This window comes from Xiphias gladius, chromosome 17, assembly GCF_016859285.1.
Source record: "Xiphias gladius isolate SHS-SW01 ecotype Sanya breed wild chromosome 17, ASM1685928v1, whole genome shotgun sequence".
In the NCBI taxonomy this organism is placed as follows: domain Eukaryota; kingdom Metazoa; phylum Chordata; class Actinopteri; order Istiophoriformes; family Xiphiidae; genus Xiphias; species Xiphias gladius.
The window spans coordinates 23889527-24140306 of record NC_053416.1 but is presented as its reverse complement, the minus strand read 5'-3'; the positions used below and the strand labels follow the sequence as shown (position 1 = coordinate 24140306).

The 250780-nt window shown below is 40.1% G+C and overlaps 7 protein-coding genes and 3 long non-coding RNA genes across 22 annotated transcripts; 6 read left to right on the top strand and 4 right to left on the bottom strand.

The window, feature by feature from the left end:
* Positions 1-2134: 2134 nt before the first annotated feature.
* Positions 2135-8913, top strand: acat1 (acetyl-CoA acetyltransferase 1). Its single transcript, XM_040150149.1, has 12 exons — positions 2135-2265; positions 2893-2940; positions 3031-3148; positions 3315-3410; positions 4209-4309; positions 5430-5573; positions 5930-6080; positions 6176-6271; positions 6696-6809; positions 7082-7146; positions 7450-7607; positions 8518-8913. Exons 1-12 carry the CDS (start codon positions 2215-2217, stop codon positions 8636-8638), a joined length of 1263 nt encoding a protein of 420 aa, XP_040006083.1. The 5' UTR covers positions 2135-2214; the 3' UTR covers positions 8639-8913.
* A 106-nt stretch (positions 8914-9019) lies between these two features.
* Positions 9020-16650, top strand: tmprss2 (transmembrane serine protease 2). Of its 2 annotated transcripts, none has more exons than XM_040150143.1 (14): positions 9020-9824; positions 11010-11063; positions 11297-11489; positions 12543-12635; positions 12791-12907; positions 13021-13150; positions 13755-13871; positions 14040-14080; positions 14314-14482; positions 14626-14798; positions 14909-15004; positions 15185-15327; positions 15424-15576; positions 16057-16650. In XM_040150143.1, the coding sequence occupies exons 2-14, from the start codon at positions 11037-11039 to the stop codon at positions 16063-16065; spliced, it is 1461 nt and encodes a 486-aa protein (XP_040006077.1). In that variant the 5' UTR covers positions 9020-9824; positions 11010-11036; the 3' UTR covers positions 16066-16650. The 2 variants fall into 2 exon arrangements, with proteins under 2 accessions (XP_040006077.1, XP_040006078.1); XM_040150144.1 differs by lacking the exon at positions 9020-9824 and adding an exon at positions 10441-10683.
* Positions 16651-21249: 4599 nt separating this feature from the next.
* LOC120802125 lies at positions 21250-25519 on the top strand. The gene is made up of 3 exons (XR_005709193.1): positions 21250-21294; positions 22291-22415; positions 25353-25519. It is a non-coding gene; the product is annotated as an uncharacterized LOC120802125 (long non-coding RNA).
* A 44573-nt stretch (positions 25520-70092) lies between these two features.
* dscama (Down syndrome cell adhesion molecule a) lies at positions 70093-136558 on the top strand. Of its 4 annotated transcripts, none has more exons than XM_040150650.1 (31): positions 70093-70213; positions 103929-104075; positions 104847-105125; positions 105347-105622; positions 106152-106448; positions 107824-108099; positions 109309-109587; positions 109900-110019; positions 112116-112295; positions 120693-120889; positions 121565-121661; positions 121764-121892; positions 122143-122310; positions 122938-123008; positions 124163-124406; positions 124885-125031; positions 127514-127669; positions 128069-128202; positions 129030-129183; positions 129762-129879; positions 130053-130216; positions 130470-130568; positions 130670-130858; positions 131532-131822; positions 132366-132542; positions 132670-132700; positions 132840-132955; positions 133084-133233; positions 134278-134475; positions 134655-134957; positions 136251-136558. In XM_040150650.1, exons 1-31 carry the CDS (start codon positions 70108-70110, stop codon positions 136556-136558), a joined length of 5601 nt encoding a protein of 1866 aa, XP_040006584.1. In that variant the 5' UTR covers positions 70093-70107. The 4 variants fall into 4 exon arrangements, with proteins under 4 accessions (XP_040006584.1, XP_040006582.1, XP_040006583.1 ...); XM_040150648.1 differs by having other exon boundaries at positions 136179-136558; XM_040150649.1 differs by having other exon boundaries at positions 134655-134962; positions 136187-136558.
* A 5992-nt stretch (positions 136559-142550) lies between these two features.
* On the bottom strand, positions 142551-166038 carry pcp4a (Purkinje cell protein 4a). Its single transcript, XM_040151190.1, has 3 exons — positions 165961-166038; positions 148554-148605; positions 142551-142745 (listed from the first exon to the last, which is right to left on the bottom strand). The coding sequence occupies exons 1-3, from the start codon at positions 165967-165969 to the stop codon at positions 142615-142617; spliced, it is 192 nt and encodes a 63-aa protein (XP_040007124.1). The 5' UTR covers positions 165970-166038; the 3' UTR covers positions 142551-142614.
* Positions 166039-174168: 8130 nt separating this feature from the next.
* Positions 174169-174538, bottom strand: LOC120803093. Its single transcript, XR_005709289.1, has 2 exons — positions 174464-174538; positions 174169-174345 (listed from the first exon to the last, which is right to left on the bottom strand). It is a non-coding gene; the product is annotated as an uncharacterized LOC120803093 (long non-coding RNA).
* Positions 174539-179573: 5035 nt separating this feature from the next.
* On the bottom strand, positions 179574-190460 carry igsf5a (immunoglobulin superfamily, member 5a). Of its 4 annotated transcripts, none has more exons than XM_040149796.1 (9): positions 190371-190460; positions 189297-189378; positions 187286-187600; positions 184056-184346; positions 182484-182603; positions 182127-182151; positions 181908-182005; positions 181675-181739; positions 179574-180201 (listed from the first exon to the last, which is right to left on the bottom strand). In XM_040149796.1, exons 2-9 carry the CDS (start codon positions 189361-189363, stop codon positions 180094-180096), a joined length of 1089 nt encoding a protein of 362 aa, XP_040005730.1. In that variant the 5' UTR covers positions 189364-189378; positions 190371-190460; the 3' UTR covers positions 179574-180093. The 4 variants fall into 4 exon arrangements, with proteins under 4 accessions (XP_040005730.1, XP_040005731.1, XP_040005732.1 ...); XM_040149797.1 differs by having other exon boundaries at positions 181908-182002; XM_040149798.1 differs by lacking the exon at positions 182484-182603.
* A 10397-nt stretch (positions 190461-200857) lies between these two features.
* si:ch73-1a9.3 (non-histone chromosomal protein HMG-like) lies at positions 200858-204274 on the top strand. The gene is made up of 6 exons (XM_040149733.1): positions 200858-201044; positions 202606-202629; positions 202809-202838; positions 202930-202971; positions 203069-203176; positions 203262-204274. The coding sequence occupies exons 1-6, from the start codon at positions 201027-201029 to the stop codon at positions 203307-203309; spliced, it is 270 nt and encodes an 89-aa protein (XP_040005667.1). The 5' UTR covers positions 200858-201026; the 3' UTR covers positions 203310-204274.
* A 2368-nt stretch (positions 204275-206642) lies between these two features.
* On the bottom strand, positions 206643-215748 carry slc37a4b (solute carrier family 37 member 4b). Of its 6 annotated transcripts, none has more exons than XM_040151099.1 (10): positions 215663-215748; positions 213659-214183; positions 212738-212970; positions 211240-211486; positions 208785-208937; positions 208612-208697; positions 208405-208518; positions 208255-208320; positions 208029-208167; positions 206643-207706 (listed from the first exon to the last, which is right to left on the bottom strand). In XM_040151099.1, the coding sequence occupies exons 2-10, from the start codon at positions 213804-213806 to the stop codon at positions 207540-207542; spliced, it is 1353 nt and encodes a 450-aa protein (XP_040007033.1). In that variant the 5' UTR covers positions 213807-214183; positions 215663-215748; the 3' UTR covers positions 206643-207539. The 6 variants fall into 6 exon arrangements, with proteins under 6 accessions (XP_040007033.1, XP_040007029.1, XP_040007030.1 ...); XM_040151095.1 differs by lacking the exon at positions 215663-215748 and adding an exon at positions 215442-215632; XM_040151096.1 differs by lacking the exon at positions 215663-215748 and adding an exon at positions 215468-215632.
* A 164-nt stretch (positions 215749-215912) lies between these two features.
* Positions 215913-216723, top strand: LOC120802909. Its single transcript, XR_005709269.1, has 3 exons — positions 215913-215979; positions 216069-216148; positions 216286-216723. It is a non-coding gene; the product is annotated as an uncharacterized LOC120802909 (long non-coding RNA).
* Positions 216724-250780: the final 34057 nt, after the last annotated feature.

Sequence of the window (250780 nt, the reverse complement as noted above, 5' to 3'; positions counted from 1 at the left end):
ACCCGGGATTTAACTAAGCGTGTTGAGTAGGAGACCATTCATCTTTACAGCATGACCTCAGAGTTGTTGCGAAAGCAAAAAGTCTCACATAGTTATAGAACCACAGTTGTCATCATAAAGTAAGTGATGTAACTGCACAAGAGCTGATGAAAGAGAGAGCATACCTTGTTCTTTTTTTAGTACACACTGGGTTCACCAGCCAGTCACATTGTTTATTTCTGTTGCCAGTAGGCTACCTTCAAAACCCAATATGGAAAAGACATGACTTTTCACTCTAATGTCTATTGAGCCATTCAGAGGTCACACAGTAGCCAAATGTGGAATTTAGTAAACAGTATGCACAGAGGTGCAAATCTGTGTTTACAGATTTTAAAAAAATGTTTTTCACTGTAACAGGAAATATGGACACAGTAAGCAAATCATCTGAAACCAATCCCAACACAACTTATCCACTTGTAGACTTGAAGAACAAGCAGTTTCAGCCCTTCAGTTCTGGACCTGTGGTGAACATAAATAAAAGAACTACATTTTTATTTAAAAAATAATGCTCATGTTTAAAGTTATTTATATATATATATATATATATATAAAGCTATATTTTGAAGATTAATGGCTGGCTTGTATGGTAAAACTACAACAAGAGCAGTCTTGATTTTGGGAGTTAGTGAGCAGTTTCGATGGAGAGGCAGCGGGTAGCAATCAAGATGTATTGTGAGTGTAGTAAAGGGTGACAGTTCAGATGGTGAACAGTGGCCTCTAGGGATGGAGGTTAGTCAGACAAAATTTGCAAGGAAATAGTCATGGTCAGAAGCAAGTAGTGGAGGAGAGCATAGTCCAAGACCTACCACCAAAAAGATTCGAGCTAATCCTAGAAAGAGCAGTGATAATGGAAAGTTATTATTATGCATACATTTTCCAATTATATGCTCCGTAAACGTAGGGATAGATATCCAAGAAAGGCCTAGTTGAAAGATTGGTGCTTTGCCCCCTGGCTATTCCCGAGACCTGAAACAGAACGAAACATAGGGCATTTAAAGAGGGAATGGGAAGAGAGTGGGACAGGACATCTGGCAAGTCATTATATAAGAAGCACATATTATAGTTATTTAGATAGCTATGTATACAGACTGGTCCAAAGATGAAAAGGATGAAGTAGGCATAGGAATATATATACACTGAATGAATGTTACTACAGGAAAAACAAAACCTGATCTCATGTCAGTTTATACAGCAGAAATAATGGCAGTCATCATAGGCCTACAGCGGGTGGGGGAAGTAAGACCTGACAGAGTGGTAGGCGGCGTTGACTCGGTAGCAGTCCTTCGCAGTACACCAAGTATGAAATCTAATGGGGAAGATTTAATGCTAGAAATCCGGCAAAGTCTATTCCGATTCCATAGGCATGGGGTAGAAGTGTGATTCTGTTGGGTACCTGCTCACGTAGGAATACAAGGGAACGAAGGAGCAGAATAAACAGCCAAAAAAAGCAACCATGATGAGAGTTATCATAGATATACCTTTTGGTGAAGGAGAAGCTATGGCGATACTCCAAGTAATACTCAAGAAATAATGAAGAGACGGCAGGACAGAAGGGACAAGGAAAGAAAATAATGCAGCGCACCGAAAACCATTGACGCGCAAGGTGTATTTAGAGGAAACAGAAGGGAGGAGGCTGTTTCAACGAGACCAAGGTTTGACCATACAGGTCTAAATTGTTTTTGTTAGGGAAAGTTACATCAGATGAATATGGGACATATACTGATGCACGGTCGAAAGTGGAGAGGATAAGACTAACTCCAAAGATAGGTAAGATGGAAACTTGAGGGTATTATGGAAAACGACAGGAGTTTGAATACAGGACACACTGAAAGCCGCTGTGGAAGAGGCCTGTTTGAAGGAGATAAGATTACACCATCAAATTTAGTGAGGTTTTTAAAATTATTATTATTATTAAAACTATCATTTAAGAGCTGTTTATTTACCTAATGATCTAAAGTAGTCCAGTGGTAGTATTTCATACGTCATGCTCCGGTACATTGGCGCTAAAACCAAAAGAAGAAGAAAAAGAAACTACAATGACCATAATGACCAGCCAACCCTGACGTCGGAACATACCTCTCACTGTGATTGGCTGATGTATTTATCCCTCCGCTGCACAGCTGAAGGTGAAGTGGGTCCAAGTGTGTGAGTCACAGTCCTGTCTCTCAGTCCAAAATGTCACCCAGTGGACTTTTAACCATGCACGCTCAAATCTGTAAACGCCTGGTAAGTGTTGCTGTGTAAAAGAATCACTTTGTCTATTATATTGTTGCATTGCATGGGGATGCTAGTTGTAGCTGCAGTCTGACTGTGTGTAAACACAAGGCCCAGGTAAACTTAAGGCAGCTCAGCCAAGCCTTTTTGTGTTTGTGTCTGTCCTTGACCATAGTAATGTAACAACCTGAAACAGCCGCTAACTGCAGCAGGTAGCTCATAGTGCTTTAGCAAGGCTAAATCATGTCACTGGCTCCGTTTTTGTAGACGGTGTAACAGCAAAGACTGCTTCTCAACAAGATAAGACAGAAGCTAACAGTTATGACAACAACCATATAGCTAGCTAACTGAAAATATAGAAAGCTAGGAAAGGGTGTTGTCCACACCTGGCTAAAATAGCTGTTTTAGTCCCTGTTACGTCTATAGGCTAGCGTTCCCTGCTTCTGCGTGCTTCTTGCTAACATATTTCTTGTGCTTATAGCTTTCTAACTTGGTCCACAAATTGATTCATTTGACCCAAAAATTATACGAAAGAGCTTCAGGTTGAACAGTACGCCTGACTGGAAAGACTGCAGTAGATATAGGCATTCTCCCATGCAGTGAAGATGAACTACCCATGTCGTTATCCTGCCATTGTAGGCTCACAAGTACCTGTCGAGAACCTACACATCTCGCCCCTCCCTCAATGTAGGTACACTAACTGGAACTTTACACTCGCATTACAGTTACATGCTTGGGTTGCACACTTTAATGCAGACTTGCAATGGTTGGTTTCAGGAAGTCGTCATTGTCAGCGCGGTCCGCACACCAATGGGCTCCTTCAAAGGTAGCCTGGCAGCAGTACCAGCCACCAAACTGGGCTCCGTTGCCATCAAAGGAGCCATAGAAAAAGCAGGTATGTTCCGATGGTTAGCATGGCTAAGCTAATACATCAGATGTAAAATCTGAAAATATTATACAGAAGTCTGAAAATTCTCTCAGTTTCCCCTGAGTGGATTGCTGCATCAGTAGAGGATGACTGTGTATATTTAGTGAGTTGACTTACTGCTTCTTGTGTTTAGGAATCGCTCCTGAAGAGGTGAGGGAGGTCTATATGGGCAATGTGCTTCAGGCAGGAGAAGGACAGGCCCCCACAAGACAAGCCTTGCTTGGTGCAGGTGTGGCCACACTGTTATATATTTTAACCATTTTCATATTACTGGAATTGAACCCAAATATTGATGTGCAGAAACCAGCTACACATGTGCTGTCTTGGCAAAGGTGGGCACAAAATCAGGACTGCCATCTCTCTCCAATATGAGGTGGATTGAGCTAATGGATGCTGTTTTTGTATAAATTTCTAATCTTAAAGCCACAAATCATACATGCATGTCCAAGGCGACAAAATTTGAAAAACAAAAGCTTATCTTCAGGGTGACACAAGAATGGTTTATCTTCAGCAGCTTTGTGAGGTCTCTTCCAGGCTTTGATAAGTATTCCCAACTTCTGAAGTGGAACACTTTTATATCATTATTGATATTAAAGGTAACAGAAGCTTGGAAACTAATGTAAAAATATGCTGGAAGAAGGATTGCTATGATTAACAATTCTGTTTTACCACATGTAACAGATCACTGTGTAATAATACTGTACACAGTCGTGAGTGAAATTATTGGCACACCTGAATTTAATATACAGAATTTAGAATATCTTCAGAAATAAATGCAAATTAACCAACCAAAAATAAAAAAGTAAAACTTGGCATAATAGTGAAGCAATACAAACGAAAATGTACCTCAGACACAATTATTGGCACCCTTCACTAATATATAGTAGCAAATGTCAAATATACAGCTCTGCTGTGCCAGACTAATGCACACAAACACATAAAAGCATAACTGAGGGTTGGTCAAGTGATTTTTATTTAATTGATTTATTTTTGCAAATGCAAATATGTCTCTGATTGTACCTCCCAGGCTTGACCCTCGGCACCCCAGCAACAACTATCAACAAAGTCTGTGCTTCTGGGATGAAGTCCATCATGATGGCAGCCCAGAGTCTAATGTGTGGACACCAGGTAGCATTGGATTAAATATAGTATAGCTCTGCAGCTTGATAGAAGCTGCTTGCAGTGGATGCAATGTGCATAGTGTATGAAGTCATGACTATTGTTAGGTCTATATGAAAAAAAAATTCTAAATATAGATTGGAGATTCTTCTTGCATATTGCATCTCTTGCCATGAAATTGGTTTTTGATGATGTGTATTAAAAACAAAAATCTGATCCCAGATAAGATAATAGACTTTAATATGACCAAAAACAAGCTTTGTGTACCATAAACTCTTAAAATATGGTAGGTCACGCAAGACTTTGCCTTGCTCGGGTACACACACTACAGGAATTGGAGTGGCATTGTAAGACACACTACTGTATGGACAGGAGAGCGTGGCTGTCACTACAGCTTAAGGCGTCTTTAGAGAACAACAACAGTGGTCACGTAAGTTCACTGTGTTTCACATTGTGCAAGATTGGTCTAATAAAATTCTGGTTTCCAGTTGGTGTCAGTCTGTATGATATCACTTTGAGGCCTGTCACTGTGCCTGGTGAATTGTAGCACTATGAGAGCAGAGGCAATTCATCAGCTGGTGTCATCCATCAGCAAAGCGCTTAACATGTTGAAAATACAGCACATCGATAAACGAGCTTTGGCCATAGCATTGGCAATTACATAAAACCACAGGACAGTTGGCGGAGAAGTGGAGTGTACGTCCAGTCATGGCTAGCGAAAAGTGTGTGTGTGTATGTGTGTATATGGGGTTTTTTTTTTATTTTTCTCCCTAAACTTTATTCAAAAACTGCATTTGAAAATATTGGGTGGCGTATCCTGCTTCATTTCTTGTCATATTCTGATTAGTTGGGTTGTAGATGTGTTTCATAGCAGTAGTCACACTGAGAATTTGATCCTAAATGTCTGACACTTAACTGAATTTTGCCATAGGATGTCTTTGGTTCCCAGAGTTCCAAATCGGCTGCCAATGGACCGATGGACTCAGTGCGATCTAGGACCACCATTTTGGATTGACACCTATAGATTTTACTACGTTTCTCTCACAACTGTCAACTTAGGTCTCAGACAGCCTAGAATCACACATTGCAAAGGGGCCTTTAGAGTTTGACTTTATCTGTGTGATTTTAGGATGTGATGGTGGCAGGAGGCATGGAGAGCATGTCTAACGTACCTTATGTGATGCCCAGAGAGACTCCAGCCTACGGAGGTGTGAGGATAGAAGACCTCATTGTTAAGGATGGACTGACTGATGTATACAACAAATTCCACATGGTAACTTATGTTAAATGTTGCTTCGCTGGAAAATGTTAGCGCTTATAAAACTGGAGAAAATTTCAGATTGCTTGAACAATTATGCCCCTGTAGGTAATCCAGACATTCAATTTGAACTTGCTTCAGTTATTGGATGTACAGTATTTCTGTGATGTTGGGGAGGAACCTACAGTATGGCAAAGTAACTGGGCCTTTCCAGAGAGTAAAAATATTTTGCTTTGCTAGTTTTGTATATTATGACATAGGAATTTTCACGTCCCAATCATCATTTCTAATGAAATAAGGTGAATTAATAATTTAATTGGATTCATACTTGACATGTTTTGCCATTTCTTTTGCCTTGCTGTCTTTAACAGGGAAACTGTGCAGAGAACACAGCCAAAAACTGCAGCATCTCCAGGGAAGAACAGGATGCCTACGCCATTGGCTCATACAGCCGCAGCAAAGCAGCATATGACTCTGGAGTGCTGGCCAAAGAGATTGTACCAGTCAGCATTCCCCAGAGAGGTACAGCAAGTTGGCAAAAATGTTTCTCTTGGGCCATACAGTGACATTGGGCATTGACGTAGCAAAGCATATCTGTTGTTGATGTGATATTGTAGGTAAACCTGATGTGGTCGTGTCTGAGGACGAGGAGTGGAGGAGGGTCGACTTCAATAAAGTCCCCAAACTGAAGGCAGTGTTCCAGAAAGAGAATGGTAAATATGTAGTCTTTAATCTATCTTTCTATCCCTCATTGCTTAAGCCACTTGTCGAGCATCAGCATACCAAGGCATACAGTAATTTTCTGCCTACATACATACGTATGTGTATATATACATATATGTACGTGTGTGTGTGTGTGTGTGTGTGTGTGTGTGTATGTGTATATGTATATTTGTAAAGTTTTTTTATTTTATATATATACATATGTATATTATATTATATCTGTTATATTGTTATATTGTATTATTTTTTGAGAGAGAGAGAGATATAGAGATAGAGATAGACAGATATGTATATATATCTATATCTATCTCTATATCTATAGAGATATATAAATATAAATACAAATAAATAAATGTGGTAAAGTTTCATTGCAGTAGCTTTCAGAATCCTAATTGGCTAACTTGCTTTTTTTAGGTACAGTGACAGCAGCCAATGCCAGCACACTGAACGACGGAGCGGCTGCTCTCGTATTAATGACAGCGGATGCTGCAAAGAGACTCAATGTCACTCCACTGGCAAGGGTTGTCTGTAAGTTTTACACTCACACACTAGGCAGTGCTTGCAGAGCTTAACTGAAACTGAGGTTGGAACACATGGTAGGTCTTCAGATGAAACAGAACTGGTGGGTTGCATTTATTCTACAAGTTAATAGAGAGGTATGTATGCTAGTTCAAAGCAGTATGAGGCTGGTTGGACTTTTGAGTACATTTAGGGCGTGCACTTTTAATTCAGGTAATCACAGTTGTCATGGTTTTTGTTAAGAATATGATCATATATATATATTTTTTTTTTCCACATAGCCTTTGCTGATGCTGCGGTTGCACCCATCGATTTCCCAATTGCTCCTGCATATGCTGTACCAAAAGTGAGTATGAGGATGAAATCAGGTGCATTTTTGTGAGCTGCCTTTAGGGTTCTGTTATATGATGCCACTGTAATTGGGTTGAACGTTTGGGAATGTGGAGGTGGTGGCAGGGCAGTGAACCTGGAAGTGCTCTATACTGCTAAAACAGTGACATATAATAGAATTTTCTCATGTTTAAGTCCAAAGAAGTGAGTTATTATATTAAAATGAGAAAAAATATGCTGTCTGCCATACTCTCAACTTTGACCATGGATGGAGTTGTATGAGAACCTCCTAACGCTTGCATGTGTGAATGTGTGTCAGGCGCTGGACGCAGCGGGGTTAAAGAAGGACGATATCGCCATGTGGGAGATCAATGAAGCCTTCAGCGTGGTTGTCCTTGCCAACATTAAGATGTTGGACATTGACCCAGCAAAAGTAAACGTCAATGGGGGAGCTGTTTCCCTGGGACATCCAATTGGGTAAGCAGCCGAGACTGATACAGACTGGCTCGTCATTATTTTTGAATCTGAGATGTGACCTGGAGTGAAGGAAAAAAAAAGGAAAAATACTACCGCTTAGCTTTTCCCACGGACAATTGAGTTGAGATGAGGAACAAGGTGTGTGTCCTGTTTTCCGAAAATACCTCCTCTTTTCTGTTTTTCCCCTACCTCTCCCTTTGCTCTGTTATGTGGACATAGATTTTTGCTTTGATATTGTTAAATCTGATCCAGTAGAGTAGGAGACAAAAGAATCAGCTGTAACTGATGAAGCAGTACAGACAAATGATCCAGAGAAAGTATCCCTTTTACAGGAAGTACTGTATATTTACAATTTCAGCCCATATTCAAACTTAGCCCATAACGTGATGGACATCAAATCGCTTACAAGACATTGACAAGGTTGGCAGATATTTAATTGATGTAAATATCACTTGTTTTAACCTCCCAAGTAAGTACTTTCTTAGTTTTGCAAAACATGAAAAAATTAGTGGTTTTTGTTTGTATTTCTTTGCAGGTACACATCTTTTGTTCTGTAAATAGGTCATGAATAAACTCCGCTGTGGGCTGTTTTTTTTCACTTGGCAGGACCAGGAGTTGGACACATTTATGGACTGAAGGAGGACTTAGGAAGCGAGGGAAAGGGGAGGACATATTAGACAATTATTTTATTTATCTACCTACAGGGATTTAAGGATCTGTCAAAATGTATCTCTTCTTTACTTTCTTTACTTTACACTTCACTCTAGTCAAGAGCAGCATTTTAGACAAATGCATCTTAAAGAAGTAAACCATAGTTCAGATCATCAAAGAACATCAGCTGGGGTTTAGAAACAAAACATACAAAACATGTGGATTATTACCAATGCTTTATTTCTGTTTGTCTTGTCAGGATGTCTGGAGCGAGAATTGTGGGTCACATGGTGCACAATCTAAAGTCAGGTCAGTACGGGCTGGCAGGCATCTGCAACGGAGGTGGAGGAGCTTCATCTATTCTGATCCAGAAGTTGTAGGAAACTTGATGGGAAACTTTTCTCTCCCCGATACACTTGTTAAAGTGTGTGTTGACTACCGTTTGTTTCCAAAGGTTAAGACATCTGTAAGCCCCCTTTTATGCCTAAGAATGCATCTGTTACAACTTTAAAGCTGGTGGCCTTAATCAAACATGACATCATGACTCCAACGTTGAAAACACTCCTTTGTTTGACAAAAACATCTTATACAGAAATTGTATTCATATTTAGCTATGTATTGAAATGGTTGAATAAATACTGTAGTTTTTATGAAACCACTGTTGTGTTATTGATCCTTGTTGACTGACCACGAGGTTGATGGTTACAAAAAGTTTGAACACCAATGATTAAACTTTCACAGCCAGTACATTGCTTTTAAAATGTTTATGCTTCATCTAAAATTTTGATTTCAGTAATATAGAGTTGGCAGTGTAATTTTCAAGTTGGCCACTAGGTGCAGCCATTTTCTTGTAATGTTAAGTGCACGCCATGTTGCAGTAGACACAGTGACATGACAGAGTTGAACTTTACCTATGGTATTCATACTGCCTTTACACTGCGGGTTTATTTATGTTTTATGTATACTTGTTGTTGAAGTTATATCTTTTTAACCTTTGTAAAAGGTAGTTAAAGGATCAGTTCAATCATATTACAAAAACCTTTTATTTCCATTTAGCCTGTACAGTCATTTTGGAGGCAGTTTGTGGTGCTGTTGAAATGTACGGCATTACAGTGAGAGGTGTTTCTATAATTTTGTCCACACCACTTACATCAGTGCAGGTAGGCTAAATAAGAGAAACTTCTCTGTATAATGCAATATAGTAGCTATAAAATAGCTCAAATAAATTCAGTGATGCAAATGTTATTTAATGTTGACATAGGAGTTGTATGTTTATTTTGTACAACCCAGGACTATCTCCCATGTACTTAAAATGCAGTATGTTTAAAAAGAAAGGTTGATCTTTTGTCACACAGCCTCACAGTCTCTTACTGGATGACTTGTCTTTCATTCCTTCCTTTTCCTGCCAGTTAACACACTGAAACGCTTAGTTAAATATTAACAGGGTCTGAAAGTCATTTGGCCATAAGCACTTGTTAGCCAACTTGCCCATTTGTTTGGATATTACTGATTATACACAGCAATGTGATGCTTCTTTTTAGGAGGATGGACGATAGCATGCGTGATGTAAGAACCAAATCTTTTATGGCTTTTTACTTGACTAAAATTTATTTTTTTTAAATCCTGTAAGTCTGAATGGCAGCTGTATGTCAAAAAGCAGTGACCACTTGCCACCTGTTGACTGCTCTCACTCCTCCTCTCAATCACACTGGGGTCCTCATTGGGGTAGTAGCTTTGGTTACTGGAAAACATTATGTTAAACTTGTTTAGAATTTCCCATTTGCAAGAAACTGCCACTTGTTTTATAGATTTTTATTTTTATTTTTTTATTTCTATGGGTTTTAGGTAGGAAGAGTAGATTTTGTTACAGCAAGCAGAAACTAGTGCATGTTTGTTCTGGAATGTCTGCAATTTTAAGAGCAAGTCTGCAAGGTTTCTTGAAGTAAAATGAGATTTTGAAACATTGCACATGTACAGATGTTTGCTGCACAGGCATGGAGCCAAGAAATATTTTCAACTGCATAGATGTACTGAATAAGATAAACAGGACCATAATGCACATAAATCTACATACAGATATGTATATACGTATATATGTATAAATGTGAATGACCACTGCAAGATGAAGACAGTCCAGTGCTCATGGTTTCCCCTTATTTACCTTATCCTTAAGCCTGGTTGTGAAAAGACGATAATGAGTATCTGTGCTGGCCTTCATCAATACCTGCTGTTTGCCCGTGTCATGGTCAAGTGTTATTTAAATCAAGTGGCTTACAACAGGATGGCTTGTGCAAACAGTGGGAAAAGGTGTGGTCCTAGCTGTTGATTACATGAAAGAATGGAGCGAACATCAGACAGAGACAAGAACAGGGAGTAGAGGGACAGATAGAATCAGAGGGCTGAAGGAATTTGTTGGAAATTCAAGGTAGGTGGAAATCTAGGGAAAATGTAATAAATGTGTGTGTAAGTTGGCCTACTCAGGTAATGTGTGAGCTTTTTTGGTATTGTATTTAGAAATGTAAGATAGTTTTTAGAAAACTGGAAATGTGTTTAGGTAGTTTTACTGTCACTTCTTGTGACCTAACATTTTAATGGACAAGTTGCTACATCATTTTTTTCTTTAATTAAACTTCTTTTTTTTAAATGATTATTACTTTAATGAATACTATAGTTTGGCCATAGGGTGCATCACGTACTGTACTTGGAAGCAGTACTGAAATAATTTATAATCAAAGAAAAATGTTTTTCAAGGTGTGACAGTCTCCCTGCTCCGGCTGAATGACCAGTTTCAGTATGACTAATCAGGTAAACTCAGTTTCGCAGTTAAAGGCAACATTTCTGAATATCTTCACACGCACTGTTTTCCTATTTCTCCCTTTTTTAACAGTTAACTCTTTCTACAGTCTCTCTGGTTTCATACCACATTTGATAACATAAAATTAATCAGTTTTCTGAATAAAGCCAGGTCATATACAGTATTTAACTCACTCTCTGTCATTTTTAACTAAAGAAAAGTTGTTTCTTTCTCATTACTTCAGGCAATTGGTCCCATCTATGACAACGCAGGGTTCCAGCATGACGAAGGAAGACCCCCCCCATACAGCCCTCAGCCGGGGGTATACCCTCCCCCCCCACAAGAGATCCCCAGCTATGTTGCCATGACTCCCAAAACCATCAACACCTGCCACACTGCAACACCTGGAACACCACATAATACAGGACAAAAGAAAGGTACAGTAATATTTGATTTATCCTGACTTGTGAGGTGATACCACAAGGAAGAAAAAAAGTGGGTAAAGAATGAATTCCAGTCATTCACAAGGAAAATATGCACTCGTATGAATGAAAACATTTACTGCAGCCTCACAGAAGCTTTAACTCATTTTTGTTTTCTCTTTAAAGAGAGAGTGTAGCTTACTTAAACCAAGACTGGAACTTTTTAAAGAAAAAAATAACACTTTCTTCTTTTTACAAATGAAAAGTTGAATTCATAGGCATTAAAACACACAGTCTTAATACAGTCTTACTTGGTCTGATATGGCTAGTTTATGGAGTCTTACGTTAGAAAACATTAGCTAGACATTGCTGCAAACTGCATGATTCTCCAATTGTGCTACTGTTATACTCCCCCATTGTGCTACTGTTTTGTTATTTCCAGTACTATTATCTCATAATTATCACCTGTGGTCACAGTGGCCATTGTTACACAGTCTAATCAATGAATTTACCTCACAAAGACTCATATTTCAGCATAAAAGAAGGGTGAATTGGTATATGACTGGGAAAAAAATGAAAAGAAATGAAAAATTTCAAAGGACACTCCCCTTGACTTTGAAAATAAAACTGCAACACCCTCGTCCCTAATATATCAAAATAATATCACAGTGTTGAATTGGTACAATCCACAGTTTTGAAGCAGAAAGACATTTATGAAAAAATTCTTGGACGATGCAGTAGGAATTTAAAACAACACAAAATGAGGATTTCGCCTTCACAGCCGTGTCAAAATGATAAACTCTCCTCCCAGCTGTCACGCAATTTTAATTCTTTATAAAGATAATGCAGCAGGAAGTGACTTTACTCTTTTAGTTCTGTGCCATAAGACTGTCCTGCAGTAGTTTAGACGTATAGCACGTTTCGTCTTTTGTTTTTTTGTTTTTTTGTCATCTCTGCAGTTCAGTATCTTCTAATCCTGTCATTTGTATGTGTATTACTACACAAATCTTGAAGGGTGTGCAGTCACCCAGGCATAACTCAGCCAATATCAGTGTCTTTATTTCACAGGAATAAAGACATGTTGCTGGAAATATATCCTGTGTGTGTCTCTGTGCGTGGTTCTTATCCTGGCAGTGGTCGGCCTCTTGCTCTGGTACTTCTGTAAGTTCATTTGAAGATCTTTGTTGCTGCCTAAAATGGTTTTTGTCATCACAGGAATTTTGTGTGAAATGATCATCTCTGCAGATTCCCGTGAGCTCTTGTTTGTGTGTATATGTGTGTGTGTGTGTGTGTGTGTGTGTGGATTGTGTTTGCAGTGTACTACCAGTGTTTACTGGGGAAGTCATGTAGAAGTGGTGGGAAGTGTCTGAGCCCCTCGCAGTGGTGTGACGGTGTCAGGGACTGTTCACACGGAGAGGATGAATCTCAGTGCTGTAAGATTCAAAATCAGCAGCCCAACCTTCCACACATGCATATTGTATTAGCATTTGTGGTTTTTGAGTGTTAGTATCAGTGAATGAACCGCGTTGTTCTCTCCGTTTCACAGTTCGCCTTCACGGGACCAACTACATCCTGGAGAGTTACTCATCAGACAGCCAGACGTGGATGCCCGTGTGTGCTGAGAACTGGGACAACAACTATGGGAGAGCAGTGTGTGAGCAGATGGGCTACAGGAGGTGCTGGTTGTCTTCTTCGCCACTGTTCACATTGTCCCACTTCTGCAGAGTCCTGTCTAACTGCTGTATAAAAATGAACACATACTGTATGACCTCTGAGTTTTGGAAAGCCAGAGCTTATATTGCTGCTGGTACCTTCAAATTCCCATGCTGAAATTACAAGTATTACAACTATTCTGTGTTTTCCTCATAAATCTTGTCAGAACGGAAAAGCTTCTGAAACAGTACTTAGACTGTCATACGGTGCTAAACTTAACACTGAAAACCAGACATTGTGTTATGGATAGCAGCAATTTAAAGCAATGCAAGAAGCCTTACAGCACATATTTAGTTTTAAGCCACAGTGGGAAGATTACTTGTTTAAAATTGTAGAATCTATTCATTAAAAAGAGAGGAAGAGAAAAAAGATATATTTCACATTGTGCAAATTTTCACAGGGATTCTTCATAGATGTAACCAGGGAGGAACCTCCATCAAATCATATAATGCTGGATGACATCAATGTCCAACACCCCGACTTTTTTTGAAGGTCCAATTCCAGCTGAGTATGGTATGTTTGTCTTCTCTCACTGATCACACGTTTGTCCTTGTGTGCGTCCCACAGGCAGGATTACGTGACTTATGGACAAGCCAGTACAGGCTCTTTGGCCTCCAAAGGATACATGAAGCTGAAGACTGGGAGTAAACATGAATCACATATTCAGTCACAGCTCACTTACAGGTACAATTTTATATGCAGGAGAGCGATGGTGAAATAAATTTCAACAGTGAGCTGAGTCAGTCCATTTCTCTCTGTATAATTTGGAACTCTTACATACTCTAAATGTTGAATGTTTTGTTTTGGATTTGCTGTCTTAAATATCAGTTCTTGTCATCATTTTGTTCGCAGCCAAAGTTGCTCAGCCAGAGCTGTCACGCTTCGTTGTATTGGTAAGCTATTGTTTAAACTGGGACATAACTGCAATGTCGGAATACGTATGAAATCATGTGACATGTGCAAAGCTGTTTGGATTTAGTCAGCAAGACAGTGGGACTCCCTGTGGACAAGCAGAGCAAATATCCCAGAGAACAGAACTTTAACTTTACCTGAATTCAAGTTTTTTTTTCATTGTCCCGTGAAAAAAGGAGTTACAGTATGTTGAACTCTTTGCCTCCATCTTCAGAATGTGGAGAGAGTTCAGCAGCCCCCAGTATTCGTGTTGTAGGTGGTACGGAGGCTGTCAATGGAGCCTGGCCGTGGCAGGTCAGTCTCCAGATAAATGGCCAACACATATGCGGAGGCTCCATTATCAGCCCCTACTGGATCGTATCTGCCGCACACTGCTTCGAAAAGTGAGCTTCTACCCTTTACACCACTATTGATCATCCATGCCATTCGCCTTGTTTCTTTACGTTTGATTTTTTCATGTATTTTTGATAGATATTCAGGGAGAGGATCTCTTGCCTATCTCACATCATTCTGTTACCCATGGCAGGTACTCCAATCCTCGGATATGGAGGGTATACTCTGGTGACGTGAGCTTGTTCAAAATGAGCTTTGGCGTTGGCAAAACTGTTCAAAAAATCATTAGTCATGACAAATTTAACACCAGGAATAATGACAATGACATTGCCCTACTAAAGCTCGATACACCCCTGACTTTTACAAGTAAGTCTTCGCCAGTAAAATTCATATTTCATCACACAGAATGACGACGTGTCAGTTCATTTCTGTAGTGACGATGACAAGACTTAAGCTCACCGTTGTTTATCCCTCAGGGACAGTGAAGCCAGTGTGTCTCCCCAGCATTGGCGTGAGTGTCTCTGCTGAACATCAAGCCTGGATCACAGGATGGGGAGCCTTGCGCTCAGCTGGTGAGCCCACAGATATAAGTGAACATGTCCAACTTTCCATGTGTAGTGAAATAGAGAATGTATACTGTGTTGACTGAGAACTGTAGAGGATATGTTCAAATATTTCAGGGCTCGACTGCATTGTGCTTTTGGATGCATGGCTGAGCTAACTGTGGGTGTACGATTATTCATTTTTCTCAGGCCCAGTCCCTGACAGGCTAAATCAGGCCCAGGTGACCATTTACAGGAGAGAGACCTGTAACAGCCCTCAGGTGTTAAACGGGGAAGTCACTCATACCATGATCTGTGCGGGCAAGCTGCAGGGAGGAGTCGACACATGTCAGGTTGGTTCTGAGTTTATTCTCTGTGTCTCACACACACACACACACACACACACATGCACTCTACCCTGAGATATCAACTTCTCTTGTATGCTGCAGGGTGACAGTGGAGGGCCCCTGGTGGTAAAAGGGGGGAACACATGGTGGCTGGCAGGGGACAGTAGCTGGGGAATTGGATGTGCTTTGAGGAACAAGCCAGGAGTCTATGGCAATGTAACCTACTTCTCTGACTGGATACATGAACAAATGCAGGTACAGTATGGTATTTCCGTAGAGATGTATCTCTCTGATAAACTGAGCTTTAGTGAATGATAGCTATTCTGTACGAGTGTGATTAGAATGCTCCTCTTTCACAGTTGATAGTTGCTGTATTTTAGTGTTTTAAGTTTTGTTCCAGATACTGTAGGGCTTCTGCTGTCAGATGCTTCAAAATTCAAGCTGCATGAATTGAAGGGATTTTTTTTTGCTGATAGACGGCAGCATGAAGACTCTAAAGCACAACTAACTCTACATTTATTGTATTTTTAAGGCAAATTGTTTTGCAAACAGAAATTAGAAGAAGAGAGCAACAGAAACATGACGCTGGAGTCCTTGTGCTCGCTGATCTAATATGCGTGATTGACATGTAGTGATTTTAGGTTGAAGTTACTTATTCCATTTGACAGGTTCATAAGAAGACAAATGATATCCTCCCACCAGACATCTAATTGTGATGTTTTTTTATCTCAACAGAATGAGTGATGGAAATTTCAATGAATATGAAGACAAGCCTCCTTCATGAATCAGTGGTACTTACTTTATCACACACTTTGCACTTTGAATCTGAAGCTCCGTTTTTTTTAACAACAAAACTAAGATTGTACAAATAAAATTGATCATTTCGTTATTTTCTATACTTGTTATTACTACAGGATGAATGTCTGTATTTGGACAAAATCAAGCAGTTTTTTTGTTTTGTTTTTTTTGTAATAGAACTAATTTTGCTCAAAGAGCTGAGTTTCAGTTTGACATTCTGTGACAAATGACCTGTAGAGATCGTCAGAGAACACATTTGCCTGCTGTCGCCTGCTTTTGTGGAGTAACTGGCTAATGGAGCAAAGCCTGCCAGAGGGTGCGGGCAGTACATTTTGCTCTAACTGCAGAACTCATGGTCCACTCTACTCAACACTACTGCAACACATAACCAAATCTCCCATTTGCAAGAAGGCCAAACCCCACCTTAATTCCTGCATCCACCTGTTGGCTATCACCTCAGAACAGTACGGTACGCTTGAAGGGGAACAGGAAGGTCAGAGCCTAGACATACTATATACACTCACCGAGCACTTTATTAGGAACACCCGTACACCTGCTTATTCATGCAATCATCCAATCAGCCAATCATGTGGCAGCAGTGCGGTGCATAAAATCATGCAGATACGGGCCAGGAGCTTTAGTTAATGTTCACATCAAACATCAGAATGGGGGAAAAACGTGATCTCACTGACTTTGATGGTGGCATATTTGCTGGTATGCCAGATGGGCTGGTTTAATTATTTCCAAAATTGCTGATCTGCTTGGTTTTTCCTCTCACATAACAGCCTCTAGAGATTAATCAGAATGAAAAACAAAAACATCCAGCGAGTGGCAGTTCTGCGGACGGAAACAAATTGTTGATATGAGAGGTCAACGAGAATGGGCAGGCTGGTTGGAGCTGACAGAAAGGTTACGGTATCTCAGATAACCACTCTTTGCAACTGTGGTGAGAAGAAAAACATCTCAGAATGAACAACATGTCCAACCTTGAGGTGGATGAGCTACAACAGCAGAAAGCCACACCAGGTTCCACTCCTGTTATTTTGTTGGCAGCTATATTGTTTTATCTTGCCAACAATAATTGTCACTGTATTTTGATGTATACAGTATACACACCAATCAGCCACAACATTAAAACTTTTTGTAATTTTGCCTCTGTACACCACAACAATGGATTTGAAACGAAGCCATCAATGTGGGATTGAAGTGTAGACTTTCAGCTTTAATTCAAGGGGTTTAACAAAAATATCACATTAAGTGTTTAGGAATCACAGCCATTTTTATATATAGTCCCTCATTTTCAGAGGCTCAAAAGTAATTGGACAACTGACAACTGATCAGTGTCATGCCCCGGTGTGACCTGTTCCCTTGTTATTTCATGAAAAATTGATGAGATAAAAGATCTGGAGTGGATTCCAAGTTTTCATGTTGCATTTCGTAGCTGCTCATGGGAACTCTCAATATGCGTCCAAAGTAGTGTTGATGAAAATGAAGGAGGACATCATTAGGCTGAAAAAACAAAACAAACTTATCAGGAGTGTCCAAATCAACAGTTTGGTAAATTCTGAAAAAGAAGGAATGCACTGGTGAGCTCAGCAACACCAAAAGGCCTGGAAGACCACAGGAGACAAATAAAGTGGATGATCACAGAATCCTTTCGTTGGTGAAGAAAAACCCTTCACAACATCTCGTCAGGTCAAGAACACTCTCGGTAAGTGGGCGTATCATTGTCAAAGTCTACAATCAAGAGACCCCTTCCTGAATGTAAATAAGGAGGGTTTACCACCAAGGTGTAAACCACTGGTAACACTCAAGAGATGAAAGGCCAGAAGACATCTAAAAAAGCCTGCCCAGTTCTGGAACCAGATTCTTTGGAAAGATGAAACCAAGATTAACTTGTACCAGAAGGATTGGAAGAGAAAAGTATGGAGAAGGAAAGGAACAGCTCATGATCTAAACCATACCACATCATCTGTCAAACATGGTGGAGACAGTGTTATGGGCCTGTACAGTGAATTCAGAACGTGTTCAGACCCCTTAAATCTTTTCACATTTGGTTATGTTGCAGCCTTATGCTAAAATTGTTTAAATTCATTTTTCTCTCATCAATTTTAGACTGAATACCCCATAATGACAAAGCAAAAACAAGAATTTTAGAAATTCCTGCAAATTTATTAAAAAGGAAAAACTGAAATATCACATTGACATAAATATTCACCCCCTTTGCTATGACACTTGAAATTTATCTCATGACTGATGCAGCAGCAGTGAAGTATGATATAGCCAGGATCAGGGAAAACAGGATCCCCTCCCAGGGGTCAGGCCTGGAAGAGAAGTCATATGTACACCATCTGTACTGTAGATGGATAAATGGGACTCCCCTCAATGATGTGATTATTTCTTATGATTGTGATTATTAAAAGGGAATTATTATTCTGAGTAAAAATCCAGCCACCAGGTACAAATACGCCCTGGCGCAACACACTTCTGGGGCACTGTCAACCCCACCAGATGCAAAGGCTACATAAGGCATTGTCAGCCTTGCCACAGGTTAGCCTTTGTGTCTGTTCACACATACAGACTCTAAAGCTAGGAACGTGATGGGCTACTGGTCATTCTGAACGTAACCTGGCATCGCAGCCTGGCACAACCTGCCTTGCTGTGGAGATCTAAAGGCGCTGCATGGCAAGTTGAGAGAAGCTCAGCTTCAGGCAAGTGTCCTCTGACGCAATGCAAGAGACAGCCAGGTGAGAGCCACTCATGCTCGTTGTTGCTTACTTCTCAGCTCCTCTCATGGAGCAATATTGTATTGAGAGTAAAGAAGCTATTCTGTTCTCAGGAAACCAAGCTTGCACATACATAGAGTACACTGTTCTAAAGATTCATGAGAGACCAGAGACTTCCCGCTAATTTATATCTGTAGCTGTGAATTCAGCGCTGGGGATGCTGAGGGACAATCCAGCCACCAGATTCAAATAGGCCCTGGTGCAAGATGCTACCTATGGCATTATGGGAAGGCTACCCCGGGGCATCGCCAGCCCCGCCAGATGCCGCCAGGCTAGCTCTAAAGGTTACACAGGTACAATCAAGCAAAGGTGCCAGATGTAAATAAGTCCCGGTGCAAGACGCTACCTAAGGCACTGCAACCCCACCAGACGCAAATATTACCTGTGGCATCGCTAACCCTACCAAATGCAAAGGTTTTCCAGGTTGTCCTATCCTACTGTTACCTGCAGCATACATGGATGATTGTCCTTGTCGCTGTCGTCAGAGGGCACTCAAATTGTCCCAGCTAGTATCTCCTGTCTGTGGAGGAGCTCGAGTCTGACTCTTCAGGCTTTTAAGAAACAGAGTTCTGCAAAAGAGTTACTCTTACCAGCAAGTAAGAATCCTAGCGGTAGACCTTTCGTCGGCTGTTCCAGTTGCTGCTCAGGAAGTTCCTAATGCTGAACAGGAACCTGTGGGTGCCTGATAACCAGCTGTTGAGGAGCAGCAGCAGGAACAGAAGCAGTGAGACGAACACCAGTGACGACAGGAGGATGCACTGGTTGCCAGTTAGTTTTTTTTTTTTTTTAGTCTGCTCTGCTCATTTTTTCCCCAACATACCTTCTGAATGGTATTATCTATCAACTTTAAATCCAAAATGTTAACAAGGCTAAATCCATTTTTACAAAGAAGAAGATTTTAGGCTTTTTTAGGGTGATGAGTTAATGAATTAGTCATAAGAAACACTAACTAAATTTAAATGCTGTTTTCAAACTCCAAGTGGGCTGTCATATGCCTTTTAGTCAAAGTGTGTGTCGTCTAGCCACTCTACCATAAAGGTCTGATTGATGAAGTGCTGCTGAGATGGTCGTCCATCTGCAAGGTTCTCCCATCTCTGCAGAGGACTTCTGAAGTTAAAATGACCGCTGGGTTCTGGTTCACATCACTGACCAAGGTCCGTCTTGTCAGGTTACTCAGTTTGGCTGGACGGCCAACTCTGGGAAGAGTCCTAGAGTTCTTCCATCTCACAATTACTAAGGCCACTATGCTCCAGACAACACTCAAAGCTTTAGATATGGTTTTATACATTTGCCCTGTAAGCCAAGCCACAAAATTTTATCATCGAGGTCTAGAGAGTTCTTCGGCGTCATGGTTTGACTTCTGTGCTGACATTCAGTGTGACTGTGGGACCTTATATACATGGGTGTGTGCCTTTCTAAACTATGTCCAGTCAATTCAGTTTTCCACAGGTGGACTCCAATCAAGTTGTAGACACATCTCAGGGATGATTGAAGCAATGAGGATTAGGACTACTAGAGCAGGAGTGAATACTTTTGTAAATAAGAGATTTCAGTTTTGAAATTTTGAATAACTTTGCAAAAGTTTCTAAATTTGTAATTTTCACTTCGTCATTATGGGTTATTTAGCGTAGATTGATGGGCAAAATGGCAATGTTATCCATTTATATTTGAATCTAAAACATAATTAAATTTGCAAAAAGCTAAGGGGTCTGAATACTTTCTGAAGCCACTGTAATTTATTCCATTTTAATGCTATATGTCCTAAATATTTCTACTCCACTACATTTCAGAGGGAAACATTTGACTTTTTACTCTTCTATATTTATCTGATAACTTTAGTTACTAGTTCCTTGGCAGATTTGGGATTAATATTACAAATTATAATCAACATATAAATTATGATGTATTATTATAGGTCAAGAATAGGTAATTTAAGACCTGATCTGTGGGGGTGGGGGGTTCACAAGCTATCCTTCAATATAAACTATTCAAAATAACTTAACATAATGAGTTTCTACTTTTACTTTAATGTTTTACTATTAATACTTTTGTACTTTTACTTAAGTAACATTTGAATGCAGGACTTTTACTTGAAAGAGTATTTCTACACTGTGATATTGCCACTTTTAATTTGAAAAAAAAAGTAGCAAGTTAAAAGACAATTACAAGTTAAAACTAAAATTGAACCAGTACGGATCTGCTGAATCACGTTGTAATATTAGAGACTCACTTGTATTCACCTCTGTACAGATTATGGTTCATCCACTGTTAGATTTTAGGGGACGGTGCTGTTGGTCGTCACTAACTGTCTCAGTGGTAGTACCGGTAAACCCCCAGCAGGTGTCAGTGTCGCTGTGCGGACTGCGTGAATGCATGGCCAGAGAGACAGGTTAGTGCGCCACATCCAATCAAGATGTGTGTGTGTGTGTGTGTGTGTGTGTGTGTGTGTGTGTGTGTGTGTGTGTGTGTGTGTGTGTGTGTGTGTGTGTGTGTGTACTTTTGTCGCTTTGTCGTTGCCGTGTGCGTTTTCTTGACAAACCTATGAAACTTAGGGCAAAGTATGAATGTTAGCAAGCTAGCAAACCAGCAGGGAAAGCCCCACAGCTGCTGTAAACAGTTTCTTTGTCTGCTGACTTAAAATTGTAATGTTATACCTAGTGAAGTATCTCTATTGAGAGATATATTGCTATACACTAACCTCAACAGAGTGTAGGATGATGTGCAATGTGTTTGTTTTTCTTGTTTTTTAAAGGCTCTGCACACCAGCACAGATGTTTAAATTAACCTGGCTGATTAGACCTCTACTCGGGGTAAAGCTGGGTGGAGCTATGCCGGGAATTATGTTAGTTCACCAATATCAGCACTCCAGCGGAGGTTTTTCACAGCGGACACTTAGACTCCTCGCTGTAGCGCAGTATTATAAGCACAGGTGTAACTAACATTGTGGCTCTGTTCCATTTAGGAGTCTCAGAGCCCTTGTATTACATATGTGGGGTTCCTGGCTTGGCTTACAAGGATTCCTGAATGGAACAGAGCCATTGCTCTTGTCCCTTGGTGACACCTGTGCTTTACCTGCAATGACAACTCAAAATATCTGCTGTGGAAAAGGTCTGTAGGTTAGTTATCCCACCTTATCAGGTGCGGCTAGAGACCAAGGGAGATGTCAGCAAAGCACATCATGCACATGCCTCTGTTGTCCCGAGGAGATGCTTAAACAAGTAAATAAGTGAAAACACCTTTGTGGGTGTACCATGGGTGTGTAGGTCCTTTAAAAATCTATGAATGGAATGCGGGACTATCAAACTAAGACTTGATTTTTACATTATGCAGAAGAACAATTGAACATAACACAAAGTTGAGCCTGTGACATCTTTCTGTGCACCAGAAACGTATTTTGGTGAACCAGCAGGATCCAAGCAGTGGTCCATCCAGAAGAGATGAACCCCCATCAGCATCACTGACAGAAGGGAATCTTGGACCAGTGACAGGATGAAGTAGGGAGTGAGCAAGGTACTTGTATTTTATGTATTATTGTAGTGGATAAGGTTTTTTTGTCCTGACAGAAGCACTGGGCAACACATAATGACCAATACCTGTAATCTAAAAAGCCAATAAACAAGAAGCTAACAACAGTCTGAAGAGTTGTAATGTCATAGCATACGCTTTGAGAGTACACACAGAAGTATAGTATAACTACTAGATAATGATTCATGACCAGGCCTAAGTAGTTAGTGGACTAAATATCAAGGCATCACTAAATCCTATACTAAGCACTAGTTAACCAACATCAGCATAGACAAATCCTTTAACCAGAAACATATTTTTCACAAGGCCAGACAATCATGAACACTGAGTCGTGGCTGGCGGGGAATGGCACAACAGTTTGTTACACAGCTGTTTATCTTTCATTGCAGCGATCATGAGGTAAACAGTAGATATCCTCCCTTCACATTACAAATTAGTGGATCAGGAATGTGCACTTGCACACATACGACTGGCCACCACAGCGTCTTGCCGAATCATGTTTTGTTGCTCTGTGGCAAAAGATGAGCCTGGTTCAAGTTCAACTCTGAATGTCAACTTAGTTTTGTTTTTCTGAGCAAAGCGATTGCATCACCATTCAATAGAGCCTCAGTACCTACAACAGTTAGCAACCGCCTCACTGTTCGTTACACTATGACATAACAACGCCGTTACTTACTGATTAAGTTCAGTTGTAAGTTCAGTATGTTGCAAGCTCAAACTGTTTCATAACAAATGCAGTTGTAGTTATCTAGCAAACAGAGTTAATCCAGAATAATAGAGTTATCACATCCTGGTTTCTTTTCAATACACCGTACATCACAGATGAGCTGACAAGGGCACTTTCAGTCCCCTCGGATACAAAAAGCCACTTTTTTTCGGTCAGTTACTGCATCTGATGATTCAGTATAATGGGGAGCACGGAGAGAGGGACACAAGGTAAAGATACTGTATTATGTGAAAGGGACAGGTGCTTGCTGGTGTTCCCAAAAAAAAAATTAATTGGTGTAGATTATTCAACAGTTGCAGCGGCAGCAGTGGCTGTGACACACAAGAAATGGAGTGAAGCTTAGTGGAGCAGTTGAGTTCCACTCTAATCCTTACTGTAGTGGCCCTGCTTGATTTGGTTTGGATTGCCCAAGTACATTGTGCTGCAGTAATTAGTTGATTAATCAATTGTTGGTCAATTGAAAATTAGCCTGCTACTATTTTGATAATCGATTAATAGTCCTTTTTAATTAAAATATCAAAATTCTCTTGTTCCAGCCTCTCAAATGTGAATATCTGGTAGTTACCTTGGACTTTTGTGTTATTAAACTGAATATCTTTGGGTTTTGGACTGTTGGATAAAACAAGACATTTGAAGACATCATTTTGGACTTTGGGAAATCATGATGAGCATTTTTCATCATTTTCTGACATTTTATAGTCCAAACAACAACAAATCAAACTTGAAACAGACCCAAAACAGAAAGGGATCAGAAGTACTATCCACGAATAAAAGAGCATCATGCAAACATACAGTGCATACTGAGAGCTCAGATAATTCAGTAGGGATACTAAGCTTTTAAGCTAATTCCATAGCAGTGTAAAAGAACTGTAAGATTAAGCCCAGAAACTGAGGCATTCCAACTAGACGTGGAACATTAAATGACACAAGCCAGAATAAGATGACACGGATACTGACTCTCTTGAAATCATACTAGAGGACGATGGAGAAGACAACAGCTAAGCATGGAGATAATCCACTTGTCATGAGAGGAAAAAGCATTGTGTCCTGAACCAACCCATGTGAGTAGTACATAGTAGTACCCCCAAAGGGAGAGATGGTGACTGATGAAGCTGACCTATGAAATGTGATCTGTTGTTGGGGGTTGGTTGTTTGTGTTGTGGATCAATTAGTGACTCTACCTCCAAGCCTGCAAGAGACTCTGGTGACTCTGGACAGTGTGAGGTAACAAGTTGAAGTCATACTACATACAGGCATTTGATATATATTGAAAAAAATCTAATAAAAAACAATTATATGTATGGTAGAGATAAATTCCATGAAAACATACTCTGTAAAGTGAGGGGACTGGTACCAGACTAAATGAACAGAGTGGCAGACACTGGACAGACCGAGTTTACTGTAACTGACAATTTGTTATATACAGTATACAGTATGTTCTAATTGTAGTGTACACATCAACTAACTGATGCTATGTCCACATTTAGTAAAGCATGAAACAAAGTTATCTGAACATTAAGTGCTATTAAAAACAATACTATATGCAAAGTCAGTAGGAAAAGCCAATATGTTCCTTTAGGGAGTGTGAGGAAATATGAAACTAGCACACTACTGAGTGCTGTTATCCAGAATGTAAGTGAATTTCTTTTCTAGAACATTTCTGTATGTTTCCACATATTTATTGAAAGAGCACGTTCATGCACTGCAAACAGTGTTGTTCATTATCAGGTTTGTCATTCGGTAGTACCAGTAAATCGCAAGCAGGTGTCAGTGATTCTACTCACCTGTTTTTCTGCACATTTGGAATTTGTGCCTAAAAACATGATTGGAAGTCAAAATATGGCAAACAACGTATTTACACTTAGGTGAGGTGGAAAAGTTGACGCAAAAGCAATATGCAACAAAGTGTAATTGAAACAGATTTGGCGAATAATATGAAGCATGTGACTTAGACGTTCACTGAAGAGATGACAAACAGCAGCAGTCGAAAATATCAGATCTGTGTGGAGCGATGAGGAGAAAGTATTGTGTATTCTATTTTATGTAAGCCTGAAGGTTTATGCCTAATCTGCATGCCATGGTGAGAGTGTACAAGACTGTACAGTCCATTGTTAATGATATAAGTAACTGTCTTTAAAAAAGGTGAAAGTAAATTCTCAACAGAAGGAGACTAATGTAGTTTGTCTGCTTTACAGAACAGAACAATATGGGATGCTTCTCTGCTAATACCCAGCTACTACCATCTGCTGGCAAGAAGTCAGCATGACATGTTCAGTCACGGACCCTATGATAACATTGGAGTGGTGCCATCAGCTTGACTTTCTATCTTATAATTACAGTCATTCATACATTAAAAATTGACAGCTGGATTGTGTTGTTATTTGATGCTTTATTTTGTTTTATTTTTTTAAATTTGTTTTTATCTTTCATTCCGAAGACGCGGTATAGATTACATTTCTGTTTGTGTGATGTAAGTACACAAAACTTGATGCTGTGACATTTGCAACTGTTTGTTTGCATTTCCCAAAAAAAAGTGTTGCATTAATTTAGATTAGGATTTTAATCTTTAAATGTAACCATAAGTTTTTAATAAATCCTGTTTTCTATTTCTAGGAATTGATTTAATTACTTGTTTAATTCTGGTTCAATGATTCCTCAGCCAATGAATCAGTAAAGGCACGAATACTTGATAGCATACTCCTTGATAGAAAAGTAATCTATATATTACTTTTGCAAAACTGCATTGAGAAGGGACACAATGAATTTGGCAATTTTTTTGTAGTGAAATGTATTGATCTTACTGAGCAAAATTCAGTGGTTTGACGTCACTTTGCCTCTTTCCACTGTTTGTATTTTTGTGTTTTTTCACGTTTCTTCCTTTCTCCTCCCCTCTCCTCTCCTCTCCTCTCCTCTCCTCTCCTTTCCTCTCCTTTCCTCTCCTCCCACTGCATACTGGGAGTTTGGGCGTGTGAGTGGCTGTGGAGTGCCACTCACGCAGAGTTTTCAATCTTTCACTGCGTCCTTTGTGAGAAGGTAAGATGAGTTAAATTCAGTAATCTTTGGATTCAGTGAGCAAAAATTGATTAAGTAATTGTAATGTTTTCACTGAGTTATGGCATCCCTCCCTGCTGAGGGTTCGCCTCCCCTGTCCATCACACATGGGCTCAGAGTTATGGCACCGTGGAACAGGTTCTCTTGGCTGTAGGAGAACAGGTCGGCCATGAGAACATTACATAAGGCTCTTGGATGATTAAGGGCGTCATGGCTATTCTCTGAAAGGAGCATTAGGGTCACCTCTTAGTTGAGAGAGGCCTGGTGTTGGATGATCTCTTTGTGGCCATCTCACTTCTGTTTGTGCTTTCTACACTGATCACTGTGTCAGGTGGTTGTACATACCAGTCAGATATATCTTGTTCTTGAACAAACAATAACGGATTATCTGTTCCACATTCATGACATAATTGATCTTTAGGAGTTGGATGAGGGACTTTTTTTCCATCGTTTGATAGAGTTGATCATCGTTATTTGTATAAGACACTTGAAGCCTTTGGTTTTGGAAAAAAGTTTATTTCACGGATTAAGTTGTTGTATACAGGAGCCACTGTTCTGTTAAAGGTGGGGGAGGACTTAGCCAACTGGTCCCTGTACAGAGAGGTATCAGACAGGGATGTCCCTTATCCGGGATACTGTATGCTCTGGCCATTGAGCCTCGCTTAAATCAGCTCAGGCAGGGTCTCACAGGGTTAACTGTGGCGGAAAATACAAAAAGTACAGTTAGCTTGTAAGCATATGCTGATGATGTTACAGTTTTCATAACAGGTCAAAATTATATCCAGATTCTTGAACAGAAATTAGTATTATATGAACAAGCTTCTTGTCAAAATGTGATGGGCGTATACTGGGAGAGTGGAGCAATAAATAGCATTATAGACTTTGATTGTTAACAGCCTGGCTGCATCTATGCTTTGGCAACTGTGAACCTCCAGACACAGTCATCATGGAAATACAGAAGAAACTGTTGAATTTCTTCTTCTGAGGATTTCACTGGTATAGACCTGCTGTGCTTTGCTTTACCTGTGTCAGAGGAGGACCTCTAAAGCCTTTCATCTCCAGATTGCACAGCATCTTCTCTACCGTAAGCAGCAGCTCTGAAATGAAACAGTATCTGTACTGCTTCGTAGAGTGATAGTACTAATTCTGGTGCATGGGGCCATGGCTACAAACAGAAGTGTCATATACAGACAATAGAAAAGAAGTCATTGTGTGTTTTGCCAGGCTGAAGAAACTTTACAGCATCTTTGGCTCAGCTTTCCAAGACTGGCTCCACTATTCTCTTCACTGCAGCAGTGGCTTGCTGGTCCAGGGCATGTTTGTAAAGACAGCCTTTTTATTTCTGGTCCCAGATACTCAGCAGCACAACGCAGGCCTCTCTGTCAGGTTAATATCTGTCTGGGTGGTTGCTCATCTTGGCTTGTCTGGGTTAAGCCAAGATGAGCATCTGGCTAACTAGAAGAAATAAAAATTAATGGGACAGGATCTGTACATGTTGGACTTATGTTCAGGGGTCTGGTGGTTACACGTCTGAGAACACAGTTTGTATACTATAAAACTGTATCAGACTTGGAAGAGTTTATTTCTCTTTGGGGAGTTGGAGATGTCTTGTGTAGAATAGCTCATGAATCACTTGTTCTCGGTTTCTGAAAACAATAGCAAAAACTGTTATTTATTTATTTATTTGTTTCTTGTGGGGTTTTTAAGGAAGGGTGGTTTGGTAAATACGTACAGGGGTGGTATGGATGGCTTTAACTTTGTCGTGTTTGTTTATTGTGAATGAAAAATTAGACCAATAAAGGGTTGGTTAAAGGTCTAAAGGTCTCCTTTTCTCCTCTCCTCTCCTCTCCTCTCCTCTCCTCTCCTCTCCTGGTTTTCGGGAGGAATGGTTTCCTCCAAGACGCCACTTCCAACTATCTGGCAGGGAGTAAAAAGTATTTACATTAGAACTTTTTTCAGGTCTGGTGGTATGCACCGAAAAACATTAAACACACAGGCTGCGCAGCATGGCATATTGGTGCATTCAGCTTTGGTCAGATGGTGGAGCAGGCGGTCTGCAATTTATATTTGCGTTCAAAGTTTTGTTTGCTTGATATATTCAAGATTTAAAACAAAGTTATCACAAGGAGAGGATGACTTGATAAGCTGCATTTATTACATAAAAATATTCTGTGTAAACTATAAAACATTAGCACACCATAAACACAGTGTGCACGATTCATTGCTGCACCTTATCTTCCTTGGCTTGAAGAAAAATTTCACTTTGGCATCAGATTATATCAGTTAAGAAAGACAATCAATTTTTTGTTATTTTCATCATTTTTACCTACCAAAAAAAGAGACTCAATTAGAACAAAAATGTAAGCTAAAGACATTCCCATTTGTTTTAAAATGATGTCAGATCAACAGACGGGAACTACCGTGGGTAGTCTGGTACAACCAAAGGCTAAATTTGTGGTTCTTCAATCATTCTGGGTCCCAGTCAGGTTTTTCAATGTTTGTCTTTATTTTTTTGTACTGGTAAAGCTTCACTTGGACAGGCATCAACGATGTTTATGCTTGAGCTAACTTTACTCAAGCCCCCCATCTGCCCCCCCCCCAAATATATTTGGTTGTCCATCCCCCGGGTTAGAGCTTTTTCTCTTTTTTGGCCACATTATGATCAACGTTAACTAACCTGCATCCCATATGACGCGCTCGCACTCCACAGTAATTAAAAGGAATTCTAATAACAGTCGTGCTCGCTTCACGTTAAAAGTTTCCCAGGCAACTACGCAGAGGTTGACTCACGTCTCGGAACAGTGCCGCGCAGAGGCTCCCAAACGCAAATAATTATTGATTTCCGAATGAATGGGTATTTGGCTTTATTGATTTTTTTGGCCTAGCAGGGTTCTTGTTGGCCTGGTGGACCGTCAGACCTGTACAATTGTAGGGGAAACACTGGAGTTTATACTTAACGAGTTGCTAGAGAACGAGCTCTGTAGGTTTGGTAAATTTGCCAGCAGATTTAAAACAGTGAGTTTGGTGTGTAAAGATCCCAACCTGAAGCATGTACAGTCTCTTAGGTGGCAGGCATGTACCTGGACTTGCTTACACCAATACTGCCCTCCTCTGTGAAGACTAAAAGGTGCTTTCCAGAGACTCACCCACACAAACACTGGAGGTGTCTTTCAGAGTAAAGCCTGGTGTTAGCTGGTGATGGTTTATGCCCAGCTCAGGAAGCGTCTGTCGTTTATCCAACCCAGTTTAGACAAAATCACGCTCGCATGACGGAAGCCTCGACAGAACTACCAAAGCCTTATCCCTAACCCTAATCAATGCAGAAGTGGGTATGGTTTCATACCCAAGGAAGGAGACCTGGCCTTACTTAAGAGCTGGAGGTCAGTTGCACTCCTCTGTGAAGAGTATAAAGTGCTTTCCAGAGCCATATCAAAGAAACTTACAATCATTTCAGGGACATCCTTGAAATGATCATACACACAGATTGAACCTATTATGTACCTGACAGGACAATCGTGGAAAATGTTTTCCTTATTTGAGATGTTACTGATGTGTGTAGATATTATAATGTTTATTTTGATATTGTCTCTTTGGACCAGGTGAAAGCTTTTGACAAGGTGGATCACTCTTACTTGTTTTCTGCATTTAGGGCTTTTGGTATTTGTGATAGTTTTCTGGCTTGTGTTGGTTTATTGTATAATGGTGCTCAATTTATGGTGAAGATGGGAGGAGGGCTGAGTCAGACAATCCCTGTACAGCGAGGGATAAGACAGGGTTGTCCTATTTCAGGTCAACTTTAGAGTTTAGCTATTCGGCTATTGCAATGCAGGTTGAGGGGTCAGCTTTGTGGTCTCTCACTGCCTGGGCCTTGGTCTGCCTCTAACTTAAATCATCTTCCAACTATTTTTGCATATGCAGATGATGTTTATATTTTTGATTCCAGTCAGGAGGATGTTCTGTGTTTGCAGGATACCCAGTCCCGTGTGAAAAGGCCTCTTCTGTACCGGTGAACTACGTTAAGAGCGAAACCTTGTTGGTGGGACAGTGGCGGGATTAGGTAGTGCCCAGTCTGCATGGAGGACTTGAGTGGGGGAAGAAGGGACTGAAAGAGCTGGGAATATTTTGGGGCACTTAGGGCTTTCAAACAAAAAAACTGTGAGAGAGTTAAGGAGAAAGTGACAGCTTTTCCTCTTACAACAAGAGGCTGTAGACCTTACTGGATTCACACCTTTTTGAAACTCTGTATTGCAGGCATGGCAGAGGCTCGTGACATAAATGAGACTCTGGGCATGTGGTTGTTTGAGGAACCTTGTTTTTTTAACAACCTCACGTAGATTCAGACACTGCAGTCTGCCAGTCTGTGATCCAAACTGGCTGCACCAAACAACATCTGTGGATGTCCTGTGATCAGGCTGATTAACAGAGTTGTGATGGAATTCTGTGCTCCCTTGCCAAAATCCCTGAGAGCATTTGAAGAAAACTGTACCCTGTGTGATCAGGGGAGTGAATGTTGTGAGCACAGTTTCCCCTCTCTGTCTGTCACCCCAGCTCGGGGGAGTGGCAGGAAGGAGGAGGTCAGCTGCTGTCTTTCACAACCCCCCACCTGGACAAGTTTCAGGCTGTAGTGAAAAAAGCAGTCTACAAAATCTGCAGTAAGGTTCTGAACCTGCGCTCTTTGAAGGAGTCAAGGTGAACTGAGTTTTTTGGTCCAGACCTTTCCCTGAAAGACATCCAGCAGTCCCTGTATAAGCTGTCAGTTGAAAAGCGGACAGCAGACCTCCAGTGGAGGGTTATACATGGGGCAATAGCTACAAACAGATACAGAATACACCTGGAGGTGGTTTCAGGGTCATGGTGTGGATTTTTCATTTGGTTTGTTTATTTTTTGCCCCAAATCCTGTGCTTAGAAGAAGACTGTACACACATTGGTGAACTTTTTATCTGGTTCTGCCAAGTTGGCCATCCGGCTGACACGCATAAAACTGGGCTCACAGTACTGGCAGAGGGGTGATTGTAAATTTCTGATCAGAGAAACACATTTTGTGTTTGGTTAACAGATTTTGGGTTTTTTTGAGGATTATTTTTCTCTTTTTGCCCTCAAGTGATCTCCTCTCCTCTTCTCTTTGATCTCCCTCTGTCAGCTTGGCTGTCTAATCAGTGCTCATGGAGGTTGGCTCACTAATTGGCAGATGCTCAATCCCAGAGCTTGCATCTGCTACCTGTTTGTACCAATTAACATACCCATGATACTGCACTGACACCTCTTCAATGGGTTAACAGATGCTACAATTAGCCACTCATTTGAATAGCTGTCTGCTTAGCGTGAGGACCCTTGTTGCATCATTTCCCACTGTGGGAAATGCCTTTCATCTATTTGCCTTTTTTCTTGTTGCCTCTCAAATGAGGCATAGGAAGACCAGGGAACCCCAGAGTGTTGAGCACACAGTCTCACTGTTGCAACCGAGGGGAAGCTGTAGAGTTACATACATGAGAGATGGGGGGGGTGGTCTTGCGTGGGCTCACATTTACGACATTTCCATTGTACTGTGTATATTGGTCTTAGAAACTGGTTTTAGCCTATCTAACTGTTTGCCACTGTTTATTTTGGTGCACAAAAAATTGTTAAGTCAGTATCCATCCATCCATTAGCTATACCACTTATCCTTTGAGGGCTGCGGTGGGGGTGGGGGGCAGGGTGGAGCCAATTCCAGCTGAAACTGGATGAGACGCAGGGTACAGCCTGGACAGGTTGCCAGTCTATCACAGGCTGACTGAAGTCAGTACAAACTTGCTCAATTCTGTCATTTTTCTCACTGTAACCTCTGTGGTTCCTTATATACAGTGGATAAGGGAAAAAGGAGGCTCGAAACCTAAACCGGTCCTTGATGGTTTAAGATATAGAAAGTTACAGGTTATTTTTCACAGTTGAAGGTTGGTTGGTTGGTCAGTAGTTACTAGCCAGTGGACCAGTGACAAAATCACTGGTCCATGATTAAAGCTAAAGAAGGTCTCGTGACGACTGTATACTGTAGAACCATAAATGGAAACAATGAGTAGAACATATGAAGACCAAATTAAGTACATTAAACCAGTTCTCACTATAGGCACTGACTTTATTCTTATGTATGGGAGGAAAATGGAGCTCAGTCATGTTCCCGATTGTGGACAAAACCTGTCCGGCACATAACAGTGCCAACACAGAAGTACATGGGGTATTCAGTATACATTTATACAAAATATACATTTTGTAAATTTATACGTTTTTACACTGGATGAGAAGCAAGTATATATAGAATTATTAAAAGGGAAAGTTTAAAGGCATTTTAAAGTAATGCATTAAGTACTGCATGCTTTCACCTTAAGGAGATGCTATAACAGCAGGCTCTTTATATGTTTAATCCATACAATGAAGACCAAATCTTGAGTTCCTCTCAAGCAGAGATGAAGGCTGCGCTTGACTCATTGCAACTACAGAGTTTACATACAGTACAGCATCATTCTGTAGTTTAGCTAGTCAGCTCACACATACTGTAGCAAATAAATTTGTCAGATTTTTAAAAATGTCTAAGATTGATAACAATATTGGCTTTAATAATCCACTAATTATCAGGCTTTACTTCACATGTGAACACAAAAGTCCCATCCCTGTTACTGTACATGGCTGTCTGTTTGCTGTCACACTTAATTTTTTGCAATATCCCACACATACTGTATAGGCAATTTTGAGGTAAAAAAGACGATGATGGGGCATTACATTGCTTAACAAAATGAATGAAATTAATATATTTTCTTTGGTGTCCATGCACTACAAGATCCTTGTAGTGCATGGTCTTTTTTCCTGAGTCTGATAGCAAACATTTTGCTTTCAAAAAATCTGATTTTGGAATTAATCTATAAACTAATTTTCCAAATTGAAAACCTGTTTTGCCCCACTTCTCAAGACTCAGTGAGCCGGGAACCAGACATGGTCAACATAATTCAGAATATTTTATTGTAGTTAAAAAGTGAGATTGAGTGGAAAAATGAAATTCCAGTTAAAGGCGTAAACTAGGTGTATTATAAGTATTATTGAAACAGATGAAAGGAAATAGTGTTGACACAAAGTATGAGCCATGGTCAGTGATGTGTAACAACAAAATGACAGCACTGTTACTAGGGGCTAAGTGCTAATTTTGGGTGGGGAAAAACTGAATCCTCAGAGGATATTTAAGGAAAGAAGAGGCTTACTGGTGCGATTCTGCCCTAGTTCTCACCAACACTTTGTCAGTGTGTGAATATGACGTGTGTATGTGTAACTGTCTGTGTGTGTGAGGGTGATAGAGAGTGTGTGTGTTTGTGCGTGTCTAAGCCTCAGACTCTGCATGTGCACAGACAAGCTTCTGTGAATACGAGCATGCTACTGTAATCCTGCCTGTGTGTGCGTGGATCAAAACCACGTGTCATTCTGCACAAAGAGTATGATCAGTGCAACATTCTTCAGCAGCCAATGAGGAGAGAGCCCTTGTTACTGGGCAGCTATGCATTTACCCCCCCCCCCGTTCTTTCGTGAGGTCGATGTCATGCGTCAAGCCTCATAGACTCTCAGATCAGCATGAGTCTTTACGACACACCAGGGTCCTGCGGTTGTGATGAACATCAGCACTCTCACTGGTTTTGTAGGTCAACCAGTATTGAGCTATGGGTGCAAGCCAGCTCACAACACATGTACTTGTGTGTACTGCTTTTTATACACAGAGCAAAGGTCATACAGCAAATTCTATTTACTAAAAATCCAGAGTATTGGCTGGAGTTGGCAAAGGAAAATCTCAATTTTTTGAACAATAATCTGCAAGTCTAATTTTTAGAATTGTGTTGTAAACAGATCAAATCAGCAACTTAACTTACGGAATACAGTTTACTCACCTTTGAAGGGTGTCATAACATCATATTCAGTATATCATAATATGTTTATTAATTAAAAAAAGTCAAAGCTTCTTGAAAAAAAAAAGTTTTTTTAATATTGGTGGATCATTGTCATATGATTATCATTGACTAGACGTCAGTCTATCCACATTTGTATTCACTCTATTTGCATTTACTAATAACTGTAAATTTAAACATATTCTCTTTAGTACCCATTGCCAGTGATGCAAGAAGTTTGGAAATGTTTTACTTCAGTAAAAGTAAATATTAACAGCAACATATACTTTTGTTACTGATTTATTATTACATAAGCAGATTTTTAATGTTTTTGCTGAATGAACCAAAACTTATTTGAGCTACTTTATATACTGCTGGGTGATTTAATCTATAACAGTCTACATATTTCATAAACTGAGCATATGGTTTCTAGAGCTGAAATAATTAGTTGATCGACAGAAAATGTTTCTCCAACTATTTGGCAATTGTTAAATCATTTATATACATTTTCCAGCAACATCCAGGAAACTTTGCATGTTCCAGCTACTCAGGTTTCAGGATTTCCTTCTTTTTTCTGTTGAATATAATTGCGATTTGAATATGTTTGGTTTTTGGACTGTTGGTTGGACAGAAAATGCAATTTTTTGATGACACTTGTAACCAAAATTTTAGAAATAATGGAATACTGGAGAAATAGGTAAATATCAGCCTTCAAAAACCCAACATATACATTATATGTCATTGTAGCATGTAAACTCTTCCTGTCATAAATCATCCAAATTTCCAAAAATATTACTGAGGGATATGATGTCAGTGTCTGCAATAGTAGCTATGGCCCTGGCTCTGGGAACTTGTGGTGGCTATATTTCACTATTTTATGACACTTTATAGTCTAAACAATGAATTGATCAATTGAATAAATTATCAGTAGACTAATTGATAGTGAAAATTATTACTAATGTTGCAGACGTAATATTTTGTACTGTATAATAACATTAAATGGATATACTCCATAAATATACAAGTGCCCCAAACCTGTACTCAAATACACTACCTGAATGAAATTACTTCTCATCACTGTATGTTCCAGTCTTTATGGTTGCTAAGATACAACCCCAAAGCCAATACCATGCAACTTAATTGCATTGCACATTTACTGTAAATTGTGAGTTCATTAAAAAAAGATTGTCAAATAAAATGAATAAAAGGCAGTGACAAAACTATAGAAGCTAAACATACCATGATATTATTGTTTGCATCAATCCCTGGATCAGCAGTCCTTTCTGCTTTCTGCTTTCCTTTAATTCTTTAATAAATTGGTTTAAAACAGTAAAACATGCTTTTATACCAAACATTTTTTATTGTCTTTCATAGGAAAAACACATTTTCAAAAATACTTTCACAATTTGTTCTATCCTGTAGAGAGGGTTGACAATTAACAGGAACTCTTACTACAATATTGCAGTCAAATACAACAACTCTATAAACTAGGACCTCAGCCATACCATGGATTTGGATTATTACCTCTGACACAGTCAGGAAGTATTTATTACAGGGCTATTGTATTGTACTGTCCTACATTGTGAGGTGTTCTGGTTATTTCGTCCACTCCCCTTTAATATTAAAATAATTGCGTTATGCACCACGCTGTATAACCTTGTAAAGTTTACGTCAGCTGAAGATGATGGGTAAACGGAGTTTGTGGTTTTACCCTCCACCATGCCCCTGCCAACATTTAAGAATTAAAAATGAGTGTAAATCATCCAAATTACAGCTTGTTACAATATAATGGCATATCATCAAAACACATCAGTATAAAGCAAGTTGTTGTTCTTAGAATAAGCCTTCCAAAGATTATCCATTGTAAAGAATGTAAAGAAACTATAATGACAACAAACATACAGCTTGATGTCCACAATCTTGACATTGCTGGATTTAATATGGGCTCCAGCAAGCAGCACCACTCTTGACCACATGGTGGCATCAGTCCTCAGTGACTTAGCCCACGAATACAGCGCAAGGGATGAGCTGAATGTAGAGAAATCCTCTTTACAAGAAGGGTTAAACTTTAATCTTAACAATCTCTTTTCACCCTTCATGTAAAAAACATACAGAAATAAACAATAAGGCAAAAACATCTGTCTAAACCCCTCATATATGTAAACAATAGGAATAACAAAAGGATTTACAGTACAACTGAGCCAGCTAGTTACTTATAACCAGATCTTGTTCACTAACAACATGTCGATCGTATTTTGCATATAGAAAGCATCAGCCTTAGTTTGTGTAATGTTTGGTGTACTGGTCCTTAATCACGGTCATAAATTTGTCCTATGAGACATTAAAATAGCCTTTGGAGATATGGATTCCCGGTCGGGGTATTTTAACTAAGACTGTCTTTGCAGAGTTAAATATTTGTTTCCCTAGTGTTCTCTCTTGGTCGGGCAGTGTAGGATTTCTGTTGACAATTTTGTATTTAGGTCAGTGTGACCCCCTCAGGGTCTGACAAACCACTTTCTCCCAGAGTCCCCATGATTGACACATTTTCTTATAGCAAATGAAGTCCTGCTCCTCCGGTTTTAAATTCTTGATGAGTAACATGTTATAAAATACAACACTAAATGCTGCTGTTGGTGCGCTCTCATTTAGATATCCCTGAATACCATTTAGTTATCCCCTGGATACCACTGATAATATTACTAATAACAATAATGTCAGTGATATCTACCAATCTCTCTGTGTATTGCATCTGTCTGTTTATTCTGTGAATGTTAATCCCATCACTTTGTCATACACTACAAGCAGATATTTGTCCCCTCTGGGTCTTGAAGATCTTGTTTTGCATAGAATGCAGCACCGTGTGACCCAGCCAGCAGATATGCCTACCTGTTGTTGTCTGCTATGCCTATCATCCTCACCATTTCTAAACAACGTGGTAATCATCGGCAGGCTGGCAAAAACCAGAATTACCAGGACATCCTCTAAGAACATAATGCCTGTCTTAGACACTGGGCATCTGTTGGCATTTCTTAGCGATATGCTGGATACAGGGGAGGGGGGTGAGGTGAGGTGGAGGAGGAGGAGGAGGAGGAAGGGAGAGGAAAGGAAGGGAGGTAGTTTCAGGCTGGGATTAAGGGGGAGCTGCGAAGAGGGGGAGGAGACAAGGAGAAGAGATGACCTGACCACATGCTCCACTCGTAAAGCGCTTTTCTTCTGTGCTGGCTCTTTACCCCGGACAACCAGTCCAGGTCATACCCATAGCCCCCACTGGGCGATGTCCCATGCTACAGTCAACAGTCATTGTGATCTGTAAGTCTGCTCAGTCAGACTCTTCAGTCTGCTTCCTCATGTTGGGGAAGGTCTTTAGAGGTCTGCAGCTTGAGTCTTTACTTACATACAACACATACAACTACTACTATTAATAACAATAATAATATCAACTTTAAACAGTGTAAAATAAAATTTTAACACCAAAATGGAACAATTTCAGGATTTAGCACAATTTTTTTCTTCTCTAGACATCACATAAAACCAATAACTGGATTTAATGTTGTGACTGAATGGTGTATATATGTAGTATATACAGTGCACACACACACACACACACACACACACACACACACACACACACACACACACACACACACACACACACACACACACACACACAGACACACACATATACACACACATACATGTAATATATATATATACATACAGTAAAATAGTGGAAATAGTGAAAAATGCTTTTTATAATTTCCCACAGCCCAAGATGATGTATTCAAATAACCTGTTTCATTCTACCAACAGTCTAAACTCAAAGGTATATAGTTTGCTATTTTAAATGACAGAGAGAAGCATCAAATCCTTGCAACTGAGAAGCTGGGACCAGGGAATGTGTTTTTACTTGAAACATGACTTAATAAATTTTATTCAGAAAAAAATGATTCCTCGATTAAGAAAATAGCTGATTTTTTCTTGATTGACTAATCGATTAACTGACTATTTGCTGCAGCTCTGTACAGCATTGTGATCTGTGGGCCCAACTGTCCCCCACCAGCCTTAAAAAATAATACAAAGAAAAGAGTAACTAAAGCCAAGTCAGTGTTATTACAGAGGCAAGTGTGGAAAATCTCACGTCCAAATGAATCATAATGGAAACTAGTAAATGCGCTTAGTAGAGCGCAGATCTTCGCCAAGGCCAATGACAAACAACTTACACCAGACTTCAGAGGAAAAAAATCAAAATTCATGGTAAATGATCCGGATCTGCCCCAAAATGTAATGGGTTTTTCCCTGGCCCACACCTCATCCTTCCACCAAGGTCGGTGCAGATCAGTTCTGTTCTTTTTGTGTAATCCTGCTGACAAATAAACAAACACACCACCAAACAAACAGACAGACATGGGTGATCACATAACCTCCTTGGCAGAGGTGATGAGCTCCAGAAAACTATTTACTGCCCAATAGTTCAAAGCAGATGGACAACTACATTAAAACTACGTTCATGTTAATACATTTCTTGAATAGATTTTAGGCACAATACTGGCTACATCAAAAGTTAAACACACACCTTGCAGAAGTAACTTATTGCAGTAATATATCTGGTGATGCCTTCATGACAGTCAACATTATTTGTCCCTGGACTGGGCTTTAAAACAATGACTTGAAATAAATCCAGGAAAGCATTTTTATGTCAGGACAGTCATAGGCCCTGTCACCATTCAACACAAGTGACACAAAACTAGGTTTATTGTCTGCTGGTTTGTTAAACAGAACAGATACGATTTTAGTCGCATATTGTGTCCCACAGAACTTTGTGCACGCTCTGAATTTTTCAACAATTTAGAGTAAAAAAGGGGATACAGGAGAAACATGGGAGAGGGAATAATCATTCCTTTGCACAAACTGGACTGCATTCTCTGTATACATTTATATAGATAACAAAAGCCACTTTCACTGAGTAAATATAGTTATGATTGCTCCTTAAATCTTAGCACTGCCAGCTACACCTGATATGACATACCACATTTCACACCTCTTATCTGCCAAAACACAGCTAATTACATTAAAAGCTCATGGTTGTTGTAAGATTGCAACATGCAACTTGACCAAAATCATGCTAAAAAGTTTTGCAAGCCATTGCCTTGGGATTAATTAGTCGGTAACCATTTCCTTCCACTGTCCATTAGAATTAGTGCAGACTGCAGTGAAACTGCCCAGAGAGTACCATGTTTTGCACAAGGTGACTTCCGACTCCTGACAGGCTCTCTGTTGGGTAAACGCTGAAAATGCCCCATGTCAGAGTGCCAGCACCAAGGCCAGATGGAAGGACCACTCTCTACCTGCAACCCGCTCCACCCTGTGCCAGTCCCCTGACACCCTTCCTGCCATCTGTGCCGACATGCTCTCAGCTGTCAACAGTTCAAGAGCTGGTTGTGGCGTTCCCACCTTTGCGTGGCAGCTGACAAACCAAGCTGAGCAGATGTTGTCAGGTTGAAAAGATGGTGAAGGCGGCGACAGCAGGCTAACATCTGTGCTCCCTGTGGAAACAACAGAAGAGCACTTTGCAAGAAAGCCAGTCTCTGTGATTCCGTGTCAATGAGTTGACAGACGTGGTGCTTAACGTCCTGTGTGGGATCATCAACACTGCTCCTGGCTTGTAAAGGCCTTGGAAAAGCCCACACTGTCGTACACAGTGCCACCACTGCATAATACTTTGTCAATTCCATAAATATGTTCTGGGGATTAAACCCAGATTAAGACACTGTAAACTAGACAGATTTACATCAACTAAGTAGATCACAGTGATGTGATACTGAAAGCACCCCAGATTATAGGTTACACAACAAGTAATCCAAATATCATTATATTTCTTTAATCTGCATTCCTTGCATGTTTTTATCCTCGGGGACATAATAGAAATATTTCAGTGGAAGTGAACTTGTTCTCACACTTGCATCCTGTGCAGTTTTTGTGTGGATTGTGACTGCTGATTTTTCTCTTACTGAATGCTCTCTCCCACTTCTCTCTCTTCATGCTGCTTGATGTAGTCTGTGGCATGTGTCAGGTATAGCCCTTCATTACCACCCCGCTGCTCTCTCTCTCACACACAAACAAACAAGAGCAATGCATTTAGGATGTGTTCATCTGAACTGTGTGTGGACATGTATGTGTGTGTGAGAGAGAAAGGGGGAGAGAGAGCCCAGCAGAGAAGGGAAAATGAATAAAAGGACTTCATACATTTTTATGACCGCACCGATAAGGTCAGTCATGTGCTGTGGTTACTAAGCAACGCTGCCACCCCATTTTGGATAGTTACGGACGAGAAGAGTCAAACTCAAAGATGTTTACTATTGCTCTGTGAATGACAGTCGACCAGCCTCTTGCATCCCAGATCTCTGGTCAGTGAAATATCACTCCCACATTAAGGTAAACATAAACAGTATGGACATACTGAAATTGACATTGCTCCGGATGTACAAAATAAAATTTGAATTTTTGATACACTTCTGGCATGATCAACTTAGTTACGAATTCTGCTAGTTAAATCCAAAAACCATAGAATTACCTCTGGATTACCCTGCTGCCCAGTCAGTCAGTCCTGTACATGAGTTCATTGACCAGTGAGATGCAAAGTAGTCAATGAGTGGAATCAATGTATAGATATGCTAAGGTGGGCCATCAAGGAACTCTGACCTGTCCACTCAATTGGTCCCTACCTTATGAGGCAAGGTGATTATGGAAACCAATAAGGGAAAATGAGCATTTGTTTTGTAGTTGAATGGCATTAATGCCATTGATAACCAGCCACATTATTTTATTGTAAAACAACGGTTTACAACCTTTTTTTTCTGAAATTCTCTTTTTATTTCTTTTAAAGAAGCAATGAACAAAATAACCATGTAAACATGAAATGAAAAGCAAGTTAGCATGCTGATGTTAGCAATTAGCTTAAAGGCAATGTGCTTATGTACTGCCTCACAGAGCTCCTAGCATTGCTGTAGACTCTTAGTCTTGTTTTAGATTAGTTGAGTTACTCCACAGTTTTTCAACATGCCCCCTGGCTGCTGCAGAGGTACCCCGTGGGATACAAGTGGGAAGCAATGTTCTAAAACAGCAATGAATTTTATGTTTGGTGTTGACCCCTAAAATGAAAGAGCAAAAGCTTCTCTCTTGAGTTACCATTTTGCATCGATATTTTTTTTGTGACAAATCCATCAGGCATAAAAGAGGTAGAATTACCAAGTTGTCCATCACCAGTAATATCAGTAGAACATACAGTAACACAGTCACAAGATGTTTAGGTAAAGGCTGCAGAGGTGACATAAGCAGTTTGATGATATAGTTACTTTGGAGTTAATGAACAGCTTCTGGGAATTTAAGGGTGGGTTTGTCCTTTAAATTCTTTGTCACTCCGGTTTTGAGAATAGAGTATCTTTTCTTGTTTAACCTGCAGTTGAAAGCTTATGGCACATAGTTTATCTTCAAGCAGACACAGCACTTTCCACCCTTTAATGGCAAGGAACTACTCTCAAAGGGAACACAATTTTCTATTTCTTTATTCAGCAGACATGTCGACTCATTAAACTTGAATTGTGACTTTGTCTCATGTTCCGTTCAAAATTTATGGTCAGAGAGAAGGATTCAAAGAGGATCTAATAAAATGAGGGTCTCAGGATGTATGTTCGACTACTGTTCCTCCATTTCTAGCTCATAACTTGGTTTGAATTATTCAGCAGTGACCCAGGCAGCAAAACCTTCTTATTCCTTATTCCACAGTCTGGATGGACCTGCCATCATTGGTCATCTTTAAGACATTATCAGATGTCTATTTTATTGGGCTGTGTCAATAAAATCCAAAGTAGTTGAGAGTATTTCAGTAATAAGAACCCTAAAAGTTTCCCTTGGGGAATCCAACTCTTTGTCGTTAAGATTAATGTATATTATTATTCCCCATTGTACACTGGCTTCTTATTGAACTCATATTTATACATTATATTGTAAATGAGCAGCTACAAAATTCAACCACACAGAGTAGTGAAAGTAAACAGGACAACTGTGATATACAAATACCTTAATTGAATGTAATTTTGTAAATTTAGAATGTAAAACTTGATTTAAAGAATCTAAAAAAGACCAGTAGTTACCAGTAGATATAAGCTGTAGTGTGTTTGATTGGGCCTGGATACTCAGGACCTGACAAGTGTTTGTCACAAATGTGCTGTGTGGGATCGTTATAGGCCTTGTTCTGGTCTAAATAATGAGTACAGGCTTGCTTTTGTACTCACATTTAACTCAGTTTTACCCACCATCTGTAAATTTTTTGTCTCTGCTTTTCACAACCACTATTCTACATTTCTGTAATATCTCTAAGATATATTTTTCGGATAAATCAATATGGGTATACCTGTTTTGTAGGTAAATGAGCTTCATTGTAGTGGCTCATTATGTACGAACTGCTCATGAGGAGTGTAGGATAGGATCTGTAACATCCACTAATAACAGCCTTTGCTGCAGTGTTCAATGAGCTAGAAACAACACATTTTTTAGCCATGCTAGCAGCATGGTTCTGTAAATGAAAGTGTTAGATGGTTAGTCATTCTGTTCGCCGCTTTGGTCCAGACTGAAATATCTAAACAACTATTCTCCTGCATTTCAACAAGGAAGTTCTTCAGCTCCACTTTTTGTCCCATAACTTCCTGACTGCACCAGAGATGAGGATGTGTGTAACTGTGTAGATTGACATTTGTTGCTTGTGATCACCTTGCACCTGCATTTTAGCAGAGATCTGATCTGTTTTGTAATATAATGTGCAAAGTTAAGGCCTGCCATAGCTAGAGGAAAATGATAGCATGGCTGCTAGCGTGGCTATCGACTCTTCCAATTACTCTCAATACATGAGAAATGAAGCAAAAATACCAGAAAATAGAAAAAGGAGTTATTTTTCATGCTCAGACTTGACTGACCGGTTCTTGACATGATAGAGGGTTGTAAAATATGAAATATATTATCGGTAAACTGCGGCATTATAACTGCATCAGAACACATAATGTGTAAATACGTTAAAATAAACTTCATACTGTATGTTGTAATACATAGCTGTGTTTATACCCTATGAAACTGCGTTTACAGATGTTTAAGAAAACATAAACAAATTTGTCATTTTTCTGCAGCAGTTTAAAACTTTTTATGTAAGATTTACAACAACGCACATCCCTTTATCACTGCAAAAATAAAGTCCCAGAAATGTCTGCGAAGGCTTAATGTTTAAATAACAGAAGGGTTTAAAGTGGATAATACCTTTGATTTGATCATAACCTCACAACATATCATGGAGTTAAAGCAGGGATTAGAGAAATAGGGATTGAGCTCTTTATGACCATGCAGTCAGATTTTAATCCAATCTCTGTACCCAGCAGTCCACCAGGATGACACCATATGGCTGAATGGTTGGACATAACAAGACAAAGAAAAGAGAGAAAGAAAGAAAGAAAGAAAGAAAGAAAGAAAGAAAGAAAGAAAGAAAGTCAATCAATGGGACTGGTGAGGAAATGGGTCAGTGCCAAGTTAATTGGTACTGTTGTGTTTGGGTGCGTATTTTGTCAACAATGCAAATCAACTACAGCATGTGTCTGTTGGATTTTAGTCCTTGTCACACAGTGGCTATAAAACGTATTTGGATTTGAATATCATTTTACATGAAATCCAAGTGAAATCAAATTTCCTTGAATGAACAGAAAAAAATAATAATGGAAAACTGTGGCAATCCAAGAGTATGGCACACACATAAGTAATTAAAATTTCAATAGGTGTGAACCAGTTTATTTTATGAGTTGTAACATATTTGCAGGTAGTCGTAAGTAGGTAGCTGCCAGCAAGTGGAGCAAATTATGTACTGTATGGTTTCTAATAATAATCCATTTGAAAAAGGGTAGTGGGGCGTTGAGAGTTCCAGGCTGCAGACCAGCGCTGTACAGAGGTAGGTAGAAGGGGAGGAGGAGTGCACATTACAATGAACACAGCACCATAACTGGATGAACAGCAAACCCCTCCCTCACTGCTGGGAGCCAAGGAGACTGACAGGCGTGGGGATTAGGCAAAATCAACACAAACAAAAACATACTTTGTTTACAATGTGTGAGGAATAGCACATCTTTTCCTCCCTGCCATCTCGGTTTGGTTGGCTGGAGTCAGTGATAATGATCTGTTTTATTTTGGGGATGCCTGGCTGGAAGCACATGCAAGGGCCAGACAGGCAGTGACAGGTTCTGTATTCCTGGTGCAGAGCATGTTCATGTGCAGGTCTGATGTGGATGCTAAGCCTAAGAGACAGACACTGTATCTGGGAGGCGGGCTAAAGCCTGGCTCGTCTGTTATTTTAACATAAATGGGCCACGCTAAATTCAAACAGTCACATGGCAGCGGATGTCAGTGCAGTTACTATTGTGTCAGTGCCTGCAGAATAATTTCAGATTCAAATGCGACTTTCTTACCATAACACTGTGCCTGAAAAACATAACATGGATGTTTGCTCATTAAGGATTAAAAGGAAACATTTATTCTCTGCACGTTCCCTTCATGTCTTCAGATTCCAATAATAATCATTTAAAAGCCCATTCAAAAGCATATTGTTGATTGTAAAATCTTAATCTGGAGGTCATCTTCTTCCCTTAACAGTGAGAGCTTTAGTTTTCATATATTCATCCACGGCCTCCTATGTTGTTTGATTGGAGGTGAACACATGCAGGGGGCTGTGGATGTCTGACATGGCTGCCATTTGATGCCCCCTGGTGCATTTGAGGGGGGGGCTGCTTATATTTGTCAAGGTCAATTAATGAATGCAGGGTTAAGGCTGGCAGGATCCCGAAGACGCCCCCAGGGCTCATAAATTATCCAGAAAACACATTAAAAGACAGGATCTGATCTCCTTCAATCAAGACAATTTAGACCCCCCCCCCACCACTAAATGCCTACATAGCATCCATTCAGGTGTAGCCTACATCACTCCCTCTCCCTGCCGCCCTCCCTCCCTCCTTCAGCATCCTTCCTCCAGCCCGCTTTACCACGGCAGTGCCAGCAAACCACAGAAGGATGTCCTGCATGGGCTGATTCTCTCTTGCTTATGTTAATGCACACTTCTCCGTCTCAGCGTGGGACACCTTGGTCCGTCTCGTCAATGATAGAATAAAAGAAAGAGGTTGTTGTTGTTTTTTTTTTGTTGTTTTTTTTTTTTAACGCTCCCTCAGAGGCTCAGCTGTGCGCCCCCATCCACCCACCCCTGCACCTTTAAGGCAATGGAGAGGGAGAACAGCGGCTGCGGAGAAGGAGGCGAGGGTTTATTCCACAGTGCTCTGAGGCAGGGCAGGTTATAAGCGCAGGGACCAGTCTGCGCAGTTTGTGTGTGCGGCTGCGGGGGGAAGATGCGTGTGCTTGTTGCTCGCCGGACGGAGAGAGGCGGCGAAGAGAGAATGAGTTTTCAGCGCAGCTAACAATCAACTCCAAGCGCTTTTTAATCCTCGGAAAAAATCCAACTTTGAAGACATTTTTTCCTTATGTCTGAGATGAAATGTTGGGCTCTTTTCCGTGCATAGACTTCTAATTTATTTATATATTATTTATTGATTATTTTCTTTATTCCGATTTTGGAGCCTTTTTGTTTTTTTCGTTTGGTTGTTTTAATTGTTTAACCGTGGAGTTGGCTGTGCGCATATGCAGTTTATCCTATGCGTCTCCAGCCTCTGACTCAGCAGCAGCAGCAGCAGCAGCGGCGGCGGCGGCACAGCTCACCTGGACCGGAGCGCACCGAGCCGAGCTCCCTCATGTTCCACACAGAGCAGCGCTCCGACACGGGGGGACGGCTGCGCTGAGGCCCGGCGCGGTGCGGTGCGGTGCGGTGCGGTCAGTCCGACGAAAAGGGGAGACGCACAGCTGTGGATCATACACTGTCCCCCGCTGTACCAGGAGACAATCAGCAGCAGCAAGAAGCTCAAACCTCCTCCTCCTCATCTTCCTCCCAACGTGAAGGATTGAGGGAGAGAGAGAGGAAGAGAAAGACACAGAGAGAGGGAGAGAGAGATTTGCAAGCTCCCTTTTCCTTCAATGCAATTGACTTGTTGAAGAAATAAAAGGAAGAAATAACAAGAAGAAAGAGTGCGGGTAGATAAGAAGAAGAAAAAGCATAAGCTTGGATATTGAACGGAGCGGGGCATGTGGATATTGGCTCTTATCTTTTCCCAGTGCATCTTGAATGGTAGGTGATGCATTTGTGCACGTTAAACTTCAAGTTTATGTTAATAAACCCAGAGGGCTGGTCTTACAGATACTATGCGAAATAACCTGCGAGCTTTTCCACATTGAAGATATTGATTCAGTTTTTTTGTTTTTTGTTTTGTTTTTTGTTTTGTTTTTTTGTTTCATGGTCCTGGAAAATTGAACGGAGGAACAGGCTGTTGCTATGTCCTGACACAGGCGGTGCATTGGCTTTTTGGGGTTTGATGCATCCACATTAATATTATAGGGATGAAGTGTAAGAACGTTTAATCAATTATGCATTTTCAAGATTTAAGATAAACCATTTCTTAATATATATAGATATATATACAGAGAGAAAGAGAGAGAGAGGAGAAATGTAGGTTGAGTGATAGGTGCAGCCTGTGCTGCACTAGGAACAAGACATTTTTGATGTATTTTTCTAGTTTAGTTTTTGTACAATTAATTTTTAGGGAATTCTAGGCCTAAAATAAAATCTTACAATTATATTGTTTCATTCTCAGTTGGTACCATACATGATTATTTATAGCTTTTCATCAAACTGCACTGGGCCTCAGTTTAGGTGCATTTTCCTACATCATTTTTATATGCTTAATGTGCATATTGGCAGTTTTCATCTCATTTGCATGTATATGGATTATGAGAAAAATGATCTTTTAGTAAATAATTTAGTTGTAACACATTTGCATGTTTACCTGGTGTATTCACCATTATCTCAAACCTGCCTATGAATTGCGTTCAAACAGAAGAATTATTCACTTAATGAAAGTGAAATAATATTTTTATAGACATGAAGTTAATTTTTTATTCAGAAATTCTCTTCAAAACCAAGAAGTATATTGATGAAACACATACTATATTTACTTGCATGCCATAATATTAGTCATTTAAAAAAATAAGGATTTTATTAAATAACTTTCACATTTGATTACATGTTTGTATGCATTCTGTTAGCTCTATTGAGGGGTTCTCTGAAAAAGGATTAAATAGGTTGGCTGTGCTTTTTTCTGGCATTGCACCCGCCATATTAGAAGCACAGACATGGAGTCATTTTGGATTGGAAAAAAATGAGACAAGCCCTATCACCCTTGCCCAACAACATATCTTGCAAAAATGCATTTTGTGCACAGTAAATTTCTCAAAATAGTGGTTTGATATGTGTAAATTGTGTTTGGTTTTTTTTGTTTTTTTGTTTTTTGTTTTTTTGGACTGAGGGTGATGGGTTTTTACAGCGAATACAAGAAGGGTGTGTAGGGAAGGGGGGGTATGAGGAGGACAAGGGGCTGTGGGGTAGGGGGTGGGTTGTGCGCATGTTGGGGGGTTAGAAATCAGCTTGAAAGAAAATTGTGGTATTTAGAAGATCTTTTGAAAGGTATATGGAGTGAAAGGGGTTAAAAAAATCAAAACTGGACACAATGTGAACTGAGAGTAGAGGGTGATGCGTCAAGCAAAGATGACAGGAAAACCATTTTGTGGCCATGCTGAAGGGTTCAATGAAGGCAGTGGTTATTTATAGGAGAGAATTGAGTAAAAGCATTGACAGTGGTGTGGCAAACACTCCTTTCTGTAACTGAGGCAAGACAATTTCAACAGACAGAGAGGACACTGATGTCCATTTCAAATCTCTCTCAGTGCTGTGCTGAAATGCCTGCTTGCTGAGCACGATCTATCGCTTTGCTCGTGAATGGCTTTTTCAGTCTCTTTGGTCCAGGCAACAGCGTTGCAAAATGGCTGCTGCTAGAGACATGTACATGGAAACTTTGAATAGCAGCAATAGCACTTGTGATTGTGTTGAATGCCACATTTGTGCTTGCTGCAGATGCAGTGCCATTCATATCGACAGATTCGGTTCAATTGACACTGACCTTTTCTATTGAAAGTTGGTTATGTGGCAGAAACTAGAATTATCCAGAGTGCATTATAACAGTCCTGTCCTTGCATTGTGCTTTTGTCTGTACCACGCTAAATTGACTATAGGGAGAATAAAAGGGCTGTGATTCTTGATCTTAGACCATTTTCTTTGTGCTGCATATTTCCTTTCCCTGGCCAGACCTGCAAAGATTAGTCTTAATGAGGAGCTTCTGTCAGAATGGTAAATTTTGCTCTTCTCCTGGGCAGAGAGATGTAGCTTCCTGAAATAAAGGCTTTTAGGGCTCTGGTCCAGTACAGGCAGCTGAGGTTGTCTCTATGGAGATCTGGGTAATGAGTGTTGTTGCAGTGTGGGCTTATGACTAGGTGACCCTGGCAGATGATAGATTTCAGCCTGTCACTTTTTCCTGATAGTGCTGTAGTAATGGGAGCAACATTTTATTTCAACACTTAAACCGATTTAAATATTTGATTGTTCAAAAGTTTAAATAGATTTTTGTCTGTTTATGATCTCCTTTATCTCTTTAAGTAGATATTGGTATTTGCATTGCCTGTTAGTAGAAAATAGATGTAAAAGATCACAATTTCTATCCACCTATTTGCACTGCAGCTCTTGTTAGAGTTAGTAGTGGTCATTCGTGAATAGTACCTACTGTACAAACTCCATTTTGCTCTCAATTCCTGTTTGCCAATTTAAGGACACATTTTCACACTCATCTACAGTGGATATAAACAATTCACCGCCGTAGAGAGTAAAATATGCTGAAGAGTTCACTTCAGTGTTGCTTGAGCTTTTAAAGTGCACTTGGAAAAGTGTCTATTAAAACCCAAATGGAATAGGAACAACATATTCCAGTTATAAAGAGCTAAAATTGGGGAATTGCATAATGTTTTTTTTGCACAGTTACGCCAGGGGGGGAATCTAACACATGCTCAATTAGACATTAATAAGATGTTATAAATATACAGCAAAGCTCCTCAATTGGCTCTTAGTACCACTCTGTGCATGTGTATTTTTAGCTTTCAGCTTAGGATGGCGAGGGGAGCTGGAGAAATGGTCCATCCATCTATTAAAACATAAGAATTTTCTGTATGACTCAATCCGGACATCAAACGTGATTAATGATTAAGCACAATTTAGTTTCCTTCCAAATTTTTTTCAGTTCAGGCAATCATAGTTACAGACCAAACAAAGGAAACTAAAGCTCCTCCATGCTGAACAACAGTTTCAGAAGATTAAAGATAGAAAACACCTGAGGATCTGAGTACCTGTCATCAGAAGTTTGACTCTTTTATTTTGATCAGGAGTAACCCATGCATGATTTTAACCCTGAGAAGGACAGAAATTATTATCAACCAACCTCAGAGAGGAGACCTGGGTTTGAAATGAAGATATATGGACACAATTTAGTGGTGTGCATCCATATAATTTTACCAATTAAAAGAAACTAATTGATTTTAATATCTGCCTGTAGTTAACCTACTTACCGAGAGGAAGCAATCTGTTGTTTAATCTGTTCTGAAAGTTTCAGGACAGGGGTTACATGACCCTTCCCCTTCAAAATTACTACTAACTTGTGATTTTTATCAATATAATGAGGAAAACGTTTTAATGAATATATTTCCCAAACTGCAGAACATTCGTACTGAACATATCTGTAAAACCTTCAGCCACTGAGCATAATACAGGCAGTGATTATGGTGTATGTATGTAGCCAAGCCAATTAGTAGTATACAGTATAATGGTCACTTCTACGAGACGGGGTGGGGGTTACAGAATCTTGAGAGCCTATTTTGTCTCAAACTTTCATAGACATTTCATCATGATACAGCATTGCATTTCTGTCCACAAAACCAGTGTCGTATTTATCTTTGTTGGTGCCAGAAGTGAAACATTTGTCCTGTCTTCAAGAAGAGCTTTTTGACTTGATGGCTTGTATACCAAGTTTGGTGCCACTGCATTGTTTTGACCAATTATCACCAGTCAAAACAACATTGCTTAGAGGTCATGTTAAGGCCAGTGGGAAACTAGGCCTGTGCAGACTAGTGTCTTTTGGTATACATCTGTCACTTCACATAGAGCCACAACGGGTTGACAGAGTCACAGCAACACACATCAGCCAACAACGATTGAGTTCAGGTCTCCAGTCACACATTAATATGAGCACACCACTCAACACAATGTAGGCCAGTGGGAACGTGTTTATTCTGTGATTATTATTTGTATTATTTTCACCTTGATGTGTTATAGTACTGAACAGAGCTACTGTATTTACTGGTGCTACAGTGTATTCATCACATGAATAGAATAGAATAGAATATCCATCCATTCATATAGTCCACATTTTTAACATTATGCAATATGTTAATTATGTATTCCTATAATGGAGTGTGGTATAGTGCTTGGTGTAATCATGAAAACTGAATTTTAAACCTGAAAAAAACAGACTTTTCACTATCATGCCTTGAAAAGCAAAATACATTTTTCATGAAAAAACGTAATTATATACTAATTCCATTTAATACTGGTAACACCATCTCACACAGTAATATGTATTCTGTTGGTTGAATTTTGCTCATCACTTGAATTCTTTGTTGACTTAATATTTTTGGGCACTTAAACGTGAACAATACAGGTTCAGGAAGATTTTCTCCCGATTTAGTTTTAATTATGCATAAGGCTTAATATCAGAAGGTATTAGTGACATGCTGTTTTTCGTGGACTCTCTAATCATTCCTGGATTTGTCAGTGCCATCGGGTCAGGATTTTTGTCTTGCTCCACTGTGTGTGCTTGCGCGTAAGCTTGGTTGTTCAGACAAGAGTATACTCAAGCATATGTTAATAGATGCACATTGAACTGTTAAAGGTTTCATTTAACCCAGACCAGAAAGCTTAAGGAGATGATAGTGTGTAGTGAGGCAGAAAAAGAGGAGGAAGAGAAGGGGGAGAGGGACACCCAGAGTCAGCTTGTGTTATGTGGTATCTAAAGCTAAGAGAATCATATCAAATCAGCCTGGTTTTCCATGCAGAAACAAGGCTATTTTAGGCACTTTCCAATGTATCAGCCAGTTGGACACTGATGAAGTCACAACAATTTTTATTGTATATCCAATAGAATATAGACATAGCTTTTATCTTATCCTTTTGTCCAGTTATAGTTCACAGTTGTCCATCATGTGCCACACTCCACTTTTATTGGTATAAGTGATAGAAGTTGCTTTAGCCCTTTGTGCTTAATAATGTTAAAAAAGTGCTTTTGCTGGTGATAATCAGTGATGCAACTGACATGATAACAGCTTGATGATATATTAAATGTCAGCAAAATTTGAAGTTGAATTAATAAGGTCGTGGCAAATGGGCCAGAAAAACACTGCAATCATTAGAAAGCCAGATACTGCAACACATGTTAAGAGGTTCCCAAGCTAGTCAATGTTTTATAGATGAACATTATTACAGATGCTTACCAAAATCTGCCATTCATGTACATCTGCCACATAACATGGATGTCACAGTCTCAGAATTTGTTTTATATCTTATCAGTTGTTACAGAATTTGCATCCAAAACCAGAAAGCACTCCTTGACACAAGATTGGTATTGGTTTATTTGACATTTTCTGTTTGAATAAGGCAGTAATTTACCGGTGCATCACTACAGTTTGGTAGATGACAAAGCTTATTACTAGAATCCCTTTGATATTTTTGTGTGACATTTATACAATGTTTTTTTTTTTCAAAATGGCATTGCATGAATGTATAATAGTACAATAAGGCAGGGATATTAGAGCATTGGTGGACCATAGTTTTTGGCATCTTTTGACTGAACATGTGACTTAACAAGATGACACTTAGTTGTGTTGTTTGTGTCTGCAGGCTTTCATTATCATATAGGGCAGTAGGTTAATGCTGGAGCCACGCAGGTACAGCAAGAAGTAAGCCAAATGGAGCTCAGGTTGTTCTTTAAATAAAACCCTGACCAGCGCTCCGCTCGTTGTCTTGGGTTTCCTACATTAACCTGGAGGATTTTATTGAAAATGTATGTATGCGATAACACTCAGTCTCTAACTTGATAGATAAAGATGTACCAGCAGATTATTTTGGATTTAGAGAAACTAAAAAAACAGATGGTTACGCGTTATACTCCATTCAGACCCATACAATGACAGTTTTGGGCTAGTTTGGCAGGTGAAGCTCAGCTAAGGTGACCCACTGCAACTGCTCAATAGCAGAGGAATCTCTGTGAGATGTTGAGCCTATTGTGGTCATGGCCCCATCTGAGATCGTGATAAATGCAGTCATAATAAAGACAGACATGGAATATGCTTTTTTCTGTTCACATAAGTTCGACCAGAGATCTTCTTGACTGCTGTTGTCAAGGATATGAAAAGCCAGGGGCAAAAAATGTAGGAAGAATGCGGGGGCTTTCTCTAATGTGCACATTATGCATTATGTTCATATGCAAAACATTTGCAACAATAATTTATGTTTACTGGCAGGTGAAGGGTGTGCTGCGAAATGGGCAAACACAGTGCTTGACCCTATTTCACAGATCAGGGTTTGTGTTCATTATTACCCTGGAAGTAGGCATTGGCAATGAAATAACCAAGAACATAATTTTTTCCTAAATCTTACCAAGTGATTTTAGTTGCCTAAGGCTGCATCATGATTTGGTTGCCTCAATTTATTTTTGGCATCAAAAACGTTGGGTTCACAAATGTTGCTATTGAACCTTTTGTGTATCTTGAGTGTTTTTACTTTGAAAACATACTATCTTCAAAATACGTCCCAAGTACATGTTTTACATATGTTCACTGAATATTTTGGCTCATTTGTTGATTAGGTGGCATTACATTATCTCACAGAATGTGTCTTTCTAAACCAAAATGCTGTAGTTGCATTATTTATGTTACTCTTTGGGGAAAAGCTTGGTTTCTGAGGTGATGGAATTGTTGCCAAACAACCCCCACAGAGACTCTGCCTGCTGGGGTTTCTTCATGTCCTTGCTGGATGTAGACACCTGTCTGCATGCACAGAGAGATCAGCTTAATCTGTGTCCAATTTAATACTATTTATGTACACCTATCAGCCGCAATATTAAAACCAGTTACCAGTTTTAATGTTGTGGCTGAATGCTGAATATCCCTGAGACGATGAGAATGAGTAAAGTATGATGACACACAGACACCCTCTGTCTTTATATTCAAAAGGTCTTTATATTCAAGTACATTCAAATCAGCTGCACACTGTATATACTGTAAGATGGTGCTGGAGAAATATATGTGTGAGTATGTGCTACTCCTCTACATAAAAAAAAAATAAAAATAATAATGATATAGAAGCTTGTAACAACCAGAATAATAACTCAGTAATATACAATAAAACATTTGAAGCCCAATGATATCTCATATTGCAGAGTTTGTCACCATTTTTGTTTATAATGTACAGTGTCACATCACTTACGAGATACTGCATATCTGTGTCTCCTCTACCTTTGTGCAATGTTGGTTAGTGAGGCCAGAGTAGGACCCAAATTCTAAATGTTGTATTATCCTTGAGACGATTCTGGCATTTTAAATAACATTTCCTACACAAGTGCATAATTCTGACATCCCACTGGGATGTACAAAATAAAAGGCTGTCTTGCACTGCAATGATTAGTACATAGAATTTAGGGTCTTGAATTCTTTAGAGATTGAAAATGAAAGAAGTATACAAAATGCATTAGTCTTCAAGGGGCTCGAACGGCACACGATTCATTTTATTGATGTGTTACATGTCGTAAATGACTACTGTAGCAACCCACCTATTTATGCTCTGTATTCCACATTCATAAAAAATTAATCTTGCTTAAATTCTAGACTATACAGTAGGATATGTGTTGTTACATGCAAAATGTGAATATCCTATCAGAATGCTCTCTAGCTTAAGATATGAGTCTGCAGCTGCTTTGTTATCTGTGTAATGTGTCAACAAAGCTGGCGACTGGTAAATTGGGCAATTTACAATATTATTATATCAACAAAAAACTTGAATTCTGTGGATAGTGAACAAGGACAAAGGCCTCAATTAAGGCACTGACAGGGCATTTAATGAAAGCACAGTACATTTTAAACCTGAGACACACAAGTGGTCATGTCCCTGTGTCACAGTCTTTATACCAAAATAGGTAGAGGATATTTCCAACACAGATTGAAATGTCTGTTATAAGGTGCCGTGGCTTCATCAGGGTGAATTGGGAGAATGTGAATTTACAAAATAAAGAAATAAAAATAATGAAAAAAATAAATGAATATCAATATCAAATGACAAAAAATTAAAACATAATATTAAATCTTATTATTGTTTCAGAAATAAAATGATCTCACCATTTTTGTTGAATTGCAGTGAAGAAAAACTGAATAGAAAATTGTAAAAGACCTTATCAACAAGAAAAAATCAAGTCAGTCCTCACTGGCAATTTCTTCCCCTGTGGCTGCCTACTGGACGTATTCATTGGGCATAACCAAACCGTGCTGATTAGCATTCAAAATCCAGCTCTGTTCCTGCAGCCCGAAATGTGTAACATTTTCAAACATTCTGGCAAATGTTCCATTAAAGTGTTGCTACCCTCCAGCTCCATTCCACTCCAGTCTCCACTCTATCAGGCCTTTCCCAGACGTGATTATGCTAATTGCTGTTTGATCAGATGATTAAATTATAATTTGATTAATCCCGGGCAGTAAACTCTCTGAATACATTGATGTGTATTTTGCTGCCTGGCAGTGTTTGCAGAGCCCCCTTTCACCAGGCAGGCAGTCTGATACACAAGCCAGGTAGAGGACTTGGAGAGATGTAGGTAAGGCTGTATTGGGAGTTCTGAACATAAATGAAACGCTGCTTTTGATGTACTTTAGTCTAGTAATCACAGAAAACATGATGATTAATAAAGGATGACTCTCGTCTGCGTGCAGATTGAGTGCAGCTCTAATGCAGATAGCTGCCATTTTCTCAGCCATTGCCTGTCTCTGTTACTCTCAATTGACCATGTATCCATCAGGGTGATTTATAATAGTGCTTTATAAACTGTAGGACTAAAAGAGTAGGGCCCATATTGTATGTCCACTATGGGATTCACAGCCACTCTGGTATCACACGGTGTATTTTTAGTATGACTGTTCTCTGATTTCAGTCTTGTGATGCTTCTTGATTAAAGGTAAATTGTAGAGTCTAACTCATGTTGGATGCACAAAAAATTCAAGATGTGCAGACACACACAAATCTGCGTAGACTGTTTCTGTATATGTGTTTGAATAGTAGCAGTAGGGGAGGAGTCTCTCCTGCAGTGGGGTTACTGAAAATGAAATACTCTTAGCTTTGAGGTAAATGGAGGGCTGTTGAGGGGAGGGGTAGGCAGGGATGGAGGGAGGGAGCGTTGGGGGGGGTGATATTTTTCTGAGGCTGAGGATTGCTGTGAGCGGAAAGGCAACAATGTCTAGTCATCTGACCCACAATCCCATTTAACCCCAGGACTTTGATTTGCCCTCCACTGTCAACTGCCAGCTAATTTCGCCTCTTTGTTTCTCTCCTGCAAATGGCTTTCGTTTTTGCCACCCCCAGATCATGCAAAAACAACATGGCAATGAAGCAAAATTCCTTCCTGTTGTGGGTTATTAAATACCCAAAGACAGAAAGCATATTCAAAGATCTCTCTAATCTTTTATTGTGATAAGTGATTCAGGCAATACAATGTTCTGTTTATCCACTTTGATGCAAGTAAACCATTGAGATTTTTTGTAATTACTTGCCAATACACTGCATATTAAGCACCATGATTAAGTTGTAAGCAAAAGTATTTTACGATCATCTCTATAAGGCTATAGGGTAAATCAGTGTAAATAATGCATGCACTCTTGCATACAAAAATGTATCATCCAAAATTTGTAACTCGCTGCTAGGATTTGCATGGACATTTCTTGCTTTGGGTTTGGGTGCTAAATGCAGAATACTGCATAATTACAAATGATAAGGACATTTTCCCTATTGGAATAATATTCTCCATCTAGCAATTAAGAGTGTATTCTAAAAAAAGCACATTTTCATCCAAATGGGCCATTTTATGAACCAATACACCATCTCACTGCTTCCCCAGAATGGATTACTGGTTCATAACCTGAAACGAGGCCCAAGGAAGCATGTTTGTTATAAAGCATGATATAAGGACGATTCTAATGAGCCTGTGACTGACAGGGGCCCTAAAGAATTATTAGAACATTAGTTAATTTTTTTTTCAGTATTAAATTATTAACCTATAGCCATTAATAGAATATTTTAGTTACAATGTACTAATAGTAACAGTAACAGTTTCTTTTTCTTTTATTGTTTTTGGTAAAAAGTTAACATCCAGAGAGCCTCTGTATGGCATAGAAAGGTGGGTATAGTCCGTAAGTGTGGAAAATTAACCTTCTAGCTCATTCCATAGTGAAATAGGCTATTTTTGCTCCCCTAACAGTAGGTACTTAATATCATTTTGCTCCTCTTTTAGCCAGCATTTAATCAATGCAGGCAAACTTTTGGCGAGCTATTCATACTAAATCAGTTGTCCCTGCCCCTGTTGCCAGGCCCAACAGATGCAGCTTCAGGCCCAGCAGCCCTGTCTCCCAATTCCCCTGCCCCTACCAATGAACCAGCCCCACTCCCAACTAAGGGGGGTGAGCAGCATTGTATTGAAAGATATGTCAGTTGGCATATTGGCAGGGGTCTGTGGGATTTTCTTTCCTTTTTTTTATTATTATAAAGAAAAATGATCAAATCCTTTTCAATGATAAGAACTCAAACACTGTAATTATTTTTCCACATAATGACCATTACATGAAAAAAAAACAGCCTATAGTCTGTTTTTGACTTTTCCACATGAGCTTTCCTCTAGCGCCACCATCAGGCCTTTGCGTTTCCATTTCAATTCTGTTTCCATCTCCACTTTTACAGCTGCTTATTTTCCAGTTGGTATTGATACTAAGTTCAAAAATCTGCTGCGGATTTTATTCTTTTGTTTGTTATATCATTAATGTTTACAGAATTTTCCACTCAGGAATTTTACCATTAAAATTACATTTAAACTGGCCTGTAGCACATTTCTCATAGAGGGTATCAGTCTTGCATCAAATAGTGAATTCCAATGTATGCAGAATGTTGCATGCATGTCTGCACAGTGTTGTCTTTTCAGGGTTGGCATGGCCTGTGGTGGGGCCCAGTGTGATATCTTTTCATGTACACACCCATTTTAGTGGAGATGTTCCTTGCATATTTGCCAGGCCTTATGTGCAGCCGCACAGATCGAACAGAAATAGGAGAGAGAGCATTTTTGTTTCTTTCCTTTGATGCAAGGAATACGATCTAAAATCTTCTACCTGACAAAATGGTCATGTGGCAGAAATGGACACATCACCCATGTGTAAAATGGACACTTGAAAAAATAAAAACTCAAAAACAAACAACAACAGAGAGGCTGAACACAGCAGTACTGCCTGAACTGACATAAACATTTCCACACATTTTTGGCCTGTGGTTTACTCACCACCCATGTTGTATTACAGCTCTCAATCATTCATGTCAACATGTTTAGTCAACACTTGCCCTCAGTCATATGTCAAAATAAATCAAATGTATTAAAAAAAGACTATTCAGCGAAAAACAGGTTAGTCATTAAGTGCACAGCAGAGTTTCCCCTCACTTTCTTCTCTTTCTTACTGAAGATATGAAGTAAAGCTCCATTATAATTATTCTATTTAGTTGGATATGATAAGCATATGTTGGTTGTAGGCTCCTGTTCTGTGCTGTTTAGTACAATGCTGTATGAAGATGATCTTCAAGCTTTTAGCCTTCCTCCTACAGCTAATATCCCCATTCATCCTTCCCTCCTGGGTTTAATGTCCTCCCTCTCAGCTCACCTGAGATCCACCTCCTCTCCCTCCCTCTCTCTCTCTCTGTCTGTCAGCTCAGTCAGAGTTGCACTTGACAGTGCAGAATGCAGAGGTCGGTGGAATTTTACTGAAATAGAAATAATGCCACTCTTCCCCTCTCTAAAAGCATGCACAGTGTATATTGTGCTGTAATATATTACATGCAAATTTGAGTCAAGTACTGTAAAACTGTTCAGAAAAGAGAGTCAATAACTAACAGCTCTAACTGAAATGTTCTCACAAAAATATATTCCAGCACTTTGTTGAATGAAGCCAAGAACAAAAATTTTACATCACCAAATTTCAGCACTACCTGGGAAGTCTACCCTTTCTTCATGTTGACATTCTTGTGATGTGCAAGACGTCAATGATTGTGAGTGACTTATATATACTTATATAAATATAATATATAATATATAAATATAATATCAAATAAAAGGAGAAGTGAACAGTGAAAAAGGGAATACTTAAGCATTTTGGGAAATATTATTCATCTTCTTTATGAGAGTCAGATGAGAATATTAATACTAGTCATATGTTTTCATTAAACATGACGCTACACCCAGCAGCTGGTGAGTAGCCTAGCACAAAGACTGGAAACAAGGGAAAACTGGCCTAGCTCTTTTGGAAGATAACAAAATCCACCTACAGTACCAGCCCCTCTAAATCTCCCTACAACAACACATTATAACTCATTTGTTTAAACCATACAAAAATGCGAGCGTAAAAATGGCCGGGGGTTATGTTTTTGACTGTCTCTTGAGTCTTGTTGTCAAGGGTTAGGCAGCCGGCAGGGACATTAGGAAATGACTCTGCCAAATAGAAATAGCCCACCACAGAATATACTCAACTTTGGCTTTTGTATGCATTAACCAAAGATATAGCATGTTAATGAGGGAGCTTTAGAGGTGCTGTATTCTTTCCGCAAGAAAATGAATAAGCACAAGTGTTTCGTACAATGTCAAGCTGTTCCTTTGACATACGGACTTGTACAAATAAGCACCAATACTTGTTGAGACAATTCTCAAAGCCACAAATGTCAATCACATGGTGGTGCTAAAGCAAACTCAGGGGGCCTCCAGAGTCAGTCATTTTCACTGACTGGGAACCATGAATGTCTGTACAAACTTTTATGCCAATCCATCCAGCAGATGTTGAGATATTTAGCAGGATAACTGAAAACTTTGACCTGCTAGCAGAGCTAGAGAAAAAAGTCAGGGGATCACCAAAGTCAGTTGGAACTCTCTGGGGACCATGAATGACTGCACAATATTTTCATGGTAATCTGTCTGATTATTGTTGAGACGTTCCAGTCTGGACAAAAGTGGTGTCAGAGGACAGTCATACATTGGCACTATATGCAAGGGGTTTTAATTTGGCTTCGTAGAGCAGTATGTGAGCTTAACCTCTGTGGCTCCAGAGCTCTGGGAAGTAACCAGCATCTACATAAAGCTCTGATTAATACTTTGATATTCATGTGGAATAATATTAGATGCTGCTGCATTGGGTACATGCTGTCATTTCAGTGCTGTGTCACTTAGGAAGGGTAATGGAGCATTATGAATGTCACATATGGTTGTTTTTACCTCTTTTTCTTATTTCTCTTGATGCACTTGCATATTAGCTTCAGCACCAGCAGCTAAAGCTTGTTTACTGACTCACAGGAGTTTCTCTGCTTTTCACTCTTTAGACGTCACTCTCTTTTGTTTCTCTCTCTCCCTCTGTCTCAGTTGATTTGAAGTATTGTGTCCATTTCCACCTTGGTAATGTAACTGATTAACGTCTTCAAAGTACCCAGTACGTGGGAAGTCCCTCCTCTCCTGTTAGTGCGCATGTAAATGAGCGTTCATATGCATCAACTAACCCACTTCACAGTGACTCTCCTCTCGCCCTCCAGAGAGTTGACTTCTGAGGAGGGTATCATTGGTTTTACATAGTGCCTGCATGGCACTGAGTGCACCGCTCAACATTATTCATGAGGGCAAATTGGGAGCCGATGATTTGGGAGAGTGAGGACACCCTGTTCTCCGATCTGTGCATCTCGGCTCAGCGCAGCACTTCTCTTTACTGCTTATTGTGTAAGCCCCTAGGGCAGGGGAGAAGGGGGGAGAGGTTGTGTGTGTGCGTGTGCGTGTGTGTGCGTGGGGGGGGGTTGTTGCTTACTCACTGTCATCATGAGGCCATCCCGTCCTCCACCCCTCTCTATCCCTCCCCCTTTTCCACTCCCCCAGCCCCCACTCTCCCCTCCCTAGGCGGTCTCTGCAGAGCTCTGCCTTAATTACCTGCATCGCCTGCCATGAGCTGTCAGTGTGGCTCAGTGCTTGTTTGCCCCAGTGGAGCTGCCCTAATGTCTTGATGCCCTGCTGCCCACTGTAGCACCACACAGATCTGTGACCTGACGAGGGCCACACTGTGGCTGAGAGACAACTGGACTCTAATGTTTAAATAAATCAGCGGCCTTCGGCAGGGAGGACATGTTGCGGCTAATAGCTAATTCAGTGTGATAAAATCATAAGACAAAGGGCGAATGTTATGCTGTTGTTGCAGAAAGCAAAGCAGTCAACCAGTAAATATGAAATAAAATAAAGTATCAATGAGTCTTTTGTCATTTGGACAAGAAAACAAGGAGCTCCCAAGCATATTCAGCTAAGGTTGATTAATGATGTTTGGTTGAGGTAAACACAGGCTGAGCAAAAACCCCCTGACACATCAGTGGGCTAATGCAACAGCTAATGCCAAGGCCTACTTATGTTGTGTGTTAGTGGGACCTGTATTGATCAGACATTTACTTAAATAAATTGCTTGCGTGATTTGGAAGCCACCACTGATGGGCATTTTCAGAGTGAATGTTCATGGATCTTACTGAAGACACGTTACAGGGAAGATAAAAAGCTTGTTTGTTTATTGTCTTGGAAGAGAAATATCATTGAGGACCTTTGCAACTGGTGTATTTTCAAACTTTGAGATACTTCCTTCCTATTTAGTGTATTGATGTCCAGTTTCAACATATTTTAAATATACCTACATCTAATATTCTAAAATAGCCAAATTACTGGCTGCGTTGACTCCTCCAGTTTCAACTCTGTCTCGCCTGACAACCGAGTCCCTGTGTTTGTGGGCTCCCAGACATTAACACTCATCCCCCCACATCCCTGTGACACGCCCGCATGCACTGTCCTTGACCGAAGCATGTCGGGTGCCCTTGAGCTCCACATGCAGTAGCAGAGGCTCCAACAATAGGAGGATTGCATTAGGAGTCACCTGCAATCCACGCTTAGAGGCTTCAGCAGGACCTGCCACCAATAGGTGCTGACATCTGGGACTGTGCCAAGCATTATTTCATAGAGCAAGAAGAAGGGACCCGCTTCACAAAGCCAACAGGATCCCTCCTCTGCCCCTCCTCTGAGCTTTTCTAAAACAGAATACACAGAAAAGAGAGAGAGAGTGTCTATTATAGATGAGTGAGATTCATAATTAAACAATATCACTTTTTCCTTTTTGTGGTTTCGGATCATGGAAAACCGATGTCGATTAAGACAGGCTTTGGTACAGGCTGGCATATGGTGCCTGTTAGTGAGAGCATTTGTGTGTGTGGGCATGAAATGCAGGGGAGCGGCTTGGTGTTCCTTCAGCGTGATATTGTAATTTCCATATCAAGGAAACTGAGATAGAAAAACTTTGAGGATTTGTAGAGTTTGTACAAATGAGAAATAAATTATAAAAATAAAAATGCTACGACTTGTATTATCCAGAATTGATTTTCCTGGCTCTGTGTGCAGTGTGGGATAGGACACAGAAAAACTTTAAATGACATGAAAAAAAAGAAACAGCCCAATCAGAGTTTTCAGGCCTATTCAATAAGTAGTTGCAAAATCTAAAGAAGATTATTCATTTCAAAGTAAAATTCAGAAAAACCAGCACTATCAACCGAGACAGAAATCCTTTGAGATGTGGACCAAAGTGTTGCTGACTGCAGCCTTAATCTGCCAGCCAGGCTGAAGGCTGACTGACTATCGACAGGGTCCACATAAATCTTTTATCTCCCATTTCAAGATTCAGTCTGCTCTTGTTTTGATCTTACCCCTGTGTTACCAGTATTATCAATTGATCCTTAAAAGTGCGCCTTCCCCCGCTACAAAACCGATGCATTAGATATCTCTGAGATGCGCATTTGTATGTGTTAAATCTTACTATTTTATTAGAGCCGTCCATGAGATTATTATTTAACGGTGCTGTACACAAACACACTTGATGACAGCCAACAGCCACCCACATACTGTCTCCTTTGCTCGCAAGCAAGAATAAGATAAATTGGGTCGGTTTTGTCTTGGGCTATTAATTTACAACTGATTATTCTAATAAAATCCCCTAAAATACAAATTGTGTTTATGTAATTTTTGCTTTATTAGATAACTGTCACAGGGAATAAACAGTAAGGAGTGTTTAGTATTAACCTGATTGAGATTATTGAATGAGTGGTCCAAGCAGGGTAACATATGATAAAGTAGGGTTTTTTTTTTTTTTAAATCAGTATCCTGACCTAACAGAGAATGTACGTTTTCAGTTGCAGGGACTTGTGAAGGTCCAGTGAATGATAAATAGAGATCAGGAGAGTGAGTGGACAGCTGGCTACAGTGTGATGCACAGACCTTTGGTCTCTCCCTGCACATTTTTGCACCTGTATCCTTTTGTAAAGGTTGGAGCAAGTCTGAATGTGACAGACAGGGTCAGAGAAGTGTGAAGGAGAGCTGAAGGTCAGAGAGGAATACAAACAGACAAAGCAGAGCATGGACATGAAGAGAAAGGAGAGTGAAGAGAAAAGGAATAAGAGAAGAAAAAGGATACATTTGAAGAAGAATGTGGAATACAACTGAGATGGAGCATACCATTGACCTCTGTCATGGCCTCTCTCCTATCCTTATCCCTTTTCTTTACTTTCTCTCTTTGTGTTTCTCTGTTAATACAGGCCTCTGTGTCACTGTCTGAGTGCTTTCCAGCTTTCCCGCCTCCCCACTCAACCCCCACCCTCACTGTTTTCCTTGGCACTGCACTGAAACATAAATGCACTCCCACTGTATCTATCCGAACTACTGGGATCTGGTAGGGCTTTGTGTCCATCAGGCGTCTCATCTTAAGGAATCAGCCACCCAGAAATAGGTGCTGGTGGTGGTGGAGGTGTCAATTTTTTATGAGTTGTTGCAAAGTGGATTGAGACAAAAGCAGTCATAAGTCAGCCTCTCTTCTTCGCACAGTCACCTTTCCAATGCACTCAGACCGCGGGCTGCATGATGGCTGTGTGTTCTCATTTAGACAGTGTCAGCCACTGAGCAGGAGTCCCTGATGGATGATTAAAGTAAAATGTGGCATCCTCTTATACAAAATGATTGCTCCCAAATTCAAAAAAAAAAAAAAAACAGTCTGAACTAGGGATATAAAAAAAATACTGCATAAATACATTATTTGGATATGAAAGATAATTTGCTCTGAACAGACAACAGCAGCATTCAGAATTTTCCAGCAATATATTGTTTCCCTCATTATATATTGTCACCCAGCCGACACAAATTGCCACAAACGTCATACCACCTCTTCTCAGAGTCATAACTCAGACAGATTGAAACACATGGACATCGTACTCACCTCGTAATAGTCAGCCAAACCCGCTCTTTACAGTGTTGGCACGATCTCTGATAAGAGGATAAACATCAATATATCAGTTTAGAAGTTATATAAAAAAGGCGGTCCTTATGACTTAATATCCTGGCTCATAATGATCAGATTCTGACTTTTTCTTAGGTCTCAAAGTAATCCAGGTGATTGTTCCCTGCACAGTATGAACAGAGGCTGATGGTGGCGAAAGCCATGTGACTTTTTTATGCTGCTGATTTGACAAAATCTAAACAAAAAACACAAAGGTGTGTTCCATGTTCAGACCATCAGAAGGTTCGTCCTATATAGCGTTTCATCAGTTTTCACCAGATTAGTTGTGCGGTGCATTCTAAGGTTGGACTGATCTCCCGAAGCTGTTAGTTTTACCTCATGATCCGTTATGGAAGTCTGAGACCTTGGGTTACCTGGACGGAAACTGACGCGCCTAAGTTAGGGACTGTCTCAGAAGTTTACGCAATACGACCATGAGAGCCTTTCAGATTTTTGTCATTAGCTTTTCTATTCTATTTGTTTCTCAAAGACACTTCAAAGAAAAGTTATTTCAACTGGACTGCACTTGATTATACACACAACCTCTTTTTAAAAAACAAAATCAAGCAGTATGGCCACTTGAGCTACAGGTATAATGGTCTTGTTAGGGCAAAGCTCGTCATTTTTTATCATTGACACTTCAGACCACCTTTACATTCATCACGGTTACCTCTTATTATATTCACAAAAATAATGCAACAATTACATACTTTAAATACAAGTATGCTTGTATTTGAACCTCACCTTCCAATGCAAATCTGGAAGATGGAATTCAAATTCAAAATGCTTATTATTGTTATTATTATTATTATTAATTTAGTTACAGATTTAGGTACAGATAGTAACTTTATGTTACACCTAATGTTACTGTACCTTCAACATTCCATTTTACTGTACTTTGTTGACTTTAAACTAAAAGAAAAGTCCAGCTTGTGGAACAACACTTACAGTGATATTATAAAATAAACAGGAAAGTCTTTTCCTAGGTTCAGAAATACAATATGAGATTAATGTGAAATACCTAAACACTAACCAGTACACAAGCATGCATGCCAAACCCGACCCCGTATTTCAGTCTGTTTCTAAAACATGTGAAATGTATATTTGCTTTATGTATACTTTATTATGTTATATTAAAATATACAGTTCATGACATTGGAGATCTAAATTGTGCTACACTCTCCCTTTCTCAAATTACATGAAAATCAACTGTGTAACAGTGTGGAAAATTCAGTGCTTTGTAAATGACCTGAAACTACGAGGAATCAAACAGTAACAGAAATGTGTGTGTGTGTGTGTGTGACACACTGGTATTTGGGAGATCATCATTCAGATGATGAGAGCCAATAGTTCTCTTTTTGAGCCAGATTAACTAAATTGTGGTGAAATATTTGCTCCACTGATAATTCACACAGTCACAGTAGCTCACCGCTATTCACAACAGATGCTGAGGTTTTATGACCATGTTGATGGCAGATCTTCCTACTTGAGAAAACTGCTGACAAGCTGTTACTGAGTGTGATTACATGGCTGTAAATTATCCCCAGAGAAGTTTTCTGTATCATTAAGGGTAGAGAGCAATTCTGAATTGGTTATTTTGATATTTTTTTGTATATATACTCTATTAATGGAGCTCTACTAATAGAGTAATGATTCTATGAACAACACAGTGTATCATGTTGAGGGAATGAGACAAGGTAACAAAATTAATAAATAATCTGTCTGCCAGAAGACTAATGCTTAGTATGGACCCATGCTAAATCTTAGCAAAAAGTTTCAAATTAAACTTCGAAACAGATGATTGATCGGTGTAGGAGATCGATTGGGGTATTTTTACAAATGCAGAGAATTGTGAGTAGAGTCATGTGATGACAGAACCCATCGGCAATAATAATAATAATAGTGATAATAATAATAATAATACTAATAATAATACTAAAACTAAAGGTTAGCCGTCTGTGTGTCAGCTAAACACGGTAGACTGTCAGACAGTACAAACAAAATACAGCCTCTTACACACTCTAGGAAAACACGTATGCTTGTTTTTCCGTATATTTGTTCTTGAGGTCTTCAGGTTACTCCTACATTGGTAATGTGACACCGCAAGGTTTGACTCTCCATCTAAACTTCCCAAACGAAGGTATTTAATGTTCAGGTTTCAGGCAATCGATAAAAATTCCGCAGAACTGTCCCATGTCATTGCTCCTCTGCCTCGTCTTGCCAGCTCCTGGATAAGAAACTACAGTCTTGTATCTGTCAACAAGTACAGCTGTTGGCTTTTCAACACCTCCAGGCCTGGCCCTCTGAGTACCGCATGTGTGAAGTGAGTGCCACTAGTAATGTGTGGAAACATGTGTATGCCATGATGTTTGTTTGTCCTAAAAGGTTGAACGACCAGTGGGTGGAAGTGGCCGGTGATTTGAGCACGCTCATTAGGAATTTATGGAGCGCTAAAATGTTTGGTCTCCAGGGAGGGGGGATTGGCAGCTGTCGCACAGGCAGGCAGGCTGGCGACAGGAGGGGAGAGCCCACATTAGCAGAGAGCACAGACTGCAGAGATACAGTGCAGATTCCTGAAATATTTACCTCAGGTGACTGACAGTGGCTGTTCACACAACAAATCACTTAAGATTAGCTTAGTTTAGGCCCATACTGTACCTCTCTTTCACCCATACCATTGTTTGATCACTGTGGAATTATCGTTAGCAAATGAACTTTTTTTATTTGGTCTGCCGTGCAGATGTAACTGATTTTCAACAGACATACATCCACCCAACAGTCCTCACTTTGTTTATTTAGGACGCACAAAGTAGGCACACTAAGGTGAAGTAGTTCAGCTCAGATTCCTCCAACTGGCCACCTTACATTGGGGCCCATTAGTATGGTGGCCCTGAGAGGGCAGTGCAATGCAACTCAAGAAAATACGTAATTAGGCAAAACACAAGCAAATGAAGAAAACTTCTTCAATAACTAACATTTAGAAAAAAGTGCTGCAAAGATATAAAACAATAGCAATTTTGGAAACACATTCAGTATAATGAAACACGATGCAAATAAAGAAAACACAGACAAATACAGAAAATACAACCAAATATGGAAATGCACTGAAGCTGACTACCCATCAGCAGGGTTGGAAAATTGGCGGTTTAAGTTTATTTCAGTTTTAACATTTTGATTGCATGATTCAAATAATATTGCAGCTATATATACACTCCATTGCCAGTTTATTAGGTACACCTAGCTAAAACAAACGCAGTCTAATACACGTATATATTTAACCTACAATTCAACAGCACCACCAACTACATCCCCCAGAATGATCAAACAATTCAATCAACACCTCTGACTGACTGAACATTATAACCCTCATGAAGGAAAGATTTATTGCAGGACTGTTGTATTAGACTACATTCGTTTCAGCAAGGTATTCCTAATAAACCGAATGTATATTTAGTGTGTAGATACTTTACAGGCTATAACAGCTTGTATCAAACCAAGTGATGGAGTAAATAATGCCATGCAGCACAAACCATGAAAACAACTCGAGTGTGTCCACCAGTTGTTTTCTAACTCAGCTCATTTTTGTTCTGTGCAACTTGCAGCCTTTTTTTTTCTTGTGTTCTCTCTTTGCGGCTTGTTTTTTTATGCTGCATTGTCAAACAGTTGAAGATGTTTTCTTCACTTGATTGTGTTCTTTTTTCTGTTTGCATATTTTCTGTAGTTGCAGTGCATTAAACATTTAGAGCCATCGTAGGTTAGGACAAAAAACACAAGTGGTCTGCCTAAACTGTTGAAACGAGTGACAAAACTGTGAAAAAGTCAAAGACTACTAAAACAACTGTTGTAATTTTGAAGAGAATATTGTTCTTCAACTTTTACCCACTGTAGCAAACTGTGGCACACAGTTTTCAGTGTAATGGACAACTGGAATGGACATGTTGTTTATGTTCACCTTTGTATTCACTACTATATATTTTAGTTTTAGTTAAACTGAGCGTTTGTTATAATTCGTCTTCTCAGCAATTAAGTTGTTAATTGTTATGGTATCGTAACTAATAGGACTGATGGAAAACCCTACAAAAATAACAATCAGGTTTAAAAAAAATAGTCTTAATATATCAATATTTTGTACAGACAGCATAGTAAATAAATTACCCTTTTGCAATGCCACAATGTTGTTTCACAATGATGGTGCAGCTAAGCATCGAGCATCTAGATGTGGCATTGTACTGAAAATACACGGGTGACGTTAACAAGCAGCAATAAGCAGTTTTGCCATGGATTGTTTTGGTCTCATCTTTAAAAACAATAGATACAATCCTGTTGTTGGATGTACTGACACCTAACAGCATAATGATTAAGTAGTTTACTAATAAATGATTGTTACCTGTCCATCGGAAAAGAGCCAAGTTTGGCATCATGCATTTGTGCAGTCAGAAGGTTCTTATTGTCTCCTTTAGGAGTGCAGAGCTAATCAAGGTCTGCAGTTATCCAAGACTATCACTGTTTATTTTCTCCACAACTTAGATCTATAAAATATTTAATAGGCACTGGATGTATTAAACACGTCATCCACTCTTGCTTGGGATCCAGTAAGTGTACATATCCAGGCTTCCTGCCGACAGTGTAGGCTGTCTATTACAGCAAAGAGTTGCATTGTCAGTTTTTATCCAGCAAAGTAACTTACCATAGTGGAAGTGCATCACATTACACTGACTTGCTTCATTTGTTAGGATGACTTGGAAACATCCTCCGCTTCACACTGTGCAGACAAACATGACAAAATGACTGCATACCAAGTGCATAGGGCATAGGTTATTTTGTTTTTCTTGTTTCGCCAGTATCCAAATTTTAATTACAGAATCTGATTCTCAGTGAGTGTTTGATGCCACAGCAAAAATACAATTGTTATAATGATAGATTGCATATTGAGAACTAAGATGAAACATTTTTCAGGCAATGGAAGCTATTTTAACTCTGACGAAAGCATAGATGCATATTAGTTTGTCAGTAGAGATTGTATGGTTCTTTGGCTGTGTGAGAATAAAGGAAAAAACTGAAAAAAGAAGCTAAAAAACCTTGAAAACACCAATATAGTCTTCATCATCCATGCTCACACAATATGATGTAGAGAGTTCTGTGTACTTTTTGCGTTCAGGATGATTACTTGAGCTTTTCCTAACAAGAAATGCCTCTATTATTGTAAAATTACTCCTGAAGAAAATTTCTGAGAAATCTGCTGGGTTGTGTTTGCCTTTGGAGCTTCTCAGTTAGTGCGGAACAGGATTGGGTATTTTTGGGTATATGTGTGTATGTGCTGTGTACACAGATGTGCATGTTTTAGAGGAAGGGTGTGCCTACGGGCCTGCATGTTCTGTAGGCATGCGTGGTGTAATGCTCTGCTGGCTGTTATTTCACACCCACTGCTGCTCTCCCAAAGCTACGCTCCTGCAACCTTCCTCCACTGCAGTGGGCAACAGACGCAACGGTCAACCAGGGAAAAGCGCACTCAGCCTAAATTCATTGAAAAACAGAGATGCAGGATACCACAGTTCTGTCAAATATAGTAGTTATTCTTTCATGTGGTGGGATTTAGCAGTGGCGGGTACAGTTTGTCAGTTTAATTATTTAAAAACGTCTGCCATACAATGTTCAAATTTTGTAGGAAGTACATACAAAAACGGTTGTTTGTGTAACAGTTGTGTTTGTAATCTCATTTCTCTCCTTACAGTTTTCTGTGAAGATCTACGTTCCAGCTTATATTTTGTCAATGCATCTGTGCAAGAGGTAGTGTTTGCCAGCACCACAGGGACATCGGTGCCCTGTCCCGCCGCAGGCGTGCCCCCTGTCTCACTGCGCTGGTACCTGGCCACAGGCGAGGAGATCTATGATGTGCCTGGGATCCGCCATGTGCACCCCAATGGCACCCTTCAGATCTTCCACATCCCCCCTTCCAGCTTCAGCAAACTCATCCATGACAACACCTACTATTGCACAGCGGAGAACCCCTCAGGGAGAATCAGGAGCCAAGATGTCCACATTAAGGCTGGTCAGTTTTTCTGCTCATGAGTGTCTACACTTACCAATCATGGTCCATTATGGGGAGTGGCTTGTCTTAGCTCAGTATTAGCAGTTTTCAATCTTATACACAACACACCTCTCTATCCCTTCCTCCCAGTCCTACGAGAGCCCTACACTGTCCGGGTGGAGGACCAGAAAGCCATGAGAGGCAATGTGGCGGTCTTCAAGTGCATTATCCCTGCCTCAGTGGAGGCCTACATCACTGTTGTGTCCTGGGAGAAAGACACAATGTCAATCAACGCTGAAAGTAAGTCATGGCACCTTTCTTTAATATAGTGACCCCGGCGTAATGTCTGAAAGTTAAAAGTCCAAGAGAACATACAGAATTTGGTAGTTTTGATATTTGGCATCTGTATTCAGTTAGTACTTAGGATCTTGTTTATCTCTTTGCTGAGATGTTCATGAAAGATTCTCATAGTATAAAAGCATATAATATTAAACACAGTCTAGAAGATTTTAGAATTTATATATTTATACCACATATACTGTAGATTTTGGTATAGTTACCACAAACAAATGAGACCAAATCAGTGTGTGCCATCTGGTCAGATGAGGTTGGAAATCTGCTGAATGGTTTTACAGCACAAAAGGAGATTTCTTTATGGTACTAAATGGGCTTTTATTATAAGCTTTCTTGCCATGAGTGCAATGGAATTAGTGGAAAGTTGGTGTAACAAAGCGAAAATACATCAAGCAGTCATAGAAAGAGAGATGAGACACAGATTCATCTTCTTTAGCTTAAGGGTAACATGGTCTTATTTTTGAGAAATGCTATAGCATAAAGTGAGTGAGATATAGGTTTACAGTTTTGTTCACCATAATTATACTGCGATATGAAAGTTAATGCTACAATGTTGTTCTGCAAAAGTGCCAATAGTAACACCTAAACTGAAGTTTATCCTGGCCAAATGACAATATGAAGTGTTGTTTATCATGTGATAAGCATTGTGACACTAGAAGTGTGTGTGGTCTGACTTAACTGTGCAACTCTTCTGACATGAACCCACACGAAGGCCTACCTTGTACCAGCTAGTCGGGCCTGCTCGGTCTCTGTGTGTCTGTCTGTGCATCCGCGTCTGTCTGACCCAATGACAGTGAGGTCCCGTTCCTCCTCCTCTGCCCAGTCCTCCATGAGAGCGCAGGCTGCCAGCCGTGTCACTTAGCCTCAGTGTATTGACCCATTTCTCTGGCTGATAGGAAGCACTGCAGCGCTCCGATCATTCAAATCACTTAAATGGAACGCTCGCCTGTGTGATTGTTTCCCAGCCCTGGGGGGCAAATTCACTTTATGTGGGGCATTTAGCAAACTCAATAGACAAGAGCTAATGTCATTTTGCTTTTGGATGGAGGGCAAATGCTGGCTAGCGACTGCTTTTTTGTTGACGTTTCACATTTGTCCACTGAGGTGAAATCAGCCATGTTGAAATCTATAGCAATCTCTTAACTGTCCACAAATGGATTTGCCCCAAGCATGTTATATGGGCATACACAGTGGTTATGTTACTGATGGAAACTATACTGTAGTTTGTCTCATCTTGAACACATTTATATGTTCTGTTATTACAGTTTAGCTGCAAGTGTGAAGGTAAATGAATGTTTCAGAAAGCTGGATTTTTGAAAACCTGCTTCTCTTTCACTTGTCATCTTTAAATCAAGTTTCTGCACGGTCAAAGCAAAGTATTTATCTTGAGCCATAAAAATCATCAAATCTGTAGCCGTCAGCCATGTAAACGCTGTCAAAAAAATCTTACAGCCACCAATCCACTGCTCTTCCCCATGCTAAATAATGGATGACGGAAGCCTATGAATCCATGAGCAAATGGTCTTTATTCACATCTCAGTGCACACATCCTACCGACGCTCCGTCCATTCCCCTCATCCTCTAGTACACACATTTTAAGTGCAATTTCTGTGCGTGTGTACCCACATCTGCGAGTCTATACGCATACTAACTGACAGCTCGACGCAAGATTGCTCAACCCCTCATCTTGATGACCAAGCTTTCACATTTTAATTTTTAATGAATAAAAATAGTATCAACACTTGGACTTCAAACAAAAAACTTTTTGAAATATAGCTCTTCTTTCTCTGACATGAATAATTGAATTGGCTTTTCAGTTTGGAAGGTGTAGCATGATGTGGAGCGCCTGTCAGACAGGCTCTCTGTAAGTCTCACTGGACGTAGACCTTTTTGAGTTGTTGCAGGGTAGACGAACAAAGCACCACTTAAAGAACCCTGTTGTCCATTAGAATAGAATGGAAAATAATGATGAAAAATACATTTAGTCAGGACATCCAATAAAAGTAAAAGGTCAGTATAGCTGTCTAATGCAGTGGTTTTATAGTGGACTTGGGTTTTAACAGAAGCACTTCAGAAAATATCCACTTCATGCTCCAATATCGACTTGACTCTTTATTGTACGGTTTGATCTTTCTGATGTATTTTCTCTTGTATTTGTATCAAGAAATGTCTGGACAAGTTGATTTGCTTTAGAAACAAGTTGAATTGTTTCACTGAGCAGGATACATTTTTCTCAGTCATACCCACTTAAAAAACACAGTACTGAACTCAATGACTTGTTAATGAAGATGGATATTGTTTTGTATTCTATTCTGTGTAGTAACTTAACCACATGTTGAAACAAGGAATAAAGGGCTAAACTCTTGTTAGACAAGTCAGCACAAGAAAACCGATTCTTATACCCATGAAGGAATGAAATTACTTTAAAATTGTGACTGGAATACAAGATACAGAGCTGGCAGATGTTGTGGGTTTAAACATCACCAGTTTCTCTTAACTCAGCTGTGACTAAATACTGTATAGAAACAGTTGTGTGTCATTTGCTAAATGTGTCTTTGTTCAACAATATGAAATGCTTGCAAACATTAATTTATCTGTGTGCGCATCAAAGAAAGTTTGAGAATTCATCAATTCATTGGCTGAAAACTGTCCCGACTAAGAGGATTTCAGTTATTGTTTAAAAGGGGGAACCAATCAGGACCAAGTCTAATTGTGATGGGTTTACTGCTTTACTATGATTTATAGACACAATAGAGGAAAATCTGTCATTGTATAATAAGGCTCTTAAAAAAGGCCCATTGTCAGGATGGATGAAAATGGCAGCCAGTAACCAGTAACTGGCTGAACGGTGACCAGTAACTGGTTTCTATGTTGTGGCTGATTTGGGTATGTTTTTACTGTTTGTTTTTTCCTTCTTGTTTTAGCAAGGAATTAAGTTGAGATGCATTTGTGTTTGTTGGTAATTTACTGTTACTACATTTTGTGCATCTTGATCATATAGAAGATGTATAAGCCCAGAATTGTGTTGCTTTTTAACACTGGATTTGTGTCAATACAGTGCTGAGAAACTGTGTCCTATACAGTATGTGTGTAATACAGCTGAGCTGTTTTGAAATGGCAGTTTCAAAACAACAAAATGTTGGTAATGGTGGAGTGGAGCAGTGTGTGTTCATATGGGTTTGCAGGTGTTGGTAAAGGGCCCTGTTGTATGGTGGATTACCCATGTCCTAACTTACTAAAGGCTGAATTTCCTTTAAAATAGAGCCCGACTGATTTATCAGCAAACATAAGTCCATTGTGGATGTATCAATATATGTCAACTGATGAATGACAAGAAGTTGAAGTTCGGAAAGGCCAAAGGTACGTTTAGAAACTGTAACCATTCTATAATTTATCCACAAGAGAGAAAGAATTTATTTTTCAAACTGTAAAAAAAAACCAAAAAATACAGACAAAATTAAGGGAACCATAACAAAAAAAATATTTTTTATGTTATTGGTTGTGTAAAAAATATATTGGGAGATATATCATGATTTTTTAAACTCTCAAATGTCAATAACACAATGTGTCTCAAAGATCCTGTATCAGTTTGGCTATACTTTAAAATACTGTTGCAAGAACAGTAGCACTATCTCAAGAGATTGAAATCAGAAGAGATAAGAAGGCCCAGATGATCACTGTGATTAAATTCTGAGTGATTAGCATTACCATAGCTCACCAAGAAAACATTAAAAACACTAAACAAGCCTGAAAAAAAAACCCTTAAACCTTGTACTTTCATTTTGGATCATACCTGCTGCACACGTGTGTACCTCCTGTAGGGATGCGTTGCGATTGACTGTGTGAGGATGCGGCTGTGTTGCTGTGCAGGGCCATTCCCCAGGTGCAGCCTGTGCTGCAGTCACTGAGGAGGCCTTGTAGTCATTTGCCTTGGCCTGATGCTGCCTGCTCTGCATTCAGCACCAGTAGGGCCGAGAGGGGGCCGACCCCCCAGCAATACTGCAGACACTCACACACACATACAAAAAGACACACACACACTCACACACACCCACATGGGGGCTTCTTTTCATTCAGCACACGAGCTGAGCACAAGGGCCGTCGGCCATCACACCACAGATTCTCTTTGCTCTGCTCAACCCTCCCTCATCTCTCCTCTGTTTCAATCTTCTCCTCTTTTACTCATTCTCCTTCTTTTCACATTTTCCATTACTATCTCATTCACACATATTAACTATTACATTAGTAAACATACCTTTAACATCTACTTATTTCTTCCACATCACTGAATGAACATTAATGATGGTTAATATCTCATATTAAACATCACTCAGTGCTGCTGGGTTTGGAAGCGTGTAGAGATAGTTGTTTCAGGATATTACAGATTAACACTTTCGGTCTGGCCAATTGCTGAGCCATCTTGTGCCTTTCACAGGTTCTTTCATGTTTGCTGACATTTGGGATGTGTATTGGAGTTATTTCTGCAGCCCGTCTCGATCCCTGCAGCCACTGCCGAAAGGAAGACAAGCCAGCCACACTATGTCGGTTTAATTGCCTGTGTGTAATGGGCCTTTGAAGTAAATATCGAGAGCTACTATCAAAAGGCTGCTGGACATTATCATGTATTTCCACAGTGCCCACTGTTTCTCCTTCACTCCCCTTTCTCCATTTCAAGGCAGCTACAAAGCCGGGCTGGTATGGAACCATGCAAATGTCTGTGAGTTTAGGGTCGCACAGTTGATGGCAATTGATTTAAGCAAAACTAAGCCGACCCGTGTGTTTTCAGTTCATCTGTGGATACACTCAGTCAACCCTGAGAGGAACCGGGTGTGTTTGGCCACACAGTATTAACAGTTATGATTGTTTTCAGGTTACATGAATAACATGAAACAACAGCATAAATGAAAATAAAAGGAAGGTTATATATATAGATGTAAATTCTTTGCCTTCCCGATTCAAAGCTCAAAGGTGGATTAAGCGATTCTGTGTGGCTACAGTTGATCCTGCCAAGATAGCATTCAGAGAGAACGAGACAGTTTCCCAGAGCCAGCGCACCAGCTGCAGGCAGCGGTACTCACAACTCCCGTGCTACTATAGCAAACATCCCGCCAACAACATATCCTGGCAAACTAGAAAGTAAGCTGAATGTTCATGGGACAGTAATTTAATGTTACCGGACACACAAATGTGACACAGGTAGCTGCTTGCTAACTAACCAGTTGGGATTAGCTATCACAGACTTTAGCAAACAAGACAATACTGACTGATTGGTTTTGTGAAATATAACAAACTAATGATTCACACACCTGTCAAGTAGAAACAGAGAAACCTCCACATCTCTCTCCATGCCTTTCAACTCTCAAAGGTTTCTCCACCATTCCCTCACCGATGTTAACGCGACCCTTCCCCCTTGCCTGATCATAGCACTTCTTTTTTTTTTTTGTTCTTCTGACTTTCTCCTCTTTCGCTGTTCCTTGGCCATCTCTCCTTCTTGACAATGCAGTTATGTTGTGGAGTATATGCTGCCTTCCATGCACTCGCCTCAGCCTCGCCGCTGGCCTTCGTCTGCAGTCCCAATCAATCCCATCCAAAACTCCACATGGTCTGGCAGTAACTGAAGGGTAGACTACTCCTTCTCCTTCCCTTGGTAATCCTTAAATTGGTACTATCCGTTAGAATGTGCCAGATTTACCGACTCTCGCTCCCACTGCCCCCTTTCCCCCATCTCCCCTCTTCTCTTCTTCTTTCCCGAACACCCCTCTTGCTGATTGCCTGGAATAATGTTGAGAGGCTCGGTCAGAGACCGCGCGGAGCCGACCGCGTGGAGGTATGCGCTGAATTTGACAAAAAGTGTACCGGATTAGAGTCGCTGACCACACCTTTAAGTGTATTTTTAGAGGGATTGTAACTTTCTTGTGTTACTGTTGCCCAATTGTAGACATCTGTCTAGAGGGTAGAATGGGAGTTAATCTGCCATATATTGTGTGTTGTAGCCTACAGGTAGTATGTAATAATGGCTGTCTTTTTTTAGGAGTAGCCTTGCAGCTTGCTCGCTGTCGGTTTTGCCCTTTTCATAGAATGCTATGTAGGAAGCACAGCAACTGGCGCAGCACAACCTTGAGCTGGGGGCTGGGGGTGGGTGGGTAATGGTTTTACTGGTCCCTGTGTGGTGGATATGTAGAAGGAGGGGAAGGAAGGAGGGGGAGAGAGAAGAGAGGATAACTAACTCTCTCTCTCTCCCTTTTTTTCCTCTCCGTCCCTGCCTCGCTCTGTCGACAGGCAGGGTTTGGACTCTGACGTGTGACAGGCTCGATGTAGAGTCTTTTTCCAGCATTCGTCATTCTGTCCGCCCATGATTGGCTGGAGTATTGTTATTCACACAGAAAAATGGTTCAGGTGGCCTGTGGAGACTGGAGTGTTTGTATGGATGGATGGACAGACATCACAAACACACACGCATACGTACATGTGCATATCTACACGTGCATCCCACACGGAGCAGGATTATACTCTGACGCAGAACAATGCTGGCAGATAAATAACAGATAAATGAAAATAAATCCAGGTTATGTGGTAAGCGTCTCTCATGTTGAATTCACTGTGTCCTCTCACAAGCTGCGAGCTAGCTCTCTCCTCACACCCTGTGGCAGGGGCTTAGCAAGATAAATAAAGGGTTGCACTGAGGGAAAAAAAAAAAAAAACAGAAGAAAATCAATACCTGTGTGCATGAATCTGGCTGCAGCTGCCACAAAGAATTATGGGAACATGACGGGTAGATACACTTGGGCTGGGCAGCATGCAGGCAGTATGATAAGCTATAAGGGTAAAAGAAAAAAAACCCAGAAACTTGCTGAGCCCCATGAAAACAAGATAAAAATTACGTTACTAAAAAATGTGACAGACAGACAGACAGACAGATAGATAAATACAGTATGTAAATATATTAATAATTTTATCTACATGTTTTTCAAAAAATAAGTTTCAAAGTTCTATACAAAAGAGAGAGAGACATAAAATCAAGAATAATCAGATAGATCAGAGTTTAAAAAAAAAAAAATAGATAATGGTTATTTAGCCTCTGCTTTGTATTGAAATTCAAACAGCTGCAGTCATTTCAGAAATGGCTAATATGCAGTGTTTGGTATAGTATGATGGTATCATGATTGTGTCAGACCTTACGATGCAGTGTAGCAATGTTATGAATGCTTCATTACCATATTGCATGTAGAAAACAAATAAATATGCAACTATAATAGCATGCTTATTAATATGTTACAAATATGTCACAAGTGTCCAGTAGCACCGTAAAACATCACCATTCGATTATACTCTGCCTGCTCACTACGTCTCCCTCCACACAGCCTGCTCCAGTCTTAGCCTGAGACTGACAGAGATATTAATTAAATTGGGTGATGCCCTTTCTCTCTCTTTACTGCACTGGTGCTGCAATGATCACACTCCCACCTCCATACTGTGCTGTTTGCTCACCAATAACCGCAATTTGTTCTTTATTAAACTCTCGGGGCTGGGAATAATTAGGGTGTGAGCTGGAGGTGGTAGTGTATCTGTGTGTGTGTGTGTGTGTGTGTGTGTGTGTGTGTGTGTGTGTGCGTGCTTGTGTGTGCACACGTATGTGTATATTTGAGCGCAGGCAGGAGGAGGAGGAGGACACGGAGTAGGAGGGCTGGGGGAGAGATACTAAACACTGCTTAATCTTTGATAAACAGTTAGGTCTCCTTTGTGCCACTGCAATTTGGCACATCTTCTCCAGGCCGCTCAGTGCTGTGCTGGGCTAGCTCATGGCTGCTGCCTCCGTGGCTCCCAGACCTGGATAGAAGCCAGGTCATGCGTGGCTCCCTGCCAAGATACAGATTAGCTATAAGCGCAACATGAGCTAATCGTGGAAGGAGCCACCAATTAATTGGCACTTAGACATTCTGTGGACTGTATAGATTTGAGGCTGGATTTTATCAGTGGATCAAAGTGATTGGCGTGGTTGTCACTGACGGTCAGATATATTCATGTCACAAATTTGAAAAAAAAGATGAATTGTGTAGGTGCATATATCCTAGATGCGTCTTCCTAATGATGAAGTTGAAAGCTGAAAGCTGTTATTATATTAATCTGCTGAGAGGGCTGGGCTAGGCCAGGTTGTGTGTATTTGGGTTTGTGTGTGTTTGTTCGGAGGGATATTTATACACAGAGATGTTCTTCCTGCCTGGGTGGGAGAAGGCAACATGACAGGGATGATGCAGTCAGGCCTGAACATCTTTTGAATGCAAGGTGACATAATGAATGTTGCAGTTTTGGTGCAGAGATGATGAACATCATACCCAGTTCTACAGCACATTATACAAGGTTGACAGGACCTTGTGTACAGCACGTTGACAGTAATTTGTCATTAAGAGACAGTGATTTTCAGGCAGTTAACTAATTCTCATTTGTATGTAAGATTATCAGAGAAAGCCGGATAAAAAAAACCTGAAATAAGTGCTGTAGTAATGCCTGTGTTGCTGCCTGCTGAGCACTACGTGATTACTCTCTGTCAGTGATAAAGAAAATAAAAGGTGATCCCTTCCACCTCTCCATCTCATCCATGTTTAACCCTGCTGTACTTTGACGTCAGAGAAAATTTTGGAAAAAAACAAAAGGATTTGCGGGGAAGACCTTTGACTGGCGAAGAAGGCTGCTTGAATCGTGGCATCTGTGGGAGAACCTGCAGAGAGGTTGATGTGCATTTAAACATCAGTTTGTTTGTGTGTGTGGTCGGGAGACAGAGAAGGAGGGGAGAAAAGTGTATTAGTGTGTGTTTTGGTGTGTAGGAGGAGGAAAAGGGGGAGCTGGCTGTGAATGGTTGCTCTTATCGCATGCATGCAGCTGCTGCAGTGTCTTTGAGAGACAGAGGGGCTGTCCAAGCATGCCACTGACAGCCTCCCTCCCTCTCTATATCCCTCACTCAGTCTTTCCCTCTTTCTATCCCTGTTTGCGCTGCATTTTACAACAAGGAAGCGAGCGGAAGAAAGAAAGAGGGGGAAAAAAATCATGATGTAAAGCTTTAATGCAGATTCATGAATTACAGGCCCTCAGTTTCACATCCTGCTGATGATTCTTATAATAAGGGACAGGCAATAAATTAAATGTCACTGGACATCACCACATTGCCCCGCTTGATGTATGATTGTTTCCACTGTCTCGTTTTGTTGACACAGACATTTTTACCATTTCAGTAACTCATGGTTGTTTACATTCATAAGCTCAACAGGCCTAAAATGTGGCTTGTGCTATTATCATATTATTCAGACATTAACAATTTAAAAATGTCATTTCCTTTTTTTCCTGTAAAGAAGTAAATATTCAGCTTATCAGATTGTTTTCTCTCCACAAAATCACCTCATAGTAGTTTCAAGCAGGATGGTAAAAATGCAGAGGAATTTAGATATAAGAAACTAAAAGCATAAAGAAATAAAGAACTAAAGAAAGCAGTACCAACCTTGGCTGTCCCACAAGTCAGTTATGAGATAGTTATGAGTCAGCCCCCCCCCACCATGCTAATCAAAACTACGAATAATGAAGTGAATTAATTCAGTAGGGAGCCGGTGCCAGTATAAAGGTGACCTGTGGAAAGGTATTTCCAAGACGAGCCGCCAAGGGAAATCACCTTGATAGATGGACGTCTCAGGCAGCTAGGGAAGTGATATCCCCAAGTACTATAATGCATGTTGCATGCAGAGTGTATTCTGGGATTTGTCATCCCCCTCCCACCTCACACATTTTTGCCCAGGTGCCCTGTCATGTATCGCTACACTCCTGCAGCAGTATTTTTCAAGCTGTGATGTGTAACCTTGACTCTGATAGAAGAGTGGAGGAGCAGATGGTGAGAAAGGATGATTAAAAATCAGTTTGGTCCGCAAGTTCTGGCAAGACTGGAGAAAGACACTTCATGTGTTTATTCAAGGTGATTTTTAAATTTTGTTTTGTATATTTATTTATTTTTTATCAACTACACTGACTGAATTTACAAAAAAAAAAATGGACATTTTATGTTCATTACATTCATTTAGTTATGGTAAACTGAAAGCTGAATTACAATTAGATTGGAAACATAAAAGGATTTTTAATCTAAATAAAAGTATTAATGTTTATGACAATAGTATAGAAATATGTGACAACAAATATTAACAGGCAATTCTTGCATCAAGGGCAAAATGAAATTTCATAGCTGTATATTTTCAATTTTTCTAAAATGGAGGAATAATCTGATTTATTTACATTTACTGTATCCAAAAATAGGGCTGACAGTATTTTGGGAAATTAAATCTTTATTTTCATTCAATAAACTGAAATCTAAAACAGTTATTTATATTGATTGTAGGACTATTTTATTGTGATGATAACTAAGACTTTACTGGTTATTTAAATGCAAGATTTAAAATAATTATACTGTGTTTCATTCAAGATATATTTATATGTTTGAAATGAATGGCTTGAAAGAATTCTACTCTGCATGCAAACTCTCACCCGTGAAAACATTAAAAGAACTAACCAACCAACGCTCTACATTTTGTCTTAGGTAAGTAAACCCATTTTTTTTTTTTTTTTTAGAAATGCTTGCATAATCCGTTAGTTCCACTCGGCAACTTTAGAGAGCGATACAATACTGAGGGACTCTGTGTAAAAATAATTCAGAGGACAAAAAAATTAAACTGATAAGCGAATGCATGAAGGGTCCTTTGCATAATCCGAGTTAATCCATAATGCAGAATACAGAATGAACTGTCTAAAAATATATCTGACAGCCTTCAGACAGCAAAGGAAACATGTTCAATTGGCATGTTACGTGCTACTGCGCTTTCTGCAGCCATCAATAATAATATTAATGATACAGGTTTTGTTTTTACTTTGCATTTTCCCAAATGTATTGTTAATAACAGTGCAAAAAAAAAAATACCAAAATGAAACAAATCAATTATATTATTGTATAAAGACAGTTGAATTTGATGTTTTTGTGTGTGTGGTTTGTTGGACAAGCAGTGATGAACCCCAAATAGAGTGCATAGAGTAAATAGGCATGTTGTTGCTGAGGGCCTGAGTTTACGCTGTCAGCTCTGCCTGATTGGCTGGAGCTTGCTGTGACTCGGCGTGCGTTTGGCCAATACGGTTCGCTTGGGCTCCATTCCTTTTTTTTCCCCACCCTAAATAAATTGCCTGGAGAAATTGAACAAAAAATTAGAGAAAGGGAGAGAAAGCCTTTCATCTAATTGAGAAGCTCATATTAGCTGTGGTGGGAAGATAAGCTCTTCTCTCTCAGCATCTATTAAGCTCACTGTCTGTTAGCCAGTTTCTTCTTCATTTCTCTTCAGCTTGATTTTTGTAAGCTGGTACCTCTCTGCACTCAGTGTCAGAGCGGTGCAGGTTTAAAGTTATATGTGTAGTGTGTTCATCTTTGTGTGTCCCAGGTGTTTCTGACAAGCTGCTGTACCTGCACACATGCACACCACTCCAAAATGGAGACCACATCATGCGACCTTGTGCAGCTATTTAGTCACAGCGAAAGACACACACACAAATACGCGCACACACATGTCCTCGGTTCATCAGTTTTGCTGATTATAGCACCCTCCTACACTTGTGAGTATAAATTTATTGTAAGCATGTACTGTGTGTCAATACTGAATAAATGATGAGATGAAACAGCCTTTGACAAATTCATATTCATGCAACCATGAAATATATCAAAAAACAACATTTTGCATATTTCTTTTTCGTGTTAAAAAAAATAATTGGATGGGACCGTGAAAGAAATCTGTACAAAAAAGTGTATGTATGTGACAGAAATTTCAGTAAATTTAAAACATATGTTGTCCTCAGCATGTATGAGTGGCCAATGTTCAGTATGTGTGTCATACGTCAATTCATGTGTCCCAACATATGTTCTAATTGACATTGTGGATAAATCTCTGCTTGGATTTATCTTGTGGTCTGATTCTTGGGGTGTAGACGTTCCTCCTGATTACATTGGGTCCTCTAGTGCCTTGATCCCTTCAACCCCCCAAACCAGGATTAGATTTCCACAATGTAATCCTGGTTTTACGGCCTGGGGTTCGCACTACAACCCCCAAATGTCTTGATGTGATGGTGATATTGTGGAAGTCTTACAGTGGAAAAAAGCAATCAAGTGGTGGTTTGCTGGTGATTTGTTAATCTTTTCTCAATAAGACTGAGGAAAGAGAGGGAGACCAGTAAGAGATTTGCTCTGTCTGGGCTGCTGCTGCTGCTGCTGCCACTGCAACTGCTGCTACTCTGGCTTCCTGCCTCTTTCAGGCCGAGGCAGCCATTTTGTGTCAGCCAGTCTGTGTTGCTGGAATAGTGCTGGTTCTCAGTTCACATTGAAAAGCTGAGCTGATCTGAAAAACATAGTATGCTTCTTTTTCGATTCCTAACCAAGGCCTTCTTCAGCTTGGAAGGGGAATATTTTGTAAAGTGATGCATTAATAATGAGGTGCAGCCCTTTAGACACTGCATAGTAACAGGACAAAGTGATGCTAAGGCCTGGGTTGTAGCAGTCTAGTTTCAGTCACTGTTTCAATTTATCTGAAAACTTCAGATAAATTGAAACAGTTGTGATCCAATTCATTATGCCAAAAGTGCCTGAAAAATTATAAATAATAATACTAATCATAATAATAATAATAGGATCTCATGTATACTTTCAGGGTTTAAGCTGCAATTTATATCATACTACATTATCAACCCTTTATTTTGATGTGGAGGTGATAGGGTCCATCTCAGTAAGCCCTCCCATCTGTGCACACACACACACACACACACACACACACACACACACACACACACACACACACACACACACACACACACACACACACACACACACACACACACACACACACATATGCACTTATCCTCTCCAGAGGCAGGTACGCTGCTCATCAGTGTCATTCTCCAGGAGCTCAAATAGTTCCTTATCTGTGTGAAAATAGCAGCGCTGTGGTAGCAGTATTGTGTGCCCGTGCAGGGCCTGAGCAAACACACTGTCTATGTAAGTGATCAGTCAGCCCATTCAAACAGGCCCCATAATGGGCAGCATCTTCCAGCCGTGTTTGCTCTGTGTGTGTTTTGTGGCTCTGGCGTCTGGCAGATGGGCCATCAGGGATTATACCTGCTAATGAAGAGAGGTGGAAGAGTATAGAAGGTGGGGGGAGTGAGGGACTGAAGGGGGTTTATTACAAGTTATGATGTGACCGTGCGAAGGACAGGCCACTGACAATGCTACAGGTCCCCCATTAAACTTCTCATGAGAATGGATGTGTGTGTTGACAGTAGGACCAGTTTATGAATTCTGGCTTATGTGTTCTAACTTACTTTATCTGACTTTATTTTCGACTTACATGTTGTTGACTGTAAGCTCATACCTTTTGCGATGCAGATGTTAGTCTCATTAACTTGCATTTGCAGCATTAGCAAATTATTTTAAAATATTTTCCAAAGTTCCACTAACACAGCTTGGAAACAATTGTTGTTGGGTTCTCAGTTCTCATCCCTGGTTAACTGGTCAGTGCTCACAGCAGCAACTGTGGTCAGTTTCATTGTGTAGGTGGGTGCAGGGCAGAGTGTTTTTTTTTTCTTTTTTTTCTTTTTTTGGGGTGGTCATTGAGGTTATGACAGGGTAGCCTGGGGCCCACAGACCCATACTGGACAGAGATACACAATGTCCAGCCCTTCCAGCATGATTACACGAGGCGTATGTCCAGACAGGATGGCCTAATCCCTTACACCCCCCCATCCCGACCCTGCCCGTACACACTTGTCCACAAGCACTCCCCCCTCCCTCTCCAGCCCTTAACATATGGAGATGGGAGGAATTAGCACAGTGGAAGAAAATAAATGAGTTAAAGCAGCCAGCAGCTTAGAGCCCACAATATTCTTGGGTGACCCGTCTGTGAGTTTCCTAGAAGTGAGGCAATCGTGGAGAAAAGCCTTGCCTCCTTATATTTTATTCTTTCCCCTCAGAAACATGTAACAGCAAAACACCATGCGATTTTACATGTGAATGCACACTCCACTATAATTAAATTGCTCACATGCACTTGACATGCATTTATACCTCTGATTAGGGATGGACACAGGTAGAGAAGAGCAGTATACGTTGTTTATAATATACACAATGTTCAGGACCAAACCACCCACAAAGCCAGAGCCTGACCCCGACAGGCTCCTCACGTGACCCCACCAATGCACCCCAGCCCCAGATTCAGCCCAGATCTTGTTAAATAGGATTACTCTGGCTACCTGCCATTCAGTGGCTTGGACAGGACCTCTTATCTCCTGTCTTCAGATGGCTGCCAAGAACAACATAATGCACAACGACCTACATTAAACAATACTACATGCAGGTTTTGAACTGGCTTATATCTTATGGCCAGTATAGGTATTGTCTTCCTTCTGCTGATACCCATGACTAAGTGTAGGTTACTAGGCCACTTACATGCATAATTGGGATCTAATGACAGGCCTTATGGTAAAAGGCATTCATGCTGAAGCCAGTTAAATGTATTGATGCCGGCCATGGCCAGTCGTGTGTGTTTAAGTTTGTGTGTGTTGACACTAATCTATCTCGTATAGGTTCTTGTTTTTGCGTGCAGAGCTGTATGCATATACACTATGCTTTATAAAACACATCTTAATTTCCTACCATTGCACTCCATCCTTTACACTAATACACATGGTTTGTCTATGTATTTAGTAGGATGTGGCCCTGAGAGAGACTAGAGAGAGAGCCGTGGAGTCCATGTCCTCCAAAGCACATGTGACATGTCTTGAGCACCCTCCCATACTCTCCCTCGAAGCAGGGACACCAATTCAGTGGCGTAAGAGGCTTTGTAGTCAAATCCCCGGTTGATCTTCATAAAGTTTGTGTCTTACAATTAAGTACAGATGGTTTGCAGCTGGTTGTAAGGCTAGTAAATAACTTGGGCCTCTATTTTCGCCAGGGATTTGGTAGGGTAATCCCTCTCTCTGACAGTTTACCAGATTCAAATGAGTCCGGGCTTTGCTTTCCTTCCTCCACTTCTCCAACCGTTTTTTCCTCTCCTCCTATCCCCCTCATTCCATCTAAAGCGCCTTATCCTCTTTTGAATATACGATCATGTAGGGGGAGAACACACACGACATTGCTATCTAAGAAAAGGGACGTGGGTGATGCAAGGATCTCGCTCAATTACCCCTTAAAATCCCCGTTTCAATCTGAGCGGTCCATAGTGTAGGTTGGAGTCAGTGTGAAATTTTCAAGGACTTGACTGACGATCTAATTCTGTTATTCTCCGGAAGCCGAGTCTTTAGAATAATGAATGTAAATAGTTTCATAACTGGTTATGGGTTTATTACAATACAGGCTTCTATAGAGAGGTTTTATATACTGTTTATTAAACAGTTGTAAATTGCCTGTCTTCAGGCACCGTACCCTCGTGTTTTGAAAACTGATATTACCTGAAAAAAATCACTGTACAAAAGTACACAATGACATTATAAGTATAGCTTAGCATCTCAACAAATCTTCATTGCTCAAATAATGCATGTCAGTGTGCATAGACGACCCTTGTTAGGCAGATCTCTCTCATGGGACCGCACTGGGGCCCAGAGGAAGGCAAACCCTAATGAGTACACAGTTAGGCACTCACACATCCTGAAGGAGCTGTGATCATTGGATGGTGAAGAGCAAACAGTCCCTAGGAAACAGCTTGACCCTGCTGCTCGTTGTTTCCCCATCCGGCCATTCCTATTATTCAAATATATTTGAATAATATATCCGCTGTAAGTGGAAGGAGCCAGCACAGCAACACCTCATCTGCATAAGACTGTAGCTAACTGCCCTAGTAGCGCCTCGGGACACGAACAGATGGGAGCGTTTAGCAACCTTACCCACCTACCCCTCTCACCCAAAAAACACACACACACACACACACACACACACACACACACACACACACACACACACACACACACACACACACACACACACACCAAAACCCACTCACAACTCCTCCACCTCTTCTTCCCCACCTCTCCTCTAACCTTTTTCTCCCCTGCACCCCTACCACTCGCAACCCCCCCGCCAAATGTTCAGTTAACCTGTCAGATCTCATTGCCCAAAATTCAAGATGCCATATGCCTCGCTCTGACTTCTAACCCCCCACCGCTGCTCTTCCCTGTCTCCTTCATGGTGACATGAAAGTCCCCCTTGAAACATGAGGATGTCTCTCCTGTGCTGTTTGATTCTGAACGCCTGGCTGAGATCACACCGATTGCAGACATAGCTTGTCTTGTATAATAAAAGCAGTCACTTAGCGTTACATGACACAGTGGGAACACATTTACCGCAGCCACATCGATGAGACTTTTGCTGATCTACCTGAGTAGGTACATCAAATAATAAATGATGACAATAAATGCTCTGCCATCCTCAGTTTGTAATATGCTGTGTCGTAAAGGGCAAAAATGACTGATGTGTGCAACATCCATCACAGACCACATGTGGTCTCATCAGCTGGTTGATGGATGGATTTAAAGGTTTCATTCCTGACTGAGACTGACTGATTGTTAAAACAAGTGTCCAATAAACCCCAGCAGCCTAAGTTCTTGCCCTGTGTTATAACATCTAATAACATTCTCTTCTGCAAGCTTTGGCAGTCCTGTCTAGTGAATTCCAGGCTATTTGCCCTTGCGCTGAGGGCAGCTCCCAGCAGGCCTGGCCATAGTGACAGTTTGTTGTTGTTTATAAGGTCATCCCCACCATAGGGGGCAGCATATTCATTACACCCACCCCATGGCTCTGTTTGTCTCTGGCAGTCTGTTTCTCTGTGGGCTCCTGTCATAAGGTCAGAGGGTATTCACTATCATCCTCCTCTTGTCTTCACAACAGGCCAGGAAAGTCATAATGCCCCTGGAAAGGGTTAAAAGGTCAATTGGCCTCATATAAGCAAAAAATTCCAAGTTTATATTGAGAAATGGGGAAACATCTGTAATAATCAAGTTGTCTAGCATGCAGATGTGGCAAAATTCAGGTAGATCATTGAAATTAGAGCGGCAACAACGAGTCAACTAATCAATTAACAGAAAATTAATCAGCTATCAGCAACTATTTTTTAAAATCAATTAATCATTTTAGGGGAAATTATGTAACTTTTGAGGGTAAGAACAACACATTTGTCTTTTTAACAATGAATAGTTGAATTCACAAGCAATAAAGTGCCCCCTTTCTGAGTTCAGCACACTCAGGGGTTATGCTGCTACAGTCTTACGTGTTCTGGTATGACCAATAAGCTAATGTTAGTTAATGTTAAGTAGATATTTCTGTATATAACTGACATTACTGACATTACTATTTTGTCGACATTATTAGTCTTCTCTACTTGTGCTACTGTTAAACTGTGTTTTGATATTTACCATTATCCCTCATTTGGCAATTGTGGCCGAAGCGGCTACTGTTCAACAAAAGGCCGTAAGTGACATTTACGGAATAATAACTGCTAAAGCAAAGTTTTATAGTAGCACAGGTAGAGAATAGTCATCAAATCAGTGAGCTGATTCAACAATGTCAGTTATACAATAAGTTAGCTAACTTTAGCTAACATCAACCACAGTAAGCTACTTGTCATACCAGACTATATAAGGCAGGAAAACCCTTGAGTGTATTGAATCTAGAAATGGTGCATTTCGTCACTTAGAAGTTCAACTTTTCATTTGTAAGCGGAAGAATGTATTATTTCTCTTTTCAAAAGCTACATAGTTGCTTTAAGTCATTTATCAAGCAAAAAGGTTAAACATTTGATGGTTCTGGCCCCTCAGATGCGAGTATTTGCTGCTTTTCTCTGTTTTAAGATAATAGTAAACTGAACATCTTTGGGTTTTGGACTGCTGGTTGGATAAAACAAGACATTTGATGACACCAGCTTGGGTTCTGGGAAAATGTGAAAGCCATTTTCATGCTCGGATCCAGCAGTTGAACCCCAGCAGTTAACATTTATCAGTGATAAAATTCAATCTGAGAAACACCTGCTACAGACTCAAGCACGTAGTGTTCTGAAAGAGAAACAGAGAGAGAGAAACATAGAGTAAGGAAGTGTCTGGGAGTAGGAGCAGCAAGCTAAGTGAGGTTGTTAGGAGGAAGCGCTGACAGTCCAATCCCGCACAGCGACCATTCAAAAGACAGCTCCTTTTGTTTCTGCCTCCCTTTCTTCTGCCATGGTAGAAATAGAGGGTGAATCTCTGTGTGTGCAGTAACCCACTGACACCTCCCTCTGATCTGCCTCCTGCACTCTACCCCCCCCACACACACACACACACACACACCTCCACCACCACTACCCTCCGCTGCATCCCTTCATCAGTGCTCTCCACCTTCTCTCCCTCTGCGGCTCAATCTCGCTCTCTCTCTCCCTCCCTATGCATATGCCATTGCCAAAGAGTCACTCTCCTGGTTGCCACAGTAACCAGCTCACCTCTCTCTCCGTCTTTCGCTCTCTCACAATGCACCTAAACAGGAGAAACGGTCTCATTCTGAGTGAGACAGGGAGAAGGGGAACTGGAGGGAGGCATATTTCAGATTGCTGTTGCACAGTTGTTTTCCTTTCTACAGTTCTTTTCTACGCAGGCACCACAGAGCGAGGGGAAAAGAACGGGGAAAAAAAACAAACAGGAGGAAATAAAGACATAAAATGAAGAATTCTGATTAAGAATACTGGAGACCACGTGTACAGAGCAAGCGGCGCTAGAATGACAACCTTTTTCATTCTTAGTTTACTGCACCAGTAGCACCGCTGCCAACCAGCACTCCCAACCTGCTCTAGCCATATTACCCCATCCCCCTCCTCCATATCAGTCCTCCCACCTCTTCGGCTCCCCTCTCCTCTGCCTTGTCGTCTGTGAGTGGCAGTCAGGTGGTGTTGGTGGTGGTGTTGGAGAGTCTGCTCATACAGCATTGTGCTTCTGACAAGTCATTCAGCACCTGGGCGCTCGCCCCGTCTGTCTGTAACTGTCTCTCCTTCTCTAAATGTGCCCAATCCCCAATAACACCCTCATTACCTCCTAATTACCCTGGACACAACAGCAACTGGTAGCACGATCACAAAGAGAGCAGAATGTAAATCGCTTACATTTATTTAGACATTATTTGTGGCACTTTTTTCCACTGGGTGGTGGCATGTTAAATGCCCCCCCGTCATTGTGGTAATTTAGAGCAATATGGTAATAGGGGTGCTGATGGCTATTTCATCTCTCACCAGCCGCTGTTTTTGTCCTTTCATGAGCCGTTGTCGGCTAAATTACATTGAAGGTTTAATTGGGTATTTTAGATTACTGGCTGATGAGTGATAAAAATCAGCTCAGTGATCATTGATTATCACTTTTTAGAGCATGCATCATAAATTAGACCATCACTGGCTTTTTTTTAATTTTGTTGATGGTTTGTTCACATCAGTAATGGTTGTACATTGTATTTTAATTATGATCTTTGTTTATTATTTATTATTTAGAAAGGATTTTTCAATAATAAATCAGAAATTTTAATTGAAGTGTGAATACACGGTGGGTGTAATTTATTTGGTCTAAAGCTTACTAAGACTCAGATTTAATCTGATCTTTGGGACCGAATGATACTCAAAATACTGGATCTAAATATCTATGAATATAAATATGAATATTTGACAACAATTCTGATATTTATGACCAGGCATAGAAAACATCACAAACATTAGTGTATGTTAATGTGAAATATTTCTCAAATTTTCTTTATTCTTAATATTTCAATATTGGTATCAGCCATAAAAATCCAGTACTGGTCAAGCTCTAATCTAAGTCTTTTCTTACTTTCAAATAAGATTCTTTTGCTTTTTTATGATCTTCACTGATACTGATGATAAATGAAAAATACAGTGATGATAAACATGATAGCCACACTTTGCCGTGCCTAAGTGATAACCATTAGAGATCTGTCTGCAGTAAATTGCTGTACCTGTCTGCAGGGCACAACGTGATTTGTGTTTTATTAAAAGCTGAAAGTCCATTGCATTTTTTATGTAACTTAATATTGGGATTATTGGTTTTAGTATTATTAGTAGTAAGGGTCGCACACATCATTTTCCCTAGTACAGTGATAATCTTTCAGCTGATCGGTGTACAACCTCACTCTCTCTCTCTCTCTCTCTCTCTATATATATATATATATATATATATATATATATATGTATGTATATGTATAGATCTGTTAGTAGTTTTTTTATAAATCCCCTGCCTTTTTCTGTTTCACCATCACTAATACAAAACATGAACATGGTGAACATGGTGAACAATATACCTGCTAAACATCATCCTGTTAGCACTGTCATTGTGAGCATTTTAGCTGATGTAAGGTTTAACTCAAAGCACCACTGTGCCTCTGCACAGCCTCACGGAGCTATAACATGACTGTAAACTTAGTCTTGTTTAACTGTTAGCAGTGGACCACCAGAGTAGACAATGTACATAAGTGGCATGGTTTATTTAAAAATGCTGGTCCGAACAGTCAACTAATTCTTTAAAACAATGATCCTTCTCTCGAGTGTCCACCCATCCATCCATCTGTCCCTCCTTCCTCCACCCATGCAGGCTGATGTCTGGTGTTTATGGGCCCCCTCAGCGGGCGGGGTTGTTTAACGAGGGCAGGGGGACAGTGCGGCACTAATTGCTGTGTGTGATTTATACCAGGCTGGGACCAGGCAAGAACACAGGCAGACGATGGTACTCTGAGAGCAGATGCTTTGCCCAATATTTACTTAACCCTCCACTGGCGGGCCTGGCACTAGTGCCACTGATGATGTGTCTGTGGGGAGTCCTTTCACTGCGCACTGTGATGTATAGCAGCAGGGCTGGGGCCGTGTTTGGGAACTGGCTCAAAGTGCTCAAAGTGGGAGTGTAAGCCATATGGGAAGGTAGATTGGAGCAATTAGAGGGAGGAATTTGATTGGTCTCTTGATAATTTGGCTATCCAGGAGGAATTGTTGCTAGGTGATGTAATCACCAGCCTTTTTTCAGAATAGTAGGATTTATTTATTTATTTATTTTGGTAACTGGGTTCCCGCAAGGATCCTTTTGCTAAATATTTATAACAGAAATATATAATATTTATTTCACCACCAAGTTGTTGTTTTTTTTTTTTTGCATGGATGACCAGAGGAGTCCTTAATTGTGATTAGTAGCACATTCAGAGTGGTTCTATGTTGAGCAGCATGATTTGTACAGTGCCGCTCTTCTGTCATGTGTTAGCAGTGACAGACACTTCCATCCCATGCCTGTCTGCCTGGCTCATCTGGAGTGATAGTCTGAGACATCTTGGGGTTTGCATTCCGCAACTCAATTAGTCAGACCTCAAAGAAATTAAGCAGCAAAAGGTGCCAAAGTATGCTCCTGAAATAGATCAGTTCAAGAAGTTAAATATCCAAATTTTCACACTTTGTTTGAGCTTAATGATCATTAGCACTTTAGAGAAACAAACATTGGATCATGTTCAGTCCATTAGCAGCTACATGCAAGAGCAAGACGATGGAAGGGAAAGAGGGGTAGAAAATAAAGGAGGAGAGCCTGATTCCGTCTCCACAGCAACATTGATTGATATTCTTCAGGTGGAGCAGCTGTCAAGCGGCCTGACCACTGCAAGCTAATGCTCTGCGGGGAGAGGGGGGAGGGAGGATGAGGAAGGGGGAGGAGGGAAGGGAAACACCAAGGAAAAGACATGAGATGAAAAGCAAGGAGACAGAGGGGACAGTGACAAAGAATGAGAAGGGGAGGGGAGGGAGAAAGGAGAGATATTTTTATTGTGATTTTGAGCCATTGTAGGAAAGGTAGAGGCTGCTGTGAGAATTCGATTACATGGCAGTCGAGTCATCCTGTAAATGAGGGGTGTGTCTTCGTTCTATCCACTGGGGATGTAAGGGGGATAAACGGTGTGTGGAGTCAGCTTGTTAGAGACTTCTCACTGGAACAAGATCAGTTTTGGTTCCTTATTATAAATGTGTTATTATTCAGTATGTGCCATCTTTTTTGAATGAGGTTATGCTGCAGTTTATTTAATTGTAGACTTTTTATGTTCTTGTGCTATATCATTTTGATTTCCTGCAGCCCTTAACCTAAATTCACTGTAATGTGACATTTCTCACCCAGATGTCAACCGATACTTATACATTTTTTCATTTTTTATGACACAGAAACACAGAACAATGATCTACTCACGGCTTTTGTCCAAAACCAATAGGTCCTTGAATCTTCCTTAAAAAATCATATCTTTCAAACACTAACACACATCACGTCTTAGTGATCACATGCAAACGCACAAGTGCGTCACTGTGCAGGTTCCTCTAAATGTGTGCAGCTTGGCCATAAATATCCAGCTGGACTAATAAATGAATGTAGGTCTCAGTGAAACGACCTTGTAATCTAATTGTTGCTACGGCGCATTCTGAAACCTTTACAAGGAAGTTGGTCAAAAGCCAGTCCTGCTGAGAGAGGAGTATCTACCCGCAGGCCTCAGTCTTTTCTTTGTGCTCATGGAGAACACATGAGAACACATCAGCGACCATAATTACTCCAAAATGTATACAGAATTCAATTACTCCAACAGATCCTTATAAATATTGGGTGTTTTTGTGACAACAGCTTTTATTTTCATTAGCAGGTAAATCAGGTGGCAGTTTGTATAAACAACGTTAATAATCTTGATAACTAGCTGTTATGAAGTGGTGAAAAGGTGCATATTTAGTCTCCCTCCTCTCTGTCTCTCTGCATCTTTTTCTGGGCCATTGTATGGCGTGTTCGGTACATAAGTATTCATTTCTTGAAATTAAATGCTGTGAAGAAGTAAATAATTTACAAAATCTTGATTCCAGCTTTGCATTGATAGACACTGAAGTTTTACCAGTGTAAAATATGTTATATTTTTGAAGTTTTGGGTAGTCAGAAACGATAAGAGGGGAGAAATGGTAATATATTATTATTATTGTAAGGCAGTCTGTGAAATTATATAAATTGGATTTTATGGGTGTCTGTGAGTCAGTCACAGATGTTTGGATTTATCAAGATTCCCCAGTACTATAATGTAACTAGGTACATTTACTGAAGTGCTGGTACTTGTATTTTATTTCAGTATTTTAATTTTATGCTATGTTATATTTCTACTCCACTACACCTCAGAGGGTAATTTCTACTCTACTAAGTTATGCCCACCCAACCCAATATAAGATAACTAGAATTAGCTCCGCCTTGGCCAGCTACAACTTTAAAATACTGCCTTCACATTAAGTATCAGTAATGATATTAATCCAATAGTATAGTATATTATACTGTAACTCTGACAGAGACATCTTGCCTGTACTTTTAAACTTTAAATTTATATTGTAATATTACTACTCTAACTTAAGCAACCAATCAGAATACCTCTTCCATCACTCAGTAGAACTGTGTATGTGTCATATATAAGAGATCTTTTTATGATTTCACTTGTTTCCAATACATTTTGATATGGTTTGGATAAATGAGACACTAGTTTGGACTAGTTTGAAATAAAGCACTACATCAGGAGATCGGGGTAATGTGACTTGATTCAAGAAAAGCTTTAAAATAATCTGATTTGCATTGGAGATTAGTAAAATTATCTTGCTCCATTGGCAGGCTCTGACCATCTTTTTATGGAAAAACTAAATACAAACTAAATACTAGAGTAAATGTCACGTCAAGATGTAGTTTCTGCAGTCTTGTAGATGTAGGCTGTAGCTCCGGGCCATGATCAGACAGGGTGACTCATTAGAGAGCAGCATGCTGTCTCTTCACTTCCTTCAACATAATCACTGTAATGTGGTTTGCAGTTTTTCATTTATAGACTTTCATACTCACAGCATGTCACAGTGGTTTTAACCTGTCAGGATTTCTTTGTTGAATTTTGGACTAGTCCCATTAGTAAAAAAAAAAACAAAAAACAGTTTGCTCTATTAATAGATCAGTAATGTAAGTCTTATGCAGAACAGAGAAAGACAATTTTCTAAATGTTTCGCTCAATTTTAAAATTTTCTTTTAACAACTTCTAGTGTTTAACAGTCTATGCCTCCGTCTTTATATACCCTTTCACCCTCTCCTTAAGCGTAAAAACTGTCCTGATTTCCATTGATGGATCTGTGTCACAGTGTAAATGTACTAAAACAAGCTGTTTAGGTCTTTCGGTAGTTCAGCACCATGGAGAGCTCCACTCAAAACGACTACAAGGAGGTCCAGTAGAATCTGCTTCATCCTGCAACTGGAGATTTGAAACAAAAAACCTTTGCTTCATTTATTTTCTTCTTTTATTTAACTATGCAGCATCCCTGAAATAGATCCCTAAAATCAGTTTTAGATCAACGCATTTTGGTGCTCTTCAAGTCCTGCTGTGCTATCTATTGACCCAAAAAGAGTACCAGTTGACCAGATTACCACTTGAAAATGACAAAAAGTCTTAAGTAAAACATTATAAACTTGTAAAGCATGTAAAAGGTTCACAGTTTATAATGTTTTATAAACATTATAAATTGTAAATCTTTTACAATTTATAATATTTTATAAATAATAATTTATAATTTATTCAATTGAGATTATAAATCATAATTTATGTTTTACCTGTAAATTTCCCAATTCTCACTCTTTTCACTCTTTACTAAAGTAGCCTACTTTTTTTCTATACCTTTGTCTTTCTCCTCTCACTCCCTCCTTCCCTCCCCAGTGTGGCTCCTGAATATTTAATAAGCCTGAATTACGGAGGCCCTCAACAGTAATGACGGGAAAATCAGACAATTAAAGCAGAAGGGCTGCAGCTTTAAGTCTCACCTCCCCCAGAGGAGCCAGAGATTATTTAAAGTGGCACACTGTTTGATTATCTAATCCTCCTCTTGCCCCCTCTGCTTTACTCACAGAGCGCGAAGCCTGCTCCACTTGCCACCGCAAATTACCATGAAACACCAATGAGCGCTGTGTTTAAGTCTTGTTCCATAAGCAGGAATGCCGTGCCATGAGGTCTCAAGGGAATGGCACTGCGGGAGTAACTCTTTTACACTCAGGCTATCACAGTTTAGCAAGGGCTTGAAGGTCTGTCTTGTTCTCACTCAGGAAATGTAATTAATAATCATGTTGTGATGTACACATTTACATGAAAACCACATTACTTTGCATTGAAAAGGGCCCTTGTGTGTGCACAAATATCATTTCCACGTGTGTCTCTGTGGTATTGAAGAGCATGTTGGTTCCAGTTGATACTTCTCTTCCCAGGTGCCACAAAGGGTATTCAAGCTTTTCCTTTTTTTCTTCAAGCATGAGTGAAAGGGGGAACGAAATAGCGAGAAAACATTGTATGGGACCCACCAAGATAACCCTGACCTGGCACATTGCTCTTTGAAGTGAAAAGCTGCCGGGCTGGAAACAGGCTCAACTCTTTCTTGCTCCCAAAACAAAGCCTGTTTTGTTGAGGGTTTGGCGATAAGTAGAATTGTTTTCAGCTTGACTTATTATCCAGGCAAAGTGACGGATTGTGATTGAGTAGATAGTAATAGCTTCCTTAATGCCTGCCAGTGCAGCACACACACACACACACACACAGACAGAGGTTCTCATAGACCGAGAGATGAATATTCATGATTATACAGCTGAGGCTCAACACTGGCTCATTTAGTGTTGGCCAGAGAGAAGCCAATGATAGCATTATAAACACACAACCATCAGGGATTTAATAGCTCAACTCCAGTACTGGCTAATTACTGCGCACATGCAGTCACACACACACACACACACACACACACACACACACACACACACACTGCTGATAGAAACACACAGGCACAGATTTGAAAGCTATTGTGATGAGATTTCCCTCCTCAGTTTTGACATCAGCAGACAAACATTTGTCTGATAGAAAAAAGTGCTGCAGCTGCCTCAAAACAGTCTAGTCGAGAACAGAGACGTCCTGTCATAGTATGTCAGTGTCTGTCAAATGAATCCTTTACAAATAAAGTCCATTCTTACACTGTCCATTGTTTAATTGTGTTTATATTTGATGAGATGGAGTTTCATTGGTCTGTCTACACAGCCAATTGTGCCTGCAGTTTGGTGAATATAAGAGTAGTAGTTGTCCACAGTGTCCACCACTGTTGCTCTCATATTGTGTTGTCATGGCAGGTGTTCCAAATATGTTATTCCCAGTTAGATAAAGTAGAATATATTCAATATATTCACATTACCAACAAAATAATTTATAAGCAAATTACTAATACTGTTCAAGATGATTACAAAAGGAATAGCTACCATCCCAACTATCATAATATTGTGTTTCATAGAGATCTCAGATGTCTTGGAACATCACTCTGAACACAGACAGTATCTAAGATCTCCCTTCCCTCTAACACGACAGAGGAATGTGGGGCAACCATGAGGCCAAGTGCCTCAGGGTTTAAGCCTCCCTTTCGCCTCCTGATTTAAATATCGTTCAACGTCCATTTGCATCTAGTTTTAATAGCGGTTTATTCAGTCAAGCAGAAGATGACATCTTTATCTGTGGTTGACATATGAGGCCGTTAGCCTCAGGCTAGCATGTGTCTAGTTAATGAGCAGAGGGATGCTGCCACTGATTAGGAGCGGCACTAAAAAAAAGCACAGCCTCCTACTCTGACTCAACTCTGTAGCGAGCAGATACTGTAGATAGCCCAGATGGGTTGCTTCAGATTTGTACTCCAGGTGTGATGAGAAAGTAGGGCACATGCTTGGTTTATGTGTGCTTTCCTGCACTCCTGCATCTCTGTACTAAATGTGCTTCAAACTCTTTACGGAGAAGAGATTTAATCTTATTCCTGACATCAAACAGTATCATGTATACCCTTTTTAATTGTCTGTGTACGGTTTTATGGTACATTATGGTACAGTATGTTTAGCATAGTCTGGCTTAGCTCAACTCTTTGATTGGGTAAGCAGCAGCTTGTCTGAAAAGTAGAACCATATACCTTTACACTGTTGAGTCATCGTTGTTTTGTGGGAAAAAACACCACCTTTTCTAAAGCCCAACCTGACATCTTCTAATGTGTTATTTTGACTGAGCCAAGATATTCGGTTTACTTTCACATAAGACAAAGAAAAGCAGCAATTCCTTACATTCGAAAACGTGGAACTAGTGCATGTTTGGAATTTTAGCTGAATAAATGACATAAACTTATTTCATTGATTATCAGAATTGTTGCTGATTAAGCTTCTGTCAGTCAACTAATAGATGAATCAATTAATTGTTTCAGTTTTTCGCTTCGCCTCCACGCCCACTTTCTATGCACATGCACTATGGACGATGGTTTTAAGTATGTGTATTACATTTAATTTGTGATATTTTACATGTACTTTTAAATCTGTGTTGTTCATGCCAGGCTAACTCAGTGTTAGAGAAGGTAGCTGAAGGTGTACCGTATTTCCTTTGATTAGAGCTACAAACATTCAGGAAATGAGCCAGGAAAATCCCACAGATGAGCCTCTGCATGCATAGACAAATAAGATACTCACAAGATTAACTATTTTATTTATATAGCTCAAAAGTTACCCGAAAAGGGCTTTAGAGTCTAAACAGCATATTACACTCTCTGTCCCTCATTTCAGAAAAGGAAAAACTCATAACAACAGTAAAATTTAAATATAGAAAATCTAAATGAAAATTGACAGGTAGATTGTAAACATACAGTACATGAAGAATAAATAGGACGATGAGTTAAATTTCCGTAAATCAAAATATCGTTTTCAAAGTGAGACATACAGTGACCAGGATTGAGATCCAGATTTTGGCTCAAGAATCTCTGTAAGTGCTGCGCTATATTATATTCTTCCACATGTCTGAGCATTCAAACATTTAACTGGACAGTATAGGTGTATGTGTTTTCCACCTCTCCACCATTTACACCACTGGGAATATTGCTTGCTAAGCGAATGGTGGGCAGTGTGTTGCCATGGCAACCCCAGCAGCTGTCAGTGTGCCTCCTGTAAGAATGACAAATGATTTTTATTAGAGGGGTTCTAAATTGGTGGGATTCCCCTCTCCATAGAGATGCTTATCCCAGCCTGATCAAACTGGAGCCATCCTGCCAATAACTCTGACCAGGCCTAATTACAACACAGGCCTTCCTGGCCTCATCATACACTCATTATTACTCACAGACTACACCTGCAATTCTGGCGCCAGACAGTGTGTGACTTTCTCAATGTGGCGTTGCATATGGCAGTGTGATGGTTGCAGTTTCAGAGCATCAAAAAGACGGTGCTTGCTAAATTTTCATGTTACTAATGAATTAAATTGGCAGTGTTTTTCATAAATGGAGAGATGCAATAATTCATTTTGTACATTTGGAACTGTTACATAAACACATCATCTTAATCCATCATCTACCAGTCACATGTATTTGTATTTATGTACTGCATTTGTTTCTCTGTGTAATCCCAATAACAGAAATGATCTCTGTGTAAATTGTAGCTTTGAACATTGTTTTGTTGAATAGTGTTTGCATATATATATATATATATATATATATATATATATATATATATATATATATAGTGTTTGGGAAAATCCATGAGTTTTGTTGCAGAAAATGCAATCATGTCAGTAATGCAGTGTATCAGTAATATTCTCCTAACACACACTCTTATGGTGTGTTGCTCAATTACAGTCATCCAGTATTATTTTGACTTACATCTCCAGTTGTCCGGTTCAAGTGAAAATACCTTCCATTTTCAAAGGGATATGTATTTGAAGTGTAAAACACAAGCTCACACACCTAACCAATCAACACACACTCTGGAACATTTTTCATTTTTCAACATCAATTCTAGATGCAGATGGCTGAGGTTTGTTAGTGTGCAACTGCAGCTTGGATTATTATTTTTTTTTTTTTATGTCAAGCTGCATGACTTAACCTTGCCAAGGTTACGATGACACTGTAGGCCACAGCTGTCTCCAGGCACCACACTCCACTCACTAATACACCCCAAGACAGTTGTACAGTGGGGACACTGCCAGCAGAGTGATGAGGAAGCAGTTTTTATCTGCATTATTTCGCTGACTCCATGGGTTTCCCCTAAGTGGCATTCAGACTGTTGGCGTTGATAGGTAAGACAATTCTGGGTTCTTCAGAGTCAGAAAAGTGCAGGTAGGGATGTTCAACGTCATAGGATCAACTGATCAGTTTCTCAATTTTTCTCAGCTAACCAAAGGAGTTGGTGGTACCATAACAACATTTTCTATTTTTGATTTATGTACTCAGAGGATTGTGCTGCATGCAAACCTTTGCACAAATAAGGTAACATACAGTATACATGTTCTTGTTTTTCATTGTCACAATGTCTTTCATTGTCACAGTGTGTTATATACAGTATACAGTATAAACAATCACTAAAGCTTATTAGGTTTCATTTTGATTTGAGGAAGACAGACAGACTGTAAGAAACTGAGGCAGAGGTACTGGGTTCCTGTTGAGATCTGTCAGACAGGGCTGACATTTTTTTTTGATAATTGCTCTGCCTAGCCATGATCAGGATTAGCATACGAAAGTTGTGTCTTTTTTTTCCTTCACTGGGAGCGCATAGCCGTAAGCTAATTTGTAAGTCATTTTAGATGACAGAGAGTGGTTGTATCCCAGAGGTGCTCTTTCCCTTTTGATCTTTTATTTTCTCTCTCTCTCCTGCGCGCTCTCTCTCCTCTCCCTCCTCCCATTTCATCTTTCCTCCACTCATGTCTCAATTATTGAATATTGAAATGACTCAGGGAGCCAAGGTAACTTTCAGCTAAGGCACAGGTTTCGGCAAGAAAACAATGGTCAAAGTGCTTAGCTATGTCACTATGTGTCACTGTGTTCCTCCTTATCAGAAAGCCTCCTCTCTTAGTCCTTGTCACATGTTAACCTGTGTGTTCAGTGATGACACATCCACACTAGTGCAAACTGTCCTTAGTGAAAAGTGTAACAACAGCATTATAATATGGACATGACTCAGCCTTTTCTTACTATTTCTATTATGTCTCACAAGCAACTTAGGTTTCAGTGGAAAAACTGCAAAGCCTCCCAATTTGAATGGACAAAGAATCTACTTGCAGGCTCAGTGTGGCTTATATGGGGATTAATTGAAGCTATTGAGTGTGGATCCACAGAAAGGGACTGTTGTTTGTGGTACTATTGATGCCAAAGCAGCTGGGTGGGCCAAGGAAAGGAAGAGGAGACGACTGAAAGTCCAGCAAGCCACCTGGAGTGATGTGAAGCCATAGTTTCAGAAGTATACACTAATATACACAGGTGTGGACACAAACACATGCTCATATGTCTAGTATGCACACACACACACACACAAACACACACACACACACAGTCATATACGCTGAAAGAACAGAGGAGGCTGTCTCTCAGGCGGTGTTAGTATGCAGTAGGTGGAGGAGACAGGAGCAGGGAAAAGCATAGTAGAGCGCCTTCAATCGTTATTATTGACCATTCCTCCATGCGGCAGTATGCTGCATACACACATTCACAATCACTTACATGCAAACATGCATAGAAACACATACAATACGTTCACACACACTTTAATACACAAAAACACAAGTCAATGGGATTTGAGATAACTGCAGTGGTACGAGCAGACACAGAGACGCCCTCAGCTTACAAGGACATGCAAATACAGCACAGTACTGTAGGCCTGCAGCTCTGTGTGAGACAATCACTTCTGTTTGTTGGTAGTGAGAATGAGCTGGTTCATGGATGAATCAAGGAGACAATCAATTACAATGACCCTGTTGAATACCAACCACAACCACCTTCAGTTCTCATTGCAATGGTCTAATCTGCACCATCTGAAAAATGTTCTACTCATGTATACAAGTGTTAATTTACCTCCTACCCCTGTAATGTGCAGAATCTACTGATGTCAGAACTCTTACCACTGCAACGTTTGTAAAAGGTAAAAATTCAACATTTCAAATTTTACGGCAGTTTTTCTAGAGGCACATTACACATTTTCTTTAGGTCAGGAAGCAGCAGCAGTACAGAAGTTTAGGTTCAAACATTTGATGACGATGCACAGTATTTGTACGATGGAGACAGAATAACAAACAGCAACGAGATGCTATTTTACTTTTCGTTACCTATTGGTTTTGGTAAAGAAAGTGTGAGGTGTCAAACTCTATTTTATAGAGACAAGAAGGGATTGTTTAAAAAAGACACTGATGTTTGACGCTGTTGCATGTAAAAGTGCAAACACCACATCACATCAGTATATGTGGTCAATGGAAGGCTTCAGAACCTAGTTTTTAAACCTATATTTTAACTTACAGGATTTGTAATGTATTTATACATCAAACATATACCTAAAATCCTGTAAGTGAGAAATTCAGTAATAATCCAGAGCCAGTTGGATTCACTGCTAATAAATTTACACATATAAGCACGTGTGAGTATGAGTATGTTTCTGTTTTAACGTACATTTAAAAAACAGGCGTACTCCTCTCTCCGAACCCTGGCCTTTTGTTACAGTGACAGGCAGTCTGTTCTAATGAAAGTTCCTCTCATTCATAAGACTTCCTTGTCAATTTTTGATGCCAGGCGACATGCAGAGGGAAAGAAAGGAAAGACATGAGAGACAGCCTGTATTTCACTTTCCTTTGATATCTGCTTTCGCTGAAAGCAAAATTCAAATATGATAATATTTTGTGTCCCGTCTCTGTGTAAAGTGATTAAGGACTACAGACACACACATATGGGTGTGTACTAGCTCCCCTGTTCCCCTCGTTTTACCTCTTGTTTTCTGTCACACATGAGAGCAACTCGACCACAAGCTGAAAAAAACCCTTCAGGATATCAGATCCGTGGTCTCTCATTTCTAACTAGGTCAAGACTTGCTCACAGTAGCATCCTCAATATCCTCCCCTGTGTATTCCTCCTTCTCCTTCTGCTTTCTCTGTCCACAACTTTCTTACTGTAACATTACTGTAACCTGTAAATATGTTGGGAGTCATTTTTGTCTATCTGTAATTCACTCTATCCACTGTCTGCAACTGTAAGAACCTCAAAGACTTTTTTTCCAAAACATGTTAAAGATTTAGCTCATTTTGGGCTGAAAGATTTTTTTGTTATTTTGTCTCTAAGGCAGCAGATCGGATTTCTTGAGATTTTCAAAACATAAATGTAGATATCAGATGAGATCAAATGTAAAGATCATAGGCTGCACATTTTTACGCCTCCATTATTTTAGCATGCGCTTGTGCACAGGCCTGTAAAAGCAGGCTAAATCTGTGTTAAAGTGTAATGAAAGGACTTAGAGTAATTCAACAGCCAATAAATTCTGCATTATGATATCTGTACCAATATTGCCAGAATGCCCCACCATGCAGCGGCCCCATTTGATCCCAATCTAAGATAGGCTTCTCCATCATCGCTGACACGAAGTACCCCAGCAGCCACCAGCTACAGCACACATCACTCCTCATAAACACTGACTACCTCTCTCTACTTCCATGTGTTCACACAAATTAGCATAACATTAGCATGATATTAGCACATCCGACCTGCGCAGCCATGCCTTATCAAAGCGCTCTGTGATCCCTGGCTGCCTGCGCTTTAGTCTGGAGCTGAGAAATAGAGAGAAACTGAGAGAGAGAGAGAGAGAGAGAGAGAGAGAGAGTTCCCCCGAGAGAGAGAGAAGAGAGCAATGAGCTACATGATAACGAGCTGTGTTACACTGCTACACAACACACAGCCTTGTCACTGCGCCTCAGAGCTGTGCTGAGCTAAATGGGCTGCAGCAGATGTTTGGTGACTACAATCACACAGCGCTGCGTACCTCACTTGACTTGCAAATATTTGCTAAGGGACTTCTATATTGGATTTTCCGCATTTTTATTCTTCTAGAATGTGTAAGGTAGTGATTCCAGTGCATAAAAATGAACACACACACACCACATTTTCTTCTCCAACGCATGTAAACTGTAGAATATTATTTGTTATAAAATGCTTGCCATCTCCTGGAATGAAATCCAGAGGATATTGATCCTTTGTTCATTCGTTTCATGTGTCAGACACAGTGTTTCAGACACCATCCATTTTTCATCCAATTTTTTGTCTTCAGAATGTGTATAGTGGTGGTAATTCTATTGTACAAAAGCAAATATTCACACTACAGTTTATTATTTCTTTTTATAAAACTCGCATTGCTTCAGACAATTAAGCAGAGTGAGGAGTCAGTGGGTATAAATGAATGATGAGGAAATGATGGATTATGCACTCTACTGAGAAGGCTGTCTGCAGGCAATAGACGCTTTTAAAGACGTGTGTTTTGTAGTCAATCTGCAAGCTACAAATAGCTTTTCCAGAGTGTTCAACGTTATACTGATTAACCAGAGGCAATATGGAGTACTCACAGGTCACAAAGGTGACATAGTTGGTACTGATTGGCCCATAGGCAGTATGGAATGTTCATGAGAGCTATCATTTTAAAATATTGGCTTTATTGTTTCATTAAGGCCTGTACTGTAACTGTTGCAAATTACATCAGTAATGTGCAGTAACCTAATATGTTTCATTTATCTATTTATTTCCAGTGTCTCGGTTTCTCATCACATCCACTGGAGCCCTGTATATCCTGGATGTGCAAATGGAAGACGGACTGTACAACTACAGGTGTATGACACGCCATCGGTACACAGGAGAGACCCGGCAGAGCAATAGCGCCCGCCTCATTGTCTCAGGTAAGAGGAACACCAAAACTTTCAGTGTTATAGTAGTTTAAGAACGTTCTTTACCATATACTTAACATGATATGAAACAAGTAAACAAATGGATATAAACATATATAGGACATAAGACATTGAGACATAATATCTGTCTTCAAAACCAGTCTAAATGTATAATATGCATGGGACCTTGTTCTCTTTTTAGTGTTTCATTTCATTTTTTAGTTTAACTGTTGATTTTGGTTGGTTTCAAAAATGGTATATGCAAAATGACAGAGGACCATACGGAAATGAATTCATGCTTTTAAAAAAGATCTAGATAATGTGAATAGAACAGAGAGTGACAGGAAAAAAACACATGAATTAAAGAGATGATGACATGTGATAAAGGTCATCAGAACTGTGCCAACACAGAAAATGCCCTCCCTTACCCTAAACCATTTAAAGGGACACTCCAACGATTTTACACATGAAACTCATTTTACTAGTCTCGAGGAGTATTTATCAACCTATGAAAACAGTTGTGTACTGTCTTTTGTTGCTCTGAAGCTAGAGTGAGGTGATTGAAAGTCATAGGAATTTACGCACAAAATAGACACTAGACATAATAGCCGTTAGCCAAAAAAGGGATACTTAAAAACATTAAATTCTACACACTCATCCCAGTTTATACTTACAGTGTTACATGATATGCATCACAACTTGGGTTTGGAAATTGGTCAGAAGTGATCAGACAACAAAAATAACTTAAACCTCTGTAAACTATACCCCGTTCTTCCTCCACAGACCCCACCAACTCAGCGCCCCACATCCTGGACAGCTTCGAGCGTCGTGAGGTGATGGCATCTCATCGAGTGGAGTTGCCCTGCAAGGCCTCCGGTCACCCCGCAGCCAAATACCGCTGGCTAAAGGACAACCGGCCACTGGAGCCCGACACACGCTTCAGACAGAGTGTGACAGGCCTGCTGATAGAGAGAGCCCAGCCAAGTGACACGGGGACGTATGTGTGTGAGGTGTGGAATGGCTACGGCAATGCTGAGGTGGTTGGCAGGCTGCAGGTAAAAGGTTAGTGCCCATGGGTTGTTGGTAAATCACTGGGGTTGATTTGTATCAGTGGTATGATGCTTCAAAACAGGGGAAAGCAGGGAAGCTATAGAAGCTGCCTCATATTTTTGAGGTACTACAGGTAGCATATTTAACATTTCACAGGTAAAATAATTATAATACCTTGGTAATACTACTAAAAAAATTAGACCAAATATAACTCCTTGCTTCCTACCATACAGAGCCCCTGAAGGTCGTGGTGAGTCCGAGGAAGGTGAAGGGAAGCGTAGGAAGCCAGGTTTCACTGTCCTGCAGTGTAACCGGTTCCGAGGAGTACCAGTTGTCCTGGTACCGCAATGGAGAGCTCATCTACCCCAGTAACAGCGTCCGCATGACAGGCCAGAACAGGGAGAACCTGGTCATGGCTGGTATGGCCAAGAGCGATGGAGGAGCCTATCAGTGTTTCGCCAGACATGGCAAGATGTCCGCCCAGGACTTCGTTCAAGTCATACTGGAAGGTCAGAGTTCACAATGATCTAAGAGAGTGTGGGTGGTGGAATAATAAAGTATTTTTATATGGATAAGTAACGAAATTAGCATGTATTAGCATGTATTAGCATGTATGTGAATGCAAACTACATGTCTGTATTTTCATGCTCTAATCTAGGCTGTGCATGTGGTATCGAGTGCTGCAGTACAGCTGAGGTTCAACCCATTTTATTAGATTTTCTGAAAGAGGCTTGCAAACTGCTACATGAGTCGAGATTGCTGACTGCTTCCCATGACCACACCGATATAAGGAGAATATTGATAATCAATGATGTTTTGGAGCCACAGAAAGGAGCTGTATTAATCTGCTTTATACTCTCATTCAGCTTTTTATACTGCAGACAAGAATGTATTGCAGTGAAAATGCGAATCTGAATTTTGAAAGGATTTTTATTTTAAAAAGGCTTCAGATAAGATTTTGTAATTATCTATAATGAGAGCAATCAGTGTAGAATAATAAAAAACACATTGCCATGTGAATCTCCTTCCACTGTCCAGATGGCACCCCCAAGATTCTGGCTTCATTCAGCGAGAAGGTCTACAACATCAACGAGTTTGTTTCGCTGTCATGCACAGTGAAGGGCACACCAGAGCCACGGGTAATGTGGACTCTGGATGACGAGCCGGTGGTAAGGGACAGCCGCCATCGCATCTCCCACTACACCAATGCTGAAGGCCACGTGGTCAGCCACCTCAACATCAGCCAGACCCAGGTGCCCGACGGAGGGGTATATCGCTGCATCTGCAACAACTCAGCCGGGACAGTTTCCTACCAGGCGCGAATAAACGTAAGAGGTGCTTGTCAGATCAACTCTTCCAACACACCATCACATATACACATCAACATGTCTTCATTTATTCTGCTTTAATTCATTTTTAATTGGCTATGTTTAAAGAGCATGGACGTGCAGATGTTTGAAGAATGCCTGTCTAAGTTTGTCAAGACATTTGAATTTTGAGTCATCAGATGTGTTGCTAGTTTCTCTTTCACATTTATAAACCTGATGGTGTAGCTTCGGTCTGTTACTTCTTGCTCAGAATAGGACCGGTACTGCTACAGCCTCCTGTAGTGGCTCCTCCTTCCACTACTTTAGTCTTTTTAGTCAGCGTTAACTTTTCAAATGCTTACCCAACACCTGCTGACAGCTTTATATTGGAACACTATTAGAGTAACTTACTGTTAGCTCCAGTGTATGACTGTAGTGCAATCTGCTGTTGGCTGGATTCCTGTTGTCATGTAGCAGTAATAGTGGAGAACTCAAGCTTTCTCTACATGGTGCACAGCCATTAGTACTGCTCTTTTGCAGAGAGGGATTGGTACTTTCTGTTCACTGATTGGTTTAATTTGATTGTGTTCATTCTTGCATGTTGTTAGGCTAAATAGGGCGATCCTCTAGCCCATAAGCAAGGGTCCATGGATGCCGTATGCAGCCAAGCAATGAAGATAAATCTCCACAGGTGCCATTGCGGAGAAAGTCTAATGACTGTTTCTCACATCGTTGGCTCCTTAATCGTGCTAGAGAGAGTAGCAATCCAGGATATGCTGTGCTCAAAGTACACTACAGAGCCTAGTTAAACTGTCTTCTGCAATGCTTTAAAGAGAAGCCCAATAGTCCATTTCCCTGATAGACACTGAGCTATGGAAGCCTATTGGTTATTCTGTTGGTTTTTCACAAGTGTGAGCGAAAGCCAGCAACATGAGTAATGGTTTTGATAATAGCTTCATGAGTGGAGAAAGGGACCGTTCCACTCTAATGCTTGTCAGAGGCAATCACAACCAGCACCGCAGAGGTGGGAGCAAAAGGTAATATTCTCTACAGGCTTAAACAGGAGGGGACATGAGTCCATGGTTCTGACAAAGCAAAAAGCAAATTTCATATGAAGGAAAACAGGGCAGAATGGGCCCACTGGTAATGATCCTGGGTCTGATTTCCGTTTTTGAGCTGCTTAGATACTTTTCTTTAAGTGATTACCAGGATACTTAATCAGGCAGTCTAAAACCTTCAATAAATCTTGGCAATGTTTCTGTTTGTTACTATCAGAATGAATTAAGGCATGTAAACTTTGTGGTGTCTTGAAAACACACACAACACAGCACAGCTATCTTTTATACCACCCCCCTGCCTCAAAATCATTTTAAGAGAGTTGTCTCTCCAATATGTCCTTCAAGGGCCTGCCAGCATCAGACCAATGAAAAACCTCACTGCCATCGCTGGGCGGGACATGTACATCCACTGTCGTGTCATTGGCTACCCATATTACTCCATCAAGTGGTACAAAGACTCCAATTTGCTGCCGTACAACCACCGGCAGCGCGCCTTCGAGAACAACGGCACCCTGAAGCTTTTTGACGTGCAGAAGGATGTGGATGAAGGAGAATATACATGTAATGTACTGGTGCAACCTCAGCTCTCCACACACCAGAGTGTCTACGTTACTGTGAAAGGTATGAACCTTAGTCTGATCTATTTTCAGTTACAGTAACTAATTCAACCCTGGATAATAAGCCTGGGCCTTACATTCAGAAAAGATAGCATTAGATTAAGTTGCTCTAGCTGTGTCTAATCTCGGGTACTACATCATGATTATTACCAATCTCAAGTGTCAAGTAAGCATTTTAGGCCATTTATTTGAGATGGGGTATGGCACACTGTACTATACCGCAGTATATGTTGAGTACATTCATGGTAGTCCATCATCAGTCTGTGGATACTAAGACAGAATCACTTTATCAGTCTGTATGCTGACCCTGGAGTGTCTTTCCACTTGGCGTACATGCTGTACATCACATTTAAAAGATACATTGAAGCATCACTTCAGTATCTACTTCTCCTTGTTGCAGAAAACACAGATTTGCAAAGGGATATTTGTATATCACAACCAGTGAAAAAAAGCATTCACATCACTGATAGCAAAGCACCATCTCCATCATCCCGGCCAGCTTATCTGGAGCTCATCAAAATATGCAGTGGCACTGAGCTGAGCCAGATGATGATAACCTCAGATGGCTCTCTTTCTTCAGTGACGCTGCATAATTTGAAATGTCGGATGGGTAACCCCCCCCCAACTCTCTCTCGCTCTCTGGCGGGTCTCGACTTGCTAACGAGTGTGCAAGGGGGAAATCACACAGCGTAGACAAAGCTATGCCGCCATTCCGCCTTGGCTAATTTGCCTCTCAGCTGCTTAGCATTCCACCGCTGCCGAGAGGGAATCCCCAGGAGCCTATTATCCCTATTTTGTTGTGAATTAAATAAGCGCTGAAGTGCCACTTATTCCAATGTTATTTTAAATCATTAATTTTCCAAAGCATCTGGTTCTCACGATGGCTACAGTGTCCCCAGAGAGCAAGAGAGTGAGAGAGAATGTTATATGCATGTTATTTGAGAGAGAATTCAGTTGCTCTACATGGGGAGAAGTAATAAAATATTTCTCTCACTCCTGCAAATGTTCTTATATGGAGAAGAGGGTGATAAAGAGAGAAATGTGACTAATGAGTTGCCATGGGATTGCTTATACTTCTGAGGCTGAGGTCACAAACCTGTTGTCTTTTTATATGCACATGAATGGTAACTGATTTTGAGCAAAATTTGCTCTTAACTTAAATTATAGGCATGTAGCCCAAGAGGCCTGATTATTTTGTATGTCTTTCCCACAGTCCCACCTACCATCCACCCATTTGAGTTCCCTCGGTTTTCCATTGGCCAACGAGTTTTCATTCCCTGTGTGGTCATGTCTGGTGACCAGCCCGTCTTCATCACCTGGCAGAAGGACGGTCGACCAATCCCAGCCAGCCTGGGTGTCACAATAGACAACATAGACTTTACCAGCTCCCTGCGCATCTCCAATCTCACACTGATGCACAACGGAAACTACACCTGCATTGCACGCAACCAGGCTGCTGCCGTGGAGCACCAAAGCCAGCTCATTGTCCGAGGTGAGGAGGGGGTAACGAATGAGGGAGGTAGGAGGGAGGTGATGTGGAAAGAAAAAAAGATGAAGTGTAGGGGCATGAATTTACAGACACAGTGGATACAAGCAGAGATATATGTGTCTTGTGTCATTTGCCACCAAATGTACAAGTTTTACAGAGAAAATGGTTCAAAAGCTATTGGTGATTTGTTTAAAAATGACTAGAAGTTGTTCGCCCAGTTTTATCTTTAAAGTAATATTGGTCCTTGATATTTACTTGATTTTTAACCCTGACTACAACAAGAATGAATGAATCTAATTGCTGCTTGTCTTGCAGTTCCTCCCAAATTTGTGGTGCAACCCAAAGACCAGGATGGCATCTATGGAAAGGCAGTGATACTAAACTGCTCAGCAGAAGGCTACCCTGTCCCTACCATCCAGTGGGAGTACTCTAAAGGTAAACACAGCATGACACACACATGAATATATGTGCATGTACGCCACATGCACACGCACATTACGTACTGTAGTAACACACAACTGTTCCTCCCAGGTATAGTGAAAGTGTTAGACCGTTTCACAAGTTTTCAGAGACTTTGAACTGGATAACTTGCCCTTCTTCTCTTTTGACAATCATGCTGAATTGTATGTTAACATTTTTTGTCCTACAGCAAACTTATTCTTTGCAGTACATGATTTTTTGGTGAACAGCAAAACAACAAACATAATGTCCACAGCCTTGAGGTTGAATGCATAAAAACACCAATTTCAAGTACAAACAAGCACTGTGAGATGAAAAACAGCAGTGGTTCAAGGAAGAGCTTTTTATTCTGTTTTATTCTACATTATCCCATTCTGGCTGGACACATTAGCAATGTTTCTTACAAAAAAGGATTGCCATTAGAATGAGTGTCCATTGCTTTCATTCTTGTCAGTTAAGGCATTGTTTACTCTTAAGATACGTAGCCAAGGCCTATATGCTGACCACGTTGATGTGTTTTTCATTATAACATTATTGAATTTTACATTTTATTATCAAGGATAGAAAAGGTAAGAAGTTGAACCCTGAATAATACTTTTATTTTTGTTGGCAGCTACTTAGGGAATGGTATCTTATTACATTCAGTGGTACAAGAAGATCTGGGATTCATGCAGCCTTTGAAAAATTTGTTTACAAAGACTAAAGTCAAACTGAAATTCAAACAAGTCTGACAGCAAATAATACAAAATTAAGTTATTCATTCATTCATTCATTCATTCAAAAAAATTGTATATGGTGACTAGGTTTAACAATAAATAAAACTAAGGAATGTATATACACTCAGTGACCATTTTATTAGGTACACCTGTAAAATCTAATATAATCCACTACAACTGTTCTACCATGAAGGCGCCTCTTATGATGTCTATAATGTTCAGATTTTTTTTATACTGTCACAGAAGTGTTACTTCAATTATATGTTTTAGCACTGAGGTCATACTTAGTGGTGGTGTTGTACTCGACTACATTATATTGAGACGTGTTTCTAATATTCTGCCCTCCTTGTGTGTGTAAATGGGTGGGACCGAAGATTAAAAAAATTAAAAAAAATCAATATAATGAAATCCAGTACAACATCACTTATAACTATGAGCTCATTAAAAAGTATATAATCGCATTTACACATTTGTCCGACATTTGTCACCAAAAGCTGAACATTACAAAACTTCGTAAAGGTAGTACTTATGTCAAAGCTTTTGTATTAAATTGCCTTAGGCTGTACAGATGTATCTAATAAAGTGGTCAGTCAGTGTACCGTTTATGGACTGTGGGTACAATTATTATAGATGTTGTGCATGATACAGGCAAGTCACAGTCTATTGTTAATGCAGTCCAAGAATGAGCTCCATGTTTGAAGAAATAGGTCTTGGCATTCTGAGAGTCTGAACACGACTCATTCGTACAGTAACTGGAACTCAAAGGATGAAGTTGTAACTGATTTCCATGGTTTCACAATGATTCTACATCCTGTTAACGTGGCCAGCCACAACACAGGTTGTTAAATCCACTTATCTGTAGATTCAGAGGTTCCCAAAATGCACGGGGCTGGGTTCTTTATTAGGAACATATTAAACCAAAACAACAAAATATATAATTTTTCCCCTTAAATCTTTAACCTGTCACAGTCACATAGCATAACTACCCTTGTTCCAACCTCTTTATGACACAACCAACATAAATTGAGGATCTTCTAATTGCTATTGGACTCTAGAGGTATGCCAACACAATATGGCCTTATTTCATTGTTGTTCAGTAACCCCTCACTATGTTTTTTGCCCATATTGATTTAAGACCATTTGCTTTAGCTGCATTGGCATCTCTGACTAGGTCATAGAAAACTGATACACCAGCCTTTATATAGCAGTCATATTGTAGTAGGGTTTGTATTTCAGAGATTAGTTTAGGGCTAGTTCTAAACTTAGCTCTGAATAAAAAAATAACAAGCCAGGTAATGCTTTCCTGTATATTCGTCTATAACACTTTATAAACACTCACTCTCTGTTGTGTGACAGGCGCCGGGGTCCCTCAATTCAAACCCATCGCCCTCAACTCAGGCTTTCGGATCGAGGTGCTGGTCAATGGCTCTCTTCTCATTAAGCATGTGCTGGAAGAAGACAGTGGCTTCTACCTGTGTAGGGTCAGCAACGATGTCGGAGCTGATGTCAGCAAGTCCATGTATCTCAACGTCAAAAGTAAGTCTCATGGGAAAACAGCACCTTTCTAAACCTAAGGGGGTAGATTTAAAACATGCATCTCAGTGTTGCAAGGAGCTGTAGACAATGATGTCAGCTTTAGATTTCCTCTTTATGTTGGGCTATGTATGTAGTGTAATCTTTTATAGTCAGTTTTCCACATAAATGATCACATAACTTTATCTATACCACTCTTCTTTTGGGTGCCCAGGGTGGTTATGCTCAGTGCTGCTGGTAACATCAAAGTAAAACATTAACACTAAAGCACAAAGGTTAAGGGAGTTGAACTGTAGTAGGCTTTGTCTGTGGCAGTCAGGCCACCAGCAAGACTCCGTCATGGTGCTCGTTCTGTGCTTTCTGCCTGACTGAATCCCACGAAAGCAACGCACACAGCCATCGCCACCGCATCTCTTGGAGAAAGTACAGCATTTATCCGCTGTGTAGCCAAGGACTTAGCTCCCCTCCATTAAGCCCTGAATTCTGCATGCAAGCAGGAGCTGCCATGTGGAAAAGAGGGCTGAGGGATGGAGGAAAAGGGGGTTGAAAGATGCATAGGTTATCCATGTCTATTCCCCTCCTCCCGGTGCCTGTCTTTCTGTTTTCTTTAGTCTGTGTCTTCCTATACTGAATGTTGTCTCTATTTTAGGTGGGACAGTTTATCCTACTTTAGGTTTGCAAGAAATACCATTTTTATATGTTATAAAACTCTCTTTTACGGTATGTACATTTATGTCCCTCCCTTCATGCCCATCCAATGTTAAATATATATGTTGAGCCGCCACGTCACAACATCCGAGGATTGGAGCGAACACCCATCATACTCACATTACCATGTATACACAGCTATGGATTTACTTTTTTTCAAGCATTCAAGCAATTAGAGATCACTACAAACAAATTACTTTTAAGATAGTCTTATTTAGGTATATCCTGTACAAACACGATTATTACATACGTGATAACAGAAATCAGAGCAGTTTCTTTTGTTGAGACTTTTACATTCATGCAATTCTCAGACATTTCAATGATTATGTAGTAATATTTCACTTTGTTCACCAGGAATGCTGTCCTCTTCAGGTTGAAAGAGCATTTAATAAACCAGTCTAATACATGATGTAATTCACCATAGCTTCTCAAAAAGAGAGATGCTAAAAGCAGGGATTTGACAGTCTACATACTTGCTCTATACCACAAACAACTGTTTCACAAATAATGTATATCTAAACCCACCAAGATACAGCTCTGTGAGTTTGAACTTATGTACATGTTTGTGGATTTCATTATTTGTGTGCATGTGTGTGTGTGTCACTCTGTCATACACCACTTTTGGGGACAAATTTAAGACCAGTTACCGGGGGTCGACCAACTGGGGACAAAACCTGTGTCCCCAGTTGGGAAGAGGCTGACTTTTGGCTCAGTGGTTATGTTTAGGGTAACGGTTTGGGTTGGCCAAGTAGTGGTTATGGTTACAGTTAGGATAAGTCTCCAGGAAATGAATCCAAGTCTACGTAATGTCTGAAAAAGGGATCTAGGTCAACATATGTGTGTCTCAGCAGTCCCTCAGGTGTATGCTCTGCTCCTAAGGTGTCATGTTGATGTTGTGATAGTTGTGCTGCCCTGATTTGTTTATCTTCTCTGTAGTAACCCCAATCTCCCTACATCATCCTATCTCCAATGAGTGCGTGTGCGTGTGTGTGTGTGTGTGTGTGTGTGTGTGTGTGTGTGTGTGTGTGTGTGTGTGTGCGTGTGTCAGTGTGAAGACAATGAGCTCATTAACCCTTAAAGCCTCTCCATGTGCTTAATACGTACAGTGTTTGAGCCTTTGCAGTCCATTGTAACGTCTGAGGCTGTAATGCTCGTTAATGTTGGGCACTGTGATGTTCTGTACACTCTGTGCTGTATTTATGTTGTTTATCCAGGCCAGCCTACACCACTTGAGCAGTGGCAGATACTTAAGAGGCTTAGGAGCCAATTAGGGGGCACACAAGCTGACGCATGCTGAAGTACTCACGTGACAGATAGCATGATCTTCGCTGTGTATTATTGGCCGTCCAAGTGAAGCTTGATGTATCAGTGAAGAAAAATCAATAGATTCAAACAGAAACTCTGAGATGTACAATATAAATATGTATTTTGATGATGCTGTCAGGGCACATGTGTGATATAGGTGAGGAAACAAGTTCATCAGCACACACAAGGACAGACATTTGCTCACAAAGGACTGCACAGGATGCAAAGACATAATGCAAAGGCACAGATATAGTGCAGCACAGTGCAGCCATTATAAAAGACTAATGGGCCAGGCTTCTAATGCAGTGGTTTAGATAGATCCCACTCTGCAAGGCTATTGTGGTGGACTCCCCAGGAAATGAATTGCTGCTATTGTTCTGTCTAGCTTGGCACGTTCATTGTTATGAGTGTCTGTGCATAGGCTAATGCCTTGTCATAATACACCATGTATCATTCTGTATGAACACTTCAACTGCACTAACAGCCAGTACAAATTGCTTTCACTCACTGCACCAGGATTAAGTTGTGCATGGCTGCATAAATACACTTGTGTTATGTTTATTTTTCTTTCGTAAGATTTTAGGAGTACAGTAGTAGTAGTTTTTGTGTTGTTTTGACATCCGCTGCAGGTGGCGGCTTAAAAAAATGATTTTATGCAGTTTCAGTCAAGCATCCCTACCTCCAAAACAGATGCAATTCAGTCATTTCATTACCATTCCAGAGCGGATGCTATCAGAGTCAGTCAACAGCCACTCAATGTTTATCAGGGCCAATTAAGACCAATCAAGCCTATTAGACATCATAATGTCAGCAGACCCAGTGATGAGGGCAGAGCACATAATGAGGCTTCACTAAAGAGAAGTGGTAAATGGTCTTGTGGTCACTGAGCAGTCTCCAGCAGACAACCATAAGGAAGTCAACTCCTCCTCTGATCTCTATTTCTTTTATCTTATTTACTCATCTGCAATTCCACCCCCCTCCCTCCCACCTCTGCACCACCCAGTCTGCAGGCATTCATTTGGTATCATGCTCCATGTCCAAGCCAATTGTGCAGCTAAGGGAATTATTTCAGTACATTGCAGGCAGCCAGTGAACCAGTCATCTTTGTGCAATTGCCACAGTGCTCTTCCCTTCCCCCATCCAGGCCAGGCCACTTTTTCCCCAGCGCCCACTTGCAGTGTGCCTCCAGGGTAGGGAGCTATACATATCCCAGCTCGTATTCTGTTGTCTGGCCCTCGTGGCCCCATTGAGCCGGGGCACCCTATGGCTGACACTGGCCTGCCAGGCAGCCAGTGACATTGTGTGGGGTGAAATGTAGACTAGCATCCCAGTGCTCTCGGCATGAGTGATACTCTGATGAAGCCAGTTAATCTGGAGTGGGGAAGATAGCACACTGGAAAAGGGATTTTTTGTTTGTTTTTTAATTATTACAGAATCTCAACGTTTAATGAAAATGTTAGAACATTATTTAATGGACCACAACTGCCCCAGTTCAGATACAGACTATGACAATTAGAAAGCAGCTATGGTAGATCAGTCAATCAAGATAATATTACCCTCTATAGAGATCAAATGTCATCAAAAATTCAATATATCAAATTGAAGATATCCTAAAAGCAGTAGCTTACATCTTTTGTAGACTGAACAATAGCGTAATTTTTCTTTTTGCAAAAAAGTGCAGCTTCCAAGATGGAACTTCAGGTTTCAGCCCTTTTTCTTGCTTATAACAATAAATCCAGCTCAAATGATGCTGAAATAAATGTAAACCCTTTTCATCACCTGTCACATCTTGTTGAACCTCTGAGATGGTCTTGCTGTGTTCTTTCTTTGATAACAGTTGAATAGCTCCACACTGAAGGAGCCATTCTGATATAATTATGTGTTATTATTATTCTCCTGACTTCTCCCTGCATTGCGACATTTAGGGCATGAGTGTGTAATCATTATCATAGTCCTGTGAAAATCAATGGCAGGTCCACGTTCTATTCCTGGCTACTAGAAATGGCCATTTTTCTAAGTGTAGTAGAGACTAGAGAGAGAGAGGAAGGAGGAGAGGGAGGAGGGAGGAGAGGAGAGGAGAGGAGAGATTGTCCGATGTTGGTTGGCATGGTAACCTGGCCAGGTGAAAGGGAGCCTGGGAGAAGGGGGGGGGGGCGCTTTTGTCTCATGGGAGTAGCCTATCAGCAGCCGGCCTATCCCCCACAATCCCCTGCAGGCTTAAACGTATCATCACTGCCCTCTGGGTTGCTGTGGAGGAACAGGGCTCTCCTCACTTCCACATAAAAGACACATTGTACTGTGCAGAAAACATAAACTATGCCTATTATTCTTGTTTTTCCAAAAAGCTGCAGTGTTGATGTTTTCTTTTATTTCCTTTTTATAATAATTTAAACTACAGATACAGCACTAGATTTCTAGGAATAATCTTAGGATGAAAAATAGACATGTTTGGGACTGCAACACACTGGCATCCACACTGTTCTCTGTTACCATCCTCCCCTCTTCCTCGTAAACGCATCACATCTTATTGGTTTCTAGAGAGAAGCAGTGCAGAAATGATTTTCCTGTGTCTGTGTATGTGTGTGATGGACAGTGAGCATCTATTTATGCTTCATTTGAGCACATCATTGTGTCTAATATCCCTATCTTCACTCTCCTAGTCTTTGCAGATATCTACGTGTATACACAAGGTATTCATAAAACAGTGAGATCCTAATGGACAAATATACAAAGAGATGATTCTATGTGACAAAGTGACTGAACATAAAACAAGATTGAGGAATAAACTATGTTTGTGTTGCCTCATTTGTTGTGTTTAAGGCTTTTTCCTCCATCTCACCTCTCTTTTTCTTTCTTACCCTTTTTTTCTTCACTCTCTCTGTCTCTTTACTCCTCCCCGTTGTCTTGTTCTCATAATTCCACTCAATATTAAAGAAATACATCAACACAACAATTACAGGGCCACAAAGTGTGCCTCAGGGCTGGCTCAGCTGGTCTCCTTGCGCACACAAGCACACACACGCTTGTACACACACGCATATGCATAGACACAAGTTGATGCATGTACAAACACACTTAGACACACATACAAATTGCATGTTCCTCATCCCTGAGCCCTTCATTTTGCATAGACACTCACATTGTTGAGTAGTTGTTTGCTTTTGTGTCCCTGCCTTCGTAGACATTTATCTAATTTCAAGATGTCATATTGTAAAGATAAATTCACTTTATTGTTTGCAACATATTAACGGCCGAACTGCTATCGTTAAGATAAAAGTGACTTCTGTAGTTTCATCAGAGAACTACATAAAATACTCTGCTAAAATGACTTTCTGTGTAACGTCAGTAACTAATTCTGAAAAATAAATGAACAGTGATGATGATGATTAAAGGTGCAGCATTAAATTAATATTTCCTTCAGCTGTTGAAAGAAAAGGATTGAAAGGGTAGACAGCCCGTTGAAAGGTCTGCTTTCTCAGAACAAATTCAGACAGTTTCTTAAAATGTTGGTTTTGACTGTTTGTGTAGCTGCAGGTTATCTTTTATATGCATCAGTCTGGCCTCGAAAACATGAACAAAGCTGTATTGCTGCCATGTTTTCAATTATTGTCATCACTGCTTGCTCTAGTCATAGGATGAACTTGAAAATCATACGGTGTATTCTTTTTTGAGTCCTTCAGTGTATTGATGTGTTCAAATGTGGATTTTTTTTTTAATCTCGAGTCTAGAAACATCAAATGGTTGTGTTGTGTTTCAATCAATAAATGAATGTAGATTTTTTTTTTTTTTTTTTTCCGTAGTTCCCCCCCAACTAAAGAGCTGTTTTTGGGAGTGTTTAGCAGCGAGGAGTCACTGTGCTGATTGGCTGTGAGATCAAAACAACCCCCCTCAATTCCCCACCACACTCGCACACACAGACACACACACAGACACACACACACACACACACACACACACACACACACACACATGCACCTAACCTAAGATGACTGGTCGATTCCAGTTAGTCACATTTCTACATCGCCAGCTGATCATGCTCAGTCTTGCTCCTTTGAGATGTCATTTTTTTCTAAGAAAAAACAACACATACTGAACATTTTTTTTATTTTCTTTGAGCAAATATTTTCCTTTAAAAACGTAATCACCAAAAATATTGCCAGAAATAATTTTAGATAATTGGAACAGTGCAGCACTTCTGAAATGTTAGTCATTACTGTACATCTAAGCCACTATCAAACCAATGTATCAGCATGTCAATAAACAGTGACATAGACATGGGAACTATAAAAAAAAAAAAATGCTATTTCTGTAGCATTAATGTGCTTCCCCTCCAGATCCTGGATGTTGAAATGCCTTTAATGTTTACAGTACAGTCCTCTATACACCTAACAGGTGGAGCAGTCTCGATCTTTTCGCTGTCCTCGCTTTTTGTCACCTAGCACAGTGTGTCAACAACATTGCCCTGTGCCACCTCTGAGCCACTTACACAGCAAAATGAAAGTAGCTCTGCTCTGAAACGATAACGTTTACATAAAGCCCAAGCAGTTATTTTTTTTCCCCTCACTTATCCGAATCTCACAAAAAATTCATACTTGTCATGCAAAATAAATCAGCGTTCTTTTCCACAGCCGAGCCCCAAATGGCTGCAGAGTGAATAAGAGATGAGGCTTAAATGTTTGCAACCTCTTGCCTGACACTTCCCATCACATCACTGGAGTCACGCTTGTGTGTATGTGTGTGGGTGTGTGTGTGTGTGCCTGTGTGTGTGTGTGTGTGTGTGTGTGTGTGTGTGTGTGTGTGTGTGTGTGTGTGTGTGTGTGTGTGTCTGTGTGTGTGTTTGTGTGAAAAAGACAGAAAACAAGAGCAAGCACAGGCTTGTGTGAGTGTGTGCATGTGGGTCTGGGTGTGTGTGAGCATCTAGGAGCAGGGGGTTGTTATACACTCTGCTTTGGGTGTAATGAGGCATGTATATAGTTAGTGTGTGTTTAGTGTGGTGTCCTCGGAGTATTGTTAGAGCATCACTGTACCGTTTAGGACCCTCAGATACAAGATACCCACCAAGGCTGCTTTTCACCTTCAACACAACATTAAAGGCAAGCAGGGAATACTTATTCTGTCTAATGTAAGCAAGTTTTACACCTTAATATCCCTATAAAAAAAATGTAGAATGTTTACATTTAAAATTTTAAAGTAACAAATATTAAGCATTTTTGCATTAAGGTTCGATAAATAGCTTCTACTTAGCAGGAAACTTGGTGCACTGTTAGACTGCAAGTCATTTGATCAAAATGCCACAAACAATCACTGATTTTCTAGTGTTCACCAAATGGAGACATATCTTAAACAGTAGTACAATACTACTGGAGCCCCAAAGTGTTCAATATTGAATAAATAAATATGACATTATGAAACAAAAAATCAGATCAACAGTGTTTTTCATCTTCATTATACTTACTAGGTTTTATTAGTGTTATTTCAAAATGCCCTTTTTAAAAAGATTTTTTATTTCATAATGACACTTTTGTTTCACAATGACACTTTTCATGACATAGGAATTGTCATCGGTCACTGCCCTCATTTGCCCTCTGCCTTTCTCAGCAACTTCAACGACTAACTAGCTAACTAGCTAGCTGCTGTCGGCAACAACACCCACAAGAGAAAGACCGATGTGTTGATGCTTTTCATAGAGTTGTGTGTGAGGAATGTCTTTTGAATTAAACGCGCCACGGTAATTATCCAGAGCTGATCCAGCTAATGTTAGCTGCTGCCGCTAACACTGTCAAAAGGTTAGTTACTGCGGTTCAACTGGGCTCATTTACAGAAGCAGCCTGCAGTTGGTTGAGTCAGAATTACTTAGGCATTGTTGTTGCTCTAGCTAACAGGAGGGGAGCAGTTGTTGAGCTTGGTCAAATAGGCCCGAGGACATGTGATTGGCTGGAAGGTGGGGGGCAGTGACTGGTGACACTGTTATGACAAGTGACTTTATGAAGAGAGTCCCTGTGAAAATGTCATTACTGAATAAATACAGGCTTTTGAAAAATAAATTTTATTATGGAATAAAGATGAAATCCAATAAAACTGTCATTATGAAAACCAGAATGATGAAATAACATTTCATTATAATGAGTTGAGTTTTAATAATGTCTGAAATTGATTCACAAGTTATTGGTTTATTTGCTGTATATATTGACTATATATATTCATATAACTATGTATTTAACAATGTATTATTTATTTATATAATACTGAACACTTTCTTGATCACAAAATGAGTTTAAGAGAGGACGTCATTCTCTTGGTCTTTTGCTAGTGGTGTTTCTTTAACAACACATCTGTAAGGTTCATCTGTGAAAAAAATCTAACAAGATATTGTCTTCTCTTTTTCAGTCCCAGCCATGATCACGTCCTACCCCAACACCACATTGGCCACGCAGGGTGAGGAGAAGAAAATGAGCTGCACAGCACACGGTGAAAAGCCCATCATGGTGCGATGGGAGAAGGAGGAACGCATCATCAACCCTGAGACCAGCCGCTATGTGGTTTCTTTCAAGGAAGTGGGCGATGAAGTCATCTCCACCCTGCAGGTTGGAGAATGTGTACCTCAGAAGTGTAAAATTTGAGTTTGAGCCATATATTGGACTGGGTATTTATTATATATGTGAAGCCACAGCACACGCGAAGGATTTCCTTTGAGTTATATGATGGTCTAAATCAGTGGTTCCCAGCCTGGTGGTCAGGACCACCCCCCCCACCCAAGTGGGTGTCAAGATAAATCAGAAAGCTCAGCAGCCTAATTAAAGGGATAAGACAGAAAAAAAAATCTCGTTCTGTTACACAAAATTACATTTATCGTTTCTGGATTTTCTGAAATTCTGAATACTTTCACTTCCTCAGGCCTCTAAAAATCCTTGTAATGAAACAGTCTGAGAAGGAAAAATCCCTCTTTGGTTGAACTGCTCACATCGGTTGTCTACATTAAGGCCATAACCTGTAATGAGGGTCACAAGTAGATGTTGCTACATTCAAGGGATCACAAGCCAAAAAGGCTGTGAACCACTTGTCTAAACGATGTTTCAGAGGTTTTCCTACCCTGCCAAGAACAGCACGCTAAGGCAACACCTCACAAAATGTGAAGATGTCAAATATTGGCAACATCTTTTTAACATCAATATCACTAATGGACTGAAGGACATTCACCTGAATATTATCTTTTATGTCAGTTCAATGCCAACCTCATCTCATCTCTGTGCATCCATCAGATCATGCCCACAGTGAGGGAGGACTCCGGCTTCTTCTCCTGCCACGCCATCAACTCCTTTGGTGAAGACAGAGGAATCATACAGCTCACTGTACAAGGTATAAAAATGCACCTACCTAAACTGCTTTAAACCATTACTGACATTTCAGATAGTGGCAGTTGTGAAATAACAATGTGCTTTTCAACTTGGTGACTTGAAGAGCCTCCGGACCCCCCAGAGGTGGAGATCAGAGAAGTGAAGGACAGGACCATTGCCTTGCGTTGGACAATGGGTTTTGATGGCAACAGCCCAATCACAGGCTTCGATATTGAGAGCAAGAACAAATCAGGTACAGGAAACCACATTTCTATCATTATCAGGTGGTTTGACCATAGTTTACAATACTGAACACTAGTTATTTCACACAGGACAGATTAAATTCTTATACAAAATCAATTGTTTTGGTTGATTAATTATCCTGGCATTCCCTTTGTCTCAACACTATAATTTAATATAGCCTGTCCTAATGCACTTAGCTGGATCTGACCTCTCTCCTGACTTCAGTAACCCCAATAAACCTTGCCCTCTCCCCTCCACAGCCTCCTGGGATACCGCTCAGAAGACCAAAGATGTGTCACCGCAGCTCAACCAGGCCACCATCATCGACCTGCACCCCTCCTCCACTTACAACATCCGCATGTTTGCCAAGAACCTGATCGGCAAGAGTGAGGCCAGCAACGAGCTCACCATCACCACTGACGAAGCAGGTGAAAACAAACTGTTGGGGGATGAGTTTTATTTTCTGCAGCAACCCTCAAACATATCTATAGTCTTTTCTGTACAGAACTAAATCATGCACATATGCTACAGACACTCACTTTTTGCTCTTATTTTGAAGTACACAGATAATTTGCAGTCACAGGAACGAGAGAACATTTAGTCTGTTATGACCCAACAAATCAGAATAACAAAAACACAGTGAGAAAAAGAGCAGTGAGATGTGAGTACAGGTGGTGAGTAAAAGACAAGAGGCAAAAAGAGGTTAAGGGCCAACTGAGTCAATTCATTGACAGCTTGGTGACATCAGCTCCATTGGCTCTGTTGCATTATTGAACACACGCTGACCCTTCACTAAAAGCAGAACTTTTCAATTAGCAGCCGCAGTAGTAAATGTCACACTGCGGTCAATAGACTGAGGCTCAACCCCTCTATGCCTTCACCCCCCCTCTGCCAGCACCCACAGAGCACTTCTCCTCACCTTCAGCAGCCACCTTTAAATAAAACCATCACATTTGATAAAATAGCCAGATCCAGACTCACTCATTCTAATCTTTGAGACAGCTGTTGAATGTGTACAGTTTTATAAGATGCACGTGTTTGTGATCTGATCTCAGCTCCTGATGGACCACCTCAAGACGTACAGCTGGAAGCCCTCTCCTCTCAGAGCATCCGAGTCACTTGGAGGGTAAGTTAATCCAACCCTGTTGGCTATACTGTTGTAGTGTTCAGCTCCCGGGTGGGACTTTGTTTTACTTTACAAACAGCATTTCTGCTCAGTTAGCTGAGCAGAAATGCTGAATCCTGAATAAATACTTAAAAGTCCTGTGTGCGTGCGTGTGTTTGTGTGAGTATGTGTGTGTTTGCGCGTGCGTGTGACTACCGTATTTGAGGACTTATCAGTCTTCTCTTGTCCAGTAGTTTAGCTCAGGTAACACATTTTCTAGAATTTATGATTAATTTACCACTGTGTGGACCTGTTTAAACCTTGGATCTCGCCTTCCAGAGTTATTCAAATTGTGTGAGGAATACTCAATTCACACATGGCACCAGAAAGTATCTAAATATACTTCTCAAATGGGACTCACATTTTACTCTCTCTCATTCTGTTTTAATATGGGAAACTGTGAGTGCTGCTTAACAGAAAGGTTTGTCTTAGCCATGTAGCTGGAGAGTAGATTGTGTCAGCTTCTCTATGTTGTGCCTCATTTTGGGTGCCAACTTTTGTACTTTTGCTGAGTTATTGGCAGTGACAAAGAAAACAGTGTTTGGGAGGATTGCAATGCTATTTGCATACTGTACTTCAGCAAAGTCTGGAATTTGTTTGTATTCATGCTACACTACCTCCAGTATGTGATACCATGCATCCCTGACCACTTCTGTATCTTACCATTGACCACATTGACCAGTCAGATTTGAATACATCCTTAATGCATTTTGGGTGTATCCAGGTGTGTAGAGAGCTTCACATGCAATTGATTAAACCCAAGTGACATTTTAGTTACAGGTGTGAACAGGACCTGTCATGGGCATAGGTGAAAAACAGTACCTTACTGGACTTTGAATGTCTTAGGAAGACAAAGCACTCAGAGGGAGAGCACAAACACCATAAATAGTGTTTCTGTTAAATTTTATTGGCAAGTCGGGGTCATTCACAGCTTTCCTTTTCTCATTTAGTCAGGTGATATAGTCTTTAGTATAGGTAATATTACCAGCAGTGACTGCAAAGAGTCTTTTAACTTGTCTCATAAAATGTGGTACTTTTGCACCCAAGCAAAGAAAAAAAAATACGGGGACGTTTATCCCTACTGTCTCAAATAATCTCTGTCTTTCCTCTCTCAGGCACCCAAGAAGCACCTCCAGAATGGGGCCATTCGAGGCTACCAGGTCGGCTACAGAGAATACAGCTCAGGTGGAAACTACCAGTTCAGTGTGATCAGTGTGGAAACCACAGGGGACAATGCAGAAAGCCTGGTGCTGGACAACCTGAAGAAGTTCACCCAGTATGGAGTTGTGGTGCAAGCCAGCAACAGCGCTGGGACAGGACCCTCTTCCACAGAAGTGGCGGCTACCACGCTGGAGGATGGTAAGACAGGAGGGAGAGGTGGCTGGAATATTTTTTTCAAGCTCAGTGAAGTTGTGGTGGCAGCCTTGAAAGTGGAATATCCTGTATAAAACAATAATGAGAAAAATATGAAATTGAATTTAATTAAAAAAAAAAAAAAAATATATATATATATATATATATATATATATATATATATATATATATATATATATATATATATATATATATATATATATACACTGTAAGTGTTCACAGCACCAAATGTGTGATGATACATTTATTTTCCTCTTTACCCTTGTTTGGTCTCCAACACAACAGAGCTGTGAACATACTGCTCTCTGAGAAGCAGACAGCATGGTGTAATTTTGGAGAGATTTATGAGGATACATCACGACCTAGTGGAGATCAGAGGGTGCTGCCACATGTTGTCAGTCCTACAGTGTCTACTGAGAGTTCACTGTCCTCATAATCTGTGCTCTGGTTTTTACCCCTTCAGTACCCAGCCGTCCTCCAGAGAACGTCCAGGCCACAGCCACGTCTCCAGAGGTCATCTCTCTGTCCTGGCTGACCCCTCCTAAAGACGCTTTGAATGGCAACCTGCTGGGCTTCAGGGTCATCTACTGGGCCAATCTGCCTGATGGAGGTACACACTAACACCTGTACATTACTTAAAGACATAACTGTGAGGTACATTTTGTTTGTGGCATTGAGGAATAGAGTGTCTGTGCATTAGAGTTCACATTAACATTAACATCAGTCTTTTAAATAAGCAGATATGAAATCCACAGTCCTTGGGAATCTACAATTGTCATCAAAATATTAGAGAAAAAGTAAAAACATTTTCAGCAGGAACTGAAGTGTTCTTGAAATTTAACTACCATGAACACAGAGATCAGACAAAAGATCTGCACACTGTACTAATGGCCTCAGTCAATATAATTCAACAGAGCAATGTTTCAGTCTAAGACCTTCATTTGAGACCTTCATCAGGCATTTTCAAATCAACATTAGAAAGTAGAACAACCAATATATACAGACACAAGTACATCCATTAGTCAGGTGGTTGTGGTCTGCATGCTTAATTGTACTCTCAGACTGGACCAATCAGATTCTACACTATCTGATACACACCATGTATTATGGTCCAAAATACAAAAAAAAAACCATTAAGAAAAATAGTGAATTTAGTCCATCACATAAACTCAGTAAAAATGAATACGTGAGTCACATAAATTACTCAAAAATGGACACAATTAGGCTAATAATATAAATTACTATGTAGAAAAAAATAGTTGTAGATGGAAAAAATGGTAAAAGAGAAAATTTTGATAAGTAATTAGTACTTTTCCTAAAGGTTTTAAATTGCACTGGTCTTCTGACCAGCAATCCAGTCATTATTTTATTACTAGTAAATGTAGAAATACCAATGGAGATTCCAAAACAGAACATACTAGAGAGAGCAACATACCTTGGTGTATCTATTGGGTCAGACTCAAACATAAATACTTAAATTGCCTCAAATATACTATTGTTTGCTGACATCCTGGCTGAGTTCTAGGCTTGATGTGAGTCAGTATTTATTTATCCTGTATTCTCTGCAAAATGGAAAAATCTATGATCTAAAAAATTGCGTCATGTTGTGTTTCAGTAATCAAGTAATAACCTAATGAGGACTGTTATTGATGCTAATGAGTAAACAGTAGCTTATAGTTACCCAGGTGGATTTTGGGTATTTGAATAACCTCTACTGTTGGCCAAAAGTCTGCATGGTCTTGTGGAATTGAGACGGCATGGCATGCCATTGTCACATGCCGGGTTTGTGTCAGTAGGATTAGTTGTGACAGCACGATTACCTTTGACCCCTGCACTGTCACATCATGTTGGTCTGCCTATAAAACACTCAGGACTTGACAGCCAAGACTAGTTTGCATGGTAACAGTCTGTAGCCCAGTTGGTGAATGCTCAAGCTTGAACTTACATACTATTACATGTAAATGGTTTGTCTTATATTGTATGCAAATATGCTATACATAATGCCTAACACTTCACATATACAATGTACCTTTTGCAATGAAGCTGTTTGCTGTTCTGTGCCACTCCATCCCAGACAAGTGCAGTTCATCAGTATGAGAGAATATTATCTCATTTACCAGCAGAGGGGGATACAGGCCCTTTCTAACAAGCTGTGGTGCAGGTTCTATCAGTCTACCAGTGTTGGTGGAGTCAGCTTGTTTGCATACATCGTTATTGCTTAGTTATTAAGAGTCCAGGGTTATATTAAAGTTACAGATTGATACATAGATTGACACACACACACACACACACACATATATATATATATATATATATATATATTCTTCTCAACCACATATGAGAGGTTGGCAGCAGAAAATTTCAGCATTTTTGCTTAGAAATTAAATAGCTATATAACTTAATTAACTGATTATCAAAGAATTTGCTAGTTGATCGTCTAATTCTTTCGGATCTAGAAGTGTTGTTTTCATTTTAGTGTGTGGGTAATATAACTTGATATCAAGACAATAAGCAACACACACATGCACACACACAACTATGGTTAAAATGCTTTTACTCTGTGGTAAAACGTCCGCAACTCTGCCTGTGTGATGGGTATTCAAGGTGTTTTAATTGGCCATTAAAAGCCAGAGAAGAGGAGATGCAGGTGGTCTCATAGATCTCTGGAGAGAAGTGAAAAGAGAGAAAGGCGAGAGAAGTAAACAGTATGAAGACGGGATAGAGACAGAGTGCAGTGACACAGTGAGACATCAATAATTCAAACCCTAACAGCTGAGGTAGCCAGTTGCCAGTCAAGGCCTGCCACCACAGCAGACCTTGGATGCAGGGTTGTTTAAACTTTGTGATTGAATATGATATATCCAAGGCTGTGATATGACTCCCTAGGGCCTGAATTCTACTTTTATGTGTGTGATCTGCTATATAATGTAAGAGTCACATGTTTGGACCTGTGTCAGCTAGTCATATCACTGGATTATTTACAATAAGAGAGTTGTACTAGATAAGGCCTTTGACCTGAGGTGCCCTCACAAAATTTTACTTGATCCCTCCACTCTCTCCTCTGCTGTCCTCTCCTGTTTTCTGTCCATCAGAGCTCGGAGAGATCAGGAATGTGACGACCTCGAAGCCCTCTCTGGAGCTGGATGGATTGGAAAAATACACCAACTACAGCATCCAGGTGTTAGCCTTCACCAGAGCTGGAGATGGTGTTCGCAGCGAACAGATTTACACCCGCACCAAGGAGGATGGTAGGAAAATTAAGCCATCTCTCCAAATAAAAGGCACAAGGGCAGCTGTTAGATGCACTGTTTTACAGATTTACTCATATTTGGGCTGAGGTGTAAGTTGGTTTGCTCATCTAGTGTCCCAAGGAATTACTTACTTACTCACTTTACTTTACTTACTTACTTTCCTTAATAAATGAGGAATTGTAAGTTTTGAAAAACTGAGAATATTTTAGAGAAATGAATGAACCCCTGTGGTAAAAGTGAGGCGACTTATTCTAATATAAGTCTTGGATGAAGCAGAAAATCCTGTAGAATATGACATATGTCCATATGTTATCTTGCTTTATAATCAGTGTAAAAAGCACCATAAAAATCTCCTGAGTAGTAATATTAGCTTTTTTGATCATCTTTTCTTTTTAGTTCCCGGTCCTCCAGCAGGTGTGAAAGCAGCAGCTGCATCTAATTCAGTGGTGTTTGTGTCCTGGCTTCCTCCTCTCAAAGTGAATGGCATCATCAGGAAATACACTGTTTTCTGCTCCAACCCACACCCTACGGTAACACATTTAAAAAATATGAAATTAGATATTCTGTACTTTGACACAATTGAATCATAGCATCGTTTTCATCCCAAAAACCTTTCAGCTAAAAAGTACTAAATGTTTGCTGTACCCTAACTGCCGAGCACCAAAGTTTGAGATCAGCTGGTGAACATAGAGCATGGAGCATTTAGCAGCTAAAGAACCAGATACTTCCCTCAGGAGCTGGTAGAGACCAAAAACAGAGCTAAAAGAGACTGAATACTGGACTTAGATTCACCAGGTAGCCAGAAACATGACTTCAAATGAAAGCTAATGCAAAGTTCACCATATCAGTTTTAAAGGAGAAATGGAGCTTCTTCCCACTCCCCCCAAACATAAAAAAACAGGATTACACCAGATGGAAATCTTGTTTTTGCTGATCTCCAGTGTATTCCAGGCTGTGTCAGTACAGCATGACATCACTGCTGGGTGTGCTCAGAGGTGCAACACAGCTGAAACTAGAGAGGGTTCTAAAGCACTGATTTTTAGGCTGGTTACTCTTTAAACATTAGAGTGAACCAGGAGGGTGAATATGGGACTGGCCAAAAATAAAGCACATAAATCACTGATGTGTTTTTAATAGTTTTTGGACAACAATTAAGCTCTATGGCACATAGGAATAAGATATACAGTATGAGGCTTTGGATATACAGACAGTACTTTGTTCTTTTCATGGGATATGTTGACAATAAGCAAATTATAGAATATCACCGGCCATCTATTTGAAATTAAGTGAAGATTGAAAATAATAGGTTGATCTGCAGCAGCACATAAGACAGTCTTGAATGTTTTTCCTCACCCAGGTGAGCAGTGAGTTTGAAGCGGCCCCAGATGTGTTCTTCTACCGTATCCCCAACCTGAGCAGGAACCGGCAGTACAGTATCTGGGTGGTGGCTGTCACCGCTGCAGGCCGTGGAAACGCCAGTGAAATCATCACCGTCAAGCCCATGGCTGAAGGTAGGTGAAGTATGACAGTCAGTGCTAAGTTTGTTTGATAGTTTAGAATTTTTAGGGCTTTACCAGGACACACAAGCATAGTATAAGTTCAAATGCTAAGAGGTTCTCTTGATATGGATTACCCTGCTTCACCCCTTCAACCCTGCTCACTTCACCCATGTGGATGGCTGAAAAAGTAGCTCATTCCCATGAGCTCTTCATGAGTAAAACCCTGTTTATGGCCCTGTCAGCATTACCTGCTTGGTGAGAGCTGATAAACTGATTGCATATGCTGATAGGCCCCATGGTGTCTGATGTCAGGACCCACAGCTCCTAGCAAGACATTCACATCCTGTCTGAGTTCTAGGTGATGGATGTCCTCTCCTCTCTGCTCCATTGCTCAGATGGAGTGAAAAACACTATCACACTCTGCCCCCTGAGCCTGTAGCCCTGGCTCAGTCAGATTACGGGTTAAAGAGGACAACGAATGTGAAAAACCGAAAAACTCAGTCTGAAATCATTCAGAAGACAACAACAACACATTTGTTTGTTGCTGCATCTCCTGTGTGGGCTGATGAAGCATGTGTGTGCTTTTTTAGCTCCGGCTCGGATTCTGACCTTCAACAGGACAGTAACCACCCCTTGGATGAGGGACATTGTGCTGCCTTGTAAAGCAGTGGGTGATCCATCCCCAACCATCAAGTGGCTGAAGGAGATGTGAGTACCCATAAGCCTTAAAGCTGCAAAGGTGGAGTGGGTATTGTAATAGATAAATAACTACAGTTTTTGACACTGGTTTAAATATTAATTGAATCATTTCTATTTGTCTCTTTAAAGTTATCATTAACACTGAAAACATGAGGCTAATTCTAAACACATCAATGTTTCAGCAATGGTACCCCAGCACCTGTTGTGATTGACAGCCGGCGCAGCGTCCACGGTAACGGCAGCCTTGTTATCCGCACAGTGAAAGCAGAGGATTCTGGGAACTACACTTGTGTGGCCAGTAACAGCTTTGGGTCTGACAAGATCGTCCTCAACCTGCAGGTTCAAGGTAAGAAATACAACATGTGGACAAAGGGCACATCTGTACCAACCCTCAACAACAGGTGCCCATTTGAAACACCTACACACAGGTGATGTTTTGAGCATGCTGCACCAGTGGATTGGCGTTAATACATTTACAACTGTTCACTCTTTGTGGGATGCAAATGAACTATCCAGTTCACATTGATTATGATTATTAGGAATAGTCACGGGACAAAAACAATGTCATTAGAGAGCGTTGTCTGTTTTCTTTCTTGTAGTTCCACCTGACCAGCCTCGTCTCACAGTGACCAAGACAACCACCACCTCTATAACCCTCTCCTGGATCCCAGGAGACAACGGAGGCAGTTCTATAAGAGGTCAGACACCAACCACACTGTGTTTTTTTTCAGTGTTTTATTTCTTTTTCTGTTTTCATTCCATCTTGATCCACATTCATCTCCCCACCTATGTTCTTCAGGCTACATTTTGCAATACTCGGAGGATAACAGTGAGCAGTGGGGTAACTTTGCCATCAGTCCCAGTGAGCGCTCCTATCGGCTCGAGAACCTCAAGTGTGGCACCTGGTACAAGTTCACCCTCACTGCCCAGAATGCAGTGGGGCCGGGACGCATCAGTGAGATCATTGAAGCAAAGACTCATGGGAAAGGTATGATCTTTTTTTTGAGGGATTGCAGTCATTGCAGTATTACAGTTATTTGATTATCTTTATAAGTGGAGTTCTCATGGATCTGAAATGTAACTGTGAATGTATGAAAGGGCTTTTGCCTGGTGTATGATGTGTGCAGGTTTGAAAATTTGACGGAACAGGATTTGATCACGTTGAAAAACTCTTTCCAGGGGATTTACTTCTGTTTATAATATTTTGTGCTCCAAATGCCCATCAGATTACTTTTTGCTTGTATTTTCTACATAAGCATGTTGCAGTTGATAACGTAATAAACAAAGCATACATGCAGTTTAAGAATTGTTTAAAATATGATATAATGTTGCTCTAAATGGGTTAAAACAGTACAATATATTATATACCGGTAGTTGTATCTCCAGACAAATTATTAGATACAACCTTTGTTCTTTTCTGATTATGTAGCTAATTATCAGATTAACCGGATCATGACGCAATATAAAAGCCCTGACACACATTATTAGTGTCAGTCCTTGGATTTGCTAAAGTAACACTTCCAACTTATTGTAGATGATATTTTACACTTTCAGTTACCACAAAGCGGAACTTTTCTCCATGATTTGCAGTTTTTTACTTTCTCAAGGGTTGATTCTTACTGACGTAACACACTGAGGCTGTCCTTCCCCTCCCTCTGCAGAACCTCAGTACTCTAAAGAACAGGAGCTCTTCACTAGCATTAACGCCACTCGGGTCAAGATAAACCTGAATGGCTGGAATAACGGTGGATGCCCCATCACTTCTTTCACCTTGGAGTATCGGCCCGTAGACTCGCCCACGTGGACCACAGCACAGCGTACCTCCCTCACCAAGAGCTACATCCTGTACGACCTGCAGGAGGCCACCTGGTACGAGCTGCAGATGAAGGTCTACAACAGCGCTGGCTACGCTGAGAAGAGAGTCAAGTTCGCAACCCTCAGCTATGATGGCAGTGAGTTAACACAACAGCACAAGATGATACCGTTTCCCACTCTTTCCAGAGAACAGTCACTGAAATACCTGTCATGGCCCGCTGAAACTGGCAGGGCATGTATGATTCACTAGCGGCTCTAGAGGTAGTATAATGTAAACACGGACACTGACTGTTGAACAAGTACAGAATCTGTGTTAAAAGACCTAAGTTTCAGTAACTGTGACATGGCTAACAGTGGTAGTTTGAGGCAAAGAAGATAAATCACTTTTTCTGTTAATGACAAAGCTTGAGACTTGAGGAGATTGAGGCTCCCTTGATGATTTGGGCAGTAAAAAACACCTCTCGTGCTGTCTCCGGCAGATGTAGTTAGTTTGTGTGTTGCTGTTTACGACACCTCCATCACCAGCCCACTGAATGCCACCACATGAGTTAAATCATTTCATGTTCTCCTTTGAGATAAAGGATGCCAGCTCATATTGAGACAATTCTGAATTGTCATTCAGAAGCAGCAGCATCTGCCCTACACATATAACTCATATAACAAACATGACTTCTGCACAGGCACCATCGCACCTTTGGTGAAGGCACCCAATGTGAGTGAGGACAACTCAGGGGGCGGCGAAGGTTTGAAGATGATGGTGACCATTTCCTGTGTGTTGGTGGGCATCGTTGTAATCTTCATCGGGCTGCTGGTGCTGAGGAGGAGGAGGAGGGAGCAGAGGCTCAAGAGGCTCCGAGGTGAGATGAGGGCAACTTGTTGATTGTATTTTTCACATACTGAATGGATAGAAGTTTGCTTCTGTTCTCTAAGCCTCTATTCTCTAATGTTTAACAAGAGAAATTATCCTTCCTGTTTGTGTTCCAGATGCAAAAAGTTTGGCTGAGATGCTCATGAGGTAAGACTGTTCAACATCTTCACTGCTTTGCTATTACCAAGACAAGTGTCTCAGTATAAGCACAGTACTGTCATCCGAACAGAGTTAACTACTACAAGAATTTCTAATAACTTAAAAGTTTTTGTTTTGTTCTTCTCAGTAAAAACACACGTCCAGCAGAGCCAATTAACAAACAGCAACAGACGCTCCGCATGCACATCGACATTCCCAGAGCCCAGCTTCTGATAGAGGAGAGAGACACCATGGAGACTGTTGGTAAGGACACTGCTAGTATAGTGTTTCTGCCATACAGCAAGCAGCTTGTTTTTTTTGTTTGTTTAATTCTTACAGGAAATGCACCTGGCTATGGAATTCCTAAGCTTGTTTTTGTTGCTGTCCCACAGACGACAGGTCCACCGTGTTACTGACTGATAATGACTTCGGGGAGACCCAGAAACAGAAGTCATCCACAGTCACCCACACTGTCCACTACCAGTCCCTGTCCCAGGCCACCGGTCCACTGGTAGATGTGTCTGATGCCAGACCAGGAACCAGTAAGTCCAGTACGGACTCCTTTTTTTAACTTCATAACACATAAAGTGTACATGTGGTTGTGTTTTTTTTCCATTGTTTTCCCAGCCATGTTCCTATTCCCAGCAGTTTTTACTTCCGTTACTTTTCCTTGGTGTCCCTTTTTTGCCACTGGTGTATGCCGCATGCTTTGGTGATTGTACAGAACGAAGTAAAGTGAGCTAGTTCAGGCAGTCAACTCAAGTGGTCACTACACTCACATGGCATACTCCTCTTGCTGCAACACAAATCCAGCGCACCATGGAGGTGAGCTTCAGCTGTCGCTCTTTTGCTGCATGCCCGTTGCCTCACTGCTCACCTGACAGCTCTGCTGCTGCTGCTGCTGCTGCTGCTGCTGCTGCTGCTGCTGCTGCTGCTGCTGCTGCTGCTGCTGCTGCTGCTGCTGCTGCTTCTGTTCATATAGCATTTCATTAGCCCCACCTCCACCCCAGCATCCACCTGTAGGCTCTGAGTTCACGTTCCACTTCAGGGGGAGATATTATCTTCCCCCCTGATGTTGAGCACCCCCACTTTTGGGGATGATGAGTTCAGCGAATCAGATTCACAACATAATTATTTCCACATGAGTTGATAGACTGAAGTGTTGCATCGTAGCCTCCAGCCTCCTTACATTACTGTAGATGTATAATTTGAAATAGATATTGAAAAAAAAAACAAATTGTGATATTTGGTTAACATTGTACACAGTATGATATGAGGGTTTTTACAGTTGTTTTTTTTTCATTTACTATCCACAGTGTGTCTGTTTATATTAGTCTTGTATACCTGACATAATAACATGTCTACAAGCTGTGACCTGACATGAGTTTTAGTTGGTTATTTCAGGCACAATCGCTATTTGTGTCCAGAAGTGAAGTTGCAGGTTTTGGGAAAGTTGGTGGCAACTGATACTGGGTGCAGGGGCTTTGTTAGCATTACTTTTTTGACCATGACCACTTCATTATCTTCAGTGAACTTTCCTTCCAATTACTTGCATAAATACAGTGTGTTCTCCTCCTTATTCTCAGACCCCACAGCCCGCCGCACAGCCAAAGCCGGCCCTGCTGCTCGCAACCGCTACGCCAGCCAGTGGACCCTGAACCGACCACACCCCCCTGTCTCCTCCCACACTCTCAGCACTGACTGGAGGCTGCCCACACCCAGAGTTGCAGGCTCAGTTGACAAGGAGAGTGACAGCTACAGCGTCAGCCCATCTCAGGACACAGGTAAACAGCATATCTGGATGCAATGTCTTTAAAAGTTTGTTAAAACGCTGTAACACTACTCTTCATCTCTAACAGCAAACCTGTATCAGCTGTCTTACAACTTAAACCAAGTCACATTCCAATAATTCTGCTACTAACTCTTGTCACTAATCCCTCCGCTAACTCCGGCCCACGTCCAGACCGAGCACGGAGCAGTATGGTGTCAACAGAAAGCGCCTCCTCCACCTATGAGGAGCTTGCCAGAGCCTATGAGCACGCCAAGATGGAGGAGCAGCTGCGCCATGCCAAATTCACCATCACCGAATGCTTCATCTCTGACACTTCCTCAGAGCAGATGACGGCAGGCACCAACGACTACACCGACAGCCTGACTTCCAGCACACCGTCCGAATCAGGCATCTGCCGCTTCACTGCTTCCCCTCCCAAGCCTCAGGACGTTAGCCGGGTTATGAACATGGCCGTGCCCAAGGCCCACAGACCGGGTGAGGCCATGTTGTACAAAGACCACAGTTCTGTCTGCCCGAAACCCGGAGGCATGCTAACCTTTTATTACAGCTGGCCTCATTATGATGCTGATGAAACTTAACTTAACTTCATGTCTAATATTGACATCCAAGCATTAACTGTGACTCTAATACTGACACTGAATCCAAATGAAGTGTTTAAAAATTTATTCAAGTTAAGTTTGGCTTAAAGTCCTTTAAAGAGAAAATGAGGAGCCATTAAATCAAAAATTCAATCTGAGTTAAATACAATAGGACATTCCAAGATATTAGACAATCATTATTTCAAACCACTGACTAAAAATTCATGAGAACTCACTACAAATCTGGGTAAGTAAGAGTCTAGGGTAGGAAACTACAGCTGCTCTGTTGAAGCTGTAAATTTGAGGTTTTGTGCCTACACGTACGCCTGAGACTGTATTTGATAAAGATGCTAACAGCTCTAAATGAGACGCCGCATCCAGAAAATGACCTTAAATACAGCATCCAACAGTATACGCTGTCAGTGTGCTAGATCCAAAATCTTCTTTTCAGGATAGTTCGTATTAAAAACTTGACTATCCTTTTGGGAATTCATATAGACCATTTCAACAAAGCATCATGAAACAAACAGCGTTTAGATTATTGTAATTAAGAGATACTGTTCATTCAGACATGCTAATGATTGCTGAAGGGATTCATGAAGTTTATTTGTGACAAATATGTAAAATCTACAGTTAACAAGTGGCAGCCCGGGTATGTGTAATAATGCTAAACTGTTGAAAATCAGACTTGACAGGAGTATAATAGACATAACGTTCCTGCTGTGCAGTGATATTACTTACTCATTTTTAGGAAAATGGTCTAGTTTAATATTGTAAGTGTATTTAAATCAGCAGCATTCAATCAACGGGGTGGAGGGTGAGGGTAAAGTCTTGCCATTGAATTATACGCAGTCAGCAAGGACACGAGAGGTCAGCTTGTATCTCTGTGTGATGATACTGAAAAGACTCACAAAGCTGTAATTTCATCACCAATCGAAAAGTAGTAAAAAGATGGACTCTGGGGACAAAAAAGGAACGAGGTCTTCTTAAACAAATCCTTTTCTTACATTTCAGATTGACCGTGAATAAACTAAGTCGGAGATCAGGCGATGTTGAGCAGGAATGTCTCCATGTCTTTCTCTTATATTTAACTCCAATGGTCTGTGTCGTCCTACAGGGGGCGAGTTGGTTCACCTTCCTCCGTACCTGCGCATGGACTTCCTGTTGAACCGAGGCATGTCCTGCTCAGGGTCATCCAGGGGGACAGCTAGTGGGGAGAGAGCTGCCATGGGTCAGGCCTGTCTGGAGCCCCAGAAGAGTCGCTCACTGAAGCGGCCATCTCGCATGGCACCCCCAACACCCACAGAGGCCCCTCAGGCCAGCAGGGACCCAGTGGCCCAGTGGCAGCCTGGCTCTGCAGCCACGCTCCCCCACAGAGAGGGCTCTGAGCTGGCCCAGGCCGCCAAGCTCAGCACCTCCCAGGAGTCCCTGCTGGACTCGCGAGGACATCTCAAACAGAGCAGCAACCCCTACGCAAAGTCCTACACGCTGGTATAACAGCAGGGGCACCTAGGGCAGGACTACAACTCACTCTAACACTGGACTTAACACTCAAGTGCAGTAAGCTGACTTTCACCACGCAGTTCTGTATATATGTCCCCTCCCTCCAAGGGCGGGGTCACTTTTACTAATCTCCTTTTATTTATTTTAGAACTTTCTTTTATCTCTTGTTTGTATTTCTTTTTTTTTTCTTTTATTGTTTCACTTGAGAAAAAATTCACTCATCGGAAACGACTCCAGTCGGAGCTTTGCCAAACTAATTGAGTAACGAGGGAGCATTATTTATTCTTGATTCTTGTTAATTCTTAATAATTAATCAGTGATTATTAATTGTTAGTTGTCAGCTATTAATGATCATTAATTATTGATTACCAAATGATCTATTATCACCATTACTACAATGTTTTCATAAGAACCCGGACATCTTTTTTTCTGGAGTGGAAGATGATGATTTGGAGTCATTTTTTTCCTATGGAATATCCTTCTGAAACACTGAATGAAACTTGGGAGAAATCTGGGAATGAAAGCAATTGACACCAGTCCAAACTTTTCAGCTGCTCTCCAATTGTTACTTTTTTTGAAGAAAAAAAAAATCTATTTCCTATGGATGCATGGGGACTGACCAATTAAAAGACAATGAAGATTACCATCATGGCTGGACAGCCCAGTCGAGCATTTTGTCACACTATGAAATGATCCAATGTGAAGATTTATTATTCTTATTACTATAAATATATATATAAAAAGAGAAATCACTTTTATTTGTGGATATTACAGGGAAGAATTGATTTGGTTAATAAAGTCCTTAGTCATGTTTGCACATATCTCGTTTTAATTAGGAAATGGAGTCTCTGTTGATCTTTCTCTGTGTCCCATTCTCTGATGGTGCAATATGAAAAAAGATATGAAAAGTATATGAAAACTATTGCTCTATACTGTACTGTAATGATGAAAAATAACTATGTTGTGATGATACTTACAGGGCCGGACACACTCCAGCTATGTATTCAGGTGTAGTTTACCACCGGTTGTTTGCCAGGGTGGTAAATGATGTTAGCTAGAACAGGGAGGGTTTAGAGAACTAATGGTTTTGCACTTCACAACACCCGACTCAAGTGTGTCCAGATAGATCCCCCTACTCTCAGTGCACTAGGTAGAGTCTTTGAGGCTCTCACTGTCCTCAGTAGATTTACTGTTGCTGCATTGCAGTGATTCTCCTCTACAGGGAAAAAAAACGTGAGACAATCCACCAAGAATCCCCCCTTCAAACCAAACCTATAATGTCTATGGGAAATATCGAAAAAAAAAAAAAAAGTGGATATACGTAAGAAGCTGTTTTTTGTTCCTGTCTGCCCTGGCCCACTTCTGTTCTTTCTGTTTCTTTGAGTAAGCCTGAAGGGAGAAGAGTCTGATCCAAAATGCTGTGAGGTCATTATGTCAGTTTCTATGATTAGTTTCTATGATTAACTGTCTTCATTATGATTACACATTTTAACAAGAAAAAAAATGTCACTTTTTATTTTTAACATGAGTGTTCACCATGGTGGCACTGGAATAAAGAGAAACTAACACAAAGTTCAAATTTGATTAATAAAATGGCTGTTCCCCAAAGTGTCCTCCACGGGTTTGACATGAATGACTGAAGGTGGTGTGGAGAGGAAGCGGACGCATGGAGAGCGAGTGCAGGCTCTGCTCTCTGGCTGTCCGCCGGGTCGTCAACGTCAACAGGGGAGCCCCGCGCATCTTCCGTGATTCTGTAGCTGTCATGCCTGCAGGTGGCAGTGTTGTGAAGAGTTGTGTTGCTCACTAATAATCCATCCTCTTTCCAAATCTTTGCAGCCAACACCAGCCTGCTGTGTGAAGACTCGGATTGCTGTTAGAATTCAAGTTGGAATCTGCCTCTTTGTTGTGACTACAGCAACCTGACATCTTTATGGGATACAAGCAAAGTTGTTAAATCAAAGACACATCAACCTTGTTTCCCCACCAACAAAGCCTCGGACCAGAATACAATGCAACTACATGTTGTATTATACGAGGTGTCGTTATAAACTGAAGCTGTGTGCCGCTGCCGTTTTGACTGCAGTGTGCTCACTCTGGAACAGTAACAAAATAAAATACACTCAAAGCAGCCAGTATCCAGACAAAAGAAACTGGATTTTGAGTGTGCTGTTGATGGAAATGCAGTGCATAAAGGAAATGGAGGAGCAGCTCCTGGCTGTTAAAAATTAAAACTAATTGTGGGTGGTGGTCAGTCAGCTCCTTTTGTTAAGCTGAGGTGGCAGAAGCATTGTAAAATCTCTTCTTGATCGTTTTTGCATGGCTCACATATCACAGCATTTTCTGTTATTATCAAATGGTTTGTTGCATACTAACTGTAAACACAGTATATACAGTATACTGTAAAGATTCATACGTAGCACAGTATGAATACCTACAATTCCATGACCCCTTTAAGCGACATGACTTGGTCACTGCCCTTTAAAACATAGCTATCAAAAGGCATTCTGGGAAAATGAAGGCAACCGGCGAGCAGAACTGAGTGAAAGTAGGTACATCACACAAGTGAATTACAATCATGATTTACAAAATCCATCAGTTTAAGACTGTCTGACTCTGAAACTGATGGATTTAGATCTTCTGTAGTAAAGCCGATGTGAATTTAAAATGTCAGCTCCTCTATAAACGACACCAGTAGCTTATAAAAATTAATTACAGGAGGTTTTCACTCCTGTCTGTTGGTGGGTTAGTTTGTCAGCAGGATTACGCAAAAAGTACTGATCCGATTTCCACCAAACTTGGTGGAGGGATACGCTCTACTGAGTGCCAATCTAGTTCTAAATTTTACCGCAGGTGTAAAGTGTGTAGTCGTAGAATTTTTGAGCATTACTAAGAACTTCCTTCCTGAACTGGTTCATTAATTGAAGACTTTCCAACCTGCCATTCTTCTGCCTGAGCCTCTCATGTCCTGCCTGCTAAATTGCTTCCATGGTTGTACATCAAAAGACGGGGGGTTTAGCAGAAGGGCGCATTACTCAGCATGACATCTGTATCTGCCATCTTCCTCTGAAGTCCACAACAAACTAAGCACAGTGACAGAGATTTACTCACCACCACACTTGGTGGTTGCTAACTGCTGTCATGATTAAGGCTCAGGCTGAACTGAATTCTTCCCTCTGATCAGCCTTAGAAATTGGAAGCTGTCGCCGGCTGCACTGGGGAAATGATGCTGAAAATGTACAGTAACGAACAGGGACACATGTCCAAGAACTGGAGCAATGAGACCTGCACATTCCTGAGCAGTTTTTGCAGCTGACCGCAGGCATTGTTTATTCTTTCATTTATTGGATTCAGGATATTTGTTTCTCCTCTCAGATTTATTTACTGAGTTATTGACGAGAGGACTTCAGTGATTTCCTTTGGATGTTTTCAGATCCCTCACTGAAAAACCTCAGTTCATCCTCATTTTCAATACAAAAGACAACAAATTCAGTCTGCTTATGAATGCACACTCATATGCAGACCATAAGCTGTATTGATTGCCTGCAACCGGTCTTATTTGACTAAAAGAACATACTTTATGAAAAATCTATGCAGCACTGTTCTTTTAGTGGCAGCTGCTGTGGTGTCATTTCTCCACATAGCAGACGGGGGAGCAGAGACTCTTCTGAAGAACTCTTCTGTGTGTATGTGGCCGGTTTCACAAAGGTGTTTGTGTTGTGTTAGGCCGCCTTAAATTTGCTCTCAGATTAGATCAATACAAGTTAGAGAGTTTTAATAATAATGAAAGCTGACTTATTTCTAGCCCACAAAGTTAGCCACCCTAGTCCCACCCTCTGAGCAAAGAGCCATGTTTCCATGGTAAAACTCCGTGACACAAAATGACAGCCATTTTCTTTTGTCTGACCAGACTGATGAGTTAGCAGAAGTACTGCCACAGAGTCCTGCCCCATTAAGAAGCCGCAGCAGCTCAGCTCTGCTACAGGTCTGCAATGCACTGGGACTTTATTCAGCTGGAAGGGTTTTGTATCGTTACACTCTTTCCTGGATTCACCCAATAACATGTCCTGTAACTGTGGAATTTTTCCACAAGGTAAAACATTTCTGCCGGAGAGAACGGAGCTGAGCTGTTTGACGTGGTTGTTTGGTCGGCAATGTTCTTTTTTTTTTTTTTAAATCTTATTTTACCTAGATTTCGTGTCAAATTAGTCCACATATTCGTCCAGAACTAGACGGCTTTGTGTAAGAGATGAATTGAGACGTCTATCTGAAGTCTAACTATTAGTCTGATCTGAGCCAGTTTGGAGACATTTTGAGGCTAAAATGTGTAAAGCATTAAGTAATTTAATGTTCTTTTAATGCAGCAAAGTGAATGAGAGTTCTGGATGAGCATGCAAAAGGTGGACAGACCAAGATATAAGTACAACAGTCAGAGGTGGTGTCTGTTAACCATGACCACAACCATTCCTAACCTAAAGGCTGTAGTAACCTAAACTGAACAATAGGGGCAGTGGATCAGGACACACTCACTGGTATGAGGTATGTGTGTATAAGGAGTTGTTACTGCATGAAAAGCCAATAGTGTAGTCCATTCGGACCGAACTGCACTGCTTACAGTATATGGTGATCTAGTGCATCACAGTGATTGAGGTCATTGCAAGGTCATTGCCCGGAAACGTTAAAATATCCGTTGAATAACTGAAATAATTAAATATCATTGCAATTCTGCCCGTCTGTCTTTCAGACATACTTACTAATTGTGCAACCCAGCTCCTCCCCATCACCACCAAAACCTCCTAAGGTTTCCATCAACCGTCCACTTGCTCTACTCCGCCACCACCAGCATCCAGACTCTGGGGCATCCTGTCCTATCTCCCATCATCATATGGGCCTGCGCTTAATGAAGATGTTTCACACTGATGGAGTGTAATCACCAAAACTCCCTGTTGCTTACAGTAACATATATTTTGTTATTCACTTTTATTTGATCTCTCCTTATTGAAATGTATACAGTGGATAGATAACAGGACTCACTGCAGCCTAAACAATGTGAAATGATAGAAAGTAAATCAACTTGCACTTCTTTTATAATTCTTTATTTTTTTCTCTGTTTGAGTGTATAAGCATATGTGTGTGTGTGCGTGTGTGTGTGTGTGTGTGTGTGTGTGCATGTGTGTGTGTGTGCGTGTGTGTGTGTGTGTGTGTGTGTGTGTGTGCATCTGTGCAAGCTTGCATGCATAAGTGTGTGTGCTTGTACAGCATACATGTGTGAGCCAATTGAACAATAATATTGATTAAATCACACTGGAACATGAACAAGGACAGAAACACAACTGGAATCGAACCACAAGCAACAACATCTAGAGTCCCCGCGAAGACACACAACTCAGTGAGGTTCATGTCGTCAGGTGAAAAGACATGATGGAGGGTGGCTCAAATGAGAGACGCTGATTTGATTTTAAAAGCATCAGTCATACAGCGTGAAAGCACTGGCAGCTGTATGGGATCATTTTACCCAGCCAGAGGGAAATGCCATTAACAGAGCCCCAGTAGAGTCCAAAAATCTTTTGATTCTCATGCCTTTTAAGACTGCCAATGAAATTAGGATCCAAGTTTAAGTGTCAATCACAGAAATGCATGTGGCTTCACATTCCGCCCTGAAAGACAATAACAGTAGTAGTTTGTTCTGTTTACATGGGTATATCACACTGAAAGTTACATATGAAACACTATTAATATGTAAGCTCTACTGCAGATACACTGCAAAGTGTCATTGAAGTAAAAAAAAGAAATAGCAAAATTAGAGGAAAGATTTAAATACATACAGCCCGATTTTAATAATGTATCCTTTTTGTATATAATGGTCATCGTAAGTTATAAATCATACACAGACTTTCACAAAGATACTGCTTAGTCCCCAGACCCCCAAACCCCCAACCTCCACCTTCAGGAATCCCACCCCCACCCTTCCTTTTCAGTTCATGACGGTGCAGTTTGATTGACATGCAAGACCAGGCCCTCATCAGGTGACGACGCAGCTGACAGCGCTCACTCTACGACTTCACATCCTGCTTCTTCTTCTGAAATTTCCTAAACTGCGATTGGATGGCAACAGCAGCCTTCTCCGTCTCTGGGTCATCCATGTCGATGTCAAAGTCCTGCGGGAGGTTGTTCTTCTTTTCTTCTAGGGAGAGGAGAGGGAGAATGGTGAGAAAAGCGCAGGATTGACATGTCTCAGTGGCTTTATGAATCTCTAGGAGTGAGATTCATGAACGTCTTGTTCAAACTCTTTTTTATGTCATTTATGATTACAACATTTCAAGCTGTATTGCTGACGTCCCTCAAGCTGGAAGTCTGTCTTTCTTTTGAGTGAATGTCTGATATTTCCATTCCAGGATTTTCTGTCAGTCAGTCTGTTGGTCCACCACTTTAGGCCAGACTGAAATATCTCAACAACTACTGAATGGATTGCCATGAAATTTGATACATACATTTAACATCCCTTGAAGATAAATTGTAATAACAAACATGTTAAACTAAGATGGTGAACACGGATAACATTATACCTGCTTAGCATCAGCATGTTGACATTTTCATTGTGAGCATGTTAGCGTGCTGATGTTAGCATTAGCTCAAAGCACCACTGTGCCTATTACATGGATGGTAGAAATGGGAAAGATTCCCATGTTTATGACTTGTGAGCGTTCACGCAATCCAGACAGTTGTATGATTACAGAGTTAGTCGTGTGAGGTTTAAAATACTGTGCACTAACAATATAACACCATATCCATTCAGTTTGGGTCTAATTACATTAAACAATGGTCTTTGGTGGATGTTGAGTTCCCATATGTTTTGTTTTTCAGGTTCCTCCCTTTTAGTCAATGCCAAGTTGGATATATTGCCGCTTTCAGAAAAAACTAACAGTTGTACTTACAACTCAGATGTTGATGTAAACAGAGCAAGCATTGTATTCTTAGTCTTACTTTAGTATTAAAGGCTACTGATAGTGTTTATTTTCTGCTGCTCTTCCATTTTCCATTTCTTCCTTAACTTTATTTATAAATAAACTGCCATCTTCTCCATACAAGCAGCAGACTTGATTGTCAAACTACTTTAATTATTACTACTATATTATATTATTACTCATACTGTATGCTATCCACTAATCCTCCTGTGTGAAGAGCAGAGACGTGAAAACAAATGCTGCTTATTTAAAGCTTCAGTTTCACAAAGACATTATCATATACAGCAAAATCACATTCTCAGTGCAGTTGTGCCAAAAAAGGGAGTAAGCAGTGAAGACTAAAGTCAAGTCAGTGCTGACTGCGCAGACACACAGAAAGAACTAACTAACTTAAACAAGTGAAAAGGTTCAGTTTTACGGGATGTGGCTTCAATTTTTACTGTAGGTTTCATGCAATAGGAGGTGCTCACTAATACCAAAAAGGTCAGTTGTTGATTCAAGCCACACGGGTTCCATGCATGATAGTGCTCTGTACATGATTGTGCTGGCCTGCTGTGCAAGGTGTGTGCTCTAACGTAAACAATGATTTTTCCAAATGACCTACTTACGTTTAGATGGAGGCTTTGGTTGACCTTGAAGCCCTTGGATGACACATGTGACAGTGAAAGCAAATTCATATTTCCTGATTGCAGAAGGCACACAAACCTTTCCTCTCTCTTCTACACACACACGGCTTCTTTCTCTACAATCACACCTGCTCTGCAGGGTCGATGCCCTTTACACCACAGAGGGAACAAGACTTTATGAGCCAGGAACATCACACGCTCAGTAATGTGTTGTGCTGCTGCATGAATGAAACAAAATTACCACAACGCATGATGGGATTATTTCCATACGAGGTTTTTGAAGGGTCATGTTTAGACTGGTTCCTGTGAGATTTAAGGCAATCGAAGAGCATGTGAACAATGACTGATGAAGGCCCAGTCTAGAAAACACTGAGCAACAAAACCCCAAAATGATGAAGTCAAGCAATGACTGTAAAAACTGAACCATACGTTTGACTCTAAATGTAACATCTTTCCATTGAAAGACTTTCATAATATTTATGATGACAATTTTTGGGAAAATGTATTCAGTCCACCAATTTTCTTTTTTCTTATAATTAACAAATTATTAATTTTTAATTAAACATGTTTAATTCACTTTTAAGTGCAAATTGACAGCTGGAACTTACATGCATTACTTTTGGAGTTGATCAACTATAACTAAGTTCAGGTCAAATGAAGGCAAGAGATTATCATTGTTTTTTCTTCAGACAAAAAAACGTACAGTATACAAATACATAACTACAAGGGAAGAAGACAACATGTTAGCCTATAACGAGGAACCACCTTTGTGGTTTTTATTTTTAAATTAATTTCAAATATCTACTTACAAATGCATTTCCCAAGGAAATTAAATTAGAAAGTTTTTACATACAGTATGGAGCATTCTTTCTTAACATTGTTGACATTATTTCTGCTGCTCTTGAACAAAATGTTAGGCTTGTTCCATTTAACTAAAAAAAAAAAGTACTTACAATCTGATTTATTTCTAGGCCCCTCCTCAATGCAAATTTATTTCATGCACGTCTTCCCTTGTATCTACCAGTTAGGTACCCAAGAAGTATTTCAATGGTACCCCATGTGTACAAAATATTTACACCAGAATTTACAGGCTGTGATCTAAAGTGTGCCTGTACATTTGTGAAGATCTTGGCCAGTTTTTACTGGCGCTGTCATCTAAAGAGGGAACCTTGGACTCGAGTAGATCTAAGCTGCTAGACAAACTTCTTTTCTGTGTATGTGTACTGTGTACTACATAGGAAAGGCTCAGTGCCAACATACAAGGAAATGACCACAACTACATGTATCAGTAGCTGCCTCTGATAAATCTCTTGTTCAGTGATCGAAGAGTAGGCTTAAGTGACCTCATGCAAAAGGGGAGAGGCACACTGGACTGGAGAGTTCCTGACATTTCTACATAATACATACTGTATAGCAAGTGGATTTACCTGGACACAATAATAATTGAGGAATAGTGTGTAAATGTGTGTAAAATTTGTCCCTTTTGATATGTTGTCTTTATTTTCCCCCGTCTCTTAAAGCCTATTATATTTTGTATTTTGATAATTTGTTTAGCAATGTCACTGTGTGATGCAATAAAATGTACATTTATTAGATTGAATTAAGGTTCGGTAAAAACCCAAAACTATGCAAAGTGGAAAAAATTGAAAGAGATTTTAAAAAAGAGCATGAAAATGGGCAAATGTCAAACGAATGCAATTCACGCCTCTCTCAAATTCAATTAAACTGGCTAAAATCACTCCCGATCACTGCCGGGGTGTTTCCCTCCGGACTGAGCCTTCATCATCCCAGAAGTTGGGACAGAAATCCATTTCAGTATGGGTCTTAACAGTGTTATCGACAGCCCCAGAGAGAGAAGAGAGTTGACACATGGTCTCTAGGTACATATGAGCTGCTTTATGAGCTGAATGAGGCTATGGAGCCATTTAGCCGTGAATGGGCTCCTGTTAACCTGCTGCATCCATTGTGTGAGGAGAAGGTTAACTATAAGGAGTGGAGGAGATTACACTGAGTGATTCCTCTGTGTATTGTATCATATTCTGCCATGAAACCTAATTTAGTAAATGTGCAGACTGCAAAAAGCGTTTAAAGGATTTATAGTATCTGCTTGTATGGTTGAAAGTAGCCACTTAATGTACACTACTGCTCAAAAGTTTCAGAACGCCTCCACTTTCCCAGTTTTCATTGAAATTTCAGCAGTTCAAATCCAGTGAATGAAACCTAAATGATACGTTAGATTAAGGAATTGGTTAACTTACTTACAGCTTTTCCTCCAGCAGTGAAAGTAAACGAAGCCATGAAGGTTAATGCAAACAATTCCTAAAGGTTCCCCAACTTGTGTTGATCACTTCCAAACCCTCTGTCTGTACAAAAGCAGTGTTGGAACAAACTGTGTAACTACACACTCTGACGCATTATAAGTACAACACTACTGCAGGAAGTAGGACTGCATACTGCTGTCAGAATGGTGAGATGGCTTCTCATGATGGAAGACCAGCACCGTCTCCAGACCTAAACCCCACGGAGCTGGTTTGGGATGAACCGGACGGAAGGTGAAAGCAAAGCAACCTGCAAGTGCAACACATTTGTGGGAACTTCTGGAAAAGTGTTGGGAAGAACTTTTCAGACAATGTTTCATTTCCATTGAGCGTCACAAGAGTGTTCAGCGGCTGTATGAGTCAAACATTTAGATTCAATTTAGGATTCCTATTTATGATTTATTTGTTTTATGCTTTAATTTCAGAAACACTGACACATTCAATGTGTGAATGTCAGTAAGACCTGGAGAAATGGAGGCGTTCTAAATCTTCTGACGGCTAGTGTGTATTCATGAAAAAATATCAGTTTTGATATCAGTTATCATCTATTAATTCTGCAAGGCAGAGAGGAAAATGTCAAAATGATTCACATTCATCTCACCTGAGCTGAGGTCATGAAAACGAAATGATTCACTGGTCCTAGGTTCATTAGAAACAGGCCTTCGGTCTTTTGCAAGGATGGCAATTGGATACTTAACACCATTTATGAATTTCAAAGGGTCCTGCCAAGTACTGCAAGCCCAATTTTATCGTTGATAACTCAAGGGATTTGAATTACATTATTATGCCAACAATACCGTGGCCTAGTTTGCAAAGTAGGTCCTCCTGTAAATTGCTGCCATGGTGGAGGAAACCCTAACCACTGTGACGTGTTGTTTCTCGTATAAAAGCAGAAAGGTTGTGTGATCTTCTTTACACTGATGGTTTACTATCGGTGTATGATTGTACTAATAAGAGATAATAGACAGACAGTCAACATTCCAGCCTAAGGAGGTACTTTTCAATAATCAGAAATCAGTGTTGTAATTCCCAGTGTTCTAACACCTTTCCTCCTTTTATAAAAAAAGGGAGACACACCCTCACATTAGGAAATAAACTACCAGGTCACATTTCCATTCTGCCCCTGAGCTCCTAAACTCCTTACAGGATCAGTGTCACCTCCAGTTACATTTACATGTACTTACTGATCTTGCTGTTTATTTACATGGCTTTCCTCAATGATATATACAATAAATCTACAGTAGGAAGTAACTGTGTACATTTACTCAGGTACTGTACTTAAGTAAAAGTCTTCATTCAATTTAGACGTACTTGTACGAGTATTGAGTATCTTATTTTTATGCTATTTTTACTCCACTCACAGGGAAATGCTGTAGTCTTTATTCGCCTACATTTATTTAGCAGCTGTAGTTACCTACTAGTTACTTTGTAGATAAAGATTCACAGTTTAAGTAAATTAACTGCAATGCATCGACCTGTGGATATGCAAAAACTCATTAAAGAAATAATCACAAAAAAAGATAATACAACCGATATTGAACAAATAAAATAACAGTTATTTCGAGGACTTTTAACTTTTAATTATAATGGAGTATTTTTTTTGTAGTATTACCAGTATTACTAGTAAAATTAGAGTAATTTTTCTTCCACCACTGCCTGAAACTGTAATTTATTCAAATCAAATTGTAATCAGAAGAACTGTAGAATTAGAGTTTTCATTTGACATAGGTAGGTACAATGCTAATATTGCATTTAAACTCATCATGCTACAGTTTTTTTGCATTCACTCGTGAGGTTTGAGAGGTTGTCATTCTTTTTTACTGAATTAGTATCACATCAGTATTAATGAGCTCTGAAACCAGTAAAACTACTTCAGCTATAATACATGTGAAACAATCATGATGATGGCTTAAAGTCGTTTTGTCCATTGTAACAAAAGGGGTAAAATTAGCTAGAGCTTTGTTCTATTTCAACATATAGCGTAAATGCTGTCTATGTACCAGACAAGCCTTTGTGAAAACAGCACATTAGTAATGTTCTGCACCAGATTTCTGCAGGGTTCTAGTATACGGTTAGAAAATACCTTGGCCAGAAGATGGTTTGCTGTTTCCAGTCATTGCTCCAGATGCTTGTCTCTGCAAAGACAACAGTGAAAAATATGATCATCATTTTTTTTGAAGACAAAGAAAGAACACCACATACGAACAGGAAAGGAAAAAAAACTTTCCACCGATTAGAATTTATTTTTTGTTTATTCCACGAAAACACGTTTTAACATACAGCATGTCTCAGATTCATGCACACACTAAACCATGTCACAGTGAACATATTACTGGAAAGTCTGTGCTCTGTAAGAGGGGAGTCAGGATGAGACATGTCGATGGGGCACGCTCTCTCCGCCTGCTCTAACAGCTCCCAACTGTCCTCCCCTGACAGGCTGGTGCTGCTCTGCAACAATACAAGAATGAGACAGCTTCCCAAAGCTACACACTACGGTGTAGTAGTGCGTTTTGCCTCACTTGCATCACTCACACCTTAAACGCGTTTGCTTGGAGAAAAATAATCAGCATCACAATGAGCTTCAGTGTTTATATAATGTTTTTCTAACCATTCACTCAACATTCTGCTCTTTCAAAATCAATGTGTTCCCAGTATGAGAGCATAATTCATACAGCCGAGCAATGTGGGTGTGATTTGATTTAGAGCACATTGTATTTCACAGCAGAGACCATCTCTCCATCTCGCCTAGCTCAACCTGAATTATTAATCCCATGCTTTCAATGAATTTCAAATGCCAAAGCAGTTTTGATGTGTTTGTACCAAGCGGGAACAAAGCAAAATAAAACTGGTTAAAGAAACTCGACCTCCTCCTCCACATCTCCCTTGCGCCATCATGAGATCCAGTGGAGGAGATACTTGTCTGGCAGTGTGGCCAAACCCTGAATTTCTGTTTACACGCAGAAGCCAAAGTGAGTAAATGCCACTGGGATTCCCAGCAGCACTGCGCTGACGCTCATCTGCTTGATTGTGCTCTGGCGTTCAGCGGGGCAGGAGCAGGTGGCACCACACAGCGATGGTGCCATACATCACGCCTCCACCCGCCAGGACAGAAGTGAGCATTCAGTGGCAGCCAGAGCAGACGCGCAATCATGTTTGAGTGATTGTTTCGGTGCAGTTGGAGGATGCTTTTCACAATCAGTCTGTGCTCTTCTCTTCCATCCTTTTTGTCACTCCTGCTTTAGTCTTTCACTTCAAACACCTCTCTCATATTCTAAGCAGATGGACCATGGCTTTAGGCCCACTAACAGATAAGAGAGAAGCTAATCTAAGTTCAAAGACTTAGACTTCCTCCATATTAGATCTCATCTCAGCTATAATATATTAGTAGAATTCCCGAGGGAGTAAAAAAATCTGATCACACTGAGAGGTGTGTGTGCTATTTGTGTCTTTGGCAAGTGGCTGTGTTGTGCTAAAAGTATCTTAAGTAAGATTATTTTTGTCTCCAAATGTGACAAGAAATCTGAAGCCAGAAATGGAACTTGTGGTTTGTATTTATCCAGCATTAATGCAGTAAAGCCTAGAAAATTGTTCCCAAATAAATGTATTTAAGAATGATGCATCAGAGACTTCAGTATTTGTCATCTTCATCACGAGACATTAACACTGAGGTATACGATAAAAAATATGTTCAATTGCACCAGTAGAGCAGATATGAAGCAAATAGTGCTTGTTTAGGCTGTAAAATACTTGGGTGTGCGCAAATTTAATCTGCTTTAACCTTTGAGTTTCAGATTTTAGAGAGGTCAGAGGTCAGAAGTCACTGACAGCACAGCAGCTGGCAGAGGGTCAGTGTGTTGGTCATGGACAGTCTCCCCTGCAACATGTGTTTGTGACTGTTTAACAGTGTTTCATACCCAGTCTCACGGAAAAGCGGTCAGATATGATGGTGAGAAAGAAGTTGTAACTGAATATCAACAATAATGTGACCACATTCTCATATAAACACTAAGAAAAGTGAATCCTCTGCTGCTCTTCTTCCCTTCCTCAGTACTATTCCCCTTTCTGCTTAAGTCCACTGGAGGTTTCGTCTGAATAATATCTGCGCATTTTTTACTGTGTCTAATAAACATGGAAGGAAACAGTGAGAAGAAAAGAGCATTTACATAAAAATTCGTCATGGCCCATCTCAGACTTTGCTCAAGCTTGGCACTGCTTGATTCCCATCATTTGCTCCCTTCTAGCAGCTGGGGAGGTATCGTTTCCCTGCTTGCCGGAAGCCTTTTTAAGAAAGGACCCAAAACCTCAATAGGAATTTTGAACTTTAAAAAAGGCAACAGCAGTTGAGCGGCTGTAGCAGTGCTGATGTTTGCCTTTTCCAGTGTGACTTAAAATAAAAAACACTGTAGGATATGAGAGCTGAATGATGTGTCCTCATGAATTAATGGATGATTGTCCTGGTATGACCGGGAGCTAATGATGGCTAATGTTAGCTAATGCTAGCAAACATTAGCTAGATATTGCTGACATCGCTGAGTTAGTTCACTGACTTTATTACTCTCCTCTAATTGTTATACTGTTACACTGTGTTTTAGCATTTACCACTATCTCATAAATGTCACTTGAGGCCACTATTCAGGAAAATTACATATACTTGCTTTAAGTCCTTGATCCTTGAGACTAAAGTGGCAGTCATTCTCAATATAGTACTTGCTGCAATGTTTATTTGTATATGGATGTCTTCTTATTCATAATTTTATTCTCATAACATTTTTCATTTTGTCTATTGTTACAGTGTCCCCGTGTATTGTATCGAAGAGCCATCTTTTGGATTAAAGTCACATGCTTGACTCAAAGACACATTAAAATATAAAATAAAAGTCTGTATTGCTAAAAGGTCTTTTTTGAGTGTTTTCATTAGAGGTGTTCAGTACGTGTACAAATGAATCTTTAACACCAAATCTTCACTTTGAACTGACTGTACCATTGTCACCATTGTCACAGAATGTATTACAAGCCTTTTACCAGTGGAGCTCCCCTCACCAGTGACTGAAAGATCCATTGTCAGCTCAGATGTGATGTGTGATGTGATATTGGTGAAATGATAGCTGAGTCAGCGTCACACTTTGAACTGTGACACGTTTGCTTACTGATGCCGCGGCAAACGGTGATGCAGGTGTATAGTTTAAGGAACAAAGTGAACAATCTACATAGTCAGAAACTGCAAATTTTTAAACGGAACTGAACACAATGATAAGTAAAGTAATTAGTAATTTATATCACAATTCTTCTTTTCCTGTGATCTCGGGGGTATATACATAACTGTATCCTATCAAATGCCAATTTGAGCCAACTAGCTGCTATCCTCCTTTCGTAAAAAACCTCACTTGTGCATCAGCTGCTGGGTTATATTACGGCAAAGTACAAAAAAATAATTTAAGTCAATTTTTTTTATAATTTCTAACCTGTCTCCCACCTGATGTGGGTAAGGGACATGTGGGTGGAGGCCAGCAGTCCTCTTCAGCTCTGTATCATTCTTATATTTGCTAAACCACTGAACTTGTAAACAATCCAATCATATCTTGAGATCTGATCAAATCTCCCATCCACATATTCCGTTTGACATGGAAATACTGTACATTACCTTGCAGAAGCTAAAGATGCTCTAACTGTCGTTTCACTGTAACTTTAAAGGGGTGGGCTAGATACATCGGAAAACCAAATTCCCAGAAAGCAAAACACAAGAAAAACCTAAACTAAAAGTTGTGTCAACTCGACAAAATAAACTCAATGTGTCACCAACCTCAAGTTGCAGATTATTAGAGAACATCCTGTCTGCTGCCTGTAAAGATCCAGTACAAAAGATGATGGAGGAATCCTTGCATGAGCAGGAACAGGTCAAAGAACTGAGAGAACAATTCAGACTGATGCACACAAGCATCAGCTGCCACTGTATAACTTATGAACTCTTCTCTCAGTCTGTGGCTATCCACTTTTCATTAACCCCTCACACCTGTCGGCTGCGACCTTGACTTCAACCATTTCTGTCTCATTAAAAGGATCACGCGAGAGATAGAAGCTGGCGAGGGACAACAAGCTGGGAAGCCTGCTATCATGATGATTAACTCTGGCAAAGGAGCAGGTGCCACAGGAGCTTTTGTGGTATATAAATAGAAAGCCTGAAGAAAATAAGAAGAAGAAGAGGAAGAAAGTTTATAGCACTTTTAAAAATAGCACATTTAGAAAAGCTTTGTAAAAGGCATTTCAAAAGATTTTAGGAAGCAGAAAAAATCAATAGCAGTTAGAGATAAGTAGTATGAAGAATCATGAACGTAAGGTGAAGCTTTGTGATTACATAAACCAAGTCTTTAAATAACAGTTTTGAAGATGAGATTTGAAAGATGAGATTTGGCAAGGCTAAGCCTCTCAGGCAGGTCGCTGTGAACTCTGCACTGATGACAGAGGATTTTTTTTAATCTACATTGGGAAGCAGAGATTTCGGATCTAAATACTTTTAATCTCGGCTTTGGAACAGCCAGTAGGAACCTGCTGGGCTCACACAGGGTTAAAATACACTGGATGTATTGACATGCCAGAACTACCCATGTATTAAAGCTGCACTAAGCAGCATTTTATGTAAAAATACCACCATTGTTTCAACCTAAATCACCCAGTCTGACCACAACAGAGAACAGCTTCCCATCACTTTTTCCAGAAATTAATTTTTGAGTACAGAGACTGCTGTTAAATCCTCTCCACAGATGTGACGAATAACAATACAAAACTGTCTCCAAAACAGAGGGGAAGTTGCTGCAGTCTTCAGCTGTGTCTTACAATGAGCTGTGTCCACTGGGAAGCCTCCATATAGTCCAGTATTCAGCCGTGGTTTCCTGAGCTACTGATTAAGTAATACATAGCTGGTATTTGGTGGAGTCATGGCTTATTTGAATCCTTTCGTTCAGTTCAGTTCAGGTAAGTTGTAGGATTTGTTGTCACTGACTATGTAGTTCAGAGGCACCTCAGGTACGTACGACAGTATTGTATCACACATCCACATGCTTACGACTTTCTGATTCTGACTGTCTTCAGTTCAGTGGTTGATTCAGTCTGTTGCCATTTAAAGAGATTACACTCAGTTCAGTACAAAACTAACACTGCACATATGGTTAATAGCTCACCAGCCGACTATTTAAAATCGAGTTATCAGATTATGATTGTTCCTGTGGCTTTCGCTGTCATTTAATAGGTTTTTAAAGAGGAAGTAATTCATTCAGTGGCAACGGTGATTCGGTGTAGTCACTTAATTTGTATATTTACTGAACATGTCGAATATCCACTGCATTAGCCAGACTATTGGGTGAGTGCCACATCCAGAGAAACCTGAGCACACCAACAGTCCAACACAGGCTGAATTCCAGCCCCTCCCTCATCTGCCATTAAGAAAAATACATTTCGTATACTGAAAGCGACTCACAGGATTGATGGGTATTGAACTGATGTCCTCAAACAGTAACCCCTTGCTTTCATTCGGTCACTGAAGTCTAAACTTGTTTTGTGACGATTCCTTTCCTTACCATACCAGCTATTCCTGCGCATCATTGAATTAACATCCTGATTCCTTGAAAACAGGTAACGATTATAAAGATGCTAAGTTCAGGGGGATATTGTCTTTTTGTTCACTACACAGGCTGCTGACAAGTCACACACCTTGAAATAATTCAGAAAAACAGGCAGAGCAAAACCATGTGTATAGACCAGAAAATGATGAAAACTGTTTCGTTATACAAACAAAATATCCAAAAAAATATCAAAAATAAATTACTGAAAAAATGCTTGGTTAACCTATCCTGGATAAAGCAAGACTTTCAGAAAAAAATAAGCTGCTTTCAGACAAGGTCGTTGGCAGCTGCAAGGAGAGGGAGGGCAGTCGGCGCTCTCGTGAATGCACACGGCTCTTTGGGGTTTATAATGATTCAACTTTTTCAACTCGCCACCCCAGCTCGCCCTGTGACCATGGCAACTACAGAAACCACGAGGGACACGCTATAGAAGCTGATTTTACTGAATGAGAAACCTCTTTAGCTGCAGAAAATGCAAATCAATGAAGAGAGATGCTAATGGAGCAACAAAAGCTTGAAAGTCTGATTGTCTGGGACCATACACAATGTTTATGATACCAGTTAGAAAAACTTGCTATATTAATCATGTCACATCAATAATTATTTCCGCTATTTTAAGCAACAACCTGCTCTATTTAGTAGTGTGACGAGAGTACAGTATGTTGTTAGCAGCAGCCTGTGGTGTACAGGCTGGTGGAATCAGGAGGTAGCGGTAGTGTTGCAAGTTGTCAGGCAGCAGCCACTCACTGTCTGAAGGCATCTTAAGAGTCTACAGCCACACTAGCAGTTCTGTGAGGCTGTACGTTGGTATCATAAAGCTTTGAGCTAAATGTTAACATCTGCACGCTTACATGCTCCCATTAAGCAGGTATAATGTTTAAAGTGTTAACCATCTTAGTTTAATGTGTAAGCATACTAAAGTCAAAGTACAGCTGTGGCTGATGGGAAAGTCATTAGACTTGCAGTTATTCAGTCAAAGTACCAAAGCATTGGAAAAATTTAAATTTCAAACTGATCATCACATGATGAAAACTCAGGGTATCACCAAAGTCTGGACCAAATTTCATGTCAATCCACTCAACAGTTGAACCTGTGGTGGCACAATACAAAAAGGCAGGGGATCATCTAATCCCTTGAATATCTGTTTATATATATATTTATTTATTTATTTATTTTGCCATTCCAGGATGTTTAGATAGTCGACAACATAAGAGAAAACTTTGACCTGAGGTTGGTGCCTAGCCTAAACGTCATGGGATCATCGGAGTCATTAGGATTTAAAGCATCCTCTCCATCAAGTAGTTGCTGAGATATTTCAGTCGTGAGCCGACCAAAAGACAGACCAAGACCTCCATCCACAGAGCTATGCTGCTAGCATCACTAAAAACATAATCAATATCAACATTCTTGTGTGTTGATGTTGTATCTCAGCAAACGGTATAGTCAGCATTATGGTCCATTGTGACAACTGTGTTAATCCTACTATATCATGCTTTGAATCTTTCCCTTACTGAGCAGATCCAGTCTACAGTTTACCATCTGCTTTTACTGTAATAGTAAAAGTAATAACACTTGCTGCACACTCCAGACTGATGCACAAACACACAAACATCAACGCAAGTCCAAGGCAACAGACGCTCTTTCAGTCCCACCAAACAGGACAGCCCTTCGTTAGGAAGCAGTATGAGAGGAGCTAATAACATGGTGAGCTAAACTGAACCTGACACAGTGTTGCTGGCTGGAGCTTGAGCGGGGCTTGTGTCCAGCTTGTGCAGAGATGCCGTGCTGTCACAGTCTCCGAGAGGCACCACAGTGTTTGCCTGCTCCCACTCCCGCATGCTGAAGACAGAGGGAGCTTGACAAATGGATAGAAATGATGATAATTACATTGCTAATGTTGATGTCCTTCTGCGCAGTGCATGTGCCACATATGGTTCTGTCTGCCATGGTTGACTAACAATGTACAAAACTACTAGCCACTACCCTTGATCTTCTGGATTAGAATCCAGAGTCACGTAGGAATGTTTTTATAAAACATTTCAGCCTCATGCCCACAGTGACTACTTGCCCATGACTGAAATAAATTAAAATAGAAAAAATCATTTTGGGTTGGCGATTAAATTTAACTAGTTGTGTTGATTTTATCACATTTTTACCTTTTCTGTGTCCGATTTAGAGCAGAAACAGTGATACTTATGTATACAGCTGTCACTCTGTAGCAGATTGGTTTCTCCTACCAGCAAAGGCTCAAATTAGCATTCACAGACAGAATGATTTGTACTGCTGCAGTTTCTACAGGTTTATTGTTTCCATCACTGCTTCCTTCTGTGATGCTCATTCGTTTTTCTCAATGAGTGAGTGAAACACAACACTTGCATGAAGGGTTGGTGCTGACATGGAGATAATTTGTAAAATAAATAAATTACCTTCCCAGTGTGTTGGGGGCTATTTTTGGCTCTCAGGGCAGCTCGGGCTCCCCAGAGAGGCTCCGTGCTGCACTCAGGATCTATTAACAATTTAACCAGGAGACAGCAGAACTAGGTCACAGACAGCTCATCCCAGCACCATTACAACCCTTAGTAGCTTCCCCACTGTCAGACTGGAAGCGGGGATGACAGCATGGAAGAGTGACAACGCTGAGGAAGGAGTGACTGAACAAGCAGTGTAATGCCACGCTGATTGCAATCATGGTGGACTATACTGTGCATCGTAATTAACGTGACTTTCCTTTTCTGATACAATCGCCCTATTGTAGCTCATTTAAAAGCAAGTTAAGAGCTTATTGATATGAACAGAAACTTGAGTTTCTTTGATGATGTAACATGCAGCAGAGGACGCTGGGATATTTACAGCACAGGTACAACAAAGTTTAGAATAGAACTTTTTTCAATAAGTAATGTAAAATATTTGTTCAAATGAAACCTTATTCAAACAAGAAGAAGGATGTATTAGGACTGACTTTAGCTCTGCATGAAGAAACTAAGCCTTCTAATTTATTTGAATGGAGCGATTCAGGCCACAACACACAAGGGCATCATCTGGCAAGATGTTGTAATGTCAAAAGATAAAATGGCTGCTGCCATAATAACGTTCCAGAGTTGTAAAATGAGTTAAGAAGACCCTGATTCAACTCGCACTTTGTGAGTTAACTCAATGTACTTTTTTTTTTTTTTTTTTTTTTTTAGCTGTCTCACAGTACACAGAGCAATGCAGGAGCAACAGTGTGGCAGGCTGGAAACTCAACAAACAGAGTTTTGTCTTATAATGAAGATGCAAACCCTCCAGAACTCAGTTACAAGTGCCAACTCTGAGTCGACTCTGAACATCGTTACCTGGGTACAGCCCTAGTAACAATGCCGTTAAATAACACTGCTGATATGAATATGAGCATTTTCTAAGATTGTTTATGTGTGTGAAGTTCTATAATGTATATATATTTATAAAGCTTAAAGTTTAGTCATAGGGACAGAGCAGTAGCATATGTTGCACCACCTCACTGGCAAAACACCTTCCTAGTGTGCCTGATGATTAATATATAATGTGTGTACCCAAGACCATCTTCAGGTTCCAACTAAATAGCTGTCCACAGCAAAGACGGTAATTCTTTCATTTACTACTCATAATAATAACATACTACTTATAGAAAATAGAAAATAATGACAACTAATTCTAATTATATTACCTGCGCTTCAGGAACATATTTTAACTCTAGGTAGGTGTAATATTATAGAATGTCATTCCACTTGGAAACTGTGTTCCCAGAAGAGAAATAAGATAGAAAACATGTTCATGTGGCAGTGGAACAATGAAACTGTCCTCTTCTCATGCATTACTATTGTTGTTTTAGACAGGAAAGATAGAGTATAAAAGCTGGCTGATGTCCTTATTCTCCCTAATGCTAATGTGTTCACTAATTAAAGGGAGTCAGTTATACGCCAGGCTTCAATTTCACTAGTAGTATTAATCTTGAAGACAGTTTTCCATCAGTAGAAAAGAGGGTAAAATGGCGGGACCACTGGGCCATAACTGTAATGAAGCTGTAGTGACTGATAAAGTGAATCTCAGATGTCATCATCGCCATCCTTGCTGCTTACCTCTAGGAGGAAAAGTGCTAATGTTAAGATATTGTGGTAATGCTTATGTAATGACTGATGATGATTCCATCTGGGTATTGGTAAGGTGAGGTAAGAGGATGGTTGGTTCTGTGATCCTCAGCATAGTTTTTATAGGCCTTTAGACGTAAGTTTGACACGACACTTTCCACTGGCATTATTTTTACCTACTCGATGATATAGTTTAACTCAAAATGTATTTATTTAATGACATGATAATGTACTGAACCAAGTACAGAAGCTCAAAGTAGAAATCATTTCTGTTTGATCACATTACCTCACTGACCTCTAGTTGTATCTACTAATGCAGATATTGTTGGTTTTATTGGTCCAGGTTTTGAGGTATTGATCTGATAGATTTTCGGCTCCAACCTCAACACATCCAAGGAGAGTGGAATTTTGTTTGTGGTTTACATAGCATTTTAAAATTACAAAATCTAACACAAATGTGTCCTTCCAGTGTATCGGTTACTCTAGATTATCCAAGACTGTCCTCCCAAGAAAAACGATGGCATCAGTTGCCCCAAAACATGCCCTAAACTGACTGTTTATTCTGCAGCGACAAAGCCCTCTAGTGGGCGTAGTAATTATGACTCTTGTCTGCTGTGAGCAGAGGAGGTCAGGTGACTCAACGTGGGGCTTTGCCATAGGAGACTGCTGTTCATTTCTGTTTCCTACTGCCAGTCAACAGTTTTTTTTTAAGCATGACCATGATTGTTCCGTAACCTTAAAACACTGGATATCACTGTAACCACAACGATACAGCTCCCCTAATTATACCAAAGTGGTCCTTTTAACCCAAACCAAGATCCTTGCTGAAACCTATCCAAACCTTAACCGTTGCGTTGTCCCATCAAAACCAGATTTATTTTTCCAACAGCAATTTGTGATGATTTTGGAAGGCACAGACAAATCCTGCTGATAGAAGTTTTCTGATCTGATGACCCCATGAGCCAGTCTGGAGTCTGGAGGAGTTGCAAAATACGTACTTTATTGTTTCATTTGGACGGCTTGATGGATAATTCATAAAACACACTCTCATGCAATTTGGACTGAAGCTATTTCATACCAAAGAAACTGTAGCCAGTGAGGTCCATTCATTATTCACACTGTTTCTGAAAAGAGATGTTGTTGTTGATTTTTTTTAAGTGTAATTGTTCTATACTGTGAGTGTCACAAAGTCCCATTTATTTTCACTGCATTGCGGTGGAGATGGAAATCTAAGAGAATATAAAACCAAAACCATCTGCATGTATAGATACCACTAAGTGAGATTTGTTGTTGTTTTGTTGTTGGTAGTGTTGTTGTTTTTCAATTTGAGCAAAATGTCCCTCTGAATCTCAACAGATTTGCTCTACCCAGCGGCAACTTCTTGCCTGTTACAGCATCATAACAGTATAAAGATGGTGCAGTTTGCCTTCCAGCTAGACTTATTCAAGTAAACCTAATGGCACAGCAGCATGGTTTCACCAAAGAGCATTAGCATGCATTAGGCAGAGTTTCGGCCAGCCAGCAGCATACATTAAACTGTACAGAATATCTCTCTCTTTCAAAAGGCAATTGTAAACATACTGGAGGACTAATTAAATGAGGAAATAAGCAACATTTTTTGTAATCTATTGACTCTCTGCAGAATTCATTAGGGACCAGATCTAGCTCACGTTCCATCCTGTGCTCCAGGTACAAAAAACACCCTGTGGATTTTCACACTCAACAGATGCTGTTTTTATCAAATTGAGGGCAGTGCTGTGGCTGACTGAGTGGTGTGGTAAACTATTTAAGTGACAAAAAACAAAAATGCATTGTATCTCAAGCCAAAAAAATAATAATAATAATGATGATGGGGGGGTGTTCTTTATTCAGATCATCAGCAGCTTGTGTTGTTTCTGTTGGATCTCTGCTCTAATTAGCTGGCTCACTTGACTGTGACTTTATTGTTTGTGTCAGTTTCAAGCAACCATAGCATGAAGAGACAGATGGGGTGGCGGGGTGAAGCCTGGGACACTGGAGGAGAAATTTGCTGAAATTTTTTACAGTTCCTACAAGTAGATTTTATACAGTCGATTTTAAAATCCTGTTTTTGGATTTGTTGATTTACTTCTCAGTGTAAACTAGAGATGAATGTGATTCATCTACAAAGGACACAAGGATTGATCTAGTGAATGTTTTCATTACTTGAGAGGTAAAATAACGGATTTTTCTTGTATTCCTTTTAAGGTGACTGTAATATTGCAGACTGAAGTCAGGTGGTAGTCTCAAGTGTATAATGAAACAGTATGTCAATGTTAAGTTTTCCTTCTGTGAGATTATATGCAATTCCTGAGAAGTGATGTGTGAAATTTTATGAGCCTCAGGGTAAACATATCTGTGAGGTTCTATGCAAAAGCTGATAACGCTACTATAGCACTGATCCCGCTTTGGCAGTTCAAATGTAATCTGCTCTGTTTTCTCTTGTGCTGACCATTCACATCCCATTCCTCACTCACTGAGGTTTGTCATCTTCTCTCTGCAAAACCTGGCAGAGGTCGGGATTACCCTGGAGGCTGGGTTACAGCAAGTGAAGGCACCAACAGAGCCTGCTGACAGTTTAGATGGATTACAGATTATTTCAATGTAATCTTTATTCATTGTTTAGAGTGGGATTAGGGTCAAACAACACGGCTCACGACAAATCACAGAGAGTTGCAGATTAACTCGTGTTTATATTTCAGGTCAATAAGTAAGAAAAAAACATTAAATCAACAGGCTTCAAATGATCTTTGAACAGTTGCGGGGGCTTTTTTTCTAATCACCACTTTCGTTTGAATGTCAATCACTTTATCAGTCTTAAATCAGCAAGAGAAAGCAAGAAAAATCCATCCCCAAACACTTTTCCCCATCGCAGCTTGCTGTCCCTTTTACACTGATCAGCATCTTTTAACACTCTTATCTCATTGATTTAATAAAATGGGCTCTTGTCCACTTTGGATGATGAAACAAATGGCTCCACCAAGTAGCTACCACTCTCACTGTAATTAAAGTACGGGGAAGGTGAACACAGCGAGAGACCACTTAAATGTTGAATCACTGATTGAAGGACAGGTTGCCTGTAAAACATACCCTTTAATACTTCTTATGGCAGTCTTTCACTAATTACATTTTTCAAACAGATGAGTAAGGAATTGCCACTCTTTTCACTTCCCTCCCGCCGACATACAAAACACAATTCCTCACCATAAAATGACTTTACATCCTGAAGGCCAGTCAAATCGGTGCACTTCAGCACGGTGTGCAACAATTAACCTGCAGCAGAATTACGGAATCACAAGATATTCATATATCCACCTCTGTTCAGAGTGTTATTTGCTCCAGCTGCTTTCAGCTTTCATGTGTTACAGAATTTGACACCAGAAAGTCTTGTCATTTATACTGATGGAATGGGAAATTCTACAATGTTAGATATCTGAAAATGAAGGGATAATTTCAGGTGATTTTTGTAGTTGTGGACGTCCAACTCTCTCCCTTTTGTTTTTACCTCCAGATAGACTGGTTGAGATAATCTGGTTAGACTGTTGGTTACAACCTGTCCTCAAACAAAATAAAAAACAAATAAGACTCACCTCTGCTTAAATTTCAGTGTTCATTTGACCTGAATTAACAAATGAATAATGGTTTTACTACATAAAAAGGGGCTGATTGTTTCAAGTTTCTTTTTCGGAATGGGGAAAAAAATAGAGCTGTCTGAGAGCATCAGAAATGTTATTATCAAAAAACACAACAATTCCAAAGGATATGAAGCGATCGCCTAAAATCTTGAATTCCCTGTATCAACAGTTCGTAATGTTATCAACAAGTTTCACAGTCCTAAAACTGATAAGATGCTTCCAGGACATGGTGCTAAGAAACTCAACGAGAGAAGTCTGCGAAGATTGATGTGGATTGTGGAAAAAACACCACACAAGACATCTAAAGAGCTTCAGGCTGATCTTGATTAATCTGGAGTGGTGGTTTAAGCCCATACCATACACCGCCAACTAAACCAAGCAGGGCTCCATGGGCGAAGGCCGAGGACAACACAACTATCGAAAGAAAGGCACAAAAGTCAAAACTAATGTTTGCAAAATCTTTCATGGATAAGCCAGAGTCTCTCTGGGATAATATTGTAAGGACAGATGAAACCAAAGTAGAGCTCTTTGGGAATTCAGTGCATCAGTTTGTTCATAGGCCTTGAAATGAAGCCCATAAGGAGAAGAACATCCTACCTACAGTAAAACATGGTGGAGGTTCTATCATGCTGTGGAGCTGCTTTGCTGCCTCTGGTACTGGAGGCACTGAATGTATCAACGGAATGATGAAATCAGAAGATTACCAAGACATTCTAAAGAGAAATGTGTTACCCAGTGTCAGAAAACTAGGTTTGAGGCAAAGGTCTTGGGTACTCAGCAGGTTGACAACCAAAAGCAAACATTCAGAAGCACAAAAGAATGGTTGAAAAGGAAAAGATGGACTGTTTTAGACTTGTGAGCAGTGAGTCCTGACCAAAACCCATTGAAAACCTTTGGAGAGAGCTTAAATCTGTCATTGCAAAAAGGACTCCTGCAAACTTAAAAGAGCTTGAACACATAGCGAAGGGAAAAGTGGCAGAAACTACCAGCAGACAGGTGCAAGAAGCTTCTAGATAGCTACAAAAAACGTTTATAGGATGTCATCATTGCCACAGGTTCTGCAAATAAATACTAGTGAAAGCTGCCAATAAATGTGTCTGGGGTACATTTTGTGTTTGTATTATTTCACTATTAAGCAAGTTTTGCTGTTTTTGTTCAGTAGCCTTGGACATTTTATTAAAATATTTTGATTATACAAAATGGATTAATTAGCATTTATTTCTGAAGATATTCTAAATTCTGTACTAAAAATTCAGGGTGCCAGTAATTTCAACCAGGACTGTAAGGACAAGGACAATTTTCCTCCATCTATCTGCTTCCTTGAAATAGTCTACCGTACAAATTGTACTTTCCATTATGTGTTAGCCCCTCGTCTTTTTCCTTTTTGTTTACTAAAATACAGACAGATAGGAAAGAGATGGTGCGTGACAGACAACAGTCACATTCCAACATCTTCACATGATGAGAACCTTTGCCCCCCCTGAGCCACCAGGGTGCTATATACATGCATCTCCTGGTGAGAAAATAACTGGTAATGGGGTACTGAAGAAATCATTATATTGTGCTGAAAATCTGCCAAGATATGGCTGAAGCCTCTCCAATCAGGGCCATCTAATTAATGTTTGTTAAAAAACCAGAGGCTTAAACAGTGGAAGAATAAGTCTCCAGATCTTCATGTGAGCCAAACAACATAACAGCAGCCACTAATGACAGTGGGTTGCATTCTGATCAGATGAAAAAAAGGTGCTTTTTGCCATGTAAAAGTCAAAAAAGTCAAAAGATAACAATATCTCAAACTGAGGCCTCCTCTAATGGATTACATCCATTACTACCAATTACATGGTATGGAATGATTGGGCATAACACAAGAAGGTGTCACTGAGCTAGAGTTTTACAGGAGCAGCATCTTAATTCAGATAGGAGGAAATGAATGATGAGAAATTGGGTTGATTTTCAGAAATATATACACAAACAGGTCATTTAAGATTATTCAAAATATGTAGCCTAAATGGTGAAATGACAGAAATGCAGCCTGCACGTGTCCAAAATGTTGTTTCTGCAGTGCAGCCTGGAAATGCTGAATTGTTCATTACTATGGTGACAGGCAGCACTTTGAAGATACTGTCACCACAGGAGCCTCAAACTGCCTGATGTTTATGGATACTACCGGAGATGAATCAGCTGCAGCAATACCAGTGGACCCTCGGCTATGGCCTCCTTTCTTCACATCAATCATAGCACAGTATAAGCATTAATTTGAGAATGATTGATTTGATTTTTAAAATGCTGTCAATCAAAGCAACTACGATGTTGGTTAATTTGCGTGACTTATTATTTTATCAATCATGCCAGCACTCTGTGGCTGTCAAGCAATTTGGATTTTAATGTAAAGTTGCACTGCAGTTACATCTTTAGGGCTTTTATATGAGTGTTTATTAATAATATACTGCCTGTACTTGCCTGCGATGCTATTATCAATGTTCAAGTGCCCCTAGAGAAATAAAGCTCTATACTTGATATTTAATAATGACCAGGGTACCATTCAAACCTTTGCCTGGACAGAATAAAGATAAGCAGGAGCAGTGGAGTGTGGTGGTTAAACGGAGTCTGCCATTGATTTTTATTTAATTATTCATTCAGAGCAACATACTCGTGGCTATTTATACAGTAGGTTCATGAGTCCAAAACTGGCTTGGGATGCAAGTGCATTTCCTGAGTTTTCCCGTTTGTAATGTTTTGTTTATAAGACTCGAGCTTCACTGTCTAAGCTGAACACAAGAGGGTAGAAAAGAAGTCAGCAATGACTGTATCGCGTGTGACACTTTCCAAAAAGACATCGCAAGTCTGCAACAACAAGATTCGTAATGACAGAAGAAGCAGTGGGTGTTCGTGGCAGTTTAGATGTTGTGGGAGCAGTGATCAAGAGGTAATATCTCACCCTCAAACAATCACCACCGCAATTTCATTTTATTGAAGAATTTGCTGCAGCTATGGGGAGATGGTGTGCCGCTGACAGGGCTGGACACCATCCACCACAGGCAGTTCAACGTATATAGCAGAACACAGAATAAAAGCAGAATTAAAGTCCCTATGATATGTTTTACTCAGTCCAGTTCCTTAGGGTGAACAAACTCCTGATGAGGTCTTACTGGAGCCCGTGCTCCCCCGTGCACACTGTGTTTTATTTCTCTGGGTTAGCAGCAAGCCTTGAATAATTCAGCAACCAAAGGATGTGCTCTTTGCCAGTGAATCGTCTTTCAGAGAAGATTCTTGCCGGCGTTCTCTCTCATCTCCACTCTGACATTATCAGAGACTCATCACCTCTCTCTATTCCACAGCCAAGCTGTAATGGCCCATCCTCATCAAATGATGCATAGACTAACAGTGTAGGTCAATACTGCCTCTGCTTCATCCAGCATGTGTTCACGCTGCATTGAGCTTTACTTTGAAATGTCAAAGTTAAGCCATGTTAAGACATATTTCCCAGCAAAGATGTATTCAATAGCCTCGTGGACTGGCTCTCATCTCCTGACTGCCACTTGACAATCTTTCAAGTTTGAAAGATCTGACATTCAGATCTGCTGCACATTTTCACCCTCCTTCAAAAATATCACAATCATTAATGCACAGTATGTTGGCCAGTCAGAAGGCTTCACTGACTGGGACACAGTGGGTAACTGACAGGTTTGATTTTGTGTCCCAATGGCCATGTGCAGAAAAAACAAATATTGAAAGAAAAATTCTATCATTATACTGAAGGCTTTAATCACGGATGCGCGGTTGTTATGTGAAATGCAGAACTGTGGGTGTCCTACTAAAGAGAATTTCAAAAGCCGTCTTCTCACTTAAACATTAAACCACAATTCATTCTTTCAGTATTGCATTCAACAATCACATACAAGCATGAAAAACTAAGCTATTAAGGGTTATGTGCGTGTTGTTGGACAAAGCGCGACGCTTAACAGCGACTTAAACTGATATCGTACTTGTGCGTCGCCGAATGGCTTCAGTTGCTGCTACTGTTCCTGGTCTGTGGACTTCTTGCTGAAAGCAGTTGCCGTGATGCTGAGGGATAACTCGAAGCAGAAAGGCGTCTTCCAGCCTAAAGAAGCACCTACCTCACTCATGGCTGCGCTGCAAGTGTCTGCGTGTGGATCCCAGTGGTCTGTGATGCGCACCGGCCAGCTGGCTGAAGGTACAACTCTCTCCGAGACGCTCCGCTCACGCACAGGCTGCTTTTATAGCCCTGCCAGCCCCGTTTCCTTGTCTCGAGCTCTACACTGAGTGCCAGCCTTCTTATTTTCAATGATCCACCTCCTGTTTAGCTTGCTTTCTGTTGTCGGTGGGATTTGTTGGGGTGATGACAATGCAAGCAAATGAAAAACGAAGAAGTTCATCTGGACAAATTGACCAATGAGTGTGAAATAATCCATGCACAGTCTGCACATATGTTAAATGACAAACCCATTGAATCTTTGTGGAACACCACCACAGCCTTTGGCTACATCTTTCGGGAAGAAGTCCTCTCATATATACCTACAGTACAAAACGAGTTAGTGGGTCTGTTGCTGTTTTTGACTGGATCTGTATGCGGGCATCTCCTTCACTAACAACAGTGTCTATACACACTATTCACCTTCACTTGGACCTCTTGCATATTGTATTGTTTTAGACGGTTGACTGACAGTGGATATACTGTATTTAGGATTTTGTGACACTAATCAACAGATTAAATTAAGCACAAATATGAAACACAAAATAACTGATTGGATTCACCCTCTTTACTCTTTCTTAAAATCACCTAAATCATCCCTGATCCAACTATCTGTCATTTACACAAATTAAATTTGAGATATTCTCTCTGTAGGTATGATAGACTAAGTGAATTTGGAGTAAATCATTTCCTGTGGATTCTGTATCATAAAGACAAAGGAACATACCAAACAAATCTCTGACAAGCTTATTGAAAATACCAATCACGGCATGTAGGATAGACAGTGGTGGAAGAAGTATACAGATAGTTTACTTAAGTAAAAGTAACAATATACAGTGTAAAAATTCTCTGCTACAGGTAAAAGTACTGCCTTCAAAATATTACTTGAATAAAAGTACATAAGCATTGTCGTGGAAATGTAGTTTAAGTATCAAAAGTTTGTAGTTTTATAATTTTATTGAGTTGTAAATTGATGCATTTAAAGTATGCATGTAAGTATAAGCAGCATTTTAAAGCGGCTGAGGTAGAGCACATTTAACCACTCATTACACTGTAAAATGTATCATATTTTATAATGTGATCATATATTTTGTATCTAAAATGTTAGAGCTTCTGCACACCCATAGCCCGCTCACAAAGGGGGTTTTGACAGATGTTGCCGAATTAGGACTCTTCTCTGGACAAACCAGACTACAGGTCTCATTAGCCAGAGCAGTTGAAAACACCTGCAAGGGTGGGAAAGCATTTGAGACCAGAATTTGATTCAGGAGGCCATGGGTAGCCAGTGGAAGTCAATGAGGAAGTCAGCTTTATAGCTGTTGCAAGAACTCACATGACATGTAGGCAGGTGTTTGTCAGAGGGCATTTAGGAAATTCTGACACAACCAGAAAGAGGGTTAAATGGTCGGATGAGACCAAAAACACAACACACCAGCAGGGTTACACCATCCCCAGCATGAAGCCTTTTTCCAACAGTATTCATGGTGGTGATGATGTAGCAGATGGTAGCAGTGTGATCCTGTGGGGATGCTTTGCTGCAGCAGAACCTGGAAGGCTTGGCAGAGGGGAAATGAATACTGCAGAGAACTGCAACTTTTGAGCAGATTTATTTTCCTGTATGACCATGATATATCAACACAAGAAAGGTTTCAAAGCCTTTCTTGCCTGAGCATTTTTATAAAGAAGAATTTGGAAAATTGCGGTGTAATGATGTGCAACGCTGATTCAGACCTTACACAGACTGGCTGTGAGGTGCCTCTAACTACTGACTGTTGATTATTGACTTGAAATTGTTTTTTGTTTTTCAGTTTAACATAAAACCATATAGCTGGTGCTGTATTGTCTTTTTTAAATTATTATCAGCAAATCAAATTGGAAGACCGCTCCAGGACTCTCTGCTCTTTAGAGACATGAAATGCAGAGCTGTTGCAGAATAAACTAAACTACACAGGCCATATGGATGAAAAGAATAAAAAGAAAAAAAAGAATAATCAAAGAATTTGTCATCCAGTGCAACAAGTATGGCTCTTTTATATGCTTTTGATAGTTTTTAGTCCACAGTGGAGATCTGTGGCAAAGAAGGATAGGCAATATCCCACCGGAAAAAAAAATCTGTAAATTACAAATTGTAACACAACAATCTGTAACTTAAATTATTGCCACTATAATTACTTTATGCTGAGGGCACAAATCATTAATATGAGGGATGGAGTTTAATAATTTGGTGATTATTAATTTAAAAGGTATGACATATCAATTTGTACACACAAAACATCAAAAGAAAACACCTCTTCTGCTCAAAAGCACAGGTACTGTTTTTCCATATAGAGAGACCAGACTATATTTTGCCTGTCATTGCCAAAATCAATGCAGCTCTCTTTAAATGCTTTTATTGATTTGGCAGAGGACACCCATACCATTCCATGCATGTGCATGTGTGTTTGTGAACAGCCATTAATCAGGCTGAGTTTGGCATACTCTAAATCAGTCACATTTTAATCAGAGTACTCAGTTGCTTAGAGATCCAGCAGAGCAAGTGTCCCTCAGGATCCACATTTTGGGTCTAATTGATCACCAGTCAGTCTGAGACTTGATTTATTTGGATTGCCCATAGACACAGAATCTCATCAACTAGTTGAATTAAAGTTTAACTCTTGAGCAGCTCACATCATTATTATAGAATTTAATATATATTTTATGCCACATATCATATCGTTATTGTTTTCATATGATAAATGTTTTTACACAGCCCCTCAGATTATTCTCTAGTTAGTATTCCATTCACACGTTTAACAAGAGCAGTATTTTTTTTAATAGCCCTTAAGAGCTCGCCAACCAGTTGTCTGACTTTTTACATGATAATAGTTTATTTGAGGATTTTCAGTCAGGATTTAGAGTGCATCATAGCACAGGGACAGCACTGGTGAAAGTTACAAATGACCTTCTTACTGCATCGGACAAAGGACTTGTCTCTGTACTTGTCTTGTTAGACCGTAGTGCTGCATTTGATATCATTGACCATCATATCCTATTAAATAGACTGGAACATGTAATTGCATTAAAGGAACCACTCTAAGCTGGTTTAGGTCCTATCTATCAGATCGATTTCAGTTTGAGCACATTAACAATAAATCCATATACTCACAGAGTTCCACAAGGTTCTGTGCTTGGACCAGTTCTATTCACCTTATATATGCTTCCTTTAGGAAATATTATTAGGAAACACTCCAAAAACTTCCATTGCTATGCTGATGATACCCAATTATATTTGTCAATAAAGCCTGGTGAGACCAATCAGTTAGCTAAACTTCAAGCATGCCTTAAGGACATAAAAACCTGGATGACCAGCAACTTTCTGCTGTTAAACTCACAAAACTGAAGTTATTCTGCTTGTCCCCCAACACTTCAGAAACACCTTATCTAAGATCCTCAAGATGGCTTTGCCCTGACTTCCAGCACCACCGTTAGGAATCTCGGAGTTCTCTTTGATCAGGATATGTCCTTTAACTCTCACCTAAAACAAACTTCAAGGACTGCCTTCTTTCCCCTACGTAACGTTGCAAAAATCAGGCACATCCTTTCTCAAAAAGACGCTGAAAAACTAGTCCATGCCTTTATCACCTCTATTGATTTATTGTAACTCCTTATTATCAGGCTGTCCCAACAAATCTTTAAATACTCTCCAGCTGATCCAGAACGCTGCAGAGCACGTACTGACAGGAACTAGGAAAAGAGATCACATTTCTCCTGTGTTAGGATCTCTGTATTGGCTCCCTGTAAAATTCAGAATAGAATTTAAAATCCTCCTCCTCACCTACAAAGCCCTTAATGGTCAGGCATCATCATATCTGAAAGAGCTCATAGTACCCTATTAGAACTCAGTAGAACACTGAGAGTGCAGGCTTGCTTTTGGTTCCTAGAACCTCCAGAGCCTTCAGTTATCCGGCTCGTCTACTGTGGAACCATCTTCCAGTTTGGGTCCAGGAGGCAGACACCATCTCCACATTTAGGAGTAGGCTTAAAACCTTCCTCTTTGATAAAGCTTACAGTTAGGGCTGGCTCAGGCTTGTACTGAACCACCCCCTAGTTATGCTGCTATAGGCCTAGACTGCCAGGGGATTTCCCATTATGCACCAAGCTCCTCTCTCCTCCTCTTCCTCTCCATCTGCACGTATTCGTATGGCATCAATGCTCATTACTAATTTGACTCCTTCTCTTTCCTGTAGTTTTGTGCTTTCTCGTCTCTCTCCTCCTGTCGCTTTCTGTAGATATGTCTGCCCCTGGTGCTACAGAGTCTGGACCTGTGACTGCAAACCAATTATTATTATTATTATTATTATTATTATTATTATTATTATTATTATTATTATTATTATTATTATTATTATTATTATTATTACATTTAGTTATATTAGTATTATTATTCACCCTATTATTATAATCATTAGTTTTATTATTACTCTCATTATTGTTACACATCTTTATGTTATACGTGAAAAATGCCCTGAGATAACCTCTGTTAGGATTTGGCGCTATATTAATAAAATTGAATTGAATTGAATTGAAATTGAATGAACTCTTTACCAAAGTGAACTTAATTAAAGGCTCAGTTTTGCTGTATGAGTTTGCAGTGGAGGCTGTGGGGCTGCAGCCTAGTGCTATGAGGAAGAAATATAGGGAATGTATTCAAAGCATCCTGTATTCTCATTTCCCACTGCTAAAACATAAGTGTAAGATTATTTTGGTTGCAAGTCTTTGAACACAATGCTTGTCAAAAGTACATAAAAGGCTGATGTTTAGCATTCTAGCAGATGTGTATTATTCTATTTAAAGCTGCTCGGGGCCTTTTTTTCAAAGCTTCAAAGAAGAGAAAGGCTCGAGAATTGAGGTTACCAATTTTGTTGCACTACAAACCTACACTATGCATATACTGACAATGTCTGAACGGCATACAGGTTTATTCTGTTTTCCTTAATCCTTGCACTGTTGGATTGCAAAGGGATAATGCAAGTCTAGATTTCTTTGTGATTTCCAGGAACATGAAGCATGTTCCTGGAGTTTACTCTCCATATTCTAAGACAAATGACCACCCACCAAAGCGAGAAACTGAAAACCTACGTGGTTTTAAAGAAAGTTAAATAGGATTACTTTGTGAGCACAGGAAAACGCTGTATCTTACATCATTGTAACATGGCTTCATCCATATCCATAAAACTCATCAAAAAAGTAATTTTTTCAGCTTTGTAGTCATAATCTCTGCAGTCTAAAAACTTTACATCATTCAGTCCTCTCTATCCTGCTGTTATTATAGATGTCTGAACTAACCACTGACACTGGACTTGCTCATGGGCTCACATCTTCTGTCAGACTTTGATAATTAGCCTGCAAACATCTAGGGCTTATGGAAAATGGTGTTTGATAAAGGTCACTGAAAAACATAAATACTGAATCAACAAAGACCGTCCTTATCTAAGCATATGGAGCGTGACACATGGTGTTTTAGTTATTAGTGTACTTACAAATGTTTTCTTACTTCTGGGACGGAACCCAGAAGTTCAGTTTCAATGTAGCTCTCTACGACAAACAAGGCTACAACTAGTTGGTGAACATAAAGTAGTGCAGCTTTTAAAACAACAGGGGGTTGTCCAGCGAAAAAGCTGAAACTGAAAAAAAGTGGAAGACACTGTTGTGACCAATCAAGTACATGAAAGCACACAATCTTGGTAGAATACTTTGCAGTGTGAACAGCATATTTTTACTCTTTACCTCGTGATAACTGCAACAAAAGATTAAAAAGTTACTGTTGTAATAACTTTCCAGATTTGTATTGTCTTTGGTCTGAATGCCCACTAAAGAGCCAGATATTCCTCACAGGTATTGCTTTTATAAAAATGAAACTAACGTCAAGTCTCTTTAATGTATCTTTTAAGCTACATGGACTGACAATATTCAATTGTGTCATGGAATAAGGATGAGGATAGTCCAGTCCTGGATGCTTAAATAACGTGTCCATTGTTACACAGATGTAATGCCCATTCTAGATAATGATTCACTGCAGCAGATTATGGAGTTTGTCAGCATTAACTGCATTGTAAAACTGATTAAGGAGTTTAACTTATTGTTTCTGGGAACATGTTCCTTTTGTAATATACTCTACAGTATGCATTTAGCCCTATAATCAGACTGAAATGCTGTTTTGAGTTGAAAAAAAAATCAGAGGTGTGGGCAACAACTCGGATATCTGGAACCAGTCTCATATCTATTTTTGCCACATCATGAACACAATTATGGTAAACACACATATACGTCTGTGCGCACATTCATTCATTATTGTTGTTGGCAAGAGTCAAAAAGGTATTCACAGGACTGTTTTACACTGCTCAGGCATGTTTTAATTTGCAGCTCACTGGTTGAAGCAGTCATTAAGAGAGTTGAGAAAGATAAATATATAAAATACGTACTTTTGTGAGCAAGGGTGCACTGACAAGCCAACCAGGATCTATTGTAATAGGTCAGGGCTGTGGCCTGTTTTCTTGAATAAGCAAGGTCTCAGTATAGTGCAGTATTTTAACATCCAGGTTTATTATCACATTAATTTTGATATGTTGCAATTACATTACTAAAAACATAGACCATACGTTAGCTGAGAAGAGTCTTCGGACTTCACAGCAGACATTTTGACTAGTCCTAGCAGGAAAAACACTGGTGAAACTACAGTAATTTTATTAATGGCTTCTCAGTCCCTTTGTGTGTCCCAGTAAACCATGCCAGTGTGTCAACATGCACAATATGCTGGAATCCGGTCTATTCTAAAGTTATCAGTCAAACCTGTGCTTTCCCTGCTATGGCATGCCAAAATGTCTGTTGTGAAAAAAGCTTATCGGCAGGACAAGTTTATTGAATCATTCATCATCACTACACTTACTATATCAAAGGGCTCACTTATCTTCTTGACAGTAAATGACAACATATACATTTTCAATATAAGCTCTTCTCTGGAATCAGGAAGTAGGAGGGTTTCTGGGGAAAGGGGCTACCAACTACAACATATTGGATTTTCATAGACATTTACCTCCAGCGAGTGCAATAGTGAGTGAGTATGTGAGAATGTACCCAGTGCTTAACAGTAGGTGAAAAAATTGGCTTTTGCTAGGGTCAAATCTGCAAATTCTTTCCACACTCTAAATCTACTCTGCCCCCAAATCCTGAAGACATATTGACAGTCTGACAAAGTGAGCACTCAGCTGTGTTCTCTCTTTGCAAACTAAGTTGCAGGGTTATCCATTACTAGATGCATGGCAATTACCCCCTCTTTCCCTCTCTTTCTCCCTCAGTCTGATAGTCATCGAGTTTCATTCTGACTCTTATATTACTGAGGCATTTATAGCATAATAGCTGCTACCTCAAGACCTGCTATTTTTAGCATTGTTCCTCTGATGAATCATCTTTCAAAAAGTAGAACTTTTTTGTGACAGTTTTGATCAGTGCAACATACTGCATTAGGTAAGGTCTAAATCCTTTCTATTTGCATTGCTAATATGCTAAGTCAGCACAACCTCACAGCATCATGGAGTAAATTTTATGTGGGAAAAAAAAATCTAAATAGAGAAGAAAACAGAAATTGCTGATCGTTTGTGACTAACACACACACACACACACACACACACACACACACACACACACACACACACACTTTAGCTCAGCTGTCCTTGTTGGGACATTGGATTGACTTCCATTCATTGTGAACAGCCTAACCCCTAACACTAACCTAACTTCAATTCACACCATAGCCCTAACCTTAGCCAGGACCTCAGAAATTATATTTGTCTCATTAGGACTAGGCTTTTGTCCCCATGAGGACTACTGGTCCCAACAAGGTTAGTTTTTATACTGGGAAAGGTCCCAAATAAATATAATAATAATAATAATAATACACACACTTATACTTCTATCTTCGTGATGACACTCATTGACATAAAGCACTCCCCTCACCCTAATCCTAACCATCACAACTAAATGCCTAACCCCTACCCTTACCCTAAAACCAAGTTTTAACCCTCAAACTGCCCTTTGAAGGTGTGTCAGTGTCAAATGCAGACAACAGACAAACAGGTAAGGTGGAAAGGCCATCTTTTATTTTAACACAGGCGGTGAAGATTAGATGGTGGCTGGCTGGAGTTGGGGCTGAGGGAGAGTAATCCGGGAAGAGGCTTGGCAGAGGGGATCCTGAGGAATTGAGCTGGCTGGCGGGCTCGACAGACAGGCAAGGCAGACAGGCAGCCTGGTGACCCTGAAGAGAAGGAGGACAAGTGTAAGATAAAGCTCGCAGGCAGGGCAAACAACTAACAAACAGGCAAAGCAGCTTGACTCTCTGATATAAGAGCTAGAAGCACAAAACACTGACAAACCATGGATAGCACAACAATCCAGCATAGACTGCCTGTCATTGCAGGGTTCTATAATGGTGTGGCGATGGCTTGATGGAAGGCAGGTATGTTGATTCCCGATGATAAACAGGTGTATAGAGAGAGGGGGAGAGAGAGAGAGAGAGAGAGGGCAAGGTGGAACAAGCAAACAAACAGACAAAACTAGAACTCACCAAATACTGAGAAGGCAGAAAATAAGAGAAAGACACTCACACAACAGGCAGGCAGGAGTCACGGAGGAGGGATTGTGACACAGATTTATGACAGAAGACTATAAACTACAATCTAAACTAGCTTGAAATACATAAACCTTTGTTAAAAATTAATTTCAAAGTAAAGATTAATAATCTAACCTGCATGCAGGAAGAAAAGAACAAGTCTTACCCAAAGAAATACATGAAAGCTGGGTCACTGATTTTGAAGGAGATGTAGCAGTAGCAGTAGCAGTAGCAGCCAATATTTCACAATTTACACCTGTCTTTTCAACATACAGCACTTTACTTTGCATTATGTTCTGCCAGCCTGTGGCTTATGCCAGCAGGAGGTATGCCTGCCATCCCGGCTCCCTGCACAGAGCCAATTTGATGATTGAAGTCTGCTTTTGGAGATTAATTTGCTGGACATTCCTTATGTAATTGTAAAACTGCTTAGGGAAGGGCCCTAAAAGCCAGCATGACTTGACAAGGCACACTATATATGGCTTATCAATAGTCATTACCACAGCTCTATTCATTAATTTTATTGGCTCTATTCATTAATTCTTTCAGCTACTGCCACCCTGCTGCTTAAGTAATTATCTATATTTAGGAGAGCCCAGAGAGCACTATTTCATTGCTCAAAACATGATCAAATTACAATGCTGTAAATTCCAGGCCTTACATAAACAGGCCAACAGAAGCTACACAAGACGTCTCCTTGCAGAAAACCTGGATACCCAATTAAATTAAAATCAAACTGTATAGTCTCATAGTTGAGAAAATAAAATGTAAGATGGAAAGAATATGCCATTTATCCCATGTAAAAGAAGCTAAATGGAAAAGAACATTTCTGCCACTAGTGTAATTTCCAATATGGAAACATAAACAGGGCAGGTAATCAGATTTAGTGTTGGGTTTCCCAGACCTGAAGGGTTCTTACAGCAGGCTTTGAGGGTAGAGCCTCACTCCATGTCAAGACACAGGACAAACATCCTCAGCATGTCAGGCTGACACAGTACTCAACTGTGCATCACTCCCATAATTTGTCCAGACACAGAGATTCAGTGAGACAGTCAGCTAGATTGGATGAGAGTATGCTTATACAGTGAGTTATACAGTTAACATTTCTGGTGCACTTGTGCACTGTATGATAGTAAGTCCTTCAATCCATCCATTTATGCCATTTATTAGAGTCCATGGTGGTAGCAAAAATAAATAGTAAAATAGACAAGATAGATCATGCTGCATTCTTTTAAGCTAATATAATTGATATTTTTATATCAACAATGGAGCACATTACTACTTGTATGTGAAAGGGGCACTTGTGGTGATGAACCCAGAGATAACCTCCCAAATGTGCAGATCTACAGAGCGTTATGGAGTTTTTCAGGTCATTGTTTAAGTTTTGCAGCTCGCATCTTTACTGTTTGATTCAGTGCCCACTCCTCTCACCAGTATTGTTTCCAGAAGCAGCAGGCAGCTGTTTTCAGCAAAAAAGACGAGGCCGCAGCTTAAGTACCCAAGAGCGTAATTTCCACCGGGGACAGGGGGGATTTATCCCGGTCACATTTCAAAATCTTAATTTGAGGCTACATAGAGGCTAGGGCTGTACCCTCTGACTGGAGGCACTTGTGGTTATTGTTGGGGGGATGGTGGGTGTACAAAGAACATGACTGTCACACCACCTGATTGATACAAATCAGGTTCACACTGGTACATACTGCCCCCATGAAATCGCCATAAAGCTGTACTCTAAGTGTGAAACTATTCCAACTTTTACCTTTTCTCACCTACTCAGCTTTTATATGTTACCAAACTAACTGCCAGACATATAAATGGAAACATGTAAAACCTTAAATTGTATTAAAAACTCACTTGAGTAATGTGTAACAAAGTTTAGCTTTAAACACTTCAAGTGGTGAATAAATTATTCAAGTTTTCCCCTCCTGGTTTACCATAGCTGTATAATTGACTTGACTTGGTTACTGCTAGTACCAGCTCTTGTACAGACTCACTGCTCTCGACATTTCCCATACATGCTGAACTGCAGCCCGTAAACTGACGAATGCTGAAGAGACCACTTGGGAGCTTCGGGGCTCGCCACATTCCTTCATGTACCAGAGTCACAGTACACTCGCTGCATGTTAGCCTGTAAGCATGTGGATACTACTCCTGATTCCTGCTGCCTGTGGACTTTGAAGAGACTTGCTGCTGCAGATTGGGTAAATTACACAATTTTTGGCACCTGGTATGCATGTTGATTTAAATACTTTTATTGTCTCCAGGTTAATTTTTATTTCTGCTACTGTCATGATGCAACATGTATATGGGTTGGTAGAGTTTTGTTTATTTACAGCTCACTTTGTCGGCAAGTAAAGGTCATCTGAATTCAGCTGGCCTCAGCAGCATCAAAACCATGCTAACTGGTCAGACTGAACCTGAACTACTGAGGTACATTAGAGAGTAAAGAACAGAATGCATTTCCATAGTAGGTATGCTTGCAGTGTGCTACAGCAATGAACTTTTTGGCTTGTGACCCCTTTAACTGAAGTAATAACTTCATGTGACCCTGTATCAACAACTGCATAATTCTTCCTGTTCTGACCTGTTTTCCTTGTGTTATGTGAATATTTTAGATTTTTAGAGTCCCAAAGAGTTAAATAATCCATTAACTCAGAAGAAAATAATCAAATACTAGAGGAAAATCTGAAAAGATAAACATTGAAGGCAGAGCTTCCATTGAAAATCTGATGATTTAACTTTCATAAAGGCTTTCTTCTGTACAGAGCATATTGTCTATGTGTATCCAGAAAACATCAGTCTGAACTTCGGTTTGAAATCTGCTGATTTTATGTTTATCAAAAATCCAAGTAAACATTAACTCATACACTGTTATTCTAATAAGAGGCGAAATTGTGCAGCAAAATATTTAAATAATTTTGGTGGAATTGAGAGTTTAATTGTAATTGGAAAACAACAAACTGGTTCTTTAGTGCCACTATCAGGTCAGCAGTGTGTTTGGTTTATCCTCTTGGTCTTAGCAAGTTAAAACTTCTGTCTCCACAGACTTGGACAAAGATTTGAGGCAGAAATATGTTATTTCTGCTTTCCACTCCTCTTAAGCATCTTGTGACCCCCAGAGTAATGGAAACATGTGCTAAACTATATTTTTATTGCATCCATATCTTGGAGAAAATATACAGCAGCTATTTCTTAACAAAACAACTGAATAAATGTCTTTTTGGCTTGAGGAAAGAATTAAATATGTGACTGAACTCACTCAAAATGAATCAAAAGGATCTTAGAAACTCAAGTCAAAAGGATCTAAATAAAGTAAGGTGGAGGACTCTCTAACATACAAGAATTTCCATGACAACAGGTCATAGGTATTTTATAAAAGTAGCTACATTACCTTTGTGCAATGATTTTTTCCTGGTGTGAAGCAATGTATGAAAAGCTCATCTCACTGGATTCGATGGAAACATTCAATATCTAGTCCATCTCTGTAGGGTCATAAAGGTCTTGCATGAAAGGAGCAGAGGTTCGACCAGAATAGAAATCCAAAAATTAGATTTCAGTTTCATGTTCCTGACAGTAATATGTGTAATCCATCCATCCAGTCCCATTTCCACAGAAAATGGGGTAAATATAACATTACTGAGGGAAATACTGGGTCTGTAGGCATTATCTTAGTCAAGGGAGTTTTTCACTTAGACTTGTCTTAGTTACTTCTGTGTCTAGTGCAGCATGATAACACGGAAATACCATACATAATATCTCAATTTCCACAATTTATGGGTGAAGTAAATATACTAAAGAGCTTAATGGTGGCTATATACATATTAATGCATGTGTATACAGACATCCAGTTCTGGAACCAGATGCTCTGGACAAATGAAACCAAGATTAACTTGTACCAGAAGGATTGGAAGAGAAGAGTGTGGAGAAGGAAAGGAACAGTTCATGATCCACAGCCACCACATCATCTGTCAAACAGGGTGGAGGCAGTGTTATGGCATGGGCCTGTAAGGCTTCCAATGGAATTAGGTCACTGGTGTTTATTGATGATGTGACTGCTAATATAAGTAGCAGGATGAACTCTGAAGTGTAAAGGGCTATACTGTCTGCTCAGATTCAGCCAAATGCTGCAACATTGATAGGACGATGTTTCACAGCACAGATGGATAATGACCCAAAACATACTGCGAAAGCAAAACAAGAGCTTCTCAAGGCAAAGAAATGGAATATTTTTCAATGGCCAAGTTGGTCACCTGACTTCAACCCAACTGAGCATGTTTTTCACTTACTGAAGACAAAACTGCGTGCAGAAAGACCCACAAACAAACAGCCACTGAAGGCGGCTGGAGTAAAGGCCTGGCAAAACATCTCAACGGAAGAAACTCAGCATTTGGGTGATGTCTATGGGTTCCAGACTTCAGGCAGTCATTGGCTGCAAAGGATTTTCATCCAAGTATTCAAAATAATCCTTATATTTATAATTATGTTAATTTGTCCAATTAGTTTTGAGCCCCTGAAAACGAAGCACTATGTATAAAAATGGCTGTAATTCCTTAACAGTTAATAAGATATTTTTGAATTCAAGCTGAATTAAAGATGAAAGTCTGCTCTTCAATCACATCTTGATGGCTTTGTTTCATATCCACTGTGGTGGTCTACAGTATATATGTGTACATATATATACATATATACATAATATGTGCCTGTGTATTATACAATTCATGCAAATTTCTAAGATGCACGCGAAAAATAAGATGCAGATCAGAGAAAAGTCAATTAACTATTACATTTAAAGAGTATTATAAGGAGTATATAATTTTTGGAAATTTACAATATAGGAGAACAAAAGAAGTCTAAGAGTGTTGCTTTTGAATAATTTAATTTGGAATACAGAACTCCTCAATAAAAATATATGGGTTAGTATAAGCTAGATAAACAAGAGTTCAAAAAATATAGCCTCTGTCCTGTTAGTCCACCATATGAGACCAAACAAAGGAGTTTGAGCTGGTGCCACCTCAAATGCTGCTCCAGTTGTTTGTCATTAATTTGTTCAGTGTGCTCATTTGGCCTGTCATAGTGCTGCTACTGCTAATATGTCTTAACAGAAGCACTTTCAGAGGTGTGCAAAAACATCTATTCAGAAACAATGTGCAGTTGTTTTACATTATAAACATGTTTTCAATATACTTTCTGCTGATACAATTTTATACAAGCAGAGAATAACATAAATGTTGGTGGTCTCCTCTGCCAACAGCCTCGACGTATTACTCCAGTGAATCGGTCTTTGGTCTTGACAGATTCAGTCGTTCTTTCCACCTTTCTCCAATCTTTAGAGCCCAAGGGAGTTAGGCTTCAGGGTGCTGTGCAAGTTTGTTGTTTGTGGTCCTCTGTCTGTCCTTACACAATGGTAACATGTCTGTGTTTCCTGAAGCCTGATTCATCCAAAGTGTTGTAGGCACTATTGTAGCCATTTCCTTCCAGGTTACTGTTGACAGCATCAGGCATCTAAAAATCAAAAGCAGAACAAATGTCACGTAAATAATGCATCAAAATTTGCTTCTCAAAATAGCTAGGATCTAGAGTTAAAACAGTGTACATTCATATTTCACCATCCCTCCTCCTTGCTATTTCAAAACAAAGATTATATAACACATAAAATATGTAACTACTGTATATTGCTCAACTGAAAAGGCAGCTTGGAATTATCAGGCTGTAATTGGGTCCTTGAATAACATATTTGTTTATGAGCGACCTAATTCATTACTTAAATTAGTTGAATGATCAAGCAATTAATTATCCATATGTCCGATGCCTGATAAATGACACGTTAAAGGATTTGTATCTTCATAGTTAAAGATGATGAATTCACATGGCTGGTAATTTCTTTATTTCATTTGCAAGAGCCATGCAAAGTGATCCATATAAATCACCACCTCTCAGGCTTTCTAAAGGCACGTAGAACCCAACATGAGCTTAGAGGAATGATAACATTTTGATTTAAGTGTGTTTGACTTTGCAAGGGTGCTGTATGCCAACTTTGTGTAAGTGTTCTTTCAAAACTCTATTTACTGAAGATTGTTTACGGAGTATGGCAGTATGGGTGCAGTGTGAGAAAGTGCAGGTGTAACAATATAGCTAATGTGCCATTTTCAAATAAAAAATCGGAACTTTTGTAGCCATGCTAACGAGTGAATTCAAAAAACTTTGGTGATCACCTGACTTTTCATTTAGTGCCATCATCAGGTCAAAATGTTTATTTGTCCAACCCTTTGATTAATGACAAATTCCTGCTGTACTAATGACATTCTTTGTGTTCAGTGCTGACTGATGAACATTAGCGTGCTAAGACACTAAACTAAGATGGTGAACATGCTAAACATTATACCTGCTAAATATCAGCATGTTAGCATAATCATTGTGAGCATGTTAGCATGTTGACTTTAGCATTTAGCTCAAAGCACAGCTGTGTCTAAGTACAGCCTCACAGGGCTGCTAGCATGGCTGTAGACTCTCAGTAACTGCTGTTATATCATGATTCAATTAAAGAGAGAATATCCAAAATAATTCTAATTTAGTAACTGTATGAAGGGGATTCAATTTTATCTTTCATTTTGTAAAATTCTAAGACTCTCTGCATTATTATTAATATTTTATTTGGGTCCTACCTTTGACTTTACCCCCTAATATCTCAAAATATATAGTTGGTACAACTTGTTCCACCATTTGTTACTAAGATAAAAGGTCAATCATTTGTGTACAGTCCCTGAGCCAAAAAGGAACAGAAGGAGACAGTTGTGACAGATCTTGACTCTTTGTTTCCTTCCCACCAATACTGTGTCCACGAAACGCAGTATCTCTGTCCAAGAGGTACCTCTTTATTCTCGCTCCCATGACCTAAAAGGGTCTATGTACACCACTGCATGCAAACATTTTCTATTGCTTATCATTGTGTATGACAGAGCAACACCATAACCCTACCTTGAAAATATTGGAGTCATGTGCCTGGCCAAAGCCACTCTCAGTGAGTTCACTGGGAGTGACACCTTTGGACAGAGAAGAGAGACAAGAGAGAAGAGTTTGGAATTTATTGTGTCACATGTAGATAATGGCTTGGTATAGAACAGTAGCATAAGCATGATAGAGTGCCAATTTGTCAAAGATTTTCATTTAAAGCTTATGTGTGTCGGTGAACTTCCACTTAACGATCTTACTTGTTTGACCCTCAAGCGCATATCCTGCGTTCACTTGGCCCTGTCTCTGTCCAGCCACACTGACACCACTTATTTGGCTCTGTGTCTTCACTCTCCTGCTACACACAGATGTGAACGACAGCACAGCATTTTACTGCATGCAGAAACATGTAGAAACTGTTGAGGTGGAGTATTTCAGGAGTATTTATAGAAATGTTCATCATTTTGGTGGCTTCTCACCTCATTTCATCTTGGTAGTTGCGTTCTGAAGGGGATTGTGAAATAACAAATTACTTTAATAAATTAGAAAACAAATAATTACGTTGTTATATAATGCAAAGAAGAGATATATAACTGAGGGCTATTTGCCAGTGGTTTGATTTTAGTAATTATACATACTGTCAGTATAAATTATGAATTCATCTTGAAAAGACATTTCTAAATAATTACAGAACAGCAACTTGGTAGCAGTCCCATTCTCATTAATATCTTCCAGCATCTGCTGCCCTCAGACAAAGGTTACTACTGTGACATCTGTGGTTTGGAACATGCTGTTTGTTGTAGGCTGTGTTAGAACTGATATAATGAGGGCCTTACGTTTTTCTTTCCTGCGTTTGTAGCAGAAGACAATTCCAATGATGAGTAAAACAAGCAGAGCAAAACCTCCAAAACCTACGACCACAGCTATCAGCACAGTCCAGTTAGGAGGCTTGGGAACTGTCGCAGACGGAAAGACCAGAATTAAGAATGAGGGCCTCAAAGAGCTAAAAGCTTATCATTGTCAAAATAAACTGTCAAATTCAAATACTGAACACACCTAAAAAGAGGAGAGAAGCAAAATATTCACATCAAAACACTCTGCATAAATGAAAAGCCTGTGATGCATGTACATTTCTATTTCTATTTTCTCAATTAAATTTTCTTTATATGTGAAATTTTTGGACATGGATCATAACACCATCATTACTGCCTGAACAGAAAATGTTAATGACAGTTTAGTGCCATATATCTCACATACTGAGCCAATACTGAGGTTTCTGTCACACAACCGATGGTGCCGATAATCCAGCAGCATCTCTAACCCACCATAGCCCCTTACATTAACATACTATATATCTCCCATCTAGACTTTGTCCAGATAAAACATAAAACACGTCTTTCATACACATTCAAATTGTGTTTTCCTCTCCCCTGCAAACTGCAGATTGCTGCAGGACTCTTACTTCCTGTTAGAAATGTCAAATCGCAAGCTCCTTCTCAGTGTCTGAGTAATACAGTATGCTGCATGCTATCTGTGTGCACATCCTGGTTGAAACCTTACACTCAGGGTTATTGCTGTTAATGCTTTTGCTATACATCCTATGTTGAATGGGTTTTTCATTCAATTAAAAGCCGATTTTATCAGATTACTCTCCAATTACCCCGGTCATATGTTAATGTTAGGTGTAGAGAATGTCTGTTTGCGGATTCTCAGACATTCATAAGACAGTAAGTAAGACAGTAATATTTGCTTGTCAGTTAAAGCCACTATATGTATGTAGTGGGTGGTGACCCACATCGATCTTACATGGAGGGCATCGCCTATTCATAGGCAGGTTTCTGATGGGTGTTCGCTGTTGGCCATGTGAGACAACAAAGACTGAAACTATAAGCTGAAACAGCTAAAACTGTTCAATTGTATTCTAATCAAATGGTTATGAGGTAGGCCTTGGGATGTATTATGGTCTCCACCTCCATGCACCCTTAAAACTGTTATTGAAATTCGTTTATGTAATCTTTAGGTGTGTTGCTGCATGGAGCCAGTCTATGCGTCTGATTTAGCTGCATTCCCCAAGGCAGTCACTGCAATGAAACAATTATGGATTTTCAGTGTAAATTTAAGGTAGTAGTGCTTGAGCATGTGTGGTGTGTCTAGTCTATTAGTGGGATTGAGCATAGTATCTCCCCACAGCAAGGCCTTCGGATATGGATATGATAATTTTGTTTGCTCTTTATAAGTTAGTCAATTTCTTCTGTTCGTTTAAAGAATATTATAGCTTTCGAATGAAGGATTGAAGGAGGTGACAACTAATATCTTTTTCAAACTTCGAATAGCAATTAGGCAGAAAGGATGAGGGGAAGAATGTTTGCTAGATACTGAATATAAAGACTTGTTAAAGACTTTCTTACCAACCACCAAGAAGACAGAGCTGGATGTTGGGTTTGTTAGTGCTGGCACAGTTGCCCAACATGCCACTGTGGTGTTGCTGACTGCCTGCAACTTGAGGACACTGGTGGTGTTAAAGGAATCCCCATTTGCCATGTCGGTGGTGTTGTACAGGCTGCTGTCTACAGCTTTACCATTTTGGGTCCAGGTTACAGTAGGTATAGGGAACCAAGCAGTTGTTACACACTGCAACTCCACCTGCTGGTCCTGTACCACGGTCACGTCCCCTCCCATGATGTTGACTGTTCCACTCTCTGAGAAAACAATACAGGGACAACGGAGAGGTTAAGTCAGGAATATAGTATGTTTTTAAGCCTCCGATCCAGTGACCAGCCTATTCATCGAGTGATGAGAGCCCGTATTGTACCCATCAGGTTCTTGGCTTTAGTGCTCCACGCAACGTGGAACGTTTAGTGCTCTATATGAACCAACAGTGTTTGGGTTGAGAGCCATAGACAAGGTAGTTGAAAATGTTTTCAGACCCAGGGCCTCTGCCAGGGCTTCTGTGTGTTTTTCTGTTTTTGCATTGTGTGTGTGTGTGTGTGTTGTCTTTAAGCATTGCAGGCTCCTGGCTGGGTGAAGCTAGAGGCCATCAAGGAACTGGGGGCCGCTGTAGTTTGGAGGCTCCCTCTCCCATGGCACCACCTTGTGTTACCTTGGAGTTTAGATTTTTCCACAGTGTTTTTAAATATTATCTTAGTTATGTTCTCTGCCAGTGTCATTTGTTGGAATTAAAATTTTTATTACATACAGTATATTAAACAAACTTAATCTCTTGAAAATAAAATTCCTCTCTTTTAGTTAATACCTCATTTATGGTTCCCTTTTTTGCTATGGGCTCAGGGCTGGGCCATAACATATAGTATTCAGAGACATTGTTGGTTTTGGTCTTTTCATGGGATTTGTCAACAATCAGAACAATATAAGATATTACCAGACTTGTCCCTTAATACACTTTAGCCACAGACACTTATGTCAAGGAATTGTCTAATTATAGTAAGTGGTTACACAGTTACAGTAGATTTGGCAAACAACACTCCCTGAGGGAGATCTCAAAAATTAGAGCAGCTGTAGGGATCCTACTCCAAGACTGAATCCCTTTTACAAACACACACATAGAGTATGTATAAGTGCCTTGGATCTTAAAGTTAATAGTACTAAAGACGGGGTGGAGGGAACTGTAGGTGTTGGCATGAGGGTAACAGCTGAGTGTTCAATGAGAAATGAGCTTATAAAGATGTTAGTATGGAGACAAAGGGGATACATGAATCATTTTAATGAGATAAACCAATGGAACAATCTCACAAAACATGTATTCTTATAATATGAGACTTTCTTTAGTTTGCTGATAAACTGTTTGCTTTTGAACTGTCCGTGTTCCTGGTTAATACCCCCTTGCAGAAAAGCAATCAATGTGTTCGACTGGCAGGCCTATTAAGTGGATTTATCCGCTTTAGCTGCAGGCTTTGCTACATGCGATGAGAATATGTCTGGAATCCTGGAGCTCCTAATCAGCAGCATGAGACAGAGCTCCAACATCTTCACAATCAATACCCATCCACAGCCAGGGACTGGAGCCCAGATGTTTCACGGTGAGATTACCTTCAGATTAGTGTCCGGTTGGTTCGCTTGAGTTGAGGCTTGTTGATGAAACTGCCTTACAGAGACAACTGTTTGTTGGGGATGTTCACACTATTCCCCCTCTGTCTGAAGTCTAATCCAGAGATCGAGGCCAAAGCTACTGATGAGTGGAGGTCAGAGTAGAGCTGACGTGGGAAAGTGTTCCTTCTGGTGGTAACAACAAAATGATTCTCAGTTCTGCTTCAGGGGGAGCAACTCGAATCAAAACATTTGAGTCAGAGATTTTCTCTTAGGGCCCCACATCTCCATTGCTGAGCAGCTGATATCCAAACATGTCCCACTTCTATAACATTTATAAGCCAGTGTTTGCAAAGCCATAAGCATCCCTGCAGTGATATGTTACATATTCATGACACCACAACATGTTGTTAACTACTACAAACCATTTAAATATCTATGGTCATATCTCTGAGCGTCACTGTATTAACTCCTCCATTTTGCTGTTTAAATGTTAGAACAGACTCATCACAGAAGAGGTGGTTCCATGAAGAAAGATTTCGTATAAGATGTAACACATATAGACCCTGACATAGAGTATTACACTGGAAAGTAGAAGTAGTGGACCAGCATCTGTTTTTTTTTTTTTTTGCTTTCGACAAATAATTTCTTTGACTGCCTTTATAATAATAATAATAAAAAAGGTGCTTCAAAGATTTCTTGTCTGATGTTGCATTTGTTCATATCTGTTTGAACTCAAGGTCTCTGACACAGCCTGTTAAAGTTGTATTAAGATGGTCCTCCCTCTCTAACAAATCGACTTCCCCCATTACAGAAGCAATTATAGTTACCCCCTTCTCCCTGAAAAAAAAGCCGTTAGACTCAGACAGTCTCACCACATGGATGAGCTGGAGGTTTTTCCATTCACCCACACCCTCATAAAGTGTTTGCCTGATATTTCCACTTCTGGTTTCAATATGGATGAAAATGACTGTAAGTTGACACAGCTCTCCCCATGAAGGTGATAGTAATGAGCCCTGCACGGACCACCTAGCATCATGCTACCGAAAACAACAAGACAGGCAAGCAAGTGTGTGTGTGTGTGTGTGTGTGTGTGTGTGTGTGTGTGTGTGTGTGTGTGTGTATTAATATGTGAATGTGTGCAACCACATTTAATATACTGTCTTCAACCGAGTTTGGTGTTTTTGATGTTGTTTTACTGGGATTTTATTTCATCTTTAAAGCTTCTTTGGTTATTTTTTATCAATAAGTAGAACATGAACACTTGAATTATTCCACAACAACAATGTCCAGACCACAGAAAGCTCAGGTTAAATGTCTATTCTTATAAATTGCTCCAATTGTGATCAGATGTTCTTGCCAGACTTAAGACAGATCAAAATGAATAGGCTGCTGCCCTCCACAGTACATCCCAGTCACTACACCTTCCTTACAACTATGCTGTCAGATTCGTTTATTGTATGAATAGAGATATATTGAGCTGATTTTTAAATAATACAATGTCTGGGTAGGGGCAGTGTGCATAAAGCCCAGCATCAGTGGCCCCTGAGAGGAACGTATGTAAGAAAAGCCTGAGAGATGTTTATGACCCTACCTTGAACATAAAGCTGTGCGGTCTTTGATCCATACTCCCCCTGCACAGTGCAGATGACCGGCCCGGAGTCCCCGCGGGTGGTGTTACGGATGGTGAACTCCACGCAGCCGGTGTCACCACCGGAGCAGAATGCGGCGGAAAACTGTTCTGAGGATGTGGTTACGTTGCCAGTTACACTGACAGTCAGAACCAGAAACCGTCGGAGGGTCCAGGTCATGACCTCCCATTTCCCCTCCACGGTGGCGCTGAATCGCGCATCCGAGCCTCGTAGCACTGTCGAGCTCGGCGGCTCCAGCTGGAACTGCTGCGACGCCGCTGAACACACAGAGGTAACACGCAAGGGACGAGACATGAGCCATATAGTTTATCACAGTAGAATCAGAACAAATCTGTCTTTACAGCACATGCCTCTTCATTTACATCTTCTTGTATTGTGCAACAACATAGAGACTTGATTTGGGTTTAAATGCACATGTTGCTTTACTGACCATATCCAGCCGCGCTCATCTGCGTTGGGATGTCTGAATATGTCTGGCTGCTTCTATTTAAACTGACCTCAGTGCAGTGCCTGAAGTCAGTTTTCAGTTTGAAGGTTGCAGCAAAATTCAAATGCACAAGTTTGCTGGTGAGTATTACATGTATATTAGGTCTCACAAAACATATAGCTTCATACTTTTATTGTAGTATTAGTGCCTCCTTTAATTTTTAATTTTAATTTTTTTGTAATTTTTTGTAATGGAATTGACAGAAGTAATGGTGAAAATGGATCATTTAATGTTTATAAAATGTATAAATTGCTTGATTGAATGTTTTTTTTTTCTTTCGTTTTTCTTTTTTTACTGTTAGTGGTAAAATATAAGCTATTTTCCCCCCCTGGCCTCACTTCAGGCACCATGAATTTGTGAGGAGGATTTGACATTCATGCATTTCATACACTACATATACATATACACACAGGATACATACAGTCACTGAATTGACTGATAAAATCGTTAATTAAACAATGATTAACTGATACTGGAAATCATGCTTTAGTGCAGCCCAAATCTCCCTATTACATTTTTGTGTGATAGGCAGCACACCACAGGTGTTCATGTCAGGGCTGAAGTGAAGCAATAACATTTCTAAATCATGCACCAGAATGCATTTTGAGAAAAAAAAAACTGCAAAGCGTCACTGATTCGATTCAGGGCTTTGGGAGGGCCTGCGTGTTATGGAAGCACATAACACTGTGCTTGAGACATGTTTGAGTTTGCTCAAGGTACGTCAATATCACAAAGGGCATTGGTTTTGTTTTGTCGGCTTTTGACAAGACTGAAACTCAAACACAACATTCGTCTCAAGCGATCCTTCACATGTCGAGCATTAAAGCTGAGCTAGCGTTTGTGAACGTTTCCTTGGTTTGGTTTCCTCACTATCGCTACATTTGAGTACGTGTGAGCAGAATGAAAACCGTCACTTGTGTCCGGAATGAGCAAGACCGCTTACTTTTTGATGAGAATGACTGATTGTTGAGTTTGGTTTGGTTCAACTTTTCTTCTTCAAGACAACACCAAGGGTAATGATTAATAATAATAATAAGAGTGGAAAAAAAACCCTGTCTGACGTGATGTGGTGCACAGAAGGTGTTACTCTAGCAGTAATCGCCCTGATGATGAAGGGCGCCACCCCATAGGTCTGACTTGATTTGCAAAATAAATATATTTTAAAATCACTTCACATGTTAGATGTGCATTAGTTGACAACAAAGGTCTTTTAAAACTGCGGTTATTAAGCAGTCTGCAAATGTAGTATTAAATATAAGCATTTAATTGTCATAAACAGTATGTAGGAAAGAAGATGTTTGTCATGAAGTATTTGGAAAAAAAATTGAATAAATTGCAAGAACCCAGACAAATATTAGTCTTTTTCACAGTTCACCTTATCAAGCAGACTGTTTGTTTTTCTAAATTCTGTCCACAACGGGTTTACACATATACTGTATGAGGTAATTTGAAGAAAAAATTCTGACCTTCAGTTGCACACAGTAATAAGCAGGTGCAGAAGAGGTTAGGCCATGATTTCCGGGAAACAGCCATGCTAGTGTTGTTATCCTGGAAGATGAAAGCGAGACGGCTGAAAGAATATGCAGGAAATGTGAAAAATAACTCCAAAACTAAAAATCATATGTTTGTACGGTCATATGTGGGTTCGAATGAAATGAAATGAAAAGCTGGAGAAGGACAATCGGCGGGCATTTGATGTTGGCTGAAAAAAAAATCCTTCTGAGTGGAGGTACAGCGCCTGCTGACGACCTCCTCAGTTAGCAGCTTCGCTTGCAGAGATTTTAATCTAGTAATGGTTTTTCTCAACAGTTTTATCCAGCACATTTTGAGTTGTGATGTCTTGTTGGATATATAGTTGAGTATTGAGCACTTGGCTGAAGTATATTCGGCCCAAATAAAGCCCCAACTGTTCAGGGTGGCTTACTTCCTTCCAGGAAATGAATGACAAAGAGATCATTCTTGGCATGTATGTAGTGAAGTTTTCGAAGGTATTCGTATCTTTTTAATCTTTTAGCACCAGAGATCTTACTGGACGGATTGGTGTAAATGCACTAAACTGTATATCTGTTGAAATTATTAGATCCCTATGGTGTATTTATTTAATTTTGGACATTTCCAATGAAAATACATTGACAAATTTGGTAAATCTAGGATGGTACTTCTGCTGTTTTTTGCTGTTAGTGCCCAGAGGAACTAACTTGTCTGTATGCTAACAAAGGCAATTTAGCTGATCAAAGGTTTTTATCCTACTGTTGCTCATTCACACAAAATGAATGTATCACAAAATGAGGAAGGTTACATTATCCAGTTTTATCCCTTCTATTACCACACTATACTACTAACTTATTCTTACTTCCTTATTGCAAAAGCAAACTGTAATGTGGTACGTGCTGGCTGTACACAGTTATAGGTTTTCCATACTTTGCAAGTGTTGATATCAAAACATCTAACTCTCATGAATCATCTGAGTTGATCAAATCTCTGCAATCATAACAAAATAATCCTCAGAAGTAACAACATTTTCAGTTAAACACACTTACTGCGTGATAGCTCCCGGTATGCCGTGAGAAATGGATCAAAGTTTCATTTCCTGAAACGGCAGGTGAGCTGCACGACTCCACCTGTGGCTGTGAAACTCTCACAGGGAGCAAAGTTCAGGTCTGGCCACTGCAACCAAGCAATTATCTACACGGTATACCTGTCAGTGAGTAATCGTGATAAGTGTGTGTCCCAAACAGCTGCTTGGCTGTGAGCGTATGACTGAAGTTTTCACCTGCTGGGACAACAGACAGGTGAGGTTTCTATGTCTTATCAGGAGGTTAGCTTTATGGTATATTGTTTGTGAATCAGTCAGTGTAAGTCGGTTTTTATTGTTTATTATTGCTATTCTTTTTTTATGTTTGTTTTTTTACTCTCCACCGTGGCCCTGTTTCCACGTCTTCACTTTATTCTTCTACAACCAACGTCTGAATTTATCCTTTCACAAAGTAAAACAGAGGGGAAAACAAAAACTAAACTGGGAAATACATGACAAACCGACAACAGAAAAAAAAACCAATGAAGATTCTATGTCTAAATATGCTTCTTAAAGGCCGTGAAAATTTCTTTTCTCAATCAGCTTCTTATAAGAAGGAATGGAGTCCTACACAAACACAATAATTTCTGCCGAAGTTTCTGCTTTTTCACATTAGAGATTTCTGTATTTCTTTTTTTTTCTGTGCTCTTCTCACTGCTTTGAGGTAGGTGAGGCTCAGTAAGAAAAACATGATGCACAAGATTTTAACAACATTTGAACCAGAATATGATGACAGTTGGCTGGTTGTTTGGTAACAGTCAATCCAAACTTACCAAACCACACGCTCACAGTCCTGATGAAGCAGATTAACTGAGCGTTTAGCTATGATAGCCATGCAACACTAGCCCATCACTTTTCTAGCGCCATAATCAAGTCAAAATTTCAGCTCATTCATTTCATACTTTTGTTTATGAACAAATACCTGCAAAACCAATGACATTCCCATCAGCCTCAGTTTTAATTTGTGTTTAGTGTTTAGTTAGCATGCTAACACGCTAAGATACTTTAAGATACTATGGTCTAGTTTTGATGAGTGTTTAACTATGAATTAATGATACCTAAAGATCTTTTCTCTACTTTCTCTCTCGCGCTCCCTCTCCTTTTTTCTTTTGTCTTTTTTTTACTTTGTTAGCTGCATATTTAGTTATGAATATTAAAGTACTTAAAGGAACCCTGTGGATTTTTAAAAAATACTAGTAGTGGTATGGAGCAATGTATTTATAAGTGGGCCCATATTTTGTGAATTAGCGCAATCACAGTGACAATGCAAAAGACAATCTGTCTGATCATTTCAGCTATTCTGCTTCCTGACAGTTATTGCCGGTGAAAAATAGACTGTTAGCAAATATACATGGATGTAAACAATGCAGGATTTAAAATATTTTTAATAATCAGCTTTATTTTTTTAATGAGGAAGGAAATGCATTCAACCTATTTGTTGGTGTCTGGTGTATACCAGAAACTTAAAGATTTTATTTTTTTTTGCCCATGTCCTGTACCACAGGGCCCTTTAAGATTTAAAGTTTCCAGGTGCTTTAAAAACTTGTGATACCTCAGGAGTTCCACAGTTGGGAAACTATTGGAAGTTATTCAGTTTATAGTTATTTAAAACTGAGCGAGTGATTACAGCATCCCTCTCTTCATTACAGTGAAGTTAAGCAGGCACACTTTTAATGGGATGCTCCTGTTATTCAAAGTGATGTTGCGTATTGCTGTTATTAAATGCATAGCTTCACCTCCACCACCTACATCATTAAATTGCTGCTAAGATATTAAAGTAACTGTAACAGTTATACTCATCTTGCTGATTATACTAAAGTGAGGTTTTGAATACAGGACTTTTACCTATATTTGAGTATTTTTACACAGCTGTAATGCTACTTTTACTTGAGTAAATAACAGCCTTATTTCAACATGATGACACAATAACTTTTAGACATTAACAACCAGTTCACGAAACCAGTCCACTGTTGCTTACAGTGGTAAATACATGTGATTGTACTGGAATCAAATTCATGGGGGTATATTAACACCAACTTAAGCTTCTTCACACTACAGAAGAAGTAGTTAAGCTCCTGGCCTATGAACTATCCAAACTCAAATCAGGCTTATTTATAGTGTCAGTGTAAACGGGGTCATGAAAGTTACTTTTTTTAAAAACAGTCACTCTAACAGCATCTTCCTTGCTGAAGTGAGTCCTGATCTTTGACCTTCCTGTGGGGTGAAAAGGGGGGGGGGCTCTAGTTTCAATTCTATTACAGTTACTATTACATGATCGCCAAAATTCATATTTTACTCCGTCTCTCATCTACCCATACATCACAGCACTGAGCACTGATCACAAACATAGTGTATTTTCTTCGCTGCCACTCACACTGAATATGCAGCTCTCCAGGGCAGTTGGCCTGCAGCAGGTTGATGAACGGAGGGAGAAGTTTGCTTATGAACAAGACTTCACACTCTTACATGGGGGCGGCCTGGACCTGTGATAAATTCTGATGACTGTAAGTGGGACAACAAGATCATCACCACTAAGCTAATTTCTACTTTTTAGTGTAACACAGGCTGCTCCATGAAGAATGTAGTTGTACTGCTCTGCATTGAGCTGAAATAGCCCTTTCAAAAGAAGCTGATATAACTGAGTGATGGTTTATATATTGACCACTAGAGGTCACTGTAGGATTACGTTGTGCTTATAAGAACTGCTGTGCTCTATTTGTTCAGTGATGCACATTTTATACACACCGATCAGCCACAAAATTAAAATCAGTTACTTGTTTTAATATTGTGACTGAACAGGGTATGAGTGCCTTTCAGGGCATTTGGTGAGTGAATTTTAAATGCACCTCCATTTTATTAAATTTGTTTGTTTGTCAGCACATGAACTCTGTGAACAACCTTCTCCATGTGATTTTTTGTATCAATTATAGCTGAAGTTCCATTATAAAAAATCTGGTATATGTGGTGCCAAAGTTTAGCATAAATTAAAGTAAAGCAACATTAACTGCAGACATTAACTTTGATTTGAAGCGATCACGATTGGAAAATAAATTGTACAAATTTATTTAACGTGACAGTAATCATGAATTACCTGCATAGTAATGAAAATAATAACTTATCAATTATCAACTCAAAATGTTACTCATGTTTTTGAAAACATACGTTATTAAACTGCCTAGTGTAAGTCTGTGTGCACTGAGACCAAGTGGCTAAAATGCACTACATTCGCATAGAGTGTTAAGCAAAAGTCCTAAGTCACTATTTTACTTAAGTACATACATAATACATATACATCAGTATATATAATACATAAGTATTTGCAACAAAACGTCCTTAAAGTACTCATCTCGCAGAATGGCCCATGACAGTGTTGTATATCATTATATTATTGGATCATTACAAATGGTGCATTAACATGTAAGCTGTAATTCAATGTAGTATTTGGTATTTTTAAAATCTTAATCTGAAAAGTAACTAGTAATTATCTGCAAAATAAATGTAATAACATTAAACATACAACATTTCTCTCTGAAATGTAGTGGAGAAAAATCATAAGATAGCATAAAGTCATAACAGTGAAGAGAAGAACAAGTACCTCAAAACTGAGTAAATGTACTTTATTACTTTCCGTCACTGACTCTTTTTGATTTGGGTTTATTGACATCTAACTTTACTATTTATTTATACGTATTTTTTCTGCTGTCTCCAAAATATGCTCACTACATGGAAATCCTAACATTACATGTTGTACATTTTAAATGTATAGCAGATAAAACAACCAAAATGCTTTATGGTGTAGATTACATTGTAGCTGCACCCGTACAATTTGATATCACGTGGTTACAAGTTATTGTGTTTTTACTCAGCTAGTCTGCAGTAACCATTTTCCAGTGTAAAACCTGGCTAAAAATAACAAAAAAAAAACAGTCTACTGAAGCTGGAGAGCTAATTGCCGGTTAAAGCATGTCAAAAGGCCTTTAGCGGAACAGCCTCCTGATTAGCAGATCTCATATGATGCTGCAGGGAAACTGGCACTGCAGTTTGTCTTTCCACTGTTCTGGTTATAAGCTCCTCCGGCCCACAGTCATGGTTTTATGAGGGCAGCAGTATAGTATGAGCTGGAATGTCTCGAGACACAGCTGGTATTGTATAGGCAGACGCAAGCAGACAACCATGAAAAACAGGAAGTAGATAGTGGGGGAGGGTCAGCAATAGTAGTCCTCTGATCCCCCGCATATAGCCCGCAATGGAAGTAATTCACAGGCCTCCTCCGCCAGGAGAGCCACAGTGTCAGGGATCATGAGTCATAAGTCATCATACGTGCTCGTTCTTGTGGTGGCTGCTTGACTTAACTATCCTATTGTTTTATGTCACTGTTTATAACCACAGATTAGTTCCATTCAATTGCTTCCTTATCTGACAATGCGTTACCTTCCTAACAAAAAGACACGCCTTCAGAGCACGCATTAATCACCATTGTGGGATTTGTTTTTGAGGTGTCAGCAGTTGGCTAATCAATGGTTAAAGCCGACTAAGGTTTATTGTTACTGAGCTTATTAGGCCATGTTGCGACTGGAGCAAGCCCCCGCCCTCTCACATGTAAATTACAGTGTTAAAGGCAGGTCATGGACACCCCCCCACTTACAGTGCAACACATTCCTTGGACTGCTGAGTGGTCAAAAACAACAAAATATCCTTTTTTAGAATGGAGATCTGAAACTGTCATATTTTTCATTCTACTTCGTTTCTGTATCATTTTTAATATATAATCATTTAATATTCACATGACTTCCCAAATTTATCAGAATACTCATGTACACAAACTTAAGAAAATAGAAAAAAAAAACATTTATCAGGAGAAACAAAGCTAATGTTATTTAGATGGACTAAGTTTTACATCTGCAATAGCAGTATAATCTTCCTTAGAAAACAGGCCAATCCCTGTGAGTGTAGATCATTTTTGGTTTTGACTTCCTTTTTAGAGTCAAATGTCTCATTAATAAACACGGATGACATATAGATTACTGGTTTTGAAGCAGTAGCACAAAAGTTCCATACAGTTGCTGTGCAGTGTTGAACTATAATATCAGCCCTTAACGTCCATGTGGATTCATGCTGTGGGTTCTGGTGCCGCCGAAGCCCCCCTTACACAAACTGTTGTAATCTGGTTTTACCCACTGCTCCATATGGGAAGGTCGCCATTCGCTGCATGGGAGAAATCCACTTAGCAAGGGAGAGAGAGAGACGGAGAGACTCAGCTTTTCCTTATAAGAAGCTGATCCATTCACAGTCAATCAGTCTTTCACTTCCCTAACAACTGATTGTTTACAGGCCAACAGTGCAGTGAATGAAAAGGGTGTTTGCACACAACACAGTTGTTTGATCTCACCTGTTCATGGTTTACAAGACCTAACGAGCCGCTGCTGACAAGTGGCAGTTGAGTCTGTGTAAGCGAGAGTAGGTGAAGAAGATAGATGAACAAGTCGCCCTCTGTCAAAGAGGCTTTGGATGAGGTCACCTTTACCTTCATCCTGTCACCCTCTCCCTGAGGATTATGCCAACGTCTCTGTTCCAGTTACCTGTGAGACAACTCAGTGCTCTATTTATTCTTTCTTTAAGTCAAATATATGAATGTTTGTGCCACAAAAACAACAAACAGGGGGCTCATTTTTATATCCTCTTTCTGTGAGGTAAAACAATAATGTGTCAGAGAATTAGCAGTTGGAGCAGCAGTCCTCTCCACTGTGGTCTCGTTCTCTCCTCTCAGTATTCTGACGACTCAAGAGGGAAAACGAGAGTGAACAGGACGGAAAGGACAGCATCAGGCAGCAGCTGTGATGGAAGGGCTCCTCCATACTCAACACAACAGCATTGTTATCTGACACCTATCTAATGCCTTTTCCCCTCCTCTTGCCCTCCTTTGTTTTTTTTCCTCCCCCTGTCATATATACTATATATATATATATATATATATATAAAAGTTGCATGGTCATGTAATAGGGACAGGTTTTGATGTCTTTGCTACAGTAGGCAATTTTAAATTAATGGAAAAACAGATTATGCTGTAAGGAGACTCCAAGTTATTCTGAGTACAAAGTAGATCAATATGTTGTCACTGTGTTAAAATCCACAGATACCGCTCCCCACAGCATTGTTACCTGTGTGGTGGGCTAGCTCAGCTCCTTGTGCCACGTTTTTTCCACTTTTGAATCCTTATCTTACCATATAAAAGAACTTGTTTTTAAAGAGCAACAAGTTATGGGTCAGTATAGTATTGTACAGTACTATATACTCAGTGGTGGAGGAAGTAATTCGATTTTTACTTATGTAAAAGTAATTTTACTCAATGTACTTTAGGGTAGTTTAATCTATAAGAATTTACTAATATTATATCTTATCCTATATTTTGTACATAAAATTGCTAACACTTTTTATAAGCAGTATATAAAAATTTAATAAATACTTTATAACACACTGTTATGTAGTTGTAAAAGATATATGGACATTTTAAGAGTCAATTCATGTATAGTAGTTTTGAACAATCATGACTACTCCTATGAAGACGTATTTTGTTTTATTACAACTGTGTTTTACTATTACTCCCATTACTATTTTCATTCATCATCTATTCATATAACAGCCTCCAGACAAAACACAGTAATAAACACTTATATCTTTGCTCTAGTGTTACAAGTGCTACAATGCTTCATTTCCCTCTGAAATGTAGTGGGGTAGATGCATAATGTAGCATAGAATGAAACTACTTAAGGAATTTACAAACACCTCAAAACTGTACTTAAGTAAAGTTTGTTCTTAGATACTTTCCACCACTGTATATGATATTGTTAGATATTTTGTTCCAACCATATATTTAAATGAGTTGTACTGAATAAGGCACTGACAAAGAAAAAAAAAGATACAGATTTTGGCATAATACTTCTTACACAGCAATACTGCATCTTCCCATTAAAGATTTATCACTGTAATGCAGGGTTTCTATGTGTTTAAATAAGGATAAGTAAGTTGCCTATTGAACTGGACCTGTACATATCTTGTTTAAACTCTTAACAGTCCTTGCGGTACATGAATTGAATATGAAGGCATGTCCTTTTATCAGCTGTAAACTATTATTTACAACAGTTCTCTGTCTTAGACCAGCTGTAAAAGGCCATTCTTGTTTAATATCCAATCTACAGTATTCCAGGGCACGACAGTGAAGTGTCAGTCAAGACAGGACTCCAGCTCTGTATTTCCCCTGAAGCTCCAAATTAGATGGTAAAAAAAAACAAAAACATTTACATCTAGACTGCTCTGAGCTACGTTGCCAATACAAAGAGAAGAAACCTGTGGAACTGGTTGCTGTCATCAAGATTTACATTTTTACTACAAACCGTAATTCTTTTGCAAGCTGTTGATGCTGCCATAAAGCACGTTGTTTTAAGTGACAACAAGAGCTAAAGGTACCTAATTTATACATCACTCACCCTGTTCTTGTGTTGTTGAATGGCAGTGGGGTGGAGTAAACTTCTGAGGTCATTACCATGATAATAGTGGCAACCATCAGCATGGGTCCAATTGTTTACACCTCTCTGCCCACAGGGAGCAGGCAGAAACGTTTTATTTGGACAAACTGGGTGAATCTACAGGGTGTCAAAGAGAGTGACTGTTTGTGTCTGCTGCAAACTTGCAACCTAGTTTTAGTAAATAAATGTATCTTTACATTAAACTTTGTCTACTGTAACCTGAAGTCTGGGTCACAATTTCATATCAATTTTATGAGAATTTCGGTTTATTTATGAAATACTTTGTGTGAAAGTATGCTCCTGTTGCCACATATGAAAAGAAATCCTTAACTTCAAAACTCACCTGTATGTGCATGCACATTACAGGGTCAATGTATGACTGTTTCTCTGAATCCTCCAATGTAATTTAGATATGTTCCTCACAACCACATTAACATTTTCAGATCTCATTAAATGAAAGTACACCTCAGTTCATGAGTGTGTGTCTCATGTAATGCATTTTGAGCAGGGCCCATGTTCACTGTTTGGACAAATCTAATGCTCAACAATTTATGCCACGCAAATAATCTTCAGACAGGATTCCGTTAATGTTGTAAACTTTGTAAAGCCAAATCACCAGAACTTCATATCCAATCTACCACAAAAGTATTCAGGTATTTTGTAAAACTTTGTACCTGGATCATTTCTTTGGTGGCCAGGAACAAAAACCTCAAATCTCAAGTCAAGAAATCTGACCTTTATGTATTCCAGCATTTGTTAGCAGTAAAATGTCACAGACAGGTGTGACTTGGGTTGGGAGAATACTCCAAACAAAATCAAATTTGGTGTGCTCTCAGACTGCTGTTGAATGCAACCCTGCAGGAAATGCCAGTCAGCTGTGAATTCAGGTCTGTTTATTTAATGGTGTTCACACCAGATAAAGGAGCTTGCAGGTTCTAGTGGCAGCGAATGCTCACAGATTCCTTCAAACAAGAAGCAGGCCATAGGCCTTAACACAGAATGATATACTGCATCACTGCATGGAATTATTTGAAAATATCTGTTCTACAGCCTATCTTAAACAATGTTGACCAGTTTGAGGTAATAGTGTATTGGGTTGAATCAAAGCCACTTGCAGTGTTCCTAATCAGTTATAAATCTGCTAGCATTAGCTTCACACTTGATTACTGATTTCCAAACTGAGAGTAAAAACTTTTTTTTACACAATCTCTACCTTACTAAACAGAAAAAAAATGAAATATTCGACATGAAAATGAGACTGCATACGACTCTAGAATGCACAATAATAGTGGGCCAAATGCTGCGGCAGCCTTGAATTAAAAATTATCATCAGGATGCCTGGACAGATTGGAATGAACAACATTTGTGTTGTTGCATAGTGGCCACTTAAGAGCTGGGGATTTTTTTTTTTCTCACCTGATTTGAAATGCATGTAGATTAATGTTGCTGTGTCCAAGTACTTTCTATTAATTTAAAGAAGCTCATTGTTGAGAGCATATTGCCTCCTCAAGGCTAACTATTGTCTACTAAAACAAGATGTTGGGCCGAGTTGGTCCTCTAAAGGATGCAGGGAACAATCCTTTAGAGGACCAACTCAGTTATGGAGAGAAGAATAGCATTTTTATTTGAGTATTTGATCTATGATTTTTTGCGGCATGGATTCTTTTATTTATGCCAAAATCGTCATCATCATAATCATATCTGAACACGCCAATTAATAATATATAATAACAATATGTAATAATGATGCCTTTTTTCAAAGCATGACCCGATTTAAAAGGGGCTTTCCTACAGTTTATTTTTGTTGAGTACACTTTTATCATCTACTTCATATACAGTCCAAAAGAGATGAATAGTGTTGATGTAGCACTATGTTAAGCTACATTGTTCCGATTTCATAAAAGCCCACGTTGAAATAAAAAGCATGCTAATAACTTTAAACTATGTACTGTAGCAAAATAAACAATTAATATAGAAATTATTGCCAAAAGTATTTAAGTCAGTTTCTCCTATTCGAGGCAATAGATATTGGTGTGTGAGGTACACATAGAAGGCTGCTTTTATTAGGCTATATGAACCATAGTATATTAACTTTTCTGTATCTGTATGCATGATATATATATATATATATATATATATCTGAAACATTCAGAATTTATTTCTGTTGTCTGGGCAGTTCACCCGAAGAAACCAGACAATGCTCAGTGTTGTACAGATTCTCAGGGCAGTGGAGGGATAAGAGGTAGGCTAACACTGTCAGGGTAGTGTCTGTATCATTCACTCAGGGGAGATAAATTAATGTCTACGTGCTGAAATGTCTGAAATGACTTCAGCACAAAGCTGGAGCTCCGCCGCGGCCGTTTCCACTGATGTCATGTCTGGACTGCACTCTCGCGGCGCAAGAGCAAGAGGACGATGACAACACTGGAACGAGGTGGCACAAGAGAACACACTCGCTGAGAGCGGTACCCACACGTATCCTGTCGCCATTTTCCCAAGCTAAAATACAAAAGACTTGGCTGGGGGAGAACACACCCCTCTTTCAATCTTCTGCCAATACACATGCCACATTTTCTTTTTATCAGCAGTGTTAAAGACGCAGATTGGTTTAGCTTTTAACATACAGCTGAAGAAATGCTGGGAAATGACAAGATGAGGCGCTTGGGGAGAAAGAAAAGCCTTTGTAAGCGACGTGAAAGGCTGATTTAATGACAATTTTGCCTTGTTACAGCAGCTGGTTCCACAGAAAGACAAATAGCTCGCCATATTTGTTGACTGACGTATGACGTACCCACATAGGTAGGAGCCCAGATTTGAAATCGTCTTGTTGACCATTCTGTCGTCCAATCAGCGGGCAGAGGGGGCGGGGCATAGCCCCGTCAATCATGCAGGAACTATAACGGTTTGAATAGGGAGGGAGGGGGAGAATCCAATCCGGTTTGAGCTAGTTTTTCCTCCAATGGAACATTAAGTCTCGTAGCGCTGTATTAGACTGTACTGGTACAGCTTTATCCAGAATATACCACTGTATTTTCTCCTGTATTCAGTAACATTTTGCTCTTTTTTCCTTTTTTAAAAACACCCCACACAAACCAACCATGCCTAAAAGGAGCAAAGTGAGTAGACCGATATCTTTCATGCATTTAGTAATACAGCATTTATAACCCACAAGTGCAAATTTTAAAATGGGCTTGTTACAGCTGGCGGCCAGAGTAGTTCAAATGTTGCTACCAATGTCCGTTTTCTCTTCCGAGTAAAAGTCAACAGTGTTGCGCCTTGCAGCCCAGAGTTTAGTTGTTCTGTAGCGGCTGTTTGGATTTTCCGAACTGGCTGATTCTTGGTCTTATCGCTCTTGTACAGTGATTATCTTTGTGCCTAGTGGTTTTCCGTGTACCGGGTTTTCTACTGCAGACTGGTGACATGCACAGTTGCATTTGTGTTTAAATACATCTACTCTCGGTGTAGGACAAAACGGGGGTCGTTTTCTCTGTCGACGGATGGCTTTTCTGCAGAGAAAGTTGTCGGCATATCGATTGTTTCCTATGGGGGTCGTCCCGCTGGATACTAAAGTTTCTCGGACAAAAAATAGGACCGAAATTGAAAACGCAAATCTCAGTAATCGCTTGTTATTCGCCGCGAGTTTGACTGTAGGCTAATGTCAAGGTTGTTATTTTTGTTTGGCCACCAAGTCTTGTTTGTGTCTTTCTTGTGGAACGAAACCACTTAATATGATGTTAACAACGACGACGTTTGCCAAAGCCCAACGTGCATGTGCGCGTGTATTGTCAACGCACGACCACCCTTCGCTCCACCGGTGGAAAATGCATTTTCTTGGAAGGCGTTCGCCGTGTTGGCTGGAGGTCTTTCTGTGTATTGTCGGCTCAGGCCAGTTGTAGGTTATGCAATGGCGAGCCTCCGTCAGCACAGCGCTGCTCCTGTTGCTGGGGGTTCTAGTAGATTCTGCTACCAGACCGACAGAGTCGCTGAGCATCTCGGAGTGACTCTTTTCAAATTAATGGCGGGAACGCTCGCTACACTGCTCGGTTTTCTCTCCGCACACTGGTAATCCCATTTATTACCAATGAATGGATGTGTCGTGAGGAGGCGGAGTCCGCCCCCTCCTCCACCGGAGTTTTACAGTAGGGAAATCACTTGCAGGAGCAGGGGGGACACAACATAATGCCGTTTAAACTACATCATGCCTTTACATCACCCTTCTTAGACTATAGCTGTTGTAGTGCCAAATGCCAAAGGACACCGTCTACAGATTATTATTATTCCTGCGCCCAAACAAATAGTTCCGCAAGGACCCATTTTCATGTGTTGCAAAGTAACGTGATATGTCGAACTGATTTAATGACTGACCGACGAGCTGGTCTTATTCACGTGGCTTTGGTATTTTCATGCACCGAGCATAGAAAAGAGCTCCACTGTGCAAGATTTTAGAACATATCTCAGTCAATCACAGTGTCACTGTTCCGCCTGAACTAAATTATGTACAAAGCTGGAAGTGCCGCCATAGGTTAATATTCTGTCTGGACACGCCCACTTTTGAATTACATAACTAATACTTAAAGCCCATGCCCCATTCCCCACCACCAACTAAACCCACCACAGGCACAGTAGAATGCAGACAATCTCCTTAACACGATTTTCTATCCGTTTTTTTCCTCACAGGCAACTGCAGGAGGTGAATCAGCGGTAAGGAATAAACAGAATAACATACTTTTGTTTGGATTATCTATGTTTTATTCATCCTCAAAATAATGACACACTTAGTCTGTGCACCCACCAGGGGTCAGTAACATCCCATCACTGAGAGCCATTGGCTGATGCTGAATATTAAAAGTAATCACACCGTCTGTTGCTTCACTCTGCAGCCCAAGAGGAGATCTCTCAGGTTGAAAGATGTAAGTACAGATAAACCCAGACTGTCACAAACAATGTGCATGTTGTACACGGCGTTCTTGGTGCTGACATTAATGCTGCTCTTCCCCACAGAGACCTGCACCTGCAAAGGCAGAGCCCAAACCCAAGCCAAAGGTGGGACTTTGGTTTGATTATGTCTGATATGACAAATGTATTAGACTCTGGACTGTTAATTGTGCGTGACTAATGTAGTTGATATTTTTGTTTGCAGAAGGGACCTGCTAAACCTAAGAAAGCTAAGGAGGTGGAGAAGGCCAAGCCTGAGGAGAAAGCACCAGAAGCCCCTGCTGAGAATGGCGAAGCCAAAGCTGAGGAAGAGGTAGCGGTCGTGTCATCATATATAAACATGCAAAATTTCATCTCCTTGGTGATGTAACTTTAACACTCCGAATTTGGTCTTACAGGCACCAGCTACAGACGCAGCTGAACAAAAAGATGAGGCAGCAGAATAACATCTCTCAAACCACGTCTTTTACCAGTGCTCCCTGTACCTCTTTTCTTGTACAATTCAGGGGAATATTTTTATCAACTATTTTCTAAATACAGGTTTTTTAGTAGTTTGATTGTAGAGAACACTTTTTTTTATTGAAAGAAAAAAGTCAATTTGGAGACGGGAATTTCATCACATCCCACAATTTTGCATCGCCATAAATATTGCGGTCATTGTTGTTACTGTCGGTGGATTTCATTTCAGTTTTAAATGTGAAGGATGGGAGGGTGCAGGACAGGTTACCGTGTCAACACGCAAGCACGAAGTTCACAGGAGCAGGGGCAACAACCGGAAGAGCTTGCCTGCGTGGATTACATTCCATATGCTTTATAAGGGACAGTGTACTGTAATCTGTGCCGGGGTGGGGATGGACAAAGTCACAGGGCAACTCATTGTTTTATTGTTTATAATGAAGAATGGTGTTTTAGAATGTTTGTAAGCTTTGTTCCTATATGTTAACTCTTGTACTCATGCAGTTTTCGTAACGAATCTGATAAATAAACCTAAAATCCCTAATACTGGAGCTCTCCCTATCAGAACTTTGCATCACGTGTGTTGGTTGTGTCTCTGTTCTGTGATAGCATCGCAATAAATTTGTATAGCTGCTGTGAAAAGGGTTTTCAATCTTTCTATATGCAGTGTGTAATGGTACATTGTAAGGATGGTAAAAATGGAATTTGTTTTCTTAGCCAAGCTAATGGGGTGTGTAACCATAAAAAACACTGTTGAGACTGGTTTCTTAAAAGGCCAACAGTCAAACTGTACATTTATTTGAGATGTCAAATGCATACCAGCAGTAGCAATATTCATGTGGGTTTTAGGTATCTGTATCAAGTACAAGTGTGCAGTTTCTTTTTATCTGTTTATAGATGTACCTGTGTAATGATTGTTATCAACAAACCAATAAAACTCGGTTGGTAGTTGTAATGCTGTGTCGCTTTGAAAAATCACTTCATTATTAGCTTGACTAGACATTACATGTTGAATAAAAGATAAGGCTTGTTACCTCTTCAAAATCGATAAGATTGAATTTAGCTAATGACTAATGGCTTTGTATTTTTGAAAAAAAAAATATTTTGTCAAAGCATGTCAGACAATAGTATTGATAGTGATATTAAGGTAAGAAATTAGAGAGATTATATACACACACACACACACACACACACACTATAGGCCTCAGCAGTCTATAGATATGAACAATAAATATTACATATTAGTACCAAACAAGCAACTGCCGAGTTTGTGTGCGCAAGTGTAAAAAAGAAAAATCAAGCTTATTTTGGTAAAAGGCATAAGGTAACATTCCGGAGGGGGTTTGTATAAACATCTGGTTGACTTACAAATATAGGTTGAACCTTTATTTTAAAACGTGCATTTTGATCCAGTATTAGAGGACATGTCTCTTACAGGTGAAGACGACAGGTTCACAGACAAACCAGTTTCAGTCTACATTGAGTCCGGTGTAGGATTTAGCACGTTTTAAGGGACAAAAAGGGAACATTTTATAGAACGCATAATAGTAAAAGTACGACTTCGAACCACTCCTGTTAAATAATGTTGAAATTCAAATGTTCTCAGTCCCCTGCAAAGCCAGTCTCAAAATGATGGCTGTTCGAGAACTGCCCGGTTAAAAAGCGATGGCAGCCTAGTTTCAGCACCATGGACAGCTTCACACTGGACCGCGCGTCTGTCAGCTGTTCTCCCTGCTTCGTCTCGTAACTTCCCTCACACCATGGTGCATTTATAACGGATCACCACCACTTAGTTACATGTAGCGTCTTCGTCGGCAAACAAACCGTTAGCGCCGTGCGTCCTTACGTACATGCGATGCAGTGCACGCTCTCTTCCGCGCGCCGCTGTGAGCCCGTCCGACACGAGCTGTGATTGGCCCGGAGAAATAAAGCAAGGAGAGGCTCACCTGAGTACCTTCAGCTTTTACCACTGACGCTTTCCCGAATCCACACTACACACACGAGCCTGTCTTGTTCACGTCCACGCGTTACACGTTACACGAATGCACGTTAAAACATGTGCTGTCTAGTCACCTATAGCGAATGGATAAACCGTTGATTTCCCCATGACTGAGGGACGCACCCATCACTGTCTGAGCTGGGAAAAGTAGCGACAGGTTTACAAGTCATACAGGAATCCAGAATCCCCAGTGAAATGCATGTATCTTCTAAAAAGAGGTATACGTGTTGGTAATATATTTGCAGGGGTGCAAAGTGTTCACTCAAGAACTGTACTTACCAGCAATTCTGAGGCATTTATACATTACCTGAATATTTCCATTTATGCCATTTTATACTTCCACTACATTTATTTCACAGATAAAGTGACTGGTTACTATTCAGATTAAAAAAAAAAAAAAAAAAAATCTAATAAACTTCTATAATTCATAATAATTCTTCAATATAATGAGAATAAATCAGCGGTTCGCTGCACAGTGGAGCGGGTTTTGCTTTTTGCCTTTCTGCCCAGCAGACATGTCGTTTTATCTGCATGTTTTCTTGGTCTTCCAGATCTTGTCTTGACTTCCCCAGTTCCCCTGAACTTCTTAATGACATGTCAGACAGTGGAAATTTCAAGGTGGTAGCACTTTGAACCCTTTTTACAGCCTCCCCTGCTTTGCAGGCACCAGTTAACCTCATTTTCAGATCCTCAGTCAGTTGCTTAGAGGAGCCCATGGGTTTTGAACATCACCACAAGGTTTGAAGAGTCAGAGACTTTATCAGCTCTGGAAATGTCACCAGCTAACAGTTCCTCATAACAATTCTTGACCTAATGAGTCAGTCGGTTAAAGCCTAATAAAGTTCTTTTTTTTTTAAAAATAGAATGGCCCCCAAACCATTATACATGCAACAATTACCATTTATTTTTCTCTGAAGTAGTCAAACAAATTGACTGTCTACCTCAGTTACACTCTTTCTGATATAAAATTCCATCTTTGTGTGTCCACAGACATTTCCCTGTGGAGGGTGGAAGGACAGTGACACAAAAAGGGAATGTTGCAGTAAAAGGACTCATTTTGGATACCTACTTGATCTGTGTAACTGAGACCACTGAAGCCTCACATTAGCTTTGCTGAACTTCAGAATACATTTTGCATAGAACAAGGACTGGATTTTCTCACTAAACACTTACACAAGAAAGAAATCTCTTCACGACCAGTATGGACAGGTTGAACACTTACAGCAGGCTAAATCTGTTCCAATATACATACAGGTCTGCAAGTGTTATTTTATGAGGGACTTGAAAAAATGTGAATGAACAGACATGATCCTCCCAGATTGTGGATGGTTTTATATCTTTAGTGGAAACTTAAATTGTTGGCATGTTCGGAAGTTCAACTTCAGACTAAGTTGAACTACTGACAGTTCAATCAACAAAGTGAACCTCTCATTTATTCGATTTCCTTCACCTTTTCAAGTCCATTGAACAATTCCAGTAAGATATATATTTGCCAAAGTGGTACTGAGTGTAGACCCATTATTATTCAAGTTGACACGACACACAGATTTTAGAGATGAGTAAGTTAACAGTACATATTCCAGTGTTGTAACTACTGTACACAGCTGTACTGGCATTGCCGAAACACCTGTTAGCAAAAGGTTTGATGTACTGTATATAGATCCTTAAAAATACGTCAGATCACAAAAGCTGACATGGTCTAACTGCATCAAAGTGCTATTCTGTACCATTTAGCACCGGACTGTGTATAAAAATAACAGGTTTTCCAGTTACTTCATTTCAATTAAATAATGAACCTATTACATTTTTGCAAACACTTGAGGTATTCATGATCCATGACCATGATACATGCTACAACATTTGTTCAAATACCTAGACAAAGAATAGTCTATAATACAGAACCATCAGTAAACATTCAATAAGTTAAATATGACTGACCTCCACTGAAAGCAATGTATGCGGTGAGCAGCACACATTCACTTTAGTTTGACAAAATCCACCCCAAACCTTAACAGACCTTCATGTCTACTGTATGTTTTCTTTAGCACAGAGCTGTCATAAAGCAACTTTTCAATATCACTACATGAAAACTGCTACTAGGATCAAGTGGAGTGGTATTAATGTGCAGTATTCTGTATACAGAGCAATCAACAGTGCAATAACACAGTCTGTGTAGTCATACAAAAGGAAAATGACAGTTGGCTCATTTCAGGTAGGTACATTAGTCAATTTTCTCTGCGATTCGTCCCATTTTTGTGCGCATGTTGCGTACAAGGAAGAACCCGATGGTTGCAATGCCCATTATCACCTCGGCTACCCAGAAAGCAATGTCCCAGTTGTGTTGTTTGGCAATAGTGCTGAAGGGAAGCCCGGCCATAAAAGCTCCCACTGTAACACAAGAAAGATGGATTACAGGCAATGCTGGTATACCACATTAAAGGTACCATTTGGACTTCATACCACTAGTAGTGCTACGGAGCAGTGTTTTTACAAGTGGGTCCCCTATTGTTTGTATTGTGCATAAACACGTGGATGATTTATGAGGAAGGAAATGCATTCAACTTGTTTGTTAGTCCTCAAGGATAGACACAGCCTTTTTTGGTGAGAAAACATTCAATGTAAACATAACTTATGTTTGTTTACCACAAACTTTACAGGGTACCTTTAAATAATACTGATGTTTAGCTGGTCACATGAACCTGCAGCTTACCATTAGCCATTAGGGCTACAACAGCATGAGAGGTTCCACAGTAATTGGAAGGAGCACTTTCACTGGCTATTACACCAAACAAGGCAATCGGTCCGTAAGAAGAAAACCCGAACATAACACCGAGGAAGAGGATCCAGATCTGTGGAAGACAAATACAAAATGTGAACCACTGTTTTGTTGAAAGCTTTCCCTATTAACCCCATGAATTTAGAATTTCTGAGCATACCTCTTTTTCTGACACACCAATGAGGACAGACACAGGATGAATGACTTGGACCCAAAGAGGAGCCTCCTGAGCAAAGAACATAAACTCTCATAATCCTGTACATTTCAAATATTTTACATAATTATTATCGGTAATACAACGGGGAATTACCTTTGGGATTTCCGGTGTGATGGTGACTCTGAAGAGGTACATGGACACATACATACCAGCCATCATGAGAATGAGCAGGCCATGACGAGGGTTGCCGTGGGTGCCCAAGCCTTGCTGGAGAAAGTCAAAGGGGAGATGTTTATAACACTGTAATTTAATTGATAATCTCTGTCATTTTTGTCTAATTAATCTGTTTCTGTTACTTACCCGAGCTACTGCTCTGTCTGAGATTAAGCCTGCTGCAAGGCTGCCCACAAAACCTCCAACCTCCAAGGCACTCATGTAGGTGCTACCTGTTTGAATAGCAGTTGAGGTCGGTGCCCTTAACCAGTCAGATTATATAAAAACAAATGAGAAGCAAAGGACAATTAAATGCATACCCATAAGAGCGGTCTGGCCTTTTTCTTGCATGAGGAACAGCTGTCCCCAGTCAGTGGCAGCCGTCTTCACCCCGAACACCACCAAGTAGCCCAGAGAGAGCACCCACAGGTAAGGAGAAAGGAGGAATTCACGCAGGGTGCTCTCACTGTTGCCTGGTAGATGAGTACAGACACAGGCGGTACGTTCACACACTCACATCAAAAATAAATCATTTTTCATTTTACAGTGCATTCGGCATACAGTAAGTGCAGAATTATGGATAGTTATACGACTATTGTAGTTACCTGTTCTACACAGTATGCCTATCACATGGTGTAGGCAAGACCCACCTTAATCAGTACGAACTATATCTATGGAGTGTGTACTGTAGAAGTACATCACTAGTTCTCAAATTTCCAAATCTTGCACAGAGTCAAACAGATCTGTTAAAAACTGCCAAAAAGTCTAGTAATGTCCAGCCATCCACAATGCCATCCTCTTGACAATAAGCAGAGATCTGAGGTGCATTCTCCAAAAGCATCATCACACAGTCATGGTCCTAATTCCTGTTTTAGCCATCCCTGAAAACAGGATCTGAGATGCAATAACTGTGAAAAAGTTGTGGGATTGGATCTGAGGCTGTAGTTAAAAGCAGTGGTTGTAGTAGGAAATCAGTCTGTCAGATATGGTGATGGGCAACACCGTTGCACCCCAAGGAACCCTACTTTCACCACTTCTTTTCGCTATCTGCACCTCCGACTTCAGCTTCAACTCCCACCGTGGGCTGTCTCAATGAGGAAATACAGAGGAATGGTAGAGAGCTTCACCAGCTGTTGCGGGGAGAACCACCTCTAAATCAATGTCGGCAAGACCAAGGATATGTATTAAACAATAAACTGGAGTGGACGGACAACACCGAGGCCCTCTACAAAAAAGGACAGAGCAGACTGTTCTTTCTTAGGACGCTCAGGTCTTTCGACGTGTGCAGATGTTCTATCAGTCTGTGGTAGCCAACTGATTATGTGAACACATGTATGGTATAAAAAAGCCTCGTGATATTGTTGTGGAAAACATACTTCAAGTTAATATGCCATTCATAGACTTAGGACAATTATGAATACGTTCTAGGAATTCATATAAAATAACTGTAACCACATATTTGATATACAGTAATATGTGATTGCAGTATGGTATTTTATGTGGCTGCTATATATAAACCTACAGTATAACAGTATTTCTTGGGGCAAACACGATTTGACATAACTAAATAACAGAGATCCCAGTGCAGACAGAACATTACTGAGCAATTGTTACTGCTGAGATTCTGATGCACTGCTTTGCCTGTGTGGGGGATGTGGGTGGACATGTTTGATGTTGGTTAAAAGAATCATTATCAATGACCTGCTCTCCCTGATGTGGATAATTATTTCAACGTGCATGGTGATCACAGATTTAGGGTTACAGTCATGACTGTGTAGGTAGTTCCTCAATGAGATGGTTAAGCAGTGACCATGGTGGTTGTTTGAAAAACACACCTCAAGTCCAGTTTGCTCCTGCGTAAATCTGACTTTTTTGTTGTTGGACATGCTTACAGACTGCAAGATCTGAATATTGATGTTTGATGTGCAGCTGATGAATAAAATTCTCTTTACGGCACAAAGATTTAACCAAGCCTGAGCCAAAGGAGGTACTGTAATGAAATGAAAATTATCTCACACTAGTGGGATAAAATGAAGGTGCCACATGCTGTTGCCTCTGTCCCAGTACCCACAATTGCAATCTTGACCACTTAAGCATCCCATAATTATTTCCCCAAGCCAAAATCATAACATATTTAAATGTCTTCTTTTGTTCAATCAAGAGTCAAAAATGTTTGGGATTTTTGCCCTCTACATTTTCTGTTAATCAACTAATCGATTACTCGACTAATCATTTCAGCTCTAATTGAATAACATTTCCTGTTATCAATAATTTTGAGAAAAAAAAAATTAACAGACCGAAACAATTCACTATAATGATGGTATGTGTTGATGCACGGTGGGAAACCTGCTTCTGATAACTCAACTTAATTGCGTCATTGATGAACCTAAACCTCTCAGCTGCTAGTGTATGTGTTCGTTTTTCTCTGTCATCTGACTGAAGCTGTAATACTGTATGGTTGATCCTACTTATTTGTTCATTATATGTGAATTAATTAAAAACCAACAAAGCATCTGGCCTCAGTTGAGCCATGTATGACCTATAAATCAGTTCAGGATAATCTAACTAACCCCCACACATTTGCATTACTAACGGTTACTTGGGCACTGTTGCCCAGTACTGCAACTGAAGGTATTGGGACAGACCCAGTGTTGGGATGCTGTAACCTGGCATAGCATCATATGACTAACACGCCTTGAGGTAACGATCTTCAGCTACACAGGAAGTGACCATCTACTTGCTGTAATTCTAGGTGGCACCACTTTTTTCGCTTACCTCCCTTCGCCCCCTTCTTGGCCACTGCCTCGATGCTGGGCAGGCCCACATCCTTTGGCTCGTTCTTTACAAACACCAGACAAACAAATGAGAAGGCAGCACAGAAAATGCCTGACATGGTGAGGATAGTCCTCCAGTCATAGTAATGCAGGAGCACTGTGACCAGGATTGGACCCAGACTCCCAGCTAGGTTCATACTGCAGGACAGCACAGACCACCATGTTCCAAACTGGGAGGGCTCATACCACTGATGGAAAAAGAGACGCACAGGAGAGAACAAGCGGAGAATAGTCAACATTTTCAAAATCGCAAAATGCAGGTAGAGTGAAAGAAGGCAGCATTATGCGTATGATTGTTTAGACTATCATATGTTCTGCATATTGTTGTTTACTTTCATGTTCTACTTTCCTGACGGAACATTCTGATTCACACAATCTAATTATGATTAAAATGGGATTTTAGGAAAAAGTAGCAAAAACATTACAAACGTTTGACCTAACAATAAATAGATGTTCATTAATCTACAGCAGTTAATGACATTTTTTCTTAAAAACTGTTCAGGTCTTCTCTTATTATACTGCTTTTAGCAAAATGGCATCGGAACCACACCCTGTCATGATGTACTACAGCTGGGGGTGGCCGTAAACATTCCGCACACACCACACCCTATAGAGCCAACAGAGTAACCTATAACTTGAGAAATCAATGGGCAAACACTTAAGGCAGCCCACAGGCTAATTTAACACTGCGTTTATCCATAGTGTATAGATGGTAACTCAGCTTTGGAACAGGAGCTGCTTTTTCCTTTCACTGGAGAAGGGAAACACCTCTTGTCAAAGTTGTTTTTCTTTTGGAAAGATCTACTGAGGATCTTCTAAAAATACATTGTCCTATAATCTGATCCCCATACCGCACTGAACACATGCCAAAGCCTATTTATTCCCCACCTTTTGAACACTGCTACTTTTACAGCAGCTTCTTGTCAGCCACAAGGCTTAGGATAGCAGAATTGTATTAGGCTTTGCTCAAAGAGTATGTACTTTCAAAGTCTTGCATGTCATGCATAAAATTCACTGAACTAATAGCTTATCAATGCCAAAATGTAAAATAAAAATTCTGAAAATTTAAATTACTTTAATAAAAGCAATTCCAAAATCTTGTAATTTCTCAAAGCACCAACACTGCTGCCATCATTACTTTTGCCTTAAACAATGAGTGTCTCATACAGCTGTCTCCAGCCTGAAGGTCAGTACTGTCTGCTAGTACAGACCAGGATTCCTACAAACAACTTCCCACTTCAAACACACAGTTCCACTTTGTCCACCTAGAAGGTGGCTCTGACTCCGGGGTTACACCCTTTCCCTAGCTGCCCATAATAATCGCAGACATCACGAGCATCCTGTGCGTTGAGAGTGGGGCTTCCCTTGGCTCTGAGCATAACAATTTAAACAGCATTAGGAATCTGTGTTGGCTGAGGTGGCGGACGGGGTGAGATTACCTTGCGCAGCACTTTCCCACATGGGGGCCAGCCACAGCCCTGTCCCAGGCCGTTGATGAACCAGAGCAGTGAGAACATGGATACAGTGGAGGACCAGGAGAAGACTATGTTGATGCCCCCCACGAAGAAGAGGCCGAGGGAGAAAAGCCAGCGGGCGCTGATTTGATCCGACAGCACACCGCTTATAAACTTACTGATGGCATAGGCCATGGTCTGGCTGCTAGTGATCAGACCTGCAGACACACCATGACGGTTACGGTTAAAGCAATGTGCAGAGAGACACTATACCAAAAGACACAAGAACTGCATCTTTGTATACATGTCAACAAATGAGAATCACAATTTTTCACCACTAATAATATAAAATCAGTCTTGTCTTCAGTAGTAGAATACTGTACTGTTAGATATGATGACATTAGCTGCAAACTTCCCTGTGCCTAAGCACAGCCTCACAGAGGTGCTAGCACAGCTGAAGACTCATCTTTTTTAATCTTTTTCTTGTGCTGCTTACAATTGGATTTGATCCAATACCACCCCCAACTGTTCATTATTTCTCTTGAGCTATTAGCAAAGTGTTAGAACTCTGAGCTCAAGAGAGGTGATGAGAGAACACTTCACATGTCAAAGTGCTGCCTTAGACATGAATATATTTCATGTGCAGTCAGAAGGTGGAGGGTGAAGGCAGACCAGGGTGAAGCTGACAAATTCAGTGTCCAGTAGTTTTCTGTTTGCCACAGTGCATGTTAATGCCTGTGCACTGTGTATGTTTCGCAAACTAAATAACTTTACTGCACAATGTTTTTGTCAAACAATAGCCTCGTTAAAGAGCTAAATGTTGCTTAGGGAAACTCTGCTTAAAACAGACCCCCCCCCCCAAAAAAAAAAAAAAAAAAAAAAAAACAGTTAATGCTACTGCCTTACCCAAGTCATCTTTGTCCAGGTCAATCTCCTCCATCACAGAGGGCATGACGAAGGAGAAGGTCTTCCTGTTAAAGAAGTACAGCGAGTAGCCGATGAACATGCAGAAGAAGATGACTACACGATAGTAGCCGTAGCCTGTGGACCCCATGACTGCACTTGATCCAACAGAAAGTATGACGAGGAAAAGCAATAATTATTTCCTCAGACTCTTTTCTTCAATGGAGTCTGGTATTGGGGTCCTCTGGCAACTAGATTATAACAAATCGAGATGATTGGAGTGCTCTTATCACCAGCCGTTGCTGGCCTGCTCTCAGTGAAAAAAGTCAAAGTTATGCGCTAGTTGTTTTCACTGGGGCAATGGAGATATGAAACAAGACGCAGCACTAGCTGGGCAGCACTGATTAAATGTTTTCCATGAGGAGAGTCACCCCGGACAGCATTCTCCTTGCAGCCTGGTCGCTCTGCTCTATCTGTGAGGCTGATGCATGTAGAGGCGGGGACGGAGGACGGAAGCCTTACACCAGCCTGAAAATGAAATAAAGACAAAACAAATGTGACTAAAGACTGAAGCAGTTAGAACAGAGGTGCTTCAGATAAAGCCTTTTCTCCACGTTGGTGTTGGTGGTGGTGATGTCGTGCGATGTTCAGCTGACCTAGCCACCTGTTATTTACAGCCCTTCATACATCACCAGGTGCAGGTTCAGGATAACGTGACTTTCTGGACCTGCAGCTCTGCTTCTTCTAGATTCCACCTGTCTAGCAGGCTGTCAGATATATGTCAGAGTCGCTCCTTTAACTGGCTTGGGCATGTGGGCCGGAGGTCCTGCAGTCAGCAACCTTGAAAATATCAGGTGTCAGGGAACTTCAACTTAGATCGCTGACCTGGTTGTGGCCATTTTCTTTTCTTTTTTTTTTAGAAATATAACTCGGGCGTAAGTACGACGACTTTGAAGGTTTTGTATGTATATCATCCGGTTACAAGCCAGGGACATTGTGCCTTGTGTTGGTGTTAGCTTTGGAACTTCCATAATACGTGCCCCCCCCCCGTACGCTACCATTCCCACTGACACAGGCCTGTGGCGGACGGAGCGTCTACAGACACACAACCAGTGACGACACACGGATTCATTCGCGAAACGGCGCCATTCCCGCTAACGCGGACACGAAAGTAGTATCAGGGTTTCCCGAGGCGAACTCATTCGAGGGCGGTCCGTGTACATGGGCGCCCCGCAGGCCTACATTTCCCCCACATGCCGACATAAAGCGAGACACGTCGACGCTCGACGCCGTCTGATACCGCGGTTTAGCGTCTCGCTGCGAGCGCGAGTGCGGGAATGCCCGGGAGGCCGGTTACCTTTCACTCGCGTCCCTCCTGCTGATCCCATTCCATGCGAGGGGGACGACGCGCGTTCGCGAGCCTGCAGCTCTGGAGCGCGTCGCCGCGACACAACGACCCCACCGTCGCAAAAACGCACGCGCACACACTGCAGCGGGTTTTAGAATCCGGTGCTGCTCTGGCCTGAGTGCGACTGCTGTAAGTGTGGTGTTATTCCGACAGTGGCCGTTTCTCACGCCGCCAAACTCTATTTAAATATCTGTGGTCTTATATTCTTAATGCCTCACAACAGAGACAACCTGATGTAACTCATGTTCACGTATTGCTGAGGAACCACTTGGGCCTGTACTTAAATCAGTCGACGATCTATTTTTGCAATAAAATCTCAATATTTAGCTCCCACGGCTCACTGCTGCCCTCATCCGTCGGTTGAATCAAATCACCTACTGATTCTATGAGGTGTTCAGGCTTACTGTAGAGCCACACGCCTTTTCTCCCAGCAGGCCTTTGACTTGTCTCAGCAGGAAAAGGCTGATAACGTTAAACACAACTGTTTTCCAACCAGCTGTGGTAGTTCCTGGTCTTGTGCATGTTGGCTCACTGGCATGGCTAATTGGGATAATTGGATGGACCTGGGCAATATTTAAAAAAAAGCTGGTTTCACCCACTATGAGAAGTCAAAATGTCTGGCGCAGAAAAGGTCTATTCTATGTCTGTGGAGCTGACACAAGTGAATGCACTCAACTCAGAGTACGGGACTAAAAGGAACCAACATGGCTGTGGTGGTTGGGGACTGAGAACCCTTGCTTTGGCGAAGGCCTCTATGGTCATGCCTGAACAAAATGAATTTTAAAACACATAATAAATAATAAATAAACAAGTCAAATCCGTCCATCAATCCATACCTTTCCCGTACACTAGGGTTGGAGGAGGATCTAGTTTGGCAACATGCTGAATTACCAGCCCTAAAGAAAGCTATTGTATTGTGAGTAATGTTTAAAAACAAGTAGGTTTAATTGCCCTTTGTCTTCCCCATTTTTGCTCATTTAAAGTGACTTTTGTCTTCCAACTTAGCACTAAAGTCAACAATGTGTCACTCAACAGTATGGGATATGTGATTTGGAGGAGCTCACCAAAGGAAACAAAGATCAAATGTCAGTATATAGTCTGGCTGCTGTAATACAACCCCACCGTTGTGGTATCTGCAAATAATATGAGATTTAATGCACTTTACATTTTGTGTCATGCAAATACTAGTTAAAGCTAACTTTTTTGTTTGTTTTTACTTCAGGTCAGTAATCCAGCTCGTGCAGAGAGGCAGTGCAACCAAGGTTGTTAGGTTCACCTTCAAAGCTCACAACTCAAAACTTATATCACTAAGGGCCAACCCTGTCTCCTGTGTGTCTGTAAGGCCTCAAAAGTGGGATGTTCTCATACACAACATCTGGGGCTTCTCTTAAAAAAGCAGGATTAATGAAGTTAGATGGGTCACAGCACCAAGGACAAAAATAAAACTCAGATAAAAAATAAAATAATAAAAACCGGATAAATAAAACCAGATCAGGAACCGAATAAAAACCTGACTGTGAAACTGTTCAGGGTTTTATCAGTGCAGGATTATCCAGCTAACTCAGAGTAGTTTTTTGTTCCAGGAGATTTGATCATCTGTGAAACATGGTGGCAGCAAAAGAAAATCCAGAAGAACTGTTGGAATTCAACTGATAATATGCAACAGTCCTTGTGTCTTGGGAGACCTACACTACATGTCTCCACAGTTAAATGAATATTTTAATAACTTGGGAAAAAGACTCATTTGCTTTCCTACCAGGAGTTTTTAATTTTTTTTAACTATTATCATTATTAGTATTATCATTGATATTATTATATAAAATATACAATATATATAATAATAATAAGAATGATAATAATAACAATAATTATATATATATATATATATATATATATATATATACATATATATATATATATATATACACAGTGAATTCAGAAAGTATTCAGACCCCTTCAATTTTTTCACATTTCGTAACATTGCAGCGTTATGCTAAAATTGTTTAGCAGCCAGCTCTAGGAAGAGCTCTGGTTGTTCCAAACTTCTTCCATTGAAGAATTATGGAGGCAACTGCGCTCTCACTGTGCTGAACATTAAATGCAGCAGAATTTGTTTTTTACAGCCTTCCCCAGATCGGTGCCTTGTCACAATCCTGTCTCTGAGCTCTGCAGGCAGTTCCTTCAACCTCATGGCTTGGTTTTTGCTCTGATATGCTTTGTCAGCTGTGAAACCTTATATAGTCAGGTGAGGGCCTTTCCACATCATATGCAATCAATTGAATTTACTGCAGTGGACTCCAATCAAAGTGCAGAAACATCTCAAAGATGATGAAAAGAAATGGGAGGCACCTGAGCTACATTTCAAGTGTCATAGCAGAGGGTCTGAATACTTATGTCCATGTGATATTTTAGTTTTTCCTTTTTAATAAATTTTCAAAAATTTCAAAAATTCTGTTTTCATTTTGTCATTATGGGGTATTTAATGCAGATTGATGAGGGAAAAAATGTGTTGAGGGGTGAGGGACATGAGGGGTCACTGAATGGTTTGATGAGTATGAAAATGATGTGAATCATATGCTGTGGCCTTCGCAGTCACCAGATCTCAACCTAGTTGAACACCTATGAGGGATTTTGAATGAGTATAGTAAAGGGGCAACTAAAAGTTTTCACAAAAAACTTGCTTCAGTTTGGCCAACACATAACACAAAATGTGTTATGTTAATGCTTCCAGATGCATAGTGCGCCGGAGTCCTTATTCATGAAGCACGGCTCTCATAACTCATGTCCACCGTGGTTAATGACCAATTAATTATTGCCAATCTGAAAGGCCCTATACACACCTATTGTCCATCCACACAAATGTTTTCAGTGGATGTGGTTAATTAGACCTCCACTTCCACCACAGTACACTGAGTTTAGTGATCTTAAGTAATTCCCGTAAAAACCTGCGCTCAACTTTATCCTGAGCAGAAGTCTACTGAGCAGCATAACTGAAAACACCTGTGCAGAGCCTGGTCCTGTGTACTCTCCATTACTGCCGGGTCTATTTTCAAAATAGAGAGTAGGATTCTGTTATTGTCTTTGTATAAACTCTTTGGTTAGAATACTGTTAATGACTGTTTTCACCTCTTCTCTTTCTCTTTCCCATTTCCATTGGTCAGTCCTTTATGTGCAAAGACACATCTTGCCAACAGATGGAGCTATAGTAATGTGTTACTTGCAGCTGATGAACTACACCGTGACAGAATGATATGCATCACTGGATTGAGTTTTCCTGTGCAATTTAACAGTACAAGTGTTGTGAATCTTCCTCTAATCTGGGGGGGTTACAGACATTTTATTGAGAGAGATCAGTTCAAATAACCAAATAAGATTGTGTGCCTTTTTCTCGATGTTGTCATGGCTTGTTGGTTTTGTGAATGAGTGTGGGTCTGTGTGTGTCCTTTTTTGATTGTTTTTTTGTGCTTTTTATGTTTTAGCTCTATAAGAACAATAAGGTACTTCAAATTAGGGCAGAGATCTTAGATGACTTGTCGAAAGGCAATATATCACAATGCAGAATCCATCTTTTAGTTTTGACTTGAGAATGAAACCTTTACAGCTACAGGGTGCTAGTGATTTCATTTGTTCATAATCAGAGTCTGACCTGCTGAAGCACGCACCAGACTCAGTCACCGTGTCAGACCTTCACAGTTATGTTATTTGTCATTTTGTGGTATGTGCTGGGGGAAAATGGTGTAATATTCAAGTCACCTTTAAAATCCAGAAATGACAGAGGGTCAAGGTACATCTGGTTGTTTACAATGCAGATGAAAGAAAAAACAATAAATACAGAACATAGATTTGCTAAATGAACATTGCTTTGACTAATTAAGATAGGGAGTGAAAAAACTGCTCTAATTATCAGTAAAATGTAGCATTGTTCTCTACAATAAAACTGTATAGCAGCTTCACTTGATTGTGATGAAACAATCCCATAATTTAATTTTTCTGTAAAGCTCTTTGGTCAATGTTTTGTTTTTAAATGTGTTCTATAAATAAATATATTTGACTTGACTGTTACTATTGCATTACATTTCTCCATGACCGTTTCAACATAATCTGCCATCTGAAATTACTATCATGTAAAAATATGACAAAGGGCTACAATGTAAAATGCAAAGAAATGCAACTCTAATGTTAAATCTCAGCTTGTACTGCCTGTCTTTGGGGTTGTCGTTCTTATTTTGGGTTTGCCAGTCACGGTTTTTTCTTCTTGCTTCTCAGTTATTCTGAGTTTGGTCATTACGGTAAATTGACAAACGTTCCAGTACGGTGGTCATGGTCCAGAGTTCCTTGCAGGATATCACTGACAGTTTATCTAACCATTAGAAGAGCAGCAGAGAGAATCCCCGCCCCTGGAACCACATTTCAAAATGTAATTCACATTTCTTTGCATTTCACATTGAAGTCCCTTGTCATATTTTTGCATGATAGTAATTTTAGGTTGCAGTTCATGTTGGATGGTTTGCAAGTCCACATTTTTCTGCGTGTTGTAACTAACAGACAAATGTAAGCCCATATATAACTCTATAACCATCACATCTGCTGATGCTGCCTGACTGACAACGCATAGAACAGCAGAAGCCTTAAATCATAAGTGTCTCATAAAACCTCCAGACACTTCTTAAGGATTTGTCCGGGGGAGTTTTGTACTTAAACCTGAGCTGCTGTATGTATTCACTCGTCATGTCTATAGCAAGGTGTCACAATGCTGTAATTTCACATGATTGTAAACTCATGCGTCAATTCTACCCAAAATGAGGAAGACAAAGAATGTGGTATCATATGGTACCAAAATGTCCAGACCTGCTTAGAGGCTATATCTCAGGAAACAGCCAAACACTGACTCATGAGATTTATTCCTGGCTTAAGTCGCTGTAATATATTATTAGACATAACTTGTTTCTCTAATGTGACTTCCTTTTCAGAACATCCCCAAATACGTTTTTGTGGAGTTTTGCTTGATAGCAGCTCACAGTTTTCACAATAAAAACCATACATTTGGAGTTATTAGCCTGAATCAGTAGCTCTCAAACCTGGTGTGCTGAAATAAGAAAGATATTCGGAGCAGTGTTAAATAATAAAAAAGATAAATCCAGATAATTATTTTGCTTGTGTTTCAAAGCACTAAGCTACAGTGCTAAAAACCCATCCCCTTTTAAGACTCAATGAGTTACAGCTTTAAAGAAAATTCCTAAACGAAATGGAAATTGCACATGACTTCAATGCACTATAAAGGCTACAGACAAATACCATATTGTTGAACACATGACTGATCACGACTGACCCTATATTGTTCCCCACAACATGATTTTCCAATTTTTCTCTTTTAAATCTGTTTTTTTTACTTTCATGCTACAGTATGAAAAGTTAAACTTTTATATATTAGTTCCAGTGTTATGCATTTTGATTTTTTTTCTATCCACCCAAGAATTTTAATGTTTCAAACTACTTTTTTTTATGTTGTATGTATGTTGTTTTGCCGACAGTAGAAGGTAGTTGTTTTGGTGAGAGTGACAGTCTGCAGTATCCAGAGAGAGGGATTTTACTGCATTGCATCAAATAACAATAAGGTTCTTCTTTAGAATACACAATACATACACAATTTATAAGCTTGTCATTGGGGAGACAACCATTTTCAACTACTACTGCAATGTCATTGCATATATACCTCAACCTGGTTTTAAATTATTTAAGACAATGTCGCATAGCTGTATTGTGGATAAAATAAAGGCTATTTTACTCCCAAAATGACAGACGAAGCAAGCATAGTTAAAGGCGTGTGTTTGTTTTAGTATGCTTGTTGGGGCCAGTTGGAGCAGGGGGCATCATATTGAAATAAAATCAATTTAAACCAAACCCCACTTTGAAAATTGACTATTTGGGGATCTTGCAAAAATTCAAGCCATCTATCTATCTAGCTATCTCTCAATCTATCATATTTCTGCACATAATACTTTGTTAAAACTTACTTTCTGTTGCTAGTAGTGATCTCCAGACCTCTATTATTATTTTAAAGCTCTAAACTCCATAAAGACAAAATGTTTGCATTTCACAGGAGGACAGAGGTCCTGCACCCAGCTTTGTGGGTACTTAGGAATTTGGTAAGATCGTAGATTGTTCTACAAAGCTCACGTTGAAGACCTTGTTCAAAAATAAAAATCTAAGTAGGATTCTTATACTGGAACAGAGCTTATTTTTCTTTTTTCGAAAACAGAAAAACCATTGGAGATATTCTGCACAGTCATGCTGTTGCCACTAATGCTAAACCACTGTACAACATTCACACACACTCACACTCTGTGAGTTATATGAAAAAGGCCAGAGATCATCACTCACATGTAGAAAGCATCAGCATACTTGTGTTTTCATTTAAAAGGTCATGATCTTTAAGATGACAAGATATATAACATCCTTTGTTAAGTTCAAAGTGATCAACCATGACACTAGATCACAGGATAGTGCTTTGTACCGTCTCTGAGCTGGGGGGACTAGTGTACAGTATGCACCTTAATGGGATAGGGTTAAAACTGAAATTGGAGACACTCATTCTTTTTCAATTTTTTAATAAAATTTGTATATGATTTAATTAGTGCGTGTTCATGTGTATGTGCGTGTGTGTGTGTGTGTGTGTGTGTACTTGTACTTCTATCTTTGTGAGGACCGGGGCAAGGGTAAGGCTCGGGGGCAGGCGTATAGTTGCGATGGTTAAGGTTAGGTAAAGGGAATGCATTATGTCAATGAATGTCCTCATAAAAAGATAGACATATAATTTTGTGTCTGTGTGTTCATGCGTGATGACTGAACTGTCTTTGTGATGCACATCCAGGTTTTGTTCTCAGGTCCCTCTTGTTAAAGAAATGTTGATCATATTGAGGCTTCCTGATTAAATAGCACTTAACTAACCAACTAACCAACTAAATAACTGGCTGTCGTGCTCCATGTATCTAGACTCCTTTCCACTGCACTGATACTTCAAATAGCACATCAGCATAAAAGAAGAGAAATAATGAGAATAATGCAGCTGTCCAGATGAGTTAAAAAGGGAAAAGAAAAAGTTACCCAGCTTGTTGAGTCGACTCACCAACAGCAGTCACAGTTTCACAGCAGGGAAGACAGGCCACAGTTCAGGAATTAGCTTCATATCCCAATTAATACATCAAACTCAGCCCATGCTGCTGGAGACTTAGCAGGGCCATCATAACCCCCCATCCTTTCTTTTTGCATATCTCCCTGTTTATGATGAGGAACTCCACGCCGGGGTTACACATATTTCCTGCAGATCCAATTTCACCTGCGCGCGGCATTATGTCAGTCATGCTGTCAAGGAAATGTTATTTGTTCTCACCTCTTTGTTATATATTTAATTCATTCAGTTTGATCTGTTTCAAAGGAATTGGAAGTTGATGAAACCGTACAAGTTGAAATTAAAATATACATAGGAAATAGGTTAATATACACATGATGCTCTCACATAGGCAAACTGTGTTGCTGTGGGTGTGAGGAGGCATGTGTCCATGGGTGGGTATATGCATATGTATTATGGAAGGTTCATTTTAAAAAAATACAAAAAAAATGGTCTGTATCCATAAAATATTTTAAGTAAAGCCTCTCTCTTCTGCATCAAAGGCAGATGGACACACTGAGCAACCGATGCTCTGCATGAGGTTTATCTCTAAAAGGCAGCTCCTCCTCTGTACCACCTAAAGCTGCAGGGCAGAGAGCAATGAGAGGTGAGAAAGCAGATCGCAAGTGCTGTGACAAAATAAAAAAATAAAATAAAAAAATACACGAGATAGAAATTTAATAAAAATGTAAATTTCCCTCTAGAGTTATAAGAAGCAATTTGAGGATCTGCAGAGCAATATCTGGATAATTGGATGGTATAAGTGCGCTAATGGGCTGAGGCGATTGTTTATTGTGGAAGTCTTGGTATTTGGTTCCTTAGCTATTAAATCCTCGTGTGTTGGTTGTGAACATGTAACTGCATACCAACAGAAGCACTAATGACATGCGGATAGATAGTCATATCAGTGCAGCACTTACCCTACCTGTTATACAGTAATAATGTGTGGCTGTGCTTTGAGCGAAATGTACTGCATAGGCCTGTCACTCATCATCAAAGACTGTTTGGATTAGGCATGGGCTTGACTCTCTATAAGTTACTTCTCTCTATGCAGACTGAATGATAACCAGGAAAAATCACAATTTCATTAGACCTTAATTACTGGATAGTTGCACCATGATCACAGGCTGGCACAAGTGCTATGTATATTTCAACAAAATAAATTATTGAGAAAATTACTGAAAGTGGACTGGAGTGGGATTGAATAATAGCATGGAATGGTAATGCTCAAGGTATAGAGCAATGGCTTTCTCTAAAAATCTGACTCAAGACACATATAGACCTAATTTTTCACACACTCACAAAGCATAATTTTTAATCATCTCTTATATAATTTTAGGCTGCCAAATAATACTCTGTAGTTCACACTGACAAGGAGGATATTTTAAATGTCAGTCGAGAGTGTAGTCTGGCACGCCAGGAATACGTTAGCAGCGTTGCCTCCAACATGACTGGCTGAATGTCACATGAACTCCTTTCTTGTTAAACTGACAAATAAAACCTGTTGCTCTCTGTTCAGCAGGAGTGAGCTGACATAAAATTTTCCCTCTAACACTGTCACAATTTGAAAAACGGATGTGAAAAATAGGTTAGATTTGAAATTTGTATTTAAACTTAACACGGTGTCTTTTTTAACAAGACTTCTAATAACATGTAGCAGCTCTATGAAGCCGTACTTAGGCACAGCAGCGCTTTGACCTCAGTGTAACATCAGTATGCTAACACGTTCACAGTGTCAATGCGAACGTGTTGATGTTTAGCAGCTACAGTTACCGCGTGGCTCTAAGGGGCAGGTACATCTGCTAATCATAACAATGAAAGGAAACACCATGTCTATGGAAAATATATCCCTGGTGAAGCATATACAGAAAAAATAACATTGGTCCCAAAACTGACCCCTGAGGGGCACCATACTTGACAGGATCAAAAGATGGCATGTGGGTAGTAATGGAGACACAGACCCTCCTGCTTAACAGGTATGAAGAGATCCATTTTAAAACTGTAACACATATTCCTACCCAGTCCCTCTGTCTGTCTAACAGAATGCTGTGATCAACTATGTCAAAGTCAGCACTAAAGTCCAGAAGAACAAGGAATGAGCACATCCCGTCACTGGCAGCCATATTAAAAGGTCATCAGTCACTCTGAGAGGGGTGGTCGTAGTGCTATGATGCTTGCGAAAGCTGGTCTAAAATTTTTCAAAATGTTATTTTTTTCTGTTGTTAAAAGAATTTGCTTGGACACGTATTTTTCTAAAATTTTTGACATAAAAGGTAGCTTGGAAATTGGTCTGTAATATTGAGCGAGGGGAGGATCCAGCCCAGGTTTTTTTTTTTTTTTATTGTACACAGGTGGTTTTGAAGTAATCTCAGACACAACCATTAGATTAAAAAAAAACAGTTTAAAACTGAAAGCAGACAGGGCTCAAAAGATTCAGTAACTCTGAGAAAAAACTTTGTCGGACTGGAAGACATTTTCACAAGAGACTATTCTATTTCTAAAAGCTCAGAAAAAGAAATTGAAGATAACCAATTTTAAGTGTTCTTTGGTGGGTGATGGATATAAGACTAGCTGCTGTTTCATAAGGGGTGTAGGGGTAACATAAGCTCTGGTGGACTCTACTTTATCAATGAAGTAAGATAAAAACTTTTCACAATCAGCATCACTTTCAGCTGGGGCACAAGGAGGGGTCGGATTAACCAGTTGATCAACAGTCATAAATAAAAATTTGGGGTTATGCTGATGGGCAGAGATAAATTCAGAGAAATATTGTGCTCTTGCATTCTTTACCATTTATTGTAGCGGAGTAATAACTCCTTCATAGCCTCATAACGTACTTGGAGACATGATTTCTACCATTGCAACTCTGCTCTCCTACATTCTGACGTACAGCTAAAAATACTATGATGTATTCAAAGTGTCTTCCTTTGTGTAGGCTTGGACCTGACCTCAATATGGAGGCACAGACAGAGTTAAAACAGTCTGTCAGCCCGTTAGCATGATAGTGTTCAGACAGGTGTGGGCTATGATAATTAAAAAGTGTAGAGAACTTTGAGACACTATGTTCATGAAAATGAGAGAGCACGTAGAGTGGGGTTGTAACGTGTTAGTGCTATAGAATTTCACAGGTCACTATGCATTTATGGTCAGATACACTCATGTCTATTTATTCCACAGAGGGAACACTCTTTAAAAGATCAGCAGCTTGAACGTTAGAGGAATTCTCAACATGAATATTAAAATTACCACAAAGAACAATTCTATTATACTTAAAACAAGTGCAGTAAAATCAACTAAAAATCTGCTGATAGATTTTGAAGGACGATAAGTTAAAGCAAATGTGATCAGGTGGAGACCACCTAGTTTAAACAGGAGAACTTCAAAGGAAGAAAATTCATTACATGGTAACCGATGGCATTTGAGACTAAAGGCACTCACAAGGACTGGAAGATCATGGAAGACAACTAAAGTGGATGATCGCAGAATTCTTTCCTTTGGTGAAGAAAAACCCCTTAACAACATCTCGTCAGGTCAAGAACACTCTCGGTAAGTGGGCGTATCATTGTCAAAGTCTACAACATGGATGTAAATAAGGAGGGTTTACCACCAAGGTGCAAACCACTGGTAACATTCAAGAGCGGAAAGGCCGGAAAACATCTAAAAAAGCCTGCCCAGTTCTGGAACCAGATTCTTTGGAAAGATGAAACCAAGATTAACTTGTACCGGAAGGATTGGAAGAGAAAAGTATGGAGAAGGAAAGGAACACCTAATGAGCTAAACCATACCACATCATCTGTCAAACATGGTGGAGGCAGTGTTCTGGCATGGGCCTGTACGGCTTCCAATGGAATTAGGTCACTGGTGTTTATTGATGATGTGCCTGCTGATAGAAGTAACAGGATGAACTCTGAAGTGTAAAGGGCTATACTGTCTGCTCAGATTCAGCCAAATGCTGCAAAACTGATAGGACAATGCTTCACAGTAGAGATGGATAATGACCCAAAACACACTGTGAAAGAAAACGAAGAGCTTCTCAAGGCAAAGAAATGGAATATTCTTCAATGGCCAAGTTGGTCAACTGACTACAACCCAACTGAGCATGTTTTTCACTTACTGAAGACAAAACTGAGGGCAGAAAGACCCACAAACACAGGCTTGGCAAAGCATTTGAAGGGAGGAAACTCAGCATTTGGTGATGTCCATGGGTTCCAGACTTCAGGCAGTCATTGGCTGCAAAGGATTTTCATCCAAGTATTCAAAATAATCCACATATTATTATTATGTTGATTTTATCCAAATTACTTTTGAGCCTCTGAAAATGAGTGACTACATATAAAAATGGCTGTAATTCCTAAACAGTTAATGCAATAGTGTTGCTAAACCCTTTGAATTAAAGCTGAAAGTTTACACTTCAATCACATTGAATCCCATTGTAGTGGTGTACAGAGGCAAAATTAGGGGAATTGTGTCACTGTCCAAATATGTGTGGACCTAACTGTATGAAATATATGCTTGTACTGGGCTAAAGCAACCAATAGAAAGATATCAATCAATTTTTCCTTTTTCTGGATTTTATTCTCCAGCTGGTGGATGTTGCCCTCCAGGTGTGACAAAGCCAGATTACGGTCCTTGCACACAGCCATGTAGTTGTTGAAATTTTTTGAAAACAGGCTGATGCTAGCGAGTGGAAAAGCCGCTAAGCAACCCGGCCGCACTACTCACAATAATCCCAGTGATCTCTTTAAATGCAGCAGCCACTTTCAAAGTCCAAGGGCAGCAGGAATAAAGAGCAATATCCATAGGAAAGCAGGCTGATGGCCAGCAGTTCTCCAAAGAAATCACTGCCCCATGGTGTGTTTGCTTCACTCTGCTCTCTCACTCCTCACTCAGCCTCACTGCTCGGGTGATAACATGCCCCTTGCTGTAGTACGATGCTGTGTGCCTTTGATGTGTTTGTTGGCCAAAAATGAACCTTAACCATATAACCCGAACCCCGTGTGCAGTGGAGGTGCCTCTTTTACATTTTCAGCTCGGCTCGTACAGAGTCTATGCATGCCAATGCCATCATGTGGTTAAACACATAAATAAAGTGCCTGTTATCCAGGGGGGAATATCTGCCAGCATTTCACAATTTTTTTTAAAGACAAGAGCATACACAGTTAAAGTAAAATATGCTTTCAATTCTTTTAATTCTATCAAAGAAAGAAAAAAGAAATGATCCACTTTGAAATAATCATGGGATTTCGGCTAATCTCACAAAGTAAATTCTAATGAATATTAAGGATGCTTTTATGTATATAAAAGTCTATCCATATCAATGCCATAAAAAAACAAAAACAATCCAAAAAAAAAACCAATGTCAAGCTTGGTGTGGGTCTAACACAGAGAAGGAAAGAGATGTTCACTTTACTTTAATATTTAATTCATCATTGTGTCTTAGAGAGTAACAAGGAAAGAAATACCCCATCAGTTTTATCAGGCATGGGCAAATAATAAATGAAGTCAATCATTCATTTTCTTGATCCTTATTTGTTAATAGTCTTGTTTTGAGGGAGCGTTGGAACAGCTGTTCACATGCCATCTGGAAAAAGGAAGACCGAGTGCTTTACTATGAACCATAATCACCAGTTGACGTACAGTAAATGTAATTCATAAAGGGAGACTGACAATCACTAACCTTGAGTTAGTTTCACAGTCTCTAAGTAATCATCAGATCCTACATATATATTTGCATATGCTGTATATGTATTAATCTTTTAAATGTCATAAGGAGTAATTTCGTTCTTTTATATTTACCAAAACCTCTGATGATGCCTCTGTTACAATGAGTTTCAGTGAGTCAAATGTGGAATCAAGGAAATGTGTCCTTATACAGCATAATGTAGTTATTTCAATTCCGGCAGTTCTTCCTTGTCATGGATTTGAGAAGGCGAGAACTAATAAGAATCTGACACAAACACAGATGACTGCTTGTTGAATATGCACCGAATACCTACTCTGTAGTATATGGTTGATGAAATTAGTTTATTTAAAGGCTGGGCAAAGATTTCTTTGTGCGTTCTCTGGATGTTCATGAGGAAAAGGTCACTTTAATCACACTGATTGCTAATTTACACTGCTCACAATTTACACTTTACTATCTCTGAGTGACAATCTTCACTTTGTTTTAATAAGATAAGGTATCTTTGGAAACTGTTTTCAGAATTCAACAATGGGCTGAGAAATGTTTTAACCCAGGGTGAACCTTCGGGGCTAGTGTAAGTCTTTTTGTTCAATTATTTGAAGTTATTAAAAAAATAGACTCTGTCTAGGCCTGTTTAAAAGACTCAGCCTCTCTCAGCAGTATTATATACTAGTATTTTTATAGGGGACACTGAACATTAATCAACATTGACATCTACAGCATCAATATAAATGTGCCGGGGTTAGGTCAATAGCTAATGAAACCTGACAACTAACTAAAAACTGGCAAATGACAAAAAGGATTAGTACATAGTAAAGTTGCAAAGGAAACGGGAAACTGGAGGAAATATATCACAACACTTTGTCCTGACAGTCCTATCTCTTGAAACTGCCCTTGTACTGGAAGTACTGTCCATGAGTTGAACGAAGTGGGTTAAAGAAGGAGTTGCCATTCCACGCAGATTCTTAAATACGAAACACAGGTCGATATACTTTTAGAAACGTGTGAAGAGTCACTCAGTATTGAGAAATGTGTTTTAGTGGTTTTAAAAAGAACTGTCATTTACCAGACACTTCATATTTCCTAGAAATATCACTGTGCAATACTTATAATGAAGAAGGACACTAAATATACTGATGCTGCACAACAAGATGGGAAAATGAACACAGAATTATTCAGAGTCTAAGTCAGAAAGAGCAACCTTGGTTGCCAAAAGACAAAGAAATGAAAAGGAAATCATCCTCTTCTAAACTGATTTACGTGCATAGAGTATCCAGTATGCATAGCTGATTGTTTTCTGCACTCACTTTCATTATGTAGATTTTTTTTGAAGGAAATGTACTTTTACTTGTGTGTGCAGGTGCATCGTATATCTGTGTGTCTGTGTAGCGATGTGCAGGTGTTCACAGCATCTAATGATATGAACCACTCGGGATTATCTCATCGTTAGGCTTTGTTGTTAAATAAAGCACTGAAATGTAAATTCTCAGAAAACTGTAACACTTCTTTGCAGTAGGTTTCATTCTTCTGATGGAGTCAGTATCAACCCCGCTTGTATTGTCACTAGAAAAAAAAGTATGGAGACTCTCCACGTCTCCAGTACATCAGTATAGCATGTCAATTAAACCGTTTCTGTCAGGAATCCTTCTGGCACATGACACTGATCCATATTTTGGCATAAATAAAACTGGAGCAGACTGATCGTACAGATGTACAGCAGAGAAGTGGAATTATGCTACAGGACTGGTTTGAGACATTTTTGTGGACATTTCAAAACATTTTCCATGAAAGCTTATCACAATTGGAAGCTAATATTGTCAACATGATATCCATCTGAGCACATTGGATTTTCTCTGACGAGTACAATAGTATTTTACTCAAGTAAATGTACAGTTATTTTTAAAAAATGAAGTAAAATGACTTGTGTAAAAATGTAATAAAAGTTATAAGTAGGTCAATTAAAATGTACTACTGTTTTACATTTTCAAAACAAGGGAAAAGCACCTTTGGGCTAATAAAGTGCATTCATATGTCAACAAATACATTTAGAACATGTATGTATGATAGCACACATACAAGAAAATGATAACTCATGAGAGACCTAATGTTGTCATTTTGGGACTTGCAGTAAGTGGTTCCTCAAATACAATTTTTTTTTCTAAAATATGCTCACACATATTTAAGGGATGTCCAGTTAAATTGTTTACTGTATTTCTATATTTATATACAGACTCAGACCCTTCTGGGCTGATGTGTTTTTATAAACAGGGGTGAACAAGCACAACAGTTCGTAATGTAATTCAGAAAAGGCAGTTAAAAGGAATGGTGGAGGTCAAGTTGAGGTCTGGAAAACCAAGAACACTTTCTGGGGGAACTGCTCGTAGGATTGCTAGAAAGGCAAATGAAAACCTGTTTGACTGCAAAAGACCTTTAGGAAGATTTAGCAGACTCTGTGGTGGTGCACTGTTCTACTGTGGAGCCACACCTGCACAAATATGACCTTCATAGAACAGTCATCAGAAGAAAACCTTTCCTGCATCCTCACCACAAAATTCAGTATCAGAATTTTGCAACGGAACATCTCAACAAACCTGATGCATATTGGAAACAAATCTGATGAAGTTAAATGAGATCTTTTTGGCCGCAAGGAGCAAAGGTAGGTTTAGAGAAAAAAGTGTGTGAAATTTCATGAAAAGAACATCTCTCTAAACTGTTAAAAACAGGGGTGAATCAATCATGCTTTGGGCTTGTGTTGTAGCCAGTGGCACAGGGAATATTTCACTGGTAGATGGAAGAATGGATTCAATTAAATACCAGCATATTCTGGGAGCACACATCACACCATCTATAAAAAAAAAGACACATCTCAAACTCCACAATGGACTACCTCTGGAGGTGCAAGCTGAAGGTTATGCCATCACCCTCACAGTCCCCGACCCAAAAATCATTGAATATCTGTGGATAGACCTCGAAAGAGCACTGCATGCAAGACGGCCCAAGAATACCACAGAAGTAGAAGCCTTTTGCAAGGAAGAATTGGCGAAAATCCCCCAAACAAGAACTGAAGACTTTTAGCAGCAAGCGTTTACAAGCTCTGATACTTGACAAAGGGGGTGTTACTATGTATTGACCATGCAGGGTGCCCAAATGTTTGTTTCAGACCCTTTTCCTTTTTTGTTATTTTGAAACTGTAAAAGATGGATATAGAAAAAGTAATCTTGCTTAAAATATTAAAGAAATGGCTCATCTTTAACTTATGCCTTATGAGAATCAGTTCATTTTTTACTTGCCTAACTATTCACAGTAACAGAAATTTTGACCAGGGGTGCCCAACCTTTTTCTTGCCATTGTAAACAAATGTATGTTGCATTCTAGCCCCTTGCCAGATGAATTCACACCATGCTGATTAAACCTATCAGTTCCAGCTAAATCTCTCTCTATTTCGCAGTATACTGGAGTTTTAAAATCTTGTGTCTGTGGTGACGCGTTTTACGCCAAACGACCAGTTTGCCAGAGCTGAAGAGTGGACCAAGCGTAGCAATGGAGATAGAGTAACGGCGAGGCAGCAGATCTGTGCCTGTCATTTATTTATTTATTGTGTACACGTGCTCATTCCGCATCAACCGCTTAACAGTCCAACAGCACATATTGCAACAGTCACTGCTAAAACATGGCCAATATAACAAAAAAGAACAAGCTATTCTCCTGAGCCTTTTCAGTGGAAAACCAGACTGCAACGATTATATGATATTGGCAGCATGGATGGGAAAGTGTTGTACATTGTCTCATCGCTACCACAGCGGCTTTCCAGAATATTATCGGAGTGCAGAGGTAACTCACTGGACATGGAGCTCTGCCCTCCGGTGCCCACAGACACACTAGCAGCTTCTTCTCTGCTGCACCTTCTGCCTCCTTTTTCTGTACCATTCGGACACTGATAGTCGTGACTTTTTCGTGGGATCTCTGTTCTTTCTATCGGGTTCCCTATGGAGTTTTAGGCCTCTAGACAGTCCTACTAATGGTGTCACTCTGCTCAACTACCACCATCTCCACAGGGCCATAGGCAGCACTAATAAGAGGCTAGGGAAGGCCTCCCCAAAATGGTAATGGTAATATTATGCTAAAGCTTTTTGTGAATCACTTAGCTTGCTGATGTAATGTGATGTTCTTTGGATGTAATGGCTAACAGGTTATTTTGGCAAGAGCGAGTGAGCAAGCGAAAGCGACAGCTGAGAGACTGAGCGGAAGAGCGACAAGCCTCTAGTTACTGATTATATAGACCAGTTCAAGCAGCGCTCCAACCATTCTGTGATCTTGAATTCACTTTGTCTGGCTGAGTTTTTTGTGCCCTGCACAGCGTGTACAGTGCAAAGATGGTCGAAGAGGAACAGACGAGTGGGAGGTTTATTATGGGACGTTTCAGAACAACATCTGTCTCTGAAGCTACATCACTCTGGTGGCACTTAAGTGATTTTGTTTCAACAAGGGCAAACTAAATTATTGCAGCGAATGCACAGAAATAACAAAATAATACTTTAAAATGTAAATAAACCATTTTAATCAAACACTCCCCAACCAATAGATGTGTTTAAATCTGTACCAAAAAAAGACATCAGCTTACTGGAGCTCATTAATCCTGTATGTTATGACCCTCCTTTCCAACTTTGCAGGATTTTCAACTGTTCATGTTCTATTCTTTAAGTGCTTTACAGTGCAAATACTGCTGTATCACATTTTGTTGAGCTGTCATACTTCACTGTGATTGGCTAAGCTGTTTCAGAGCTATGGGTCAGTGGTATGACTGGCCGACACATTTGTTTATCTCCAGACCCTCCCATCGCTATTCCACCTCACTGCTACTCCTAGGCTGTATGAATCAAACACAGGGCTTTTCTCAAACTGGGGTCTACCCAGTCCCACTCTGTCATGGAGTGTAACTCGGTTTATAGTCACACTCACAGCTGGATGAAGCCCCCTGCATTAAGATGTAGGGTTTAAATACAGCGGCAAGCTTCGGGAAAAACTTCTCTCTCTCTCCAGCGGAAACTGAAAAAAGTAACTTTTTGTATCAGCATATTATACAGAGCACTAATAAGAGGCTGCGTAAGTAACAGTGTTGGCAGTGGGGTGGCAGACTCAGTGCATTTACCCCACAGTAGGCCTCAGCCTATGGATAAACCTTAAACTGACTCCCAAGCTTCTTTGGTGGCGTTTCTTTTTTTTTTGTAGGCTTAGGGTTTTTGCAACACTCCCTGTAAATACACAACACAATCAAATAATTTTTAATCCCCTATTTTCTAGACTAAAGAGGGTATATTTGATCCTAAATACAAAGTTACCATAAGTTGTTAATGTCTGTATATTTAAATGTCTTAGTTTCAGCATTTTACGAGTAAATGTACAGGTAGTTGCACAGAACTTACATTTGTACAAAGCATGTTCCATGACAAACACAAGACAGGCATTACATGTGGTCATTATGTCAGCATCGATGTAGACCCTGTCTTGGAGGGTTTTATAACCCCCTTCCACCCCCTGCTAATTGGTTTGGGATGGCACTCCACACGATCCTGCAAACAGAGTGGAAGTGGGTGGTGAGAGGACTCACAGTCTGTGAGTCCAAGACCTGCCCTCAACCCTGTGGCCATTACATTCAACAGAACACTTACCCTGATCAGCAACTTTTAATCAACAAAACAACATAGCCAACATTGTGACCATACTGTCCTGTATGTAACTGTGTCCAGCAATTCTGTTCCCATCCTGAGAACCTCCTCATTCTTTGGTGCCATCTACCTCCAACAAAAGCTCTAATGTTTTTCCCCATCTGCAAGGCCCTTAGCTATTAACAGTGGATGAAAAGATACTTCAACCCAGAGCAGGGTCTGCGTTTCTTCATTCACAATTAATGCCGTTGCAATCAGAGAGTGAAATTCCCATTCATTTTCCCCACAAAGGACTGCAGATGGAAAGTAGATAAATCTGGTACAAAGCATCTTTTCTGTTTTTATGAGATTATTGTAGTTTGTACATGGTCTATGCAAAATAAATTGAATTTTAAAAAAACAGTGTATGCAGTCAAGATGTACAAATTCATACATGGGTGTAAGCCACTGTAGTAGCAATGAGACACAACACAAGTAGACACACTATACAATAACATCACAACCCTGATATCTTGTTTTTTTCTCATAAAAAATGTTGTATATTCAAAAACCTTTTAGTCTTATATGTATATCAGTAGCAGTAAAATTACTGCAGACTTATATTAATTGCATATTTGTGATGTTTATTATGCATCTTTGGTTCTTTTTTTCATTGATTCAAAAGGGATTTGATGTGTAATAAAAATGTGAAGTCCTATCAACATCAGAAACTCAATATTTCTGCACAGATTGTTCCAATGGGGATGTAAGAGTAAATAAACAGACTGAAAACAAGCAAATCCTGCATGCATGTAAGCAGGGGGAGTGAAATAATATCAGACAATTTCAGCCACAGATCATTTATTAGTCACCTTTCAGTGATGAAAAGATTGTGGTTAAAGCTTTCTTGGAGGAACCTATTTTGTTGTCAAGAGCATTTTCAAAGTAATAAAGCCACCTCCTGTCTATTGGGTCTCTTTACTGTGTACTCTTGTGAAACAACCTGCTGTGATACAGTCTTTTCATATGCATGGTCGATCTCAGAAACATCTTATCTCTCCATATACAGTAGAGTATTTGCCTACTGAAAACTTTCAGCTCCCACCATTTCCACTGCTGTGTGCTATAAAGGACGTGGAACAGTACAGTACCAACCATACTGTGTAGTCTCCTTTAAGAAATGCAAAATTTGAACAAAAACATGAGGAGGATTTGCATAATATTGTCATGATTTCTGTCTCAGCCGTGTTCACTGGCCTCCTGTCATACTACACCCGCTAACCAGATATCCCTGGACTTCCTTCCTGTTTCCAGATCCACCTGCTCATTTGTTTTTTGTTTCCAATTACTGGAGCTTCCCTACCTACCTACAAACCTGTTCTTCAACTCCCTTATCTGCTCCCCGGTTACTATACCAGCCCTGTTACCCCAGTCAGTTGTCAAATAATTTGCTAATGTCTCTGGCTGCAGTTGAAATATCAAAAAACTCTCCTTTTCCTAACCACTTTTCCTCACCCTCAATGAAAAACATCATGAGGTCAAGGAAAGATGTGAAGGAGAAATCATAAGGACTTAGGAAAAGACAATCGCAGTGCTAAGACAATCCAAGTGCACTTACACTGAGCTACGTAAGTATGCAACTGTGGATTTTATCGCCGTGGGTCTACCATGGTGAAACTAGAATGTTCTGAAGATGGACTGTAAAAAGCGCATCTTGGATACGACACCCTGTGCGTTCTTACCTTGTTGTTTAAATCAGGCTGCCTGAACATGGGCATCCTGGTGAAAAATATCACTTCATTACCGAGATTGGAATTGAAATAAAACAGGACTATAGGCTACCAGTCACAAAAGTGAAACGAAATGGTTGTGTCATTGAGAACGGCTGCCCACCCTCCTGTCCACTCATATTAATTCACATGAATCTCAATTAGTATGACTGTATGAAAATAATTGTTACATTTATACCAGACAGGCATAAAACGTTAGGCCCACAGATCAGCTACTGTGCATATCATGACTCTTAAGTTTCAACATGTTGAATTAAAAATATCGTCTGGCTAAAAACTTATGATATCCCTTTTACTTGAAAGACAGACAGACGGACCAAACCGGTATTTTTACTTTAATACTTTAAATACATTTTGCTGCTGATACATACATACTTTTACTAAGTGTGATTTTCAATGCAGGACTTTTACTTAATGGAGTAGCTACTCAATGGAGTTTTAATGGAGTATTTTTTTACATTGCTGGTACTTTTTGGATACTTTTTCTTAAGTAAAGGATCCTAATATTTTTCCTCCCACTGATTATATATATCGCTGAAGAGATGATCCAGTTTAACCCTTTCCTTTATTGAGGTGAGGGTTTCAGTATCTGCAAATTAAGTACAATTAATGATATTCCTAAAGGCTGGCAATACGACAATGCTCAAAATGAAGATGTATAACTAATGCAGGAACCATCCTTAGCAAAAAGGACGATTCGACTGCAGCCTCTGTTTGTTTCCCCTTGTGCTGCTCATGCTGTGGACCTGCTACCTAGTCCTGTCTGCTGTCTGTTCCTACCTGCCTGCCTGTCCATCTGTCTGCCTGTAAAGCCTGGTCCTCATCACTTACTCTATTTAAGTTCCGTCATTACACCAGCCTGCCTGTCTGTCTGCATTTGGGTCCTTGGTGGTAGCACGTTCTTTGTATTGACATATTGTGTTGATGTTTTTTCTCCAGAGCCACTCCACAATACAACAGGTTGTTGATGCCTCTCTTTTGGCAAGTCCCTCCTTCAGTCTCAATTCTCCTGACTCACACACATGCAAATATATTATAAGTCGTTGCATTACTTAACTACAATTAATCTTCTTTGGATCAGTGCAGCCTTACTTTACAAATTGATAAGTATAGCCAGATTATACATGAAAAACACACTTAAATCAGGCATGGAAATGTACAGGTAAATTTAAGTGTATGGTCGAAAATTATGACAAATAGTTCAGATGATGTCGTGTCCACATGCCTGACCAATCACTGCGTGAAGTGGGTATAAATGTTGGATTGTCAGTTTCAGATAGTTATAGTGGTTTGACTTCTATTCCACTACATTTCAGAGACAAAAATTCTGCTTTTTATTCCACTTCCTGTATTTTACAGCTTCAGTTACTTGCTACTTTGCAGATTCAGATTCTTAAATAATCATATACATCATAGTCTGGCACAGGTTTTTACAACTCAGGAAAGTTGTTGTCAATGATTTCATCTTTTGCAGCGATTGCAAGGTTAACAGCAGAAATATGGCATTCATGTTACTTAGTGATTTATGAGGTATATGCGCTTGCACTTATACGATTGTCCATTGTGCCTCACCGAATGACGGTTGAGTCAGACTCGACTTTTTAACCAGATCACCCTGTGTTTTTTTTGTTTTTTTTGCCAGAACCCTCTGCGCTGCATTCATGTACTGGCTCCTTTCAAATGAATGAGGGGGCTGCACTTAAATTAATCTGAATGTGACCTTATAAATATTGTTGGATGTGGCTCCCCTACTCCTGAACATCGAAGAGATGTGTTCGGAGCGGACTTCAGACCCTGCTCAAACATCTTGTCGGCACTTCTGTCGGAGTATACTTACAACTTACTTTTTTTTCATAGTTGTAGTGAGTTTTTTTTTGTGCCATGAACACGCATCAGCCCTGCCCGCACAGACAGCTAAGATTAAAAATATATATATATCTTTGTCCATGTCCATACCATGTCTTCTCTTTCAAGCTCTAAAAATAAAATTTTGCACAATCTTTCACAACATTCCCTGCCTAAAATGCAACTCAAATCTTTCACAATCATCCAGTCAGAAAAAGAGAGGAAAAAGTAGCCTTCAAATAATTATATAATGAGTAATAAAACATAACATGGACCTCAACTTCAATATTACTTACATCACATAACAAACAAGACTTTTGTAGGTATGTCATGATGCTTGCATGTCAACATACACTTTATAACAGAGTTTCTCTTCTGTCAAGTAATGTGTGTCATCTGTACCCTGCAAGAGCTTGGATGGCATGTGTGTACAGATGTGCCAACATACAGTTCTGGCTGAAATTATGGGCAACCCTGAATTTTAAGTACAGAATTTAAAATATCTTCAGAAATAAATCCAAATGAACCAATTGGTATAATCAAAATATTTAATAAAATGTCCAAAGTTACAGAACAACAACAACAAAAAAAACTTTCATATAGTGAAATAAAAAAATACAGACATAAAATGTACACTCAAAACAATTATTGGCACCCTAATGATGAAATTAAATTAGTTCCTCAGACAGAATAAAAAACAAATAAGACTCACCGCTTAATTTTCATGGTCACGTGACCCGCCATTGTTTTTTTTAACAATTAACAATCAATGAAAATGGTCTACAGCCTAAAAAGGGGCTGATTGTTTCAAGTTTCTTTTTCGGAATGGATAAGACAAGAGAGCTGTCTGAGAGCATCAGAAATGTTATTATCAATAATCATAACAGTTCCAAAGGCTATGAGGCGATCGCCAAAGATCTTGATGTCCCTGTTTCAAAAATTTGTAATGTTATCAACAAGTTTCAAGGTCCTAAAACTGATAAGATGCGTCCAATACGTGGTGCTAAGAAGAAACTCAACGAGAGAAGTCTGCGAAGATTGATGTGGATTGTGGAAAAACCACTACACAAGACATCTAAAGAGCTTCAGGCTGATCTGGAGCAATCTGGAGTGGTGGTTTAAGCCCATACCATACACCGCACACTAAACCAAGCAGGGCTCCATGGGCGAAGGCCGAGGACAACAACATTATTGAAAGAAAGGCACAAAAAGCCAAGACTAATGTTTACAAAAACTTTCAGAGATACACCACAGTCTTTATGGGATAATATTGTAAGGACAGATGAAACCAAGCTGAGGGAATTCAGTGCATCAGTTTGTTTACAGGCGACAAAATGATGCCCATAAGGAGAAGAACATCCTACCTACAGTAAAACATGGTGGAGGTTCTATCATGCTGTGGAGCTGCTTTGCTGCCTCTGGTACTGGAGGCACTGAATGTATCAACGGAATGATGAAATCAGAAGATTACCAAGACATTCCAGAGAGAAATGTGTTACCCAGTGCCAGAAAACTAGGTTCGAGGCAAAGGTCTTCAGCAGGACAACAACCCAAAGCACATATCCAGAAGCACAAAAGAATGGTTGGAAAGGAAAAGCAATGAGTCCTGACCACATCCCTTTGAAAACCTTTGGAGAGGGCTGAAATCTGTCATTGCAAAAAGGACTCCTGCAAACTTAAAAGAGCTTGAACACATAGCGATGGAAAAGTGGCAGAAACTACCGGCAAACAAGTGCAAGAAGCTTCTAGATAGCTACAAGAAACATTTATAGGATGTCATCATTGCCACAGGTTCTGCAAATGAATACTAGTGAAAGCTGCCAATAAATGTGTCTGGGGTACATTTTGTGTTTGTATTATTTCTCTATTAAGCAAGTTTTGCTGTTAATTTTATTTTGTTCAGTAGCTTTGGACAGGTTATTAAATATTTTGATTATACAAAATGTATTAATTAGCATTTATTTCTGAAGATATTCTAAATTCTGTACTTAAAATTCAGGGTGCCAATAATTTCAACCAGGACTTTAAAGTGCATTTACAAAGTGCGCACATCATATTAATACTGCCACAAGTAGTAGCAGGATAATATGCTGCTACTGCAGAACCACCTTCTGCAGCATCTTCTTTATTGCCAGGAAACAGATCCCTGTGTAGCATTCAAAACCCCAGACATGATTTATACCACAGTCAGGGCTAGGATGAATCATTGTGACGGTGAGGCAGTATCACTGTCAGGTAGGAATGAGTCCCACAGACCTGTTGCCTCACTATTTTGTGTTGCAAGATAGGTTTTCATGTTTCCTTAGAGCCTGGCGCTCTCCCATTTTGGCCCAAATGACAATGTTATTTGTCATGTGGGCATGGCTGACAGTCCAATGAAGAAGGATAGATCGCATATGGGAGGCTCGCGAATAATCTATTGGCCCAGATATCTAGATATATGAGCTTTGTTTTACCTGAATGACATCAGTTCAGGACATGACCTCAAGGGTATTCTACACAACCAATCACAGGATGAAAATACAATGTACATACTGTATAGAATATTTACACATAACATGTACACCTGCTGTACCCATCTTTTGTCAAGCCAGTGATGCGAGGGGCTGTCAGGAGAACTAGTCTGGATCTTCTGCCTCATTTGACCGATTATCCTGCAGTTTGAAGTCAGTATCAGGAGAAATATTGTTGTCACAGTGTGAAACAGTCAAGCTTCAGTAAGAAGTGCTATAACGACATTTAAGCTTGTTTCTTTTAAGGATATACAATATTTTCTCATGTTAAAAGAGGTTTAATGGTGACAGTATATGAGCTGAAATAAAAATATGATTGTTAAAACACAAGGACTCATAACAAAAATAGTAGGTCGAATCATAGGAATTGAAGATTTAAGGAATGTTATTGAAATGACAAAGCAGTTCAAGCTGTGAGGCTCAGCAACATCAACAGTTTCCAGGAAGCCCAATAAGAGACAGCCATGGCAATGATGATGCAAAATAGTAGATGATAAATATGTGTTCCAGCAGAAAGCCACATGCAGTAGGAGGAAAATGTCAGGGTGATTTCTGAAGCTGCTTTCACCATCGATAGCAGAGCCATCTATGAAACAACAGCTCCTGATTGTCCTGTCAAAAATAACCTGCTTCTCAATAGCTGATTTCAGACCAAACCTTTAAGCAAATTTGCAAGGAGCGTCTGAGGTTTTCAAGCTGCTCTTTTGTGAAGTACTACTGCCAGAAAGCGAGATTTATCTCCTTTCAAACTACTGCGGCTTTTTGGCGTAGTTTGCAAGTTTAAAATCAAAAGCTCAGGAGAGGAAAAACCAATGCATATTACAATCCCATGTCATTATGCTCTTTATAGGGACATTCGTAAAGCTGATTGTTGCTTTGTGATGTTTTTCTGAAATGCAATATGATAAGAATAATATTTGTAGAGATATTATTATGAAGGCCAGAAGAAGAAAACTATGATCCCATCCTCCTTATTGAAGGGCCCTGCAGCTGTGCACTGCAATTTGTCATGGCAAAGGGCCTAGATGAAGGTGTTAACCTGGCTGATCTAACATACAGTATGTGCTGTGTGTGGTAGCTGTGTGAGCTGTCAGAGCGTAATGATAACGCTCGTATTCATAAATTATCGAGCCCCAGTGATTTATTAGAGGCTGTCAGAGTGGCACAATGTGTGCTGCAGCAACCCCCGGAACAAGTTCTCTTCATGCAGATTAACATGTCACAAAGTTACAGCACTAAATGAACAGTTATGTGAGAGGTGATGATCCCCCAGTGATGACTCATTTGTTTCTTTTCATGATTGTATAATGATTAAAGTGATCATACTGTGCAGATAAATTCTGTATTTGATTTTGGGTGACTTGCAGCTCTGTATTGGACACTGAGACAGATAGTGAAGTAAATTAAAATAGCCTAAACTAAAATGTTGACTGCATTAGAAGCAGTACAGTCCCAGCTCGTGGTACTAAAATGGTTTCCTGCTCACAGCTCTGAAAACAGCCACTGTTGTGAGCAAGCATGTCAAACTACGCAGCAGTGCCAATTTAGGCAGAGGAGGAGGTGGCCCAGCGAGGGCTGGAGTGACTGTGGGGGTAGTCAGGAGGCCTCAGTGAGGAGTAACGCTCAGTTAATTACTGCCATTATTTTCCCCAGTCTTCTCCAGAGATAAAGGTCTTCTTGCTCGGGCCCTCATTATTAACACAATGTTGTTTGTCTCCTTATGTTGTGGGAGGATGTGGAAATAAAGGCTGAGAGTCTGATTTAATGTGGTGTTTCTTCATTTTAGGCGTGTGCATAACTTTAGACAGTTAAGGCGCAAGATAGCCCGCAGAGAGGCACTCCCCGGGTTTGGATATTTTTGTTGTCTGGTAATGAAGGGTGACATGAGGCCGGCGCCCAGGCTTTTAAAGATGCAATGCAAGCAGTTTTAAGCACAAGTGCACTACTGTCAAATTAACTATGCCTTTTCTGAACAAAAAATACTGTACACAAAAGAGACTATGATGAAGACAATTAATGCTACTTCTTCACCCATTGTCCCTGCCATTGTCCCTCCAGCTGCTCCCGGGTGTTTGTTTTACAGAGCAACTTTAAGGAAAAGGCTGATATCAGCCTTTATAAATGTCAGTACCTACAGAACAAAATAAATTGACGTGTTGTCCAACCTTAAATGGTGCAATTAGAGTGGAGGAGGTGTAAATTGCTTCCTGTTTGCTGTGTTCGAACGATCTCTCTTAATGCCATAAAGCAAAAAGTTCAGTAGATGTCAACTGTAAAATGCAAAGGTGGCCAGTTTACATTTGCTGCAGTAAATGTTCTGTATTTTTAATGCAGTTATCGTTTTTATAATTTATTTACATTAGAATGCAGTGTAGTACAGTAGCATCTTTAAACGCATCTTTTGTAATTGTACTGTCACACATATATGTAGGATCAGTTAAATTGTTTCTTAAGGAGGTACATGTTATACAAGCACCTTAAAAACTATACTTTGCTTTAAGACAGTGGCCTATATGGCCAAATAGATTGAGTCATACATCCTCTAAATGCAGTGGCTCTATGCAGAATTGCTGCCTATATGAATGACCCTGTCCAATAAGCTCAATTATTCTGAGCTCTGACCACAAAGTACGTATACGTATAGCAGAAGTGTTATCCATCCTGTGGAGGAGGAATGCTTGGACCTGATTTCTGCTGGAGTTGTGCTTTCACGCAAGTACCCTCCCTTTTTGCATTTGAAGTCAGTTTATTTTATATTACCCAAATCCCAAATGTGACTCAAACTGCTTTACAACCTGTACACTCTACGACATCATCTATCATTACACTTGTGGTCTGAACAGGACAAACTTTACAAAAATTTTTAACAGGGATAAAAAAGAAGAAACCTCGGGGGGGACAGCAGAGGAGGGATCCCTCTTCCAGGACCGACAGACGTGCAATAGATGTCTTATGTACAGATGGTAAACAGTCAGTATATGAAGAATATGGATCTGAGGAGATGTCTTTAAACTTCCACACAACCTCCTCTGTACCACAGAAACCTGTAAAGAGGATAAACTACACGTTTGGTCAGATCACTACAATTCATGTGCATGCATAGTGCATCCAAATGCAACCTTTCTTCCAATTTTTGGAATGGCCTGTAACACAGCTCTTCTGATTTCTTCTCCCATTGACCTACTGTACCAGAGCTGCATTCATTTCCACTGAATACTGAATTAAGAATGAACTTGAAATTTTTCTTTAGAACACAGGAACAAATGCATCCATTTGCTATTTATGGTGCTTAATCTTCTTTTTTTAAATCTCCTCTGCTCCATTTGATCGGTGTAAGTCAGTGCAGGGCATTCTTCAGCACAATTAGCTGTGAAATTCTTGAGCTTAGCTTTAAGTCGTCATTCTGGCAGTGTTTGTGATAAGCACCATTATTTGTTATGCTTTGCTAACCTCAATAAGCCTTATGCCATAGACTGAACTTGTCTTTAAATCCAAAAGAAATTTGGTTAACTTTGTTCAAAATATCTCTTGTTGACCAGTTTAACAGAGAGCTAAATCATGCTGCGTTTGTAAGGCACATTTTTTGAGAGCAGATTTCATACACAAATGAATGGCAGTTGTTCTGTATAGACATACATACGATATGGTACATTCTTTAAGCCATTAGGTAGTGTATAATAGTGGTCAGTGTCTCTCCTTGTCTGTGCCATATTTCCTTGACTGAAATGTCATCCACTATTACCCAGGTATGAACCCAGCATTACCTAGTTCTGTTTGCTTGGAGGCTTTGTTTCCTCATGTCGTTTCCTGAATCTGGCACCAAACAAGCTCTATTCAGATATGTTTTATTAAAGAATGTGATGAATCCACACAAAAGTGCCCGTGTCCACAGGAAAAGAAATTAAATTTGCGTTTACTGTGAAGTTATGTCAGCACACACAAACTGACAGAGGGTAAGATCATTGTGTGAGAACTGCAGTGTTATGGTTTATACAAATGAATTATTAACAGGCAGATCCAGAAGATGTAGTTTGCAGGGCCACTTCTCTTTTGGAAAGTATAATCCAGAGCAGAGTTACACTGCAATAACAGCATCAGCTTTATCAACCAAAAACCCATAATCAGTTTCCAGGAAAGTAGTAGTTTAGAATTGCAGGTTGTGTTGATTTTACAGCCACTCACACACAGCACTTTGCTGAAACATCAAGAACAGCAAAGTTGATATAACAGCTTTATTAAAAACCTTTTCAAAAGTATGACCAACGACTGGGATTTAAGGGGAAAATAGTGAGGCAACAGTGAAGGCGGCTGCAACACATCAAGTATTTATGACCTTCATGCAAAGCAGTAACAACACCTCTCTTCAATATTCTCTACATTTAAACCCTGTCCATTTTGCGTGTATTACTGAAGATATTTTAGTGTATTTTTTGTATTATGTGTATTCATAAAATGTAAGGTATGTAAGAAGTTATAGAAAAACATCAACTTCAGGGTATATCTATTCCCTGTACCTAATCACAAATGCACATATAGTGTATATACAGGGAACATACATAGGATGCTGGGAGACAGATTTATATTGGTAATCTGAAAAGTGTTCTGTTGATAGGAGATTATTTGTGAATGATTTATTAAGATCCATATAAATAGCTTATATATTTTGTATAATACTATGACTGCAGTAAAAGGTATGATTTAAAACCAAGCTTGAATGGAAATGTAGAAATATGTATGCGGACGTTTCTTTAACCTTAATCTGAAGTCTCTTGAGATACACCATCTCTTTTACAAGAACACCCTGCCCATGAATCTGCTATGAATCTTCCTCCTTTCCTTTCAAATAACATATATAAATTACAGTAATAAGATTGTGATCAAACAATCCAAACAAAATGCAGTGATGAATGGTAGACAGAACTGAGCCCGCGCAGTAGTGAGTTTGATGTACAGGATTTCACCATACTCAAAAGAACAACTAAAAATATGGACTGAACAAGGTCTTTCCTCAGAGGACTCAATGAAACAAAATTATGATATTACCAATTACTTACATATATTATATCTGTTCATCATGTTACTTTAGTGTGTTTGCATGATAACATTTGTTATTTACCAATAAACACAAGTACAGGTGAGAATGATGGGAATGTCATTAGTTTTTCAAAGTAGTAGCTCAAGCAACCAAGAGGCATGCCATGCCATTCGCTGCCAATAAGCAAAGCAGCGGTCTAAATTCAGAAGGTTAACAACCGAACTTGCAGCTGGTGCTTGTGCATCTTTTAATGTCACCTTTCAGTCCAAACCTATGAGCAGTGAACGAGAACAGAAGCAACACATTTGAAATCCATGTCTGACATCACTGCATTGACCAAATACCATCTTGGCTGTCTTATTCAAGTTGTTCGTTTTAGGTGTCATATACTCTTTGGCTACTTAAGCATGTCAACAGAGCCGTCTCCTGTGAGAGACAGGGTGTTGGCCCCACACGCCCGGAGCCCATATTGACTCCACTTAGGACTTGATGTGCACCGTGACTGTTGTGTATTTTCTTGTTATATGTAATCTACCTTACTGAATGTCTATACTATCCATACCAAAGATCATAGTGAGTTATTTCCTTGTTATATGTAATCTACCTTATATCATCGTTGTGAAATACAGTGACGAAAGTGAAATGAAAAATAGACAACCACCCGGGTTGTTACATTTGGGATTTTATCCAACAAAGGCCATGGTTTACATACATGTCAGGGTACAAAACATTTCAGTTTAGTTTGCGCAGCAACGACCAGAGCGCATAGCTTGGACTTGGAGTGCACTCTATTGTGTATAGGACAACAGTAAGTTGTAGACTTTTCATTCGCCTGGACACAAAAGAGTCCCGATCCGGTCTTCCTAATACTCACAGGGACACCCCAGAGCAACGCTAGTCTCCGAGCTTCGCTTTCCACCTGAGCTTGATCTGGCACTTCCCCGAGCCCGGAGACCACCAAGGGTCGAGAGCATCCCCAGGCTTTCAATATGCCTCAGAAACAGCTTCCCAGTGATGTTACATCGACCAATATGGGGTTGGAGGAAAGGCCCATGGAAAGGGACAGCGGGTCATCAAAGCCCGGGTCTTTGTTGAACGTGTCCATGTACTCGAACCCGGAGTCCTCCTTATGGCCGTTGGGCAGCTGTACGCATTTTCTAAACGAGTATTGGGGCCTTGTCGATAGACGAGCACCTGTTCTCCGCATGGTCCGAGTTGAGCCTCAGATACCTGCACCCCGGAGAGTAACATCCTCCCCTTCTCATCACATCTCCCAGGTCGCAGAGCCCGCACGATTCGGCGTCAGCCGGGTAGGACAGTAGAAAGTAATTGATAGAGACCTTCTCCATCTCGTCGCATAAAGGTCTGTATGCCTCTATCCCCTCAAAAATGCACAGTTCTACCGTCAGATACCAGAGCATCCTCAGACTCAGCTTTGACTTGGCTGAGGAAGCCCTGACGTAGACAGCGATCTTACCCACCGCCTTGGGCAGCTCTTTGAGAAATGGGTCGCTCTCCAACTCGCTCCTTTTCACTTTCACGAATCTTTCACGAGACTCCACTTTCACCAAGATCAGACTCGTTGTCAAGGCCTCAGAGACCTTACGCTGACAGAGTGCTCCACTTGGGTAGCGAATTTCTTGTTGCATTTCTGATAACACTTGAGGTCCACATCCAGATTCAATCGGCTGACAGGCCTGCCGGGTGGAAACACCTTGTTGTAGCACAGAGAACGCCTAGCATCTCGGTTCACCACAGTGGTACTCAAGTGTCCTCTGGACGTGACCGTGTACCAGCGCATTGTGTTGCCCATTGCAGGGTTGACAGGTTCTTCCATGAGCAGCACGAGGTTGACAATGCCCCACTTTTAAAGTGACGGTAGAGTCCCCACGGGCTCACGGGTGCGTGTTAGACAGTAATTCACCAAGTCGTCAAATTTCAGACTATTGCTCGTGTGCACTGTGAAGATCTAAGGGAAAGCCCTCGGTCTGTCTGTTAGAATCCCCGAGAGGTTGTTGAAAGTTTCTAATGTGTTCACAATGAACATTTCACTACTTTCTTCCCTTGGGCTAGGCGAAACAGGGCACGTTGGCTGGCCTGTGCTCAGTTCACCCAAAACCGTCTACCTTTCAGCTGAGTTGTCTACCTCGTCTCGCGTCTCCTCGTGATGATTCGACGAGGGTTTGTCTCCTCCTTCTCGCCCTTGGCGTTCTTGCTCCTCTCTGTTGTCACGGTAGTTCCACTGTGAAAACAAGATGTGATCTACTCCTACCAACAGGACGAGAGACTGATGATCCTCAACACTCCGGTCTAGTAGTCCCCCTGTAGCTATCATGTCTTTCAGGGGTTCCAGCTTAACCTTATTGGAGTAGTACAGAGCTAGGTTGAATAGAGGGTATTGATGCATGATGTCATACTTTCTGCTAAGCATCTCACTTACCGTCTGGGAAAGAGAGAGCACACTCTGCAGTTTCTCATCCTGAGGGTTCTGTGTGTAATGCTCTAAAAAGCTAGCGCACTTGATACCCTTTCACATACACATGTCTTCAAGATCAACCAGGGTAGCCACCGATTGCAGGTCTCTGATCAGCTCCTGGAAACTTATCCCCCACCCCAGTGCGCAGGTTGAGCTCCCTATACTGTGGATAGTGAAATCCTCAAGTACTCGTACAGGGAGATAGGTTATGTCTTCAAAGCTGGAGGCAACTAGGCAGGTACGCAGTGAGTCACCTTTTTGCAAAACAAGAGCTACAGCTGAGGTGTTCACAAACCACCATTGCACAAACCTAATCGCCACAAAGCTCCAGTCGAAAAGGCTCCCTGTCGGACAAAAAGCTCCCCGTCGGAGTAATGCAACAGGGCTTTATGTGAGGGCATGTGGAGTGTGCACAGTACACACCTGGCTTTCGAAGACAAAGGGGATATTAACAAGCGCACACAATCTCCTTCTATTCACATGAACACTGAGCCTCATTTTTCGTTGACCACATCACAACTACCACAACTACGAGAATGATTCACAACCAGTTCAAGAGAGGCATCGGGACAAGTATACATGTCAAGGACGCCGGAAAACAAGACCTCGCAAATGTGTGGGCCGCACATATGCTCTCACGGAGGTTTCTCCACACGCAATGTCTGGATGAGGCTCTGCAATGCATACATGGCAAACCCGTTGGTTACTAGATTTTCATGAGACCTGAAAATCCCGAAATCGACAGGTTTGCAGTGCTGCTGCAAGACCAAGATAAAACGATTGGTTACAACACTTGGCCGAACAAAGACTACAGCACATACATCATGTCCACGCTGCAGGGGGAAGAGAGATGTCACAATAACATATCCAAGCCTTTAGACCAGTGGGACAAAAGCAGCGATGACTACGAGATGATCCGAAAAATGGAGATGGATGCGATGTCAGCAGGAGCACAGAATCGCAGCGGCTGGGACACATTTGAGGGTGCGCAAGTAAGAACACGGAGTCACAGCAGCGTAGATTACGTTTACACTTTGCTAGGGGATGTGAAACCATCTGATTCACCCAGACGCCCCAGTATCCGCAGAAGCCGTAATTTGCGTTATTACCAGAACAAGGAACCTCCTCAGTTGGACAACAAACACGAGGAAATCTATCCCTTAAACCATGACTAACAGGAAATTCTGTGTACCTACAAAGACGAGGACAATTTCAACTACTACGAGGAGGACTACTACAATGATGGGTACGAGGACTACGCTAAAGATGTGAACCTAAGGTTGACGTTGCAGCAATTGGTGGAATTAAACGATGAGGAACCTATCAGTATCCAGGTGTTTGGGTATCTAGATGTTTGGCTCCACTCCTATGAGAGACGGTTGAGTGTTTAATTAGACACCCATGCATGGTTTGTTTGTGTACAATAATTTTATGTACCTGTGTGTACTCAATAAAAACTGACACTGGAATATCTTTGGTGTGCAGCGTCTTTATTATCAAACAGGCTGATATACACACGATTGATTATGAAATATGATAATGAGACACAAAAGGGCACATATGATCAAGGATGATCAGCCACGGGGTTTTGTTGACATGACTGGTGATGTGCACTTGCTTTCGCCCTCTGAACGCAATGTTCGGAAGCACAGCCAGTAGCACCTCAGAATTAACAAAGCCCACTTCGTTCACCAGGATGAGATCGGCGCTCTGCCCTCTGCTAGCCTGGTAAGACACAGGACAGGGATAAGTGGGGGGGGGTTAACCTATATTGCACTCTTGTCATAATGCATGATCACACTGGTCATTGCATGTTTCACATTCTCAAGACAGCAAGACGAGAGGAAGGGTGAGCTCTCAGAAAGTGGATTGCTAGTAGAACAGCAACAAGAAGATGATAAGGACAGTGACCGGGCCCGCCCGTAAGTGGACCCAGCATGAATACTCACTACTGTGGACATTACACAGCTTATGTGCGGGAAGATGACAGTTGGTATCTTGCAGACAAGAGTCTTGCAGTCCTCAGCACTGTTTCTAACCAGTGTATTCAGCTTGGTATCACCCACACCCTCTGCTGTCTGGTTACCTATGAAAGGCTTCAGGTCTCCCTACACTAGCAGTTTTACCCTGTTTCTATTATGAGCTTCTTCTTCCTCACCCAGGTATGTCGGAAAATTAATCCCTGAATTTGAAAAAGTTACCGTCTAGGGTAAGGGGTGGTACTTTTGCTGAGATCAAAGCATCTAAACCACTCAATCAACTTGGTGAGCACATGCGAGGCAGGCGTCTCGGTGCTGAGCTTGCAAAGCCATTTGCACAGATTCGAGTCGGGTAAGTGCTTTGCCACCATAGTAGTACAGATACTGACCAAGCACTTACATTGTTCTCCGAATATTGAGGACTGGGGCTTGTTGAAGTTCCTGCTGAGATAAGGGACAATGTCGATCATCACGGCTCCTTTCTTGATCAGGAAATTCCTCCATTCGGTATTGTGCGTGTGTAACAGCTTCATGTCTAAGGCGGTCTTGAGTGTGAGAAAGACTTGCAGCAGTAATGCGTAGATCGAGTTAGGTGAGTCCAGTGTGTTCCAGTTGAATACCTGCTTGCAGCCTTCAAATAACTGCGTGTACTGAAAGATTAACATACCGTTCATTCAGAGCACTTACACAATCTGTCTTGGGGACCGGCAAATATAAGAAGGGTGCAGGAGGATTATGTTGTCTTTGAAACATGCTATCTCCTTCTCATTGTTGCTCTTGAGAATGACCATGGTTGTGTCCATCTCTCCCTCGAACTGGGGACTGGCTTGGCGGCCGATTCGCCAGGTGGTTGTGGTGTATCTTCGACAATCGCGTCAATATTGTTCCCCTGCAACGCGCTGCCGATGAGGGTGTCCACACCGGATCCTACTTGGACGTTGGTCATGTCTAGAGCCCTGCTCGAGCTATCACTTATCGAAGACACATTAGAATCGCCACCGCTGGGTATTTCATCATCCACATCACTACAGCTCAACATTTTGACTGAGCTGTTGCTCCATTTGAGGTTATTCGAATCGAGGAGGGACACCTCCGTTGACACATGTGTGAAAAGCCATCTGTTCATATTGAGCTGGGCCATGAATCTGTAACCGGTCTTGATTGTGCTGAAATTATAACCGTTGCAGGCTCGTACCACCTGTCCTCCTGCGAAGCCTTGCACACTTTCCAAGATGTTCATCACATGCCTGACCACGGTCCTCAGAAGCCCTTTGACACTGTCGTTCTCCACAATGGCGCTGATGTTGGCCGCATCAAAACCTGGTTGACGGCCGCTGTAAAGTGAAATCAGTTGAAACACGTCTAACTCGTAGTTGTGCTTAATAGCCTGTATCCCCTCCTCCACGGGGTCTCCGGCAGACTCACAATTCATTTTTCTAGTAGCCAACAGTCCTCCCCAGATGCCCTTGTTCAAAAACATGTCGTAACCTAGATCAAAGTCCACCTCCAGTTGTGGTCCAACGTCCTGTTGGTTGGGGAGTTGCACTGTGAAACGGTCTCCCTGCTTCAGGGACTCATGTCCC

Bases quoted from the DNA above. Each gene is read 5' to 3' on its own strand.
- acat1 (XM_040150149.1), top strand. From the start codon at position 2,215: ATGTCACCCAGTGGACTTTTAACCATGCACGCTCAAATCTGTAAACGC. The intron at 2,941-3,030 runs GTAGGTACACTA...GGTTGGTTTCAG, and splicing joins CATCTCGCCCCTCCCTCAAT to GAAGTCGTCATTGTCAGCGC. The intron at 7,608-8,517 runs GTAAGCAGCCGA...TTGTCTTGTCAG, and splicing joins TCCCTGGGACATCCAATTGG to GATGTCTGGAGCGAGAATTG.
- tmprss2 (XM_040150143.1), top strand. From the start codon at position 11,037: ATGACCAGTTTCAGTATGACTAATCAG. The intron at 11,490-12,542 runs GTACAGTAATAT...TTTATTTCACAG, and splicing joins TAATACAGGACAAAAGAAAG to GAATAAAGACATGTTGCTGG. The intron at 14,799-14,908 runs GTAAGTCTTCGC...TTTATCCCTCAG, and splicing joins TACACCCCTGACTTTTACAA to GGACAGTGAAGCCAGTGTGT.
- dscama (XM_040150647.1), top strand. From the start codon at position 70,108: ATGAGAGGCAATGTGGCGGTCTTCAAGTGCATTATCCCTGCCTCAGTG. The intron at 130,217-130,469 runs GTAAGAAATACA...TCTTTCTTGTAG, and splicing joins CCTCAACCTGCAGGTTCAAG to TTCCACCTGACCAGCCTCGT. The intron at 132,701-132,839 runs GTAAGACTGTTC...TGTTCTTCTCAG, and splicing joins TTGGCTGAGATGCTCATGAG to TAAAAACACACGTCCAGCAG.
- pcp4a (XM_040151190.1), bottom strand. The intron at 142,746-148,553 runs GTATTTTCTAAC...TCCTCTCCCTAG, and splicing joins CAAACCATCTTCTGGCCAAG to AAGAAAAGAAGAACAACCTC.
- igsf5a (XM_040149796.1), bottom strand. From the start codon at position 189,363: ATGGCTGTTTCCCGGAAATCATGGCCTAACCTCTTCTGCACCTGCTTA. The intron at 182,152-182,483 runs GTAAGGCCCTCA...AATCCCCTTCAG, and splicing joins CAAACGCAGGAAAGAAAAAC to AACGCAACTACCAAGATGAA. The intron at 180,202-181,674 runs GTAGGGTTATGG...TTTGATTTTTAG, and splicing joins ATGACTCCAATATTTTCAAG to ATGCCTGATGCTGTCAACAG.
- si:ch73-1a9.3 (XM_040149733.1), top strand. The intron at 202,630-202,808 runs GTAAGGAATAAA...TTCACTCTGCAG, and splicing joins CTGCAGGAGGTGAATCAGCG to CCCAAGAGGAGATCTCTCAG. The intron at 202,839-202,929 runs GTAAGTACAGAT...TCTTCCCCACAG, and splicing joins GATCTCTCAGGTTGAAAGAT to AGACCTGCACCTGCAAAGGC.
- slc37a4b (XM_040151099.1), bottom strand. From the start codon at position 213,806: ATGGGGTCCACAGGCTACGGCTACTATCGTGTAGTCATCTTCTTCTGC. The intron at 208,938-211,239 runs GTAAGCGAAAAA...CTCATCTACCAG, and splicing joins CAAGAAGGGGGCGAAGGGAG to GCAACAGTGAGAGCACCCTG. The intron at 208,519-208,611 runs GTAAGTAACAGA...GACTTTCTCCAG, and splicing joins CAGACAGAGCAGTAGCTCGG to CAAGGCTTGGGCACCCACGG.